This window comes from Cnephaeus nilssonii (assembly GCF_951640355.1).
Source record: "Cnephaeus nilssonii genome assembly, chromosome: 21".
NCBI lineage: Eukaryota > Metazoa > Chordata > Mammalia > Chiroptera > Vespertilionidae > Cnephaeus > Cnephaeus nilssonii.
The window spans coordinates 29,867,552-30,155,909 of NC_137092.1; the positions used below are offsets into that span (position 1 = coordinate 29,867,552).

Here is a 288,358-nt window from a genome sequence, read left to right on the forward strand (position 1 = left end):
AACTTTAGTTTGTATTTCTCTAATGGCTAGTGATATTGAACACCTTTCCATGTACTTATTTGTCATCTGTATATATTCTTCAGTAAAATGTATGCTCATATCTTTCACCCATTTTCTAATTGGATTTTTTTTCCTAGTGAGTGCTAAGAGTTCTTTATATATTTTGAATACTAATCCTTTGTCAGATATGTGCCTTGCTTATATTTTCTCCCAATTGTAGTTTGTCTTTTCATCCTCTTCACAGGGTCTTGCACAGAATTAAATTTTTAATTTTGCCGAGGTCAAATTTATCAATATTCCCTTGTATGGATCATGCTTTTGGTGTGAAGTCAAAAAATTCTTTGCCTAGCCCTAGTTCCCAAATATTTTCTCCTGTTCTGTTTTCTAAAAGTTTTATAGCTTTAAATGTTACATGTAAGTCCATGATCCATTTTGAGTCAATAAAATGTTTTAATCCTAGTCAAGATAAACTGTTTCCTCTTCCAGGGTGAAAAGGCCCAGTGTAATCAACTTGCCACAAATTGAAGAATGGTGCCACGTGGGGTACTAAGCATCAGTTTCTGTTCCTACCATGTTGGTCATCTGTGATGAAAGTAGATGGACTAGCCTTTGTGATTGGGAATTTGCACTGAGGTGGCCAATGACAGAAACTATCTGACATCAACTGGCTGAGTCATTCTGTCTACTTGGGCGTTTATTGGCAGCTGCTTTCTGGTGGTCATTGATATGTAGTAAAAAGGTCTTCATGCTTCATGCCCACTTCCATAGGTCTATCCACATGCCTCTCCTCCAGGCCTCCTTGTCCCTTATCTTCTTTTTCCTTCCCAGAGCCTAGACCCATAGAGCCAGGCCATTCACCATCATCTTTGAGTCCTTTTATATTCCTTACCTTAGGTTATTTCTCTTTGCTCACAAGAGAATGACAGATACATGAATGCGCTGTCTACTGTGAAGATTTCACCTCACCTGTTTTTTTAAAAAAATATATATATTTCTTTATTGATTTAAGAGAGAAAGGAGGGAGAGAGAGGGAGGGGGAAGACAGAGAGAGAGAGAGAGAGAGAGAGAGAGAGAGAGAGAGAGAGATCAATGATGAGAGAGAATCATTGATCGGCTGTCTCCTACTGGGGATCGTGCCCGCAACCCAGGCATGTGCCCTTGGCCAGAATTGAACCTGGGACCCTTCAGTCCACAGGCCAATGCTCTATCCATTGAGCCAAACCAGCTAGGGCATTGCCTCACCTGTTTTTCACAGCGATCCCTAGACAGGCTATAATGAAGCAGTCGGTTTGTGGCTTGACCCATCCATGAACAAAGTATGGCTTTATCCTCCTCTGTCAGTTGATCATAAGGCTCATGTGGCTACAAGTGTGAGCTAAAGGAGCGGTGGTGTAGATGACAAGGGTGTCTGGAAGCTACAGAGCCTTTCCAACCTAGCCTCCAAGTTAACATGGCAGTACTACAATATTCAATTTGTAGAAGCAGTCACAAGCCTTCCAAGAGAATCAGACTCTACCTTAAAAATTTTCTGAGAGAGATTTGTTGTTCCACTTATTTATGCATTCATTGGTTGATTCTTGTATGTGCCCTGACTGGGGATTGAACCTACAACCTTGGCAGATGATGCTCTAACCAACTGAGCTACCTGGCCAGGACCAGACTCTACCTCTTGATGCGTGAATGGCAGGGTAACATTGTAGAGGAGTAGGTGGGAAATACTGAGTCATCTTTAGAAAATACAATCTGCCATGACAAGATTTCTCTACTCTGGCTGGTGAGAACTTGCATGATTCCCAGCCCTGCATGATCTCTAGGAATTTTTCAGCTCCCAGCTTCCTAGTAACTGTTCTTTCCCCAGCAGTTGTTCTTTGGCTTGACCTTGTGAAGTGTCACCTTATGTATGCAGACTGTATGCAGCCAAAGACTCAACTTCTTATATGAAGTTCTTCCTCTGTGTAGCTCCTTCCCTTTTGGCATTTTTATAGTGAATTCTAGCCAACTCAACTTTCCCAAACGGTAATCTCTTTCTCTTCAACTCAGCAAGACCACTGGGCTCTGTTAGGGTTTTTCCTAAACGATCTGTAAAATTGCAATGATGCCATATTGGAGGCTGAGCAATCTGAAAATTGCTTCCACAGTTGAGGGCTCACCTCATTTGTTTTCTTTCCTTTAGGGATCACAGTCCTGTACTGCCTCTCATCCAACGTCTGGAAATAGTTTCGTATTTTTGATCCAGTTTTTCCATTGTTTATGGTGAGAGAGTAAGTCTTGTTTTTCATGGGTGAAAGCACACCCTGAATATATTTTAAAAGAAAGCCAACAGGATTTGATTGAGTTGGAGGTAGGTTGTCAGAAAAAGGAGACACTGAGGATGACTTCAAGTTTTTGGCCTGAAACTAGAAGGGAGTTCTTGCCATTATCTGCGGTTAGATAAGAATTGGGGAGTGGGAGCAAGATAAAATTAGGGGTTTAGTTTTTAAAATGTTAAATTTGAGATGCCTGTTAGACACCCAAGTAAGGATATCAACTTTTCAGTTAATTATATGAGTCGGGTGATCAAGCTGGAGATCAGGCTAGAAATATAAAATTGGGAATTGTCCCTGTATAGATGGTATTCGAAGTCATGAGTCTGAATGAGATCACTAAAGAAGTGAGTATAGACAGAAAAGAGAAGTCCAGGGACTAAGCCCTGGGGCACTCCAATATCAATATTTGGGGAGATGAAGAGGAACCCTTGAGTTGTTTGTGCCACCTCTCCCTCTGCCCTATCCACACAATTCTCTCACTCCCATGACTATGCCCCATCCTATCTGCTCAACCAGGCTACTCTTGCCGCTTTTCTGGCAGGGACTTCTGCTGACCTGTTTTGTCCTGTGGCCATCCAAGTCTAGCCCTAACAGATCAGTTCCAGGACTGCTCTCAGGCCTTGGAAATTGTTTTAGCCAGTCCATGTCCTCACAGTCCTCTGGAGTCATTTGAGATCCATCTGGCACCATCAGGACTGATTCCTCTGCCAAAGTATAGGGTGGGAATAAGGCAAATGGCTCATGACTTCCAGAGTGAACAGTGCCTTGGCCAGAATCCTTATCAACTGTGGTGGTACCTCCCAGGTTGAGTGCTTTGAACAGGGAAATAGCAGATATATCTCTTTAGAAGAAACCAGTTTCTTTTGCCTACGATTCAGTCCCGCACAGTACTGCTGTGTGCGCAACCTTGGTAGCTGTCCTCTATGTTACTGACTTCCAATTTCCTCATAGCAATTTATTATTGACTGGATAGTAGTAATTAATATTAGTATCATTCATGTAGTCATGTGGGAAAAGGATTGTATAAGGATGCTGAACATTGTACTATTTATAAAAGTAAAAATATTAGAAATGACCCACATGATCAACAATAGGCGATTAAGTTATGGTACATCCATAATATACACTCATTAAAATAATTTTGCAGAAGATGTTTGTAATATACTGATGATTTAAACATTTTAACAAGGCAGGGCAGAGTATAGTGTTTAAAGCACTTTAAAATAAACAGACTTAAAGAGAACGCTATATCTTGAATTCTAACATTAATGGCTAGGTAGAGATAGATGGCCTGCACAGGAGACTGAGAAAGAGTGATCAAAGATATAGAAATTACACAAGAAACATGTTGAATCATAGAAACCAAGGGGAGATTTTTTTAAAGAAAGAGGGAGTGATCATTTAACTATTCAACAGAATCAAATGCTGAAGAGGCAAGATGAGGACTGAAAGATGACCACTGTATTAACCATGGATATCACTGATGGCCATGGCAAGAGTTGTTTCAGTAGAACAATGAAAGCAAGAGCCAGATTGGAGTGGGTTGAAGGGTAAATGGGAGGTGAGAAAGTGGAACTATTTTGAGGAATTAGATTGTGTAGAGAAAAAGAGAAAGAAGGCAACAGATAGAGGATGTATGTCAGGTATTCTTTTATTATTGAAAGAGATATGAATTTATTTAAATAACCGTAAGATGGATCCAGAGGGAGAGACTGGATACACAAGAGAGAGTTTGGATAAATTACAGATAAGGTTCAGGAAAGCTGGGGGAGGATAGGCTATAAAACACAAGTGGTGGAATTGTTCTTGGTTAGTAAGAAGAAAAACTCTTCATTTGTAACAGGAAGCAAGAAGAAAGGATGACAAGTGCCCATCAGTAGATGAGTGGATAAAAAGGTTGTGGTACATACGTACAACTGAATATTACTCGGCCATTAAAAAGAATAAAAGCTTACCATTTGCCACAATATGGATGGACTTATAGGGTATTATGCTAAGTGAAATAAGTAGTCAGAGAAAGGCAAATAACATATGATTTCACTTATATGTGGAAGAAGGCCACATATATGGAATCTAAAGAACAAAATAAACAAATTTAAACTTACTCATAGATACAGAGAACAGACTGATGGTTGCCAGAAGGGAGAGGGGTTGGACTGGGTGAAAAAGATGAAGGAATTAAGAAATACAAAGTGGTAGTTACAGAATAGTCACAGGGATGTAAAGTACAACATAGGGAATATAGTCAATAACATTGTAATAATTATGTATGGTGCCAGGTGAGTACTGGGAATAGTGAGGGGAACACTTTGTAAAATACAGGGTGTCCCAAAAATGTATACACAATTTAACAGCTTATTCTAGTACATTTTGAAAATGACATGTATTTTAATAAACACTGTCTTTATAATTATTCAAAGTGTGTATATATTTTGGGGGGACACCTGTGTATGTCTAACCACTATGCTGTATACCTAAAACTAATATAAAATAATATTGACTGTAAACAGCAATTGAAAAATAATTTTTTTTTTAAAGAAGAAAAAGTAAAGGTGTAAATAGGTTTGAAACATTTGGTAGCATAAAGGAAGAACTCTGCCCAGGACCAAACCAGAGAGAATCGGACCTGCATTACCACCATTTGTCCACCATCCAGAACTGAAATGTCAGTGCTAACATGTACACATAAGAAACTGTTGGACATTGAAATTGGGTCTCAAAAGAACTGTTGGCCCAGAAAGAAACTCACTACAGACGGATTCATTTGCCTGTCACCATAACCATTATTGCTTATCTCATTTTCGGTTCTTATAAGTGTATTTCTAATAGCACATGATCTCACTCATCTAGGGGAAATAATGAACAACATAGATTGATGAATAAGAACAGACCCAGAAACAAGGAGGCATGGATCAGACTGTCGGGCCTCGGGGGGAGGGCAGGGGAGGGTGGGGGTAAAGGGGAGAGATCAACCAAAGGACTTGTGTGCAAGCATATGAGTCTAACCAGCGGTTAAGGACAACAGGGGGATGGGGGCATGTGTGGGGAGGGGTGTGGGATGGGAATGGGGGGATGAGGACAAATATGATACCTTAATCAATAAAGAAATTTTTTTTTAAAAAAAGGAAGAACTCAAAGATGTGTGGAGAGTGAGGTGGGAGTACCAGAGGCCTTAGGAGAGCAGGAAAGTGGGGAAGGTTGGAAACAGCTATTGATGGGTAGGAGTGCAAGCTGACCAGAGAAATGTAAAATTTGCAGCCATTCCTTGGTTCCATGTGGGGTTGGTAATCCTGAGTTATACTGGAAGCATACTGCCTGATGGTGAGACTTCCTTTAGTAGTATGTGGTTGTTTGGGTGCAAGAAATAAGGAAGCAGATAGGTTGATTCATCGGGGTTTGGGATTTAGCCATACAGGAGAAATGAAAAATTTCTCCCACTTGCTTTCAGGGCTGGGGATTAGCAAGCTGCCTGGCTCTTCTATGGAAGCACAGCCAGAGGGGAAAAGGAAGAGGGTGGTTCCTCTGTCCCCAGTAAATGAGTTTCCCTGCAGTTCACCTTCTAAACTTCCTGTCCCTGGGAGAGCTGGCCCTTTGTCAGCCTGACACATTCACCACTAGAACTCAGTTCCCCATAAGCCGTTTGCTTTTCCTGCTGACTTGTCAGGAACAATCCCTTTCAGTCTTCAGAAAGGTCTTTTTATATGTGCTGCTTCTTGATCCATACTGTGCTTGTGAGTACACGGGAGGGACAGGGCTTGACCTCACTGTTAACATCTAGTGAGGACAAAACAGCCTTCTTTAATGCTCCAACTCACTTGATACTCCGGTGCCAAGACTGCCTAAGAAGCAACTGGACTTCACTTTCCACTGGCTCTTGGCTTCTGTGGAAAGCAACAAAGAATGGAGACACTTATTGTCCTCAGCTCTGCTCTGGGCTTTTTATCCAAGGAGGAGAAACAGGGCAGCCAAGTTATAATTTGTGCATGTGTGACATTCCTAACTTGGTCACTGGGCTAGAGTTGGCTTTGGGAAGTAAAGGGCTGGTGGAGGAGGATGAAAGGAGTGATGAAATCCGGTTCCAGCTCAGGCATCGGCCTCAGCCACGGCTTCTACTAGAGAACAGAGGAGAGAGAGTGAACATAGGGGTGAGCCACTTGTTGGCTCAGCTGATGTGTGAATAACGGTCCCCAATCAGGCCTTGGAAATCATCCTGTTCAACTCTTAGGGTCTAGATGAAGTAACAGGCCAAGAGATGGCAAATGTACCAGTTCTTGTCAGCTGGACAGTGGCTTATAATTTAAATTGGGTTCCCTGTCCAAAGGAAGCAAAGACACACAGAAAAAATGGGGTTGGCCTTTCCCTGGTTGGTTGGAGTATGTATGTTGGGGTGATAGTCAGGGATGGCTTTCTTCCCAAGGCCAGCCTGTTTCCAAAGCCATCAATGGATGGGTGACTAAAGAAGATGTGGCATATATGGAATGAAATATTATTCAGCCATGGCAAAGAAGGAAATCCTGCTTTTGAAACAACATAGATGAACCTTGAGGCATTGTGCTAGGTAAAATAAGCCAGGCAGAGAAAGACAAATACTGCATGGTATCACTTATATGTGAAATCTAAAAAAAAAAGGTTAAACTCATAGAAACAGAGGGTAGAAAAGTGGTTGCCAGGGCCTAATAGGGAGAGGTTGGTAAAAAGGTATAAAGTTTCAACTGTAATATGAATAAGACCTGAGGATCTAATGTATAGTATGGTCATTACAGTTGATAACACTGTATTGTGTAATTGAAATTTGCTAAGAGATTAGAACTTAAATGTTCTCACCAAAAAAAGGATAAATATATAAGAAGACAATAATGCAAACTTTAAATATCTTAGTTTATATGTCTATTATACCTCAATAAAGCTGAAATTAAAGAAAAAGAATGTAAATTAAATTATAACATGCTTCTAATGAGAAGGCATTCCTCTTTTTTTATCAACAAGAAAAAAGTTTTTAATTAGAAACAAAAAGTTATGATCTAAACAAATGAAAAAGATTAGTGAGATTATCTATGTAAGGTATTTAGCATAGTGCTGCATAATGATCCCAAAGAAGCCCAGCTGTGGGAATGTGACTCCACATTAGGAAGGGTTCAGGACAGCTGGCCTGAACTGATATGACCCTGGCTTAATGCAAGGTCACCCAAATGAAAGTCTGTGTGTACACAGAACCTGCAGTGGCAGGAGTACAAGCATAGACCATTGTCTAGGAAGAAACCATTGTCTAGACCTAAAGGTGATGCTTGCATTTCCAGGAAAAGGCTCCAGGTGCAGGTGGAGTCAAATCAGGATGAGAGAAGGTTTGCATGCAAATGAAAGAATGTCAAGAAGTGAGGGAGGACAAGGAGGAGCAAGATGGTGGGATACACAGAGCAGAATCAGAAAGGGGCCTGTAGCTTGCTCCAGGCACTTATAAGAGCTAGTTCTCCTGCACTCAGTAGGGGATGTGTCTCCCTTGTTGAGTTTAATTGTTTAGTCTTCACATTACTTAAACTTTTTGAGTTTCTCTATTCCAGAGTCATATGCCCACATAAGACAAGTTTGGAATTGGTCTGGCCTAGATGGTATAGCACCTTAAAATGTCTCCCTCCAAATCAATTCATGACATGAAAAAACCTTGAAGCTACAGCCCACGGAACCTGGAGTGTGGACAGCATTTAAATTGTTATCTGTGTGTGGTGAGGAAAATATGCCGTGTCATAAAAGGAGATGCTGTGTATATGTGTGTGTGTGTTTTGTTAATATGTTAAGGAAGGTTTGAGCCTTATTGTAAACATTACTTAGTATAGTATTTGGCACAGAGCACATTAGATATGGTTTTTTGATAACTGAATAAATGAGCAGATGTATGGTAGACACTGAATAAATGTTGGCTGCTTATCTTTGTTCATGTTTAAAAATGAAGAGACTATAATCATGTGCTTTCCTCTATATACAAAGTTATATTCCTGATACACTATTAAAAGACCATTCACGGAGAAACCAAGATGGCGGCATAGGTTAAACACCTAACCTACAGCCGGGCACAACAATATCAAAAACACAACTAAAAGTCAAAACGGACATCATCCAGAACCACAGGAAAGCTGGCTGACTGAAATGCCCACAATTAGAAGGAAAAAGAAAACCACAAGGAAAATCAGAGAAGCCATAAAAGCTTGAGGTATGGAGACACGGGCGGAGACACGAGCCCGCGCGCGTGCGGGGAAGACGGAGCCGGAGAGGAAGGGGCGGCTGGCGGCCTGGCTGGCGTTCTCTGGCGGGAAGGAGATAAAAGCGCCAGATTGTGCTGAACCCCAGCTCCGACTGCACTGAACCCCAGTTCCCGGCGAAACCCTGGGAAGCCGGGCTCAGGCTGGGGGAGTCTGGGCTGTGGGACGGAGACAGAGGAGCTGCGCAGGAGCCGCGCACGGGAATGTGCGCAGAGGAGGGTCTGTTGCCTGTGCCACTGGATTGCCCTAGCGGGAGGGAGACAAGGGCTCCGGACTGTGCTGAACCCCTAGTTCCAATTGCACTGAACCCCAGTTCCGGGAAAGACCCGGGGAAGCTCATACTGGGGAAAGCTGGGCTGTAAGGCAGAGATGCAGAGAGGCGGCGAAGAACAGAGCACCGGAGGCGCGCACGGGATTGTGCGCGGAGGATGGGCTGTTGACTGTGCCGCTGAGTCGCCCTGGAGGGAAGGAGACAAAAGCGCCAGACTGAGGTGAGCCCCAATTCTGACTACACGGAAACCCAGTTCCGGGAGAGAATCTGGGAATCCAGATTCATTGGGGGAGAGACTAGACTGTTTGGCAGCGCGCGAAACTCCAGGGCGCTTTTCTCTCAGAGGTGTTTGCTGGGAGTACAGAGGGACACTGAGACACAGGAACCTCATAGGGCGGGGCTGACGGGAAGCCAAGGCGGTAGGCTCCGCCCTGTAACTCCGCCCCATCCAAGCTGAACATAGAGGCTTTTACAATTTTGCAAGTCTAGTTGAATGGGGCTGTCTCCCGGCATAGACACAGCTGATCCTCACAGCCAGTTGGACTGGAGGTCACATCCTCCCAGTGTACCAACAGCAATCAAGGCTTAACAACACCAAGACTTTGCACTCAGCCCACAAAGGGGGGTATCAAGAGCAACCACCTAGGGAGATTGGGGAAGCTGAGCGATAGGGAGGCAGCCAAAAGGGGAAGACACCGAAACAGGTCACGAATATAAGGGATGCTGTAATTCCTGCTGAGGGGCCACAGGCAGTAGTTGACCTACACTCCATTGGAGACCCAGAAACGAGGGCATCTAGTGGTCGGTGTGAGATGACACCAGATTTCGACCACTCCCATAAGGGACACATTCAAGAGGCAGACGCAGTGAGCGCCGAAGCCTTGCTGCACCAAGACCCGGCACATAGGCGTGTCTCCCGCACAGCAACTCTTCCTTTATAGACACAGAGGGTCCGCACGGCCAATAGGCCTGGAGGACATTTCCTCCCAGTGACACCAACAACAATCAAGACTTAACTATACAAACAAGGACCAAGATGGAGGCATAGGGCAGAAGCCTGATTGCTGCCTACCACAACGGTTTTGAGACTACAACGGGAGAGCGGAGCGGACACCATCCAGAACCACCGGAGGGCTAGCTGAGCGGATGCTATACAACTAGAATAAAAGAGAGGGGTACGCGGGATGAAGCTGATGCCGGTGACCCAAAGACCACACTTTGAAAACTGCGGCTCAGGCGACACAGTGGCGGCCTGGAACGTGCTCGGCGCAGTTCCCCCAGCGGTCTCCGGCTGAGGGGAAGGCTTCACTCGCTGCCGAGCACGGACAGACGAGCCCCTGGGAGACATGGGGCGGGAGACTACGCGCTTGCTGACCTCCGAGTCCTTCAAGAATCTCAACGCCCCGGAAGCGGCCAGGTGCGCACGCTCGGCGACCGGCCACCGCTGCAGACCCAAGGGCCGACGCAGCCACCCCAGACCAGCCCACCGCCGCGCACCGGGCACACCGGAGCTTCGCCGAGCCCGCCGCCCAACAAGTTCTGCGGTGGCTGCCCTGGAACTCTGAGAAGATGGCCGAAGGAATTGCTGAGAGGGAATTGACCAACAGGAATTGGGATCAAGAAGACGAAACCCCGCTGGGTCCCGGATCCGGGTGAGGCCGCGTGCCCCTGGGTCCGGGTGAGGCTGGGAACTGGGTCAGGGTGAGGCTGGGCCCCGGGTCCGGGTGAGGCCACGTGCCCCTGGGTCCGGGCGAGGCCATGCGCCCCTGGGTCCGGGTGAGGCTGAATCCTGGGTCTGGGCGAGGCCGTGTGCCCCTGGATCCGGGTGAGCCTGGGTCCCGGGTCCGGGTGAGGCCGTGGGCCCCTGGATCCGGGTGAGCCTGGGTCCCGGGTCCGGGTGAGGCCGCGGGCCACTGGATCCGGGTGAGCCTGGCCCCGGGTCCGGGTGAGGCCGCGGGCCCCTGGATCCGGGTGAGCCTGGGTCCCGGGTCCGGGTGAGGCCGCGGGCCCCTGGATCCGGGTGAGCCTGGCCCCGGGTCCGGGTGAGGCCGCGGGCCCCTGGATCCGGGTGAGCCTGGGTCCCGGGTCCGGGTGAGGCCGCGGGCCCCTGGATCCGGGTGAGCCTGGGTCCCGGGTCCGGGCGAGGCCGTGGGCCCCTGGATCCGGGTGAGCCTGGCCCCGGGTCCGGGTGAGGCCGTGGGCCCCTGGCCCCGGGTCCGGGTGAGTCCGTGGGCCTCTGGATCCGGGTGAGCCTGGCCCCGGGTCCGGGTGAGGCCGCGGGCCCCTGGATCCAGGTGAGCCTGGGTCCCGGGTCCGGGTGAGGCCGCGGGCCCCTGGATCCGGGTGAGCCTGGGTCCAGGGTCCGGGCGAGGCCGTGGGCCCCTGGATCCGGGTGAGCCTGGCCCCGGGTCCGGGTGAGGCCGTGGGCCCCTGGCCCCGGGTCCGGGTGAGTCCGTGGGCCCCTGGATCCGGGTGAGCCTGGCCCCGGGTCCGGGTGAGTCCGTGGGCCCCTGGATCCGGGTGAGCCTGGCCCCGGGTCCGGGCGAGGCCGCGGGCCCCTGGATCCGGGTGAGCCTGGCCCCGGGTCCGGGCGAGGCCGCGGTCCCCTGGATCCGGGTGAGCCTGGGTCCCGGGTCCGGGCGAGGCCGCGGTCCCCTGGATCCGGGTGAGCCTGGGTCCCGGGTCCGGGTGAGGCCGTGGGCCCCTGGCCCCGGGTCCGGGTGAGTCCGTGGGCCCCTGGATCCGGGTGAGCCTGGCCCCGGGTCCGGGTGAGTCCGTGGGCCCCTGGATCCGGGTGAGCCTGGCCCCGGGTCCGGGTGAGTCCGTGGGCCCCTGGATCCGGGTGAGCCTGGCCCCGGGTCCGGGTGAGGCCGCGGGCCCCTGGATCCGGGGGAGCCTGGGTCCCGGGTCCGGGTGAGGCCGCGGGCCCCTGGATCCGGGGGAGCCTGGCCCCGGGTCCGGGTGAGGCCGCGGGCCCCTGGATCCGGGGGAGCCTGGGTCCCGGGTCCGGGTGAGGCCGCGGGCCCCTGGATCCGGGTGAGCCTGGCCCCGGGTCCGGGTGAGGCCGCGGGCCCCTGGATCCGGGTGAGCCTGGGTCCCGGGTCCGGGTGAGGCCGCGGGCCCCTGGATCCGGGTGAGCCTGGTCCTGGGTCCGGGTGAGGCCGTGGGCCCCTGGATCCGGGTGGGCCTGGCCCCGGGTCCGGGTGAGTCCGTGGGCCCCTGGATCCGGGTGGGCCTGGTCCCGGGTCAGGGTGAGGCCGTGGGCCCCTGGATCCGGGTGGGCCTGGGTCCCGGGTCAGGGTGAGGCCGTGGGCCCCTGGATCCGGGTGGGCCTGGGTCCCGGGTCCGGGTGAGGCCGTGGGCACCTGGATCCGGGTGAGCCTGGGTCCCGGGTCCGGGTGAGGCCGTGGGCCCCTGGATCCGGGTGAGCCTGGCCCCGGGTCCGGGTGAGGCCGTGGGCCCCTGGATCCGGGTGAGCCTGGGTCCCGGGTCCGGGTGAGGCCGCGGGCCCCTGGATCCGGGTGAGCCTGGCCCCGGGTCCGGGTGAGTCCGTGGGCCCCTGGATCCGGGTGAGCCTGGTCCCGGGTCAGGGTGAGGCCGTGGGCCCCTGGATCCGGGTGGGCCTGGGTCCCGGGTCAGGGTGAGGCCGTGGGCCCCTGGATCCGGGTGGGCCTGGGTCCCGGGTCCGGGTGAGGCCGTGGGCCCCTGGATCCGGGTGAGCCTGGCCCCGGGTCCGGGTGAGGCCGCGGGCCCCTGGATCCGGGTGAGCCTGGTCCCGGGTCCGGGTGAGGCCGTGGGCCCCTGGATCCGGGTGGGCCTGGCCCCGGGTCCGGGTGAGTCCGTGGGCCCCTGGATCCGGGTGGGCCTGGTCCCGGGTCAGGGTGAGGCCGTGGGCCCCTGGATCCGGGTGGGCCTGGGTCCCGGGTCAGGGTGAGGCCGTGGGCCCCTGGATCCGGGTGGGCCTGGGTCCCGGGGCCGGGTGAGGCCGTGGGCACCTGGATCCGGGTGAGCCTGGGTCCCGGGTCCGGGTGAGGCCGTGGGCCCCTGGATCCGGGTGAGCCTGGCCCCGGGTCCGGGTGAGGCCGTGGGCCCCTGGATCCGGGTGAGCCTGGGTCCCGGGTCCGGGTGAGGCCGCGGGCCCCTGGATCCGGGTGAGCCTGGCCCCGGGTCCGGGTGAGTCCGTGGGCCCCTGGATCCGGGTGAGCCTGGTCCCGGGTCAGGGTGAGGCCGTGGGCCCCTGGATCCGGGTGGGCCTGGGTCCCGGGTCAGGGTGAGGCCGTGGGCCCCTGGATCCGGGTGGGCCTGGGTCCCGGGTCCGGGTGAGGCCGTGGGCCCCTGGATCCGGGTGAGCCTGGCCCCGGGTCGGGGAGAGGCCGTGGGCCCCTGGATCCGGGTGAAGCAGTGCCCCTGGGTCTGGCCGAGACCAAACCAGAGGGAGTCGGACCTGCATTACCACCATTTGTCCACCATCCAGAGCTGAGGGGTCAGTGCCGACATGTTCTCATAGGGAACTGGTGGACATTGATATTGGGTCTCAAAAGAACTGTTGGTCCAGAAAGAAACTCACTACAGACTGATTCATTTGCCTGTCAGCATAACTATTATTGCTCGTCTCACATTCAGTTCTTATAAGTATATCTCTAGTGACACATGATTTCGCTCATCTAGGGGAAATGATGAACAACATAGACTGATGAACAGGAACAGAACCAGAAACAAGGAGGCATCGATCGGACTGTCGGGCCTCAGAGGGAGGATAGGGGAGGGTGGGGGGAGGGGGGAGAGATCAACCAAAGGTCTTGTGTGCATGCATATGAGCCTAACCAATGCTTAGGTTCAACGGAGGGTTGGGGCATCCAAGGGGAGGGGTGTGGGATGGGAATGGGGGGATGAGGACAAATATGTGACACCTTAATCAATAAAGAAATTAAAAAAAAAAAAAAGGAAACATGGGAAAAAAAATAAATAAAAAAAATAAATAAAAAAAAAAAAAAAAAAAAAAAAAGACCATTCACTTGGTATTTGTGTGTTGTGACTTGGGCTCTAGGCCTGCCACTAATTAGCTATGTGACTTCAAATGAATGACTAATTTTCTTTTTTCCTTTTTAATCTATAAAAAGGAGAGGTTGAATGGAGTACATGCTAAACTTACTTCCAGGTCTGAACTTTTGAGATTATTCTGTGGTTCTGAGATAAGCGCTCCTGTGTGCAAAGTCAACTCAACCACAGAGGGACCAAACCCATGAAACCTTGTTCCATTAGCACCATGCAGGAGCCAAAGTGCCCTATAGTAGCTTGAGTCAGCATCCTTAACAGAGACCTATGGAGACCCCAACGTCCACAGTGGGCTTCATAGGGTCTATAAACTTGCATCCTCTCCCTACTATCTTATAAGCAACAATGTAAAAGTACCTTATGATTTTTTTCTGAGGTGTGTACCCCTAGATTTCAAAGATTTTAAAACACATGGATAAGCCCCAAATGGTTAAGAAATCCTTAAACTTTTTAGAGGAGAGGTGTAGAAATTTATGCTCCCAACATTATTGCATTTAATCTGATAAATGAGTAAGTCCTGGTTGTGACCATGGAATTCTAATGGAATTCTGAACAAAGAAGTGAGCATGTCTATGCATGAGATAGCTATTCTACCTACAGGTGAGTTTGCAACCCCCTTGACAGAACAATGACAGAAAAGAACCACCAGAGCCTAACTGCAGGACAGTAATCTCTGAGCTGCGTAGAATCCCACCCAGGTGGGGTTATCACTGAGGTATGTGTAAGAAAAGTTCCCCAGTGTAACGAAAATCTCTGCTTGATGTAATGATATCCAAGATTGTCACAGCGAGACATGTGGCAGGGATAGAAAAGGGGCCTGTACCCATCAATGGTTTGGCTCTTAGCAGCCTAATAAATCAGGCAAACAGGTGGAGGCTGGGCCAACTAAAAGATGCAGAAACCCCGTTGGTCTCTCATTATTGCTGTGCTGTAGAGTTCTTTTACTAGTAATTCAGTGCAAACCACTCAATGTGGTTGGATCCCAACTCCCTTATTTCACAGGGTATTTAAGGCAATAAAATAGAATTTGAATTCCCAAGAGATAATCCCAGGAAATTAACAAGGTTTACTTTTTAAGAAAAGGGGTGGTATATAAGAAGTTGAGATATTAATGAGGATTCACCCAGACTCCAGACTTGAGGGCCTCAAATGGATCTAAGGATTATTAGGGGTTAAAGGCAACCAGATGTACTATCAAAGATCCACAAGTGTCTCCAGGGCCGAGTCTTCAGACCTATCTGTTCAGCAGCAACTCACCCAAAGGCTTGTTCCAAAGGTTCTCAGAGCCAGTTGGCTCTAGTTGCCAGAGCCCTGTGCACATGGGGTCACAGGTTTGACCTTTGTGTACATGCGACTGTTTCCACATTAGACTGAGCCCTAGCCCCAGCTAGAAGTCACACATGTGCATCACTGGGGATTGGGTGAGAGAGTGTAGGTAGCTCCCCACCTTTGGAAACCAGCTCAAATTACATTCTAGCTCAAACTGCACACCTCAACACCTCAGTTTGGAGCAGAGTGTACCTATCCGGCATGTCATGGTCATTTCATAGTAACTTAGAGAGACAGGGTTCACTCCTAAGAGCCTTTTAGGCTGAGGCACTAGCCTGGTGGATTGACCAATTGGACTGAGTGGCGATTCTCCCTCAGGAAGTGCTCAGAATTCACTGTCTTCGGGGAAACCGCAGAGCTCTTCTTTCTCACAGGGCCCGTCTCTCCAGGCACCTCAGCCAGAGCCTGCAGGACTGCTTTTCCAGGCTCCTAGGGAGAGCTGTAGCTGAGTGTCAGGCACACAGAACCAGAGGGCTGGGCCTTTGACGACAGCTCCCAAAATAAGGTGCCAAGCCCTACTTCTCACTTTCCCCTTGTGCCCTGTAAGATGCTGGCACTGCCTTTGGAGCCATTACTCAGCAGCCTGAATGTACAGAAATAGGCCGAGTGCACTGACCCAGGAGGCTAGCACTCTTTCCTTTGGCAGGGCCCTGTCCTGGGGTGGTGGGTTCAGGCAGAACTGTTTGGGGACATGACCTGGCCTCCCACTATCACTTCCTGTCAGGCAGTAATCTCATTACAGGACAGGGCTTCACTTCTGTTTCTAGGCCTTTGAAAGCATCTCCTCCCCACCCCCCACCCCCACCCCCCCGGCTGTATAGCACCAGTTAACTGTAAACACACTTCCCTACTTTCTCCATCTTTCAACACACTCTTTCCCACCTTATCCTAAATGAAAACCTACTTTGCCCTGTTATCCAGCCCAGCCCTCTCCAGAGTAGGCAGCTTTCCTTCCTTCCCTGGTTCTCACTTGAGATCAGGAGTACAGGTTGGCATTCTCCAGGCCACGGCTCCCCCATCCCTCATGGGCACACCAATCTATCTTACTGCTGCCCTGTCCTTTAGATCTACTGATCTCCAGCACTCTCTTACCCTCCTCAGTGGCTTAGCATCTGCCTCACAGCTTTCCTGGCCGCTTCATCCCCGCCACCTATTTTTGATCCTTCTGATACCCTAACTTCACCATCATTTTGAAAAACTACATATGTCCCTAAATTCTGCCCAACCTGTCACTCACTGTGCCAACATTAGGAAGGGTCCATGTCATCTCAAATTCTCATCCTACTCTGACCACAACGTACTTATTTCTACGTGAGGCATTTCCTCCTCACCTGTTCACTCTTCCCAGAATCTCCTGCTTTCTCCATACTGAGTCTGAACCCCTTACACTACAGTTTCCAGAGTACTCATGGATTCCTTCTTCTTCCCTGGGGCCTTCTTTGCTGACTTCCCAACTTGGGTAATCCCTAAGTCAGCTTTCTTTGCTTTTGCTCCCAGATTGCTGAGCTCTGCTGGAAATTTATAAGCTTTCTGTGGTGTTTGAGCCATTCCATTAAGACCATGCATGTCTGACTCTTCCCCACTACTTGCTCTTCAAGGTAGGAATTCTGAAACCACAAAACAATTATAAAAGTTAAAACTTAGTACATGCCTGGCACTTTACATATACCAACTCATAGAATCCTCCCATGGCAATGAGAAAATTACTGTTATTACTTTTCTCTTTTTTAAAATAAGGAAACTGGAGCTCAGAGAGATTAAGTAAATTGCATCAAGTCATAGAATTAGTAAGTAGCAGAGTCAAGATTAGTGGACCTGGGTAGGACATTATAGTATGTCTCATCATAAGATGATCATACACTCTGTAGAAAGTTTGAATTTCATCAGAGCTTCTGCTCAATTGTCAAAAACAATATTTTTCTTCATTTTGCTTGGCTTTATTCAATTTTACTTCCTGAAACTCTGACCTAGACTGTCCCTTCCTAAATGGCTCCTTCTCAGTCACTTCAGTAAGCTCTTCTTCCTCTAATCATCCCAACATGCTGGCTTTTCTCCACACTATTGGCTCTCAAAGTGTGATTCCCAGACCAGCAGCATTACCCTGGCCTGGGAACTTGTTAGAAATGCAAATTTTAAAGCTCCACTGCAGACTTCCTGAATCAAAAACTGGCAGGGAGAACCGCTGTGCTACATATTCTCCCTGGCCAATCTCCTCTAAGCTCCACTTCAATTTCTTTCCCACCCACACTGAACACTCCTAAAACTTCTTCCATTCCAGTGCTTTCCAGAGCTCCAATCCTATACATCAACCAGTGATAGGGCATCTCCACTGGCTATCCATTAGGTGTCTGCTAGGAAAAGAATCTCCTCCCATAATCCTATCATTTCTGTACCTCCTTTCCCCAAATGATAGTACCATCTACTCAGGTCCAGTGCCAAGACCCTGTGATTCATTTGACTCCTCTCACATGTACCTACCTAAAAAACCACTAGTTTGTCATTTCAGAAGTATCTCTCAAATTGGCAATAACCTCTCATCTGCACTGCCATGACTACTTCTAGCCCATCTGCCTCACAGCTTGGACTACGACAATTACCTTCTAATTGGGTCAACTTCCTGAAGTCTGTTCTCTTTCCAATCTCCCCTCCACATTGCTACCACAATCATCTTTTAAAATAAAAATCTAACTGTAATTGTTTCCTGCTTAGTCATTCAGTGGGTGGCCAGTGCCTTTGAGATAAAAGTCCAAACAGTATGGAGACACTGCAGGTGCTTTTATGCCCTGACCCCTGCTTACCTCCGCAGCCTCATCTCCTGCTGTTCTTTACATGTGCTCTCTGCTCCGGCCCCAGAGGGAAACTGGAGTTAAGAGTACCATAGACAGGCCGCTCTTTCTCACACCCACACGGATGTTCATGCTATTTTGCCATTTCCTTTGTGAGGAATGCCCTTCCTTCACTTACCCATCTGGACAGTTTCTTCTAGGGCTCAGTGAGTTGGCTTCTGTATGAAACCTTCCCTGGATGCCCAGGTTGTTTGATGTGTTCCCACAGCCCCCACAGAGCTCTTGGGACACCGTGTTGCTCTTTTGTTTGTCCTGGGAGCAGCTTGAGGACAGGCCGGTATGTTATCTTTGTTTACTACAATCCTGACATATAGTAGGTGCTCAGCAAATAGCTGCTTACTTAGAGAAAGACTCCTTTCTCTTTTCTTGAAAGGCATTTACATTTACTGCCTATTCCCTAACACCCCTATTTCTTCATCCCAGCCATATTTCACCCCTATCATACTACCGAAATAGCCCTTGGGGACAACTGACCACCAATTTGGCCTTATTCAAGCTCTCATTTTCCTTAACTTCTCTGCAGCAGTTAAACACCCGTTTCTCAAAAAACTATTTTTCCTGGGCTCCTGAGCTGACACTTTTTGAATTCTCTTTATTTTCTGGTCTGGTCTGCACTTTCACCGGTTCCCTTTCTTCATGCTTCTTGCAACTGCTATGCCAGGTACCTGGTAAGCACAGGGGTGGGTGGTGATAGTGGGATTTCTGGAGTAATGTGCTGGTAAGCTGACTCTTTAGGGGGAAAAAAGGCCCCTAAATTGTACCTTTTGTCTATTCCATGGTGTAGATACTCTCACCACAACTGATTTCAGGGTAACTTTTTAACAACCAGCTCACAAAACTCCTGAATATTTAATAATTGGCTCTCATGAATATGAGCCAGCTCCAGCACATCACCGGGTATATAGAAGTGAAAAAGACCAGTTTGATACTTAGGAGGGTATAGCCAGGAGGGAATCTATGTATATAAAAGCCTAAGCGACTGACCGACCAGTAGACTGGTCACTATGACGTGCACTGACCACCAGGGGGCAGATGGAGACCGAGCGGCAGCATGAGTGGCGTTGGGGGCAGGTGCAGTGGGGCCAGGATGAGCAGGAGCGGCACACAGGAGCAGCAGGCAGCGTTGGACTGCCAGTTTTGGCCTGATCCCCGCAGGCCATGCTGAGGGACCCCATCAATGCACGAATCCATACACCGGGCCTCTAGTATAGAAATAATTCTAAGACAAATGTGATAGCATTATTGTAATGTTTAAACAAGGCTCTAGAGGGTTGAGTGGAATGAAGGCCTACGTAGGAAAATCTGTATTTTCCATACAAAGGGAGGAGAGTTTGAACTGGACCTTAAAGAGCGAGGACTTTAAAGGCAGGCATAAGGGGTAAAAACTATGCCAGGTAGAGGGAACACCTTGAACAAAGACAGTATAGTACAGTATTTAGAGGAATGGCTAATACATCAGCAGGACTGGGATGCAAAGAATGTAGGGTATCAGAATGGATTCTGTCATAGTTTTGTGAACCCGTTCAAGTTGGTTAACTTCTCCAGGCCAGTTTCTGCATCTTTAAAATAAGAATTTGATGTCTATGGCCCATTTCTGCCTTGTGTGTGTTACATGTAATGATCTCTAAGTTTGATGACTGACCTTGGGAATAGAAATAAAATACAAGAGGAAAATGGAGAAAGGAAGAAATGTATATAGTGTGAAACTTTTAAGAGGCTAAATGCTGTGGGACCCACTGCTAGTTAGGCCTCCCTGCTACCTGCAAACGTCTGGCTCAGTCCCAACCCCTTATCTGAGCCATCACATCGTTTGCTGAAGGCTCGGTTCTGCTTTTTCAAACTGAGTGAACATACTGAATCCTGACAGTATATGTAAGGCAATTTGGTCCATCCTTCTGCTTTAAGGGAAAAGAGGATTCTCCTTTAAAAGTATCAAGAAGATCCCACAGGCTCCCCTAGTAATTTGTTCCCTTTGAATAATAGTTATATGATTCAGTCTATCTAGAGCTCTCCTATCCCACCCTTTGTGCATCTTCTCTAGAGAACTGATTTTCATTCCTTTTTAAAAACTTTTAAAACACTATTAAGAGACATATAGAAAAGTGCACAAAACATAAATGCAAGATATTATAGAGCAAACACTAATGTATTCACAACCAGAGTGAGACGGACTCTGCCATAACCTAGTTAGCTCTCCAGGTGTTACTTCCAAAGCACTATTCTCCAGAGAGAAGCAGTCTTGATTTATTGTAAGAATAATCTTCGTTTTACCTCTTACTACCTATGTATGTATTCCTCAATACTAGTTCAGCATTGCCTGTTTTTTGTTAACACATAGTGTTAACAAAATCATACTGTATGAATTCTTATTTCTTGCTTCTTTTGCTCAACATTCTAACATTTCACTCTGTCATCTGGTAGCTAGTTCATTCTATTTCATTTCATGGTTATATGGTGCTCTGAGTATCTTAGTTTATCCATTCTACTGTGAATGCATATTTGGGCTGTTTCCAGCCTTTGGGTAGTAATGTATAAACAATGCTATGAACATCTCTGTATGTGTGCACATCCCTAAGGTATTGGGGTGGAACTGTTGGGTTGTACGATGTGTCTTCATCTTCATTCTTTCCCTTTATATTTGTGGGCCTTTCTCTACTTTTTTTTTTTCCTAAAGAATTTTAACTTCTTTGTCTTTGTCCCTGTTTTTTGAACTTTTTATTGTGTTTGTCAATCTTCTTCTTGTGTTCCTATGTTTCAGTACTGATTCTAGACTTGTATACCACCTTCCCCCTTTGTTAAGAGTGGTTTCCTCTCCCAAGGAGTAATTTCTTTTATTATTCAAGTAGAAAATGTATTTGGAACATTTCGAGAGTTCTTTTTCAAATGTACACAAAATAGAAAACATATATTTGATTATTACAGGGCCAGGGACAGACTTCTTTCTTTAAGGCATTATATTATGGGAATTACTACTGTGGGCTTTTGAGTCAGACCAAATCCACAACCTGCTACTTGTTGGCTGTGTGTCCTTAACTTCTTTTGTGCTTTAGTTTCCTTATCTGCCAAAATGTGGATAAAAGTTATATCACTTATATGGTTATTGTGTTACATGTAATGGTCTCGTAAGTTTGATCAAGAGAGGTTTATAAACTTGGTCTTCAGGCAGGAAAGACAATCATTAAAAATGCCTTCAGGTTGTGTAGTGAGGATACATACTATGAGTTTGTACTGAGTTTTTACATTGAGCCTAAACTCTCTGTTCACCCTTTCTTGTGGGGTGGCTGGCCAGGACAGGCAGGTGAGATGCTCCCGGTGTAGCCATAGAACACAGATTAAGTGAACTGACCCATTTGGGAATCAAGCCCACAACCCTGGCTTTATGACTATTCAACTGGCTAAAATGAAACCAAAAAGGAGAAAGTAAATGGGATGAGAAATGCTGTCAACAAGAAGGAAAGAGAATACCACAGGACAACTCAACAAGCGGTTCTACATGGCATCCTGTCTTTGTACAATGTATCTTACAGGAGAAGACAGAAACTTTTCCTAATCTTTAAAACAAACACCACATTCCTTATCCTGTAGGCACTCCATGTATAATTCTAGGACCAGATTCTACATGTGCAACACTTCAAGGCCAATACCTCATTACCTAATTAGGGAGCTAAGAAACATTTATTATAAACCGTCGTCTTTCTACCCCCAACCTAAAATTATCATTCACTTCGACTTATCGCCTAGTCAATCCTTTTGTGAAGACATTGGCTTTTGGACGCTGAGATCTTACTCCCACATAAAGTTCTCTAAATCCATTAAGGCTTTTGAGCAGGGGTCCTCAAACTTTTTAAACAGGGGGCCAGTTCACTGTCCCTCAGACGGTTGGAGGGCCGGACTATAGTTTAAAAAAAACTATGAACAAATTCCTATGCACACTGCACATATCTTATTTTGAAGTAAAAAAACAAAATGGTAAAAAACACCCGCATGTGGCCCGCGGGCCGTAGTTTGAGTACGCCTGCTTTTGAGGAAGCAACATTTCTAATTTGACATGACTGTTGGGCTGATTGCTGACCCATTGCAGAGGCAATAATACCTAGTGAACTTTATTTTTTTTTAGTTCCTGTACCACTACTGTTATTTCAATTACACTTAATAAATCCTCCTATTGTGCTTCTTTTCATATAATTCTTAGAAAATTGTGTTTGAGTGTATTAGAGATAATGGAAAAAGAGCAGAAGAAAAAAAGGGAAAGACTGGTGCTGATTGATTATTGAATGATGGGCTATTTGCTAACTTTATGTCAATATAGTAAGGTCAAGTGATTTATTTATAGTATCAGTAATATATATTATCTGGTAATACATTGCTAGAGAAAAGGGCTCGTTATTTATATAATTATTTTTAAACTGTGACTTTAAAACAGTGGTTCTCAACCTTTCTAATGCCGCGACCCTTTAATACAGTTCCTCATGTTGTGGTGACCCCCAACCATAAAATTATTTTCGTTGCTACTTCATAACTGTAATTTTATTACTGTTATGAATCGTAATGGAAATATGTGTTTTCTGATGGTCTGGCATGATCTAAACCTAGCCTGGCTAAGAATCTCCTATGAAGACCTGTGTGAGAAGCAGTGAGATTTGATAAACAAGAGCTCAACTGGGCCTACATTCAGCCCTTTATAATATAGTTGCCAACCTTTCGGACCTCATGGACCACCAGTGGTCCGCGGACCACTGGTTGGCCACCGCTGCTTTATAAAACTTGAAGCAGGAACCACCTATGCCCGATTGCCATAAAGAGGACAATAACTTAGTTTCTCTAGTAGTCATCCCTTGGTATTTGAGGGTGATTGGTTCCAGGACACCCCCCAATCAAAATCTGTGGGTGCTCAAATCCCTAGATTACTTCTAATACCTAATACAATGAAATGCTATATAAATAGTTGTTATACTGTATTGTTTAAGGAATAATAATGAGAAAAAAGACTGCTGAGTATGGACGCACTAATAGTAGGCCTAACTACATAGTCTCTCTTCTTTGCACGTCTGTAAAATGTTGCCCACACTACCTAGCTGTGGAACTGATTCTGTGAGACTACTGGGTCTTTGCTTTAAGAGCAGTGTGAACAAACCTACAGCAAAAAAAAGCAACCAACCAAATAGGAGATGGTATTTGCAAACAATAGCTCCAACAAGGGATTATTATCCAAAATATATAAAGAACTCATACAACTCAACACTAAAAAATCCAATAAAAAAAATGGGCAGAGGACCTGAACAGATATTTCTACCAAAAAGACATAAAAATGGCCAAAAATATATGGAAAGATGTTAAACCTCACTAGCTATTAGGGAAATGCAAATCAAAAACTACAATGAGATACCACCTCACACCTTTTAGAATGGCTATTATCAACAAGACAAGTAGTAACAAGTATTGGAGTGGAGAAAAACGAACCATCATTTACTGCTGGTGGGAATGTAGAATGATACAGCCACTATGGAAAATGATGAGAAAAGAGTCTCAAAAAATTAATAATAGCTCTGGCTGTTGGTTGGAGCATCGTTCTGTACACCAAAAGATTGTGAGTTTGATTCTTGATCATGGCACATATCTAGGTTGAGGTTCGATCCCAGGTCTGGGAGCATACGAGAGGCAACCAATCAATGTTTCTCTCTCTTTGAAATCAATTAAAAATACCCTCGGGTGAGGATTAAAAAAAAAGTAAGAATACAGTTACCATATGACCCAGCAATCCCTCTCCTGGGTATCTACCAGAGAAACTAAAAAACATTTATTAGCAAAGATATATGCACCCCTATGTTCACTGCAGCATTACTCACCATGGGCAAGACATGAAGACAACCAAAGTGTCCTTCGATAAAAGATTAAATAAAGAAGATGCGGTACATATAGATACTACTCAGCCATAAAAAACAACAAAATACTGCCATTGTGACAACATGGGTGGACCTTGAAAATATGCTAAGCGAAATAAGTCAGTCAGAAAAAGTTAAAAACTGTATGATTTCACTCATGTGTGGGATCTTATAGACACAGACAACAGTATGGTGGTTACCAGAGGGAAAGGAGGTGGTTGTGGTGGGGGTAAAGGGAGCCCAATATTTGGTGTCAGAAGATGATTTGACTTTGGATGATAAACACATAATGCAATAAACAGACCATGTATCATAGAAATACATACTTGAAACCTATATAACCCTATTAACAATATTATTCCAATAAATTAAAAAAAAAAAAGGAGGAATGTGAAAGAAGTTCAGACCATCTTGGGACTAGAAAAATAGAAAAACAGACCTAAGAGCAGCAGTGGGTTTGTTATATGATAGGCTCCTAAACGCAAATGTTTAACTGATACGTGACCTATAAGAGACCATGGCCATAGACACACACATACATACACTTAAAAAGTTATTTCCAGGCATCCATATTACACAGTGGAGGCTTTAAAAAATGCCTCCTATACAGGCTGTCCCAAAAGTCTTTGGTGAAGTTTTAAGTTATTAAGGCTGAGTGTGGGGTGATGGGCTGAACCCACCCTCGGCCAGTCCAACAGGGTAGCTGCAGATGGTCTTGATTATCATCAGTTAAATGTGCAGCCAAGATTAAAAGAGACATTTTAAAGGATTAATTAGTGAACCCTCAAAAAAGTAAATTAAGGGCCTGTGTTAAAACAGCCAAAAGGAAACTAATCCAGCATCGTAGCAATAGTGCTCGGAGTGTATTCAAATGGAAAAGCTTGGGCTGGAAATCCTTGTTTAGAAAAAGAACCACATCACTCCACCCTCCTTCATCAAGTAATCCAAGCCATCGTAGTGCTCAAGGTCTGACCAAGCAAGATGTATGTATGTATGTATGTATGTATGTATGTATGTATTTATTTATGTTAATCCTCACTGGAGGATATTTTTTCCATTTTTTTTTTTTTTAGAGTGGAAGGGAGGGGGAGAAACATCGATGTGAGACACAGCAATTGGGTGCCTCCCGAGCCTGCAACCCAGGTACGAAATTCACCCCTACACAGAATCAAACCCCAGTTCAGTCCCTGGGCCGATGCTCTAACTACTAAGCAAAACTGGCTAAGGCAGAAGATGTATTTTATTAAAACAAAACCTCTTTCAGCTTGACCTAGATCATATCCTTGAATAACTTTTATTCAATGAACAAGTAGAAAGGATTCTTGATTACTACTATAGTTCTTTTGTGTAGCATGCTTCAAATTAATGCAAAAAGCTCAGAAGAGGACATCAGATAAGGTAAAAGGCTTTATTATTCAGGATCAGCTCAAAGAATGACATTGACACAAACAGGGATAATTATCTCATTACATTTGACCTTTGGCACCCATTTGAAGTACTAGTTTTCCAAGTGAGACATGTTATACCCAGCAGCTTCTCAATAGCTTCTGACAGCCACATTCACCCCAATTTCACTCAGTAGAGCTGTCAGGAGTTGTGCAGGGATACAAAGAACAAAATCATCTATTTTAGTTATCCTTTTCTTTTTTAAGGATTATTTTCCCGACTGGTTTTCAAATAAAAAGATGGATAGATAGATAGCATTACCTGCAAGTATTGGTCATAAATACCTTCCCACAGTCTAATACTCAAAAATAAAAAACAAATATGTGTAGAGTTCCTAAAAATTCAGTTAATACTAGGGCATGCTTTGCTTTGAAATGACAATTTTATAGCTTCCCTTATTTTTCTCCTCAGATAAAACCAAGAGAACCCATGCTTAATTGACCTTTGCAGCGACAAGCTTAACTTACAAGAATCAGAGGAATTAAAGACTTATCATTAAGAATAGACTTGAAAATTATCACAAATATACGAATGAAGTCTCCATAGTCCTCAGATATATAGATAAAATGAGTCAAGTTTCATGATTGGAAAGGGACTCCCTTGCAAGGACAATAGCGCATAGAAAGTACATGAAGCTTGTTTCTATGTGTTTATAATGGGGGAAAATATAAAACAATAGTTCATCTCAAGATGAACGATGTGTAACTGTTGATTAAGGGAAGGGATGTTCAAAATATTTTGCACATTATAACTTAGAGTTAGTCTATACACTCTATATTAAATATCTACAAAAAATCCGATGACTTTTTGACTCAGGGCTATATTAGAAGGCCATTGCTTTTTATGTATATAAAGAGAAGCCAAAAAAGCAAGTTAAAGCCAAGATTTATTTTTGAGGTTCCGGATTTTCAGCTCAGAGCCACCTTCTTTTATAAAAGTATCAATAAGAAACTATTACTTTTTCTTGAAATCTGATGACTTTTTTTTTTTTTTTAAGATGCAGCACCTGGAGAACTGAGGACTAAATTCAAACCCCAGCTTCAGTGTATGACTACTGAGTTTATAAACATCTCCTCTTGTAAATGGCAAAAATCACAACCTCTTATAGAACATGATGTTGAGTTGGTAACATAGTAGATTGTGTAGCAAAAATATGGGGAACTTAAATCTTGTGTAGGAGATATATTTTGTAGAAAAAAAGACAAAGGTTTCTAGTGTTGTTCTACTTTCTCCAAAGAGTTGACTGTTTTTAAAATAAAGATGATTTTAACTACAGGGACTGTATCAATGAATCACATGCTAAATCAATGTAAATGTACTTATCTGAACATAACATTTTTACACATACTTAAAAAAAAACAACCAAAAGTATAGTGAAAAGATTATATATTTTAAATGCAAGTATATTAGCTTGAGGCAGCACAGATCCAGGGGTCTTCAACAGAAGACTTCTTTAGCAGTGGGCCTACACAGGCAGGCCTCCTGCTATGGCCGCAGATACTTGAAACTGTGCATAGAAAGTCTCAGAGTAACAAGAGACAAGTCTTGTTTTTCACCTCTATAGTCTGGGATGTCATTATTATAGAGAAGATGCATGATTAAAAAAGTGAAGACTACTTAATTGAAAATGTTTATGAAATTTAAACACAGCATTCACCGTGAGGAAGCTGCATATACATTACGGTAGTAGAACCAGACTAGGTAAATTTAAGTTGAAAGGATTGTCTCTAAAAATGAAAAAAAATGGTAGTTTTCTTAAAGACCAGAGTTATAGAGTCACTCTGTTGTATTTTTATCTTGTTTTAATGGGCCAAAGTTCAGTTAACTTACTCAGATTAGGATCTATAATTCTGTTGACTGCTCAGGACTACAGTAGTCATCTTGGGACTTTCTATGGAAGTATGTACAAATTTTCCTCATGGAGTTGGGAGTAATAGTGACCTAGAAGAAGAAAGTTTAGATTTCAGACATTTTCTAAGAAAAAGTCCAGCTGCTACTCAAGCAAGTTATCATTAACAGGTATTTTAAATTAGGATGCCTAGAAATTTGATCCAAATAGTTGGATGACAATGCCTCTTTTGGTTGATTTGTACTGAATATAGTAAAAATTTAATAGACAGTATGTAAGGAATGATGGCAGGGGCTTTTCTTGTGAACAGAAAATATTTACCAGTTAAACCTCCTAATAGGAACCAAAGCGATTAAAAAATTACCATCCTCTTTGAAATGAGTAAATAACCCTCCCAAATTTACAAACAAGACAGGTATTCAAATGACAGCTGCTACTCTCTTCTAAAGAAGTCTACATTATCGTCAGATAAAGAAAAATTCTTTTAAAGAAACTTTAGCTTCAAAGATTGAAAAAATAAACCAGTGTTAAAGAGACAACTGGCCCAAAATGGAGTCACATGTGCTAAGCTCCACCGCAGCAAACTACAACTAGCAATACATAACCTATTTGCAGTTTCAGCCTCTCCCAGGAATGTACCTTTAACCAGTCAATCTGGAATTTCCTGATCAGTACGAGGGAGGCACATGTGCTTGATAGACCCCCTGTCTTCTCCTAAGGAAAGGTGACCTTGCCTGAAATAATTCATTCTCTCAATTTTCCTTTCCCTCCCCCTTTCTGTCTTAACAGAAATTTTGGCTAGGGGCAAAGAACAGATATAGTGATGATATTGAGAAGGAAAGACTCCTTATAGCATTAAAAAAAAAAAAAAAGTTCTGTTGCAAGGTTTAATTGGAGTTTGTGTTCAAAGAATCTTTAAAATATTTCTAGTTTACTCCTAAAATATGGGATAGGCTTCATGATAGTAGGTGGGTGATATAAACATTTACTAACCTGGCCTAAGTTATCCAGCTTCTATCTTTTAAAAGGGCGGATGTAGCCCAGCTGGGTGGCTCTGTTGGTTGGAGCATTGTCCTGTACACCAAAGGTTTCGGGTTTGATTCCCAGTTGGGGCATGTACAAGAGGCAACTGATTGATGTTTCTTTTTCTTTCTCCCCCTCCCTTAAAATTAATAGACATATCCTAGTGTGGATTAACAAAATAATAATACAAAATAATAAAAGGGCAGATGTTGCTGATCATGATTCCTGGATTGGATTTTAATCATTCTACCGCACCTTCTTCTCAACACAGAGCAAGAGCTACCATGAACTACAGCAGCAACTTCCTTAACTCACCTCCCCTTAACTTACAAACTGGTTAACAGAATCTTTATTCCCTTTGATTGGTGCCCACAGCTCACCTAATGCTCACAGCTACTTCTGCCTCCACCATTGGGAGTCACTTGCTTTTTAAGGTTCATAAACCAGCCAGGGCAGTATCTGTTTTTGAAATTATCTAACTTAAATAGTATATCAACCAATTAAATATGAGCCCTAAAGAGATAAGTAAAGCTAAGCTTAATGTTTAAAAAAGTGTAGATACATGTGAGTTGACAAAAATTGATGTGAGCAAGATGACTATAAGAGATTAGGGATAATCATTAAAATCTAAAAGGATTCTGCACTTAAACTGCTTTGCAGATAACTAAGTTTGACTTTATTTTAAACTAGAGGCCCGGTGCACGAAATTCGTGCACGGGAGCGGCGGGGGGGGGGGGGGCGGGGCGGGAGGAGGGTGTCCCTCAGCCCAGCCTGCACCCTCTCCAATCTGGGACCCCTTGAGGGATGTCCGACTGCCCATTCAGGCCTAATCCCAGTGGGATCGGGCCTAAACAGGCAGTCGGATATCCCTCTCACAATCCAGGACTGCTGGCTCCCAACTGCTCAACTGCCTGCCTTCCTGATTGCCCCTAACTGCTTCTGCCTGCCAGCCTGATCACCCCCCTAACCACTCCCATGCCAGCCAGAGTGATGTCTAACTGCTCCCCTGCCAGCCTGTTTGTCCCCAACTTCCCTCCTCTGCCGGCCTGGTCACCCCTAACTGTCCTCCCCTGCAGGGTTGATCCCCTCCAACTGCCCTCCCTTGCAGGCCTGGTCCCTCTCAACTGCCCTCCCTTGCAGGCCTGGTGCCTCCCAACTGCCCTCCCCTGCTGGCCAACTTGTGTCCACATGGGGGCAGCTATATTGTGTGTTGGAGTGATGGTCAATCTGCATATTACTCTTTTATTAGATAGGATAGAGGCCTGGTGCACGGGTGGGGGCCAGCTGGTTTGCCCTGAAGGGTGTCCCGGATCAGGGTGGGGGTTCCCTTGGGGTGTGGGGCGGCCTGAGCAAGGGGCCTGTGGTGGTTTGCAGGCCAGCCACGCCCCCTGGCGACCCAAGTGGAGGCCCTGGTATCTGGAATTTATTTACCTTCTACAATTGAAACTTTGTATCCTGAAGCGGAACCAAGCCTCCTGCTCACTCCGTGGCCGGCAGCCATTTCTGTTTGGATTTGTTTACCTTCTATAATTGAAACTTTGTAGCCTTGAGTGGAGGCTTAGGCCAGCCAGGGCAGGGGAAAGCTTGGCTTCTTCTATTGCCTTGGAAACCCAAGCCTCCCTCCTACTTTCTCCGTGGCTGTAGCCATCTTGGTTGAGTTAATTTGCATACTTGTCTGATTGGCTTGTGGACGTGGTTTGTGGGTATAGCGGAGTTAGGGTCAATTTGCATACCACTCTTTTATTAGGTAGGATAATCATAAACTGTAATTACAAACTGGTAATCTATTTATGGATATTGGCAACTTGCCCATGAAGGACAGCTTTATCTGTAAAACAGGGAGGGTGTCTATAAAAAGGGGTTGCCAAGGGCTTGGGGGTGGGGAAATAAGAAAAAAAGGGGGCAGGGAGGAAATAATGTGGAAAGACAGGGAAGATATTTTTGAATTGATATCCTGGAGGATGAGGAGGCTTTGATGAATCAGGCAACAGGGTTGAGGGGCATGGACCTTGACAGAAGTGATTTTAATGGGAATAAATAGGGTTACCAGATAAAAATACAGCACATACCCAGTTACATTTGAATTTCAAACAAACAAATAACTTTTTAGTATAAATATGTACAGATTTAGTATAAATTTGTCCTGTATACTTATATGCTAAGTCTGGCAACCCTAAAATAACTAGATTTACTTAAAAAAAAAAAAAAAAAAGTATCTTGACTTCTGAGAAGGAATCTGTACCTGCCCTGTTCAAATTAGGAAATGCATCTTCCCGCCGTTGCTTACCGGGCCTGGAGAAGTCTTTCCGCTCTGTCTCCGGGAATTGGAAGTCTGGGATGATGGACTTCTTGGTGACGAATTTTCAGCCTTCCGTTTGGCTGCCATGGCCAATAACCAGTTTTTATTCTCTGGGGAGCTATTTTCTTTGCCCACCAATTCAGACCCTTCTCCACAAGATCCCAAAGGAAGAGGCAGTGTCCCACAGCCTTCTGAAGCATAAGGACTGGCAGGAGAAGGAGGCTCTGAGACACTCATACTGGCTCCTTCAATCTTGCTTGATTTGGTAGGACCTAGAGAGTCTTTACCAAGGTCTTCCTGGTTACCAGTAAGGCAGCACAGATCCAAATGAAGCTTTTCAACTGGGTCATCAAGCTCAGTCACACAGCTGCAACTCTTCACACACTTTTGTTTCACATTCTCCAGACAACTTGAGTCTAGCCTCCTCTTTACCCTACTTCTAGACTCAGAGCAAGCCACTGCTTGGGATGATTTCAGGCTCACAGGAATGAGGGCTTTTCTTGGAGATGCGATCTTTGTCTCAGAAGCAGGTGGAGTGATGGGGGGTGATGAGGAAGGTGTTTGGGTTATCCAATGTCTAATGGACATCTTGAAAGATGAAGGTGGCTTGGGAGAGATTGAGGAGATGGAGCCTCTTCTGCTAATCGGAGACCGGGTCTTGCCAGGAGAGTTTTTAATAGAAAACGTGGGAGTATTTGAAGGAAGAGGGAGGTCTCCAGCACAGCTTGGAGCACAAGATGCTGAGGAAGGGGAAGAACTAGATGGACTGCTCTTTACTCTGGGGGCTTTGGCAGGAGTACTCTGGCTACTTGTCACTGTTACTGAAAAAGAAAAGAGGGTCACAAAAATCAGAAGTGAAAGCCAAACAAAATCCCTGAATTAGCATCAAGGAAAATTACAGCTAACTTAATCATCCAGGGGTTGATTTCCCAGTGAGTTGATCACATAAATCATTTGATTCTTACCACATCCTCTTAGTATTTTCCTTCCCCTTTCCTAACTGCCAACCTCCCAACCACCCCATGGTAAAACATACTTGTAAAAATCTAGAAAATTCAGGGGGGGGGGGGGAGATTAAAAGCATCCAGGTGAACCACTTTTAGTGTTTTTTTCCTTTACTTGTGCATGTAATATACATTATACACTTTAAATTTTTTTCTCTAAAAAAGGGACTAATGTATATACTATTTAGTAACGTGCTTCTTAACATAGTATGAACATTTCCCACATCAATACAGATTTATATAACTTTTAATAGCTACAAAGTATTCTGAGGTAACAGTAAAACATTTAGGTTGCTAATGATATTTTGTCTTCATAAGTAAAGTTGCCATTAGCATTCCTATATATACTTCTGAGCAATGTTAGGGCAGAAAGGAGCTGTCAAATAAGAGCGCACAGGTCTAAAATCAGGCACAACCATTTACTATGTGACTTGAGAAACAATCCCTTACCTTCTCTGCCTCAGTTTCCTTATTTGTTCAAACATAGTTTTTAAAAAATAATTTTTTAAAAATTTTATTGATTTTAGAGAGAGGAAAGGAGGGAGAGGGAGAGAGATTGACAGACATTGATTTATTGTTCCTCCTATTTATGCATTCATTGATTGACTCTTGTATGTGCTATAGCCGGAGATTGAATCCACAGCCTTGGCATATGGGAACTGTGCTCTAACCAACTGAGCTTACCCGGCCAGGGCTAGAGATCGTTTTTAATTTCCACAAGAATTCCATCAATTACTTAAGGTTACCAGGTCTCATGTGGTTTTCCACTTTAATTTACACATGGCTACTCTACTCCACAAGCCAAAATATGCCAAAGAACATTTCAGAAACTCAGTGCTTGCTCTCTGTAAAACACATGAAGCAGTGGATAGAACTTTTTTCTATATGTCCTGGTACTTGTTTACAGGCAATGGCAAGTATTTCAGGAAAATTCTTATAAACTTCACATTTCTTCCCCCTCAGGCCCACCACAAGACAACACTATATTTTCTCACTTTTTTCCTGAACTTTCTAGATTTCTGGTGTAGTGTTTCTGTCTTCAAATAATAAGAAAAGGTCACCTATTTCTCAGTCACTAAGTCTTTGAATTATAACTCTGATATTTAACTCAGTTTAATTATTGAATTGCATTTATATGCAACTGAATTTAGAATGGGCTGACATAAAAATACAATCTTTTATTTGGAATAAAAATTTACTAATTTCAGTCATTTAGTTACTCTGTGCATTTTACGCTGTGCTTTTCACTTCTCAAGCTACCTTGCCTTAACACAGTGTGGACCAGTAGTTTTACTGCTAGCTTTACCCAGTGGCCAAATAAGTTTCTATTGAACGAGTACAAAAAACTTTTTACATAAATGTTAAAGGGACGCTTTAAAATTAAATACCCATTGCATTTTGAAGTTATTTATTACATGTTCTTACAAGCTAATATCTTTTTAAAGTATAATACTTTGTAAAACACTGTGTAATATGAAGGGAGAATTCTCGTGATCCGTCTGCAATGTGTTAAGATAGAGAAATTCTACAAATTGAATTTTGCCTAAACTTTTCTCATCAACTGTGTGTTTAGAAATGGCCAAAATGATACTGCACCTTCAATAAAGATCATTACTAGAAAACCCCCTTTTGTTATAATGTGCTATAGAAGGGGAACTAGAGATAGGGACCTGTCCATGGAACTACTGGTGTTAGGTCTCAGATTTCTGCTCTAGAGCTTGATTACAGTCCTTATTTCAAAAGGAAAGAAACCTTTCATTTGCTTCACTCCTCAGTGCAAGTCAACAGTCACTGCATAGCCCTGCAGTCATTAGTGTCATGAAAATGGGATGAAATGTACGTTTAGGGCAGAAAGTTCTAAAAGTATGAGTCTTAAAACATGAAGATTCATAGGCAGGATTAGGGGAGAAGGAAAAGCTGGGCCAGGGACAAAGCTGGTATATAAGTTTCTGTTACTTGAGTGGCAGACACCTGAAGTGTTTATTAAAGATCAGCGGGAAATCTGATATGGTGGAAAACTGGAGCATTTCTTTTTCCTTCAAGATGTTATAATGAAGAAAGGAATAAACCATGGGGGTCAAAGATAAGTTTTTGTTAACTTTGAAGCTTAACAGAAGTTAAACTCTGGGTCAAATTCAAATCCTTTATTTTTAACTGTAATTAGATTATGAAAGTAATAAAAATCCTCTTTTCAACCTTCTCATTTCACTCTTATGTGCATTCCTCAATTTTCTATGTGCTTATTACTAGCACAAAGGTATATGTTTATACCTTAAAAAGACCACAAGGGATTATTAAACACACATGTTCTGCAATTTGCTCTTTTCTCTGAACAGTATATCTTTTTCTCTTTATATCTTCTCATGAAAGTACACTTAGAAACATTACTTTTTTTTTTTAACCAGCAGGATCAGGGGTCCTCAAACTTTTTAAACAGGGGGCCAGTTCACTGTCCCTCAGACCGTTGGAGGGCCGGACTATAGTTTAAAAAAAACTATGAACAAATTCCTATGCACACTGCACATATCTTATTTTGAAGTAAAAAAACAAAACGGCAAAAACACCCACATGTGGCCCGTGGGCCGTAGTTTGAGGACGCCTGAGCTGGATAGTATCGCACCTTATTGGCCTATAGATTCAAATATGACATACCATTTAGTACTTCATCTACTTAAGTGAATCAACCCCTATTAACCTTAAACAAGGCATGAGGTCTGATGACACAGTATAGACTGGGTTATTGCTCTAAAGGCTTCCTAACAGTTAGTTCCTCTGAGAAATTATGGAAAAGCTTACAATAATCAATTAATTTGTAGCTTCTTTCTACAAAAGGGTGTGCCATCTGGCCTGACTATACCTTTTCAGCCTTATCACATACTATGCTACTTTAGGATCCTGTTACAGGAGACTGACTACTCACTGCTTCCTGAACAAGCTGTGCACTGTCACATCTCTGTCTTTATTTATGCAGTTTTCTTGCCAACTCTGCCCCTTCTGTGCCAGGCAAAAATTCTCCTCACGTTTCCAGGCTCTGATGACAATTGCATGGAATTCAGACACTTCTTTCCCTTTCTCCCATACGAAATGCATTTTCAGAGCCTTTTGTTTATACAGCTAGGAGTGATGTTTAGAATGTACTATATAGCTGCTTTTTTTTTTTTTTTTAATCTGCCTCCTGGACTAAACTGCAAGCACCTAGAGGGTGGGTGATGATGCTTTAGTCATTTTTAGTCCAGTGCCTAAAATGTAGCTAGTCAGGAATTATTAAACAATGTTTGTTAAATCTCATGACTGCTGAGAGGGATGACGGTGAGGTTCCAGGCATTAAGAAAAAAAGTCTTTGTAAGTATTCTGCTGGCTTTTGAGACTGCAGCAAGCACTTAAGATAGAACAGGTAAGGTTTTCTTCTCTTCAAGATAAGGATAATCATCTTTGTATTCAATAATGCCTTGACCAGAGGTTCTCAATCCTGGCTGCATACCAGACTTACTTGGAGTTTTATAAAAATACAGGTACTTGGCCTCCACTCCAGACCTAGTGAACAATCTCTGGGACGCTTAAACGTTTAAAAAACTCCACAAGTGGTTCTGATGCACAGCCAGGGTTGAGAAGCATTGGCCTTGTCAGATCTCTGGCTGAAATAGTGAAATAATAGTAAGCCACAGAGCAGGTACTGGCTGGGGAAAGTAGGGCAGAGGGTCTTGGGATTTAAAGCCTTTCAGCTGGTGTGTTACAAGGGCCAGAGAGAAGATATGCAGTCCAGGACAGCAAGAGAAGTTGGGGTGGCCATTAGAAGCTTGGGAAAGCAGAGGAACATAATTTTCAAAATGGCAGTGTGATTAGCAACAGCCAGTCTGCTGCTGAATGGTGGATTACAGGGCTTAATGGCCATTGTGACAGCCTTTGGCACTCATGTCAGGTTGTTACCCTGTAGTGCACTTCAGAGTAACTCCAGCATCACCCAGAAATAAGAGAAATCTAGGTGTAAGTCCTTGTCTGGTCTTAAGTTGAACTTAGCTTTGCTGTGTGGCCTTCTAAAGAAGGCAATACTGCGGTGTTTCCAAGTATATGTTCTAGAATCAGACTGCAAACTTTGAACTCTGGTTGTACTTAACTTCACAGCTATGTGATCTTAGAAAAGTCTAACTTCCTTGATCTTCAGTTTTAGTTATTTTGGTTATTTAGTTATTTTAGTTAATTGAGATATTCAAGTAGGTCCTTAAAACAATTGTGCTAGTACTCAATAATGACTATATGTTGTTATTATGATGGTCCAAATTTGGTCCATATAGGGAACTTTTTGTGTGACTTGGCTTCCGAAAGTAAGAATAATTAATGACACACTAAATATAATGTTAAAAGCAACATACTTTTCATCTTAAAATGGTTTTACCCATTGACACAGAATTCCACCACTGGGAATTTATTTTAATGGAGGGGGGTAGACCCTAAATTCAGAAAAAAATTTCACAGAATAATGGGAACAAAGTGTCTAACTAAAAGAGAATAGTGGACTATTTTACATGTTTTGTTAAAAAGATAACATAGAAGGTGCTTCGAAGAGCACATTCAGTGGAAAAAATCCCCAAGAAATACAAATGTATATACAATATTACTATGACTCTGTTAAGCATCTCTGTGGATAAAGGAAAAAATAGGAAAACCCTCAAAATGTTAAAAATTATATATGAATGGTAGAAATACTGATAGCGCTTTCCTCATATGATTCTTCTCTTTTATGTTTTCTAAAATTAGGGAGAGAAAAATCCATATAAAGACAAGGCAGCAGATAGACATCCCATATTCATGGATCAGAAGACAATATTATTAACATGACAATATTAATAAAACTGATCTACACATTGAATGCAATCCCTATCAAAATCCCAGAGAGCTATTTTTTGTTGTTGTTTTTTTGTTAATTCAAACCCGAGGATATTTTTCCATTGACTTTTAGAGAGAGTGGAAGAGAGAGGGAAACACAGAGAGAAATATCAATGTAGAGAGAAACACATCGATTGGTTGCCTCCTGCACGAGTCCCGACTAGGGCCTGAGCCAGGGAGGAGCCTGCAACCAAGTTATGTGCCCTTGACAGGAATCAAACCTGGGACCCTTGGTCCATAGGCCAACGCTCTATCTACTGAGCCAAACTGGCTAGGGCCCAGAGAGCTATTTTGCAGAAATTGACAAACTGGTCCTAAAATTTGTATAGAAATAAGAGACCCATAATAGTTTAAAAAAAAAAAAAAAACTTGAAAAAGAAGAAAATTGGAGACTCAGACTTTCCCATTTCAAAACCTACTACAAAGCTACAGTAATCAAGACAATGTGGTACTGGCATAAGAACAGACATATAGATCAATGAAATAGAATTGAGAGTCCAGAAACAAAGCCTTACATTTATAGTCATTTGATTTTTGGCAAAGATGGAAAAACAATTCAATGGGGTAATGAATAGTCTCTTTAAAATAAACGATACTGAGAAAAAACTAGATATCCACAAGCAAAAGAATGAATTTGGATCCTTGCCTCACATTGTACACAAAAATAATACAAAATGGACAATTTTTAAAATAAAACAACTCTTAGCTAGAAGAAAAACATAGGAGTAAATCTTTGTGAACTTAGGAGAGGCAATGGCTTCTTGGATACAGCATCAAAAACACAAATGATGAAAGAAAAGAGAGATAAATTGTTACTTCATCAAAGTTAGAAATTTTTGTGTGTTGAAGGACACCACCAAGAAAGTAGAAAAAAAACCACAATCCTACAGAATAAGAAAAACGTATTTGAAAATTATTATATGACAAGGAATATATCCATAATATATAAAGAATGCTTATAACTCAACAATAAAAAGAGAAATAACCCAATTAAAATATGGGCAAAGGATCTACACAGGTTATTCCTTCAAAGAAAATATACAAAATATAAAAATACACAAAAGCACATGCAAAGATGTTCATAATCATCAGCCGTCAGGAAATACAAATCAAAACTGCAATGGGATACCAATTCACTGAACTCACAAGGATAGTTAAAATTAAACAGATGAACAAAAACAAATGTTAGTAAGGATATGAAGAAATTGTAACCCTCATTTCAGGTGTTGAAATACCCTAAAATTAGACTGTGTTGATGACTGCCCAACTCGGAATATATTAAAGACCACTAAACTTTAAATGGGTGCATTTATGTATGTTAATACAGGGTGGGGCAAAAGTAGGCTTATAGTTGTCTGTATGGAAAACAATACAATAATTAATTAATAATATAAGAATAAACTCTGTATTTTTCATACTCACAACTGTAAACCTACTTTTGCCCTAACCTGTATGCCAGGCCTGCTCCTGCTTCAGGGCCTTTGTATTTCTGTTTTGCTTGACAAAATATCCACATGGTCCACTATTTTACTTTCTTTTTTTAAAAACATGTTTTTATTGATTTCAGAGAGAGGAAGGGTAAGGGAGAGAGGGATAGAAACATCAATGATGATAATCATTGATCTGTTGCCTCCTATATGTCCTCTACTAGGGACTGAGCCCGAAACTCAGGCATGTGCCCTAACCGGGAATCAAACAGTGACCTCCTGGTTCAACCACTGAGCAACACAGGCGAGGCTACTTCCTTCACTTAAATGTCATCTTTCACTGAGGTTTCCCTGGGCACCTAATCCAAAATTTTAATAGCACACTTTGCCAATCTCCCTTCCTTGCCTTCATTTTTCCTAAGCACTTGCTGTTATCTGACATAGTACATAATTTACTTCTTTAACTTGTTTATTGCCTTTCACACTAACATGTAACCTTCATTAGCATTTTATATTCATGATTCTTTTGTTCAACTTAGAACAGTGCCTAGTAGGTGTTCAATAAATATTTTACAAATAAAACCACCAGTGTATTGAAGTATTTTATATAGTTGATAAACAGTAGTACTCAGAAAATATTTATTGAAAAGAATGTCAAGAAGATGCTTTTCTTTAAAAATATACCAAAACATCAATTCTAGCTTAACACTCTGTATTGCAGAACTAAACCAATCAAACCATAAAACGTAGAAAAAATGTACAAGATCCTTACCTGGGTCAGCTCTAGCCTCTTTTTTCTTCTGAGAGGCCCAACCCACTGTGGAGAGTTTATCACCTGATTTCTCCTCTAAGCCTCTATTCAAGCGCCAGATTTTCAGTGTATTGTCATCAGAGCAGGTAGCAATCTAAGAACCAGAAAGGGAGTTAAGAAGTTTTAATCAAAGATTCACAACAAAATAAAAAGTAGGTATGTCTAAAGGCTCATCATGACTGGAAAATTATTTTGTTTGATATAATAGGATATAGAAAATGGCATCTGAAAGATCATATATTTCTATTTCTTGCTTTGAGGAATCATTGCAGATTTCCAAAGAAGTCAATTCTCTAGTTTCATTTTAATATACATTCTGCTGGTCATGTCTTTTGTTACCTGTCATTTCTTATTAACCTAAAGCTCTACTATAAACCAGGTTTATTTTATTCTCAAGAAGTTGGGCAAGTCATTATCTTTATCACCTCTAAGTAACTATGAAATATTTAATTAAGATATTCTTTTTGCTTTCTCTTTCTCTTAAATGATCAATCAGTGTATGCCACCAACATTCAATTTCAACGACTTTCCTCTGAATTCTGCATGTTCTGGCTTATTGCCAAAGTAATGGGATAATTTCCAAGATCGACTTAGTACATGACTCTAGTAGGCTGTGACAAGCTGAATGAAACCAATCCTTTGATTTTTCTTCAGATAGGTAAAGGAGCAATCTGGGAAAACAAGTTCACTAGGCTGCAAGAAGTTAAAAATAACCTTTGCCCCTTTAAAAATATCTGACCATTCCTGATCTTGGTCCCAAGCCTTTTATGGCAGAGAAAGTCCAACTTGAAGAGCTTGTGGCAAATGGCCACTGGTACCAGAGCTGTTCCCCAGCATTTGTTTATATAATTTCTCTATTTCAGTCGCTAAAGAGATAGAAAAAAAAGAACACACGTTCTCTTAAGTCTTGGCCCCAAGAGACTGGCAGCTTTTTCCTTTCCTTAATGGGAGGCCAAAAGAAGACACACATATTTAACTGCTCAACAAAAAATGCCTGGAATCTCCAGTTACTCTACAGTCTGTTAACAAGAGTTATTATTTATAGGGCACCTACCGTGTGTTTTGACAATCTGCATTCTTTATCTTATTTAATTCTCACAATATAAAAATACTTGTACTTAAATAATGTCATCTACATAATGGGAATAAAATTATTTGCCAAAGATTACCATAATTGAGTGGCAGATCTAGATACAAATTTTTCCCATTTCAAAGGCAAGATCTTTTTATTTATAAAACCATATTTTACCTTCCTAACTCTATGCTAGGGACAAAATTATTTCAAAGAACTTTTTAAAAAGGAGGTCATTAGATTAGTATTGGTAAACTACCCTGCCACTTTTTTTAATCTTTTCTGTGCGTAGAGATAAGGACAACATATGATGGTTGCAAACAGATGACATAACTGAATAATTTAAAAACTATCTTAGTAAGTTCTATGATGACACAGAACTTCATGTTAAAAGGAGATATTTTACTGTAAAAATAGAATCTCAAAGGACAAATGTCACTAGTGTAATGTCAATGTAATTATTGGTAATTAAAGTAATGATTTCAAAAAAAGGTCTATCATGAAGCTGACCACAGAAATGGTCATACAGGGCTACTAGGAGGGATGCCAGGAGTAGACCAGACCATGAAAAGTTCCCAGAAGATAAAAAACAGATGGTAAAATAGGCAAATGTCAAAACCTTAAAATGTCAAAATGAGAAAGAAGAGATCTCTACATAATTAAGATTTCATATAAACCTAGAATAACCCAAAGACTAGAGGCAGTAGAGGGTAGAAGAGTGAGTGGAACTGGGGCTAGTATTATATAAAATTCCTACATATACTCCTAGGGATTTGTTTGTTTCTGGCCTTTCGGGGTTTTAAAATTTGTTTTCACTATTAAAAAAATTTAAGTGAGAGTATTTTCTTTTTTTCAGTATCTAAACATTTTGAAACTACTTCTTGTGTAGTTTAATCTCAGATAGCCTAACACTGTAAAACTTCACACTAAGCATTTTTTAGGCATGTGAAAATCCAAGCTGGACTGTGAAGAACAGTGAAGATGTTACCTTCAATACACCACATTTATATGTAGAAAAGTTAAAAACAAACAAGTTCTCACCTTAGATTTTCTTTTTACCTTGTAAGATTTAATTTTAATTATGTTAAAAACTTAATTCTATGTTTAGGAAAGGAATGACTCTGATGCTGATATAAACACCGGTTGGCCTCTAGATCTTTTATTATTTTTTTTTAAAATATATTTTATTGATTTTTTACAGAGAGGAAGAGAGAGCGATAGAGAGTTAGAAACATCGATCAGCCGCCTCTTGCACACTCCCTACTGGGGATGTGCCCGCAACAAAGGTACATGCCCTTGACCGGAATCGAACCTGGGACCCTTGAGTCCGCAGGCCGACGCTCTATCCACTGAGCCAAACCGGTTTCGGAGAGGCCTCTAGATCTTTTAAATATTTAAGCATGAAAATCTATGTAACTCAAACTAACCTTGAGAAAACATACAAATCTATGATCTATTTTTTAATCCAACTATGGAGATTTGTTTACAAACCTTTGTGAAATCCGATGGACACCAGCACACAGATGTGACCTCTTGAGAATGACCCAGGAGCACAGTTGGAGGATGCCAGGGTGTGGACACCTAGCGGACCATCAAAAATAAATAAGTCAGCAGAACAGTGTTAGGACTCCCACATAAAGGCTTTGAATCTTTTCATATTTGTGCCATAGAGATCTTTAGGGTTGTTACCAAAGGCCCCTAGGCATGCTTTAGTTATAGCTTAGAAAAAGAGTCCCAATGGGCAATAGAAGTATTTTTATCATTGATCTGATAAAACAGCCAAATAAGTAAATAATGAGTTTAGATACCAATACAGGTCTTATTTCCAATCTAGACTATCTATATTTTATATCTATATCTATAGATATTTTGACTAAAACTCAAAATGGTATGTCCCTTACCTCTAAGCTGGTAAACTTTATGGAAGAATGAAGTTCATCTGCTAGGTAGTGCACTTCAAGTAGAAGCCTGCTTTTACATACTCTAGACATTTTTAGATTTTCTCTAGCCAGCTACCTCCAGGAATACTACATGAACTATATATATCCTTAAGGTACCTGAGACAAGCTATTAACATTCTTAGGACAAGAGGATAGTCTTTCTTCCAAAAGAAGACTGACTTTTACCAACATCTAAAGTTATGCCCCTTCATTTTGAAGAATATAAACTCTATTTTACATGGCACTTTGATAACATTTTTGGAAGAAAAACTCCTCCAAAATTTTATTTCAGTTAATTTGCTTAAAGAAACCTTGAATTTTCAAGTAAGTATTGCCACAATTTAATGTATAAAAAAAGGTCACACTGTGAAGTATTACACATGTGATTAAGAATCCTATTTCCCCCCTCATTGGATGCAATAGTAATATGTACTAGTATTTGACAGCTGTCTGATTTAAGAGCTATTAATCTCTTTCAGAGGCCATGGGAATTGATCAGCACAATATGAAGAACAAACTTACATAATTATTATTAGCACGTGTGTTTGAAAAAGATAAATTATTCTCGTCATTTTTCCTGAGGCTCTGAATCATTGCTCATTTCTATAGAAAAAGTGGAAGCGACTCTAAAAAAGAGTATTTGTGAATATGACTAAGTAAACTTAATAGATTCTTCAGATTGTAGTGAAAAGACTTGACACACCGAATCATAAGGTTACCCAACTTATTACTACTCCTCTCTTGGGTTAAATGGCACATATATAATGATTCAAAGAGCAAAAGAAGACAAAGAACAGAGTCTACTTTGCCTTGCTGTGTCAATGAAAGTTTAACAGAAAGGAAGCTTTTTCTGAGTACTATCTGAAAGGATTTCACTTACTGCCTACTCCTACAATGTCACAGACAACAATAACTTATTCTCCTACGAGTTAGCATATTTTAAAAAAGACTTTCAAGATAGTCTTTAACTATCTGAATAGCCACAGAAATTCTCCTTCCTCCTCTACTAATGGGTCCCAGCCCATTAAGTTTCTAATCACCCAAGACCCAAGCAGGTCTGATAGCAGCAAATTTAAAGGAAAAGGAAATCCTCATGCCCTCTTGACCCTCCCTGGTAGAAACACATTATTCTCCATTGGTTTACTCTGCTTGTTGCCTCTAGCTTTTCATTTCATGAAACAACCCCTTCCTCAGTCCCAGGTATTATAATACCTAGAAGAACCTAAATGTGTACTCAAACATCAAAATAAATTTTAAAAAAAATCAAACATCTACTAGTAGAATGTATGTACATTACTGCATTTATCTATAGGATCTAAGAGAAAAAACAAAGGACAGATCCCCTAGAAAAACTTTTTACAATTTGATAATAAGGTAGGAATAATAATGACAATAAAAGCCAGCATTTGTTGAATAATTACCATAGGCACTTTACACAGCATTAAAAATGAAAACATCAAAAAGCCAAACATAGAATTAATTACCATATGACCCAGCAATTCTCTTAGGTATATTCTCCCAGGAGAATTGAAAACATGTTCAAACAAAAAATTTGTACATGAATATTCATAGTTTTATTCATAAAGCCAGAGTAGAATAAGTCCAATGTCTACCAATAGATGAATGGATAAACAAAATATTTACTAGCTATACAATGTAATATTCAGCTATAAAAAGGAATGATGTACTGATACATGCAATAACAATGATAAATCTTAAAAACATGCTAAGTGAACCCCAGTTGGTTTGGCTCAGTGGATAGAGCATTGGCCTGGGTTCGATTTGGGGTTGCGGGCTCAATCCCCAGTGGGGGTGTGTGCAGGAGGCAGCCAATCAATGATTCTCTTTCATCATTGACGTTTCTATTCTCTCTCCCTCTCCCTTCTTCTCTGAAATCAATAAAACTATATTTTAAAGAACATGTTAAGTGAAAGAACTCAGATATAAAATATCATATATTGTATGATTCCATTTATATTAAATGTCCAGAATAGGCAAATCCATACACAGAACATAGGTTAGTGGTTGCCAGAGGCAGGTGAGTAGTAAAGGGTACAGAGTTTCTTTCTGAAGCAATAAAAATGTTTGGAAATGAGATGGTGGTGATAGTTGCACAGTATTGTGATTATACTAAAAAAATGACTGAAATGTACACAAAAAAATGACTGACATGGGGAATTTTATATGAAGTCTATCTAAATAAGAAAAGTGGAGGGAAGGGCATGTTGTGAAGTGAAATAAGAACTAATGTCCAATATGTATTTATGAATGCAGGTTAGGATTATCCTAGTATGGTATGCTTCAAGGAAGATTAGTTTCCTTGAATGAAACTCAGTGGCTTTTAAATCCTTCATTTTTATTCAAATAAATCTTTATTTATTGTCACTTCATTATTATAAAAACATTACCATAATTACATGATTTTTTTTTAAAGCCTTCCTCTACTTTTAAAAAGAGGAGACCAGTAAGTCCAAAAGACATTTACATCTATGCATTCTGGGATGGTCAAAACATAGAAAATTGTCCTCTTACATATTCTACTTGTTATAAAGACTTTAATTCAAGACATAAGAATCCCAAAGTTAAACTCCCAGAACTATGAAGGTACTTCTAGTAGTAACTGGCTCTAACCTACAGACCTCATAAAACATTTATATACTTAAACATGCAAAAAAGATCAGCACCCTTCCTCAAAAAATCTCCTTACTCTGCCCAGTGAGAAACCAAATATAATCTTTATTTCTGCCATGAGATCATTTACACTTCCTAAAGTGTCAGGCTCAATGTTTCACCAGTCAGCGGTACAATGACTGTGCCAAATCAGTTTATTTATAACCACTTCAATACTATTCAGTCGCTCTATCAGAAATGAACCAGAGAAGGAGGGAGTAAGGGTGACGGTGGGACAAGGGGTAGGAAATTACAAAGAAAAAATACAATATTAAATCTTTTTATTTTTAAGTCTTAGATGTTAGTATCAAAGAGTTTATATTACATCTCCCGTTTGCTGAGCAGTGGTGAGAATGAAAAGGCCATTCTCTTACGTCTCAAGATCTAAAACTTCCTTGTTTCACTGTCTTCTTATGACCATAGAATTTTTAGTGTAGAAAAAATACCAACACTTGAAAGAATTAGGACTTTTGGAAATGTAGCAGTTATAGACAACCTAACAGGCTGGATACTTGGCTTGTGTGAAATTTTCTCTTAAAATCTCAACCACCTTGTTTTATCATGGAAAAGAAAAACTGAGCCACCCCACTAGGCTAATTCAATTTTAGGTGCAGTAAGCTTGCCAGGATCTCAAATATCAGAGCTTGCACACTGAGTTATGTGTGGACAGGCAGGAGAACATCATGTCTGACCCACGTCATTCAGTACTAACATGTGACCCAGCCTAGGAATTCAGAAAGAGTCACCCATATATATGATAGCCATTAATTAGATATCTGAAAATGGGTTACTAACAACAGCCAAATAATTTTATTACATGTCTTTAAAGAGGGGGAGCATCCCTCAACCCTCATTCTCTGAAACAACCACCACCACCACCACCAAAAAGGCCTTTGTACCAGTGAAGAGGGCTAGGGAGTAACTTTGTAAGAATTGCCAATAAAACGGTATTTGTATCCTAATTATGTTTGTAATTAAGAAACTTACTTTAAATTATTTTTTAAAATGATCAGGGCATAAGTATTTTTTGGATAATCCTTTATTATGCTTTTTGGTGTGTCTGAAATTTTTTTTTTAAGAAATAAGAAACTTAAAAAGATAAGATTTTGGTAGGAATAAAATCTTACTGCTAAGTTGGGAGCCAAAGTTAGAGAGAAAAAATGTAGGTAAGAAAGTGAGGGAAGGAGAAAGGAAAAACCAAAAGAGAGTAAAATAAGACACATTAAGATCCAATTTGAAACTCAAAATTTAAAATATAAGACAGAAATATTAGTGCTAGTGACACATATTGTTAAAGTTTAAAGCTCAAGTCCGAAAAGTTTTATAGATAAAAAGCTAGGTGAAAAGTTTTATCACAAGATGGGGGTCTCATATATATGTTTCATAAACAAATTTTCACTTAAAAATACAACAAATAAAAGAAATATATTTTAGAAAAAGAGAGAAGCCAAACACAAAAGCATCTTGGACAGAACAATATCTCCACCATGTGACCATCTAGGATATTAAGCTTTTGATAAGGTGTTTGCATTTTTGCAACTCTAGATATATAGAGAAATCATTTTTAGTACTCCCCCCAGGATCATATGAAATTAAGCTGAAGAATTATGCTTCATACCAGAAAGGTTCTATCGCTGTCTTAAAAGAATAAAGATAATGACTTGCTAGAGGTTGGCAGGACTAAAAATGATATAATTTCTCTTGAGAAAAGATTTGATAATATTAAACTTATGGACCTAGGAAGTTTTAGACATTACGACTCTAAAACCCAAAATGTGTGAACTCTGATCATTCAATTCACCAATGTCAATTGGACATTTATGAAATTACAGGGCAACCTAGAAGATAATTAATTTCTAGCCCCAGGAAAATAATGCCTCAATGCTCGTCTCTCTTAAACTCCCAGACATTTCTATAATTAATTATTACCACAAGAGCCACTTTTCAGTGGTCAGCAAGTGCTATTTGAGTGTAACATTTCAATTTTTTTCCATTGGACTTCAAATGAATAGCTTTAAATTTCCTAGCTTACAGTAGTCATTTTAGAACCACATATTTTAAAAGTCATTTTAGAACCACATATATATATGTATGTTTGTGGAGCAGAAATGAGAAATATGTAAAATCAAAAAAATTTAAATAATGCAATTAAGCCACATTTATTTTAGTAGTCTGAAGATTAAACCACTTTTAAGACAAGAGAATAAGGAACACAATTACTATACAAATATTTTTGAGTGTTTTGTGCAAGGTTCTATGGCTGATTTGAGTATAGACTGAATCCTAGAGATTAAAATACTCCATGTATTTTGAATTGGAGTTTGAAAACAAAGGGCAGAAAAGCAGCCAAGTATGTTTTTCCAGGAAGCAGGACAAAGTAATTCAAGTTCTTTCCAGTTTTCTGAATTCTCAATTTCTGGATAATCTGAAACTATTGGAGGATGCAGATTGTCAATTTCTGAGAAGCTCTGGCCATGAAAGTGTGATGTATTTTGTGACAACAGAGTGAAGTTTTGACTACATTAAGAGGCAGGAAGCAACTTTTACTAAACATCTGAAGTAGAAAAGGTTAATCATTTATGTGTTTATAATAAACTTACCTCTTTTGGAAAAAAAGAAGTATTTGCAAGAATACTTTATTTTCACATTTGTGGGGGAAATTTAGCAACTTACCTTCCAGATATAGGCAGCTTCATCACTCGAGCCACTGATTAAAAACTGGTCATCTGGACTAAGACTGGATTTAATATAAAAAGTAGAGTTCTGATGTCCATTGAAGACAGCCACTGCCAGATGGGAAAAAAAATCAGTGTATTGACTACTGAAGCAGATGGTCAAGCTACATTCATCAAAACTGAACAATGTCAGAAAATAAAGGAAATTCCAGATTATATTAGATCCAATCTCATGATGTGAACCCAAATATTCGGTATGGAGCTGACTACAGGGAAGTAGTGAAAAACATTCTTAAAGGACAAAAATGGAGCCAATGTCCAATCTTTCAGTCAAGTGCCTTTATAGACCCTCTCTCCCTACTTCAGGGCATGGCTTTCCCCATTACATAACGCACTGATCTTTCCTTCTCTTAGACTTTTGATCTCTTGAGGATAAATTTCCTATCTTATTCTTTCCTCACTATCCTTACAATGCTTTGAATAGAGTAGATCTTCAAACATCTGTTGCACGAATAGGTAAAAATCAGTAAAAAGAGTTAAGATTTATGGATAGCTTATCTGGGATGAGGGAATCTTTTTAAACTAGCACTTGAAATAGGCTGAACAGTAAAAGTTGTTATTGTGGTAAACTATATGTTCATATGTAAGATATGTAAGATACTCCAACTAGGTTAAGTTAGGCTTTTAATTTTAGCCTTCTCACTGTACATGGTAAAAGGGCAAGTAATCCAGTCTAGCATAATGTGCTTGATAGGTTTTTCAATCCTAAGGAGACCAAAATTTGAAGTCTCCAGCATCAGAACATTAGAAAATTAAAAAAAAGTTTTGGAGAATTTAAGAAAACACTTAGGCAGGAAACAAATTTCCACTCCAATCTTCTAACAGAAGGAAATAAATAATTAAGAAACTTATACAGTTGTCATTCAAGAGGATAGTATATCGTTTATTGATTACACATGATAATGGATGATACATAAGCTTCATATCCATCTATAATTTTATCTGGTACCATAATTCAATTCAGATATATTGCAGAGGATGTGCCAAGAATAATTAATAACCAAATAAACTCCATGACTCTGCTTGGGTGACCCTTTTAATGGTGAACTCCAGGTCACAACACAGTAAAACAGCTTCCATTAGTGCTCACAGAAATCCCTTCCTTTTGCTAGAATAAAACTAGAAAAATACTTTTCTATTTATTCCTTTTCAAGAAAAAGCCTACATATCAAATACTCTCTACATTAAGCACTTTCACTGTGAAGTTAAGCAGGATATGAATCATTTCAGCTACACATATTATAGATCTACTATGTTTGGGTCTGTTAGTAAACTGTGTTTTTGTGCTTTAGTAAAAGACTACACTATGAACAAATATGTTTCTAGAAATTATGGAATGGGTTCATAGTTTGCTAATAAAAAACACTGGTATAATAGTCTACAATTGCTTACTTTTTAGTTTTCACTAGAAATTAAGGTTTCTAAGGGTTAAAAATTCTAATTAACATATGTAGTTAAAGCTAATAATAAGGGAAACATCCTAGTATGCAAGGAAAATAAGATTTGTATTTTCAGTTGAAAAAGAAAAATGGTATAAGAAATGAAAATGTATTTTGTTAAGGGAAAGAAAGTAATTTTATCTTAAAGCCGGGTTTAAAAAAAGAGGGAAAAAGCATAGGACAAAATTTCAATGTAAAAAAGTAAATTATAGAAGGTTTGTGAAAAAGGAATCTTAAGAAAAGAGTTTTGCCCTGGTCAGTTTGGTTCACTGGACAGAGTGTTGGCCTGTGGACTGAAAGGTCCCGGGTTTCGGGTTCGATCCCAACTAGGGGGCATACAGGAGGAAGCCGATCAATGATTCTCTCTCATCATTGATATTTCTGTATCTCCCTCTCTGAAATCAAAAAAAGAAAAAAATTGTATGCATGGTCAAGCTGGCTAACATAGAGATAAAATTTAATTAAGTAAATGTGTTTTAATATCAAAAGTAAGCGGATGAAAAATTAGAATTCGATTTTCTCTGCTAAAAGAACGAAGTGTTATTGGACTTTTGGTCTGCCCTTGATAAAGAGATTATAATGGCTTTTTTTTTTTTTTTTTACCTTTGAGTAATCTACCTAAAAAGTAGGAATTTTATGTTTTATCTAAATAATTTCCTATGATGTTTTATCAGGTTTTTGATTATAAGTTTCTGATTACAAGTATTTAACTTTCTGAATTTATCTGCAAAATCTTTGTCATCATGATTAAATGAATAGCTAAGTATTGTTTCACAGTGACCTATGTTCCTTTTTGATTATTTTAAACTTTTAAGTTTTGACAAATTTCCCATAATCAAATTCTAAATGAAGTCTTTTTTATTTCAACTAACCAATTTTTCAGAGGGTCCCTAAAACATTTCAAAAGATTTGTTCTCTTTTTGTAAAAAGGGAGATATTAAACTAATTAGGCTTATTTGGCATGTTAAATTATATGGGAAACATTGCCAAATAAGTCATGCTAAGTAAGCCTTCTTAACTTATATTGCCTAAGTCAGTGATGGCGAACCTATGACACGCGTGTCAGCACTGACACGAGTAGCCATTTCTGGTGACACGTGGCCGCATGCAGAGGATGAAACATTTGCTGCTCCTGAGGATGAAACATTTGTGACTAGAGTCTTGGAGTTAGTTTTTTCCTCAAAGTGACACATTACCCGAGTTATGCTCAGTTTTTTGGCGAAGTTTGATACACCAAGCTCAAAAGGTTGCCCATCACTGGCCTAAGTGAATGTTATTAATATAATAAATGTTCTAAAAATTACATGTGATTTCTAAAACAATGTCCTGGTGATATCAGTCATAATTCTACTTGGGAAAAGTGCAGCTCTAGTTGCACTTTAAAATGTGTGCTACAGAAATAAGCAAATTTCCCTGTCAACTTCATGATAATCAGATCTTTAACTATGATATTTTAAGTCTTTTGTCACTTACAAACAGTCATTGTTTCACTCTGATGCTTTTCAAAATGTGTTTTATCTTCAAAGAGATTCATGGAAAGTACTTTGGAATACAGGGTTCTAATAACTTTCAGAACATGCTATTGAATTGGGTAAGAATAAGTAGATTTCTAATGGAGAAATTGATGGCTTCATAAAACTGCTAACAAAAAATCAAGATCAACAAGAACTACATAAGACTAAATGAACTAATGAAGATGATAATTTTCATGATTTTTTTATTTGAAATATTATTGGTTCTTTAATCTTTGTTTTTCAGATATAAGGACATGTTTTTATCCTCCTGACCTACCTATGACCCACAGCAATTTGGTAAACTATACCTTTCTAAGCAAAATCGAAACATCTTTTTCTTCCTATCTGATTCCTACAAAATTTGGAAAATCTTAGTGAGTATTCTTATTTTCATGCAATATAGTTATTTACATACATTCTCTAAGAATCTGTTCTCTTTGTAACAGAACACAATTGGAAACATTGGCTATATTACCAAGGATTTGACTAAAATGTCATATTGGAGAGATTCAGATACGACCAGACAGTTTTAAGGAACTAAGATTGACTTTATGGAAGCCAATAAAGTCCCCTTGGGAAAAAAAAATCAGCCTAATAACCTCCTAAAAAGAAATAAATTCCCCCAAAATAAACAGGCTCCTTTATTCAGATTACAACTCCAAAACTGTAACCATTCATCTTTCTCAACTCTAAACTATGAATAGAACACTACAGACCAAATTTCCCACTAAACCTATAAGTATTTATTGCCCTCTGCTGGTGTAAGAAAGACTAGCATAAAATACACTATTAATGTTTCAAACCATGCAAAAAATCCTTCTAAAACCTATATTGGGGTCAATTTAATTTTTCTTTGATGATTTGGGCTCTTAAAATGCCTCACTAAAGTACTTCAGAGTCATCCTTATGAATATCACTTAGTATAATAAAATATTGTGAATTAAAAGTATGGGAGAGTAGCCCGGCCAGTGTTGCTAAGTGATTGAGCTTCTACCCATGAACCAATAGGTCAACTGGTTCGATTCCCAACTGGGGCACATGCCCAGATTGTGGGCTCAATCCCCAGTAGGGGGCATGCAGGAGATAGTTGATCGTGGATGTTTCTTTCCCAATGATGTTTCTATCTCTCTATCCTTCCTCTCTCTATAAAATCAATAAAAATATATTTAAAATAATAATAATTTTAAAAAAGTATGGGAGAACATTGAGCCCAGGACACTTTCTGAAATTTTGAAAAAAGCAAGCAATTACCATATGTGCCATGCATACACACATCTATTTGTTACTCAATTTTAAAGAAACATAATATCTATATCTATATCATTCTATTTATGACAGCCAATTAAATTATTTTAGGAACACAATAAAAAAGGTTGCTAAATTGTTAGTAAAGTAGCCTTGGACATATCTGTTTGATTGCAGAAGGATAATCTGAACTCAAGGTTCCTTTTCACACCACAGTATAACAAAATGATAACTAAATTAGAAGTTATGTAAGTTCGGATTCCATTCAGAAAAATAGCAAAATTAGTTACAAAAACTCTTTCCTTTCCCAAATATTCTTGTTCTTGTTTAGACCTATTTCAGAGTATTGGCAATACCAACTGTAATTCTGCTACAGATACGAAATCCTAATAATGGCTTTGGGGGCATCTTTGGAAACTTCTGTTAAGAGCCCTGCTAATTTTATATTATTTTGAGATTTATTTATCAGCACATCTTACTTTAGTGGGATTGGTTATATAATTCAAAGTCTATAAGAAAAAGCAGGTTACTAATATGTAGCTTGCTTAAGCAATTAATAATGTTCTAGAAATTATGTAACCCAAATAACCCTCTTAGTGTATGCTTAAGAAACTGGTTTCTTTTTAAAAATGTTACTTATCAGCTTTAAATATCAGATTTTAATTTTCTTGAAGTATAAAAAGGATGAGGATAAGGAAAACATAAAAGAGGCAGTTGTCCAATATTGAGAAGGCTGGTAAGAATTATTGTGGGGGATTAAAAAATTCAGTCCCCTAATTTAATGAACAACCCCCAAACAGAACAAAAACTGAGCAGAACATCCTTCTCTGTCCCACAAGATAATTCATCAGTAGAACTAATCAAAGATCCTAAAATCCTCATAAGTCTTAATAATAAATTTGGCTTGGAAAAGAACCAACATCAAATTATCATTAACAAAAAAGACTTATTAGTTTCTGGGTAAGAATTTGAATGACTATGATCTTACCAGGAGAAGTCTTTAATCCAGTCATATTAAACATGTAGATGTTGTCATCTGTGCAGTTAGCAAATAAAGTAGAGCCAGTGGAATCCAAAATCAGACTTGAGTATCCTGGAAAAAGGAGTATCCTAGTTAGCATGACCTGGTGACAATGAGTAGAAATGAGGTAAAAATGCTGAGGCCAAATGATCATTTTTACACAAAGAATCACTAAAATTCTTTTTCTCCAAAATATATGCAAACCAAAAATATTCTTGTTTTTATTTTTTGAACTCCCAAAGGATAGAACCACATATATTAGAGTTTTTCAAGTCTTTGTTGCCAAAAATGAGCTTGATATTTATTTTAAAGTTTTACAAAAACTTACATTCCCCGAAAAGTCCTTCCAAAAAGGCTTACCTAATTTTCGAGTGCTGCTACCTGGGTACAGGAAATACTTGGATGCTATAGGTTCTTGTCGATAAGCAGTATAATTCTTACGTAAATCCCATATTTTAATTACCCTAAAAATCAATGTAAAGAGATAGTTATTTGGTAGTCCTTCTCCAACCCCAATCAGTTTCAACTATGAACAAGAAATTACTTTTAATCTAACACCTCTGGCACATGAACTAGGTATAGTTAGGTTATTTCATTGGGAAACAGACTGAAATGTCTCATACTGTTTTTTCTAGTATCAGGCTTACAATTCTGGCATAACGGAAACAGATGTGATCTGACCCAGTGATGGGTTACCTTGAGTTTACATCAAGGGAGCGGAAAAGGAAGATGAAGGTTAGCTGCTGATAGTCATTGTTTCATTGTTTGCAGAAAAAAACCCATTTCCTAAGCTTTTAACACTCTGCATGTAACCTTTGACAGTAAGTAACAAACTTTGTCCATAAGGTTATATACCTATATGTAACTCCTTAAGTAATCTAAACAAATTTTCCTGTGAAATAAAGTATTTTTTCATTTCATCAATTGTGATTATTGTCTTAATCTTCTACATCTAGTTTGTAAGCTACTTGAAAACACAAGCTTGTAGCAGGGCAGTATCCTTGGAAACAAACAGAGCAAGCTCTCACATCCATTCACGAGCACAACTGATAACCTTTAGATAATGCTTCATTTGTGCCTCAGACTTTGGTCCACAAAAGAAAGTTTTAGGGTCCAGAGGACAACAAACACAATAGAAACTCTAAAAGTCATGATCTTTTTAAATTATGTTTTTTAAAAAATATATTTTCATTGATTTCAGAGAGGAAAGGAGTGGAAGAAATAGAAACATAAATGATGAAAGAGAATCATTGATCGGCTGCCTCCTGCATGCCTCCTACTGGGGATCAAGCCTGAAACCCCAGCATGTGCCCTGACCAGGAATCGAACCATAACCTCCTGGTTCATAGGTTGACACTCAACCACTGAGCCACATTGGCCGGGCTAAGTTGTTTTTTTGAAGGGAAGATGTCTTGGGAGATATAATGAGCAAATAAGGGGACAAAGACAGAGGCTTATGAAAGAAAGATTCCCTATACTCAAATAAGTTATATTTGAACAAAGCAACCAATCAAGAAGTACCACAAAATTATCTGAAGCTAAAAATTCAGACCAATCATGGATGGCAGGTATGTGAATTGAAAATCATCAGGCCTTATTATATTAATCTAGTTAGAGCACTCCCAGAAATGCCCAAAATCAGATTTCTTCTTTTAGGTTATTACTAAACCTGAGAAGATAAAATCTAAGATAGTAGCAATTTTACTTCTCAAATTAGAATTACTGACTAAATTATACTGCATAGATAAACAAGCTACCTATCCAGCTTCTCTATAATAGGAACAGCCAATAATGCTCATATGTGCTAGACAATGTGATAAGTGTAAACACATGTATTATCTCACTTAATTATTTAAGCAAGAGTCCTAACTAGATATTTTCCAGTGTGATCTGCAGGTCCTCTTCTCAGCTGGGCATTCACTACGTTGAAAGTTAAAAGCACACATATTCAATTATAATGGGACTAGGTAACTTTCCCATCACAGTTCATGAAAGAGACCTTATCAAAAGCACCCAGAAATAAAGCTCTTACCCATCCACAGCTCCTGCTGAGACTAATGTATTCTCATCTTGAAAGAGGACCACAGTAACACTCTGCTGGGAATCCTAATAACACAAAGAAGAAAAAGAAAAGGAGTAAATCCTATTTTGGATCGCACAATCTTCACCATCAAGAGACCTGGTGCTAAAATGGCTTTTTTTTCTCCCAAACTCTGAGTTATACTAAATCTTCCCTTTCTAATAATCCTAATCAGTGCTGACCAAGAAGTAATTTTAGGTAGGAAATTACGTTGACTAACACTTAAGAAACATATTGGTTATTAAAAGATTTAACTTGTTTAAGCCTACTGGCTCTATTTAGAATCAGACCTACTAATAAGCTGTGTATCCTTAGGAAATTCACTTAACTTTCCTGTGCCTGTTTCATCTATGAAATATCACCGTCTACCTAGATTTTTACCTAGATTATCATATAAGAGTAATTAAAGAATTACCGATCAAAGATGGTTATTACATGCTCTGAAAAATTTAAAGGTGCTCAACGGAGGTTTTTATCTAATTGCTGTTAACAGGTTTTCTTGGCTCAGAATCTGATTAAATGTCTGAAATATTACTCATTTTAACTTCATCTATCATCTAACCTCCAAAGACCTCATGCTAGCCCTGCTAGTTTCCATTCTTGCTTGTGCCCTATTCATGGTATGCAATTTTAAGTCCTGTTTTAACAACCACACCTCCCCCCAAAATATTAAGTTGGATCCTATAGACCAGGAGTATTAGAAAAATAAACACATTAAAGTAAGAGCAATGGTGACTTATTTTTTAAGAAAAAAGATGTATTCTGGGCATTGTTTGAACTTTGACTATCAGATGCTAGAAAGGTACTATATGAAAACAACAGGGATTCCTTCCCAAGAGAAACTGTATCATAGTACTTAATGTACTTCTCCAAACTACTGCCCCTTTCCTAGTGAATCACATTATGCTGTAGATAAGTGTGTGCATGGAAACCCTAGGGATGAGGCTTAGGAAGCTGGATTTTTAATATGTTTCCCAGGTTCCTCTGTTGCAAACTTGGTTTTGAAAACCATTACTGTAGGTATTAAATTAGCATTAACAAAAACCCTACTGATGTCAAGAGGAAATGAAGATTCTCACTCACTTAATCTACAGCTCCTATTTTTATGCCCAACAAATTCCCTAACATGAGATTCTATCCCACTGTTAAGATCTGCACACGTGTATACAGCTATAAAACCTTACCACAGAAGGAGCAAGTCCTTTTGAATTCTGTTTCTTCTTAGGTTTTGAAGGGGTTTGCTTGTCTAACGTATTGTGAGCACCACTGATTTGATTCACTTGCCTATAAAATCCATCTGAAAGATATGCCGAGGAAATTTATTTAGTTTTCAGAACGTTATTCCTATGCTGAATGTAACATAATAGATGCGTAGTATGCTAAGTGTCCAACCGAACTGCTCAACCAGTTGCTATGATGTATACTGACCACCAGGGGGCAGATGCTCCAACTGGTACGTTAGCTTGCTGCTGGGGTCCAGCCTATCGGGACTGGACAAGAGGGCCGGACATGCCCTGGAGCCCTCTGGTGGTTCCTCCCTGGCCTGCCCGGCCCCATCAGCCCCGATTGGGACTGGTCAAGATGGCACCGATCAGGGCGGCCTGGCTGAGGGACCCCACCCATGCATGAATTTGTGCACTGGGCCTCTAGTTTATATATATTTTAAGATTAATTACATTCTTTATTAGATTAGTGAAATTCGAAGCCAGCAGTGCTACCACATTACATCTTTTGTGTTGAGATTATAATGCATAAAAAGAAATAAGCACACAGATGTTTATAACAGCTTTAGTCATAATTGCCAGGATTTGGAAACAACCAAGATGTGCTTCAGTATTTGAATGTATGAATAAACTGTGGTACAGCCAATGACATATTATTCAGTGCTGAAGTGAGCTTCCACGCCATAAAAAGACACAGAGGAACCTTAAATACATACTGTATTTATGACATTCTGGGAAAGACAAAACCATGGAAAGAAAAAAAAAGCAAAGCCATGGAGACAATAAAAAGATGAGTGGTTGTCAGGATTGGGGGAGGGTAGGATTAATAGGTGGAGTAGAGTATTTTTAGAGCAGTGAACTATCCTGTATAATACTATAATAGTAGATAGATGCTATTTTATACTTGTTGAAACCAATAGAATATAAATACTAAGAGTGAACCCTAGTGTAAAGTATAGATAGATCTTGAGTGATAGTGATGTATCCATGTAGGTTCATCAGTTGTAATAAATGTTTAACTCTGGTGTGAATGTTGATAGTGGAAGAGACTGTGAGATGGGGCATATCAGTACAGAGAGAATGCTCTATACTTTCTGCTCAATTTTGCTATAACTAAAACTGCTCTATAAAATAGTCTGTTAAAAATAATTTTTTTAAAAAGGGAAGATGATCATTAGTTTCTGCTTAATGGCATCAATGGACAAGGTGAGCATAATTATATTTAATCTAACCTAATTCTTTAAAGCCAAAAAAATTATAAAAGATCATTTACCAATGAGCCCATGAATTAATACTTTTAATTCCATCAATCATTTAGATAAACAATATAATTCAGAAGACAATATGAGGTAAATACAGAGGGTAATACTTGCAACAATCGCTAACATCATGAGCATTAGAACAGTAAGCAGAAATAAAGGATTGTGAACATGTGCCCCCTAGTGGTTATCAGATGAATTTAATAAACCTTTCATTAAAAATATGCCGAAACCGGTTTGGCTCAGTGGATAGAGCGTCGGTCTGAGGACTGAAGGGTCCCAGGTTCGATTCCGGTCAAGGGCATGTACATTGGTTGCGGGCACATCCCCGGTGGGGGTTGTGCAGGAGGCAGCTGGTCGATGTTTCTCTCTCATCGATGTCTCTAACTCTCTATCCCTCTCTCTTCCTCTCTGTAAAAAAATCAATAAAATATATTTTTTTTAAAAAAATAAGTATGGGCAGGCCACATTTATCAAAATTAAAATGAAATTAGACTACCTTTTTTGTTACACCTGGTGTCCCAGACCATAATGTTGCCATCTCTTCCACCTGTACAGAAGACAGCTGTGGGGAAATAGTTTATCAAGAAATTTAAAAAACTGGTCAATGACATATACATTTGAAGTTAAGTTTCCTAGAGTATCTATTATATGCTAGGTTCTATTATTGGCACTGGAGATTAAAAATTAAAAATATATGGTTCAACAACAAGTAAGAGAAAACAAAGTTGTGAAGGTAAAGAATTACAAAAAAAACTCAAAATACATGTTAAATATTAAACAAAAACTCAACAGAATAATCCCTGTGTAAATTTTCTTAAACCACAGAAAACACTGAATATATGGTAAAGTTATAGTAAGAATGATAAATAAGCAATAACCAAAATATATTGAGTGCTTACTAAGTGCTATACACTACCCTAAGTGCTTTATATAAATTATCTCAATCCTGGGTATTAATCCTATTAGTGGGTATTATTATTCACATTTTACTGGGAAAATGAGAAAACTAAGGCACAGAGAGAATGAGTAATTTGTGAAGGTATTCTTGACAGTATGAATCCAGAGCCCATACTCCAAACCTCCAAGTTGTACTGTCTCAGTAGAAAACCATGGAACAGATCCAAACAAAATTTGTGAAAGGGGTTGCCTCTGGGGGTGGAAGGAGGGCAATGGGATTAGAGAAGAAAACATAGAGGAACTTCAATTTATCTGCAATGTACTATTCTTTAAAATTAAGCCAAAACAACTCTGCTTCTGTATGGAAGAGTGGACACTTACCAAACCAATCCACTTGCATTAGCTTTTAAACTCTGGAAAAAAAATATAAAAAATGACCTGAGGGCTCTATAGAGACTGAACAAAAACATGCAATTTTTGGAGAGCCAATAACTGAAGCAAGTGATTGGCTTGGGCTAAGTTACTGGTCTTTTGTGGTTTTACCTTGAGGGCAGCAGCCAGTGGGCAAGCAACTAAAATGCCAATAGAAAAACCTGCAATCTTCCAAGCCAGAGAAACTGGAAAAGGAGAAGTTGGGCAACAAGAGCTGCCAGAGGGAAGAGGAAACCCTAAAGAAAGCCAGAGAAAGGGAAGGCCTGATTCTGTGTTTTAACTCAGGATAAGTTTCTGGCTGACCCCTGAACCATCTATGAAGGGGAAAACTTAAAGCAGCTTGCAACTAAGACTTAAATTGCTGAACAGAATTGAGATAGAACCCAATGCCCTGTTGCAGGTTTGATAGCCTGCAACTTGAGTCTTACTCAATTAATTGCCCATTAGAACAAAAACATCAACTCTTCCCTAAGCAATATAACAGAATTCAGAGTCCAACATACCATTCACAATGCCCAGGACATAACTAAATTATCTGACATATAAAGAGTTTGGAAAACAAGTCATCCTCAAGGGAAAAGAAATCAACAGAGGCCAACCTTGTTACAGATAAGATTGTAAATGATGAAAAATCTCAGCAGAGAGAGCTTATAAAAAAGAAAAATTTAGAACAGAAAAAACAATTTCTGAAATGACAAAATTCACTGGATAACTTCAAGAACAAAATGAAGAGAACAGAGAAAAAGTCAGTGAACTTGAAGGTAGAGCAATAGAAATCATTCAACTTGAGGTAAAGAAAATAAGATTAAACATTACACCAAGTGAAAGAAGCCAGACACAAAAGACCACATATTATATAGTTCCTATTTATATGAATATGCAGAATAGGCAAATCATTAATCAGTGGCCAGTACAGGGTTTAGACTTTAAAGGACACTCAGAATTGAATAGTGGTATAGTAACTATTAACAAATCCTTACCTTATCGGCAAAGTTATAGAAAAAAATTACCTGACGATGTTTGACTTTCAGGGACAAGCTGGAGATAATGTCCATAAGAATAAGACTAAAACCCAACTTAATTTCATTTAGGTTTTCAGTCATATTAGAATCTCAATCATCTATATACATAAAACAGCAACTTTGATAGTAGAAAATGAGGAAACAATTATAGTTTCTTATTACCCCATTGTAAAGGAGGTTGAGGAGATGAAAGAAGACAGGTACAAACCTACCTTTCTCAAACTTAGAAAAGGCAACTGACTTGAGGCTGCATTGATGACCTTTGCATGTTCCAAGCAGCTCACCAGCTTTTACATCCCAAAATTTGGCCGATTGATCACCAGCTGCTGTAACCTTTAAAAAATGTTATCACAATTGAATAAAGCAACCGTTAACCATTATCTACTCACACCCAAATAAAATGAAAGCCACTTACAAGTTTAAATTCACCTGGGACCCAGGCCAGGTCAAAGACAGCATTCCAGTGAGCCATCCATTCTAAATAAAGAAAATGATGAATGTGAAATGTCTAGACTATGTCCTGGGGTAGTCTTATCAATAACAATTTAAATACCTTGAAAGCTGTAGTGAAAAAATCAGTGGTCAGCACCCTAAGGTCCATTGGCCAAAGAGCATTACAATGGAGAAGGAAGATTTAAAGAGTGATATAATACAAAACATCCCCACCATTACCACATAGAACTAACATTTGATATCAAATTCCTTTCCATGAGGTGACTAGTAATATATTCTCTAAAATGAAATCTTTCTGAAACATTTTCCAGTTCAAAAATCTTCATCCTGCTCTCCGAAGAGTCTAAAGTACTTTAGTTTGACACCTTAAGGTTCTGTAGGCTTTGTCCTCTATTACAAGATTTATCTTTCACTGTTCCCTACATACCACATTCAAATGAAAACGAATTACTCCCTATTTCCTTATTATATCCTATTCTTTCTTATTTCTAGGTCTTTGCTAATGCTTTTCCCTCCACTGGGAGTATCGTATTCTATTGCCATTGGTCTAAATACCAGTCCAACTAAAATGTCCTATCCTTCAAAAAATTTTTCCTCCCCTTCTTAGCACATGAGGACTTGCTCTTTGACTTCTATGGCATTTTCTTTGTATGTCTATATCATTTACAGTCTTTGTTTTAGTTATTTCAACAGATGACTTATTAGTTCCAAATTATCAGCTTCTTAAGGTCAATAGAACTTAGTCTTATATATGAAAGATGCTTGGTCAATATAAGTATTTTAAAACAATGTTTCTCCCAATGATATTAAGTGTAAAAGATTGAACCTTTTTAAAAGAACCTAAAATGTATTTTTCTTAATTTTCAGTAAAGTCATGCCATAATTAACATTTACTGAAAAAAATAGCCTGGTCCTTAAACAGACTTAATCATAAGTGAATATAATTGGGAAAATGTAGTCAAATAATAATTTACTTGAGGCTGTATGAATTTAAAATGGTAAAACAAAAATCTTAGACCTAGACTTACCTTTAACACACTTCTTTCTATAAGTTTGTGATTCTGTGTTATATAATCTAACGAAGCCTTCTTCATTGGCAACTGCTAGTATATGCTTCATATTTGGAGCTAAATAAGAAATAAAGAATAGAATGTATAAAGAGTAACATTAATTTTACAACTTATTATAATGTTATATACATATGTATAAATATATAAGTATATATAACTTACATATAATATAGATTAATTGAAAGCTGCTGGATAAACACAAAGAATCTGTTAGAAAAGAGGAAAGATGATTCTACCCAAATGGCATCTGATATGGTCCAGAGGTAATTTGAATTAAAAATTACTTAAAATTTGCCATATTTTCTAATTCAGTAAATGACTTAAAACTACCAAAATTATCTTCAGATAACCTCTTATTTTAAAAAGGGGTGAATAAAGAGTGGTACTCAGACAAAACAAGAGTGGTACTGGTCAATGGCTAATAAAGGTATATGATGTAGGCCACCAGCAGGCTGAGTTTATTAGTTTAAAATCCCCTTTGGACAACCTTTTACTTTTCCTGTTTTAGAATATTAACAGTGGTAACAAGTATTTCTATTTCTGTTCTTTTGTTCCCCAGGCATTCCAGAAAGATAAATTCAATCAGATCAAAACAGTTTTCATGATGGCTGAACCTTTGCAACCCTTTTCCTATATCAGTTTTTTAAAAGTGCTATTAGGTCCTATGCTTTAGAGGATATATATAATTATGCACAGAGATTAAGGAAAGTCTATTTCATGAATCAGGAAGAACAGTCTTAGAACACAACTCTATCACCTATCTTACTTTTTTTTTGAAAGGGAGACATCTCTGTATATTTTTCCTCTAAGTGTGAAATAGATAACTTTTTACCAAGCCTAGCTAGATAGTAATTTTCTTACCAGAAGAGAAAGTGCATCCAAAAGGAGGAACTGGGGCTCCTGATTCTCCATAAGAAGTGTGCTCATCATTAGAGTTGCATTGATAACCAGTTAGAAGGGACTGTAGAGGGTATTGTGAAGACCATCCTAAAATAAGATACAATTCCTTATAGAAATCCAATTTATCATCACATTTTAGTACTTTTAACAAATACAGAGATAAATATTTATTTTAAAAAACCTTAGCCGGCTCAGTGGCTAGAACGTCAGCCCATGGACTGAAGGATCCTAGATTCTAGTCCAGTCAAGGGCACATGCTTTGGTTGCAGATTCTCCAGCCCTGGTCAGGGTACGTGCAGGAGGCAACCAATCGACGTCTCTCTCACATCAGTGTTTCTTTCTCTTTCTCTCTCTCTCTCTCAAAAATCAATGGAAAAATATCCTCAGGTGAGGGTCAACCAAAAATAAATAATTAAAAATAAATAAATAAGAAGCTTTATATACCTAATATAGAACCAGTCACTATCGATAATCCTCTAGAATACAGTTTTTGGTATTTTCCTAAAAAAGAATGAATGAGCACTCCCAAATTCTGGTAAGGTATAGCCTTTGGGCTTACCATCTAAATAGAGACTCTTGCTAGTACATTTAAGGTTGCAAAAAAACAAGTGGCCTGTACACATTAAAAAGATCTCTAACCCTCTGGAGACTGTTTTTAGAGGTTCTAATGCAACATTACTGTAAACTCCTAAGTTACTGGCAACATCATACATAATCCAATGGTCATAGAATTAAAGGAAATAATTTATGTCAAATGTGCCTACTGTAACCACTAACATATTCACAAGTTGATTATTAATTTCACTTCCTTTTTCCTTTCCAGTGCTGAAATTCAAGTCATAGTATCTTGAAGTATATTAAAGTAATTTTAAAGTAAAGCATTATGTACCTACCCCTAGAGTACAAGCAGTTACTCCTGGCGTAGTAGGAGAGTCAGGGAAGTCTTTAGAGGAGGTAAAATCAAACACAAATCTTGGAAGACGATTATGTTTTCATTGAATATACAAGATAGGGGAAGAATTTCAGGGTCGAGGGAGAGTTTACTCTGCTTGGGTCAGAAACCTAATGTGCACTATGGTCTAAAAAGTAAAACATCTTTAAAGATCTGTCATTTTTATATGTGGGTCAAAACATTTTAAATATGAGTATATATAAAAGGAACATAGATTCAATATAGTTACTGAAAATCAAATGTTTATTAAATATAGGAGGAAACAATGAAATTCTACTCTACTAGTATTGAGAGCTGTCTAAATAATTAACAAACTCTCACATTTTAGGATACTTTCAATTCTCACTTTTCATTAAAAAACAAAACTGGAGAAGACAGCTTAGCCTGACATAACCTCATGTTCATAGAGATAACCTAAAGGAATCAGAACAAAGGAGGCAAATAAATTCAATCCAGATTTAGTAATTATTCCTGAGGATTTTATCTCAAGGTCAGATATCATTATAAATTAGCCATTAAAGATGACCAAAAGAATACAATAATTATTATGTTGTAGAGTTAAAAAAAAATCCATCCACAGAAAGAATTTAAAAACAGAAGCTTCTGTTCTAAAGTTATATGAATGTTCCTAGCTGGATAGAGCATCAATCAGCCTGTGGATGGAAAGGTCACAAGCCCAGGTTTCGGGCTCAATCCCCAGTAGAGGGCTTGCAGGAGGCAACTGATCAATGATTCTCATCATTGATGTCTCTCTCTCCCTCTCCCTTCCTCTCTGAAATCAATAAAAATATATACTATACAGCAGTAAAAAAGAAGAATCTCTTACCCTTTGAGACAGCATGGAGGGATCTGGAGAGTATCATGCTAAGTGAAATAAGTCAGTCAGAGAAAGACAAGTATCACATAATCATAATCATATGTGGAATCTACACTGAGTGGTCAGATTATTATGATCTCTGAATGCATAATAATCTGGCCACTCAGTGTGTGTGTGTGTGTGTGTATTTTAGAGGCCCGGTGCATGAATTCAGGCATGGGTAGGGTCCGGCCAGCCTGGCCAGGGGGAGGGGACATGGGCAGTTGGCCGGCCTGCCTGCTGGTCGAACTCCTGGTCAAGGGGTCAATTTGCATATTAGCCTTTTATTATATAGGATATACACCAAGTGACCAGATTATTATGCGTTCAGAGATCATAATAATCTGGCCACTCAGTGTAAGTAACAAAATAACTGATGAACGGAGTGGATCCAGACATGCAAGCATGGAACAGAGTTCAGAATCTCAGAGGGAAGATAGGGGAGGCTGGGTGGGTGGGAGGTAATCAACCAAAGACCTTGTATGCATATATGCATAACCCATGGACACAGACAATAGGTACTGAAGGCCTGGGGTGGGAGTTGTGGGCTGGAGGGAGTCAATGGGGGAAAAAAGGGAACATGTGTAATACCTTCAACAATAAAGAATTATTTTTTTTAAAATCAGTAAAAATATACTTTTTTAAAAAGTTATAGAAATGCACACTTGTGGTTTAGGCTTTTAAAAAAATCTAATTACTTCACACTAATTCAAAAGAACTGAATCTTAAATAATTTAGGTGGAATTGAAGATAATATGTATGCTATGGAGATCTAATTCTTTACAATTAAACAATGACGCCTGTCAACTCTGCCTCATAACCTATAGACTAATATCCAAATATTAACAAATGGCCTAACATGACTTAGTAACTAGTCCCCTCCATTTCTTGGACCAGACCCTTAAACTACTTTTGGATTAGTGTGCTGTGCTGTTCCCAACATGAACTTGTAATGCTTTCCCCCACAATACGCATTTGAAAAGCCTATCACTTACCCAATGTACAACTTAAAATTACATGCAGATTTTTCAAGGAGTATCTGAGAACATGAGTTTTCAGAGAATCAATTTCCTGATGCTCAAATTCCATGTATAAACATTTCTAAAATGATTATCTGAAAAGGTTGAGGCTTTTTTCTCCTCTCCCTTCATCACTGTCTTCCACTTTCAAAAGAAAGGCATTTCCATGCCCCAATTTTATACCTTGCGGTACTCCAAGGTATAAAAACTTCTGGGATCCCAAATGAGAGACAACTGGATACTCCCTTTAGTAAAGGCATGATGAACACACAAATCCATTGCTTAAAAAAATATACTTCCAATAAAATTTTAACTTTGCTTAGTAATTCCTTATCAAAATTAAAAATGTATATTGTTTTGATTAACTGCATACTAATAATTGCAATGGTAAGTCAATTCAGATGAACTTTTAACACACAGAGCCTTACAATCACAGATAATATCAATTCAAATGTATTTTTTTACAAAGAGAAATATGATAGGGTGATCAATCAAATTTTCAAGCTTAAAATAAAATTACATTAGGGTAAATTCTGTGGGAGAAATAAAGTGGAAATAAGTTCAAGGGAGAAAAGCAACTATATAGAGTACCTAAGTTAAAATAGTCCATATTTTAAAAAATTATTTTTGCAGTTATCAAATAACTATAGAATTTACATTCTATTAAATACATTTTTAAAGAGTAATATACTATTTTTATTTTAAAATGTCAATATTTATAATATGGCCAGAAATTAAATCCTTTATATTTGTTTTAACTTAGGATAAAAACGTTTAGGTACCAATTTAAAAATACACAGAAGAGTAATCAGATTTCCATTTTAGAAATATCATTGGCAATAATGTGGAGAATAAACTAGAGAGAGGCCACTTGGGAGACTTGTTATAATCCAGACCAGAAAGTATCAGGGCCCAAACTAAGGAAATGGAATGGTAAACATAGAACAGATCCAAGATATGGTGAAGAGGCAAAATCAGTGGGGAATGAGAGGTAAGAGTCAAAAGATTATAAGGAAACTTTCTGGATGTGTATCTTGAGGAAAATGGAGAAATTCTGATTAACTCTCAGGTTTCTGGCTGGGCAGACTAGTTTAAAATAATGGAACTACTGCCGAAATAGGTAATATAGCAGGTTTAGGGAAAAAGTCGGTTCAGTTTAGGTATTTGAGTTTGAGATGCCTGTGGCACTGACCATCTGGGTAAAGATACTCATACAACTTTTATAGGACTGGATAGAACAGTCTTGGGAAAGGAAGGTTGCAGGTGGCAGTGGAAGAAGCCCTGGTGAAGGCTATGATCGTCAATGGGAGTAGACACAAGGAGATAGAGGACATAGGATGGAACACTGACAGGAAGGGGAAAAGGGAAAATGGTCCTATCATGTTCAGTGCATAATACATAAGGATGAATGAATTTCAAAGCCTAACACATAACAATGAATGAGAATTTATGAGCGAGACCGAAGATATAGTGGATAAATTGGAGAATTAGGAGAAAATGTATTACAAAATCAAGGCTAGAGTTTGCCTCGGGTCACACAGATAAGAGTGGAATTGAATTTAAAACTCAGGCATTAAAAAACAATAACAAAAAACGCAGGCATTTCATCTCCAAAGTCAAAGCTCTTAACCACTGTGTTACTGACACTCTTGACAGATAGAGAAGTTACTCAAGCAAGGTGCCAGGATGGACAGAAGAGGGGCTATTTAAAGTATGATTTAAAATATTATGCAAGAGGGAAGTAGGTCAGGATGATATAAAGTTTTAGGTTAGTGGCAGACTGAGAAGGGACTACTCAGTCTCCTTCTCAAGATCCTTTTCCTAAAAGACCAGCAATTTTCAACCTTTTTCATCTCATGGCACACATAAACTAATTTCTAAAATTCTGCAGCACACCAATATATATATTTTTTGCCAATCTGACAAAAAATAAAAAAGTATAATTCTGATCTGTTCACACCAGACGGCTATTGTTGTGTTGGCTGTTGTCATTTTCTTACTTGACAATCTAAGGGAAAAGAGGTCAGTGCCCTGACTAAATAGTCAGGTATTGCATGTTTTAAATTTTATTTTTTGCAGCACACCGGTTGAAAATCGTTATCCTAGACCTATGCCTTAAATGTAAAAAGTTCCCTTCTCAGATTCTTTTCTTTTTGTTTTCCACGTGATTTTTCCCCCCACGTGGTTTTAAAGAGAAAGAAGACTTACTCTTCTTTAAAGGAATGAAATTTCATTTATATCCAAGCTTAGCCTAGATAGTAACATCCTTATCAGAAACTTTCCGAAGCACACCAAAATATATATTTTTTGCCAATCTGACAAAAAATAAAAAAGTATAATTTTGATTCGTTCACACCGGACGGCTATTGTTGTGTTGGCTGTTGTCATTTCCTTATTTGACAATCTAAGGGAAAAGAAGTCAGTGCCCCGACTAAATAGTCAGGTATTGCATGTTTTAAATTTTTATTTTTTCTTGCAGCACCGGTTGAAAATCATTATCCTAGACCTATGCCTTAAATATAAAAAGTTCCCCTCTCAAATTCTTTTCTTTTTTTCCCCCCTCCACGTGGTTTTAAAGAGAAAGAAGACCTCTCCTTCATTTCTATCCAAGCTGAGTCCCAGTAGTAACTTCCTTATCAGAAAGTTTCAGGTCGATGACACTCAAACCTACGCTCAAAATTCTTATTGCCAAAGTTTTAACTTAAGGAACGAACCTCAAGAATTATAGAGAATAGGTTAGATTTCTACATGCTAATATAGAAATATTCCCAAGTTACACCGTTAGCGTGAAAAACAAAAAAAAAAAATTTGATATCATTTCTGTAAATAACAATACATACTACTTCTGGCATTGAAAAACATTTTGGAAAAATATATTTCCATCTATTTAATAGTGGTCATCTCTGGAGTGTGTGGTTATGGGCATTTTTCACTCTATAATTTCAAATGTTTATGCATATGAAGTAATCAGGGAGAGAAAAAAAAAAAAAGCTTTCTTGACCATGCTAGAAGCAGATGTTCTGTCTTCTCTGCTTGACTGAGTTCCTTAACAGCGGGTCGGATTCGCTGATGTGCTATAATCAATATTATAATCACTAAGATTCTACAACCAATTAATCAATGCATACGAGTCTCCGCGATCCCACATCGCCGACGAGAAACACGCAGACACGCGCGCACACACACACAAATGCACGCGTTTCCCACTGAAAGTGTAACATAGGCAGAAGCCGTAAAGGAGGCCATTTAAGTTAACTTCTCCCCCGCCGTCAGCCTACATTTTAGTTTTTAAAAATGGAGACTGCGATTAAAAGTGTCCCGAGGGCATGAAAGCGCAAGCTCTCTTCAGCCGCCTGGTCGAAAGAGAACTCGGGGCTGGAGCTGGGAAACAACTGGATTCGGCCTTGGTCCGAGGTGTGGTTTCGGGGGAGGCGAATCCCGCCAGCAACAAGCAGCGGTTAGGGCCGTTACTCACCATGTCTCGGGACGCCAAACTGGGGCTGTCGGAGCACCGAATTGAAGAGCATCTGGGCCGGGGGGAAAGGCACAACTGAGAGGAAAGTCTTCGAGAGGCCACCGATTCAGCAGAAGTCGCAACTCGGGTCCCTCAGAAGAGGACTAGTTATAGCCTCCAACTCCCGCCACTGTAAGCCCCGGCCACCAAACTCCCCGCCAAACTGACGTCACGCCCTCTGATTGGCTCTCACCGCGGCGTCCGGGCGCCGTCGATTCACTTCCCTCTACGAATCCCCGCCTCCTTTTCTCCCAGCCGCGGGAACCTGGGGTTCTGGAGATCCCAGGGCGCCTGCGCGGGGCGGCGCTGAGAGGCTGGCGAACGGCGTGGTGACCAGGGCGCATGCGTACCACAATTGGACAGAGCGCGGAGGAAAAATCCGCGAGAAGGTGGTGGAAGAAGATGGCGGTGATGGGGCCGAGTGTGCAATATTTCTGAATAGGGTAGTCCAGTAACTATTGGGGCCATGGCGTCAAACTCAACTAAGTCTTTCTTGGCAGATGCCGGCTATGGCGAACAGGAGCTGGATGCTAACTCTGCCCTTATGGAATTAGACAAAGGTATTCAAAAGAGCGTGCTGAGCGGGTGTGATGGACGTGGGGGGAGTGGCGCCACCAGGCGGTGATAGCCTCGGGCATGCGCGTAGCTTCCCTAGGCGGGGGGCGGGCGCCTGTGCTTTCGGTGAATCTGGAAGTTTGCAGGGAAATTGCCGCGTTGCTGGATTGGTCTTGCACAAATCGAGCTAGTAGCGAGTTCTGGTGAGGGCCCGTTTTTGACCACTTGGGGGCACAGTACCCCGATTTTCCAAGCAGTGTTGTTGTTTTTTAATTGAAAAATTATTTTTCAGAACGTTCAATTGAGAACAGGTTTTCACCAAAATGAATAATAATGGTGCACCGACTTTATAGCGATTTATTTGAGTTCTGTAACTGTTACTTGCAGGTTACTGGACAGGTTAAATACAGCTGAGACCATCCGAAAACCATCCCCTGCTCCTTCTCTGCAGACAGTTCCTAGAGTTCTATTTCCTTACGAGGATGGGGAGTGGGCATCTGGTGTAGTAGAACGAGCTTTGAAGTTAGATTGAGTTGAATTGCAATTTCACTGATTTATTATCATGGACAAGGCACCTAACCACCGAACCTCGTTTTTTTTTTGTCTGCAAAGTGGGTACAGAACCATTGAGCTGAGAAGATTGTTGTAAATATTAAGTGATATAAAATAGAATTTATGGAACAAAAATATACCAGGTGCCGAAACCGGTTTGGCTCAGTGGATAGAGCGTCGGCCTGCGGACTCAAGGGTCCCAGGCTCGATTCCAGTCAAGGGCATGTACCTTGGTTGCGGGCACATCCCCAGTGGGGAGTGTGCAAGAGGCAGCTGATCGATGTTTCTCTCTCGTCGATGTTTCTAACTCTCTATCCCTCTCCCTTCCTCTCTGTAAAAAATCAATAAAATATATTTAAAATATATATATATATATATATATATATATATATATATATATATATACCAGGTGATATAATGGTATGCAAAAGAAGCCTTTATTAAGTGCTAAAAAGGGATATGTCTTCTTTCTTAGGTATGAATATGGAAGACAAAGCCAGATATTTGTCAGTATAGAACTCGGGTATTAAAATGAAACCTTTGTTTCAGTGTACTTCAAGGATTTTTATTGAATGAGGAAAATATTTTGTCACCTGCAATACATATATGTATAGCTATATATATGTGTGTGTGTTTATTTATTTCAGAGTGAGGGAGGGAGAGGGAGAAAGGGATGGAAACATCAGTGATGAGAATCATGGATTGTTTGCCTCCTGAATGCCCCACAAGGGGATTGAGCCCGCAACCCAGGCATGTGCCTGACCAGGAATCTTAAATGTGACCTCCTGACTCGCAAGTCAACTGAGCCACATCTGCCTGGCACAGTTAATTCTGAATTAACTGTAGTCAATGTATAGTGTATTCAGAACTGGACTAAAGGTTAGAAGAATCTAAGTCCACTATGAACCATTTCCCAGATCTCTGACATGGACACTCTATTAACTTTGGGAGGACTTTTTTTGTGTGTGTGTGAGTGTGTGTTTCTTTTTTAAACTGTAAACATTTTTAGTAGGTTGATCTAGATAGATAAGAGTTTCTCAGTCTTTTAAAAAAATTTTTTGTTGTTGTTGGTAATCCTCACCCAAGGATATTTTTCCAGTGATCTTTAGAGAGAGTGAAAGGGCAGGGGAGAGACAGAGAGAAACATTGATGATGTGAGAGAGATACATCAATTGGTTGCCTCCTACATATGCCCTGATTGAGCCTACAACTGAGGTATGTGCCCTTGATGGGAGTCCAACCCAGGGCCCTTCAGTCCGCCGGCTGCTCTATCCATTGAGCTAAACCAGCTAGGGCAGTTTCTCAGACTTTTAAAAAAGTTTCTCAGACATTTAAGCCTTTAAGTCCTTTTGATCAACAAAAAATGTTATAACACTCCAATTCAACTCAATATTCTTTTGGTTGAGTCCCAGAATCTTTAGTGCATCCCCACCAGTCAAAAAATAATGTGAGCCCTAGCTGATGTGTCTCACATCGATGTTTCTCTCTCTGTCTCTCCCCCTCCCTTCCACTCTCTCTGAAAATCAATGGAAAAAATATCCTCAGGTGAGGATTAATAACAACAAAAAAGAAAATAATGTGAGCTCTGCTTCTCTTTCCAAAGCTATAGGGCTTTTCCCCTTCTGAAGTATAAAGTTGTAACACTAAGTGTTTTTTAAAAACTACACAATCTTGGCTCTCCCTCCAGGAAGCATGCTTTTCCCTTCCCCTTCCCCATCCCTGTCCCAGGCATGTTACTATTAGCTTTCTCACTCCCAAACTCCAAGGGACCTTCCTTCATCGCTATACCTTGTTTCCTAAGCCCACTTTTTCTACAAATTATTTCTTCTACCTCTGTGATTTTATACATGAATGTTTCCTTATTAAAAATATATATATAAAAACTACATAATCTTTTCCTCCCCATTCTGATAATTCCTTGCTTATTCCCCAGGGAGAGTTGCAGGTCCAGATATATAATATTATTACCAATTCTAAAGACATTTTCAGCCCTAATCAGTTTGGCTCAGTGGATAGAGCGTTGGCCTGCAGACTGAAGGGTCCCAGGTTCGATTCCAGTCAAGGACATGTACCTTGGTTGCAGGCACATCCCCAGTAGGGGGTGTGCAGGAGGCAGCTGGTCGATGTTTCTCTCTCATTGATGTTCCTAACTCTCTATCCCTCTCCCTTCCTCTCTGTAAAAAATCAATAAAATATATGTATATATTAAAAAAGACATTTTCTACTACCACTCTGGTCCAGGTGGGCTCATCCCATAATGATAGTAGGACAGTGGTATAAAACAGATCGTTATAGGGCTCTAAAGAAATGAGAAATCTAGAATTGTTTAATTCTTTAAAAATTGCAGTTGTTGTAAGAAACAAATATAATGTAAATTTTCCCTCCTAAAAGTAGAAATAGAAGTATTTTCAGATCTGTAAGAAATAAATGGATGGCTATTGAGTTTTTAATTGTAAACCAGGTGTCAGTCTTAGATATTAGGTAAGTGATTATGTTCATTTCTCCCAGCAGTGTCCTGTAATGCTATGAATTTCCCTCTTAGGACTGCTTTCACTATGTTCCATAAATTTGGGGTTGTTATGTTCTCATTTTAATTTGTTTCAAGATAACTTTTGATTTTTCCCTTGATCTCATTGTTAACCCTTTCACTGTTTTTATTTATTTTATTTTTTTAAATATATTTCAGAGAGGAAGGGAGAGAGAGAGAGAAACATCAATGGTGAAAGGGAATCATTGATCAGCTGCCTCCTGCACAGGGGGGGGCGCGGATAGAGCCTGCAACCCGGGCATGTGCCCTTGGCTGGAATCGAACCTGGGACCCTTTAGTCCTCAGGCCGACGCTCTATCCACTGAGCCAAACCAGCTAGGGCTCTTTCACTGTTTAGTAACATGTTATTTAGCCTCCATGACTTTGTGTGCTTTCCAGTTTTTTTCTTGTGGTTGATTTCTAGTTTCATGCCATTATGGTCAGAGAAGATTGATGTGATTCCGGTCAAGGGCACATAACATCAGTTGCAGGCTTGATCTTAGGCCCTGGTTGGGGTGCGCGTGGGAGGCAACCAATCAATGTGTCTCTCTCACTTCGATGTTTCTCTCTCTGTCTTTCCCTCTCCCTTCCACTCTCTAAAAATCAATGGAAAAAAGAAAAAAAAGAAAAGAAAATGTTCCATATGCACTTGAAAAAAATGTATAGTAGTATTCTGCTGCTTTGGGGTGAATCTCTGAAGGTATCAATTAGTGTGTCATTTAAGGCCACCATTTCCCTGTTAATTTTTCTGTTGGAAGATTTATCCACTGATGTTAATGGGTTATTAAAATCCCCTACTATGTCTGTATTACTGTCAGTCCCTCTCTTCGTTGCCATCAAAATTGCTTTACATATTTAGATGCTTCTATGCTGGGTGCATACATGTTTACAAGAGTTATATCCTCTTGTTGTATTGCTCCTTTTATCATTATTTAGTATCCTTCTTTGTCTCTTACTGTAGCCTTTGTTTTAAAGTCTATTTTGTCAGATATAATTATTGCTACCCCAGTTTTTGGTATTGTTTCATTTCCGCTGGTATGAAGTATTTTTTTTCCATCCCTTTACTTTTAATTTGTCTGTATCTTTCATTCTGAGGCAGGTCTCTTGTAGATAGCACATATATATGGGTCTTTCTTATCCATTCATCTACCCTATGTCTTTTGATTAAAGTGATTATTGATAGGTACATATTTATTGGCACTTTATTCTTTTAACTGTGTTCCTCTGATTTTTTTCTTTTCCTTCCTCTTCTTTTTCATCTAATTAAAGCAGGCCCTTTAACATTCCTTGTGATACTGGTTTGGTGGTAACAAACTCTTTTAGCTTTTAATTTTTGGGAAGCTCTTTATTTCTCCTTCAAATTGTAAGTCCTTGCATTTCATCTATTTGACTATTTCTTACCAATCCCTTCTGGCCTGAAATGTTTCTATTGAGAAATCAGCTGACAGTCTTATGGGAGCTCCCTGGTAGGTAACTAACTGTCTTTCTCTTGCTGTGTTTAAGTTTCTCTCTTTGTCTTTAACCCTTGTTAATTATGATGTGTCTTGGTGTTTTCTCTAAGAATTCTTTGCCCAAACCAGTGATGGCGAACCTATGACACACGTGTCAGCACTGACACGCGTAGCCATTTCTGATGACATGCGGCCGCTGAGGCGGCCACATGCCAAGGATGAAACATTTGCGAAAGAATGTTTTTTCCTCAAAGTGACACACTACCCGAGTTATGCTCAGTTTTTTGGCGAAGTTTGACACACCAAGCTCAAATGGTTGCCCATCACTGGCCTAAACCAAGCCCATAAAGATTTCTCTTATATTTTCTTCTATGCTATTTATAATTTTAGCTCTTATATTTAGGTCTATGGTTCATTTTGAGTTAATTTTTTTATATGGTACAAGTTAAGGATTGAGTTTCTTTTGCTTATTGATATCCAGTTGTTCCAGAACTATTTGTTAAAAAGATTATCCTTTGCACATTGAATTATCTTGGCACCTTTATTAGATCATTGATTTGGGACCTTTCTTTTTTTAAAAAATATATTTTATTGATTTTTTTACAGAGAGTAAGGGAGAGGGATAGAGAGGTAGAAACATCGATGAGAAAGAAACATCGATCAGCTGCCTCCTGCAGACCCCCTACTGGGGATGTGCCCACAACCAAGCATGCCTTTGACCGGAATCGAACCTGGGACGCTTCAGTCCCCAGGCCAATGCTCTATCAACTGAGCCAAACCAGTTAGGACTGGGACCTTTTTTCTTTGTTAACATAAGCATTTACCAACTGATGATCATTGGTGCCAATTCAGAACCAACAGGAATCTCCAATTTGGGGTGTGGTGAAGAAGGAATCTTCATTCAGTGCAAACAGCTCAATAGTAATACAGCACAGCCGTGGAATAGCTCAATAGTGTTACAGCTCAATTATGAGACAGCATGGCTAAGGTGGCCCACCAGTTCAGCATTCAATGGAAAGGGAAAGTGTGCTACCCAAGCCAGAACAGGACTGACTTATATAGAGAGAAGTACCTGCCCTTTGTCCCTGATTGGTCAGAGTAGGGCTGCTCTGATTGGTTGGTGAAGATGCTAATGGGGATATAGCCACACACCTCTGATTGCTTAGGGAAAGTCTCAGTCCTATTGGATCAAATCTCTTATTGATTTCTGATTTAATTACTATGATCAGAGGACATATTTGGTATGATTTTAGTCCTTTTAAATTTTTTGAGATATACTTTATGGCCCCAAATATTCTTAACTCATTTATAATCAAATTTTCCTGTTAAAAATTATTTTTCATTCTTTTTTTACCTCAAAGTGACAATATGCCAAATTACTATTTTATGTGCCATTTTTATTTTTTAAAAGGCAATGAATTACAGTTGACCTTTACCTAATCTACACTAATAAAAGAGAAAGATGCAAATTGACTGTACCTTCGCGATGCCCACCCATCAATCAGGAGTGAGTATGCAAACTAACCCAATAAAGATGGTGGGTTGATTTGCATACTCAGGTGCTGAGTGGCCGGGGGCAGGGTGGTACGCAGGTGTTCCCCACTGCCCCAGCAGCTCCGGTCCTGTGGGCAGTGTGGGAAGGCAGAAAGGCAGCTCCAGGCCGGAGCGAAGGGGGTGCCGGCAGCCAGAGGAAGGAAGGCCCATTCTTGCACGAATCTTCATGCAGTGGGCCTCTAGTTGTTAATAATTTATTGTTATTTTACTACATATATAACTTTACTGCGTAATATTGTGTTAGTATTTGCTATCTTTGCCTTATTGTAGCCACATGTGTGTAAGCTGTTCTCTTTTTATGTTTTTCATAGGTCTAAGATCTGGCAAACTTGGTGAACAATGTGAAGCAGTTGTTCGCTTTCCCAGGCTCTTTCAAAAGTATCCATTCCCTATTCTCATCAATTCTGCATTCCTGAAGTTAGCTGATGTTTTCAGAGTTGGGTAAGTCTTTTGAAAGCCTTGGTGTCCTAAAGCACTTTGTTCATATCTCTGTTTTATATTGTGGTCTTTATTCTTTTTGACTTTTAGACCTTCCATATGGTTGGTTACCCTTTTAATGGACACAGAGTATCTAATACCTTTTAGTGGGAGATTTAGTGGTGTTTTAAGCAAAAATGAAGAGTATAAATTAGAGAGTACTTATTTCTTTGTGTAATAGAATAAATCAAGTCAAGGCAACCTTGATATATTAGTATATGTTTTGGAAATACCTGTAGCTTTGTACTGATTATTTTGAGCAGTTTTGGATTTAATAGCTTATTTTATAACGTGAGATAACATGTTATTGCAAAGTGCCTGAAGCATGTAAGCACTGACTAAAAAACCCATTTATTTTTTCCCCCCCCACCGGCCTTTCTCCCATTCTCCAAGCTCTCATGTGCTTATACACACACCAAATCAGACTTGAAGGGGAAAAGATGTTGTAGAATTAACTCTAGAGGGGAGGAAGGCCATCTGACTTGTTGGCCTCGATTATAATATGATGAGATTCAGTTCTGCTTCAGGGCTTCTCCTTGTGTCACTGCCATTTTGGTGTCTGGCAGCAGGACTGCAGGCATTGCTAACTGCTTATGCTGAATGCCCACCTAAAGTACTTTAAATTTTAACTCTTAACGAGGACACAAATAATAAGATTGGAAAACATTTGCCTGTTGCTACAATTTTATATTAATAGTGTAATTTTGATTCCTAATCAAATCTTAACTTTCCTAAAGTGGCCTAATTTTTTTTTTTATCCCTGGTTTTTCGTAGAAACAATTTCCTGAGACTCTGTGTTCTTAAAGTTACTCAACAAAGTGAGAAGCATTTGGAGAAGATTCTAAATGTGGATGAATTTGTGAAGAGAATTTTCTCTGTGATTCATAGTAATGATCCTGTAGCAAGAGCCATCACACTCCGGTATACTGCATTGCTATAATGATTCACCACAAGATTGTTTGAGTTGTAATTACATAACCAGAAAAGGCAATATACTTACTTTTTCATTTTGATTATTAAAAATTTATTTTTGTTTTTTCAACTGAGACTCAATGCAAAAATATGGTAACTGTACCTATTTGTAAATACTTTTGTTTATCATCTATGATACTGTTTTGCTTGTATATTGTCACCTAACTTATTTTTAAAACATTCCTTTCTGTAGGTAAATGTTCTGGTCAAATAACTAGGATCTGAATGTAGCTTATTTTGAACTTCCTGACCTTCTTCTTACTGTTTTGTGTTAGTTTTCTTTATTCATCCTTAGTTATGTACTCATTTTTGCATGCAGTAATTTGTATTTTAACTCCTTGGAGAATGCCAGATATAACCACTGAAGTTTCAACAGCCTTTTGTTTCTTGGCACTAAAAAAAAATTTTAGAATTTAAAAAATATTTATAAGCCTTATATCCAGCTTGAACCATGTTCTCTTTTTAGCTCTGCTGTCTATGGAATCACTTGTATAATTATGGGACTTTTTTAAAAATTCACTTTTCTATTACAGGGTTCATTTCTGACTTGCTCTTTTTAACCATGAAGTCCAGGATATCACTTCTTCCCTCTGTTTCCATATTTTCACACCTGGAACTGGTTATTCCCTCTTATTCATAATTAAGTGCTTTTGTCATTCATATTTTAAAGATGTTTTCTTTTTTGCCCATTACTTTAGACTTATAAATTACAACAACAAATGGTGGAAGATGCTGGGAGATACTCATTGCATTTGAAATGTAGTGCTACAAATTATTTATAATATTACCAGAAATATTTCAGAAAGTAGTATCATGGGATTATGCATTTTTTGCCCTTTTATATTACATAGTAACAAACTGCTAATCAAGATATGTCAATATTAGCCTAGTTTAATTTTTTCTTGTATAAAATATTAGATTAATAGTTACTTTTTATTTATATATTTTGAAAAAAATTAATTTCAGAACTTTTTTTCTAATTGAAATTAAATTACCTATTTAGTCCATTTTAATATCTTGTATCTAAGATATTACTACTTGTGTCCAATTGATAATAGGAGATGATATGTCACGTAGCAAGGTAACTTAGGACATTGACTTTGAGGAAGGTTATCATTGTAGGAACTCTGTTTTGTTTATTTTGTTTATTATTAAAATTCATGCCTTTCTGTTGAAAAGATTTTTCAAGCTTTACTTTCTGTAGTTTATGTTACAAATAATAGATTTATTTTTCTTTTCTGAATTTATAATTTTATTATAGAGTGGACTGTGTTTTTTCAAATTGTATGTTCCTCACCCTTGCAGTTCCTGATATGACTATCAGGGGGCATTCATTCTCTGCATCTGTTCTTTTGATTTTGAGGATGAATTTGAAAATTATAGTACCAATATTTACTGATGTGGAAAAAAGGACTGGAAAGTCTTACTTTTTTTACTTTTTGGCTATACTTAATACCAAAAATGTTAAACTCATAATGCTTAGCTAAATTGGACTTCTCTATGCAACATTGGAAAATTGATATTTTAATGCTTTAATAATTCAAAAATTTCTTTGCTGGGCTGTGTTTGATACCTGGGATGTACTTCAGGATGATTTTTTAAAATTTTGCTTGTATTAGATAATCCATTTAATTTTTCTGACATACTGAAATATGGAAAAGTGGTTAGAATGTCAGTCACTGCTTGTTTCCTAAAGTTAATGCTTTATTAACCTGGGATTGTGGAATTACCTACAAACTTTAGTTTTGATCATCTAGCTTTGCCTTGCTTCTGACCTTGAGTGTATTGTTTTTGCATTTTTTCTGGTTTCTCTGTTTCTGTAGGATGTTGGGGAGTCTGGCATCAATAATTCCTGAGAGGAAGAATGCTCACCATAGTATTCGTCAGAGTCTGGATTCACATGATAATGTAGAAGTTGAAGCTGCTGTTTTTGCTGCTGCCAACTTTTCTGCACAGTCAAAGTAAGCATAGGCCTTTCAAACGAATCATTTGGATTCCCAAAAAGAGGTTTTGAAGGAATAACTCAGCAATATCAATAAATATTGAGCAATACAGAAAAATGTAAATGGCAAGGGGTGTTTTTCAAATGGGTTTAGATCACACTGGGGAAGCAAAACTTAAATACATAGAACAGAAGAGTTAAGTACAAATGTTGGCATTACCTATAAATGAAATCAGAGTTTCCAAAAGGACGGGATCAGCACAGTAGTTGAGGAAGGCTTCATTGGGGAGCAGAGCTTTGTTTCTTGAGGAGCCTCCCCTAGACACACACAGCCCTAATATCAAATTGCTGCTTTCTTACTGTCTTCTCAAATCATGGCATTAGAGCTGTACATGATTTGACAATGACAGTAGTAACTTGAGTTGAAACCAGTTTTCACCTATTTGGGAAGTCATGTTCTTACAGAACATTTTTTTTTTTTTTTGTGGGGGTGGGGGTGGTGAAATGTTGATCATGGTTTTATTACTGTGTTTGACTTGTTAACTTACTCTCTGCAAAAAGTTTATTATCCCCTCTAGTGACTGATAAAAGTAGCATTGCTTTCTGGAGGGCATTTGATAATAAGTATTTTGCCAAATATCCCTTTGACCTAGAAAATCCACTTAGAACTAATCCTAAGAAATCAGCAATGTGTATTGATATTTATTTGCAAGGATACTAGCTGTAGTGTTATAATAACAACAAAAAATGTTAGTAACAACCTAAATTCCAACTAGTGTGTTTGGTAAATATGGTTGTACAGATGGAATAGTACATCAGCTTTTAACAACTGTATTTTAGAAATGTATTTAGAAACAGATTATATAATAACTTATGTGATATCAAATTTATTTAATAAAACACAACGTACATATGGAATAGAAAAAAGCTAGAAGGATATATATCAAAACATTGTCTCTGGGTTGGTAAGATTGTATCTGCATTTTTATTTTCCTTTTTATAAATTTCTCTATCATGCCATGAGCAAGTTTTGGTTTTATAATCAAGTGAATAATAAATGTTATTTTTTTAAAATAAAAATTAGCATTTCCATTAAGAGCTTGTGCTACATTTGGGTAACTGAAATAATCAATTTTCTTTCTTCAGCTTTTAAGTATGTGCATATTCTCTTCAGCTGCTTTTTCAAACCTTAAGAAGTTCAAAATTACTCCTCAGAAAAGGAGGGTAGAGAATAGAAAGCATAGAATTTTTAATTTACTGCTGTAAATTAGTAGAAATGGCAGTAATGGAAGAAGAGAAATAACTGAATAAATACAGTTCATATTGGTGCTTTTGAAAATTGGCAAATGTTTTTATTATTGAGAAAATCATTGATATGGAGAGCTTTTTAAAAATTGCTTTTATGATTGGAGGTATTATCTAGTGAGTTGTTCACACCTGATTAGCACTATCAAGGTCTCAGTACGTTATAATGTTAGATTAAATACATACTTCCAGTGACTCCAAAAGTAGTTTTTTAAATGCAGTTTCTAAATGATAAGTTTATCACTTAGGGATTAGATTTTATTTATGAGAATCATTTTTTATTCACTTTTTTTCTTCTGTTATCAGAAGGTAATTTTATCAGCTATGGAATTTCTGATCTATGTTGTGAAATGATTAAGACTAAGTAACATAGAAACAGCAAGATTCTTCATTTAAAGAATTGATGACCAATAAACATTTAAATTAACAGTTATGTAGAAGCAGTTTTTAACATACCAGGCTTCGGTATACACTTGTAATTTGTAATACTAAAAATACCAAATTAGTTCAATAGAAAGCCTAAAGGACCTATCTAAATGTATGTGAAATAAACAAAATGTATCTTTTTGAGATTATAGTTTATCTCTTTCTCCAGAGAAAGATGACCTGGCGGAAGATCAGCTATCTCAACTAATACTGATGTATTTTTATCTTAGTATTTTAATTTACCAATTTTGGATCTTAAATAAATAAGAGTAACTGGCCAAATAAGACCTTGAGAATTTAATTCTATTCTCCCCCTGTCTACTACCATAACCACATCTGACTTGTTCTCACAAAGGTTAAGATTTTATACTTTTAAAGAGCTAGTCCAAATCATAAAATAGGAGTTGCATGCAAGCCCAGTTGCCTTCAGGGGCTAGGGGAGCATTGTCAATGAGAGAAGTGCCCTCTACTGGCAACTGTGGTGAACTTAGTTGCATTCAGTTGAGAAAATGTCTTCTAATCTCTCAAGCCAACTCACTCTTAAGTATTTAAAAGAAAAATAATTTGCAAATGAATTTTATTTTAGAATTAAATATTCTAAATTCTAAAACAAAAGCAATTTTATTTTTTAAAAATATTTTTTATTGACAAAAGCAATTTTAGAAAAACCTTTCAAAATTTTACTGCAAAGCACAACAAAGTATAATTCTTGATATATTTCTGCATTAGACATAAGGAAAACTTCAAGATTTCAGAATTATGATGTACTGAATGATGATAAGGTTACAGAGATAATGCATGTAGTTAAAGAGTGTAAGAGCACAATAGAATAATTGAGAACAAACTGAATTAATTTCAGAAAACACAATTATACACTAAACTACCAGAGAAAATTCTAGAAAACAAATGAATGTACAATCATGCAGTCCATTAGTTGTCAATAGATGATGTCATATATTATGTAGCCTCTGGAAAACTCGACTGTTCACTTGTGAGAATGAAATTAAAAATAACAAATCATATCTTAATAGCAGGAAATATTTTATTTAGACATCCATTGAATTAGTTTAGAGGAGAAGTTTATGTCTTATGTATCATTTATTATGGCTAAATAAGCCAGGTTTGATCCTATTACTCTATCATGTTTCTTTACATATTATATTTTATCTTATATTCATTTTATTAATACTTCTGCAACATTCTGTGATATTTCTATTATATAGAATCAAAAGCACCACCCTGTAAAATACTTAACACATATGTAAAGCTAAAAACACATGGCTAACGTTAGTTTGGCTTTTATAGTAGGAGCCTATTCATATTTCCTAAGGTATTTCTATTTGTTTTTCTAAAATTCAGAATATTAGAAATAGCTTTTATTGCTTATGTAATCAGCTTATGTATTAAGAGCTTGTCTTAATTTAAAATATATCCTAAAACATAATAGACTGAGATAGTGACCTTGAATCTTTCCGACAGTATCACTCAGTGATGCAAATTGCAACAGCACTCGTAAATCAGAGCATCTTTCCTCGAACACCAAGTGAGAACAGTGTTGGCCTGACCCCATTTGCCTGTTGGAGTTTTGGTTTCAGTTGCATTTCTTACCCCATCCCCAGCACCTGACATTTGGAATATTAGTTATATTTTGGAGTACGTTATTGGCATTTCTCCAGTGTTGATTGCGTTGTGTTTCTTTTAAGTCCTTAGAAAAGCTTAATTATTTGGTTTTAAATTTTTTTCTGTTCTCTCTTTCCAAAGGGATTTTGCTGTGGGAATCTGTAACAAAATCAGTGAAATGATTCAAGGTATGTGTGTTTTATTTAGTATTATGAAGTGACTTAAGGGGATTTACTAGTATATTAAAAATAGCTGCTAACATTTATTAAGTACTTATTATGTGCTAGTCACTAGTTATTCATTTATTCATTCAAATAATACTTATTAAGTATCTTCTAAATGCCAGAACTGTTCTAGGTGCTTAGGATACCATAGTGAATAAAACGAAGTCCATGCCCTCACATAAACCTGCATTCTAGTGGTGGAAGGAGGAGGGGTGGCAATAGACAAATAAAAATAAGACATATTCAGTACTACTAGGAAGAAGTAAAGTGGATAGTAAATCCCTAGAGTAGATGGTAGGGTGAAAGGGGGAACTTTACTATTTTATATATGTTGATCATGGAAGGCCTCTGATGAAGTGTTATTTGAGTGAGAAATGCAGATATTTAGGGGAAAAAAACATTTTGATTTGGGGGATGGCAGTACCATTCATTAGAAGCTCTGGGGTTCTCTCGTCACTGTACTGATATCCCTCCACTATCTTCAGTTACAACTACAATGCAAATTCCTTACCATAGTCTACAATGGCCAAGATTTCTAATGTCATCTTCCATGCTATGGTTCATGTGGACTAACCCCATTTAAAAGGGAGCTCAGGCTACAGCATTGAACAACTTTAGAGAACACTACATCCTTTGATTTTTACCAAATGACATTCTTTTGAATTGTGCAACTTGGCAGATGTTGGTAGTTAATGCTGTTTTACAGAAAAGGAAATAAAGTCACTTAAGTGAAGGCCAAGATACAGTGGTTGAGTTTTGTCCTGTTCCCCTTTATTCCTTTGTCTTTTCTCTCACCATCCTAAAAGGCCTTTCCTGCAGAAAGGGCTATCTCTAGAAGGAAGCATCCCTCATTTATTGAGCAGATTTTTATTGAATTCTGCTGTATCTGACAAGATCTCAGCAAGAAACAGATGTTACACTTAAATTAAGATAATGCAAGGAGTGTTTAATGAAGGAACCATTTACAAACATATGGGCAGGGTAAACTGTATGTGGTAATGTAGTCCTCACCCCTTTAGGATGCAGGGGAGGGAGTGGTTACCAGAAACCTGGAGTCATGTCAATAGGGCCACTTTGAAAAACTGATCTTCGGTGAACATGACGTGGCCCTGCAGAAAGGGAACCAGGGAATAAATACTCAGACTTCATTCTTCTCCCTCCCATCTCCTGGGATTCTGTGCTTTGGCCAAACCCAAATAGAGGCCAAATAGCAAGGGAGTTTGTTGATGTGAACCACCGTTGAAAGTTTAAATGCTATCATATGTTGACACTAAACATTTATTTTACAATGGGAAAGCGAATGATTTGCAGAGTATAAATTAGATTCTTACATATATACAGCACATGGTGATTGACAATTTTTATTCTCTATCACCGCAAAGCCATACTGTTGAAGAAAATATTGTTTGTTTGTTTGTTTGTTTAGCTCTATTGTTGACAGAAAAAGATACATTGGAGTTCATCTTCATAGAGTTCCAGCTGTGTATGCAGTAAAGAAAGGCATTGCTACACAAAGTTCAGAGAACTTCACAACCATTCCATGCAGTCTCTTCACATCTTGATCTTGAGTTAGTGTTGAAAGAAACCATTTTTAAAATTATAAAATCATAACATTTTAGCCATTGAGTGAGTATGTGTATGTGTGTATATAGATGCTTTTTAGTATGCTATGAGAAGAAATAGGCAGCAAAATGACTGCTTTCCACTGTGCCTTTTAAAGGCATTTTCTATTGTATGTAGTTTTATAGTCACTGAAAAATTAATGTTAAGATAAATACTTTTGGACAAAACTATTGCACTGATGGATTATCTCTCACAGTTATCTTTAATGTTATAAACATAATATTAGTATACTATTTGATTTTAAATGGATATTGTGCCAATTGATGCAGACCTTTTAAATGTGAACTATTATCAAGGATGATGGTCAGAAATCTTAAGAATCCTTTTCGCATCTAGGCTTAGCCACACCGGTCGACCTGAAGCTGAAGTTGATCCCAATCCTGCAGCACATGCACCATGATGCCATCCTGGCCTCCAGCGCTCGTCAGCTTCTACAGCAGCTAGTCACATCCTACCCTTCCACCAAAATGGTGATTGTTTCTCTGCACACTTTTACTCTGCTGGCAGCTTCATCTTTGGTGGATACTCCTAAGCAGGTGATTTCAGTTTTCTTTAAACTGTCTTTTCTTCACTAAACTTGCATATTTAAATATATGATAAAAAAAAATAAGTAACCCATAAATTTTAATATTATTAAGATTCTCTTTCTCTAATAAAGATCTGTTTAATTACCTTTTGCTCATTTTTTCCTTCTCTATATTCACAATTCTAATTTTGGGGATCTCTTGAGGAAATGAGGTAGAGGTGGGTACATGGCAGAGCATGGAGCATAGAGAAAAGAAAGGGTTGAGTGTTAAAGGCCAGGTGCTGTGCTGGAACTGTACAAGTTAAATGATAGTATCATTTTATACACAAACAGAAAGAGGCCTAAACATGGGCACATAGCTGGTAAATGACAGAGCTGCAATTTGAAATGAGTCCTGTCTCAAGTCTAAATGTTTTGCTAAACTCCATTGCATCCATAAAGATAGTTTCAGTGACAATATTGTTAACTGAGTGACTTTCTTCTATAGATCCAGCTTCTCTTACAGTATTTGAAGAATGACCCCAGGAAAGCAGTAAAGAGACTTGCTATTCAAGATCTGAAATTACTTGCCAATAAAACACCACACACTTGGAGTAGGGAAAACATTCAGGTATGTTTGAACATTAATATCTTTGAACATTAATTCTTTATATAGAAAAATAATATAATATCATAAATATTGTTTTGCTTTACATTTTTTATATCATCTTTGTCACGTTCCAAGTGTTTGAATATGAAAAATTCCTAAGAGCATTGTTGAATTTACAGAAGTTATTTTATATGTGGCAGAGTAAATACATAAAACTTCTGTTATTTAAAGTTTGTTTTAGTGAATTAGACTTGCTTCTCAATTTCTTATTAATTTTTCCATAAGCAGCACTAAGACTAGTTGAGAAGCCCAATTAAATTGTTTATTGTATTCTTGTCTTCTTTAGTCAGTTTAGGAGAAGAATTTTGGTGGGCATCACTCATTCATGGCTCACTAGGAGTCAGAGCCAACTCAATGGCACATAATACACATCAGTTTATAGGTGGTATATAAAGGCATGAGACTGGATGGGTCACTTTGGGAGAGGGTATAGATTGAGGAGATTTAGGAAGTGTTAAAAAAAGAACTAGCAAAGGAGCCTGATAAGAAACAGGATTGTTTTATAGGAAGAAGGCTGTGATCATCCATGTGAGACACTGCACTATATTCTCCAAGATGAAGACTGATAATTCATGTGTGCACTTAGCAATAGGAAGTCATTAATGTCCTTTACGAGAGCAATTTTATTGGAGCATTGTGGGTAAAAGACTGATTAGAATGGAGAAAAACAAGAAAGATATTGGAGACAGTGAGCATGGACATGTTTTTAAAGGAGTTCTGCTCTAAACTGAGATGGTCATTTGTTTGCTAATTGTGAACTATAAGTCTGTTCCAGGTCTTCCCTCAAGTCCCCTCTGCAGGGTGATCACCATTGCTAGTTTCTTATGTGTTCTTACTGAATTTTTCATCCAGATGCAAAGATGTGTATTTTTTTTTCTATACATATGAAAATACACAATATGCATGTTCTGAACCTCTTATCACTTAACAGTGCACTGTTGGGGGACCTTTTCATATAAGCAGGTAGTTCTGCATTCTTTTACCAGCTGTGTGGTGCTCCCGTTGTATTCCCAGTTCCCCACTGAGGACATTAGTTTCCAGTACTTTTACTGTTATTGTTTATGTTGCTACATTGACTAGTTTGTAAAAAAAAAAAATCACCTTTGTGAACATATATTTCTAAAAGAAGAATTTGGAGGTCTAATGATACATCTAAATTTTTGAGATTTATTCCCACAATGAAGTTTACACCATTTTATGCTTCTGTCAATACTATACCTATTTCCCCACACAGTTTTCAGTGCTGTGTATCATTAAGTTTAATCTTGGCCAATCTGGCCGGTAAAAAGCAACTCTTATTTTAATTTACATTTTCAGATTATGAATGAGGTTCAACATCTTATATTTAAAAGTGATTTGTTTAATATCTATGAAGTACTGATTTTTCTATTGGATTTTTGGCCTAGTTATTACCAATAACTTTTTATGTATTGAGGTTATTGGGCCTTTATTGATCTTAAATGATATACTTTTTTCAGTTTTATCAATTGTCTTTTTATTTTTTATTTTCCCATGTCAACTCTTTGTGCTTTTTGTAGTTTTTAACTTTAAAAATATATTTGATTTAAGAGAGAGAGGGAGAGAGAGAGATAGAAACATCAATGATAAGAGAGCATCATTGATCAGCTGCCTCCTGCAGGCACACCTCACTGGGGATTGAGCTCACAACCCAGGCATGTGCCCTGACCAGGAATTGAACTGTGACCTCCTGGTTTATAGGTTGATGCTCAACCACTATGCCACACCAGCTGGGCTCTTTTTTTTTTTTTTTTAATTTGCCATAAAAATAAATAAGGATCTAATTTGATTTACTGAGATGACTGGCCATTTCTCCTTTAACTTTTTATTGAATAGTCCCTTTGATTTGAAATGCCATTATCGTGTATTAAATTCTAATGTGTATTTGAATCTGTTTTTGGGAAGGTCTCTTTAATTGATTTCTGTGTTCATGAGTAGGGGGAAAAAAACTTTTGATTTCTATGGATTTATTATATATTTTAATATTTAATAGGGCTTTTTTTTTTAGGCCTCTCATTATACTTTGTCAGAATTTTTCTGGATCTTTAGAAGCAGATAATCTACCTCCCCACCCCAATTTTGTCAATTTTTTAATTTGGGACATATTACATTTATTGTTTAATTTAACTTTTCTGAAATTTTATTTTTAACTTTCCCCCTAGTCTTTAAGTTTTATTCACTTTCTGAAACTTTGTGAGAGAATGGCTATTAGTTCAGTTTAATAGGCAGTTAGTTATCTGACCATTTATATCATGTGCAGTCTTGTCAGAGTTCTGATAGTAAATATACAGAATGAGGCTGAGTGTATGTTTATAGCTCACTAACATTGTAAGGAAAACTAGCATATTGTTTTTGGTACCACTTCAGACCACCTGAGTCAGGAGCAGAGGAGAGTAGAGGAAATGTCCTGAAATGGGAGGAGGATAGGGAGCTCACTCACTTATAAACTAGATGGGATGTCACACTCTACTATTTTAAAAAATACATACATGTATGAACTGCTATTCATCTCTGTTAGGTAAACAATATATGGTGGATGTTCTGCTTGTGAGGACTAAACAGTACACATGATGACTTTCTAAGAAATAGTCTTTATTTTTTAGAACAGGTATGGATTTATAGAAAAATGGAGACAATAGTACAGAGGATTTCTACACACCACATAGCCACTTCCCTGTTATTGATATTTTGTACTAATGTGGTACATTTGTTAGAATTTACCAATATTGATACATTGTGATTATTAACCAAGCTTCATACTTTATTCAGGTTTCTTTAATTTTTACCTTTTGTCCTTTTCCTGTTCCACGATCCCACCCAAGATAATGCATTGTATTTAGTTAGCATGCCTCCTTAGGCTCCTCTTGGCTGTGGCAGTTTGACTTCAGTTTTTTATAATGGAAAAAAGACATTCATACATAATTTTTCTAGAAGCTAGAAAACTTAAAATGAGTAGACAGTTTTAAAGTATATTGAAACTAGCATCTTATGTTTTGTGTTTCTTTCCTTCTGCGTTTCAGGCCCTCTGTGAATGTGCCCTCCAGACTCCTTATGACAGCTTGAAACTGGGGATGTTGTCTGTCCTGTCCACACTCTCAGGGACCATTGCTGTCAAGCACTATTTCAGCATAGCTTCAGGTAAGAAGATACACGGATGGTTTGCTAATCCCTTTATTCACGTTGATGTTTCAGGTGGTTTCATCAAACTTTAGCATCGGGAAAGGTTTTGGTCTCCTGCTTTGTTATATGGTAGTAATTTATTTGAAAATTATTTCTTAACTACTGCTTCTGGTAATAAAATCTCGCATCCTTGATCTTAACTCAAGGATATTGTATTCCTATATTTGTTCTTTTTTGAATTATATGTGGGTGCAACAATATTTTTGAGGATGCTTAAAATAGCTGGTTTGCTTTTGTATGTCTGTGACTCAAAGTACCCTTTGAATTTAAGAACATTTCAAAGGCCAAGTGATGGTGAATTTTAAAAGCAAATGTCATGCTAACTTTTAGGTGTATGTTATCACTCTGGAAAATGATTAAAATAAAACTTTACCCCAGTTCAGTAATGCTTTCCTGGTTGCCTAATTCAAGATGAATTAACTCCACAATACCTTTATTAATGTCCAGTGAGGAGTTTAATTACCTAACAGACTTCAGGCTAAAATGTTTCGTTGTTTTGTTTTAATGCAAATTTTGTGGAATCTTTATTGCTTCTTTTGTAGTCAATTAATTTGAATTGAATTAATCAAAGAACTATAATGTACATTGTTCCTTTTTATGGTTTCACTACATATGGACTTACTAGGTAAAGAAAATTCCCTGACACATAAGTTCTGATAGGACGCTGAAAAGACCTGATAGTCTATTGCCAATCCTTCCTGCCACTAGGATGCACACATGTGCCCTGGACTTACCTAGTCATTTGCATACCAAGGAGTAGTGATGTGGATGAATCCATTCTGGTGTTATAGCACTGACCACAGCAACATCTGGTTTCCAGGGTACACTGTAGCAGTGGTTGTTTGCTATGTCTTGTACCTTAGGCAGCAGTGTAAGCTGTGACATCAAGATGTCAGTAACAGTGGCATTAATGTCTTCACTGTAACTAATTCTATGGATAGTTTGGGCTGTGATCTTGGTTGGTCTCTCGCCTCACCTTTTTTCCAAGCTTAGTTTTCCAGTCTTTCTAGTAATTTTGTGAGGTGCTCTCTATCAGTTATCTGTTGCTACAGAACAGATCACCTCAAAACATAGTGGCCTAAAGCCATTTGCTCTGTTTCTGCAAGTCAGTAATTTTGACTAGTCTCAGCTGGGCAGTTCTGCTGGTCTCACTTTAGCTCACTCATATGATTGCAGTCACTTGGAGCCTTGATCAAACGGTCTACGATGGCCTCATTCACCAGCTAGAGGTTAAATGGCTTTTAGCTGAGGCACCTTGTGACTCTCAGCAGGCTTGCTTGGGCTATATCATGTTCTCAGGGTTATAGCAGCAGTCAAAAGAAGGCAAAACACCAACACACAAGCACTTTTTAGACTTTTGCTTACACATATTTTTTAATATCTCATTGGACAAAGCAAGTCACGTGGCCAAGTCCAGATAGGTGGAGAAATAAACACCTCTTGATGTGAGGAATTGGAAGATTATATTGCAATGGTGAACACCTACATGGGCTAGGAGAGATTGTCACAGTCTCTTTATCAACAATCTGCACAAGTCAGCCAATCTCAATTTCTTAGCTTGCAGTTATTTAATATTTTTGATTGACATTACACTTTGAAGGAGCTGCAAACAGAATATTAATCGCATCTTATAATTTGTAAGAGCCTTTCCATACAAGGTCTCGTTGCTTCTGTAGTGAGGCACATGCAAGGGAGTTTGTATGTTTTGAAACTGGGGTTTAAAATGTTTTGATATGTTCAAAGTCACATACTTATAAAGTGCTTAAGCCTAGGCTTGAGCCTAGGAATTCTGACTTAGTATTCTTTTTTATAATAGTAAACTGATCTGATGCAAGATGACTTTCTTTTTCTTTATTTTTTAATTCCAAAGACATTTTGTAAGCATTGTGTCAGGTTATAATAATCAAGCACTTTTCATGCTAGATGTTTTATCTTTTTATTGAATTTTATTAAATTGCAGGTTATATGTGCAATTAAACAAAGGACTTAAATAACTAAACTAGGTAATGTTCACATGAAATAAAAGTCTGTACTACTTTTCTCTGCTTGTTTAGGAAATGTGGGTTCTTCCCCCAGATCCTCTGATTTAGTCAAATTAGCCCAAGAGTGCTGTTACCATAATAACAGAGGCATTGCAGCTCATGGAGTCAGAGTCCTGACTAATATAACCGTCTCTTGTCAAGAAAAAGGTAAGCTTGATCAGAACTGGTATGTACAAATTTTTGGATTGAAGCCTGGGCAGATTTCTGTATGTGTTTGGTTTTTTAATCCCTTATTATTTTTAGCCAGTGTGCTTAGATCTACTAGTTATCTCCTTCTGAAGGATTCTTAAAGCAAGTTTTCTCAAAACTACTTAATCCTTCAAAATATTTTTTAAAATGTGAGAACCTTGGGATTGAGATTGTGGAATTGAAAGGTTTTGTGGACTGTTTCCTATTTTCTTTTACTGTTTACCTTTACACATATGGTGCTGTGGATAGGGACTACTTCTGACTGACTACCCTTGGTATAAAGCAATTTGTTCAGCTGTACAAAAGCCTGGAAAATTTAGGAAAAAATAAGTTATCAAGAGGCTTAATTAACAAATAGTTTCATCTAGAGCAGTGGTTCTCAACCTTTCTAATGCCATGACCCTTTAATATAGTTCCTCATGTTGTGACCCACAGGTTGGGAACCACTAGCAGGGTCGCCTAAGACCATCGGAAAACACAGATATTTACATTACGATTCATTAACAGTAGCAAAATTACAGTTATGAAGTAGCAACGAAAATAATTTTATGGTTGGGGGTCACCACAACATGAGGAACTGTATTAAAGGGTCATGGCATTAGAAAGGTTGAGAAACACTGATCTAGAGGCAAGTGATTTAACAGAGCAATGTGAATTAAATTTTCAAGGACTTTATTTCTAGATATCTAGAGCATTAAACTGATTTGTATAATTAAGAAAGGCATGCATAGAAAATAATGCATATATTTTATTGTATTCCTAATATCTTTTGACCAAAAGGCTTGGAGAAGTTCAGGCTGGTGTTCAAAAACAGGAAATGCATTTTGGACATTCCACCTGTTTCAGTGTTTCTGATCTTTAGTAAGGATCATACGCTTAGTGCCTTCACTGCTTGTTCCTGGTACTGATTTTTTTTATAATACCCTAACCTTCACTAGCCTTTACACTCTTTGCCAAGCCCTACACTAACTCAAGAGTCATTTCTCTAAGTTATTTATTGATTCTGATTTGAATACTTAAACCTGTTTTATTTTTGGCATAGTAATGAGTATTTTCCAACATGTAACATAGAAAACTGCTATATGTTCTTAAAGCTGACATATATTAACCTAAATATAGTTAGCTAATATATTCAGAACTTTCTAGAACCTCCAGAGAAATTTTAGCTCTAAGGTAGTGAGAATTGCTGAAAAACTGCTATTACATTAAACATATAAGGGATTTGTTCTTTATGGTCCAACTTAAAACATTAATATGATTATGTGGGTCCTCATTATTTTCTAAAAGTGGCTCAGTGCCCTGGCTGGGTGCTCAATGGTTAGAACACTGGCCTACAGGTTGCAGGTTTGATTCCCAGTCAAGGGCATGTACATCAGATGCAGAAAAATAATAAGTAAGTGGTTCAGCTTTCATTGGGAGCTGAAAGTTTTAACATTCTAGGTGAAAAATGTATCTGCATAATTTATATCTGATTAGAAAGATTAATACATACTACATGGTTTGCTTTTCCTAGTATTTTCCTCAGCTAATCTGGTGATAGTATTTCAGTTATACTTTATTTAAACCTTTGTGGCTTTAGCTCTTAATTTAATGTGTATGTTTTATAATCTTCTATAAAGTAGTAACAATACGGAAGTCTGAAAATAGCCTTTACATTTCAGAAATGTTGCCAAATTTTTTCAGGAAGGTTAGCTTTGCTTATTGAGGTATTTACTGTATCTTAGATTCCTTAATGTTTTTTCATGTGTGTGTGTATATGTGTGTGTGTATTTAATCTTTTCTACTTGACTACTATAAAACTTAGTGTTTTTCCTCTAGACCTATTAGCACTGGAGCAAGATGCTGTTTTTGGCCTGGAATCCCTTCTGGTACTTTGTAGTCAAGATGATAGTCCAGGTGCTCAAGCCACTTTAAAGGTGAAAACATCACTTATTTTAATATAATGCTATTTTCATTGCCTAAGCTAGGAATTGACAATCTCTCTATAAAAGGTCAGATAGTAAATATATTTTGCAGGTTATACACTATACACTCATTGTTCCAACTACTCATTTCTACCTTTGTAGAACAAAGAGCCATGGACATTATGTACAAAAAAGGGGTGTGTGTTATTTACAAAAAAACAACCAGGAGTTGGCCCAAGGACAATAGTTCATCAATTTTCAACCTTTTTCATCTCATGACACATACAAACTAATTACTAAAATTCTGCAGCATACCAAAGAATATATTTTTTGCCAATCTGACACAAAAAAGGTATAATATTGATTCATTCATACTGTATAGCTATTTTTCTGTTGACTGTTATCATTTTTTTTTATTTGACAATCTAAGGGAAAAGAGGTCAGTGTTCCTGGCTAAATAGTCAGGTATTGCATATTTTAAAAAATCCACAGCATACTGGTTGAAAATCGCTGCAATAGTTTATTAACCCCTGGCTTAAAGGAACATTTTCCTTGGTCTTCACTATCAAAATTGACATTTTGACCATTGGTGTTTCAAAAGATAGAGAAAATAAAAACCTGAGCTTTGACCTGGTTTGCCATCCATTGACAGTATTTATTAAGTTGCAGTAGATATACATAATGGTCCTAGACAGTGTAAAGCAAAGTTAAATAGAGCTCTTGCACTCTTCGAAATTTATAATCTGAGGTAACACTGAAAAGATCACAAAAACCTGATGAAATAATTGCAGCCAAACTCTTTATGCATAGGTTTGTATTAATTTCCTGAGTATAGATGCCCTAGCTTTTAAGCAAAGTGAGGAACTATGAAAATTTTCACTTTCACTTAATTATAGAAATTATATTAAATATATTTAAGATTTTTTGTGAAATGTGAATGAGACTCCTCTTTTTGGAGTAAAACATGAAATATAACTTGTGATGGTACAAAATAATTAAGAAGAGCAGGGTTAATAGCAGCAAAAGGCTATTAAGTAGACACTGGAGAATATAAGATTTATAGCTTGTCTGAGGTATGGTTTGAGAGTATAAAGATATTAGTACCGTTAAGTAAAAGCTGATAATCAAGAAGTGTTCATGTAAAGGAAGTAGGCAACCTGTGTTCTGCAAGTGATTCATCCCAAGTCCCTTTGAAACCACAATAAAAGTTTGTGTGTGTGTTTTTAAAGAAGAAAACCAAATTATTTTTCCTCTAAGTGTGGATGTTAGTAAAACATTAGCCTCATAGCCGAAACCGGTTTGGCTCAGTGGATAGAGCGTCGGCCTGCGGACTGGAAGGTCCCAGGTTCGATTCCGGTCAAGGGCATATACCTTGGTTGCGGGCACATCCCCAGTAGGAGGTGTGCAGGAGGCAGCTGGTCGATGTTTCTCTCTCATCGACGTTTCTAGCTCTCTATCCCTCTCCCTTCCTCCCAGTAAAAATCAATAAAATATATTTTAAAAAAAAAAAACACAAAAAAAAATTAGCCTCATAGATGGTCAAGAACAGTTCCCATTGTTAAAGGAGCGTCCCATCTAGAGCATACAGAAAATGCTAGATGCCCGATGCGCGAAGATTCGTGCAAGAATGGGCCTTCCTTCCCCTGGCTGCCGGCACTGCCTTTGCTCCGGCCCGGAGCTGCCTTTCCACCTTCCCACGCTGCCCAGAGGCCCGGAGCGGCTGGGGCGGTGTGGAATGCCTGCGTCCTTCCCCCAGCTGCTCAGTGCCTGTGTATGCAAATTAACCCGCCATCTTTGTTGGGTTACTTTGCATACTCCTGATTGGCTGGTGGGTGTCGTGAAGGTACGGTCAATTTGCATCTTTCTCTTTTATTAGTGTAGATCAGGCGTCTTCAAACTACGGCCCGCGGGCCACATGCAGGTGTTTTTGCCATTTTGTTTTTTTACTTCAAAATAAGATATGTGCAGTGTGCATAGGAATTTGTTCATAGTTTTTTTTAAACTATAGTCCGGCCCTCCAACGGTCTGAGGGACAGTGAACTGGCCCCCTGTTTAAAAAGTTTGAGGACCCCTGGTGTAGATGGTTGCCAGTTAGATTCTCAGTCAGGGAACATGCCCGACTTGCATGCTTGATCCCCAATAGGGAGCATGCAGGAGGCAGCTAATCAATGTTTTGCTCTCACATCAATGTTTCTCTCTTTCTCTCTCTCTCTTTAAAAAATCCATTTAAAAACTTCTTTTTTTAAAAAAAAAAAAGAGGTAGATGTTAGAGACTTGACAAAAGTGGAAATTACTGGGTTTAGTGATCAGTTGGCTCTATAACAGTGAGAGGACTTCTGGACTTCTAATTTTGATTATTGGGATGTTAGTGATGCCACTAACTGCCCTGAATAGAAGCTCTAAAGCCAGTTGGTTTTTGTTTCACCTCAGAAATAAGAGAAAATTAGAAGCCTCTTCTCCCTTCAGTGTGCATAAGAGTCACCTAGAGTATGTGCACACACAGTTAACCCTCTAAGTTTGGGAATCTGTATTTTTAGCAGCATAGGAAGATGATGGCATTGATAAATTTACAAACCACATTTTAGAGGCATTTATTATAAGTAATGAAAGTACAGACATTTTGGCGTATATTTTGCCTCTTCAACGTTGTTTTTTATGATTTTCTAATAGTCTTAGATTGCGATGAGTGATTAATGTGCAGTCCTGACTTGTTATTTGGTATTAAACATGGTGCATTTTGCCTATCCCAATATGGGATCTATTATGTCATGTGATTCTTATGAAGAAAAATGTTATGCCTACAAAAAAAAAACAACTTTTCCTTGATTTTCCCCAGTAACTTATACAAAGTTCTTTTCTTTAAAGCTTTACTTAATACCTTCAAAGTGTAAGTGGTCTGTTTTGTTTTCAATGTGCAGATTGCTTTGAAGTGTATGGTGAAGTTGGCCAAGGGCAGACCCCATCTTAGCCAGTCCGTGGTTGAGACCCTGTTGACTCAGTTGCACAGTGCTCAGGACGCTGCCCGGATCCTGATGTGCCATTGCTTGGCCGCCATTGCCATGCAGCTGCCAGTGCTGGGCGATGGAATGTTGGGCGACCTCATGGAGCTCTACAAGGTTATCGGACGATCAGCTACAGACAAGCAGCAGGAACTTCTGGTAAAGAGTCACTTTTTGATGGTGAATAAGATCTGGTCTAGTGAGAATTACTTTATGTAGTTAGCTTTACTGTTGGACTTTACTTACAAAGCAAAATAAACAACAGGTTAAAGTAATTATCTAAGACCGAGGGAATACTGAAGTCAAAATAGAATTGGAACCATGAGCTTTTTACTATTTCTACTTTTGATTTAGAAAGTCCTATTTAGTTCAGATCTAAAACTTCTTTCTTCCTACGCCCTGTCAAGTCAGCTTAGTGTAGCCAAAGCCTTCAATTTGATGTATTTGTTCTATTACAAAGGACAAAATGATAATGGATTTTTCCTTTTTATACAAAGCAAATAATGAACTAAACCCTGTTTTGTACTTCCAAAAATATAAGTTAAAGACCTGATGATAACAGCAACCAGAGATTAGCACAGATTCCTCTTTTCCAACCCAGGATTTCTGTAGCTGTTTAGGATCCAATTTAGGTTTCAGTATAATCCTGGGGTTGGGGAAGGTGTGTGCTTGTTAAAAAACAGAAGCCATGGAAGTGATCATATTGTTTAGCTGAAAGTTCTACCAGACTGAGCGTAGGCTACATGCTAAATAGGCATAAATTAGATGTAAGCCTTAAGTTGGCCGCTCCATATTGTTTCTGGTCATCTGAATTTAGGGATTGGGAAAAGCTTAATGAAATTGCTTACTCAAGCCTCATTTATATTTAATCCTCCAGGTCAGCGGTCACCAACCTTTCAGACCTCACGGACCACTGGTTGGCGACTGCTGCTCCAAAGGTTTCCTTAAACCAGTGGTCGGCAAACCACGGCTCGCGAGCCACATGCAGCTCTTTGGCCTCTTGAGTGTTCTAACGCCACTTCTTCAAAATAGACTCGCCCAGGCCGACTTCTGCACATGGGCCACGAAGTTTCAATCGCACTGTACGTGTGCGCCCACACGTAGCATTTTGTGGAAGAGCCACACTCAAGGGGCCAAAGAGCCGCATGTGGCTCGCGAGCCGCGGTTTGCCGACCACTGCCTTAAACCAATAGTCACCAACCTTTCAGACCTCAGAACCAACAGACCACTGGTTGGCGACTGCTGCTCCAGGGCATATTCTGTAAAAGATTACCCCTTTCATTATTTGCTATCAGGAAAGGGTTACCCTGAGGTCCAAGTGGCAGTGGTCTTGGGAATGACATCATTCAGTCACCACAATGTATACCGTATTTCCCGGCGTATAAGACGACTTTTTAACCCAGGAAAATCTTCTATACGCCCAGTCGTCTTATACGCCGGAAAATACGGTATATGGTCCTTTGTTTATATCAGCTTTGGAATACTAAGAAGCAGTTGGCCAAGTTTATTTTTTATTGAAGCAGCATTTTCAACCAATGTTCTTTATCACTTTTTTGTTAGTATTACTTTAAAGCCATTTTAAATTATGAAACATAATATTCCAAAAATGTAAAGAATTATATGTTGAAAACCCTTGCATCCATCCCTGGCTTAAGAAAAAAATATTACCAGATTTGTACTTCCCTTTACATCTCCCTTCTAGAGGTAACCACTATCCTGAATTTGGTGTTTATCATTCCCATGTATTTGTTATATATTCACTATCTTAGTATATATACAAAGTAGCATGCACTATTATTTTCCATACTTTTAACTTTGTATAAATGCTACCATACTGCATGTAATCTTTTATATTTTTCCTATTTTGTTTAAATCCTCTATATTGAAAAGTGTATCTCTAGTTGACTCATTTCACTGCTGCATAGCCATTTCATTGTGATTTTATAATTTATCCATATTTATGGGAATTATAAACAATTGTCTGAACAATGGAATAAATTGCTCTATAACTTCAAAGTGAAAAATTAGTAAATGTCAAAGGAGAACAAGTTTTTTCTTATTTGAGGGACTGTCATTAGTTTTCCTCCCTTTTGGGTAAAGCTATCTGTGACATTGAGTAGAATTACATGATTTTTTTAATTGTCTATCTTCTTGCCCAATGTTAGGTGAGTTTGGCCACTGTGATTTTTGTTGCCAGTCAGAAAGCACTATCTGCTGAAATAAAGGCAGTCATTAAGCAGCAGCTTGAAAGCGTCTCCAATGGATGGACTGTGTACCGAATTGCCAGACAGGCATCCAGAATGGTATGTGTGATCCATATCTGTTATGGGAAAGTCCCACATGAATTCCAAAAATCTGAGCTCTTTCTGGCTTCAGGTTGTTAGTACCACTTTCATTTCGCCTGATACTTTCATAACCACAGTCACCTCCCACCCACCATTTCTGTCCTCCTTTGTTAATACACCGTTGTTTATTCCTTTTCTCTCTCCAAACTTATCATTCTTGTGTAGAAACAGGAAAGTTTTTGTATGCTGTTCTCTTCTCAGCCATATGCAAAGCCCAACAATTTTCATTAATTTTGTTTGAGAGGAAAGAAATACAGAGCTTTGGATACTATAGAAACCCGTTGGGGTTAAGTCCAGAAAGCAAAATTGGAAAAGCATTATTCTAGGTCAGTGGTCGGCAAACTGCGGCTCGTGAGCCACATGCAGCTCTTTGGCCCCTTGAGTGTGGCTCTTCCACAAAATACCACAGCCTGAGTGAGTCTATTTTGAAGAAGTGGCGTTAGAAGAAGTTTAAGTTTAAAAAATTTGGCTCTCAAAAGAAATTTCAATCATTGTACTGTTGATATTTGGCTCTGTTGACTAATGAGTTTGCCGACCACTGTTCTAGGTGATTGAAGCACACGTTATCATTGTTTCTCAAATGGGTGGAGGACCACTACTGACAGGATGGTATTCTTTATTATGCCCAACTGTCCCAAGCATCCAAGCACTGCAGGGCTCTGAGCATCCCTGGGCCCCAGCAGTTAAATGATATTCACATTCCCCCCAAAAACCACCCTTCCCCCCAGTCATTTCCAGAGGCAAGCACAGTAATCTTCTTGATAGTCACGTAATAGAGCTTACTGGAGTTTCCTCCCACACCCACTGAGTAGCTCATACCAAATAACATACGATAAGTATTTATACTTTCCATATTTTGAACTAAAATTCTAGACTCAGGTTGTAGTTAATTCCTTTATTTTCTCTTTGCAACTGTCTTAGTAAAGAACTGTGGGCATTAGGTTACATAAAAACAACTCAGCATATGTTGTCTGAGAAAATACTGAATCTCAAAGAATTGTAGGGAATGATTGTTACAGCTTATCCAAGATTTCAGTTTGTCTTTTAGCTGCTAATTCAATTGTAAGAACTTCATTATGTGCCATTATTTTTTTTTTTATTTTTTTTTAGGGTAACCATGACATGGCCAGAGAGCTCTACCAGAGTTTGCTGACTCAGGTTGCTTCAGAACACTTCTACTTCTGGCTGAACAGTTTGAAGGAGTTCTCACATGCAGAGCAGTGTCTCACTGGGTTGCAAGAGGAGAATTATAGTTCAGCACTTTCTTGCATTGCTGAGTCTTTAAAATTCTACCACAAAGGGATTGCATCCTTAACAGTAAGTCCTCTTAATTCTCCTTTGGTGATGATGACGTGTGTAAGAATGGCCTCCCTTTTCTTTTTATTATTCTGTTTTAACTACCCTGAAACATCTGACATTATATATGTGTGTATATATATATATATATATTTAATAGTCTTTAAATGACTTTGGTGGTATGTGTATTTAATGAGGCTTGGCGGTAGTTAAGGACTGAATATATATATATGGCAATATTAAAGTAATAAATAGGACATGGAAGTAAATCCTTAACCCTTCATCTACTTTTTAATATTCATAGATTGATGGGTTTCTCATTTTGTTTTTATCAAGTACCAGGAACCATATATGAAGAGGATTGCTGAATCCATACAGAAGGATAAGTGGAGATATGATCCTTCTTTTCCAGAATCCTATTAATAACACCCCAGCCCGAGTCACTACCACTATCAACATAAATCCCCCTCCCATCTCTGACCTCAAAGCTACTCACTAAGAAACTAGAGTTTCTGGCTTTGTGGATAAAGAAGAAATTATTAAGGATGCTGGCGAGTGTCCCCGCCCCTCCTATGATTCCCTCCCATTCCAAATGAAGTTAGCCAGCTAAATTTTTTCATTGTTCTGCTAAAAAAGTGAAGGGGGTACAGAGAAATCAGACATTTAACATATCTTATGTTTCCTTTAAATCAGTTATATTCTTAAGTAAGAACCTGTTTTCCTAACTGAGCATTTTGTGTTAATGCAAGAACTTTTCCCCTTTAAGAGTAAAGAGTTTATATAATCAACATTAAACATTTTAAAAACATTGTCATTCAATTTTTAAAAGTGTATATATTTCGATGGGGCCATAAAACTTTTGGTAACAGTTTATATGCATTTATCACATAATCTAAAATATTTGTAATGGTGGCACATCCTAAAAGAAGTGCTTTAAAGTGGAACATAGAATAAACAGATGGCACAAAAGAGACAGAATATTTAGACTACTGTGGGAGCATATCTTTTGAAGTATAATTTTTCTGCTTAGCATTGATTTCTATTTTAAAACAGAAGCTCCTCTCCATGTTAAAAAGTAGCATTGAATGCTATGATTTTTCTCCTCTTGATTATTCTAGGAAAAGATTGTTGTTGCCTATATCAGGCTAATAAATGCCTCAAAAAATCAAAAGTTACAATTATTGGTTCTGATCAATAGAATTATTTCATTTTCTAGTTTATCTGGAGCAGAAAATAGTTAATCATTCAGTACAGTAAATGCTAAGAACTGTGAAACAGGCTCACAAAGGTTGATAGACTTAATATTATGAAAAACTCTATTGAATTTTTAATAATCTTTTAATGATTTGTGTGGTATGTGTATTTAATGAGGCTTGTCAGTAATTAAGAAAGTACTCAGTTGACAGACAGAAGGCCCTTTTCTTAGTCTTTACTCTGCCATTAACAAATTGTGACCTAAGCAGGTTTTTGAACCTCAGATCATTTCCTTTTGAAATGGAGTTCTTTTCTTTTATTATTACTATTTAAAACATTTTTAAATATATTTTTATTGATTTTAGAGAGGAAGGGAGAGGGAGAGAGAGAGAGAAACACCAATGATTTTTAGAGAAAATCATTGATCATCTGCTTTCTGCACACCCCCTATGGGGGATTGAGCCTGCAACCCAGGCATGTGCCCTTGACCAGAATTGAACCCAGGACCCTTCATTCTGCAGGCTGATGCTCTATCCATTGAGCCAAACTGGTTAGGGTGAACTGGAGTTCTTTTATTCAACAGACTATAAGCACTTGCTCCGTTTTAAAAAGATTTATTTGTATTCTATTCACTTGGCAAGTATGGATCTGACACTAGCTGTCTGTCTTTGTAACTGAGAGGACATGAACGTGGGCTGCCCTTTATACTCCCTGACACATGAGTGGTCTAACCTGAGATAGTACAGCTATGAGGATTATGCTTTTTACCTGCTTCAACCAAACTAAACAGGAGAAGTTCAGAATTCTCTGCTTACGGGGATCTGATAGCAATGTTGGGTGTCTAATTTCCCAATACAGTGATTAATGAGAGACTTACCTTGCTTCTTAAGAATAAAAATTGTAAAAAGTGTTTGTATTTATTTTCTGTGGTATGTAATAAGTTACCACAAATTTAGTGGCTTAAAGCAGCACCTGTTTAGTGTTTCAGTTTCCATGAGTCAGAAGTCTAGGTATGGCTTATCTCATGTCACAAAGTTCCAACCAAGGTGTCAGCCAGGGCCAGGCTTAATGAGGCTCACGGAAGCTTAGGGTCCTCTCCTAAACTCATGTAGTTGTTGGTAGAGTTTATTTCCTCACAGCTCTAGAACTTGTGGAAGCTTTGAGGCCAACAGGAGAATTGCTCACCTCCAAGGCCCTTTTCATGGGCTTCTCAGATTAGGAGAAATCCATCCAGAATGATCTCCCTTTTCAGTGATATGAACTTACTTCATTAGGGACCTAAATTACATCCTCAAAATTCATTCATTACCTTTGCCATATTTCATTAGTAAGAAGCAAGTTACAGGTTCCACCCACACTCAGAGAGGGGAGATTACACATGGTGTAGATATCAGGGTACCAGGGGGTGTGACTCAAGAACCATTTTAGTATTCTGCCTGCAATGGTGGAATTTTAATTTATTTTGATTTTTCTCTTTATTAAGAATTGAATAGGTATAACATCTACATATTTTTATGTAGGGTATATAGAAAAAAATATAACAGATATCCCAGTTTAGGAAATAGGGCATTATCATTGCCTTTAAAATTTGTTTGTGTACTGCACCATTTTGCTGCCATATTTATTTTGTTGTAAATATATCTTTTTGTTTCCCCCAGGCTGCTAGTACACCACTGAATCCTTTAAGTTTTCAGTGTGAATTTGTAAAACTCCGGATTGACCTTCTGCAAGCCTTCTCTCAACTTATCTGTACTTGTAATAGTCTAAAGACAAGCCCTCCTCCTGCAATTGCCACAACAATCGCCATGACGTTAGGAAATGAACTTCAGAGGTGTGGTCGCATCTCTAATCAGGCAGGTGTCAACCTATTTTCAGTGTAGTTTTTGTTTACACTTTAGAAGTTTTTGAGATTAGTTGTGAGATGAAAAATCCTGAAATTTACAAATCAATGGTCTGACTCATGGACATTCAACCTCAAATGCTTATTAACTCATCTGTCTTGCCAAAAATAGGCTGATGTCTTATTAAAATGACAGAGTGATTAATGACGTCTCACTTAATGCTACATATTTATATAAAGAAAAAGGACATACATTTTAAAGAAACTTTGGGGTGTTAATAACTATATTAATTATTTTAGTGGAACTTAAAAGAAGCTAAAATGCAAATTTTTTTGTTTCCATACATCAGATATAAATTACCATAATCTTGTGCACATTTGTATTTTTATTTGCCTTCTGTTAATTTTATTTAACAAGGTTTATAAAAATGAATGAAATGAAAATGAAAAGGAGTTGAAGTATTTTTTACATATTTTTGTTTGACCGTTTTGATTTTTGTGTTTATACAATAATGATAGGACGTATATTATAATTAATATTTTTCCTTCTTTGTAGATGAAACAATCTATGGAAGAATTCCGAAGCCTTGCTTCCCGATATGGGGATCTTTATCAGGCATCTTTTGATGCTGATTCGGCAACTTTGAGGAATGTAGAGCTGTATCCTAAACTTGCCCCAATATATCTTCTTCTTTTGAAGTTTTCTTTTAAACATAAATACTTCAGATATGCTTGACTAACATTAGATAAGCCTATAAATTTATTACAATTAATAATTTCTACTTTGAAATCTGGTATAGGCAATATCATTTTACTTTTTGACTTAAACCAGGCTTTTTAAATAAGTGGTGACTCAATGGTGGTTTTTCTCCACCTCTAGGAAAACAGGTTGCAAACCTAACACAGATCGAATCACAGAGCCTGTTGCTTGGTGCCCCCCTTTGAAGTATCCTTCCTGATGCAGAATTTGAGAATCACTATTTCAGACACCATATATCCCTTAAAAGAAAAAAATAGAGCCCCAGACTATTTGAGTCGATAACATATGGTTACCTTCACTAAAAATACGATCCTCACCTTGACTTAGTTAATATTCAAATAATATAAAGTCTGTAGTAGATTTCTTTCTTTTTAGGTATAACCTTAACATTAATCCAGACAGCAGCAGAGCTGTTTGCTGATGTCTCACGCAATAGAAGCTCTGATTTTAGATCCAGAATCTGCAAGGTATTTCTAATAATAGTTTACATTAAATAATTCAAATATGTTATCTAACCTAATTATCACAACAGTGTTTTAGAAGAGGAATTGTAGAAAAAAAAACACAAAACAAAATAGAGGAAGAATTTCTCCAGCATTTGTCTAAGGTCACATTGCTAGTGATGAAACCTGGATTTTCTGACTTGTTTACTTACCTCCTGCCTCCTGTTTTCTCAACATTGACTTGGAAAATTAACTGGGAAGAAATTCATTGAATTTGAACATTTTCTTCTTACATATTGTAACTGAACTTTGGTATGAAAAATTAAGTTAGCCCTAGCTGGTTTGGCTCAGTGGATAAAGCGTCAGCCTACGGACTGAAGGGTCCCAGGTTTGATTCTGCTCAAGGGCACATGCTCAGGTTGTGGGCTTGATCTCCAGTGGGGGGCATGCAGGAGGCAACCGATCAATGATTTGCTCTCATCATTGATGTTTCTATCTCTCTCCCTTTCCCTTTCTCTCTGAAATCAATAAAAATATATATATATTATTTTTAAGTTAAGTTAATAATATAATTAAACTTGTACTTGAAATTTTTTTTCTTTGTGTTTCCCAAACAAAAAGTATTCCTGTTTTTGCTTTGTTAGGAATTCTTCTTCCCTCCCCCATTAACTAATTAATTTTTCAAAATCCTATATAATAAAAAGCCTAATATGCTAAGTGTCCGACCGTTCGTTCGACCATTTGACCAGTCTCTATGACGCGCACTGAGCACCAGGGGGCAGATGCTCCAGTAGGTTAGCTTGCTGCTGGGGTCCGGCTGATCGGGACTGGGCAAGACGGGCCGGACACGCCCTGTAGCCCTCTGATGTAACCTCCCTGGCCGGCCAACCTCCCGCGTCCCTCCCCAGCCAGCTAGCCCGATCATCCCAGACACTCCCTGGATGAATCCATGCACCGGGCGATTTTGGCCTGATCCCCGCAGGCCAGGCCGAGGGACTCCACCGGCCTCTAGTATTTTTATAAAAGAATGAGCATTGGTTTTTCCTACGATAGTATTCTATTTTGGAATATGAATTTCTTAACTATCTATAATTTTCAACCTAGTAAGGCCTATGATTCCAAGATCAACTTCCTCCACAAAGAGAATATAATCGACAATGCATTTTTTTAATCTTCACCCAAGGACATTTTTCCCATTGATTTCTAGAGAGAGTGGAAGGGAAGGAGGGAGGGGGAACGGGGAGAGAGAGAGAGAGAAACATCGATTGGTTGCCTCTCACAGGGAATCAAACCTGTAACTCTTCAACATAAGGGCTGACGCTCTAACCACTTAGTATACCGCTTCAGGGCTTAATAATGCATTTTAAATTTCTGTTCCCTAAAGCAGTAGTCACCAACAGGTGGTCTGCAGACCACTGGTGGTCCGTGAGGTCCGAAAGGTTGGCAACCACTGCCCTAAAGTGTTGACTCACATTTCTTTACAGGGCAATGCCAAGTTCCTTGTCTTCTCTTTTAAAGTACTACCTACTCTCAGACTACTCTACTTGGCCGAGTTATCCCCACTCATCTGATCCATTTTAATATTTTGGTGACATGCTAACTTTTACTTATTTTTCTACTTTTCCTTACCTTTCTATGTTTATTTTTCCTAGTTTGCAATGTTTGACGTGCTTTTTAAAAATTTTTATTGATTTATATATTTATTTTTTAAAACAAGCTTCTCCCTTTAAAATTTGAAGATGTTCTTAAACTTCCATAATTTTCAGGTTTTGCCTGAAAATTGATACTTCATGCTCACACCATTTCTCATTGTGCAGTACTCATTTAACTGCTTACAACACATGTCATTGTACTGTTGGTTGACATAATAGAAATTAGTGTTTTTCTTGCTTAACTTTTAACAGAGAGATAGGCACATTGTCAGCAGGGGTGGGGTGAAGGGAGTTATCTAGCCAGCTTGCAAATGCTGCTCTCTAACCCTCTCCCCTTCCTATCACTTTTCTTCACTCTTCTCCATCACCTTTCATCCCTCAAACCCATTCCCCTAATCTTTGGCCTTCATAATAATGAAAAATTGGAAAAGAAAGCATGTACCTTGAGGGAGAGTTCTTTGGGTTTTATTTGCAATAGTGTGCAATTGCAAGTAGATTCCTTCTAAAACTTCTCTTCTTGGTAGTATACATTTTGTGCCTTCCAAGTAAAGAGGGACCTATTGCTGAAAGAACCTCAAGAGAGGGAGGCATGACATTGATATTTCACTGAATTTTTTACAGAAATCTGTGTATTTCTTTCACAGCCTGGAAGGGTTGGGGAGATGAGGGGCGATCTTGTTTCATTCAACTTTGTATCTCTAGTAGCTAACCTAATACCTATGCCAGTGTATCAGTAAATGTGGGATAGGATGGGGAGATGTTTATAATCATGACTGTTATTATCTACCTCATACCTGCTTTTCAGGATTACCAGGAAAAAATATTTTGAAATGCTTGTGCATTACATTTTTCTATTCTAGCTTCTTATTCAGCCTGTCATGATTCCTTTACACTTAACCTTTATTTCTACTGCCTAGAAAATAAGGGAATGACTACAGGGACAAGGTTTTATACTACCTAACAACCAAAGTGACTGAGTGAAGTCAGATCTAGCTTTGAATGCTAGCTTGCCACTTACTGGTTATATGAGACTGAAGGCAAATTACTTAACTTCTCCAAGCCTCAGTTTCCTCATCTATAAAATGGAAATAACAGTGGGTACTTCATTTTTTTAAAGATTAAATGAGAATGTGTGGAAAGTGCTGATGCATTGAGACATTAAAATTGTTACTGTTGTGGTTCATTAATCGATATTGATTTTAACTTCAGTTCCCAGGAATATGGATCTGTAGGAGCAGCCCATGCTGATAGTGAATATGAGAGAAGAATGATGTCTGTATATAATCATGTCTTGGAGGAGGTGGAGTCACTCAATCGGAAATATACCCCTGTTTCTTATATGGCAAGTGGCATTTGTTTTATTGAGTTTTTATTATGTGCAAGTGGTTTTTTTTCATCCCTGGCACTTACTGTGTGACTTCAACCGCTCTGTGCCTGTTTCCTTTGTGCCTGTTTTGTAGCCGGGTTAATACAGCACACGCCTCACAGCATTGTTATGAGGATGAAATGAGATGATTCATGAAAGCATGTGGCACTTCTGTAGCTGCTACATAGTCACATTAACATGTCAAATCTGCTCTACCAGAATGCAGATAAAGCTTCTTTTTTTAACAAGTTAACTGAAGTTGCAGTTGTTTTCAACCCTGGCTATTACATTAGAATCACTTTGGAAGCGTTTTTTAAAAATGCATCAATATTCAGGCCCCACCCCAGAGCAGTCAACTCTGTATCTGTGCAGTCGAGGCCTGGGCATGAGTATTTTTAGAAGCTCCCAGATGATTCTGTCATGCCACCAGGGTTTAGAACCACTTGCCACTTGAGACAGAGAGAACTGGGCTTATTACCTGACGGGCACTAAATCAGTTCCTGCGAGGTGATGCCATTGGTACTTTTTAGTATACTTGTCCACCTTTCATCTGCTGAATCTCTGCTGCCTTTGGCACTGTTGAGCACTCGCTCTTTATTGAATCTTGTCCCCTGACTTCCTAGCCACAGGACAGATGGAGACACTCTCACCCAAGTTCTCTCCTCCATGTCTGGCCAGTCTCCAGTGTCTTAGTTGGCTCAGGCTCCTGTAACAGAATACTATAGACTTGGTGGCTTAAACAGCATTTATTTCTCACAGTTTTGGAAGCTGGAAAGTCTAGGATCACTTTTTTAACAAGTTAACTGGTAAGGGCCCTGTTGCTAGTTTGCAAATTGGCTTTCTTACTGTGTCCTCACATGTTCTACAGAGCTCTGGTCTCTCTCTTTTTATGAGGACACTAATTCCATTATAGCGCGCCCATCTCATAACCTCATCTAAACCTAGTCACCTTTGAGAGGCCCCATCTCCAAATACCAACACATTGAGAGTTAGAGCTTTTCCATATGAACTTGGAGAAGACACACACATTCAGTCCATAACACCCTGTCTTTGAACTTTACTGTTTGGAGAGCTTTTGCTCTGCCCATATACCAGATATTCCCCATAGCTCTCTTCTGGTTCCTGCTTTTCCTGTTCTTTACTCTTACTATTTATCAAGTATTTTAGAAGAAACTGGCAGGATGTGTTGTTAAAGGGTTAGGTTAGATATTAAGGACAGATATACAGCTTTCCCCATAAGGTCATCAGTACATATTTGCTGAATCGAACTGACACAGGTTTGACACTGAGATTGGTTGCTAAGGGAGATTGTAAAAATTATCTTTGAAGTAAACACACACATCTCTGTGCGACATTCATTAAATTATTTCATATTTCCTCTAAGCTGCACCCTAATAAGTTAAGTAGATACCAAACAGTAACTTCAGTTTAATGGAATTGAACCCACTGAATATAATGGAAAGAAGGGGAAATTTCTGCTCAGTAGGAGACAATACAGAGAAAAGAGTACTAGGTTCAAATCCCCCCTCTGCCACTCAGCAGGTCTGTGATTTTAGACAAATTACTAAAATCCTTTTCTATGATATGGAAAAAATATTTACCTCATAGAGTTACTGTTAACTTTAAATGAAATAATGTATATTGCCTAGCACAGTACCTGGCATAGTGCATAAGGAGTGGTTAATAAATGTTCATTCTCTTTTTCTCTCCATATTGTATTTTATAGCTTTAATATTATCTGAGCCCCAAATTCAGTTGCACAAGTATTTATTGGGTCCTAGGAATAGAAAAATGACAAAGACACAGGATCGTCCTTCGAGTTGCCTGTAGTCTAATAGGAAGTGAAGATTTTATAAACAAACACAAAACAGTGTGTATGCAGAAATAGAGCTCTTCATGAGGTAAAGATGTAGCACAAAAGAGAAAGTAATTCATGTCACAGGATAGGCAAATGGGGTAAGGATGTAACTCAGAAAATGTCTTTGCATATGAGTTTTGCAGGGAGATGAGGGTAGAGAATTTCAGGCAGAGAACAGCATGTTTGAAAGCAGAGGCGTGAAATAGCATGTGTCTTCTGGGAACAGTTTGTTATTGTTGCAGTAGAGTGTATAGGTGGGGGCTGGAAAGGTAGGCAGAGGCCAGGTGACAAAATGGGAAAGATGTGGTTAAGATTGTACTTTATTGTTCTGGAGGCACAGAACATGTAATGGCTGTAGGCACTGAACTCATAATCCAAGGTAAGGGCCTAATTAATTAATAAGAATTAAAATGAGAAGAACAGATAAATAAGAAAGATATTTAGGGGCAATATTTTCAAGGCTTGGGTTTTTGTGTTGTGTGTGTATGTTTATTAAATGTGAGAGGATGGAGACATGACCTCCAGGTTTCCAAGTTACCAAGTGCACAAGTGGTTGATCCTTTACTGAGACAGAGAATATAAAGGGATGGTGGAAGAAGGTGAAGGTTTCATTGTTAACATGTGGCTGTCTTACAGGCAGTTGGAAAATAGGTCTGGTGTTGGAAGGAGGCGGGCTGGAATGCATGTAAGATTGTTTTGAACGTAGAGGTTCTTAAAGTCATGGGGGTAGAGCCCTGACCAGTTTGGCTCAGTGGATAGAGCATTGGTCTACGGACTGAAAGGTCTCAGGTTTGATTCCTGTCAAGGGCAGGTACCTTGGTTGCGGGCACATCCCCAGTAGGAGGTGTGCAGGAGGCAGCTGATCGATGTTTCTAACTCTCTATCCCTCTCCCTTCCTCTCTGTAAAAAATCAATAATATATATATATTTTTTAAAATGTTCTATCTTTTAAAAAAAAAAAAGTCATGGGAGTAGAGAAAATTGCCTGTTAGGAACATATGGACTAATGAGACTGTCAACATTTAAGGAAACAAAGGAAGAGAATCTTAGGAAAGAAGATGGAGAGGGGAAGAATCAGAAAAAGTGAGGACAGGGGCCATAAGTGGAATTCCTTGGAAAAAGAGACTTATCAGGTGCCACAGTATTGTAAAAAAAAAATACAAAGGCTGAAAAGTATTGGATTTGGCAATGAAGAGTGTTGGTTTAGGAACCATGATATGTGATTTCACACCTCCAGACTATTACTTTAATAGTAAGTTGCTACTAATCTACCTGGGGAGGTGTGTCCGGGGGGGCTGGTGGCCTCAGAGGCAGTTCTGCTTTCCCAGTGGGGAATTGTAAAATCTGAATTTCTTCTTATAAAAGGAAGAATGGTGCCTTTTGCCCGGGAACAGCCTGAGGTCACTTGGGGTCCTCTGAGTGGGTCCTTTAAAGATGTTTCTCTCCTTAAACACTATTGTGACATCAAAGGTTCCACCACAAGTAGAATGTCCCTGCAAATGCTTCCCAGGTTCCTTTCAGGAAGATGAATAGTGATGTTTTAGCAGTTAAACCTGAAGAAATAGGCCCGGTGTCTTTAAATCTTTGTTGTTATTCTCTCAAGTAATAGACCTGGCGTTTGTATTACTGCTAGTCTGTTAGGTACAAAATATTCAGTAGCCTGAACCCAGTGACGAGTAGTTTCTTCTGGCTTTCTGCCTTATTGCCCAACTCTTAAAAAATGTTGCCTAGGGTAGGCAACTAGGTGACAGTTTACTTGAATGCAGGAGCTTAGACGGACAGACAGCGTAGTGTATAGTGGAGTGGTTTTCAACCTGTGGTACTTTGGAGGGACCACTGAGGGGAGTAGACTGAGGAGGGGCTGGTAGACCAAGTAGGAATGGTTCTGGGTGCCCCAAAGATTTAAGTGTTCTGATAGTGCTGTAACTTTCTCCCCCCTATTGTTTGCAAATCACTGGTGAAGTGGAACAAAAATCACTGAACTAAGTAAGGATTAGGCAATCTTGGTTCTAGTTCCAGCTTGTTCCATTACTTATCTGGGTGACCCATGTCGTCATCAAAATTGAGATGATCTTTACTTGTGAAGCTCTGTGAAGGGTATTCTTTAAGAAGAAGAAGAAAAAAGATTAAAAATATGAACAATAAAATGGCAATAAATACATAGCTATCAACATTTAAATCTAAAAATCAAAATAAACGAACAAGAAATCTAATGAACAAAATAAACTGATGAATAAAATAGAACCAGAAACATGTAACAGACTGATGAATCTCAGAGGGAAAGGGGGTTGCAAAAAGAGATTAACCAAAGAACATATGCATATGTGCATTACTTATGGACACAGACAATAGGGTGGTGAAGGACTGGGGCAGGGTAGGAACCAGATTGAGGGAGGTAATGGGGAGAAAGTAGGGGACATCTGTAATACTCTCAGCAATAAAGAATTTTTTTAAATTGGGATGATCTTTAAATAGCTTTGATGGTTTCATGGGTGTATGGTTACCTGCATACCCATCAAGTGGTATACATGAAATACATAGAGCTTTTTGTATGTCATTGTATATCAATAGAGTGGTTTTAAATTAAATAAATAATCTTGGAACTCTTAAATTCTGGTTCTATGATCCTTTTCACTAAGACTCAAAGCATTTATTAAAGTTTCATAATTCCCTAGAGTTGGACTATATACTGGTAGTCATTCTTAATCTGAATTCCAGTAAGCTTTCACCATTACTCTCTCCCTGAGGCCTCATGACCATAGCGTCAGGGAAGCCGCCTAGTGGGGATGGGTTGACAGAATGAGGCAACTCTAAGCCAAAGTTCCACGTGGTATTAGGTGTCAGCCCAGGGATGTCAGTATACTGCTCCAGCTTCTTTACCACGTACTCTTTATCATACTTTGCCAAACTTTATCAAACTGGCAGTTACTCTGTATATTAGTGACGTAATATGTCTACTAGCTCGGAGCTCTTTAGAAATGCAAAGTTTGCATATTGCTTGCCTTGAGCAATGTGGATTTTCTCTCTTCTGTCATTTGCTTTTTATGGAGTGTACTACTTTACAATAAAGTATAAATCGGTAATTGTACTCCTTAACATGAGTTACTTGGCAAATGTGCACAGTTCCTGGGCTTTTTTTTTTTTTTTTTTTTTTTTACTATTTCTTGATTGGTGGTGTCGTTGTTGTTTTTGTAATAATCTATGTGAGCATTTGTAGTTTTTAAACTTCTTCCTAAAAGTACCATTTGTTGATGAAATTTGGAAATTCATTTTTATTTGATTCCATTTCTTTCCCCCCACAGCATACAGCATGCCTCTGCAATGCCATCATTGCTTTGCTGAAAGTTCCTCTTTCATTTCAGAGATATTTTTTCCAGAAACTGCAGTCCACCAGCATTAAGGTAATATTGGAAGAATGATAAGGTTAATATAGATTAAAAGCCCAGTTATCACCTACAGATTAAATGAGACATAGCTCTGCTTCAGGAGCTTACCTTTGGTTTTGATAAAACTTATGCTCTTTAGTTATAAGCCTTTTCTGCCTTTACCAACTGGTTTGGTGAAGAAAATGATACCTGTCAGTACCAAATGCAGTGAGACAGGTGTTTGGGTACCTGGAGCTTTGTACCTTGGCTCCCTACTCCAAGAAAAAGTCGAGTGGTTTTCATCACAGTAGCCTACAAGGATCTTGAGCTGAGTCCACTTCTGGTCAGCCTATTGAGACCCAACTTCAAATGAAACAGGTCCAGTATAACATCACCAGTCCTACCTCGGAAGCACTTTTATCTTTGAATAACAAGCTTTGAGGAGCTGTCCTATTAATAGAATTGGTATTTTAAAATATTTAAACTACTCAAAATTCAAAAGCTGTTTTTGTTCAAGGAATGGAATTGTTGGGAATGGGGGAAATTGTCACTTCTGAGAGATTTCTTGGATTATCCCTGTCAGTAAATGTCTAGTATGTTTTGGCATCCGTCCAAATGCTTTTGATTGCAAATAACAAAGTAAGCTATGACAAATGACCTGGTTAATACAGAAAATGTATTATATAGATAAGTCCTAAGGTAGTAGATCTCTAGAGTTGATTGGTTCAATGGTTCAACAGCATTATAAAAAAACAAACAATTTTTTCCATCTTTTTATTTAGCAAGACTTGAGCTTTCTGTAGTTGAAGTGGATTTGGGACTTTTAATGTTTTTAAAGAAAAATTACTCCAATGAGAGGTTAAAAATGTCATTTGGTTCATTTGTGGAAGTTGACTTTTATACCATGGTGACTTGGTTATGTTTGTAATCCTAGAATTTTAAATTCATTTGCATTTGAATTTAGTCCATTTAAAATTACCTAAAACCAAAGAGACAGCTGTTGGACGTGAAAATTTACATAATGGATTTCCCTACTAGAATTGGTTCATTGTCAAAGAAGTGCCTCCCCACAGAAATTGGGAGAGCAGTACCTCTACTATTCTCCGTTACCTTCAAACAGTGCTGGGCTTGGGGTTAAAAAAACAAAGGGTATTTAAAAGGAGGCATTAGAAATAAGGAACTCTGGACTTTAAAGGTACATCTATCTGGTTGTCCCAGCATAGTCAGGTTGTATGTGTGTGGGGTGGGGGTGGGGGGGGCAGAGAGGGCAGGGGAGGGAGGGGTAAGTAACATTTGAACCCATAACCAGCGATTAGCACAGACATGTTTGCTGGAATGAACTTGCTCTTGGTTGTTAGTGTTTATTTGATGTTGTTGTTCCAGCTTGCTTTGTCACCATCCCCCCGGAACCCTGCAGAGCCCATCGCTGTCCAGAATAACCAGCAGCTGGCGCTGAAGGTGGAGGGAGTGGTTCAGCACGGATCTAAACCAGGACTGTTTCGCAAAATTCAGTCTGTCTGTCTGAATGTTTCTTCTACGCTACAAAGCAAATCTGGACAAGAGTTCAAGGTAATTTACAAAAGAGGCAGAATTGTGATGCGATTTTATGTGATGGAAGTTTTCCCATGTTTTTCATGGTTAAGTAGATTGCAGCTCTACCTCCCCAGGGATCAGATGGACATGAGTTAAAAGCACATATTGGGGTGTGAAAGGCTGATAACAACACTTCTCTTTTTCCTGCCTAAACATTTGATAGATGGAGATCAGACTGTGAGTGTTATTACTGTTAAAGCCAGGGAGAAACCCTGCTCAGGTGCCCAGCGGCAAGGACCCTGTACCTCAGGTGCCCTGTACCTCTGACGTGAATTTTCCCATCTAGCTTCAGCCAATACACGCAAAGCCTGCCCCCATAAAACTGATGGCAGGAAGGAGCACCCGAAGCTCAAAAAAGAAGGGAAAGAGAAGATGCTTAGCTCCCCGAGCCCAGCTCCCACCCCGAAACTTAGCCAGTGGGATGTACCTCCTCTGCAGACCAGTACTGTTCATCTCGTGAAAGGTCCTTCCACACGGAGGACACATCAGAAGTGGGGAAGAAGTGTCTCCCTATGCCCCCTGCCCCCAAAAGAGCACATCTCCTTATTTTTCTCTATTTTAAGTAACTTTTCAAAAAAGAAACTATATAGCATTGACATAACAATGGTTAGATAAAGTAAAAATCTTTCCTTATGAGTATAACCCTAGGAATTTGCTGCTTTGAGAATCCATGAGGCCAGTTAACCAAAACCATGCTTGCTTTGTTAGCCAAAGCTAAGATTCTGAATTCATGCCCATGAAATGCCAATCTTCCAAATGTAGAATGTTCCTTCCTTTAGACATCTCTTTCCAGTTCTGTGGCAGTTTATTCAAAGTAAATGGAGCAAGGGATCACGTACACAGTTGTATGATAGAGTTGTTCAAATGCCCAGATTGCTGGTATCCAGGTTGATTGGGGGCATGCTTGAACTGAGGTGCATAGCTAGAAAAGGGGTATTAGTAAAGATAAAAAGAGAGCATCTTATTCTCTTTGGAGTTAGGCTAAAAAAGCCCAGGGGAGTTCTGGTTTGAGCCATCATCACTTTCTTTGCTTCGATAGCTTACTCTCTCTGGCACGCTTCACCCATCTGATAAGGCTCAGCCTTCATTCTCTTCTCTTCCTCTCTTTTTATTTTCATGACTCAAAGCATGGTGCCTTATGTAGCCACTCACTAGCTATTTGGTGACTGGTGAAAAACATCAGTAGTTAGAGCACAACTATTCTGATTGGGTGATCTCTGATGTCACAGAAGATCATAATGAGAATTTACATAGTTAACTGTCTGCAGCTCTCTCCGCCCTTTGAGTTTGAAAGTACCATAACCATGGTTCTCTTGTATATAATGATTTCTACTATTAAGAAGAAAAACATTCAAACTGGAAGTACTGGTCTCCTGCTTGCTGACTTGCCTCTTGGGAGACATTGACTGAAGTCAGGAAGCTGCTATAATAAGCCATGCTGTACATCAAGCATGTCAAACTTAAAGGCTAACACGGGCCAAATAAAAGGCATGCGGCCCGTGGGCCACGAGTTTGACATGCTTGCTGTACATGATCACTTCATAATGTTACTTGCAGGGAGTTTGCAACTTAAAATGCATCATCCATTTAGAGTCATCAGGTCCTTTTCTAATCTCTTTAAGGAAGTTCTTGTTTGATAGGCATATTCTTTAGGAATATAAAAATCCTACAAAAGTTGACTATGCAAACAAAAAAATACCTATAAGTAATTCTAAGATTTTGAATTGGTTGGTGACTGTATGAATGTTACAGGTAAATGACTCTGGAAAATTGACCTCATGCTAACTGCTTATTGAGACAAAGCTTCAGGGCACATTTACATAATTAATTATACAACAGAAACACACATAAATGTAGATCAATCTAGTCAAACACTCATTAAGATTACCTGTATGTGCATTGTCAGAAAAAGTGTCTCTCTGACTTGCTTCATCATGAGTAGAGGTTGGGATACATCAGCAGGTGTTATTCTGTTACTGAAGAACAACGGCCGGAGTGTTTGTCTTGCTAAATGAATGAGCCCATATATCTGTGTTTTGCAATATATTATACTGCCAATCTAAACAAAACACTGATTAAGTGAGTGATGTACAAGTTCTGAAGTTAATTTAATGCTGAAGTTAATACTAAAGCAGGGACCCTAACCGGTTGGCTCAGTGGATAGAGCGTCAGCCTGCAGACTGAAGGGTCCCAGGTTCGATTCCGGTCAAGATCATGTACCTTGGTTGCAGGCACGTCCCCAGTGGGGGGTGTGCAGGAGGCAGCTGATCGATGTTTCTCTCCCATCGATGTTTCTAACTCTCTCTCCCTCTCCCTTCCTCTCTGTAAAAAATCAATAAAATACATTTAAAAAAAAATACTAAAGCAGAGAGGAATAATTATATTACTTACGAAATATGAAATCAGACTAGCTAGGAGGAAGAAAACTCACATATAAACATAGTTTTATGTCCCTTTTCAGTCTCCTATATTTTAAAACCCCTGAAACAGATGGTTACACCCTATTTCTTCAGAATGTCTCTTCACAGACTGAAGAAAGATGGGAATTGGAGTTGAGGTTGGGTAAGCAAGTGTAGGAAAGGAAAAATTTATTTTCTGCTTTCTGTAGATCCGGTCGGGTCTATGGGTAAACTGACATTAAGGCAGATTAATAGGAGAAAAACCTGCCAGTGTTATTAGAATTTCACATGTAGGTAGGAATCTTCACAAGAGAATGAAGACCCAAAGAAGTGACCAGAACAGAAAGCTTATATACCTTTAGACACAGAAATGGTAAATTCATGACGAAATGACAAGACACGGATTTGGTTTGGGGCAGTAAATTGTGGGGAAATGTTGGGGCAGTGGGGAGACAATAGACGATAGGTGATATTTTAGTAGGTTTGTCTGTATAGGTCCATTTCAACATCGATGGCCAGTCTCTGGTGATAAGGATGTTTTTCTCTTCTTGGTATAGGGAGGCTACCTTTCTTGTAGGAAATTTTATGGCCTGTTTTAGGTAAAAGGGGGCAGGTCAGCGAGTCCCTCCTGCATCTGTTGTTTCTCAAGTGCCTTTAGCTCAAAATAGTCAGGATGCCAAAGCAGCACGTATGGGGTGGTGTGTCCTGAACTCCTTTGCCAGCATATGAAGGGGTTGAGAAAGGCTGTGGGGGCACATTCTTTAAGGATAGTCAGGAGTCAGATCAATCCATAACTAAGAGTATAGGCTCTACAGTTAGCCTACCAAGGTTCAGAGGCCAGCTCCACCACTCATTAGCTGTGTGACCTTGGAGAAATTACTTAACCTCTCTGCCTCCGTTTTCTCCTCTATAAAGCAAGAATAATAGTTGTACCTACCTCTTGGTTGTTTGCATGGATTAAATAAGCACTTAGGCAGGACCTAGCTCATAGTAAGCACTCAGTAAGTGTTAGCTGTTGTTATTACTTAACAATTCTTTTGTTCCAGATACCCATCGACAATATGACCAATGAGATGGAGCAGAGGGTTGAGCCTCATAACGATTACTTTAGTACACAATTTCTTTTGAACTTCGCTATCCTTGGAACACACAACATTACTGTGGAATCGTCAGTGAAAGACGCCAATGGTATCGTATGGAAGACTGGTCCCAGAACTACCATATTTGTAAAGTCCTTGGAAGACCCTTATTCCCAGCAAATTCGCCTGCAACAGCAGCAGGCCCAGCAACCATTACAACAGCAGCAGCAACGAAATGCCTACTCGCGGTTTTAACCATGTGACAAATGCACTACAGACTTTACGGGCATTGATTAAATTGGCAAAAGTACTTTGCATTTTCATATGGATTAAGATATGAAAGTTATAATGTGGAGCCCGTTTACTCCTTGGTTTCTGTAATGTAATATTCTAAAAAATATAGGTGGGTTTTTCCCCCCCATTACAAATTTCTCATTTGAGAAAAATTGGGTTTTTTAACCAGAAAGATTATTTTCCTTTGACCAGGTCCCTTATCCCATATTTAGCATTTTCATTCTTTTACTATTCTTTTTAGTGTTGCTGAGCCTTTTCTTTTTCTTTTAAGTCACATATTGGGATCATTGAATTAGTAAATTTGACTGCTTCTCTACCAAAATATATCACTTAGCTGCCTGTGATTCTGAGTTACGCCTTGGGGAGTTCTGACCAGTACTGACCCGTGGTGGTAAAAACTGAGTCCTCCCATCGATGGACTTGGAAGTGTCTCCTGAACCATCAGTCTTCTGGAAAATTAGAGCAGGCAGATGAACAGCGTGGATACATCCTGCTATATTATTTCAACTCCTTATCTGTCTGTTCTGTGCTAAAGCAAACTTAATTTATTGTTTTAGTATTTAATTGAACCAAAGTGCAGCTAAAAATTACATAGACATATTGGAGATGAATAATTTGTTTTTTTCTAATATGTGTGTGATTGTGAAGACTTTTTACATTGTTTCTAAGAGTGAAAAAAATCACTCACATATAATATCTTAATGTTTTAAGGTAGGAGGGCAGATCTTTGGTTTAGTTTCTTCTTGGCATGTTATGTAATGCTAGACTTGATTGCCTAGAAAGAACGGTCTCTTTAACACAACCTCAATTAGTTGGGATGCTCAGGGAAGAGAAATGTTCTGGTTAGCCAGAAAACGCCTCTTTTTCTATTTCAATACTGGTTAAAAACATTATAAAATCTAATAGTGATATACTTTCTTGTCTTAACACAGTATACTAGATATGATTTAACTGTTCTTTCTGGATTTGGGATCATTCAGTTCTTTGGGATCATGAACACTGGGGATCACAGCATTGCAGATATTGATGATATGGGCAGTTGGGTTCGGAGTAGCTCCTAAGATGAAGCAGGCACATTCCTTGGAAACTTCTTTTTAAAATAAATATCTCAGTTTCTTTGCTTGTGTTTTGCCTTTTCTCTTTGAAAGTTGACATTGGCTCACAGGAGGGGTTGAGTTTAAAAGGAAAAAAACAAAGTGTGTTTTTTTTTCCTTGTCATCTGGCTTTTACGGGTGAGAAGTGATTGACAACTCAGGTCCCTTTAAGATCATGAGCTATATTTGCAGCACAACACATTTCACTGCCAACAGCCAGAACATTGTGATAAAACCTGTAAATCTACAGTGGCCACTGTAGATTATATCTGTTTATAAGTGGCCCAGTTGTACCCATAATGTACACAATGTAATGTAATGGACTTAGCCTCTGTCACCAACGTTAAAAGTATGATGGGATGTATTGAGAGTCAGAAAGTCTGGTGAGTTGGCTTAGATTGCCTAACAGCAGCACTCCAGGAGGTTATGGTCTTTCCATTTCTTACCCAAGAACACAACGACCTTTCAGCCTCATGGGCTATGCATTTTATTGGCTTGGCTGGAGCTAGTCCATTATCCTGTGGTATGCAGTCTAAAGTCCTCATTCTATGAGCAATTTAATTTTTAATTGTAATTGGGATTTAAATAGATTGAGTCATGTTTTTTCCTTAATGACATACCAAGACCTGGAGCCATTGATTTCCACGTTCTATTGAAGAATGCTAAACTTTTTTCAAACCTATTACAGTTACAAAACATTTTTCAGTATGTGCCTTTTCCCAGTGCATTTCTCTCCTGCACAGTCAAGTTTGTTGCGCAGTTTGCCCTCTTTGCTTATTATTTAGGTCTGGTTAAAGATTGAAACTTGATGAAATATGTTTGGGCATTATCTTCCTTACAGATCATGTCTACAGGTGTAGCTTTTGTTTAGTGATACCTGACTAAAAAATAGTTTTATTGTTGTTTCCAGATAATTTTTTAGTAAAATTATGAAGGTGAGATAATATCAAATGAATCAGAACAATCAGGAAAATGAGCCTCTTACCCAATCAGCATCCTCAAGAGTCAGGATGAGTTCAAGAAAAACAGATTTATGCAGAGAAGTAATAATTCATAGTTCATCTTTTGGTTTCCTTGGGAGATTTTATTTGTGGATTTTTTAAATATTTTTATTGATTTCAGAGAGTAGGGGTGAGGGAGAGAGAGAAAAACATCAATGATGAGAGAGAATCATTGATCAGCTGCCTCCTGCACACCCCACACTGGGGATCGAGCCCACATCCCGGGCATGTGCCCTGACGGGGAATCGAACTGTGACCTCCTGGTTCATAGGTCAACGCTCAACCACTGAGCCACACCAGCTGGGCTTATTTGTGGATTTTGAAGCTTATTTGTGGCTATGAATAAAAAATATTTAAAATGGAGGACTAGGACAAATAAAAGAGGACTAGGACTGAATTAGACTGAGGAATTATGAGAAGATACTAATGCCTAGTTCTGTTTCCCAACACCATGGAAGGTGAAAGTAGGCTGTGTTGCCTCAAGAGTTTCATCCCACCATTGGAAACAGTGAAGCTAATGATGCTTTTCGTTGATGTGTCATCTCACCTTGAGATGAGCAAAGTGATGGTAAATTGTTAACACTTGTACCCCCCCCACCTTGCTTTCCCTTCCCCACCCCCACCCACCAGCAAAGGCAGGCAGCATGTGATCAGGAGGGCCAGCCCTGAAGTTCTCTCCACAGGGCAGGAGATGTAGATGAAATGCCTACTGAATAATGCAAGTAGGGGAGACACCATGCCAGGCCCTGAGCTGGCAGTGGGAAGTACAAATGAAACGGACAGAGCCCTCAACTGATAGTAAAAGACCTCTGTCTTCAGAGAATGTGAAGAGGGCTTTATCAAAGCTGTTAACAGCAACAACAACAAAAAAGATGCCATCTCTGAAATTCCAGTAGTGTCTCCCCTTGTACATAGCAGTCAGGACAGGCTCTTGGGTGGTTAAAACTGGCCATCATTTAGCATTTTCTCCTTTTGCTGCTCTTAGAAGGCAAGTGTTCCTTCCTGCTCAGAGGGCCTCCTCCTGATAGAATCAGAGACAAATGGGTACCTACTACTTTTGAAGCCAGAGATGAACAGAAAGAGCATTTGGAAAAAAGGTTCACCCCTAAAGTATAAAGTCAATATTTAGCCTCAAGGAGATAGGAGATGACACGCAAAAAAGAAGTAAATATTGTCTTGTGTTGCAGAAGCTACTGCTGCTTCTGGCCAGGTGGTTGGATGACATGAGCCCATCAATGTCACATTTCAAGTTACCAGGGCATTAGGGAGAAATGACTGTAATCACAGAATCACTTAAGCAACATCAGATCTGTCCTACTTAGTGTTGCAGTGTCCCCTGGGATGCTCAAGAGCATATTAGCCGTGGCTAGAATTGTCTCAGCACATCTGGAACCTCCTGGAGGGCCCTTGACACAGGAGAGGGCTATGAGTCAGCCCTAAGCACTCCCGCCCCCTGCCCCTCTCCCACGTGGCTGACCAGGAGTAGCTGATGGGAAGCATTTTTCCTTCACCCTGAGCACTGGAAGTAACTCCACTGGGACCACAGGGCACTATAGCTCAGTCAGCTTTTGTCTGAGCAGGAGTTTGTGAACTGGAGCATATTTCCCAGATCCATGCCCACAGCCCAGCCAACAAGGACACAAACAATTTTGAAAACAGATGACCTTTTATCTACTCACCACATGTTTATCGAACAGGTACAGGGTGCCAGGAACTGGGAATGCAATGATGGGCCAGCTCCTTGGGTTCACGGCTATGCCACTGCTTGTTTTTGCACAGACCATGGGCGGGAAGGCTTGGACCATGCTGGGTGGGCCTGAGCTCCCTTGGTGGTTGATCATTTCCTCCTGTGAAAGGGGAAAGGAATGAGTTTGCACAGGTCTATCCAGGTCCTGCCGTTTCCTGCGTGGCCCTTCGGAAAAGCTATCAGCTTGAGCGTTTGCCCCTTCGGTAGCTAATCATCTTCACCGTTCACTAAGTCTTCTCTTTTTTTTCTTATACCCAACCTAAAGCCCTTTCGGCGATCTTAACTAACATCCTGCTTCAATTCTTTGTGTTTGAGGGAGATGGCAAACTCCCCAAAACCTTGCTCACAGGGAAATAGTACTAATCAGAATGCAGTCTCCTCTGACCCCAACTACTTCATATTGAAAAACATACCTGTCCCTCCAGACCTGGCGGAAACACACTCCCCCCGATTCCTCCCACCAGACCTGACACTTTGTACTGGTCCCTTTGTGACCAGTGTCAACCCAGTCTTATACATGATCCACTGCCGGACCCTTGGGGTTGCCGTAAATGTGGACAAATGGTGGCTACAGTTACCATGTCCTGGTAATGGGAACGAGCAGCTCCCTCCACCGTTCCAGCCTCCACGTCAGCCCCCTCTCATAACATTTTTGTGAGCCTTGGCTTCTTCCTCTGTGAAATGAGGCTAACAACTGCCCTATTGTGAAGATTCAATGTAATAGCGCATGCTCAAAGCCTGCTACTTGGCAGGGACCCACTGGGTTGTCTCTGCAGTTATGTTGCAGATCATCTCTGCCTTAAAGGAAAGTGATGTTCCAGGTCATCTGAGAACCTAAAGGGACTAAAATTTCTTAGACTCAAGAGAAATGTATTCTTTTCCCTTGGAAGGAGGGCATGTATATCCGTGAGCTTCCCTGTCAGCACAAGACTTGAGCCCTGGGGGAGGGGGAGACGGTCGTGGGGGCGGGGGGGGGGGTGTAAAAAAGAAGTGTCACCAGTTCAATGAGTCAACCCAGGCTTCTCTGTCATTCTTTCTGAGTTATTTAGCAACTGCAAAGTAAGTGGGCTTATATCCAAAGTTAGTTCTTGCCATGAAATCTATTGGACACAAGCCCCCATGATTCAATGGACGCTGTCTACCTGACTGAGCAGAACTATTTTCCTCCTGAAAGGTTTTAGAGAGTTTGCTATCTCCCTCAAACAGAGCATGAAGACAAAATTGCAGTAAGAACTTTAGGTTGGGCATTAAGTAAGAACTTCGTGAACTGTGAAAATAATTAAATACTGAAGGAAGGTGGCATTTGGACTGTGTGAGCTAGTCTGTCCAACCACAGGGATCTGATCGCTTTGCCAACAGCTTCTCTGATCCCTTGGCCCCATTCCATCGGCAGGACCTGTGCAGGGCAGACTTCCTGCCAAGGGCTGTGCCTGGGAGATGGGGTGTAGCCCTGCTCCCTACCCCACCACATGCCCTCCAGACAGAGAGCTCAGGCAGCTCGGCTGCAGATATAAATAACCCCCTCGTGACTGTCTGTCCTTAGAGTAAATGCCTCTGGCCATTGGGGAAGAAGTGGAGGGAGGGAGGGCCCCAGGAGGGAGAGCCCCCCCTGGGCTTGACAGCTGAGAAAAGAGCTGAGAGTGAAGAGGTTATGTTTTCTCTCACCTCCTAAGTGTGTCTGTGTGTTTATGAGAGACGTGTCTAGGCGGAGAGAGGAGCTGTCCTACTTTTGAGGAAGGGGGTCTGTCCGTGGTGGTGTTTCTTCCCTTCTGTTCCCTCTACCGTCATCCTAGTTCACAACCTCCTAATATCTTCCTGGACTATCACTTTCGCTTCCCGTTTTCCTTGCTGCTAGTCCCTGTCTCCTCTGAGTAATCGGTACTTCCCACTGCTTCCCAATTCACTCATCCCGTCCAGTGGAAACCCTATTCCCCTTGGGTTCCCAATACATTCCAGATTCTTCAATCTCTCTCCCCTTTTATTTCTTTTTCTCCCCCTCCCCCTCCCCCTTTATTTTTCCTTTTTCCCCCCCAATTCACTTTGAGGGGCACAGCCACCAAAAGCAACGGGATCTGCTTGCTGTCGTGTTTAAACTGTGACAAACAGCAGTTCTTGGGTTTAGGTGCTTGGTTCGGTCTTTCATTTAAGACCCTCCACAATGTGACTCCAGCCTAGCACCAAGCCCCACCTCTCGCCACCCCTCTGCTAACTTCCTGGGCATCCCATGAGCTCTGTTTGCACATTCTCACCGCCATGGCTTTGGTCTTATTTTCCCTCCACCTGACTACTCCGCTCCTTCACTGAAAATCCTGCCCATCCCTCCACATCCTGAGTCTCTCCCGGCCCAATATCAGGATTCCTCCCGGCCTATATCATATTCGGTCTTGCGTGAAGCAGTCAGGCTGCAAGGCCTTCCCTGTCAGCATAAAGGTGGACACGTGGTGCTACCACGTGCTGCTGATGAGAACAAACAGCTCCCTCCACGGTCTTCCACCTGCCCCCCATCAGCCTCTGATTATTCTTTGGCCTCCTGCCCTGGTTCACATCCCTGCAGGGGGCAGTCCTGGCTGATCTGCCTGCTGACCTGATGTTCACTTTGGAGACAAGAGGTGTAAAGCAAGCTTCCATGCAGTGGAGCACAATCCACTGGTGTCACGAGGCGCAGTGGGGGTCCAGAGTGCAGCTCAGGCTCCGATCTGAGGTCTGAGACAGGAGGGAGTGAACCAGTGCTGAGAGCTTGCAAGAAAGTAAAAAAGAAAAGAAAAAAAAGGACCATTTATTCGTCTCCTTCCTTAGCATCATCTACACCAAGCATGTCAAACTCGCGGCCCACGGGCCACATGCCTCGTTTATTTGGCCTGTGTTAGCCTTTGAGTTTGAGACAACCTCCCCATATCTTCCTGGGCATCACATGAGCTCTGTTTGCACATTGACAAGTTTCATCTATACTCTCATCCAGCAATAAATAGCCTTCTCCCGGTCAGAATTTAGAATATGTTGTTGCTTTGAGTGATTTGGGCTCTTCCCTGCTTATCCTTCTTCCCTTCTTCCCTTTCTCTATCTCTGCCTTCCTTTTTCATGGTGCAATTGCACCTGTTATAGGTAAGGCCCTGCAGCAGGGTAGAGTCCCTACTCTCAGGAAGCTTTGGTCAGCGATTGCCACATATGTTAGGGTGATCAGTGTTTGTCTATAGTGCCAAGGGCGAGCAGAGATACCTAAATTGCACTGGGGTCAGACCTGAGGGTGGCACCGCATTATTATTCTCATTGAGGAGGTTTATAAAGTGCCGCCCGAAGACCCTGTGGGAGGTGGGGTGGGCAACAAAAGATACGAAGGAAAAGAAAGGCAAGGAGAGGAAGCCAGGGGTGGCCGCTCCAATCCAGCCCAACTCCAGAGCCAGCTGCCACTCAGACTCACGGAGCTCAAATCCAGGCTCTCACTTCTGTGTGGGTCGTCATCTGTTAGATTGCTGGCCAGCTCACGTTTCCCCTTTGCACCCCCACCTCCACCTGCTTTCAGCTACAGCTTCTACTCCTCAAGCTTTAGAGCACAGGGCCTCCCTCTGGGGGCTGGACCTGTAACAGGTAACCTCGGGAGTCAGCCAAGGCCATGTTTTTACTATATGGACGGTAAAGGAAAACAGCCCCGCTGATTCCGTGCCCGAGGTTCCTTTAAAATGCAGTGAAATATTCATTTCTGTGCTTTTCCTTGGGGGCACTCCCCAACGCATGATCTTTCCTAATCAGAGGCATCCACAATGCCCTGAGAAAAGAGGGTTAAGGCAATAATACAAAGGCAGAAAAACAAGCTCAATCTGTTCCACATCCAAAATAAAGATATTGAGAATTAGAAGGGACAGAGTTTTGGCTATGAAAATGGAACAGGGGAAGAGCCGTGGGATAACAATGGCCACCTTAGACATGTTGACATTCTCTTGTTCTCTGATGCCCAGTGCATTGCACACCTCCAGGCCTCTGCACACACTTGGCCGTCAGCACGCAATGCTCTCCTCCCTATAGCTCTGAGTAGCAGGCTCCATCCACCTCTGAAAACTTGCCCAGATTAAAGTCCTCCTCTCCAAGGAGCTTTCCTGAAAGCCCCACCGAGCTGGGTATGACCCTAACCTTCTGGTCTCCTCTCTATTCAAGCATTCAGATTCTTATAACTCCTTGCTTCCTTCCATATCTGTCTCTTCTTCCCGTTAGGGTGTGAACATCCACTGCGGGGACTGAGAGTTCATCTTTGCACATAGTAGGCAGTCAATCAGGTTTAATTACTTAATGCAGAATTCAGTTTCAAGTGACCTAGCCTTATTAATACAGGTTCTCGTCCTAGAAACTTAGTCATGGAGCATTGATGATAAACTCAAGAGCTATTGCTCAGCCAGTGCTGGGAATTTCCAGTTCTCAGTCCGCAACCCAATAGCTCAACTGCGTAGGTACGTCTAAGTGGTACTGCAAGGGCCCAGCACTCCCTGCCATTAGCTCAGGCAGCCTAACAATACTGCAGCCACCACTGGGGTCTGCTCCTAGACAGTGGTGTAGCCAGACCCTGCAGTCTCCCAGAGCGGGGTTTGGGGGGGGGGGGGGTCAGACCTGGGCTTGGCTCCTGGTGACCAAGGTGAAGCTTTGTCATCTCTGTCCCTAGGCTTCTGTTTCTACATCTGTCATGTGGTCGTGGGTCCTAATTAGAGAGCTCTTAGAGATTCCTGAAAGGAACACTATTGTACAGCGGCACAAAGGGCATTATGTCACAGTGGTAGAAGAGCACAGCAAACAATGTAAACTAGGAATAATAAGGGCACTTATTCCCAGAAGCACATTGATTTAAACCACAAAAGCTCCTTGGAACAGGGCTGAGAATTGTAAAAGCCCGAGCAGTCAATGGCCCCTGTGGGAGGGGAGCCCATGCCAGGCTATTGCTGGAGAGTTCCTTTCTTCCTTGTTGGCAGGCCACTTATGTCCCTCAGGTATTCTCACTTTGGTGAAATTTCCCTGCTGTAATGAGCCCAGCCTATTTGCTGGGGTCTGGGGAGCAGACACCATTACTTCTACCTCCTTGTCTAAGAAGCAACGAATTGGCCTCAGCACAGCTCAGTTCACTTTTCATTCTCTGTAGGATGAAGACAGGTATCCAGATAATAGAAACATCATCACTTTTGCTTCTAAAATCTGAAATATCATCTGGGTCACACCTTGACCCAGCCATTACTACCTCTGGTCAGCAACTTTGGAAAACCACAAGGCGCAGCGTGTCTATGAAAAATAAAGTCACCTTAACAAACAGCCATCCTGGTGTGGAAAACTATGTTTAATTAAGCATGGCTCTGACAGCAGAAAGGGCAGAACCTGTAAAAAAAAAAAAAAAAAAAAAAAGAATGGTAGCTCTGATTGCATAAAAATTTAAAAGCCCTAGCTGGTTTGGCTCAGTGGATAGAGCGTCAGCCGTGGACTGAAGGGTCCCAGGTTCGATTCCAGTCAAGGGCACATGCCCGGGTTGTGGGCTCGATCCCCAGTAGGGGGCCTGCAGGAGGCAGCCCATCAATGAGTCTCTCTCATCACTGATGTTTCTCTCTCTCTCTCTCTTCCTCTCTGAAATCAATAAAAATATATTTCCAAAAAATTTTTTAAATTCCAAATGAAAAAAATCACCACAAATCAAACTTAAGATAAAAAAAAGACATTATGCTAAGCATTATGTTAAGTGAAATAAGTCAGAGAAAGGCAAATACTGTATGATCTCACTTATATATGGAACTAGAGGCCCAGTGCATGAAATTCGTGCACGGAGGGGGGTTTTCCCTCGAGGGATGTCCGACTGCCCGTTTAGGCCCGATCCCGGTGGGCAGTTGGATCCCTAAACGGGCAGTCAGACATCCCTCTCACAATCCAGGACTGCTGGCTCCCAACTGCTTGCCTGCCTGCCTTCCTGATTGCCCCTAACCGCTTCTGCCTGCCAGCCTGATCACCCCCTAACACTCTGCTGCCAGCCTGTTTGCCCCAACTTCCCTCCTCTGCTAGTCTGGTCACCCCTAACTGCCCTCTCCTGTAGGGTTGATCACCTCCAACTGCCCTCCCTTGCAGGCCTGGTCCTTCTCAACTGCCCTCCCTTGCAGGCCGGGTGCCTCCCAACTGCCCTCTCCTGCTGGCCATCTTGTGGTGGCCATCTTGTGTCCACATGGGGGCAGGATCTTTGACCACATGGGGGCAGCTATATTGTGTGTTGCAGTGATGATCAATCTGCATGTTACTCTTTTATTAGATAGGATAGAGGCCTGGTACAGGGGTAGGGGCCAGCTGGTTTGCCCTGAAGGGCATCCCAGATCAGGTGGGGGTTCCCTTGGGGTGTGGGGCGGCCTGAGCAAGGGGCCTGTGGTGGTTTGCAGGCTGGCCACGCCCCCTGGCAACCCAAACGGAGGCCCTGGTATCTGGAATTTATTTTCCTTCTACAATTGAAACTTTGTAGCCTGGAGCAGAGCCAAGTCTGGGGCTCCCTCCGAGGCTGGCAGCCATTTGTGTTGGGGTTATAATTGAAACTTTGTTGCCTTAAGCGGGTGGGCCTGGCCAGGGTGTGCAAAAAGCTTTGCTTCCCCTGTTGCCGGCGGCAATCCTGGCCTGCTCTCTCAAGCTCCATTTTGCCGCCATTTGTTTCCATTTGTTTACCTTCTATAATTGAAACTTTGTAGCTTGAGTGGAGGCTTAGGCCTGGCAAGGGCAGGCGGAAAGCTTGGCTTCCTCTGTTACCTAGGAAACCTTGCTCTCTGTGGCTGTAGCCATCTTGGTTTGGGTTAATTTGCATACTCGCTCTGATTGGATGGTGGGCGTGGCTTGTGGTGTGTCGGGGGTATGGTCAATTTGCATATTTGTCTATTATTAGATAGGATATTGGGGGGAGGGGGAATAGATACAGAGAATACATTGGTGGTTGCCAGAGGTGGGTGAAATTGGTGAAGAGGATCAAAAGGTACAAACTTCCACTTATAAAAGAAATAAGTCCTGGGTATGTAATGTGGCTATAGTTTATAATACTGTATTGTATATTTGAAAGTTGCAAAAAGTAGATCTTAGAAGTTCTAATCACAAAAAGAAAAAAAAACCTGCAACTAAGTATGGTGACACATGTTAACCAGACATTGTGCTGAACATTTCACAATATATACAAATATCAAATTGTGTTGCATACCCAAAACTAATATAATGTTCTATGTCAATTATATCTCAATTTAAGAATTGAGGGAATATATTTGTAACAAGTACTATCCTTAATATATAGTTTCTTAAAGTCCTTAAGGAAAATACCAGCAAACCAATAGAAAAATGAGTTGAGGATACAGAGAATCCATGAAAGAAAAACTACAAATGGCCAATGAACAGCTTTTAAAAAATGTAATAATGAAATAAATGTAAGGAAAGAAATGCAAAGTTAAACAATGAGACTTAAATTTTACCTATTAGATTGTCAGAGATTTTTATTTTTAGTGGTAAGTGGTGATTTCACATTTGGAATTGCCTAGTAAAGCTAACAATTACTATATTCTATGACCCTGAAATTCCATCCCTAATTTCTCCTAAAGAAAGCTTTGCATTTGGGCATAAGAAGGCACATTTGAGAATATTTATAACATCCCTGTTTGTAATAGCAAAGGTTGGAAGGAACCCAAATATCCATCAATAGACAAATAGATAGCCCTGGCCTGTGTGGCTCAGTTGGCTGGGTATCATCCAGTGCACTGAAAGACGGCCAGTTTGATTCCCCGCCAGGGCACGTGCTTGGGTTGCGGGCTCGATCGCTGGTAGGGACTCTGCAGTAAGCAGCTAATCGATGTTTTGCTCTCACATTGATGTTTCTCTTTCTTTCCTTCCCCCTTCCTCTTTAAAAAAAAAAATCAATAAAATATAGACAGAATAGATCTATAAATTGTAATATAGTCATGTAACACCATAAAGCATTAACAAGTGATTACAGCTACATGCATGAAAAAAAGTCATTCTGATTCCATTTATATAAACGTTACGATGCTCCAAGTCTGAATATCGTTATTGGAAGGGGGCCAAGGAGGGCTTCCAGAGTGCTAACAATATTGTGTGTCTTGATCTAGGGCTGTGTTCACTCTGAGAAAATTCATCAAGCTAAAATAAACACGTATGATAAATGCACTTTTTGGTATGTACAAGGTAACTGATTGACAAACCGGTTTTAAAATCAAGTCATAAAAGAGTATGTATAAAGTACAATTTCATTTATATTTAAAAAGCATGCAAAACTACATAGTGTATTGTTGAGGGATACAAGCATATGTGGCAAAACTAAAAAGAAGCAAGGGACTGGTGGAGACTCAGTTCAGGAAGCTGGATTCTTCTGAGAAAGGCAAAGGTGAGATTGGAAAGTGGGGGCTCCTGGGGAATTGTGACAGTCTAGCTCTTAAGCCAGGAGGTAGATTCACAGAGATCTTATCAGTCTGTATGTCCTTCACATGTTAGATATATGGTTTCAATATTTAACAGAAACAGATTTAAAAATTTTAAAGAATGCTCACTGACACCACCCCCCTCAAACCTACACAGTAAAATAATCCACATATACCTTGATTCCCCAAAAACTTAATTACAGTCATCCCTCCCTCACTGAAATCTTGAAACATGAATAGAAGCCCCCCAACCCCCAAAGTACAGGCCATTTACATCGTAAACAGTATTTGGTATAGCAAATACAGGTTTAAAAAATTTTTTTAAGCTCTCTGGGTCCATTTCCTTCTTTACTTGATCCAACTACTTTCTGAGATTATTCTGGCAGGAAAGGTGTTTTAGTGTTCAAGATCTTCAGCTGCACCCACATGCACATCTCTGTCAACATTCCACAGCTGTTTACTAGGGCAAGACCCTGAGAGGGCAGTAAGGGGGGACTCTGGCTGAGGGACACCTGACTGGGAGCGCAGGGGTGTTTTCCACACCCTGAACCCTCTGAGCCTCTGGGACTGCCTTGACTCTACACCTTTCCTCATCCCACCAACACCATTACCCAGTCCTTTATGGATGTGTTTATATGGCCGACACAGTGAACTGACAAACGCTTCAGACAGGAGGCTGCTCACCCATAAACAGTCACCAAAGGACTACGAATGTTTCCCCAGGGTCACGCTATCCTCCTCCACACTCACTCACCATCTTCCGTTCAGGTTTTCTACCCACAGCTCATTCTCAGCTCTTCCCTAAGCCTCTCAAGCCTTTATGTCCAACCAACTGGTTCTAAAGCTCAGAACATCAGCCAAGGCCCTGGAGAGAGTCTGCTCCAGGATGTCTCCGTGGCTGGCAGGCCCTGCAATGACCCTCTACACCCTTGCCCAACTGCATCTTCAAACACAACTCCCTATCTCCACTATGGGGTCCCAGAAAGGGCAGAGACCTGGGGTTGGGAGCACGAGGAAGTGAGGAAGGCTGAGGGTAGAGAAAGGGCACGTGCTAGATGCCCAATCCCGGAAGCTGTTTGCTTTATTCTTTGTAATAAATTATTCTTCCTCTTGCATGTCCAAGTTCTTCCAGTCCTTACCTGGCTATACTCTGCTATTCATGTCTCAGGTCAAACTGGGCAACAGGGTCCTTTTTAAAATTCAGGATGTCTGATTCTATATGTAGAAATTTCAACTCTTGGGCAGAGTCCCAACAGAGGCCTGACTCACCATCCCCAGCTTCTGCCTATAATGATGGGCCAGCGGTACATGGCCCCAGGGCCCCAGTGGAGGGAAGAGTCACATAAAGTCAGAGGGGTTGGATGGAGGTAAACAAGGGTCAGCTTCCCAAATTAGGGATAACTGCTAAGGTTGCTTCCAGGCCTGACATACCACAATTTTTTTATTTTATTTTTTTACCGTTCTCTGTTTGTTTCATTGACCCAGAAAGACTAGCTAAAATCTAGAGGCCAGCTGACTCAACCAAGGCCACACATTGAGCAATGACTGGCTGGGATTAATAGCTCTGGCCTTTGATCCACTATCACAGAGCTGGAAGAGACCTTGAGCCCATCCCAGTGGAAATTTCAAACCCACGAATGCAGCGTTCAATGGGCCCACAGCATAGCATATATGTTCGTTTTTACAATGTTCCTTGTTAATTTCCAACTCAATTCATTTTTAGTATGTTAATTCATTTTTAAAAATATTTATCTGGCATCTACTGTAGGCAACACTGCAGGCCCATTAAGTTCTTTATGAGGACATTTATTTTTTTTTAATCTAATGACATTTCCTATTTGGAAATCAGGAATGGGAAGCTCTGGGCAGGTCATCCCAGCATTCACCAGTCTGTGTTAAACCTCCAGGCTGCCTGCCAGACATAGTCATCTGATTGGAACGAGTAGGAAATAGTGTGCAAGTGAATCAGGCAGAGGTCAGAGAGAAGAACAGCAGGAGACAGGACAGCCAATAGCACAATGGTAAGGTGAGTAGGCATAGGATCATTCTTCCCATGAACACACGGAGCAGATATGAAAAGATGAAGGAGATGTAATGACCAGCGAGGAGGAGATACCTAGAGCGAGGAGGACTGGGTGTGGGCATGAAGCACAGAAAGGAAGCAGGAAGCTTCTTTGTCAGGGTCCACCCAATACCGCCGGTATTAGTAAGAGTTACAGAGTGTAGGAGCATACCACTATGAGCGTTATGGAATAAGGAACTGATTGTAAGCATTAGATCTTACACAATCGTGGGAGGAGCCGGACGAGTATCGAGCTGAACATCCGAGAGGAGGAGCTGAAGGATCACAGAAGAGTCACTAACAAACCCGGGTGCAGGTGCACAAAGTGGAGCTTGAAGAAAGCAAGGCAGCTCTGGCTCCTGGCACGGGGCTCACACAGCATCTTTGAAGGGCGTTGAGTCTGTAGCAAAGTGTCTGATGGTGGGCATGGAGTCCCTATTGGTTAACAGGGCCAGCAGTATGAGCAGGGAAGCGTGAGAACACACAGGAGCCTGCCTACATACTTGTGTCTCCCTCCACCAGCTCCACCAGCAGTGGCCTTCAGAGCATGATGGCTGCCACTTCACTGCTGCCTCCCCCATCTCATGCAACTTCAGTTTTGGCCAACTCTAACTAAAGTCATACGGGGAAGGGGGTGCTGGGAAATACAGTAACCAAGGCGACCATCGAACAATCCAACACTCTGATCGAGGAAAGATGGGAAGACACTCAGTTCTTAGACACACAGAGCCTCACATTTTTTTTAAAATGTATTTTATTGATTTTTTTACAGAGAGGAAGGGAGAGGGACAGAGAGTTAGAAACATTGATGAGAGAGAAACATCAATCAGCTGCCTCCTGCACACCCCCTACTGGGGATGTGCTTGCAACCAAGGTACATGCCCTTGACCGGAATCGAACCTGGGACCCTTCAGTCCGCAGGCCGACACTCTATCCACTGAGCCAAACCAGTTAGGGTGAGCCTCACATTTTTGAAGTTTCAAAAACATATATGGGAGAGAGGGAAGCTTGTTAGAGTGTTTCTGTTCATCAAGACCCTGGGTTGAAAGTGACAGAAATCCTAAAAAAAACTGGCTGATGTAAAAAAAAAAGAGGCTTTTGCGAAAAATCTCAGGGTAGCCCAAGGAATCAAGAGAATAGCTGCCGGGTAATGCCAGGACAGTCCTTTGGAACTCAGCACCATCACACATACTCTTTCCATGTTGCCTCCTCTGCCTCTCATAGCCTCGCCTCAGTGGCGGCCTCATCCTCCCAGGCTTCTCATGTGGCAGCAACCTGTCACCGTTCTATAGCAACTTCACCAGAAAGGATAGTTTCCCCACCAGCTTTATTTAGAAAAAATCCCTGATTTTCTTATTTCTTTTTTTTTAATTGCTCCTTGGAGGAATCCCCAGACCAAGTGCTATGGCTAGGTGAATAGGATGTTATGGTTAAGCCAGGGTCACATGTCCACCCCTGTGGCCCCAGAAGTACAGGCCAGGGTAAGGAGCTCAGAACCATATGGAGAAAGAAAGAAAGAAAGGAAGAGAGAGAGAGAGAGAGAGAGAGAGAGAAGGAAAGGAAGGAAGGAAGGAAGGAAGGAAGGAAGGAAGGAAGGAAGGAAGGAAGGAAGGAAGGAGCAGTTCCTCTAAGGAAGGAAATTCTGTCCCCCAAAGAGGGGAAAGAGGTGCTAGGCAGACACAAGTAGCAGCTGTCTACCTTGGTGTCTCAGGGTCTGACTGGAATATTCCTCAAATTCACTCTTCTCATTCTTAAGCATTTTCTTTAATGATATGGCCACTACAGCAAGTTTCAGATCACACTTAATTGATATTCCAAAGAGAACCGTTATATGGGAAAAAATACTATGTAAAGGGTGATCTGGTATTAAGCATCTCAGAGACACAGAGAGTGAGCAACTTGCTTAAGACCACTCAATTATTTAAAAACAGAGGGCTAGAACTCTTAACAGAATATCCCAGGGACTTTATGGACAGTCTGGTTTATAGATCACCCTGTGAAGATTTGGGTTTGGGCTCTGAATCTATTTTCCAGGGCTTTATCAGCTTGTTTTCCTGGACCTGTTTTTCTAAGGCCAGAGTGATTACTCAGAAGCCAAAGATTAATAGACATTACTTGGAATCTGACTTCAGCATGTAGGGAGGTGGCGATGATTCATTGTGCGCGCGTGCGTGTGTGTGTGTGTGTGTGTGTGTGTGTGTGTGTGTGTGTGTACTGGGAGGTAAAAGAAATGTCACTGAAGTATTACAGATCTTTTCTAGGGGAAGGAAAGGGGCCTGAGATTAGGAGTATGTGTGCTCTGAAAAAGGTAGGCAATTTTATTGCTCTTTAGGTTTGACCCTTGTTGATCCACTCTAAACAGAGTTTAAAATGTGCACGTTGCCCTGACCAGTTTGGCTCAGTGGATAGAGCGTTGGCCTGCGGACTAAAGGGTCCCAGGTTCGATTCCAGTCAAGGGCATATACCTTGGTTGCCGGCACATCCCCGGTAGGGAGTGTGCAGGAGGCAGCTGGTCGATGTTTCTAACTCTCTATCCCTCTCCCTTCCTCAATAAAAAAAAAAAAAAAAAAAAAAAAAAATCAATAAAAAAGAATATATAAAATGTGCACTTACTCTAAGACTTCTTTTTATTAACAGTGTAATTTATTTCTCCTCTCTTGTCTCATCAGTGGTATTCACTGTGCACCAAGATCGCCTGTGGAGCTTTTAAAAAATTCCCAGACACCAGGTCCCACCCCCAAGCCTTCCTTCTCCCCCTACCCCTTATCTCCCCCAACCCCAATTTCAAGCTCCATGAATGATTTCAGTGCACCGGCAAGATAGAAAATAACTCCTCAGTCTGCCCAATGCTCTCCATTGTTCAGAGAGATTTTGCGTGCTCTAGCTTGCCTGATCCCCCCAACAACTGTGGGAGGAAGGCCACTTGTAAGTGATAAAACTGTGTGGACTGGAACCTGGTTCTTCGTTCCTGATCCATCAAAAAGGGAACCTAGGGCTTGCTTGGTCTTGCCCACTGTGGAGGAGTGGCAAGTAAAAGAGGCCTCACTAATAAGAATAGGTCCACTTCTCTATGTCATGGATCAAAGTAATACCCTCAGGTAGTACCCAGAAATGAGCACCTCCCATAGGCAGAACTCTTCCTAAAATGTACCATCCATGTGCTCTGTCTTTGCCTGATGAAGGTGCCCACGTTTCCTGCCTTGGCAATAACTGCTGTGTGACCTTTGAAACACTGCTTGACCTCATTGTTTTTTGGTTTGTCCTATGTACCATGAGAAAGTTGGGCTTGGGTTCCATTTATTTTTTATTTTAAAATATTTTTTAATTTATTTTTTTTTTAGAGAGAGAGGAAGGGAGAGGGATAGAGAGAAAAGTTGATCAGAGGCCTCCTGCACGCCTCTTACTGGGGATTGAGCTTGCAACCTGGGCATATGCCCTGATGGGGAATTAAACCGGGGACCTGTTGGTTCATGGGTCGATGCTCAGCCACTGAGCTACACTAGCTGGGCTCCTTTTATTCTTTTGCCAGATCAAGCATGTCAAACTCGCGGCCCACAGGCCGCATGCGGCCCACAACGAATATTTTTGCAGCCCAGCCAATATAACGGTATGTAACAAATGTTTTAATAAACATTTCATAACTTAATTTTTACAATATCCTGTTATACATAATTATTAATAGCAAACTACAACGTCGCTAATGACTGATTACTATAATCGTGTTGCATTCATTTCCTTTATGGGCCTTATGCACAGGCACACCATTTCTCTCCACTAATACTAGCAGCGAATATTTCAGCAGCCAATTGCCACGTCCTTAGTCTTGGACTGACTTGTTTGGTGTGTGCAACAGGAAATATTTCGCTTTCGGAGAACAAGAAAAATAGGTTTATTTGCATTACGCTTATTAATTGGTGTAGTTATTCAGTGTCTGGTAAGTTAATGCTCAAGAAAAAATATTAATTTTTATTAAAATGATCTATTATTTTATGTTAACAACTACTCATTTATTTCAACCCTTTGTATTCAGTATTGTTCAGTCGAAATAAACCTACATTTCTATGACAGTCAAAGCTTTTTTTGTGTGTGACCCACATAAACTTAAACCTTGTTTATTTGGCCCTGTGTTAGCCTTTGAGTTTGACTTGCTTATGCTAGATTGTTGTATGATTCAATGAAGAGCCCTTGGCCATGATGTGATTGCAAAAAAGCTGAAAAAAGTCTTCTGTTTTCTCAATGTTTGTTGTTGCCTTGTCCTTGTCCATTGGACAAAGCCTTTTCTGTTGTAATCTGGTATCAGAAAAAAAGCTTAAAATGTGATGATTCCTGGAAAAGTGCATTATGATTCAGTCTCATTCAAGTAAGAATGAAAGTGATTGGCAGGAAGGGATGGGGAAGTGTGAAGAACAGAGAGCAGAGAGATCATGCAGAAGAGTGCCTGCAGGGGCCGGGGTTGATGAAAGAAAGGGGTGGCAGCAGCAAATGTGGTTGATTTATTCCGGTTTCGCCTGAGGTGGGTAGGTCCTGGACAGATCATTGGATGAAAATTTGCACTCTGATCCCTTATTTCTGCCCTAGCCCTTCTGGAAGGCCTTAAGATCCTTTCCTCCAGATTTTTCACTACCCTGAGCCAAGTAACCATGAAATAGACACTAGAGTCCTGAGTGAATGAGACATTTATGTTGGCCCTTGCCGAGCCTGGCTACAAGAGCCGGAAGGAGGAGCCCAGAAGTGAATACAAAGAGAGACACAAACCCGTAAGAATAGTGTCAGGAAGGTTAAAGCTCCTACAAAGAGGGGCCTTTCCAACTGTGACAAGGGCAATAAGAAGGCTCCTTGGGTTAAGTTCGGAGCAAGAAGATGGTTTAGTCGCACAGCCTCATCCCAGTCTTAACACATGATAAAGTGACAGAGGAGACATTCAGCTCTCCAGTGCTTGCTCTCTTTTCACAATTGACGACATGGGCAAGTCTCTGAATCCCCAGGCTAACTAAGCTCAAGGCCTGGCATGTAGCTTGTTTAGTGAATGAAGAATGAATGGGGGGCGCATGAGGAGAATGCTTTTCAAGCTGTACAGAGAGCCCAGGGTGAGTCTGTGCTATGGATTCATATCAGGAGCAAAAGGTAATAATTATAATCAGTTTGTTTGGGAAAGAGGCTGAGATGGAAATTGTGTGCAGGAAGTTCGCGGAGCAGTGCCCTTGGGATCCACACCTGTGGTCCAGTGAAGGGAGTAGAAGTGGGCAGAGGGATTCACTGAATTGTGATGCAGGTGCAATAGAGGTCTCTCAGGCCAATCCCATAGGATGGTTCTTCAGAGTTGGCTCACCTTGAGGCTAGGGGGCTGGGTCTTCATACTTCAACCAGTCACTGGGCTCTATCCCTAGTAGGGAGAGGCGGCCAATCAATGATTCTCTCTCACTATTGATGTTTCTCTCTCTCTCTCCCTTCCTCTCTGAAAGCAATAAAAATATTAAAGAAAAAAAAAGAGAAGAGGCTTAGAGAGGACATGATAGAGTGAACTGACACTTACTCCATGTGTGAGGAAGGCTGCCATGGGGAAGAGGCATTAGTTCTGGTCCTTCAGAATTAGGAGCATTTCATGGAAATGACACAGAAGCAGATTTGCGATTCTTTTTTATTTTTTAATATATTTTTATTGATTTTGGAGAGGAAGGTAGAGGGAGAGAGAGATAGATACATCAATAATGAGAGAGAATCATTGGTTGGCTGCCTCCTGCACACCTCCAACTGGGGACAGAGCCCACAACCTGGGCATGTGCCCTGACCAGGAATTGAACTGTGACCTCTGGGTTCATAGGTCAGTGCTCAACCACTGAGCCACGTTGGCTGGCCAGATCTGTGATTCTTCATACAAAGGAGAATCCCCTAAACTGTAAAAGAAAAAAAGCTGGAGTGAGCTTCCTAGGAAGACAGCAAGTTTCCTATTCAAGTGGAGACTAGATGCCCATGTCTCAGGGCAGGAATCCATGCCCGGGGATGGGGAGTGGTGGGAGGGGGAAGAGGAGGAGGTGCCTGATCTAGACATCCTACCCAGATCCTTCCAAACCTCAGGGTGTGTGACTATAGGCTGATGTTAGAGTGGGAATAAAACACACGGTCATTTATTTAGGAAGCTTAAACCTCATCATGTTTAAAGGCAGTAGCCCGGAATAAATGAGTTCTTGAGATTCCTTTTATGAGTCTATAAAAGGACATTGCCCTTGCTGTTAAAACATGATGAGTCAACAAATATTATCAAGTGAACACTAGATAGATGGCAGTTGTCCTGGATATTAAGATGCGGTCTTTCAGCCCACCGGTTTAAAGTTTAATAAAGAAGAAAGATGAATAATCACTGTATAAACTTAACACTCCTAATATAGTCGTGATAGATGAGTACCTGGGGGTGGCAAAGGCCCAAAGAGTAAATGATTGATTTGTAATAGCGAAGAAAGCCTGGGGGAGTGGGAGCTTTAAGTTGTAATTAAGAGACGAGAGGTGAAAGGGAGAGGCTCTGGCTGAAGCAAAGGAAGAGAAAGAACCCTCGCCCCACATCTTTATGTTGGAGGGAAGAAGGCTGCAGGCCAGTCTCCTGGATTGGGCTTTCTTAAAAATAGATCATATTTTATCTTTATTGAATAATGTAATGATTATAATCACTTCTATTTTCTAAGGACCTATGCTTTATAGTAGTTGTTTTATATATTAACTCATCAAATCTTTTCAAGAAATGGGTAAAGCAATGACTATTGTCTTCAGGGATCAGGGTTCAGAGATGTGAAGAACGATGGTTGACCACCTTTGGGATGCTTACCTGATTCACAAGAACTGTAGTAACTGCTCCTGGTCCACCCTACTCTCCTGTCCTCTGCTGATTCAGAGCCTCCCCGGGCATCTGAACTGTGTCCAAAGAGAGATGGGCTGGGAGCTCTAAGATGGAAACAAGGACCCCATGGGAAGCCATATGCTGCTAGGCTGAGACAGAGAGGGACGGGGAGACAGAGGAACAGAGAAAGCAGGTAGAGATAAGCAGAGACCAGGGGAGCTTCCAGGTGGTTCCTGGTAAGTAGCCACCTACTTCCCTGACTCTGGTCCTTCTTGGAACCTGGATGCCTTCCTGCCCTCCGGTCAAGAGCCAGCCCTATATCTTTATGTTAAATGGGCCCTTTTCACTTATGCTAGCTCACGTGTCTATTACTTGCAACCTAGGTTCCACTCAGGTTTGTCTACCTCCAGAGTCCGTTCATGGGACCTCCTGGCTCCTTTCTGTCTGTTCCAGAGTGGCAAGTTAGGGTAACATTTCCTAAAAGAAGGGTTGGTGGGACCACTTGATCTTTGCTTCATCAGGGTGGTTCCTGTGCTGATTGGACGTCACCAGTCTGATAACTAGCTGCCCGGATGGGGAACCACAGGTCAGTGGTTCCCATAATCACATTCTCCCTAGAACGTGCACACCTTTCCTGTAAAGGTGCTGCTTCCCAGGTTTTAAAAGCATGCCACAGAAACAGTTGCTTTAGAGCTTGGGTTTCTAAGATTATACAGCCCCTCAGACGCTATGCTTGCTCTTTACACACTGCTGCTCCCTCGCTCATCCGAGCTGTCACCCTTGCCCTTCTTGAAAACCTCCTCCTGGCCTCTCTGCCCACTCCTTCTCACCTGGTTGGAATCTCCCTGAACCTTGTACCAATGTCCGCAACAGCTCTGATGACATACTGGTGCTTTCATTTACCTAGCTGCCTGCCTCCCACTTCTAACTGTAATGGCCACAGTTGTGTCCTATTTGTTTTTGTGTCTCTCGTCCCTCTCACAGTGGATGGCACATAGTTCTAAGTGAGTGAATGAATGAACGATAATTAAACAAACTAATTTTTTCCCCGGATTCATTTCGTTCACTGTCTCTTCACTCTGACAGACTATGCTATGTTTTGCTTCATTAACAATGTTTCTTTTATGATGATTTTCTCTTCTCTGTTTCCCCTTGTCTGCCTGAAGAACTGTAAAACAAAGCCCTTACTCCTGCTAACCTTCTCACACCTGGCACAAGTCTTTACAAACAATATATGTCAATGTGTGTGTGTGTGTGTGTGTGTGTGTGTGTTATTTTACAGAGCTCAAAATCATAATTCTACGCTTGTTCTTTCACAGGGAATTTCTCAGACGGCAATTTCTTTACTGACTTGTCCTTTTTTCTCCTCTCCATGTGGCTGGCCATCTCCTGACAGTGGGCATAGAGCAACATAGGGCTTTAGATTCAACACGAGTGGCCTTTGGCTTAGGCAACCCAGACAGGAATTTACTCAAACATCCAGAAATAGAGGCATCTGTTTAATTGATCTGGTTGAACTTGGGAAAATCTGTCACCGCACATGCCTGAACAGAACAAACAAGAACCTGAGTGGCCACTGGGAGATTACCACTGTCCCTGCCAGTCAGGTGGCAGAAGCACAGGGAGCAATGGGTGAACTCCCAACCTTACCCCCACCCCCACCTGACCATGCACATCTTACCTTTGCCCCCAGCTGCTGCTGTTCTTACACGCGGTGTTTCCTTTCTACTATAGGGCAGGGCTAGTGGCTCAACAGGATGGAATTGGACCTGACAGTCAATGAGGCTAGAGAGGAGAGGCCTTGATGAGCAGAGCGGCTCTCTGGGTGTTAAACTGGCCATCACTGCCTCGTGGTGTTCAGGTTACCATTCCCCACTGGGCCACCTGGGATGCTACCTCGGTGCTGTTCTTTGAGTCTGGTCTCTCTGGGCAGCAACAGCTCCCTCTGCTCTCCTGGATCACATCACTTTCTTTTAGGTGAGCCAGGACAGCCCCCAGAGAGGAATAAATATGTTGAAAGTGAGGCAAACTGATACTTAAGTGCCAACTTTATGCCAGGAACTATGTTAGATCTCCTTCCTTCCTTCCTTCTTCCTTCCTTCCTTCCTTCCTTCCTTCCTTCCTTCCTTCCTTCCTTCCTTCCTTCCTTCCTTCCTTTCTACTTTCCTTTCTTTTTTCTTACTTTCAGTGAAAGAGCATATCTATGGAATTTTAGATATCTTAAATTAGAGCCCTGTATGATTAATTTCCTTCTACTAGGTCTAGCTCGCTAGAAATTGTTTAAAATCTCAATGCCCCACTATTTCAGCATGATGCTTATGAAATTGCTTGGCTTTTTTTTTTTTCCATATAATATACATGAGAAGAGGACTTGCTCTTGTATTTCTGGCCTCATATGTAGCTCTGACTTTTATGGCCAATATCCAGAGTCTCATTCTGTTCTCAGAGCTGCAAAGTAACTTGAAGACTCCAGATTGAAAAAATTTAGAGTCCTATTGTTGTGGCGAATGACCCAGGAGCACAACAGCCAGCAGCACCCAGAGGAATCAGGGAAGTAAACCTTTATTACGCAGCGCTGCTAGTCCAGGGGACCCTGATCCAAAGCCTGAACTGCCAATGTGGGGAGGTTTTGATAATATCTATATCTTTTTGTGGCGGGCCCCTGGGGGTGGGCTTTGCAGCTCTGCCCAAGTCAGTTAGAATGGGGAAGTAAGATTACTGTTTAACTAGATACTGAACTAGGCTATAAGCCCCCAAAGTTGCCCCCCTATTTTCCTTCTCACTATCATAACTCTAATTGTCCACCAAAATTTGTTCTCTCTTATATTCTGGTCATATCTCTAGCCTTCCTTGAAGTTAGATATGGTCAGGTGGCTAAATTTCCGCCAAAGGAATATGAGCAGAAGAGCTACATGCCACTTCCAGCCCTACACCTTAAGACATGGGTGTGTCTCCTCCCTCTTGCAACACAATGGGGCCCAGACAAGGCAATGACTTAACCTTGACTATGCAGACACCATTGAGGCCTAGGGGATAGAGGAGCAACAAGGTGGAAAAAACTTGAGTCCCTGAATGCTATGGAGGGGCAGAACCAGCCACTGCCTGGAACACTCACCCTGGACTGTTATCTGAGAAAAAACTAAACTTGTCTTTAAGGTGAGATTATTGATGGGTCTTTTTGTTAGAGCAACTTACTAATAAAGAAAATGGTACGAAAATTTGGTATTGCCTTTACAAACATCCAGAATACGTGCCGTTGGCTTAGAAACTGGAAGATAAGAAAGTTGGTATTGTTTACTGGAAAGCCAGTGTCTTTGTTATGTTGAGGAAAAAAACATTTGATGAGATTGTCATCTTCGATGATTTGAAGGAGAGACTCCTTGCCCATTTAGTCCCTAACTTTAGATGAAGGACTTGTGTAAAACCACATTGTTAGTGTCTACTAGCTTCTTCCTGCTTTTTAGCAAGTCATGACAACAGAATGCAGGCAAGAAATGGTCAGATTGCAGAGCAATCCAAATCTAAATTTGGATTTTTACAGAGTTAGAAAAATCAATTGCTTCTTTATCCCAAAGGGAAAAAAAAACATCAACTATAGTTACTCAAAGGGTTTTTCAAAGTCCCATGAAAATGAAGCCAAACTAAAAGCCAGGCCTGTGGCTAAGATGTGCCTTGGGGTCTAAGGATTAGCTTTGAAGCCTATTATTTCTGATGGACTCAGGATAGCCACCACTAAAAGGAGAGAGAGCGAATCACTGGTTGACCTAGGAAGCAAAGACATAAAGCAGCTTTGGGAACTATTTTCAGAAAAGAACTTTAGATGTGGTGATTGGCTTATGGAACTAACTGACATTTTCTCAGTTTATGAGACAATTATATTGTCAAAGTAACGATAAGCCTGGTTAAAAAAAAAAGGATCTAAGACATAAGGCAATGCTTAGACACCAACATCTACACCAGCAGGAAGCCAGCCATGAAATTTGCACAGCTCTAAAGAGAGCTTACACTTCAAATGTTGTGAGAGAGGGAAATAGGTGAAGGAGAACCTTTCAGAAGGCAAAGCCGTTAGCCATGAAGGTCTAAGGACATACCTCTTCCATACTCTTTCACTTCCTGCCAACTTGGATTAACCATGTTGTTGCATGTAGCCATAGGTCATTCATTTTCATTATCCAAGAGTATCCCAACGTAAAAAGAATATACCAAAAGTATGTAGCCATTCTATCATCTATAGTCATTTAGGCTGTTTCTGTCTTTTTGATGTTATGTTTTAAACATTCTTTCACATATTTGTTGGTGCCCATGTGGACAGATTTCTCTGAGGTGCAACTGGTGGGTCATCAGGTACTCAGTAATGCCAAACTCAAAATAATTTTATCAATTATACTCCCTCCTATAATGTATTTCTGTTCCCTTTGTTTTATTTTTATTTTTTATTATTATTATGGATTTATTGCAGTGACATTGCTTCATAGCACCATACAGGTTTCAAGTGTACAATTCAACAAAACATCATCTGCACACTGACTGCATCATGTGCCTACCACCCCAAGCAAAGTCACTTTCCATCTCCATTCTCCCTGCCCACCCCCCTTTCCCACCTCCACCTACCCTGTCCCCTGGCTATCAGCACACTGTTGTCTATGTCTATGTGTGAGATATATATGATTTTGTTGTTGTTGTTTAACCCCTTCACCTTCTTTCATCTAGCCTAGCAAATCCCCTCCCCTCTGATGTATCTGTTCCATGTATCCATGCTTCTGTTTCTATTTTTTTCATTAGATTCCACATGTAAGTGAGATCATAATGGTATGTGTCTTTCTCTGACTGGCTTATTTCACTTAGCATAATAATCTCCAGGTCCATCCATGCTTTCACAAAAGGTAAGGTTTTTCTTCTTTTTTATAGCTTAGTAGTAGTCCATTGTGCAAATGTACCAGAGCTTTTTTTTTTAATCCACTCATCTACTATAACCTTGTCTACATTACTTATTTTCAGATATTTTAATTTTGCCAATCTGGTAGATGTATAAATGGTGTCTTGTTGGGGTTTTAATTAATATTTCCCAATTATTAATGAGGCTGAATATCTTTTCATATGGTTCATTGGCCATTTGGATTTTCCCTTCTGTGCCTATTCAAAAGTTTTGGATAGAGCTAATATGTCTCCTTCATATTAACTTTTAGTAATTCTTTCATGTAACTATTAATAATTTACATAATGTTGCAAATATTTTCTCCCACATTGTGGGCTTATCTTTTTCCTCTCTAATTGGTCTTTTGATGAATAGAAATACCAAATTTTAATGTTTAGCTTAATTTTTTTTATTCTTCAATCTGTAATCCTCCCTCTCTATAATTCACATTCAAAATCTCTGAGAGATGATCCAGTAAATAGGACCTTCATGATCAGTACCAACTCTGGCCTTATATGTTGTCCCTAAGATAGGTGAGTGTCATTTAAAACAAATGATGGAGACAAGAGGAAATTAGACAAAGGATAAGATATTCATTCAAGTCAAGAAATATTACTCACTGACAATAAGCTCTTAATAATCCATATCCAAAATGAAGAAAATAAACAGAAAACTTCTTAGAATATTTATCATTCTATAGTATGGGACTTTGCACCTTAAGTACTTGGTGATTAAGTATTTAATAACAGTCACTACAAAATGTGTTTTGTAGACAGATTTTTATTGATTAGATTATGGGGATTCCAAAGTTATCACCAGGAAATGATAAGCTTTAAACTTCTTGCCTGGCTGGCACGGCTCAGTGGTTGAGCGTCAACCTATGAACCAGAAGGTCAAGGTTCGATTCCCCGTCAAAGCACATATTGGGGTTTTGGGCTCCATCCCCCCTGTGGGGCATGCAAGAGGCAGCTGATCAATGATTCTCACTCATCATTGATGTTTCTATCTTTCTCTCCCTCTCCCTTCCTCTCTGAAATCAATAAAAATATAAACTCATGAAAGTGTGTTGGAATGTTAAGTACAATTGCGATCTAAAATGTGGCAGTCCAAAGTCTAGAAAAAGGAGAGTCCGTGAATTCAGATTTGCCAGACAGTGAGACTGGATGGACCGGAATGTTCCTCTCAATTCAGGAAGCTCTGTTTCAGTTTTAGAAGTTAATCTATTCCTCTGAGAAGCTCAAATGAGGAGGGAAGCTGGTGGGGACTCATTGGAGAAAATTGCTCCAGAGAGCCAGGAGGGAACCATCCTAGAATCACGGGCTCATTCAACCCAACATGCAGTTTTGAACGCCTGCCATGTGACTGATAGAGTGGAGACAAAGTTGAAGATGGAGTCCCTGTAATCAGTTAGGACTCTTCATGTTGCAAATTAGTTACAGAGAACAAGGCTCCCATTTAATAAGCAATTTTGGGGGGGCTCATATCACTGGAAGTTCAGAGGTAGGGCAGGCTTCGGGGTTGGATTAATTCAGTGGCTCCTGGGTCATCTCTTCTGTGTACTGGCCTCATCTTCGGGTTATCTTCCCAGACTGTGGCCAGTGGCATTTATAGACACCGGGATTTACAAAAGAGAGGAAAGCTTTTAAGGAGGTTCACTTTGAAAGACAAAGACAATTCTTTCCCAGAAGCACCTAGCAAAGTTCACCTCGTTTTTCATTGGTCCACCTGGGTCACATGCTCCTTTCAAAACCAATCCCCATGTGGAAAGAAATGTCATGCATTGACTGTTCAGAAACCCAGGCCTAAGACAATTGCCTTGGCAAGCAGCATGGGAATACCATTAGGCAATAAAAACCCACCTCTTTATCTGGGGGGTGGGGCCATCTCTCCCCAAAACAAATAGGCTGGAGAGTTAAGTACCTGAGTGAAAATTAGGAGGCTGTTTATGGCACCTTCCTCTGGACATCATTCTGATTGTGATGTGCATCTGGTTTTCGCGTAGTGAATTGTGCACTGAAGAGTTAATAGCAGAGAAGACAAAAAGCGGGAGGAGTAGGGCAGGAGAGGTGCCTGTCAGTCTATGGGCACCTCTCTGAACCCTGCCACTAATTGTAATGGGACTTGCTGTGCCCCAGCTCATAATTTTTCAAGCACTAAGATAATAGGCCTTATTAACGGCCTCTCACTGCTCGCTTCTTTTCTCCTGCAGCTTTCTTATTTCCCCGTGAGCCTCCCTTCTGTTCCATACCAAGAGCACATTTTCTCCCCTGCTCCTGGAGGGAGTCACGCAGGACGGGGTCCTTTCAGCCCCCTTTGCCTGCAGTTCCTGGGGAAGTCTTAGAAGTGACTTTGGGTGTGGCTACGACAAGGATATTTAAGGAAGGAGGTGGGAGGCACCAAAAACAGAGGGACTGGGGGCTGCCAAAAGAAAGAAACAGGTGCTCAGTTTAGTATCTGTTCTGGTACCAGCCACTGTCACCTTACATATGGCATCTCATCGATTGAAGTGGACAGTGACTATTTTGTCTTCTCAAGTTCAGCTCTCCGCTACCCCGCATTTTTATTCTTTGTAACAGCATTTACAAATACCCACTCCTCACCTCTCCCTACTCTACCAGAAGATTGAGGTGGGACTGTCAATCACAAAACCCTTCTCCCCTCCCAAGGGTGAGCATGCAACCCAGACATGACCAATCAGAGACTTCCTTGGGCTTGTGTACACTGACATGGAAAAAGAGAGGTCCTCTTTCCCTCTGGGTTACTAAGCAGAAATGAAATAAAACTATTTACAACCATTGCCACCACATCAATGGAGGAAGCTCATTTATAATAGGAGAAAATGAGGTTAATCACAGAAAGAAGCAGAATTGATTGTGTGTGTGTGTAGAGAGAAATTGAGATACATATCTCTGTATCTCTATCTATCTATGTACCTACCTACCTACCAACCTTTCCATCCATCCCTCTATGAGAGGAAGACAGAAGGAGAGCAAGATCTGAAACTATTTTAGTCATAATGTAAACAAATAGTACTTCTGTTCACCAATTTTTTTTTTTATTTTTTTTTTGGTGTAAGCTTGAGTTCTGTTTTCAATACTTAGAACAAAGAGAGTTCTAATAGACTCCTTTCGTTGTCATATCAATCTTTTGAAGTAGTCAGGGCTCAGAGAACTAACTTGTCCAGAAGTCATTTATTTAGTCAATCATTGCTGAGCCACGGTTCACTCCAGGTCTCTCTGATCCCCCAGCTCTGCTGCTGGCACTCTGTCAAGCTGCCTGCCTCCCAACAACGGGCAAAACCTGGTCCTGCCTCCGAGAAACAAAGTCAGCGAGGAAATGAGACCCGTATAAACCGCTATAAAGCAAGACAGAACACAATACTATGACAGAGATGCAAATAAAATTCAGTGGGATGCACGGAGGAGGGATGTGAGACTACAATTGTGCCTCAAGTCAGACCCAGCTTTGGGGGATTCCTGAATAGTACTTGGATACCCAAGGAAACCCCAAAGTGACCAGTCTCCCAAAGTTTGGGCTTTCCTGGGCACTGGCTAGTTACTGATGTGCAAGCCAGCAGTTCTCAGAACCCTGATCAGAAACTGATTGCCAGGAGCTGTGGCCACTATTTGCAGAGCTTGGCATTGTTTGTGATTCTGTCACTCATATTTACAGTTGCCTTGAAACCTTTGCTCCCAGTCCTGATCACTGCTCGGCCTGATCCTTCCACTCCATTCCTTCCTGCTACAACCACAGTGAGCTTGCAGCTGAGTGGGGGCTGGAAAAAGGTAAGTGTGGATAATTATTTTCTAGGCATCTACCAAGGGAAATGACTTTGCACATGCCATTTACAAGCTATTTGCAAATTTGGCAGTATGTTCAATTGTTTATTCAGCAGTCGTTTTCAACCTCTTCTTTTTCTTACTCGAGCCCGTTTTAAGCCAAGCAAAAGAGCCCACAGCCCATCAACACCATCCTTTCTCATGAGCCAACGGAAAAATAACTCAGGGATACTCTTAAGGGGCATTGTAACGTATATTTTGGAGAATTAAGTGTACATGTGCTTTAGCAATTAGGGCATAAATGTTTCATATTCAAATTGCACTGCATAACTGTCTTTACGTATAATTACTGGAAAATTCAAGGCCAAAAAATACAGTCACTTTAAGGTTAATCAAACAAATCACAACTAACTTGTTAATGATGAAGATAAGTTAACAGTAAATTATAATGAAAAACAAGCAATTGAAGACCTTGACCCACATATGGCCACACTGATGGTAGACTAATGAGTGTTTTAGTCCAAGAATGTCAGTGTGTGGGCAAGGCTCCATCAGAACTTTCCCTGGAAGCTGGACTTCTTGGGGTGGAATATTAAACTAAAACTCGGTAGCTCACTGATTTTGGTTTATGAATTCCAAATTAGATTAACCTTTTTAAAAATACATAAAATTTGAAAAAGGTTAATCTAATTTAAGGGACTATTTGGGGTTACTCAGAGGTGACTGATCCTGGGATCAAAGGTTAATCTCTCTCCCTTTAAAAAAAAAAAAAAAATATATATATATATATATATATATATATATATATATATATATAATATTTTTAAAACGGAGAGAGAGATAGAAACATGAATGATGAGAATCATTGATCGGCTGCCTCCTACATGCCCACACTAGGGATCAAGCCCACAATCTGGACATGTGACCTGACCAGGAATCGAAACATGACCTCCTGGTTCATAAGTCAGTGCTCAACCACTGAGCAACACCAGCCAGGCAGATTAACCTTTAATAATTCACTTAGCAAGCTATTAGTAAGTCTTAGATGTACATAAACGTGGGAATGTATGGATTTGTAAGTAATTTGTCCCAAAAGACTGAAGGGAAGACTTGCTTTATTGGGTCAGTTTGAGACCTGTCACGTGAGCCTTGGGTAGCTTTTGAGAATAAGCTACCCAAGGGGTAAGCTTGAGTTCGGTTCTCCAGCTTTGGTAGGAAGGCTCTGGAACACAGCTGCATCATTATCTGCAGGGGCCTTAGACCAAGGCAGGAGTGACAGATGAGAACTGAGAGCCAGGGACATGTGTTCCAACTCTCTTGCCTTCTATAACGAGAGTTTGCCTGGACCTCAGGAGAAAGTGCAGCATTCCAAACGGGCACTCCCAGTTAGGTTAGCATGGAGGTCAGCGTGACTGGGACATTTTTCACACTCGCTAATTTAAAAAAGCAACCCCCTCAACGCAATGACTATGGATGCTGCTGACTCACAGAAGAATTATGAAACTTTATTTGTAGCTACAAAACCCAGCAGTACCAGTTTCCAAAAGGTACAAGGCCTTCTACCTTAGGAAACAACACTACAATTGTGTAACACTTTTAACCTTTCAAAACACATTTGCATATGTTATGTGTATCCAGCCAGAAGGTGCAATTGCTGAGGTGACCAGAGGTAGTTTGCAGTTCTCTGACCCCTTTTTTTTCTCTTATTTCCTCAGTACTCTCCTTCCCTCTCCTTGGGTTCACATCCTTCCTAGTGTATCCTTTCTCTCTTGTGCTTTCTACTCACTTTCTCAGTTATTGCTTTAATAGTTGGTCCAGGCCTCGATTTATTCTTAAAATGAAACCACAGGACTATTCGGGGTTACTCAGAGATGACTGATCCTGGGATCAAAGTCAAATTCAATCTCTATCTTCTGGGTTCTTTGTTATTTATTTTAATTTTTTATTTTTAAATATATTTTTATTGCTTCCAGAGAGGAAGGAAGAGGGAGAGAGAGGTAAAAATAGCAATGATGCTCTGCCTGGTTTGGCTAAGTGGATGGAGCGTCGACCTGCAGACTGAGGGGTCCCAGGTTCGATTCCGGTCAAGGGCATGTACCTTGGTTGCAGGCACATCCCTAGTAGGGGGGGGGGGGTGCAGGAGGCAGCTGATCGATGTTTCTCTCTCATCGATGTTTCTGACTCTCTGTCCCTCTCCCTTCCTGTCTGTAAAAATCAATGAAATATATATATATATATATATATATATATATATATATATATATATTAAAAAATAGCAATGATGACAGAGAATCATTGATTGGCTGTCTCCTGCAAGCCCCAGGTATATGCCCTGTTCGACAATCAAACTGTGACTTCCAGGTCCATCGGTCGACACTCAACCACTGAGACACCATGGCTGGGCCTGGGTTATTTAAAAAACACACCAAGATTTGACTTTTCAGTGAGTCAGGCCTTCATGTAAAGCTTGTTCATTGCTGGATACATTATCCTAGGTGGGTTGGGTTTATGAACTATGAGTGTTTCTAGCCCCACAGAGTCAGCCAGCACCAGCTACACATGTGTTTTGGTTATGCAACCTAAAATTCAGTGACTCGGGGAGTGTTATGGGTTTAACTGTGGCCCCCCACATCCCCACCTGGCCCAATTCATAAGTGGAAGTCCTAACCCCCAATACCTCAGAATGTGGCCTTATTTGGAGATAGGGGCTTTAAAGAGGTAGTCAAGTTAAAATGAGGTCATTAGGATGGGCCCTAATCCATGTGACTGGTGTCATAAGAAGGGGAAATTTGGACACAGAGACAGACAAGTAGAGAAAAGACACTGGGTGGAGATGGCCACCTACAAGCGAAGGAGGGAGGTTTGAAACAGACGCTTCCCTCACTGCCCTCAGGAGGAGTCATCCAACCCTCTGACAGCTTGATCCGGGCCTCCCAGCTTCCAGAACTAGGAGACCATATAATTCTTTTCTTTAAACCACTAAGTAAGTGGTCTTTTTACTAGCAAACTAATAAATACAGAGAGCAAAGAGCCCAGGAGACTACTTTTTCCTACCTTCTCACGGGATAGTTTTAGAAATTAAATGAACTGATAGATGTAAAGCACTTTGCTAACAGCTAAAGCTACAGCGAAGATTGGTATTAATATTGTAGCAGTTCCTGGCTACCATATTTAAAACTACTGTACTCTAAAAGCCACCCCCTCCCATACGGGCACATTGAATCACTTTCCTTGATTTGTTTCTCCCTACATAGCACTTATCACCTTCTAACACACTATACATTTTACTTATTTTGCTTATTGTCCGCTTCTTCCCACTGGAAGTAAAACTTCATGAGGGGGAACTTGCGTTTTTTTGTTCACTGCTGTCTCCCTAGCACCCAGAACTTTGCCCGGCACCTCGCAAGTCCTCAATACACTTGTTGGATGAATCATAAATGCGTATTTGTATGCTCTCATCTTCATCCGGCTATTGCCTACTAACCCTTCAAGACCCAACAAGCATCTGTCTCCCTCACTGTGGGTCCTGGAAGGGAGGGACCACCGCCAAGATGTTTGTGTCCTGTATCCCAAGGAGGTAGCTCTGAGCCTCATCCTTGGTGGGTACTCCGTTCTTGATTGCTGAGTGAGCCAGTAACTGGGGAGCATGGGAAGGGCACAGGGAGAAGGTGGATCAGAAGTGGCTCACTAAAATAAGAGTGCTAGTGAGGCTGGGAAGAAAAGGGAACCCTTGTGCACTGTCGGTGGGAATGTAAACTGGTACAAACACTATGGAAACGGTATGGCAGTTCTTTAAAAAACTGAAAGTAGAACTATCTGGTCCAGCAATCTCACTTCTGGGTATATACCTGGAAAAGATGAAGTCACTATCTCAAAGAGATATCTGCACCACCATGCTTATTGCAGCATTATAATCACATTGGCCAAGATATGGAAACAACCTACGTGCTCCTCTATGGATGGACAAAAAGATGTGGTGGACATATACTGAAAGGTTTGCGACGCAGGAAACAAGACACAGAGTCCAGGCCATGGAAAAGGGGGGGAGGTTTTAATCTTGCGCTCCCGGGCGAAACTCAACGGTCTGAGAGTGGGCCAGGGTAGTTCGCACCAAAACGGGGGCTTAGGTACTTCCTTTATACAGCTGTTTAGTGAGGGGAGGGTGGAGGGCATGAGAGGTGTGGAATTCCTGCCTCAGGCAGGGGTCTGGGAAGGCTGGCAAGGGTCTGGGAAGGCGCCAGTTATCTTTGTCACCATCTGCCTTGTGGATGCTTGCATGGCTGTGGTCTTTCCCCCCTGCCTCGACCTAACATATACAATGAAGTATTTATTATTAAACCATTGCAGAGAGGGAAATCCTCCCATTTGTGATATACTGGATGAGACTTGTGAGCATTATGCTAAGTGAAATAAGTCCGAAAGAGAAAAGCAAATGATATATGTTCTCACTTATATGTGCAATCTAAAAAGAAGCCAAACTCATAGAAACAGAGAGTAAAATGGTAATTGCCAGGGGCTGGGGGTGGGGAGGTGAGGGAACCAAGATGCTTCTTGTTTGCCAAGGGTACAAACTTCCCGTTATGAGAAGAGTAAGTTCTGGGAATCCAACGTACAGCATGGTGACTATAGTTAACAATACTGTACTATGCAGCTGGAAGTTGCTAACAGTAAATCTTTAGTGTTCTTACCACAACAGTAACAAAATGATAATTACGTGAGGTGGTGGTATGCTAACAAATCTTATTGTGGTAACAGTTTCACAATATTTACTGTACCAAATCATCACATTGTATACCTCATCTATAGAATGTTAGATGTCAATTACATCTCCATAAAGCCGGGGAAATAATAAAATTTGGAAGAAAAAAAGAAGTGGCTCACTAGGGGGTACTGACCTTGTAGCCTAGGCTATGCCCATGAACAGTCAACAAAACAGTATTGAGACTCAAAGGAAGGCCATCCTCACATGCTGTTTTGGGGGCCCCATAGGAAACAAGTGGACAGTGAGGCAAACTGTGAGGAGGGCCTCATGGATTTGAAATAAAGGACATAAAACTAAAAATCAATAAATCAGAACAGATGTATTCAAAGTGATTTTAAAAATAAAAAAATAAAAGGCTCCTGGATATGCAAAACAGAAGTCTCACCCTAATGAACATATTAACATCATTAAATACAGAAGGAGTCCCCCTGGGGCTGGGTAAGGAGTGGGGGCTGTCAACCTAGAAATTTCAGTTAGAAGAGAGAGAACTGAGGGGCCTTTGTCAGCTGAGCCGGCTGAGGTGAAGCTATCTGACGTTCCTAGGAGGTTTTTGATGGGCCACAAATGCCCGAGCGGGAGGCAGGGCCCACTTGGGAATGGGAGAGCCCTGTGTGACCAGGAAGTAGTGCCACGGTGTAGCTCAAACATAATAGAGTGATTTAGGATAAGAATTCTCTGCCCTGGGGAAGCATGGTGTTGCTGTTAGCATTTAAAGAGGAAAAGTACAATAAAGAAAATCTATAAAGGGCATTGTTCTCCGAGTGAAGAATTAAGGATTTCAGGCTGATGCTTCTCATCTGCAAAGAATGAGGAAAGGCATCGGCTTGGGCTTGCCGACTAACCCCCTTTGGGCTTTTACTTTCCCAGGGAGCAATAGTCATCCTTTGTTGATGTTCATGCATTCATTCACACATTTTTTGAACCAGACCCTGTGCTATATCCTGAGGATACAAAAATGAATATTAGTCCAATGAAGAACCTTAACCTCCTGGATCTGTGTACAGGCATACTTCATTTTATTGTGCTATGCTTTATTGCACTTTGCAGATATTGCCTTTTTTTTCCTTTTCTTTTTCTTTCTTTTCTTTTCTTTTTTTTTTTTTTTTACAAATTGAAGTTAAGAGCCTCCACTCCACCAGCAGAAAGATTATGACATGCCAAAGGCTCAGATTATAGTTAGCATTTTTAGCAATAAAGTCTTTTTTAATTAAGGCATGTACTTTTTTTTAGATATGATGCTATTGCATACTTCATAGACTGCAGTATAGGGTAAATATAACTTTTACATGTACTGGAAAACCAAAAAAATTCATGCGACTCACTTTATTGTGGTGATCTGGAACCAAATCCAAAATATCCCCGAGGTATGCCTGCAATCTTTAATCCAGTTCAAACAAGTGGACTCTGGCTTCTCCCGGGAAGAGGGTGGTGACGGGACCACGAGGCTAATGAAGCAGAACAGAAAGCCATTGGGGGAGTAAATGCCAGCCCACCTGGGGACCTGGGACCAAACCTTGCAACCTCTTGCTGGGGACGTTTCCTGGAAATCACTTAGCCAAAATTACCACTGAGCTAAACCAGGGAAGATTTTAGTTAAGAGGATCTTTCTAGAATGCCTGCAGTCATTGGCATGAGTCATGGACTCGTCTTCAGCAGTGAACATTTTACCAGGTGCCTGAGACGAAACAGATGTATAGGATGCCCTCTGGACTCCCTTGAGACCTCCTCACCTGAAGCAGAAAGATTAAAGTGATCAAAGTGTACTTCCTGTTTTAAAAATAAACATTCTCCAGGTCTTGAAAAAAGAATCTCCCCAGGAAACACTTTACACAAGTAATTCCCTACACTGTGTATTTTGTATTCCCCGTAAATTCTGTAAATATTTTGCATATTAGAGACAAGAAGATATTCAGTGTTTACTATGGAGGTAAAGGGAAAAGGAGAATAGATAGTCTTCGTCCAAGTCATCGCCTGTTTCCCAGCCATCAGAAGTTTGTGGAGCCCTGGCTGGTTTGGCTCAGTGGATACAGCGTCAGCCTGAGGACTGAGGGGTCCCAGGTTCGATTCTGGCCAAGGGCACATGCCCAGGTTGCAGGCTCGATCCCCAGTAGGGGGCGTGCAGGAGGCAGCCAATCAATGATTCTCTCTCATCATTGATGTTTCTATCTCTCTCTCCCTCTCCCTTCCTCTCTAAAATCAATTCAATATATTTTTAAAAAAATTTTGTGAAGGTTTTACTCTGTTCAGCACTGTGCTGAGTACGAGGGGAGTGGAGCAGGACAAAAGGGGTAAGTAGATACAACGGATGTGACAGCTAGTCCTCGATAAGCTTCCAGTCTCATGCAGGTGTTGTAGGTGAGGTTCCCTGGGTCTGAGGTAGAGATATGGGAGCAAGCAGTTTACTGGGAAGTGTCCTCAAGAGCACCTGTATGGGACTGAGAAAACCAGGCCTGGGCAGAGGTGGGAGTTGAACTGTAACGCAATAAAAGAGCCAATCCACAGGGAGCTCTGAGGCTGAGATGACCCTTCAGAGGTGTCCCGAACCGAGGCAAGGGAGATGTGCCATTGTACAAGCTACTGAATGTCACTGGACGCAGGCTTCCCCACTAGGAGGAAAAGTGAACTTGAACAAAACAGCTACTTGCTGTGGAGGGAAATTCATGGGAGGGATTTTCCATGGATTTATCCCCTAAAGAGTAACACGTCCCTTTTCCCATTTTATAATTCTGTTCAGTTACTCCCCTTGAAATTCTCCATCTTCAGGCAAGGCAATAAGCTGCTGTTTAGAAACTGAAAAATGGTTTCCCTCCCAGTGCTTTGCATAAACTTGCAAACTCCAACACAATTAAACAAATAAGGCAAAGCACTTTAGCCCTATTGCAGATAGGGCCTCTTTTTCCTGCCTGTAAAAATACAGAGATTGGTCTTATGCAATGATCTTTATTTGCTATGCCCTTCTATGCCAAGAGCCACTGAACAAAACTGGGAATTGGAGTCTCACTTCGTTGCAAGTGTCACCCCAGTGCCCTCACACCCGCACGCCCATCGCCACTTCTTTGGCTCAGCATCTCAGAGTGTGTTCTCACCTCTCCTCATCACTCCCTCCCAGCCCATTATTTGATCCTTCCCTACGGATATCTGTGCCCTTCAGGACATGCTCAGATAAGTTAATGTACTTACCCCCTCCTGGCTAATGCTGGCATTTCATTATTGGAAACCACCTCTGCGGTGAAAGCAAAAGCTATCCTCTTGGAGAGAGTATGCATTTAGAGGGCAGTTCCCTGGAGGACACTCTGGGGTGACTGCCCTGAGTACTCACAAGCATGGGGTGTCCTAGGGAGCTTGCATGCAGTGAAGGATCAAGAATAATGTCCAGCCGCCGGCGTGGCTCAGTGGTTGAGCATCGACCTACGAACCAGGAGGTCCCGGTTAGATTCCAGTTCAGGGCACATGCCCGGTTTGAGGGCTCGATCCCCAGTGTGGGACGTGCAGGAGGCAGCCAATCTATGGTTCTCTCTCATCATTGATGTTTCTCTCTCTCCCTCTCTCTCTTCCTCTTTCTCTAAAACCAATAAAAAATATATTTTAAAAAAAAGAATAATGTCCAACATGCTATACACCCCCAAGCCTCCTCGGTCGCCTTCTGCCTCTGAGGTCAGATAAGCTTCAGGCCTGGTGATGGCTCCCTTCAGGGAGGTCCTTCCTATCAGCTTCTGCTTCTGGTCCTGCACTGGGACTCCAAGCCCAAGAGAGATGCTTCAAGTCCTTACTGAACCAGCACAATCCTGCTGCCTGAGCCCCCCACCCTGCCCCCTCCTCCCATGTTTCATCTACTGGTGTCACGCCTTATCTGCAGTTTTGTTTTCTGCAGTTTCAGTAACCCACGGTCAACCAGGATCCGAAAGTGTGAACTGGGAAATTCCAGAAATAAACAATTCGTAGGTTTTAAAGTGTGCGCCGTTCTGAGTAGTGTGATGAAATCCCGTGCCATCCTGCTCTGTCCCTCCCGTGATGTGAATCGTCCCTTTGTCCAGCATCTCCACATTGATGCGCCACACCCCTATTAGTCACTTAGTAGCTATCAGATTGACATATCACCGTGCTTGTGTTCAAGTAACCCATATTTTACTTAATCATGCCTCATTTATATAACTTTTATTACAGTATATTACTATAATTGTTCTACCTTATTATTAGTTACTGTTGTTAACCTCTTACGGTGCCCAATTTATAAATTAAGCTTTATCATAGGTAGATATGTATAGGAAAAAAACTAGTATAGAGTTTAGTACTATCCCTTTGGGGGGGTCTTAGAACAATGAGTGTATAAAGTTGAACCATCTCCCATCCTAGCGTGGACAGCAGACTCAAGCCAGTTTCTCAGAGTCCTTCTGGATTGGGCCTCCAGGGCCACTGATAATAACTGTAATAACTGTGCTCTCTGGGGTCAACCAGCCAGGCCTGGATCCAGCAGGAACACAGGGAGCTGGACCTATAGCTGCTCAGCAGCTCTCAGACTTGCCTTCCTTGGTTGGTTCCAATCACCAGATGATGGAATTAGCTCTGCTGGTGTCCTTAGGTGTCTAAAGAGGGAGCAGAGCCCGTCTAACATCCAAACCGAGTGCTCAGGGCTAGATCTCCTCTTCCATCTCTTGCTTCCTCTCCTCTCCCTTATCGTGGTCAGGTTCAGGCCCTAGTGACTTCTAACCAGACAACTGCCAGGGCCTCCCTGCTGTCCTCCTGGCTCTGCTTGGTGCACATCAAACTACACCAGGCGTCCTCAAACTACGGCCCGCGGGCCACATGCGGGTGTTTTTGCCGTTTTGTTTTTTTTACTTCAAAATAAGATATGTGCAGTGTGCATAGGAATTTGTTCATAGTTTTTTTTAAACTATAGTCCGGCCCTCCAACGGTCTGAGGGACAGTGAACTGGTCCCCTGTTTAAAAAGTTTGAGGACCCCTGAACTACACAGTGCTTCTGGCTTGCTCATTGGCTATGCCCCCTCAACAACTTTCAGGGAATTCATCTCCCAAGTGAAAGGTGCATTCTACTCATTAGTTTCCAGCCACATTCCCCACCACCTGACGTCCTATGTGACGTCCTATGTGTGGCTATTCAGCCAAATTAAACTCTGGGTTGTTTCCTCTGACATTTTCCCACCTCCACTTAGGTTGTTCTCTTAACTGTAATGTCTTCCTTTCTCACCTTACTTCCATTTCTTTCTCCTTCAGATTTGTTCTCATGTTCACTTCAAGCCATGTCCCTCATGAACATATATAAACAATTCTGACCAAAATGTCAGCAAACCAAATCTAACACTATGTCAAAGGATAATACAACATGACTAAACAGGGTTTATCCCAGGAATGCAAGCTTGGTTGACTAGTCGCATTCCAAAACCAACCGTGGTAATTCTTTGTATTCACTTTCTATTGTTGTGTAAAAAATTATCACAAACTTAGCAGTTCAAAACAACACAATTTTATTTTCTCACAGTTTCTGTAAATCCAAAGTCCAAGTAAGGCACAACTGGGTTCTCTGCTCATGGTCTTACCAGGCTGAAACCAAGGAGTTGGCCATAGTTGTGGTTCTCATGTACTAGTAAGGCTTGAAGTTCTCTTCCAAGCTAGCAATAGCCCTTGACTGTGCCTCTTTCTGTGGCCTATTTTATTGTAGAAATACTCATGTCTTTGTCTTATTCCCACTACATTCCTTGCCCTAACGGCAGAAACTGGCCTCTTCATCTAGGTTTTGTGAATTTGTACCAAGAAGCGCAAATGTACTGCTACTTTCTTGAGCATTTTGTAACAGTGAAGAAAGAGTCATTTCAGGTTTTATATTTTTTCCCATTTTGCCACAGAACTTGTTTACATTCCACTCATTTGGCAGTACTTTCCCCCAGTCTGGTTAGTCAGCATTTTTGACAGCTGCTTGGCACGGCTTTCAATCTGCCCTGGCTGGTGTGACTCAGTGGTTGGGTGTTGTCTCATGCACGGAAGGATTGCAGGTTCAATTCTCGGTCAGGGCACATGCCCAGGTTGCAGGCTTAATCCCCAGTAAGGGACCTGCAGGAGGCAGCCCATAGGTTTTCTCTATCACATCGATGTTTCTTCTCTCCCTTCCTCTATCCCTCAAAATAAATTTTTAAAAATTCTTTTTTAAAAAATGACAGCCATCTGTAAGGTACACTGCCACACAGCCCATTCTCTGGAGATGGTGGTGATAGCAATGGTTACTATTACTTAGTTACAGTCTAATGGGCCAAAGCACTTTTATTTTAGAACTCATAACCAAACGTGGGCCCACCATTTCTGGATAAAACTTTCAGGTGTGCAATACTAGTTAACAGCTCAGGCTTTGGAGCCCAGCTGTCTAGGGTTGAATCCCAGGATATGTTTCTTAATATTTTGTACCTCAGTTTCCTCCTCTGCAAAATGGGAACACTTAGAGTGCTTATCTCATAAGCTTATTCCAAAGACTGAATGAGCTAATTCATTTAGAACAGAGTCTGGCACACAGTAAACAGTCAGTCACAAAAGTTAGCTGCTGTTACCTTTAGAACGGTTGTTCTCAACCTTACGTGTGTATTCAAATTAATTGGGGGAAGATTTTGAAAAATGCTGATGCTTGGAGTTCCCAGCCTAGATCAGGATTTCTCATCTGTGACACTATTGATGTTTTTGACATAATTTTGTTGTTGTTGAAGGTTGTTCTATGCATTGTAAGATATGTAGCAGCACCCCTGGCCTTTATCCATTAGAGGCCAATAACATATCTCTTTCTCCACTCTCAGTTATAACCAAACTTGTTTCCAGACATTGCTAAATATCCAGTAGGGGCAGAAATTGACCTCAGCTGAGATATACCAGTATATCAACATATGTGTAACTCCATCTATTGAAAAAAAATCCACACTATTAACTGGTACACCTGGTACTGCCCCAGATCAGTGAAATAATAGTTTCTGGAGTTGCGGCTTTGGGCATGGGTCTTCCTGGGGCAGATCCAGGTTTTGTGGGGCATGAAGCTTATAAAATTTGGGGGTCTTTCTTTTAGAAAAGTAGTACATGTTACAAAATGTGTTATGAAGTGAATATTCATTTAGAATGAGTAAAGAAAACATAAAGTATTGGTGACTTGGATATACATATTCCTTTCTTTTGAGATCACTGTAGACAATTTCCCAGCAAAAATTCTTTTTGATAACAACCTAGCTTTCTCTTTCCACCTATAATACCGTACACCTCCCAGCATTCACAGGGGCCCCGAGCAAGCTTTCTGAGAAATCGCCCTCTATGCCGTTTGTTGCTGCAGCACAGTGCTTTGGATGAAGGCCCAGCTTGGCAGAGCAGGCATAAAGCCCACAAGGCCTAGTTCTGTTAATCAAGATTTCAGAAAACTTGGCAGGTAGGATGCAGGTAGGGAGCACAGCAAGAGGAAATTGAAACTGTAGTCCAAACCTAAAGTCTGGAGGACCATGATTCTGATCATGACATACCTAGTTCAAACAGTGGTGCTGAGCTTTGGTTTTCAGCCTCAGCACTGAGATCCTGGGCAGGCTAATTAATCACAATTCGGGACTGGGGGGAGAGGGGAAGGGGCCAGGCAGAGGAGAGGTGTGCCTCACAGGTCAATACAATTACCCTCCATGAATTCCTCAGGAATACTGACTCCCAGGTGTGCGCAGAAACCAGGCAATGGGCAGGTCACATAGGCACACAGCAGCCATAACTGGGGAGCCAGACTCCAGGTCTTAGAGAGTAAACTTACTTCTCAGTCCCATTAGAGGAGGTTGGAAGGAGAGACTTGGCCTGTAAATACTGAGCTCTGCTTGCAGACTGAATGTTTGTGTCCTCCTCAAATCCATATGTTGAAATCCTAGCCTCCAATGTAATGGTATTCGGAGGTAGGACCTTGGGGAAGTGATTAGGCTATGAGTGGAGTCCTCATGACTGGTCTTAGTGCCCTTATGAAAGAGACCCCATGGAGCGCCCTTGCCCCTCCGTCACCTGAGGACACAATGAAGATGGCAGCCTATGAAGCAGGCAGTGGGCTCTCACCAGACACCGAGTCTGCCAGCGACTTGATCTTGGATTTCCCAGCCTCCAGAACTATGAGGAATACATTTCTGCTGTTTATAAGCTACCTAGTCTATACTATCTGTTATCACAGCCCGAATAAACGAAGACAAAATTCCCGCCTCCATCTGGACGGGCTCCAGAACCTGGATGTGAGGGGGAGCGGCTAGGACTGGATATAGGCAGAAGCTGGGAACGCACCTGGGAGGCACTGAAGCAGGAAATGAGGTCAGGACTGACAGGGTAAAAGCTGCTAAACCGCTCTCTTGATTCTCTGGGTATGGAACACGGGCGAGGTGGACCTCACAGCTCTTTATGACATCATCAGGGTTGCCTATGGAAGCGTCATGGAACCCGCTAAGATAAGATGATGAACTTAGGGGTTTTCCAGACCCCCTGAATTCAAAAGGATTGAACCTTGAAGTCACCTCTGCAATTTGTAGCCAATTTAGCAGAGCTGGGGATGAGGACTACTTGGCTATGAACTGTGCTCCTCAAGGTGAGTTGGCTATGCCAAGGATCACATAGACCATTTCCATGAATTGACACCTTTAACACACTTAATAGAGAGTGTCTGTATGCTCCATATTATTACTGCTGTCATTGCAGTAACCGAGATTGCTGGCAAGTACTGTGCCTTTAAGAGGCAGTGAAAAAGGACAGATTCCTTCTCATTCAGAATTGCCCCAGTGTAGAGTTTGGTGAGGTTTTGGGGGACATTGATTACAGCATGAGTGATGGCATGAGGGATAAGGTGGAAGAGGGGTTTTTCCGTCTGACTCCCTGGTAACTGTGGTCCTCTCCTTATCCTGCCTGTGTTCCGGTTACCCATGAGTATGGCTGCGTGTGCTCTAATCTTTATGTTATAAACCATCAGGGAAGAGGCAATCTGTGTTTAAGTGATACTCTAGTCAAACTAATTGTCCTAATGAACCAAGGGAATCTCCATTCTGGCTCCAAGTGTTCTTCAAACCATAGGTGTGTGAATCATTCAACTAACCTAGGAAACTAACTGGAACCAGTCATTTCATCCTTCTATTGGGACACAAGTCCATCTTCCTCTCCCTTTCCTTGCCTAGTCATTAGTAATCCTGCAAATGGATAATAAAGTAGTAGTCCAAAGAAGGCAATGGTAAGAGAAAAAGCAACAAGTTTGGATAATTTTGAAATTAGAACTTCAAACAATCTCTTGAGCAATGAGGACAAGTTGCTTAATATTAGATGGATGTCTCTTCTCTCTACCCCCCCCCCCACCCCGAAATAACCAAAGTCCTCCATGCCATATTCCATAATTCTAGGAACTCATATTTTCTAAAGGAAATTGCTGTCTTATTCTTCTGGGTTTTTAGGTTTGTTATTTGAAAAGAACAATGTTCAGGTCTTTTTCTTAGAGTTATGTTAACTCTTTTTATGCTTTGCCTTTTAACCTCTCTAATTCATGTTAGGGGCCTGAGAGTCCTCCCCACTCCCTCCCCAACAAGCCGCACACTAAAAGGAAGTTTACAAAGGAGTTAAAGCATCAGCTGTGTCTCTGAGAATATATTTTTAGTTGCTATTTTCCCAACTGTGTTGGGATCTGATTCCAAGTCTGTCCGAGTCAGGCCTGTCTGGCTTCAACATCAATACTCTATCCACTCTCCCCCACTGCCCATTCTACAGGAGGAGAAGGAGGAGGGAGAGGGGAAAAGGGAGGGGGGGAGAGGGATGGGGAGGAGAAGAAATAAAGATGCTAAAGGTGGTTTGCTTTTGAGGGAATTCAATATCAGCTTTTTAGACTTTTGAATGTAACTCTCCATCAAGATATTATTAATAATTAATAAGGTAATAGCCTATAAATATCTATAATAGCTACTTCACAGGACTGTTGTAAGGCTACTATTAATATTTAATAAGGTAATGTTACCTTATTAATACCTAAGTATTATTTAAATCTACCTCACAGGATTGTAGTGAGAAATACAGATAAGTATATAAAGTGGCACATCAATGGTAGTTATTAAATAGTAAATCTTACTAATCCTATGAATTTGGTAGAAACACATTCTCTAACTCTCGAGTCAGACAGACCCAAATTTGTATGACTTTGAACAAGTTATTTAAAGTCACAAAGCCTCAGTTTCCTCATTTATAAATGGTAGAAAATAGCTCCTAAGTCATAGTATTGTTGTGAAGATGAAATATGCTAATGCTATGATATTTAACATTATGCTTGTCTTGTAGAAAATGCTGAATGAACATGGTTATTATATTAATGTTATTATGAGGGCCTTATTCTGTTTTTGTTTAGTTTGTCCTTGATGCCATCATATATACCATTTCCTCGTTAAAGACTCCACATGCCTTTCCCTCTACCCCTCCTTTTTTGGAATATCTATGCTTTTAAAATTCTGAAATCAACTAGGAAAGATTCCATTGGATTTCCTTTTTTCTAATCCTCGTTGAGTCTGCTTTGATTACCTTTTTTCCCTTAAATTTTCTGGGTCCTTTCTTTTTGCCATTATTACTTTAATTCAGAGCACTGACGGTGCACAATCCATTATTCAAACCTAGCACATCTTGTGACTTGGAAACACTTTTTGTTCAGTAACAGTCACCAGGCCCAGATGAGTTCAGTGGGGAATCTTACCACACATTTAAATAAGAAATTATACCATACCCTAGCCAGTCTGGCTCAGTGAATAGAGCGTTGGCCTGCAGAACAAAGGGTCCCAGGTTCAATTCCAATCAATAGAATGTACCTCGGTTGCAGGCTTCTCCCCGCACGGGCCCTGGTGGGGGCTCATGCAGGAGACAACCAATCCATGTGTTTCTCTTACATTGATGTTTCTCTCTGTCTTTCCCTCTCCCACTCTCCCTAAAAATCAATGGAAAAATATCCTTGGTTGAGGATTAACAAAAAAAAAACAAACAACTATACCAATTCAACTGGAACTGTCATTCATTGCTGGTGAGAATGTAAAATGAATGGTACAGCCACTTTAGAAGACAGTTTGGCAGTTTCTTACAAAACAAAACACACTCTTACCATACAATTAAGCAATCATGCTCCTTGGCATTTACTCAGAGGAGTGGGGAACTTATTTCCACATCAAATGCTACACACAGATGTTTATAGCAACTTTATTCAGAATTACCAAAACTTGGAAGCAATGAAGATGTCCCTTAGTAGGCGAATCAATAAACTGTTGTACATCCTGACAATGGAATATATTCAGCACTAAAAAGAAATAAGTTACCAAGCCATGAAAAGACATGGAGAGAACTTAAATGCAATTACTAAGTGAAATCTGCCAATCTGAAAAGGCCACATACGATATGATTCCAACTGTGTGACATTCTGGAAAAGGCAGAACTGTAGAAACAGTAAAACGATCAGTGGTTGCCAGGGTTGGAAGAGGGAGGAATAAAAAAGCAGAGGACAGAGGATTTCTAGGGCAATGAAACTATTCTGTATAAAGCTACAATGGTGGTTTTTCAACATTTTCTTTATACATTTGTCAAAACCCATAGAATACACACCACCAAGCATGAACCCCAATGTAAACTATGAACACTGGGGTCTAATGATGTGTCAATTAGATTCATCGATCATAACAAATGTACCACTCTGATTCAGGATGTTGATCGTGCGGGAGGCTGTGCATGTGTGAGGGGAAGGGTAGTATGGGAACTTTCTGTACTTTGGCTCGGTTTTGGTGTGAACTTAAGCCTGCTCTGAAAAATAAAGTTTGTTAAATAAATACACAGAGCATTAGTCTCTAATACCTTCCACTTTGACTTTTGTCTCTTCTTCCTAATACATAGTTATTGTTGAAATAAATAATGTCTAATTTTGCAACCCGTTTTGAGATCTTAAGGTTCAATACAAAGGGTCTTCCTAACACCAAATGCCAGCTCCAGGCAACATTTTTAAAATATATATATTTTTATTGCTTTCAGAGAGGATGGAAGAGGGAGAGAGAGAGAAACATCAATGATGAGAACCATTGATCGGCTGCCTCCTGCACGCCCCCTGCTGGGGATTTCGCCCGTAACCCGGGCATGTGCCCTTGATCAGAATCGAACCCTGGACCCTTCAGTCCACAGGTTGATGCTCTATTCACTGAGCCAAACTGGCTAGGGCTACTCCGGGCAACCTTTATCCTCTTTGGCTTTTGTGGCTTTATTTATAATGTACATCTCAAAGCTAAAGGCATTTCCCAATCAATCCTAGCTTCCCTAAGAATCCATTACAAGTCTAAATATTTTTCATTACAAGAATACATAATAAGTAAACTGTGGAAATGTATATCACTTGGTACATTCATACTAAGTGGTCCTCAAAATAAATGTATTAGAAATGTATTTTAGACAGTGTGCATTAGACAGAGTTTATTAGAAATGCTAGATCTTGCCGAAACCGGTTTGGCTCAGTGGATAGAGCGTCGGCCTGCGGACTGAAGGGTCCCAGGTTCGATTCCGGTCAGGGGCGTGTGCCTTGGTTGCGGGCACATCCCCAGTGGGGGTTGTGCAGGAGGCAGCTGATCGATGTTTCTCTATCATCGATGTTTCTGACTCTCTATCCCTCTCTCTTCCTCTCTGTGAAAAATCAATAAAATATATTAAAAAAAAAAAAAAAAAAGAAATGCTAGATCTTGAAAACATGCTCAGTACTAGTACCAAGTTGCACCATTTTACTTATAGCATACTATTTTTACATTTATTTGTCTTTATTTATATTGTTAATGACATTATTTCGGGAAAGTATAAAAGCACAGTAATAGTAAACAATCGAAAAGGAAGCAGGAGGGTGGGTGGGATGGGGGAGAGAACACAGGGACTTAACTTTATTTTCAAAGTTTTCAAAAGAACCTCTTGTGAAACTTCAGGGCCCTACAGGGTAGAGTTTTGTATTGCTTTTATTTGTTCCCATGTTTCACTTTCAGTATTGAGAGGCATACCTAATTTCAGCATTCTGAAATTTGTCAACTTAATTTTGTCACTCTATCTTTACCATTACAGTTTCACAGGCGGTATCCAAAAAGAGTCTATATAGAGGTAATTTGACCTAGGATTAAATCCCAGTGCTATCATTTGTTAGTAGTTTGGTGTCAAGTAAGTTATTTAATTCTGTTTCTTTGTCTGTAAAATGGTGGTAACAAAAATATTCCTCTCGGGGTGTTATGATGTACTGTCTGTATTAGTGGCTGACACAGTAAATGCTAGCTTCTTTAAGACTCAAATCCTATTCTTTCTTAGTCTTAGAACTATTTGTAGTTTGAATGAATGAATGAATGAATGAATGAACGAATGCCAGGAGATTTATATAGTCAACAATGAAGTAGCTATACTGAGATAGCAGGCTAGAAATTTTATATGGAAATATAAGAAATAAGGTAAAGTACCAGGTAACAGTTCATGAATAAGTATGTTTTAGAGGTAAAGGAAGAATAAATGAGTACTTTAAAACACACCGTTGAAGAGGAAGCTGATAAACCATTGTAAATGTGTGATGCAAGAAATTAACTAAGTTGTTTCTACTAGCCTTAAGCTACCATCAAGAGCATGGATGGGTCTAGTTATGTCATATGATATGTCACATAGATTACCTATATTAACAACAAAATAAAAGTCATGATCCAGAGTTACTAAGAATGAAATGGAGGGTAGGGTGGAGGTGGAAAAATTTCAAAGTTAAAAAACATGAAGGTGTGTTGTGGTTTTGAATGTAATAGCAGCTGTGATTAACATGTGATCTTCTAGACAATAGACAGGTAAGCCCCTTAACAAACCAGCATTCAGAAAATTCAGAATAGTAGAAGTCTTGTTTCCTTTTTTGAGACACTCTTGGGAGAGAAAGTGCCTACTCAAATATTTTTCAAAATAGCCAAGTATTTCTCAAAGTGTGGTCTAGCGCACCCACAAGAAGTAAATGGATAGCATATGTCTCCAGAGGGGATATTCTGAAAAGGACACATCGATTATGTAGGATTTGAACCAAAAATGGACAACCCAGATCTAATTCACTAAAGTGACAATAAGGGATATTCTATAAAATACTGGATTTGTGTTCTTTAAAAAATGACATTTGAAACAGCTCTCTGGGAGATTCTTATATCTATTAAAGCCTGAAATTAAAAAGAACCCGAGATGATTCTTATACTCAGGCATGTTTAAGAAACATGGAGGGTGGTTTCCTCCTGCGGGGTGAAACCCTCCGCATAGAACTCAACTCCAGTGTCTTTTCTCCGGGCCTCTGAAGTTCAGAAAACGTGTCTTGAAGATATGACTCCAGGACCGCCATATTCTCACCAGAAGGTCGCTGTGCCAAGTTGAATATGCCATGGAGGCAATTGCACATGCAGGCACCTGTTTGGGAATTTTAGCAAATGATAGTGTTTTGCTTGCAGCAGAGCAACGGTAACATCCACAAGCTTCTTGATGAAGTCTCTCCCCCTCCCCGCGCCAACCGCCCCCCCCCCCCCCCAGAAATTTATAAACTCAATGAGGGCATGGCTTGCAGTGTGGCAAGCATAACTTCTGATGCTAATGTTCTGAGTAATGAACGGAGGCTCATTGCTCAAAGGAATTTATTACAGTATCAGGAGCCAGTTCTTTGTGGGCGGTTGGTTACAGCACTTGTGTGATACCAAACAAGCTTATACACAGTTCGGAGGAAAACATCCCTTCGGTGTCTCACTGCTGTACAGTGGCTGGGATAAGCGTCATGGCTCTCAGCTCTATCAAAGCGACCCTAGCAGAAATTACGCGGGATGGAAAGCCACACGCACTGGAAATAATAGCACCGCAGCTGTGTCAATGTTTACACAAGACTACAAAGAAGGAGAAATGACTCTGAAGTGTCAGTACTTGCTTCAGCTATCAAAGTCCTCAAGGAGACCATGGATGTTACCAAACCCTCTGCCGAAAAAGTGGAAATTGGCCCACTAACCAGAGAGAATGGAAAGGCGTTCATCCGAGTTCTCAAACAGAAGGAAGTGGAACTGTTGGTCAAAAAACATGAGGAAGAAGAAGCGAAGGCCGAGTTGGGGGGGGGGGGGGGGGGGAGAACAAAAAGAAAAGGATAAAATAGAAGACAAAATTGGGGATTTTAGAAGTCTTTTTGGGCACCATTTCCGTGTGAAAGCTGTCCTCTTCCACACTGAGAAAGCTCTGGCCTTTTTTAAAACTTGGATGGTGGGATAGGAAGATGGCACCATCTGATCGGGCTCTCGCTATTTCTGTCCAGTTGAATGGTGATTGCTCTTCATGAACCTTTTCATTCTCCCTCCCTCCCCCCCCCCGCCCACCCCTCCGGCCTTTTTTGGGGGAATAAAACCAGGAAAGAATGGAAATGGTGAAGGGAAAAAAAAGAAACAGGAACATTGAAATAGAGAAACCATGAAATTTTTGGAAGAATGTCATTCAATTCAGCGTAACAGAGAGTTACGTAACTTTATCAAACTTTCATATAAGAACTTACACTATATAATCAGTATAACTTGAATGGCTCTAGACTTTAAAAATCCCATACTCTAAGAGGCAGTATTTTAGCATCACTCTTTTGCCCATAGCTTTGTTTGATTCATAGTAATACTTAAAACAGGAGTTTGTGTCTAGAAGACTATACAATAGGAAACCAAGGGGTGAGGTGTTTTTAATGACAGTTCCCAATGTACAATCAGGTTACATTTTAAGAGAATATTTGGAAGTTTGCATTTCCTTATAGAAATAACGTTCTGGGTGAGAAGGAGTAGAGAGGAAGGCTTGCCAGCCTTTGGAATGACAAAGGATGGGGCACTCACTCCAGGGCCTGCCTGTGGCTGTGCTGGGAAGGAGGAGCTGGTCCAGGACACCCCCTCTCCCCTCCCCAGCCAGCCCTACTCTGGGTTTTTCAAGATTGTGTAGTTGCCAGCAGCTGATTCCAAATAATTTAGACCTCCACTGCAGTTGATGCTTTGAAGTCAAAGTTTAAGAGAAACAACGAATTTGAAAGCATATTTTATTAAATGTTTCTTGAAGACGTTTCAAGAGAAAACCACTTGTAAAGAAATTCTTTCTTTACTCTTCATACTTCTTTCAACAAATAAGTGCCTGTCTACCTCACGGGGTTACTGTTAGCATGCAGCATCCAATAATGTGTGTGTGTGTGTGTGTGTGTGAGAGAGAGAGAGAGAGAGAGAGAGAGAGAGAGAGAGAGAGAGAGAGATTTGTTGACTGCAAGGTGCAGAGGAAATGCAAGGTGGCATGATTTTCATTGCAACAGAGTCAGTCCCCAATATGACAAATTAACCTTAAAGACACAGTTGGAATAGGAGCAGAGTGAAAAATTTCTGCTCAAACCTCATACGATTTAAGCTGATGAGAGCCACGGAAAGAGCCAAGCTGCTCCGAGCAGGCTTGGGTAAGAGGGAGAAATTTAACCCGGGTAAGCACAAGTAATATGCTTTAGAGGAAACATTAAACACACTATCGGCCCTGAATGGCTTGTTAACTCGGGTGTATCAGGTGATCAGGGAGCAGGTGTAGCACAGAAAAGGTGTGGTGGGTAGAGAGGCTGGACCACTGTAAGCTGGCTAAGGGACTGCATGGGGACCAGATAGGGCCACTAACCACTGACAGGACTGAGGAGTTTCCTGGGATGTGGAACTTTGAATGCTAAAATGATAAAAGTCTTGGGCAAACCAGGAGGAGTTGTTCACACTGTAAGACCACAACGGCTCTATTTCTGACACAATCTGTGATGAACAAGCCACATAACTTCTCCACACCTATTTCCATTGTTCATGTGGATTATCCTGTGTTCCTTTCCTAAGGGGGAATTCTTCTCCCTCATCAAACATCACTAAATTCCATACCTCAACACCAGAGCAAAGATACTCTGGTGTTGTTGTTTTAAAACATATTTTTATTGATTTTAGAGAAGAAGGGAGAGAGATATAGAAACCTCAGTGATGAGAAAGAACCACACTGGGATTCAGCCCACAACCTGGGCATGTGCCCTGACTGGGAATAGAACTGTGTCCTCCTGGTTCATAGGTCGACACTCAACCACTGAGCCATGCCAACTGGGCATCCAATGTTGTGGGTTTTTTTTTTTTAATTTGAGGGAAAACCCAGAAATATAGGTCACTTATGAGCTATAAGGTTCCATAATAAGTTAGGAGCTTGTTGTCAGTCAATGGCAGGACTTGGAGGTGTGAAAGAAAGCTGAAGTCATGAGAATCAGTGGCGTCTCCTGTGGGTGGAGGTGAGGGCAGAGGAAAGGGAGAAGAAACTAGTTCAAAGCAGCTCATCTGGATACTATTTCCAGAAAGAAGTCCATGCTGGGAAAATCTATGGACAGAATCCAAGAAAATTGCCAAGTTGGAATTCAAGTAACTGTGAGGAGAGCAGTTTTGTCCAGAAACTAAGGGAAACACAGGACCTTAAAAAGACCTAGCTTTTCCAAGGGGCTAGAGCAGCTGAAGAAGGTGGAGCTGACTTTGAACCCGAGGCGGAGCTTGGAAGGACAGAGAAATGGAGAGGATGAAGCTACGGAAGGACCAGCAGGTAAAGAGGTGAGATGGAGGAGATGGAACTTGTTTGCATTCTGGGTGGAGGGCCATGAAACTGCACCTGGAACTTCTCAAATCTGTCCAGTTTGTATGCTGAGATCTCCTTGAAGTGCAGGTTCCTAATTGGGCAATTAATTATGGCTAGCCACTGCAACAAGCATGCAGAAGGAATCTGTGAAAGAGAAGAATGAAGTCTCACCTTAATTTGAGGCAGTATGGTGCTTTCTATAAATGCGGTCATTACTCAGAGAAGGGACTCAGGGTCTCGGATAAGCACACAGGCTTCTCCTGGCTGTTGAAAGACGGTCCAAAAGAAGGAAGGATGGCATGCCAGGTAAGGGAGACAGCCAAAATGAAGCTATGGGATATGCTTATTTAGAAAAAGTAGAGGAGGCTGGTTGAGAAGTCAATGAGAATTGAAGTAGAATTTGACAATGTTTCCCAGACTTTAACTTCACGGAACTTAACGAAAATGGTAATTATAGTGTGGGGTGAATGGAGGCAACCTAAAAGCATCAGGCTCTGCCACGTGAACTTAATTGAGACACGTCAGTGTATATGGCCCATTGGTTGATAAGCTCTGGAATAACAAGTGAGGAATCCGGTATTGAAGGCCCTGATTGAAGTAAATCAAATAGAGACATTCAGACTTGATTTGTTAGGACACGGAAAACCAATGTCAAAACTTGAACAGAAGAAACTCAAAATGTTCAAAATGGTACTTCAAGGAAAATGCTATGACCACATCATCTGGGATGGATTAAAAAGTTAGGTGATAGCTTGAGAATGGAGGAAGGAAATATTTTAATAATAAAAGGTGGAATAGTATTTTGTGCAATTAGTGATTCCATTGAGGTACTTCTGATCACCGAATATTACTAAAACAATCATTTTTAAAAGATTGAAATACATTTTAAGATTTTTAAAAAATGTATTTTTATTGAGTTCAGAGAAGAAGGGAGAGGGAGAGAGATAGAAACATCAATGATGAGAGAGAATCATTGATTGGCTGCCTCCTGCACACCCCACACTGGAGATAGAGCCCACAACCCGGGCATGTGCCCTGACTGGGAATTGAAATAGAATCCTGGTCAATGTTTAACCACTGAGCAACACTGGCCAGGCTGAAATACATTTAAAATAAAAAGTATAAGCAACATTTTCTTCTGGTTATGATTTGGATGATGATGATTATGATGATAATGATGTCAGCATTCAAAGTATTCTATTGTCAACTAAAAAAAAAATATTTAGTCTGAGTAAGTGAAACATTGAATTTAAAACCGTTTCCTACCACATAGAAGGCACTAAGCTAGACACTAGGAAAACAATAATGAAAAAGATAGGTGATGTGGAACCCCTAATCTTAGCAGACAACCTGAACTATAAAACATCCAGGCTTGTTCCAATGTAGTAAGCACTGTGACAGAAGCATACATATGGAGGAAGACACAAAGAATTCTAAAGTGGGGTTAGGAGTGGGGGTGTGGATTTTTGATCTCTTACCTGGATGAGGGATGAATATGATCAAATAGACAGAGAAGGGAAAAGCATGGACAAATAAAGCGTGAGCTTATAGGTGTGAAGTTGCACCACTGCCTCCTTTCAAGAAGGTGAGTACATTAGTGTGACTAGTGGAATAGCTGAGCAGGGAGGTGCATGGGGCAATGGAGGGGCCAGGGGGAGTGATAGGAGATGAGAATGGAAAAGAGTAGCATCCTATCTCTCTGAGTGGAGCATAGCTTTTCTTTTTCTTTTTTTAAATTTTTATTGTATTGTTTAAAGTATTACAAATAGTAGTACATATAGGAGCATAGCTTTTCTACCAGTCTCTCTTAGAGAGGCAGTGTGTGTGGTCAGCATGGGCTCTGGAGCCTCAGAACTGGGAACCAAGTCCCCGCCCTGCCACTTGCTAGCTGAGTAACCTAAGGCAGATGGTTTAATCTCCCCATCTGTAAAATACGGGCAACAATATGGTCCCTGTACGGTCTTTGTGATGACTGAATGAGTTGATGCATGTAAAGCACTGAGAAGAGGGCCTAGAAGTTGAAAGTCAGCTATTCTTATGAACATAATCAGGAATAACGTGATTATTTTAGTTCTTATGTTAGGAAAATGCAGTTTTAAGTGTGAATTTTTCTTATCCATAGGTGCATGTACTACATGCCTTCACAGGGTCTGTGAGTGGAGAAACTCGCAGAGTTTAGAGATAGCCTTCTCTACAATATCTTACAAGAATACTCATCCACTCTAGTACCTGAGCATCTTCCACTAGCGGGTTCTTTATAAAATGTTCATACTCTAGGAAGAGGGAACATGGTGTTTTAGCTATGAGCACCTCAGCATGAATTAATTTACCACAGTGGGCAGGAAGGACAGGGCTGCGCCAAGGAAATGCAATGTTGGACAGGTGAGGGAGAAGGCTCTAGCTTAGAACGTTGTCTACTGGGAGAGTGGAGTCTTCGCTTTGGGAACTAGGGATCATTTTGGTATTAAGAAGGGGAAAGGGGAAATGAGTTGAAGAGGAGAGCGGCCCAGAGGAGAAGAGAGAATTGTTCATTTAATATTGCTTAGGGCCAACCTTGTTAATGAAAAGTTGCTGAAATGATTTAAATAAACCTGCAGTCTGCCCTGGCCATTGTGGCTCAGTGGTAGAGCGTCGGCCCGTGCACCCACAGTCTAGGGTTCGATTCCGGTCAAGGGCACGTGCCTGGGTTGTGGGTTCGATCTCAGGGCATGTGTCGGAGACAACCAATCGATGTGTCTCTCTCACATCGGTATTTATCTTTCTCTCTCTCCCTCCCTTCCACTCTCTCTAAAAATCAATGGGAAAAATATCCCCCGGTGAGGGTTAACAACAACAACAAATTAAATAAAACTGCAGTCAAGCCATAATTGTTTGACCCAATTTGTCTAAAAAATATTAAGGTTATAAGCCCTAATACATTTTATATAAAATGTTTACTGATACTAACATACAAAAAAACATTTTGATATATATAATGTTTACGTATATATTTCCCTTTTTGTTTGAAGTTAAAGCTGACAATGGAATTCATGACTTTCTTGGGGGGCTAATTTCTTTTTTAAATATATTTAATTGATTTTTTACGGATAGAAAGGGAGAGGGATAGAGAGTTAGAAGCATCGATGAGAGGGAAACATCAATCAGCTGCCTCCTGCACACCCCCTGCTGGGGATGTGCCTGCAACCAAGGTATCGTAGAACCTGGGACCCTTCAGTCTGCAGACGGACGTTCTATCCACTGAGCCAAACCGTTAGGGCTTGGGGTGCTAATTTCTAGGCGGCAACTGTTTCTATGATGTGGGGTGCCTGTGCCAAATCATTGCACATTTACAACCCTGCTGATGGGGTTTCCCCCTAGAGAGGACATAGTTCATTGGAGCTTTAGTGCAGACACCAGCACAGGCAGGTAAATGTTTTTATAATTGCCACTAGGAAGAAGAGAGGGCCCAGGGGTTCTTTCTCTGCCCAAGAGAGCTCCTCCCTTGTTACAATTTAATTTGTTGTGTGTCTGTGGACCAGATGGGTGGAATTAACCCTTCTAAGGTGTTGTGGTTAGATTGTTTTAAAATGTCTGGAGACTCCAGGAAATGTGAGAAGTCACGTTTCTTTTTCAAAGGACCATCCTTTTGTGGTTCAAATGTGGGCTTTTGAAACTGAAACTTTAACGCCTGTGGCTATAGGGTGTGTGTGTGTGTGTGTGGGGGGGGGGGTGTCTGTTTTCCTTTTCCTACTATTGGGGTGTTATATGAATTTCTTGACTTAATTTATGTTGGTGTTTTGGTAAACTGGCCTCCCCAATCTTCCTGCTACATTCCTTCAGAGCATTCATATATCTGCCTGCCTGAAGTGTTGTAGAAGTAAGCTGTAGAAAAAAATCTCAGGAGTCGGCTTACGTGGGGCGAGGGCAAAAAAATATAAGCTGAAGAAATATAAGAAGCTGTGTGTGATATTGTTCCCTGAAGAAGTTAGCCCAAAATGCAGTTTCTTCTCCATTGTAGGTACTGAATTATCTTGAAACTGAATGTGCCCCAGTGGTAAAGGAAGTTAAAAAGATAAGCCCCCTCATTCTCCCTGGGGAAAGAAGAAAAAAACATATCTACATTTGGAACACAATGTCTTGCTCTTTTTTGCTTAGCTTTAAGAAAAGTCTAATGAGGTTGGAGCCAGTCAAGAAAATAGCTGAAATAATCAAAATTAGGGCTTCTATGTCCCTTCCATCAGGACCTACTTAAATGGCAAATTCTGCAGCCTAAACAGTAGGATTATGTTATGGGTGAATTGTGTCCCCCTAAAATTTGTATATTGAAGCCCTGACCCTCAGTAGCTCAGAACGTGACTACATAATTAAGTACTATGGGGCCATTAGAGTGGGCCCTTATCCAGTGTGACTGGTGTTCTTATAAAAAGAGATTAGAACACAAAGAGAGAGACGGACAGCAGGCACGCGCACACACAGAGATGATCATGTGAACGACACAGGGAGAAGATGATCACCTACAAGCCAATGAGAGAGGCCTCAGAAGAAACCATCCTGCCACTACCTTGATCTCAGACTTCTAGCCTTCAGAACTGTGAGAAAACAGATTTCTGTTGTTTAAGTCACCCAGCCCATGCTATTTTGTGATGGTAGCCCTAGAAAACTAAGGTATGGACAGATGAGAACAGATATGGACAAATGATAAAGAATTATGAAGGGAAGAACATTATAAACTTGAACAAAAAGATAGATACAGAGGCAGTAAAGCATCAAACAGTCTGTCAAATTACAGCAGGAAGGTTAGGGAGAGGTGGGGAAGATAAGAGATCAACCAAAGGACTTGTATGCATGCATATAAACATAACCAATGGACGCAAAACTCTGGGGGGGTGTGAGGGCATATATGGGAGTGGGGTGGGGGGGGGCAATGGTAAGATATGTACACATATAATACCTTAATAAAAAAAATTGGGGAAAAAAAGAATTATGAAGGGGCTAGAAAAGGATGTGATTATCTAAAGATACCCTCAGGTCAAGGTTTCTTAAAGCAGCGTCTGTATACTACCTGTATCAGAAACACCTATGATGCTTTTTAAAAAGCAGGTCCCCAAGGCCCCTCTAGACCTAGAGTTTTCAAATGAGGCCCAAGAATCTATCTTTTCCATAAGACACCTCAAGTGATTTTTTTTTTTCACACACAAAGTGTGAGTGAGATCCACTGTGCAAGGTCCTGCCCAACCTCTGGCTCTTTCCTGGGCCTACCTGGCTGGTACTAATTCCATCTCAGCAAGTGCTGGTGTGTCTGGCACTCTGGCAGATGCTCTGTGGTCCAGGAACCAGGTATATATTCCATTGTAGATTATATCTCTCCAGGTGTCAGCAAGGGTTTATCAGCATGTGGAGAATGCTGGATAGGGTGGACCAAATGGAATCTTTAGGGGAGTTTACTCTTGGTTCTTAGAAGAAATATGTGCCTCACCTATCTTTTAAAATAATAATCTACAGTACATATAATATTTCTATCATGAACTTTATTTAAAGATGATATTACCTCGGCGCCTAAATTCTCAGAGGGAATACAGGCAATAGAAACAGCATATCTAACTTTTTGCTATCCAGCAGTAGAACTTATATGGAAATTTCTCTGACAGGGCCTGGTGACTTTTTAAGCCCTGTATAGTAAATATAGTATTAGTGAAATAGAGCAATAACATATACAAATAAATAATAATAAATGGAAAGGCATCTAGTAAATTACTGCAGCCAGGCTCTGTGCTTTCACGTATTTCTTCATTTCCAAAGGGAATGGGGATGGAAAGTATTTTTTTTCAGATAGCATAAGGTGAATTTTCTTCCCCTCATCCGTGAACCAAAGAGAACGGAAGCTACAGAAAGAGAGAAATAGTTGAGAATCCAAAGCAAACACAGTGACAAACGTTTTCAAAGTAGGCAGGATAGGTGACATTTTGATTTAAATAGGCCAGTTCCCTAGGAAAATTGTAAAACCTGCCCCCTTCCTCCTTTACAAATGTGACTGCAGGCTACAACCAGCTTTTATGTTTATTGATTTCCTTTTAAAAATATTTTTTTTTGTTGATTTCAGAGAGGAAGAGAGAGGGAGAGATAAACATCAACGATAAGAATCATTGATAAAAAAAAAAAAGAATCCTTGATGGCTGCCTCTTGCACGCCCCCTATTGGGGATGAGCCCCCAACTTGGGCAGGTGCCCTGAGGGGAAATTGAACCATGACTTCCTGGTTCGTAGGTCAACGCTCAACCACTGAGACACGCTGGTCAGGGCCACACGTTTATTTATTTATTTTTTTTAAACTGAAAGGTAGACAGGCCATTGGAGAATGTTCAGGCGGGCAGACCTTCGGGCTAGTTCTCTGTGTCCCTTCTGGCGGTCCAGCCTGGACCTAGAAGGCGGCTGGTGCCCACCTGTCCAGGGGGTACCTGTGGCCACATGTTTTGATGGCTTAAGGGCAGGCGCTCTCCCCTCCTGGGCTAACTGCGTGTTAGTGTCTCTGTGGAGCCTACTCATTCCCACTGGATTTCTTTTTTTTTCTGAGCGGGTGGGGATGGGAGGATGAATGGCAAATTGCAGTTGTGTTTCGGGTGCTTTCCAGAAACAAGAATTCTGGCACTGGGAGTACATTGATTTTAAACTCTAGACCTTAATCGTCTGGAGAGGTTCAGAAGCAAAGCCCCGGGAGCCACTGGGCTTCCCTAGGCCAGAGGAGAGAGAGAGGACGCGCCCGCTCCTCCGGGAGACAAGCCTCCGGTTTGGCCGCGGCCGCTGTCAGGAGCCCTAACAATGAGAGGCGGCGGTCGGGGCTGAAAGGGGCTCTCGGCGTGGACCCACAAGCCCCTCGTGTGGCGTAAGGACGGGGCTCCTTCCTAGCTTTTTCCCGAGCGGCCCTTCTCCTCCGTCCCGGCCTCGGCACGGTCTCGGTCTCGGCCTGAGGCCAGGCGGCCCCACGGGCCTTGACCCTGGGACCAGCGGGCTCGGGGGCGCGGCGGCGGCGGCGGGCCAAGCGGGCCGGCGGCGGCGGCGCCTTCATTAGAGGGCGCTCTGGGGGCGGCGGCGGCGCCGCAGTCCGGCTCCCGCCGCTTCCTCCCGCCTCCCTTCCCCAGCAGCCGGCGAACGCGATCGGGCCGTGGGGACCGAGTCTCCGCGCCGCCAGGGACGGGCGCGGGCCGCGCCGCAGCCGGAGCGGGGCCGGGGCGCGCCGCCGCCTCCTTCCGCCGGCCGCGCCGCCGGCCATGCATTCTTCCGGCTCCTCCGGCTCCCGCAGCCCGGGTGGGGGCTCGGCCAGCCCGAGGTAGCCGGGCTCGGCGGGTGCAGGCCCGGGGCGGCGGCGGCGCCGGGCCCGGGGAGGCGCTGGGGGGTGGAGAAGGGGTGTCGTGCGGCCGGGAGGCGGCGGCGGCGGCAGCACGAGGGACTTAGGGCGCGGTAGGCCCCGAGGAGGAGGCGGGAGCGCGGGGCGTCCGCCCGCCTCCCCGGGACCCGCCCCGGTGACAGGTCCGGCCTCTGAGTCCCCGCCGTCCCTCTGTCCGCAGGCAGCCGCGAGGGCAGTAGGGCGCCCGCTCGCGCCGCGCCTGGGCCGCCGCCGTGTCCATGACCGCGACCCCTCGCCCGGGGACACACGCCGCCGCCGCCGCCGCCGCCGCGCACTCGCGCGCCCAGGGCCGCCGGTCCCCGGCCCCGCTCGCCCCCGCGCTCCAGCGCCCGCCGGCCGCGCACGCCGAGGTGAGCCGGGCGCGCGGGCCGAGACCGCCGCCCCGACCCCGTTCCCCACCCGCCAGCCGGGCGCAGTCGCCCCTGCCTCCCCGCTGCTTTTCATCCTCCCCCGCTCCCGGCCCTCTCTGCTCGGAGCCTTCATCCCCTCCATCCCTGTACCCTCCTCGCCTTTGCCTCCTTCTGGCTTTGGCTCCCCTTCCCCTCCTCCTGTCCGTCCTTCTTTTCGCTTTATTAGCCCCCCACTTCCTTTCTCTCACCTTTCTGCCCCTTTTCTAGCGCCCCCCCCCCACCTCCTTTCTTAACCAGGAAAACAAAAGCCCCCTTTGCGCAAATGAGCATTTTTTAGCGGAACTCTTTTTTTTTGCTAACGCGAGAGACCTGGGGCAGGACTGAATCGGTGCATGAATGGTGTTGGAGAGGGTACCAGGTTCCCGGAACCCGGGAAATCTGATCGAGGGGTGTCAGCCTTCTTGCCACTCGTGCCCTCGGTGTGGAGACACGGAGGGTGTCTGGAGCAAGTGGGTCTGCTGGTCTTCCTGTCCAACGGAACACTGCAGTGAGGCGCGGTGCGGGCACGGCCCCCGGCGAGTGGGCATGGCTTTCTCCTTTGCTAAATATATTATGACATACCCTGTGCCTCTGTGAACAGCTCCCTTGACCTTGTGCGAGCTCCTCCTCCTCCCTCGCTCTCGGCCCCCCTCTGGAATTTCCCGGAGAGATCACCGAGGTACTGCTTAGATCCCTGATTTTTTCTTTTTCTTTTTTTTTTTTTTTTGTGCTGGAGACGATTTCTCGGTGGGTGGGACTATTTAGATGTGTGTTAACAACCCGGTGCCTTTTTAAAAAAAAAAATGCATTTTCCTTTCACCTCAGAAAGACAGGACGGACTCCCATGTGAGAATGGCTGTGACTTTGGAACAAGCTCCGTGGCTGGGCTGGGTCCTGGTGAAAGCCCTGATGAGATTTGCCTTCATGGTTGCCAACAACCTGGTTGCAATTTCATCCTACGTCTTCTATGTGATTGTACTTCAGCCCCTTCGCGTGCTGGACAGTAAGAGCTTCTGGTACATTGAAGGAATCATGTACAAATGGCTTCTAGGCATGGTGGCTTCTTGGGGATGGTACGCTGGCTATACAGGTAAGCGGGCGAGCATTTTTCTTTTCATGTATGTAATGTTTTGCTTAGTTCAGGAGCCATGGTTCAATATATGTTTATACGTTGGGTTGCCGATGTTTTTATGCTTTGACGATTGGAAAATAAATAGAAAACAATTCTGAGGGTTTTTTTCCCCTTTAGAATCCCAATTAATAAGGATATTTTCAGAAGTATAATTTCACAACTATATGTTGATAAATTCCTTCAATAACATGTTATTTATGTGATGGACACTGAGTAAAACCTGTCTGCAAAAGCTCTCTCAGAGAAATAGTAGTGGGTTATATAGCATTTGAAGGCTTATAAAATGAAGAGGTAAGATATTTAGCTCATAGACAGTGGGCATTTAGAAAAAGGCCTGAGCCATATTTGTGTTAAGATAGTTTAATATGTTTTTTTTTTCATTTAATGTAATATTGTACTGTTACTATTTTAAGCCAAACAAAAAAATGACTCGTTTCTGTTATGTATGTTTCTTTTGCTTACTAGAATCTCTGTTTTAGCTCATAAATCTGTATTTAGACTATTAAATGTAAAGGTTAAGGTTAACATATGTTAAGCTCATTTATCTTCTGAATGTCTTTAAGCACATTTTAACTTCTGCCTTTACCTTGCATTTTGGGAAGCAGGACCAGTGCTGTTCTGAAGTGGACTTTTAGAGAACTAGATGAGAAGTAGGCTTTGTTTTCTGCTTTGAGGCCTTACGTGCTTTGAGAACTTGTGCCTCACTGATGAAAATTCTAGATTGTGTAGTATGTTGATTGGACTTTTTTCCCCCCTAAGAATTAGGATGATGAAAAAAAAGCATTGAGGTTTCTTAGCACTTGTCTCAGACTATTGAGGCTTTTAGATTTTTATAACTGGTGGGCTCCTGTAGAGGGTGTGGGTGAGTGGAATCTGGAGCTTGGAAGAGTGAGGAAGGTACTCTCAGGCTCCAACAGCACAGCAGTTCCCCGTTTTAAATGCTCTGTCTCCCTCTTTCCTGCCCAGGCTGCACCTGCAGATTTTGTCCCAACACGTGAGAAAAGGACTGACAGCACCCAGCTTTTATGGAGTCTGACAGACTCCTGCTAGGTCAGAGTGCTCTCAGTTGCCCCAGATGAGGCCTTTTCTCCTCCTGGCAATGCCATTTATGATCCTGGAAACCCCGAAGTCCCTGGGTAGTGTATGCATTGCTTCCTTGTCATGTGTTCTGTTAAGATCCTAATGCTTTTTGGATATAGCAGGTGAGCTTCTAGTCCTTTTATAGGACCTCGTGGTAGCAGTAGGGGCGATAGACAAAAAATGAAGTTCTCATCTGTAGTGCTGAATATGTACCTGAACTGCACAGCTGTTTTAGAATTGCTTTGCTGTATAGAGTTTGTGCTTCCCCAGATATCCTGTATGGTACTAGTGGCTTTGTTCTTTGTATGGTATACTTAAGTTGCTTTTTAAAAATGAGTCGATCGTGTTTTTAGATGTAAATTCTAGAAGTTCATCCTTCTTAAACATGATGAAATTACTGAAACGCGTGTGCTTGTGTGTGCGGTATATTTGTGTATAAGTGTTAGCATGGTGAGAAACTGAAAAAAAAAAATTTGGCATTGACCTTGAGATTGTAAGGAGTGCAATTGTAATGCTGCTCGAAGTTTAAGTCAGGTATCCTGTGGCCACAGCAGGGCTGCAGTGTATTTTTAAGCATATTTTCTTGGGGTGTCTCTTCCTTGCTGTCTATGGAACTGCACAGTTTCTTTGGCCACCTGCTTGGTCTTGACATGATCTGCATATTTTAGTCTCTCTGAAGCATTTGCTCTCTTCAGGCTACTGCATTTTGACCATTTGGTCAGTTTGTCTCATTTAAGAGTAAAATATTTTAGTGTGCTTATTTTAAATGGTTTTTCTATAGGTAGAATACTTTTAGAGGGTCTGGTCATGGTTTGATCATAACAGAGCACAGTTCAGAGGTCAAACAAATGTAGGAATGACATTCGTTGAAAGCTGCAACTGGGTCTAAAGCAAACATAAGCAGGGATTGATGGGCAGATGTACCCATAAAAGCATCTAGGACAGCAATTTTCAACCTTTGTCATCTCATGGCACACATAAACTAATTACTAAAATTCTGCAGCACACCAAAAAATGTTACTTTTTTTTTTTGGCCAATCTGATAAAAAAAAAAAAGATATAATTTTGACTTATTCACACTGGACAGCTATTGTTGTCATTTTTTAAATTTGACAATATAAGGGAAAAGAAGTCAGTGTCCCTGACTAAATAGTCAGCTATTGCATGTTGTAAAAATTCTTGTGGCACACCAGTGTGCCTGCCTTCGCTCGCTCACTGGTTGAAAAATCACTAGTCTAGGAGATCATAATAACCTTTGTATGAATTTATGTTTCATTTCTTCCTTTTGTATCAAGAGGAGGATGGACTGAAGTTTTGTTTTTTTCCCCCCCTTTCTGAAACTCAGCTGAAATTTCACAGATGGAAAATTGAACCCTGTTAAAGGAATTCTTCTCAGCAGGTCTAGTCTGTTCATGTCGTAGAATAAAAATTGCCAAACTTTGTCAAAAAACCACTTCCGAGGAAACCTTAAATATGAATTAATTAAATATTAATTAGGAAGCTGAAAAGTGAATATTGGTTTAGAGTATCATTTTTTTCAAAATGTGGTATTCTGTCTAAGACAAGTCGATTACACGGCTTATGTTGCTTATCAATCCTACACTGCCCTATATGGTAGCTTCTAGCCTCTGTGGCTATTTAAATTCAATTAATTAAAATGAAATACAATTTAAAATTTAGTTTCTCAGTCACACCAACCACATTTCAAGTGCTCCGTACTTGGTCTCTAGTGGCTTCTGTATCGGACAGTGCAGATGTATATAACATTTGCATCATCGCAGAAAGTTTTGTAAGAGCTAATGAATAGTCAGTCAGCATGGCTTTCTCCTTTTTCTTAGGAGAAAGGCATTTTATCTTTATAAAGAATACTTTCTCAACATAGTTCTAAATAGGTTTCTTTTAGGAAAGTTCCGAAGATTTATTCAAGCTTTATACAATTATCTTTTAATTTGAGGCAAATGTCACTAAACTATGTCCTTTAAACTCAGACATGCTTCTTGGATGGGGAATGAAGCTGAATGAACATTTTTGTATCTCATTTGAGTTCTCAGAGCTGGAGAAGACAAAGAAGACGGAAAGGGGTTTTCTGGCCTTTCTGCTGGTTTCTGACTTTATGTCTTGTTAGGGGAACACAGTTCTTTTTATTTATTTATTTACATTTATTTTTTTATACGTTTTTATTAAATTTTTAGAGGGAGAAGAAGAGAGAGAGAGAGAAACACCAGTGATGAGAGAGAATCAGGGATCGGCCACTCCCACCAGGGATGTAGCCTGCAACCCAGGCATGTGCCCCTACCTACTGGGTATCACTCTAATCACCTGTGCTTCCAGGCCAGGGCATGAGGGGAACACCGTTCTTAAAAGATCTCTGAAGACATTGGGGTTTGTTTTGTTCATATCTAGCTTGAGACTAAATAGTGATGCTTGTTGGTACTGCATTTCCTTTAGTGGGAAAGGCTGTAGAAATACCTCACGTTGAGGAAAACGTGTATACTGCTTTTGCTCTAATATTTCAAGGGCACACCAAAAGAGGTATTAGCTTAGTGAATGATCCACTTCTTTATGCTTTATTCAGATCTGTGATAAATCAGTACACGTCTCTCCCCTCAACTTAAGTGAACTTTGGCAAATTTCAGAGAGAATTTTTAAAAACAAAATGTGTTTATTTAAAATAGTTTATTTTGATTCTCATTCACTTATTTTAATAAATTCATTGTTCCCCATCCAAACACATTTAATTAAAGTCTCTTACACAAAATTGTTTAAAAAATATTCATTGTAACTGGACGCACCAGAATTTCTATATAGGATGAGTCTTTTGGGCCATAGTCTAGCTCAGTGGTCCGCAAACTCATTAGTCAACAGAATGGCAAACCGCAGCTCGTGAGCCACAGTTTGCCGACCACTGGTCTAGCTGAAAGGGAGCTGGGGTTGTCGGGGCACTTGCCACCAAACTATTTTTGCTTAGCAAATGCTGTTTCTCTTAGAGTGGGTATTTACTTGGATGGTTTTAGGGAAAGCTGATGGAGATTAGGTTTAGCTTCCTCCTACTCCCCAAGTGACAGCTGTCATGGCTCTATGTTAGTCTTTGTGGGTTGATTATTTGATAGTGTTTTTTACTGGGATACAAATCTACCCTGTGAGGAAAAAAAAATATTTGGAATTATATCTGACCTTGAAATTCTAGAGAAATGTAAAAAATATATCTTCTAGAGCAGTATTTTTCCACTTTGAGTCACAAACCAATTTAGTGTGTCAAGATGAACATTTTTAAAAAGTAAAATACAATAGAGTTAAATAGAAAAGATCAGAAATGTGTGTATCTGTACCAGGTAGTGCTACTGAATGTATTGTTTTACTGTGAGCCCTGTCAGCATTTGAAAGGCATTGTTCAAGGGGAAAGAACACTGCAATTTTCAACTCTGGGAGTCAGATGTCTTGATCTGGCTTTGACTCACTGGTGGGGGTGAGAGCCTTACCTGCTCTGTGCACACTGGAGACGTGGTCCGCTTTTTAACCCTGGAGCCCAGCTTGGTGCCTGATGCTCGCGGAGTGCTCCATAGTGTCTACACGTTTGTTGAACGATCCCTTCTTTCTTTCTTGGCCCCAGCTGAGGTGCTCTAGCTGCTTACCTTCCTGAAAGGTCTGATACCCAGGTATTGCAATCCCCAAATATAAATCCAAAACTGGTCATGTTTTTCACACACACACATATAAATACATATCCTATAATAACACATTTGCTAACTTAACACACCTTTATTGAGCTTCTATTATGTCTGGGTTTCTGGAAGAAGTTAAAAACATGTCGCTTCAACGGAAGTATTTTTAGTGTACTGTACGTGGTAAAAATCCTACTTAAGTCTCTACTCTGTAAGAGAACAACAGTCCAACTGGAATTTTAATTTTTGAGTGCTTGATGATAGACTCATTAGAGTGAGGAGTTACTGTATGATGTTAGGTTGGAAACTGATCTTGACATAAATTCAGCTGAGGAGTTTTCAGTACAGTGTTTTGATTTTTATATAGAAAATATACCATTAAAGGTAAATATTACTAAACTAGAGGTCCGGTGCATGAATTCGTGCATGGGTGGGGTCCCTCGGCCTGGCTGGCAATCGAGGCCTATCTGGGGGCCAGCCAGCGGGGGGGGGGGGGGGGGGAATGACCGCGGGAGGTTGGCCGGCCAGCCCCCCCCCCATCGGGGCCCATCAGGGGGGCTGCGGGCGGGGGGAAGGGCCGTGGAGGTTGGCTGGCGGGGGGGGGGGGGGAGGGGCTGCGTGGGAGGTTGGCCAGCCAGCCAGGGGAAGGGGCCACAGCAGGTTGGCTGTGGGAGCGCACTGACCAGCAGGGGGCAGCTCCTGCATTGAGCGTCTGCCCCCGGGTGGTCAGTGCACATTATAGTGGCTGGTCAACTGGTTCTGGTCGTTCCGGTCGTTCGGTCATAACAGTCACTTAGGCTTTTATATATAGAGAGATGCTTTAAACTCAGCAGCCTGGTGGTACTTCAAATTTGCTAAGTGGCTTTATTTCAAAGATGAAATATAATTGAGTCATTTATTTTAGATAGCTTTTCTTTTGGAAATATACATTCATGCACACATACCTACGTGCAGTATTACAGAAGCTTATGAAGCAGTATTTGTAGTAGGTAAGACTTCGGATTCTGGATTCAGATAAAGAGCTGGTGAAACAATTCCTACTTTCTTTTTGTTTACATTTGCTTGGTATATCTTTGCCCATCCTTTGTTTTTGAACTTTTTAAATGACTGATTTAGATATGTCTCTAATAATCAGTATGGAATTAGGTTTTGTGTTATAAATCAATTTGAAAATCTCTTTTAATGAGTTGAATCCATTTACATTTATTGATATGTCAGATATGTTTTATCTGTGCTCTGTCATTGTTTTTTGTTTTCTGTTTTTATATATATAAATTTTAAGTCTTTCACTGTATAGTCTGTTTTTCTTTGCTTTTTTATTGTTCTGATATTTAGTAAGGCTTGTATATTTGTCTTCTTAGTTACTTTATATGATAGCTTTAGTTCTCTATTGATAGTAACTATTAGCTGTCTTTCGATAAACAAAGGTAAAATTCTTTTTAAATCCTCCTCTCTTCCTCTTTCTCATTTCCATCACCCATTTTAGTCAATAGTCAATAATATTTATTCATAATATATTTGAATTTGCACTATTATGTCTGCTTATACTTACACTACTTGCTTTGTGAGCTTTAAGGCTATCCATTTACTCTCAGCTGTTACATCAAGGTAATCAGTAAGCTTATTATACTTCCTGCTCCCTGCTCACTCTCTCCCTCCTTCCAGTTTTTGTTACTTGCATTTATATTTTGTTATGGCCTATAATATTTATGTTTTATTTTATTACCCTTATCTCCTTCTGGTCTAGTTTTAACTATTCAGTTAAATATATATAGTGCTGACCCAAGCACTTTTGATGAAGACTCTCCCAGTTGGCTAAAGTTCATCCTCTAGTAGTTTCTCAATAAGGAATCATGAGAACAACATAGGAATATTATTTTTACAACATTTTCAGAACTTGTTTTAATTGCTTTATACTCAAAGGACATCTTAGCAGGCAATAAAATCCTTGGCTTACTTTTTCTTTCTTACAGGTGTTGTAAAAATGTCTGTTGGCATTAAATGTTGTCATGGAGATGTGTGAAGCCAGCTTGAATTTTTCCTTATGATTTGATGTTTTTTGCCTATCTACCCAAAGGAGATATAATTCACACACCTTGGAATTCACCATATTAAAATGTACAATTAAGTGGTCTTTATTATACTTGCAAGATTATACAACCATCCTCCCCACTCACTAATTCCAGAACATTTAATCACCCTCCCCCCCCCCAAAAAAAAAAAAACACACACACACACCCTTACCCATTAGCAGTGACTCCCCATTTCTTCCTCTCTTTAACCCCTGGCAACCACTAATCTATGCTCTGTCTCTATGGATTTGCCTATTCTGGACATTTCATATAAATGGAATCGTACAATATATGGTCTTTTGAGTCTGGCTTCTTTCACTTAGCATAATGTTCTCAAGGTGTGTCTATATTGTAACATGTCAGTCTTTCATTCCTTTGTATGGCTGAATAATATTTCGTTGTATGGATAGACCACACTTTGTTTATATATTTATCAATTATGAAAATTTGGTTTGTTTCCACATTTTGGCTATTGTAAATAATGCTGCTATGAATATTCATGTATAAGTCTCTGTGTAAACATATGTTTTTCCTAGGTATCTTAGTTTTTTTGTTGCAATAGTAAATGGGATTGTTTTTTTAGATTCTCTTTCTGTGAGTTAATTATTGGTGTATAAAGAAAGCGATAGATTTCTTAGTGTTAATTTTGTATCTGCTACATTGCCGAATTCATTTATTAAGTCTAGTAGTTTTTTGATGGAGTCTGTGGGGTTTTCTATGTACCATATCATGTCATTGTGAATAATGACAGTTTTACTTCTTCTTTTCCAATTTGGATGCCTTTTATTTCTTCCTGTCTGATTGCTATGGCTAGCACTTCCAGAACTATGTCGAACAGGAGTGGTGAAAGTGGGCATCCCTGTCTTGTTCCTGCTCTTAGGGGAAATGGTTTTAGTTTTTGCCCATTGGCTGTAGGTTTGTCATATGTGGCCTTTATCATGTTGAGATATGCTCCCTCTATTCCCACTTTGCTGAGAGTTTTTATCAAAAATGGGTGTTGGATTTTGTTGAATGCGTTTTCTGCGTCTATCGATATGATCATGTGATTTTTGTCTTTCAACTTGTTTATGTGATGTGTCATGTTTATTGATTTGCGAATATTGTACCACCCTTGCATATCTGGAATAAATCCCACTTGATCATGGTGTATGGTCTTTTTAATATATTGTTGGGTGTGATTTGCTAATATTTTGTTGATTTTGGCATCTATGTTCATCAGGGATATTGGCCTGTAATTCTCTTTCTTTGTAGTGTCTTTATCTGGTTTAGGAATTAGGATAATGCTGGCCTCATAAAAAGAGTTTGGAAGTGTTCCTTCCTCTTGGATGTTCTGAAATAGTTTGAGGAGTATAGGTGTTAGTTCTTCTTTGAATGTTTGATAAAACTCCCCTGTTGAGCCATCCGGGCCTGGGCTTTTGTTTGGTGGGAGTTTTTTGATTATTGCTTCTATTTCATCAATTGTTATTGGCCTATTCAGGTTTTTTTATTCTTCCTGATTTCGTTTTGGGAGTTTGTATTTTTCTAGGAATTGGTCTATTTCATTCATATTGTCCAGCTTGTTGGCACATAGTTGTTTGAGCATATGTTTTTAATTCTCTTGGACCTAAGGAGTCAAATTGCTGGGTCATATGATAATTCTATGTTTAACTTTTTGAGGAGTTGCCAAACTGTTTTCCATAGCAGCTGTCCCATTATACATTCCCAATTTAGAAGAGTTCCAATTTCTCTACATCCTCACTAATACTTATTTTCTGGGTTTTTGTAGTTTTAATTTGGCCATCCTATGGAAGTGAAGTGGTAGCTCATTGTGGTTTAGATTTGCATTTCCCTAATGACTAATGATGTTGAGCATCTTTTCATGTGCTTATTAGCCATTTGTACCTCTGGAAAAATGTCTATTAAATTGCGGACGGATCACGAGAATTCTCGTGTTTTCATATTACAGTGTTTTACAAAGTATCATACTTTAAAAAGATATTAGCTTGTAAGAACATGTAATAACTTCAAAATGCAATGGGTATTTAATTTTAAGGCGTGCCTTTAACATTTATGTAAAACATTTTTTGTACTCGTTCAATAGAAACTTATCTGGCTACTCGGTAAAGCTAGCAATAAAACTACTGGTCTGCAATGTGTTAAAATCCTTTGCCCATTTTTAAATGAGGTTGCTTGTCTTTTTAAAAAATGTGATTTGAGAGAGAGAGAAAAAGGGAGAGAGAGAGAAACATCCATGAAAGAGAAACATCTATGGGTTGCCTCTTGCACACCCCCCACAGCCGCTTCCCCTCCCCTAGACACTCAGCAAGGAAGAAACAATATAAAAGCGGACTCCAGGTGGCTCCCGACAACCACCATGAATGTCAGCAGGTCTGATCCAGATCCCGGGCCGGCAAGGGCGTCCCACCGCCCACCTGGAGGGCCAATTGCATCCTGGCGCCCCCCCCTCCTCGGGACCCTACCTGTGCACGAATTCGTGCACTGGGCCTCTAGTTGAATTACAAGATTCTATCTTCAGTATCTATTTTTCCGTATCTATACCACATCTATTTTTCCTTGGGTTACTTGTGCTTTTGATGTCATATCTAGGAAACTGTTGCCTAATCCAACCAAGGTCATGAAGATTTACACTTATGTTTTCTTTAAAGAGTTTAGCTTTTATATTTAAGTCTCTGATCCATTTTGCGTTAATTTTTCTCTCTGGCATATGGTAGAGGTCCAAACTCCCTTCTTTTGCATGAGAATATCCAGTTGTCCTAGCATAGTTTGTTGAAAAAATTATTCTTTCCACATTGAGTGATCTTGGTACTTTTGTTAAAAATCAGTTGGCCATATGGGTTTATTTCTGGACTCTTAATTCTATTTCTTTGATTGTATATTTATCTCTTTATGCCAGCACCACACTATTTTTATTACTATAGTGTTGTAATAAGTTTTGAGTGTTAAGTATACTTTGTTGTATTTTAATTATTTAAAAAGTCATGATATTCTCATGCAATATATTTTGTTATATATTATGACTTCAATAATAATTAGGTCATGAATCAGAAATCCTAATTTAACTTTATTTTGGATTTAAAAATGTTCACTGACAATAGTTTTTTTTAAAAAATTTATAATGGGTTAAATGACCCCTTCCTACCTCTATGTTGAAGAAATGCTTACTACGTAGTTATGTGTTTCACTAGGAGTTATTGTTAATAACAATATTTGCTTTCTCAAGAAAATAGAACATTAGTTGTAGGAGTATCTTGTGTGATTGATCAACCAAATGTTTATTGACTACCTACTGCCAGTTAGCAAAGTTATTAATTTGTAAAATACTGTGCTAGAGAATGTGATTTAGACTAATTTCTACCAAAAGGATTTTTGGCATAGATTTTATTTTGATGGATGGCTTGGGGAATAGTTAAGTTTACTATAAAATATGTTTCCAAAAGAGACCTGCAAAAAGTTTTCTAGAAAATGGAAATCAATATGCACATTTTCCCCTAATGTGATGGTTCCATTTTTTAAAGTTAATTGAGGTCCTTCCAGAGATGAAAATTAACTGGAAGCTACATTTATTTTGTAGAATAAAGTATAGATTACATGGATAAGGAACAAGGGTCATTTTTAATGAGTGGCAGGCTGCTTTTGTGAGTGGGATAGAATTGTTTTTTGTACATGAGAGACTGAATTGGGCATTTATTTTAAAACTGAAATAATCATTTAAAACCATTTTAAGCCCGAAATACTTATATAAAGATGTTGTATTTTTAATGAAGAATAGATACTGCTAAGTTAAATATGATATTAGAGATAATATGATATATTTTTAAAAATTGACTATTGAGTTAATATGAGTTTGGGTCCTGCCACCACCACTTACTAGTTGTATAACTTTGAGCTAGTTAAGTAACTCCTGAGCCTCAGTTTCATCATTATGAAATGCTTCAGAGCAATTTATGTTTAACTGTCTTCTAATTGATTCAGTCACCTATTCTAATAATATTTGAGTGCCTTCTCTGTCAAGCCCTGTGCTGGTGGTGGGAGAACAGTGACAAAACAGCACAGCTCCTGTGTTTCTGTAGTTGGCTGTTTTGTGTGGGAGACAACAGGAGTCACATGATAACCACATAATCACAACTGTGAGAAGGGCTACGAAGAACAAGTATAGGGGCTATGCAATTAAGTAACAGAGGGCTTAATCTGGAAATGAGTGGTGTCAGGGAGGAATGCCTCCTTGAGAAAGTGGTATTGAGATAGAACTAAGGAATAAGTAGGAGTTGACCAGATGATGCTGGGTAAGGGGCAGAGTATACAGAGGATGAAAGAGATTTGTCATGTTTGAGGAACAAGGGAAGGCTAGATTGACTGCAGTATGGAGTGAATGAGGAGAGGAGTAGGGTGGTTGTGATGGGGAGTTGATAAGGCCAAATCCATTGAGGCTTTTAAAGTGCATATTAAGGATTTTGAAATTTATACTAAGAGGAAACCATTCAATGATTTTAACTAAGGGGATCGTGAGATCAGATTCATATTTGTAATTCTATACTTTGCGGACTTCGTGGAAATGGATCAGAGAGAATTGAGAGTGTGCAAGGGATACCCTCTGGAAAATGGTCACCTTAGGCAGGTGAGGTGATAGTTGCTTGGTCTAGGTCCGTGGTCGGCAAACTGCGGCTTGCAAGCCACATGTGGCTCTTTGGCCCCTGGAGTGTGGCTCTTCCACAAAATACCACGGCCTGGGCGAGTCTGTTTTGAAGAAGTGGCGTTAGAAGAAGTTTAAGTTTAAAAAATTTGGCTCTCAAAAGAAATTTCAATTGTTGTACTGTTGATATTTGGCTCTGTTGACTAATGAGTTTGCTGACCACTGGTGATGGCAGTGGAGATGGAAATAAGTGAACTAATTGAAGAGTTTTATAGGAGGAAAATTGTAGGAACTAGCTGAGGGATTGGACATAGAGCATGCAGTAGAAGTCTTACCAGACCCAAGTCAGTGTACCCGACACTTCGAAAGACCAAAACTCAAAATGTCCGACTTTGGCATATGGAAAAGTTTATTGACCAAGAAGGCACCAACTGAGAAGATGGGGGGGAGACGTAGTGGTGCTTCAAATCCATCTTAAGAAAGTACAGAGTTTAGGCTTCTTTTATGTCAAGGAAAGGGTAAAGGGGAGGGCAAGAGGTGCTTGCCATCTGCAAACAGTTGGGCGTCAGCAGGGGTCTGAGGAAGATTGTGAACCTTCTTTGTTCTTAGTCTATTGACTCAAGTTGATATGAGTCTGGTCATGAGTTTCCTGCAAGTCTTTGATACATAATCATTATTTTTGTACATACTCCCTTCATCTCCTCGGGAGAGGCACCTTGTGGTAAGGGGCTATTATTGTAAAACTCAAGCTGCAAGCAGAATTGCTCTAATGATTAGCATGTCTATATGCAAGAAGCTATTAACCTGAAGGCCATGGGAACAAATTAGGCTTGCATAAATGGAAACACAGAGGCCCAGCATTTCATTCTGTTACAGAAGGGTAGGTGACAAGGATGACCATGAGGTTTCTGGTATGAGCTGCTGGGTGGTTAGGGAAGCCCAGAGGAGTAACATGGAGAGGAAAGATACAAATTTAGCATAGGATAGCTGAGAAGCATCTAAGTGGAGCTCTGAAGTAAACATATGGGTATGAAGTCTGGAACTCAGAAGAGAAACCTGAGTCAGAAAAGGAGACTGGGAAATTACCAATAGTATTTAAAGCCATGGAGATGGATGAGATCACCTAGGGAGATTGTAAGTGCTGAGTGATTAGAGGCCCAGGATCAAACTCAGAGGATCCCGACGTTTGGAGGATGGGGGAGTCTAAGAAGGAACAGTGGGGAAGTAGAAGGAATGCCTGCCCTAGGAATGTCATGTCAGAATTCAGTTGTGTGTCAGGGCGGCGGTCTGATGAATGCTGCTGAGAGTTTGTTTTATAGGATGAGAGCTGACTTACCCTTTGTTGCATTTGGCAAGAACAGCTTCATTGAGGTGGTAGAAGTGGAAATTAGATTGGAGTGGGTTGGAGATAAACGATGAATGGGAGAAGATAAAATGCAGACATGAACGTATGACTTTCCAGAAGTTTGGCTCTGAAGGAATAGAGGGTGATAGTTGCAGGAGAGAAATTAAGTCAAGAGAAGGCTTTTTACATTTTTTTATTTTTAAGACTAGCGTTCCCGTTGCAGGAAAAATCCTGCAATAGGGTTTCCTGCTGCACTGTACCCCACCCTGCCTGCTCTCCTCCCTTGTCCCCCGCCCCACGTTCTTCGCCAGCCCCCCTGCTTTTCTCCCCCGGCCCCACCTCCGCTCCTCCCTTCTCCCCCGGCCCCGCCTGCTCAACTTCCTTCTCCCCCGGCCCCGCCTCCGCTCCTCCCTTCTCCTCCCCCTGGCTTGCTTGCTTCTCCGCAGCTTTGCTCCCTTCTGCAGCTCTTGGCTTCTTTCTACGCTGTCTTGATATGCAAATCAGCCGCCATCTTTGTTGGGGTAATTTGCATACTCGTCCTGATTGGTTGGTGGGCGTGGCTTGACTGGTGGGCGTGGCTTGGGCGTAGCGAAGGTGCGGTCAATTTGCATATTTGTTTATTATTAGATAGGATAGGATGGAAAAGTCGAGATGTCGAACCACTTGGAGTTGTACCTGATGAAACTGGGGACACTTACATTAATAAAGTATTTAGGGAACTATTCTTAGTGAAGATTTAATGAGATAACTAACACTTATCAGGGCAAGAGAGCACTTAAATGTTGGCCCTGGTGGCGGAGGCAGGCGGTGCCTGCATAATTTGCTCCTGTTCTGAATTCTTACTTAGTAAGGCTGCTCCCCCTCAGCCCCTCTGCATTTTTTCTCTGATATTCTTCCTCTCCCTAAGATCTTTTCTTCAGTTTCTCTGAAAATTCCTACCTACTTATCTAACCCTTTGATATCACTCTCCACTCCTTCAGTTTCTTCTCTTTCCTTCTTTCGCATCTACTCTATAATTGTGGTTCCTAACCTTTGGGCTGTGATTGCTTTTTTTTCTTTCTTTTTTAAAATATATTTTTATTGATTTCAGAGAGGAAGGGAGAGAGATAGAGAGCTAGAAACATCAATGATGAGAGAGAATCATTAATCGGCTGCCTTCTGCACACCCCCTACTGGGGATTGAGCCCGAAACCCAGTCATGTGTCCTTGGCTAGAATTGAACCTGGGACCCTTCAGTCTGTAGGCCGACGCTCTGTCCACTGAGCCAAACCGGCTAGGGCTGGGCTGTGATTTCTTGTAGTGCTTCATAGTTCTTCAGAGGGTCAGGAATCTATCTATGTACATATGAAATGTCATCTGTGGATGAATAAATTATGTGTTGTAAATATATGTTAATATTTTTCAAATATAAGTAGCTGCTTGTTTGATTAATAAGAAATCTCTTAAAAGCATTATAGACTTTATAGTTGCTTTTAGTTGTAGATATTTTCACTCAATGCTAAAAGAACTGCTATTGTAGATGTCTGATACAGATTTGGACATTAAAAACACTGTTCATAATTGAAATGGTTAAGACTCATTGCTTTATGACAAAACATTCATAAAAAAAATTGCTTCCTGTTTTTCACTCTTGTTTTACCTTTGCTGTTCCTGTCTATTTAACTTGTCAATCACTTAAGGGCAGGAGTTGTTCTTCCTTTTTTTTTTTTAAATACCTTTCTACCGTGGTTGGTAAGTTGTGGCCCTTGGGCCAAATCCCGCCCACTGCCTATTTGTTTTGTAAATCCTCTCCAGTTCTGGAGGTTTTTACAGATCACCATTTTTGAACCATTTGATGATAGGAAAAACTAACTTTGAACCCCAGTTAAGTGAAATGTTATCCCTCCCCAAAAGAATTCCATCTTCTCTAGTAGACCTGTACTGTAGAAAGCTGTACATAGTCCACCCTTCTCCACGGTTTTGCTTTCACGGTTTCACTCTCTGGTTTCAGTTACCCGCTGTCAACCACAGTCTAAAAATATTAAATGGAAGTTCCAGAAATAAACAATTAATAAGTTTTAAATTGCACAATATTCTGAGTAGCGTGATGGAATCTTGCATCTTCCTGATATAAATCCTCTCTGTCCAGCGTATCCATGCTGTGTATAACCCAACTAACTGCCAGTTAGTCACTTAGTAGCCATCTCAGTTATCAGATTGACGGTTGTCCTATCACAGTGCTAATTTTCAAGTCCCCCTTGTTTTACTTAATAATGGCTACATTCACATAACTTTTGTTGTGGTTGTTGTTAATCCTCACCAGAGGATATTTTTTCCCTTTGATTTTTTAGAGAGAGTGGAAGGGAGGGAAGAGGGAGAGAGAAAAATGGATGTGAGAGAGATGCATTGATTGGTTGCCTTCTCTACATACCCTGACTGAGGCCAGGGATTGAACCTGCAACCCAGGTATGTGCTCTTGACCGGGAATTGAACCTGAGACCCTTTGGTACAGGGGCCGATGCTCTACTCTAACCCACACCAGCCAGGGCTCACATAACTTTTATAACAGAAAGTTGTTACAATTGTTCTATTTTATTATTAGTTATTGTTGTTAATCTCTTACTGTGCTTAATTTCTAAATCAAGCTTTATCATAACTATGTATGTATAGGTAACAACAGTGCATATAGGGTTTGGTACTATCTATGGTTTCAGGCATTCACCGGGGGTCTTGGAATGTATCCCCCATGGATTAGGGGGAGACTACTATATTCAATTATTTTTATATTTTGAATTTGGTCAATATGATTTTTGGAAATTGGTTGGAAAACAAATTTGTTACGTAAATACCTATCTGATATCCTCCATCTTGCCTCTTAACCTGCATGGCCTAAAATGTTTACAATCTGACCCTTTATAGAAAAAGTTTACTGACCTCTGCTTTATAGTCGTAGTGTCACTTTGTCTGCACATCTCAATTACCAGAGAATCTCCTCTGCCCTAGAGATTCTGAATCAGTCCATCTGGATGAAATCTGGGAGCCTCTATTTTAAACAAGCTTTTTAGTTGTTTGGGAATCATTGCCTTTTAGTGCACTCATAGAGTTGAACTCCAGGAGGTAATGCAGTGAATTTTGGATTAGATGTCAAAGGATAGCTTATTAGTTTTTTATTTCAACATTTATGAACTATGGGATCTTATCTAAGTAACATCTTGTTCTGCAGGTTTTGAAAAAGTTTTCTAGTTCCTTTGTTGATAGACAGTTTTTCTTTATCCTTTACAATGGTAGTTTTACCTTTTGGGATTCATAAGAATCTCTTTAGAATCAGATGAAAGTTATGTGCCATCCCCCCCACCCCCCGAAAAGTGCACCTGTATTGATGTCCTATGACTTCCATAACACATTACTACAGAAGTGATTAAAACAACAGAAATTTATTCTCTCATATTTCTGGAGACCCAAAATTCAAGTCAAGGTGTCAGCAATCCTGCCAGCGGCTCTCGGGGGAGATGCCTTGCCTCTTCCAGCTTCTCGTAGCTACAGCTTTCCTGGGCTTGTGGCTGCATCACTCCAGTCTATCTCTGGAGTCACATTACCCCTCCTCTCTTTGGTGTGTCTCTTATAAGGACACTTGTCATTGATTTTGGACCCATCCACATAATCCATAATAAGCTCCTCCTCTCAAGATCCTTAATTTAATCACATATATTACCATATAAAGTAACATTCACAAGTTCCGGGGATTTGACATGGACATCTTGTGGGTAGAGGTGCCATGTAGTTTTTGGTTTACCACAGCACCTTTGCACATGCTGACAACTTTACAAACAATTTCAAGGGGCTTATAACTCTCTGAAGTTCATATATGGACCTCATGGACTCTGGGTTTGAACTCCATGCTCAGTGTATAGTGTATTCTAAGTATCTGGTCTTTCTCTTCTCTCCCCTGTGTCATGTTCTTACATTCATCATCCTATTAATACCAATCTTGAAATGATGTTTTCTTGTTGTGACCTTAGATACTTCAGTTTATAGTTTGCTTTCTGAGTTAGTTTTTCTGATTCCTTTAGGAACTATTTATCTTTTGATAAGACTTACTGTTAAAGAAAAGAAAAGAAAAGAAAAGCCTTTCCCACACCTTTCTGCTTCATTCTGTAGCAAGGAGACTAAGTTCTGTGCAAACCATAGATAACGGATAATGCCTCCAGTGAGAAGAGTACCTTAACTTACTTTGATCGAGTACCTGATGCACCAGGCCTTTAGGCAAGTGCTTTCACGTGGCTTCTTATTAAATTCTGAAAACAGCCCTCAGAGGAAGGGACTATCCACCCCATTATTATATATAACGAAGACCGGTGGAAGTTAAATAATTTGGGTGATAGAGCTTTGGTGGGTGGTAAAGCTAGCGAGAGACAGAGCTACCTTTGAACAAAGGTCTACGCGAAAGCCCATGCTGTTTTCATTATGCCATGAAAACTTAGCACACTTCCCTTTTAGTTGAATGGTTGGTATTCTCCTTAGACAGGAGCTATGTATGCTTTGGTTTCAGGGGTCAACAGACCAGGATTTCAGTCAGGTTTATCGTGCTTACTTACAGTATTACCTTGTACAATATCGTCTCTATCCTCAGCTCTAAGTAAGACTGATATCTGGCATGTGTGCCTTATAGAGCTGCTACAGCAATTGAGAGAATATGAATGAAAGCTCTTCAAAATAGGAAAATGTACTACTATGTCATATAGTTAATTAGTTTCTCATTTGATTGTATTCTTAGTACTTTCTTCCTTTACTAGCCTAGATTTCAAAGTTTGGGAATATGGTCAAGCCTCAAAGCAGAGGCTGTATTAGCTCCAACTATGAATTTATTTGCTTAAGACCTCTTGGGCATTTGGTTGGTGTGAATGCTTATGACTACTTTCTGCTTTTTCATTTTAAGGGACACCCCCAACTTTGTCTAGCTTAGTTCCACTTAGTATATATATATGTTCATGATCATTTCCTGAACTCTTCTCTTTCCTAGGTCAGTTTTTAACTCCTCTCATTGCCCACTTTGCCTTGGATTTGGTTGGTGGCCTGGGACTGTGATCTGGAGACTCTCCCCCTTTTTTCTATTCCCTCCCCCAGTTTCTGTACCCTCATCCATCTATAGTTATCCAAAGCTAAGATCCCATCTCTCTTGCTTCACTTCACTAACTACTATCTCCTTTTATCTTTGCTCTTGACTTCCAGGATATAAAGATACTAAAGACATTCTTATCTTTTACAAAAATACCCCCCCTTTAATAAAAAACAACTCTCCCTCACCCCCACAGCCCAGCCCAACCCTCCATACCACATAATGTTAGTTCCTTCCCCTGCTGGCTTTCTGTGGTTTATAAGATAACTAGAGTCTCGGTGCACAAATTCGTGCACGGGTGGGGTCTGGCCGGCCCACCCTGATGGGGGCTCATCAGGCCAGGCCAGCCAGGGGTAGGGGCCACAGGCAGTTGGCTGGCCAGCCCTGCCCCCGATCAGGGTGTTGGGGACCTATCGGGGGCCAGGCTGGCAGGGGGCGGAGGGCCAATCAGGGCCCGGATCAGGCTGGTTGGCTGCCGCAGTGCGTGCCATAGCCACTGGTCATTCCGGTCGTTCCGGTCATTCTGCCGTTCCGGTCGCTGGGCTTTTATATATATAGATATGCAGAAATCTGGTGCCTAGTTGTAGGGTAATCTGATTGGAATATTTCATTGGAGAGCGCTAGATGTCAGTATTTTTAGATCTTTTCTCTAGAGCTGGTCAGATTTTCTAGAGAAGACTCTTCCAAACTCCTGGCTGCCATATCCTGGGGCTGAATGGGTGAGGGGTGGGCATTAGAGGGAAGGATCTGTTTCCAATAAGCAAGTTTTTGCTAAGGCCTCATGTTGTCTGTACTATTCTCATTTGTTATTTAACCTCACTCTGATTTTACCACAGGCCTATATTGACCTGACTCATCTTGAGCTCTCTAACTTAGTGGTTCTTAAATGGGATGGAGATGGGGGTGGGATGTTTGGAAATGTGTAGGGTTTTGGGGATTGTAACAGAAACTGTTGGCTGGGTGCTAAAAGTTTTGTAGTTCTAATGACTGCAGGAGCAATTGTTTTCCTCAAGATATTAATAGCTCCCCTTTTGAAAACAGTGGAAGTTTATTTTATTTATTTATTTACTTGTTTGTTTATTATATAAGATGATCAGGTTCACAACATTATAATTCAATATCTGTATACACTACAAACTGATCACCCCTAAAAGTCTAGTTATTATCTATCACTGTATAATTGACCCTCTTTACCCTTTTTGTCCAATACCCACCCACTTCCCCTCTAGTAACCACCAATCTGATCTCTGAGTTTGTTTTAATATGTTGGTTCTTTTTTAAAAAAAGCAAAACAAAAACAGTTAGTTACTTACTAATTAGTACCTTTGACTTTGCTGCTCTTCTTTAATTCATGCATGCCAGTGATGATTTTGATTTTATTAGTATTTTGAATTGGAAACTCTTTTCTGAAGCTTTCTTTTAAGCAGGTGGTTAGAGTGGAAGCAAGAAGACTAGTTAGGAGGTCACTGCAGAAGTACAACAAGGAGTTAGTGGTTGGTTGAGAGTAGAGAAGGACAGAGGATGCAGGAGGGGTTTTGGAGGCAGAGACCACATGATTTAAAGATGGATCGAGTGGAGAACTAAGGAAAAGGAGGAATCAAAGGTGGTCTTAGGTTTTGTCTTCAGTTGACTGGGTGAGTGATGGTGCCCTTTGCTGAGATGGAGAAGGCTAGGGTAAGGAGCTGATTCTGTATTGAGCATGTTAATGAAAGATACCTGCATCTGCGTCCAAAGAAAATGTTGATTTTTTCCCCTTAGATACCCATTGCCTCTTTAGACCTGGTTGTTATTCAGCTATCGTGCAAAAAACACTTAATTATTGGGCATATGCTTCTGTATCCCTCTTTATTGCTGCTGTTCACCAACCTTATTTGTTGAGGACTTTGGGACTTGGCTTGTCTATCTCACTTCCTAGCATAATCATGGGCAGCTGCAGGGGCTCTGTGAGCAACTTATCCAAGTTACTATCTTCAGGGTTCTCTGACCTGTAGCAAGCCAGCAGAGACAGCATGATACAGTGGTTTGGAATCTTAGTTCCCCTACTTCCTATCTGCATAATTGAAAACACTGCTTACTCTTTTGTGTCTCATTTTCTTCGATTGTAAATTGGGTATAATGGTATCTGTACACTTGGAATTTTGTGAAGATTAAATAAGATAATAATGTAAATTATTTTCTGTTAGTAATTATAAATGCCTGGCACGTAGTGAACATTCTATAAATGTTCTCTATTAAGATTATCAGTATTTAATTATATATATATATATATATATATATATATATATATATATATATATATATATATAATTCTTTTAGTTAAGCAACCCTTTCAAATGCTACACCTTGAACCTTGCCTCCTTAAGTTAAACCTCTTAAATTTTTAAGTGCCAAAAAAGAGGCACTGATCATGATTTCCTAGTATGTTTCGTATAATTGTTTAAAAAAACAAAAAATAAAGCAAAGCTCATCCAATTCCAGCGGTTCTTATTTACAAGTATACATCCTATTCACCAAGCGGGCTTTTTCAAAATGTCTGGGCCTTACTTCTGGGAGTTTGAATGGGATGGGTAAGGGTGGAAATAGGGGATAGCATCAAATACCTCCATTATAATAGTCCTCCCTTCGATTTCTTTTCGTTAATAACCCCCTTGCTTGGCTCCTTTCCTCACCAGTCTCCCCTCCATTAATTAGTATCTTAAGCTACTTCTCATGGCCACCTTTAATTATGTTCTCATTCTCTTTTTATCTTGCCCCATTTGCTCTACTAACCTCTAACTTCGGATGAATCCAGTCCAATCTGCCTCCATGTAGGCTGCTGAAAGCCACAGTTTTTGAGCTATGTGAGATTCTTACATGTGCTATTTTGTTCTTTAATCTTTACTATTCATATTAGAATACCTGATCGTACGTGACAGAGTAGGCATATGACTCTTTTAATTAATAGTCATTTCAAAAGTGACTTCAACTCTCATGTAATCCAATTAACCAGGATCTCTTGATTCTATCAACTATGTCTAATTTATTTTCACAATGTTTTGAGTAGCATTAATGATATTATTAATGTTTCATAAATGAGAAAACCAAGGTATAGGGTGGGAAAATAGTTTGTGGCATCAGCTTGCGGGCATAATTTTTTTTTTTTGAACTTTGAAAGATAAGTTATAATGGTCATGTATTAAGAAACCTTTCTTCTCCACATTAATTCTGTCTTGTGGGTCAGTATAATGGCTTTAGCCTCACTGTTTTTAAGGAATTTGTGATGAATTGTTATTTTTTAAATTTTCTTTTTGAGATGTAAAATGTCCTGACCAATTCTAGTTTATAAATTTTGGGGAAGATTTAGTGTGTGTGTGTGTGTGTGTGTGTGTGTGTGTGTGTGTGTTTTAGTAGCAATAGTAGTAGTAGTAGGTGATCATCTTTGGCCTTGGTTTTTAACAAGAATTTTGAAATTTCTGTTACAACTAGCAAACTTCTCTTCCAGTTTTTATTCAGTTTTCCTTTATTCCCTTTGGAACTAGTGGACATGACCCAATTATTTTTTGAGAATTCATTTCACAGAACAGTGTGTTAAAATATTTTTATTCTTCTAATCAAGTTCAATGCGAGAACTGGCAGGCATCCATAGCTTCAATTCTTAACATGCAAATATTTCTATTCCTTGGTTAAGATAATGGCTCCATTATTATACTTACTGGTTCTGGAATAGCAGGATATGCTCTGAGGAACATAGCTACTTTATACGTAAAATAAATGTTTTTTTCTCTTTAAGCATTTTATCTTGATTTTGTTAGTCATATAACTCTCTAACAGTCATCTTTGAAGTATATAATAGTATGGTAAAACTATAGTAGAAGAAGAATACCATATATATTGGATATTAAGTTTATTGTTGAATTATATTTAAATTATTACAAAATTAAACATGACTTTTTGCTACATCAGAATTTCTTAATAAAAAGTTGATCCAGTACCTTCACTTGTTTGATTTAGTATGCCATGTGAGTCTTAGTAAATTGACATTTATTTTGAAAATACATTATGGCTAAGTTATGGCTGAGAGATAAAATATGTGTAGTAGGTTAACTCGATGATTTTTACTTTGAAAGTATTATAGAGATGAACATAGATGTTTCTTAAAATGTCTTAGGTGTTTAAAGTATAATACAGTTCTTTTCCTATATTTGATTAAAAAAAAAAAAAACCCGATAATTTGTGGGGGAATGGAAAAGAAAGAGAAAGGATGAGTGGGGTTGAGGTGGGTGGGGCATATTAGGTTCAGAGACCTGCCATAGCAGAGCACCACAGACTGAGTGGCTTAAAACAACAGAAATTTATTCTCTCATAATTCTGGAGATTAGAAGTCTGAAATGAAGGTGTTGGCAGGCCATGCTCTCTTTGAAGGCTCTCTAGGAAGATCCTTCCTTGCCTCTTGCTTCCTTCTGGTGGTTATCACAATCTTGGCTTGTAGACACATCACTCTAATCTCTGCCTCCGTTGTTACATGTTGTTCTTCTTCTGTGTCTCTGTGTCCAAATTTCCCTCTTCTTTTAAGGACAACAGTCATATTGGACTTAGGGTTAGTAGTGCCCACCCGAATCCAGTAGGTCCTCATCTTAACTTGATTACATCTGCAAAGACCCTGTTCCTAAATAAGGCCAAATTCACAGATTTAGGACAGATGTAAATTATGGGGAGACACTATTCAACCCAGTACAGAGGGTTCTAAATTTAATTTATATTTTGAGATTTAAACCAACACACTTTATATAAAAGCAAACAGGTAAGATACAGTTTATGTAAAAAGCATTTTCATTTGCAGTTATATTTACATACATGCTTCCCCTAGGTAACTAGTATTTTCTTTCTTTTTTTAAAAAAAAGCATTTTTTAAAATTTGATTTTAGAGAGAGAGGAAAGGGGAGAGAGAAAGAGAGAGAGAGAAACATCCATGGAGAGACAAGCATCAACTGATTGCCTCCTGCATGCATCCTGATCAGAGACCGAACCGGAAACCTGGGTACGTGCCCTGACGGAGTGGAACCTGAGACCTTTCAGTGCACGAGACAACGCTCCAAGCAACCAAGCCACACTGGCCAGGGCTCTAGTGTTTTCCATTTATGTAGCAGAGATTGCATTAAAGAAATATTTGGTTATGAAATATCTATTTATATAGATGTGGGACCAGAAGACTTTCCACACAGCTCAATATTTATAGAACCAGCTGGACTTTTCTTGAGCTCCACTCTATTATGAGGAGCTTAGTTGTAGTGGAGTGACAGTGAAGAGTGATTGAGGAGGGAGGGAGGCTGGAGGAGTGAAGCAGGTGGTCTCCAGGTTTCCTCATCCCTGTTTTATCCAGACTTTTCTGGAGCGTTTTAACTGCTATTAGAATAATACCTTTGTTCTTATTTATTTTAAACCCATGACACTTAACATTGCCTGATGCTGATTTACTGAGTGAGGAATGAATTAATAAAAGAATGGTGTGTGTGTGTGTGTGTGTGTGTGTGTGTGTGTGTGTGTGTGTGTGTTTCCATTGAGGGGTTGTCAATAGAGGCAGGATGTGGTGATTTTTCATTTAGTAAATGAATTCTCCTCAGTCCTTTTAAAAAAGCCAATTGATGGCATTCTTCACACACTATTCTATACTTTGCTTTTTATTATAGTATGCTATTCTATATCAGTATACAAATGTTATAATTGCATAATATTCCATTGCACAGATATACTATAACTTACTTAACTAGTCTTCCTTTTTTATTTTTAATTGTGATAAATACATATAGCATAAAACGTACCATCTTAACCATTTTTAGGTGTATGGTTCAGTATTGTTAGATATATTCACATTATTATATAACCAAACTTCAGAAATTTTTAATATTGCAAAATCAAAACTCTATACTCCTTAAACAACAACTTCCCACTTCTCCCTCCTGGAAACCACCATTCTTTCGATTTCTATACATTTTAGTTAGTCTCCCTTCCTAGTTGTTTTTATCTTTGCTCTTAAAAACAATGCTGCTGTAGCCTTAGGTACGTGTCATTTTGCACGAGTAAGTATCTCTGTAAGATGAATCCCTAGAATGAAATTGCTGGGTAAAAAAGATTTTCACATTTCTTAGTTTTGATATATTGCCAAAATTATTGCTCCAATTTATATTCCCCCAGCAATGTCTGATGTAGTAGCTGTTTAAGTATGTTTCAGTAAAGTTAGCATGTCAGCCAGACTGAATAGGGAACCTGGGAAAGCATGGGCACTGTGGAGGGAAGTTAGTGCTGCTGCGTGGTGCAGGAGCCTGGGCCCTCCCACTGTGCTACCTCTACTCTGCCTCGTTCCGCACGGATTACTGAGCATCCCGAGATGCAGTGTCCATACCGCATTCATTTTAAAAATTGCCTAGCCAGTGTGTTCAGTGGTTAGAGCATTGGCCTGTGGACCAAAGGGTTGAGGGTTCAATTCCCATTGCAGGTTCCCTAGACCCGGTAAGGGCTCCTGAGAGAGGCAACCAATCAATGTGTCTCTCTCACCTCTCTCTCTCTCTCTCTCTCTCTCTCTCTCTCTCTCTCTCTCTCTCTCTCTCCCCTCTTCCTTCTCCTCCTCCCTCCCTTCCACTCTAGAAATCAATGAAAAAAATATCCTCAAGTGAGGATTATAAATAAATAAATAATAAAAAGAAAAAAATTTCCCACATAGTGTAAGCTATTTGAGTATTAGTAATATGGTATATCTAATAGAGTGATTGGAATACCTCACTTTGCAAGTGGGAATCACAACTTAATATACATGGTAGGGGCAAAAGTAGGTTTACAGATGTGAGCATGTAAAACAAAGAGTTTATTCTTGTATTGTTATTTATTAATTATTGTATTATTTTCTTTACAAACAACTGTACACCTACTCCCCCCCCCCCGTATGTTCAACCCAGCCGAAAATTTCCTTAATTAAAAAATTTTAAAGATCTGAAATGAATGGATGCCTTGCTTAAATAAAATATTTTTAGTAGAAAGAAAAAATTAGTAGAACCCCTTTCTAATGAGCTCTTCTGAAGAGCTCCACTCTATTATGAGGAGCTTAGTTGTAGTGGAGTGACAGTGAAGCGTGAGTGGGGAGGGAGGGAGGCTGGAGGAGGTGAAGCAGGGGGGCTCCAGGTTCCCTCATCCCTATTTTATCCAGAACGATGACCTACAGGTGGCTCGACTTCTTTCCTTACAGCAGTGAGTGAGATGAGCGAATACTAATGTATAATCAGCCTCTGATAACTCATGTCGCAAGTTTCTTTGTAGGATACTAATGTTTGAAACTGGTGTTCAATTTTATTTTTTTCTGTGAAGTAAATTTACTATAAAATGAGGCGTAACCTCATGGAGATACCACTGTTTTTCCTTAGAGTGTACACATAGGTTTTGGCTCAATGACTTTTTATCTGGAGATTTTCAAAAAATGTAACATCTTTATTTTCTTATTTTAAAATGAAAATACTTAACATGTTTTTGTAATATTTGCATATATTATTCTAAAGCAGAATTTGAAGGGCTCTGGGACTCACTTCCTAATAATGATCAGTATTAATAGTTTGGGATTCATTCCCTTAGGCTTTTTTCAATGTATTTATAACATATAAATGTTATTTCTTATTTAAAAATATGTAATCGTACTATATACACTGTTTTATGATTTTTCTCTGTTTACTTGATAACAAGTCCTTTTTGGGTTAGTGTATAGAAATACCCTCCATTCTTTTAATGGATTTATACTCTTCCATTATGTCATAATTTTCCTATCCATTCTTCTATTAGTGAACATATAAGTTGCCATAAACGTCCTTTATGCATATCTCTTTGCCTATGTGGACAAATGTTTCTGTAGGATAAATTTTAAGAAGTAGAACTTCTGGATCAAAGAGTCTGACCATTTTATATTTTAATGGTTGTTTGGGAGCTCTGCAAAATGTTATATCAATGTCCTGATTTTTATAGGAAATAAAGTTCTGAAGTTGCAGAAGTTTTAGCTAAGTGTTGTATCATTATTAATATATACCAGTTTTTCTAATATAAGGTTCCTAGTAATGTGAAAATCTTTAAAATGACAGCTGGTTTATTCTTACAGTGATGGAATGGGGGGACGATATTAAAGCAGTTATGGAAGATGAAGCAGTAATGCTGGTGAATCATCAGGCAACAGGAGATGTGTGTACTCTGATGATGTGCCTCCAGGACAAAGGGCTGGTAAGCCATCCTGATGGCAGAAGTAGACAGCAGAAAGGGGAGGTTAACAACCAATTCAAGTACCTTATGGTTTGGAACATAGACTTTAATATGTATATTTTTCCTGAAAATTTAGAAAAACTTAAAAGAACAAATATATAATTCTGAGTTACTCCAGAAGAGGAATTTAGAGACTTTAAAAAAAACACACAAAAAATGGAGATAATGTGAATTGTATCTCCATAAAGCTGTTTTGTTAACAAAGTTAACATGGTTAAAGTTGGGGGCTGTCTTGAGGTGAAATGGTAAATTGCCAGTGTGAGAAATACACACACAAAAAGCAGTATTCCTTAAGACAGAAGAATAAAGTTGGTCAGTGAATTTGGGGATCTTTAGCCAAAGGAAAATAAGGCAAATACTATTTTGGATTTCATTTGTAAAGCATATTGAAAGGAAAATATCAGACTCATTTTATTTAATGTTGCTAAGGCTCTGTGTGAACTGTTGATTTACATTGCTTCTATTGATAACTAAAATAGATTTATATACTGGATGGGTTTAAAATAAATTGTCTTTAGCATGGAAGGAATTATCACCTTAGGAGAAGTTAACGAGGTTCTGTTCATAGAAAACGAAATAAATAGAAAGTATATAAAGTTAATAGAGCCAATATTTGGCCTAATAGTAAATAAACAAATTAGTAGGAATTTATTGAGTACTTCATATTCATGGTCAGTGACTATAAATATAGAATACCATCCTATGAGACACTCTTCTACTCTTAAAGGAGTTAACAGGCCAGTGGTAGGTGGAGGGAGGGTATAGCAAGCAATACATAATTGCACAGTGAGAAATATTCAGTGGCAGGTGAGCTCACAATGTACTGGATGGATATAGAAAACTCTGTGGAGGGAAGAGGACATAAACTTGACCTTGAAGGAGAATTTAATAAGGCAAAGTAATGAAACAAGGGCCTTGTTCTTTAGGGAAAGTCTTGGCCAAATACCAAGGCATGAATAAGACTGGGGTGCTTAGATCCTAGAGCTTTTGATTCAGTAGTCTGTTTTTCTTTTTTATCTGAAAAGCAGAGGTATTATCTTGCTGGAATATGGAATAAATTTAGTCCTTTCTTCAATTCAGAATCTTGAATTGTTAAAAAAATATCACTGTATAGGTATGTTTGCACTAATAGTAATATTTATTGCCTGTCTCTTAAATTCATAATGTTAAAATTTTGTAAAAATTAGTTTATTTGGCTTTGTATAAAAAATCCCCAATTACTATTTTTATTCTTACTGATATGATAATTACACTTATAGTGATTATTCAGTGTCCTTAATTAGTTTTGAATCTCAAAGAATGATTCAAATGGTCCATATAAATATGCCTAACATTATTACTCTAACTCCAGTTTGACATAGATGATAACTGTATTAACCAGACATAGTTAATCTGAAATTCACCAATAATGTGGACAAAAGAAAGTTTTCTTTGTAAAAAGATTTCAGTTAGTTTGTCTTAGGTTCTGTTCAGAGTAATTTTGTTTTCTGATTAGTTATACTAAACATTTTTTATGATCTGATATTATTGAACAATTTGAAATCTTAAGCATTTTAAAATCTTCTTTCATAAAGGAGTAATTGAGAAATACAGAGCAGAAAGTATTATAATCTTTACTTATTGCCTTATAAGTTAGGGCAGTATTAATTTATATTTACAAGTAGGATTGTTTACTGGATTTATTTCATACTCCATGGTACATTCAAAAGAAAGTACTCTCAACACTTAGAGAGTTGTCTAGACTATAGACAACATTTAATTATTTCTTGTTTTTAAATATTTTAGGTTGTTGCTCAAATGATGTGGTTGATGGATCATATTTTTAAGTACACAAACTTTGGAATTGTTTCTCTAATTCATGGAGACTTCTTTATAAGACAGGTAAGTAATGAGCTTCCCTCCGCCCCCCCTCCCCCACCACTACCACAGTGATAGCCTGATCAAACTGATTCTTTATTATATAGAAAGGCAAAACAAAACCAATTACAGCAGGTAAAGTCAGGGAGCGTTCCCCTGACTCTTTATTCCCTAAACCATTTATTTCAATCTGAGCTCGAGTACGCATAAGCATTAAAGTGCTGATTCTGTAAACATTCTAATCTCTACCCTCCTTCTCCCATCTAAACAGTACAATCAATGTTCAATAAGTACCTATCAAGCACCTGCCATATTCTCAGCTCCTCTACTTTGTAGTTATGTGAATTGGGCAAGTTATTTAAACTCTCAAAGTTTCCTCATTTTTCAAATGAGAGTAATAGGAACTCCCCTCATAGGGTTGTTGTGGGGATTAAATGAAGTACCACCTGTGAGGCACTCAGCACAGGGCCTGCTACCTTTGTCATCATATTTGTCATGATCACCACTATCATCATCTATATTATCACTATTATTTTTATTTACAAGTCACTGTTATATGAGGTATGTAAATTAGCAGTAGAGAAATTATTAAATAAGAGGGAATATTTTGAGAATTCATAGTAGGAAAAGTGAGTACATCAAATTTCTGTGAATCCAGAAAAACTTTAGAGGAAAAGATATTTGGTATACATATAGAGAATGAGTATGGGTTTGATAAAAGAAGGTGAATTGGGATTGAATCCCAAGCATTAGGAATAATTTAGTGTGTAGGAAAAAGTATCACAGCCTCTTATCAAGTCAGCACTACATTATAGTATTTCCCTGCTATATGCTACTAGTTTCACATAATTTATTTTCTCAGAAATGGGCAACTGAAATATGCAAGCATTTTTATGTTTGGTAATGCCACCCTTAGCCAGTGTTTATATATTTGGCAAATTAAACCAGTATTGTGCAGTACCTTACACATAATAAGTACTTAATGAATAACTAGTGAATCTAATTAAACCTTTTCTAAGAACCAAGCTGGAAGTATGTAAGAAAATTCTAAGCTCTGTGAAAATAGGTGTCATAAAACACATATTCTTTACTTCAGATAGTTTTATGTACAGAACACATTTTTGTTTTTCACATGCTATGCAATTATTTAGTTTCTTCCAGAAACACCCTTGGTTCTTCTGAGCAGAGATGAACAGATTATGCTCTGGAACCTCAGGGAGAATTGGAAGTGGGGATTGGCCACAAAGTTGAGACAAAATAAATAGTGACCAGAACAACAAAGAAACTAGCCTAATATTTCAGAGTATCTCAACAATTGAAGCATAGCAGTTTAGGGGAATCCAGAGAAAAAACGAGCTGAGCCCTTTGCATCATGGGAGTCTAAGGAAATTATTGAATTTGTAGTGTAGTATGGTATAATAAGTGATCCTAATATGATTCTCAGTTATCAAAAAGAGGCTAAGTTATACTAAATTATTGGTATACTTTGAGAGGATAAAAGTAGAAAATAATGCACTCGAAAGCATTTTTTATTACAATATAAAGTCTTGCATACTTAAAGACTATTTCAAATATCAGAGAGATTTGCAAATTCTTTTCTAGATAGTAACAAAATCTATAATATGGAAGGAGGGATGAGGAAAAGATATTAATGGTAAAGAAAATCTCTTGGGACTTTGCTACTAGATGATTTTGACAAGTTATTTCCAAGAATATTAAAAATATTTTACAAGTAGACTTGGGAACTTACATACTTGAAGCTTAATCATAATTCAATTCAGTAAATTAGTTAAGAAAATGTCTTACTTGTTTTGCATTTGGAATAATTTCAAGACTGAAAGCTTACAGATTATTTTAGGGAGCTTCTGTAATTGCGTTGGCTGGAAAATTATTAGTGAATTGATCATACTGGAAGGAAGAACCTTGGTAATATTTAGTTGTGGGTTTTGGGACTTTCTAAAATTTTTTCTGGATTCCTCTTTTCATTTTCTAAGTCATCCTCTTTCTTTCCCTAAAATCCAGTGCATCAGAGTGTCCTGTTAGCTTGACTTTCAAATTTTTTTCCCCCTGAATGTATCCACCTCTCATCAATGTACCATAGTCAAATGTCATCAAATTCCTTTGTCTGGACAATTGCAAAAGTCTTCTAATTTATCTCCTTAATCTTTTTGCCACTGGAGCCAGTAGATTCTTTTTTTTTTTTTTTAAAATTTATCTTTATGGCCCTACCTGCTTTGGCTCAGTGGATAGAGCATCGGCCTGTGGACTGAAGGGTCCCAGGTTCAATTCCTGTCAAGGGCACAGGCCCAGGTTGTGGGCTCAATCCACAGTTGGGGGCGTGCAGGAGGCAGCTAATCAATGATTCTCATCATTGATGTTTCTCTCTCTCTCTCCCTCTCCTTTCCTCTTTGAAATAAATAAAAATAAAAATAAATTATCTTTATGTTGAAAGTATTACAGATGTCCCCTTGGTTTGTTTGCTTTTTCCCACTGACCTTTGGTGCATTGGACGACACTCAACAACTGAGCCGTACTGGCCAGGGCTCTCTGAATATCTTGACCCTCTCTGTGCTCTTATTCTTTCTTCCTAACACTTATCGCCAGTTGAATTTTCACTCATTTACTATCTTCCCCACTTGAATAACCTCCATGAGGGTTGCTTACTTCTCTATCTCTGGTGTGTAGTGTTTCTGGGAAACCCCCAGGTGGGCTCGGGCTGCCTGTTGCAATGTCCAATAACGCAGGCAGGGTTGAATCATATCAGGCGTTTATTGAGAAGGCCAGCCAACCAAGAAGACAGGGAGCTTGTCTTGCAGCAAGGTGCAGGGGACAGGATTGTAAAGGGGAATGGCTAGGGTGAGGCCAAAATGCAGCTACATGGAGTCCCAGAGGTCTGCAGAGTTCAGCTATTGTTCTTGGTCATCAGGCGATGAGATGATGTCTTGACTCTTTATGGGGTTAGCCTGACCATGCTTAATGGTCTGCTTGCTTGCTGGGTACATTGTCCATTGTCCACAGTTGAGTCACCTCCTCAATCACTTTGTTCGTGATCAAAGGAGGTAAGCAGGTGCAACGGCCTAAGAAATGAAACTTAACCCTCTCTTCCCATATAAGAAATTTAACCCTCTGTTCACATATAAGTATATGTATTCTAGGATTTAAAAGTAATATGATTATTTTTCAGATTAATTCAGGTGCTCTATCTATCAGATTATAAGCTCTCCCCTCCCCCCCTCCCCCGCCCCGTCAGAAGGACATTGCCCGGCAAGGTGGAGGCACTCAGTAAACAGTCATGGAATTGATGAATGAATGAACTTTCAGGGGCAATTAGAGCATTTTTTTTCTTTAGAAAGAAGGGTTTATTTATATAATACTAATAGCTTCCTTTTACCACTATGGTCAAAATGGTGAAGGAAATCACCATTCTAGTCTATGATTGGATTTTACTTTAGAAGCTGTTACTACTATTTAATTGTATAGCAGTTTAATGTCAAATGTACCTATACTTATGTGTGTCTACCTTCTAGGGAAAATCTCATCGTGACCAACAGCTTCTTCTTCTCAGGAAGCACCTAGAAAATAATTACAGGAGCAGAGATCGAAAATGGATCGTTTTATTTCCAGAAGGGGGCTTCCTCAGGAAGAGGCGGGAAACAAGTCAGGCATTTGCCAAGAAAAAAAACCTGCCGTTTCTTACACACGTCACTCTGCCAAGGATTGGAGCAACACAGATTATTCTGAATGTACTTGTGGCGCGACAGCAAAATGGAAGTCCAGCAGGAGGAGATGTTAAAGAATTAGGTATGATGGTTGTTAGCATTTTTTGCCTTTGTTGGAATTAAGGATTTTCTGGAGTTTCAGATAACGTTGTTCTTTTCTATATTTATAATTTTTGTCAAATAGAAATGATACTCAGAGAGAAGATGAAATACAATTTTAAAGGTTGTTTCTATATACAAAGGTAGTTCATGCTTACAATAATTCATTCAAATAATACAGAAATGCATGAAGTCAAAGTTGTCTTTCCCTTACCTTACCTGTTCTTACTCCTTGTGATTCTCACTGCTACAGTTAAAGCTCCTGTAAATATATTTACACTAGAGGCCCAGTGCACGAAATTCGTGCACGGGGGGGGGCGTGTCCCTCAGCCCAGCCTGCACCCTCTCCAATCTGGGATCCCTCTCACAATCCAGGACTGTTGGCTCCCAACTGCTTGCCTGCCTGCCTTCCTGATTGCCCCTAACCGCTTCTGCCTGCCAGCCTGATCACCCCCTAACCACTCCCATGCAGCCTGATTGATGTCTAACTGCTGCCCTGCCAGCCTGTTTGCCCCCAACTTCCCTCCTCTGCCGGCCTGGTCACCCCTAACTGCCCTCCCCTGCAGGGTTGATCGCCTCCAACTGCCCTCCCTTGCAGGCCTGGTCCCTCTCAACTGCCCTCCCTTGCAGGCCTGGTGCCTCCCAACTGCCCTCCCCTGCTGGCCATCTTGTGTCCACATGGGGGCAGGATCTTTGACCACATGGGAGCAACCATATTGTGTGTTGGAGTGATGGTCAATCTGCATATTACTCTTTTATTAGATAGGATAGAGGCCTGGTGCACGTGTGGGGGCCAGCTGGTTTGCCCTGAAGGTTGTCCTGGATCAGGGTGGGGGTTCCCTTGGGGCATGGGGTGGCCTGAGCGAGGGGAACTGTGGTGGTTTGCAGGCCAGCCACGCCCCCCTGGCGACCCAAGCGGAGGCCCTGGTTATCTGGAATTTATTTACCTTATACAATTGAAACTTTGTAGCCTGGAGTGGAGCCAAGCCTCCTGCTCACTCCGTGGCTGGCAGCCATTTCTTTTGGAACTAATGTTTCTTCTATAATTGAAACTTTGTAGCCTGGAGTGGAGGCCTGGGCTGGCCAGGGTGTGCAGAAAGCTTTGCTTCCTCCATTGCTGGGGGCAACCCTAGCCTCCCGCTCTTTCCAGCTCCGTAGCTGCTGCCATTTCAGTTTGGATTTGTTTACCTTCTATAATTGAAACTTTGTAGCCTTGAGTGGAGGCCTAGACCGGGAAGGGCAGGCGGAAAGCTTGGCTTCCTCCATTGCCTGGGAAACCCAAGCCTTCCTCCTGCTCTCTGTGGCTGTAGCCATCTTGGTTGGGTTTATTTGCATACTCGCTCTGATTGACTGGTGGGCGTGGCTGGTGGGTGTAGTGGAGTGATGGTTAATTTGCATATTACTCTTTTATTAGGTAGGATTTTTGTGGAAGTATTTCTGTGGTGTAGATTCCTAGAAGTGGAATAGCTAGGGTAAAAGACATAGGGAGAGAGATGTGACTAATTTGTGAAACTAAAAATAGACATGCAAATAAAAGTAGTAATGAAATTTTTTTTCACTTATAAAATTTAGAAAGCTTTTTTGTTTGTCTTTAATACAGAGAATGAATTTAATACAGTTTGGCATTATTTAAGAACCTTAAAATGTTGATAAATGACTCAGTTACCCCACTGCAAAAAATTCTTATTAAAAGGAAATAATCTTTACTTTCAACAATAAAGATAAGTTAAAAGAAAAAAAAAAGAAATAGTCTGAAATACTGGCAAAGTTTATCACAGCATTATTTATAACAGCAAAAAAGTTGGAAATAGCCAGAAGGGAGATGGGATAGGTAATTATAAAGTATCCATACAGCAGAATACAACACAGCCTTTACAAATGATGTTTGTGTTTTTTTGGCTTGGAAAGATACTTATACACTCTAATGTTAATGGAGTGGGAGGAACATACAAATCTGGTGCAGACAATCTGAGCCCAAAGACAGAAACAATAAGGCAGTAGAAAATGAGTGAAAGATATCAAAATGTTAACTGTGAATTGTAACATTATGATTTTTTTTCTCATTTCTTTTTTTTTCTGTATTTTTTAAAATAATGAGTATACCAGTATATTACTTATATGGCCAGGAGAAAGTAAATCACACTCAAAGATGCAACTGCAAATCTTGGAGACAGCCTGGTGAATTGTGAAGATTTGCAGACAGTTTGTGCCAATAACATGAAGACTGTTATGAGCAAGTTTAAGGCACTATGGCAGTTCAGTGATAGAAGCTGAAAGAAACTCAGTAGGCCTATTTCCTTAGTAGCATTTTACTATTTTTTAAAAATATTCTTTAGAAAAAGTAAAAATAGAAATGATAGGCCCTCAGAAATATATATTTTTAAATGACAATAAGGACCAGACATAGAAATAATGCCTGTGAAATTACACTGAGTTTTCCTTTTATTATTTTTTTTTTCTAAGCAAATGCTTGGCAGACAGCTCTCTTCATCTTTCATCATCTATTAAGAAGACAAATTGGAAAGTCTTTTAATAGAAAAGGAAAGTTCAGAATAGCTTTGCTGCTAGAGAGACACTGTGGCAATGTCAGCCAAGCCAAAACTTGAAGGCAAAGGACTTCCAAATAGGATTTGTTGCACTCACTAAGACTGCTGTTTTTAAATCGTTTTACCCAGTCAGTCCCCTGTGATGTTGTAGATCTCAAATGTAGGGACAATTTTCATACAGATGACCAATGATGAAGAAAAATGTTTTGTTTTTTTCCCTTGGGAATGAGACAACTTCTGCTTATAACCAAAGCAAAGTAGTTTATTACTTATCTTACCTTAATTAAAATTTTTATTCTGTTTAGGAAAAATAATAAGATTCTAGAAAATTGTGTACTCAAAATCTAGTGTACTTGTATTTTACAATTTTTTTCTCTATGTTTTGGTATTATGTATTTTATTTTGTTGACTGTTCATATTAATTATTTAGTGGTTTATTCTATACAAACACACATGTCTTTGTGTCTGTTTAAATATGTAATCCATACACATTTCAAAGTTAAGTTGTGTCTGATTAAATGATTAGGTTTTCTTTGTTTATTGTATCATTTAATAGATATTAAAAAACAACTCTTGTGATCCCCCTCATGGTTTTATTATAAAAATTTTCAAACATATGTAAAAGTTAAAACATTTTTACAGTTAATATCTATGAGCTGACCAACTAGATTCTATAATTAACATCTACCTAATAAAAAAGTAACATGCTAATTGACCATACCTTCGTGACGCCCACCAGCCAATCAGGAGTGAGTATGCAAATTAACCCAACAAAGATGGTGGGCTAATTTGCATACACAGGCACCGAGCAGCTGGGGGTGGGACACTTGCATCATTGCCATGGTGACGATGCAGGCGTTCCGCACCACCCCAGACCCTCTGGGCCTCTGGGCAGCGTGGGAAGGCAGAAAGGCAGCTCTGGCCACAGTGAAGGCGGTGCCAGCAACCAGGGAAAGGAAGGCCCATTCTGGCACGAATCTTCATGCATCGGGCTTCTAGTTTTACTATAATTTGCTTTATCATCTCTCTGTCCATCCTTGTATCTATCCATTAGTCTATCTTATTTGTTTGTTTTTTAGTGCATCTCAAAATAAGTTGCAGACATTAGTATACCCCTCAACATTTCAGCATGCATGTCATGGGTAGCTTGTCAAAATGTGTTTTGTTACATAAACTCTGTTCCTTTAGCACTATGTTATTAAAAACATTTTTTTTTACTTATTTTTTATAAGCATCCCCCCTCTCCCCCTTTCAGGATGTTGCCTAAAAAATTTTAAGCATTTAAGGCCAGTTTATAATTATTTGACATACAAAAGTAAAATATCATTTATTTCTAATGTACATTTGGACTTATGTTTGAAAATAAGTTTTCTTTTTTAGGGATCTCAAATACCTCAGATAAAAGATAGACCATAAAACGTTAGCATCTGGCTATCAGCATTCTCTGTGAAGCTTCCCCTCTAATTCTTGCTCACATTGTATTCCATGCTGGCAATAAAAACAGCACTTCCATTCCCTCTCACAACAGTAGTTACCTGTTATACCAACCAAGGGCAAACAACTTTATTGCTTTACTTGTATGTAACTCTTGCTACAATGGAAGGAGTTTTTCGGTTTTGTTTCAAACAAGACCAGCAACTGGCGATCATGTGTGTCAATGAAATGTTTACTTGTATTGCTTTATTCCAACATTTATTAATGTCTCCCAGGTGTCACAAACCTTGGTGTTCATACTATATTGTGTTATATTTAGTGAATGTTTTTGAGGCCATTTTTGTGATGTGATACTTTAGCTTCCGACCTTTTCATAGTCCAGTTTTTTATGAGTGATAAAATACAAAAAACTAGACCTTGGTATTACATAATAGTATTGAATACTTGAATGATACATGTCCAATACATAATAGTGCTGTGATTTGTTCATTTGTTTGAAATCCATCTGTTTTATAATATAATAGGTAATACTTCATTCTAAGTGCATCATATAGAACAGTAATACCAAAATTCATCCTGTTTTCTTAAAGCAAAAGGTATATCAATATGCTTTATACTCCTCAAGTAACCTGTACTGTTGTTTGTTGTAAATAATATAAAAATCGATCCAATTTTAAGTTGCTTTTTCTTTGTTCTCAGACAGCAAATCAAAAGGTCTCCAGTGGATAATAGATACAACTATAGCTTATCCCAAAGCTGAACCCATAGATATTCAAACCTGGATCCTTGGATACAGGAAACCGACAGTCACACATGTACATTACAGGTAAGGATTCTATATTAGTACTGAACATATATCCAACATAAAGCATGATCTCAGACAGTGCGGATGTTTCCATATTAAATTTTTAATCGATTTTTTTTTCTGTTCTCAGAAAGATTGGCTTTTTGTTCAGTTTCTAGTTGTTTGGTCATATTTTTAACATTTTAAACAAGGTTGAGATGTTTTCAATTACAATAAGATTTTAAAATGCAACATTAGAAATCATATAAATAACTGGGGTTAGATCTCTTTCTCTTTAAATCTGAGGAGGCTGGTAGGAAAAACAAAACAGCATTGATTGCCTAACGTGGGAAATGGGTGCCCAGAAATATAGAAAAAGGTGATCTGGAAACTATAAATTTCACTGAAAAATAGTAGTTTTGCTTAATGTGGGCTACCTAATCTTCACCTATAGGCAGATTTTAAAAACTATTCATAAGTGTATTTTTTTCTGCAGTTAAGCATAATTTATCTTGAATATCACTATTAAGCCATATGGTGCAAAAGCCAATTTTGTTTCACTTGATGTAGAACAAGTATTTGTTTTCTTCTTAAACCCAGCTGACTTTTATAAATATATATATATATATATATATATATATATATATATATATTTTATTGATTTTAGAGGGAAGAAGGGAGGATCGAGAGATAGAAACATCGATTGGCTGCCTGCTGCACGCCCCCCCCTCCCCCCAAATGGGGATAGAGCCTGCAACCCTGGCACATGCCCCAACCAGGAATCAACCAGGACCTCTTGGTTCATGGGTGGACACTGAACCACTAAGCCACACCAGCCAGACTAACTTTTTTTTTTAAATTATTAAATAAAGCAGGCAGCCCCCATCCTAGGACCTTGATGGCTAGAGATTGCCTGAGTTTCAGTGAGTGCATTGTTGAGCACCAAATGATAGACCGATTAAAAAAGTATTATAGAACTACAAAGCACCTTACAAATATAATGTACTATTATTAAGATATGAAGTTACGTGTATGGATTATTGCTAAATCCACTATTAGTAAATGAACCTTCCCAATAGATTGGATGTAAGCCACTTACTACTTCAAGAGAAAAAAAATGTCTTTTCTTATTCCTGACTTTTTATTTTATTTTATTTCCCAATATTATGTATTGTTTAACTAGGGAAATATTTGTGATTAGTTTGCTTACAACTACATTATTGATCTTTTTCAAGAGTAAAGCTTGTTTTAAAAGAAGAGGAACTAAAGGTTTAACTCTGGGGAACATTTGAAGGGAACAACTTTTCCTCCCCCTCTCCCCTTTGTATTCCTGTCACACTGGAAAGCAGCTTCTCCCTATTAAAGAAGTAATGGGTTTGGTGTGCTGCTGTTAAGGAGTTAGTAGGAGAATTAAACATGATTAGATTTTAATCACCGGGACACGGTGTTTATAGGGATAAAAGCAAAAGTAACCCCTGTCCTTCAAATAAATGTCTGCTTCACTCCAAATCAGGATAGTGAGTTAGATAAGCTGATTGCCTTGTGCAGAACGAGCTTATAATTTCATTGTCAAAATCTTGAAAAAAGATGTAACTGTGAGTGTAGTGGCATAGCAAGATTACCAGAAGCAGACGTGTGGCTTTCATGTCTAATTTGATTGGGACTTTGGTTACTTTGGAGAAGGCATTCAATTAGAGACTTTGGGCAATAATTTATTTTCAGTTTTGAGGGGAAATTAATTCAGAAAAGGAAGATTTAATGTTTTTTAAGAAACTATGCTCACTAGCAAGATGGGCAAATGTTAACATTTTGATATATTTGCCTCAGGACTTTTTTTATTAATAAAAGAAATAAAGCATTTCTAGTAAAGTTCCCATTGTTTCCCTTCTCAGTTCCATACCCCTTCCCTCCTACCCTTGAAGCCACTACCATCATAAATTTGGTGGGTATTCTTTCTCTTCCTATACTTTTATTATACAGATATGTTTATAATATATAATATTGTTTTGTATGTTTTTAAAAATGTATATAACCATACATGGGTATGTCATCTTACAACATGTATTTTTCCACTCTATTGTTTACTATGTGTTTTTATTTTTACGTTTGTGGCTCCCTTTCATTCATTTGATCTATAAACACTATTTAACTATTCTATTCCCATTATCTGATTGTCAAACCTTACCTATTCATTCTGTTATTGTTGGATACATATTTTCTCAGTCTTTTTGCTATTATAATAAGTAATATTGCAAAGAACATTCTTATGGCTGGTGTGGTTCAGTGGTTGAGCGTTGACCCATGCACCAAGAGGTCACCAGTTCAATTACCTGTCAGGCTACATGGCTAGGTTGCAGGCTCAATCCCCAGTAGGGGGTGTGCAGGAGGCAGCTGATCAGTATTTCTCTGACATCAATGTTCTATCTCTCTTATCCCTCTCCCTTCCTATTTCTCTTTAAAAAAAAAAAGCACTGTTATGAAATATAAGAATAGGGTTAAGGTACCGTCTTCTTTGAAAAGTTCAATTAATCACTATTGGGAATCTAAATGGTTTACTGATTGATGTCTGTCTTCCCTGTTTAGAATGTAACCTCCATGAGAGCAGATACTTTGCCTGTCTTGCTAGCAATTATATATTAGACTAATGCTGGGATATAATACAAGCACAGCACTTATTGAATATATGAATGCTAAAGTTCATGCTGTGTAGACATGCACTGTGCAGTGGCAACAGCCACTATCCACTATTGAGCACTTAAAATGTGGCTAGTCTGACATGATGTCCTGTAAGTATAAAATACACATTGGATTTCAGAAACTAGTAAGAAATAGGAATGCAAAATATTTCATTAATAATTTTTGTTGATGACATGTTGAAATGATATTTTAGATTTGGGAAAGTGATTGAAGGATTAAATTTTTAAAATGTTACTAGAGAAATAACAGGAGGCTGCGAAATCCCATGATCTGCTGCCTGCAAGCTGGACAACCAGGAGAGCCAGTGGTATAATTTAGTCTGAGTTCCAAGGTCTGAGAAAGGGTGTGGGGAGAAGAGGTGATTGTATAAGTCTGTCTGAGTCTAAAAGCCCAAGAACCAGGAACACCAATGTCCTTGGGGCATAAGGTGGATGTTGTAGCTTAAAAAGAGAGAGTGGGCTCACCCTTCTTCCACCTTTTTGTTCTATTCAGGCCCTCAAAAGATGGGATGATGAGAGCAATCAATTTTACTCAGTCTAGTAGTTCAAATGCTTATCTTCCAGATACCCCCTCACAGACACACCCAGAAATAATGTTTTACCAGCTATTTGGGCATCCCTTAGCCTAGTCAAGTTGACACATAAAGTTAACCACCACAGTAAGCTACATAAAAACCTCAAGAAACTGAGTTCAACATCTATTTATCTAGTTCAGCAGTCTTGACATAAAACCATTACAAAACAATCAATGGTATCCCTTTGTCCTGACAATAAATAGAAAATGTAAGTTAAAAAAATACCACTCTCAGAAACAAGAAGACTATAAAGTACCTACCAATAAAATCCTATATAATAAAAGGGTAATATGCAAATTGACCCTAAAGGCGGAACTACCAGAACGACCACTGGACCAGTCACTATGAGGCACACTGACCACCTCTTGGTCCCTTTCCCCAGCCAGCAGGCTCCGATCGCCTTATGGCGAAAGGGGAACCGGGGGTGGGTAGCCGAGGATGCGGGCAGCGCCAGGCCAAAGGCCCTGCCCCACCGGTCGCCCCACACACAAAGGGTGACTCATGGTGGGGGCGGGGCCGGCTGTGGGCAGCTGGAGAAGATGGCCCTGATCGCAGGCCAGGCCTAGGGACCGTACTTGCGCACGAATTTCATGTGCTGGTCCTCTAGTGTAATAAGAAATGTCTAAGACTTTTGTGAACAAAAATAAAAAAAATTATTGAAGAATATAAAAGGCCAAGAACCAGGAACACAGCACTTATTGAATATAAGTGGGAAGAGATACTGTGTTTGTTCATAGAGAGGAAGACTCAAAATTATAAAGATGCCAATTATCCAAAATTAACCTATAAATTTAACATAATTCCAATTACGTTATACCCAAGAGGATGTAGACTCAGAGTCCAGGAGGATTTTTCTGGAAACTTGACAAAATGGTTTTAAAATTTATTTGAGGGAGTAATGATAAATGAATAGCTAAAATAGTTTTGAAGATGAATGAAACAGAGGCATTCTTCCTACCAGATATCAAGACTTAATGTAATTAGAACAGTGTAGTATGAGGGCAGGACCAGATCAATAGAAATATTAGGAAATCAAGATTTATTTGGGAGCTTGTGTATGATTGAGTAGGCATCACCTATCAGTGGAGAAAGAATGAAGTAGTCAATAAATGAAATGGTTTGGGACCATTGATTCTACATATGAGGGAGCATAAAATGGAAATTTCACCCTTTACTATATCCCAAGGTAAATTCCAGATAGATTTTTACCTCAACATCAACGATGAGACTCTAAAGTATTGAAAGAAAATATAGGAAGCTCTTAGTGTTCTCACAGTAGGGTATACCTTCTAAGACACAAAAGACCTAATAAATCATGAAGGAAAAATACAAATTTGACTGCATCAAAATCAAAAGACAGCACAAACAAATTTAAGGTGTTTGAAATGCACACAGCAGGGATTCACATTGAGTATACATGTAAAGAGTATAGATCAATAATTATTAAGTTTTGGTGCAGTAGAGACAATTTGGTGCAGCCAATTTGAAGAACAATTTGGCAGTATTATAAGTTCTAACTCTATGACATAACAGTTCTACTTGGGACTATATACATATTCTAGAGAAAGACAAGGATATTAGAACATCATTTTTCGTAAGAGTAAAAAATTGGAAACAACTTGAATATCCACCAGTAGAGGAATGGCTAAATAAAATGTACATTCTTCAAAGGAATATACTAAACAGAATTTTATATCTGACTAGAGGCCCGGTGCATGAAATTCGTGCACGGAGGGGGGTTGTCCCTCAGCCCAGCCTGTACCCTCTCCAATATGGGACCTCTTGAGGGATGTCCGACTGCCCGTTTAGGCCCGATCCCACCGGGACATCCCTCTCACAATCCAGGACTGCTGGCTCCCAACTGCTTGCCTGCCTCCCTTCCTGATTGCCCCTAACCGCTTCTGCATGCCGGCCTGATCACCCCCTAACCACTCTGCTGCCAGCCTGTTTGCCCCCAACTTCCCTCCTCTGCCGGCCTGGTCACCCCTAACTGCCCTCTCCTGCAGGGTTGATCATCTCCAACTGCCCTCCCTTGCAGGCCTGGTCCTTCTCAGCTGCCCTCCCTTGCAGGCCTGGTCCCTCTCAACTGCCCTCCCTTGCAGGCTTGATCCCTCTCAACTGCCCTCCCTTGCAGGCTTGATCCCTCTCAACTGCCCTCCCTTGCAGGCCTGGTGCCTCCCAACTGCCCTCTCCTGCTGGCCATCTTGTGGTGGCCATCTTGTGTCCACATGGGGGCAGGATCTTTGACCACATGGGGGCAGCTATATTGTGTGTTGCAGTGATGATCAATCTGCATATTACTCTTTTATTAGATAGGATAGAGGCCTGGTACAGGGGTGGGGGCCAGCTGGTTTGCCCTGAAGGGCATCCTGGATCAGGTGGGGGTTCCCTTGGGGTGTGGGGCGGCCTGAGCGAGGGGCCTGTGGTGGTTTGCAGGCCGGCCACGCCCCCTGGCAACCCTAGGGGAGGCCCTGGTATCTGGAATTTATTTTCCTTCTACAATTGAAACTTTGTATCCTGGAGCGGAGCCAAGCCTGGGGCTCCCTCTGAGGCTGGCAGCCATTTCTGTTGGGGTTATAATTGAAACTTTGTTGCCTTAAGCAGGTGGACCCCTCCAGGGTGTGCGAAAAGCTTTGCTTCCCCTGTTGCCGGCGGCAACCCTGGCCTGCTCTTTCAAGCTCCATTCTGCTGCCATTTGTTTGAATTTGTTTACCTTCTATAATTGAAACTTTGTAGCTTGAGTGGAGGCTTAGGCCTGGCAAGGGCAGGTGGAAAGCTTGGCTTCCTCTGTTACCTAGGAAACCTTGCTCTCTGTGGCTGTAGCCATCTTGGTTTGGGTTAATTTGCATACTCGCTCTGATTGGATGGTGGGCGTGGCTTGTGGGTGTGTCGAAGGTATGTCAATTTGCATATTTGCCTATTATTAGATAGGATTGTTAGACATCTTTAGTGGGGTGTCTATAATCATCTCTCAAGTGAAACTATCCTAAAAATATATACTCCACATTGCTTTCCCAGTCTAATTATTGATAGCAACTTCCATCCTTCCAGTTACTCAGGTAAAAAACCTTGGCGTTATACTTGGCTCCTCTCTTTCTCTTACATCTCACTCAGTCGGGAAGTCTTTTTGGTCCTATATGCAAATAGGATCTGACTACTTTCTTTACACCTTGGTCCTGGTCACCATCCCCTCTACCCAGCTCTTAGATCACTATATAACTTCCTAATTGGTCACCCTGATTTTACCCTGGGCCCTCTTAGTGTCTATTTCCAGAGTGGTCTTTTGAAAACCTAAGATGTCAGCCTCAGGTTTAGAATTCCATATGTCTTGACCCATCTAAAAAGCCAGGAGCCTTAAAATGGTGTCTAAGGCCCTGCTTAACCTGCTCCTTCCCTCTGACCTCATCTCTGACTACTTCTTAGTCACTCCCCTTTGGCTATTCTGGCCTTCTTGCTGTCCTTGAACATGCAATTTTGTTCTTGCCTCAGGGTCTTTGTGCGAGCTTTTCCTCCTCCTCAGAGATTCTTCTCTTAGAAAACTGCAATGCATGACAGTGAATTCAGGATGATTTCCTAATTATATTTCTTATTAGAGGCCCAGTGCATGAATTCGTGCATGGGTGGGGTCCCTCAGCCTGGCCAGCCATTGAAGCCTATTTGGGGGGCCGGCCGGCGGGGGGGAGGGAGGCCACAGGAGGTTGGCTGTGGGAGCACACTGACCACCAGGGGGCAGCTCCTGCATTGAGTGTCTGCCCCTGGTGGTCAGTGTGTGTCATAGTGACTGGTCGACCAGTTGTTCAGGTTGTTCGGTCTTAACAGTTGCTTAGGCTTTTATATATATAGATATATAGAGATAGTTGGTAGTTATAATGGTGATATTCAAAGTATATCCCATAGAGGTAGTGTCATTTCTTAGATACCAGAATTAAGTTCTGAAAAACACAGTAAATGAGAGATCGTATTAAGATACATATTTTTTACATATGAACACCTTAGAAATAAGGAGGGATCTTAAAATCAGTATAATACATTAGTTATCATTTAATTGGATATTTGGCATGTAGCACTCCAAACAAACCAAAGTCCAAAAAGTAATTGCTCCTTCTCTCCTGCCCTCTTCCAAAAGGCCAAACAGTGACTGCCATATAGTTGGTATTCAGTTGTTGACTGTGAATGCCTCTGGGGAAGGGATCTTATTTTTCATTGTATTATTTAGATTTTTAATGATATAAATGTCTTCTTCAGTTTTAAAAATTAACTGAAAAAAGAAATTGCCCACAGGATTTAGAATTTTGCTTAAATAATCATTTGAATCATTACAACAAAAGCATTTTCATCAAATATAAGAATTTAATAGGTTCACATTTAAAATGCATATCCCTTAATAGACACTAAATAGACCTTATCCCTTTAAATCAAGGACATTGAAATACTCAAATGATATAGTCTAAGAGATGTTCATATGCTAGTGTTTTATCCATAATTTATTTTTACATTTATTTTTATTAAAGTATACATACAATATTATATTAGTTTCAGGTATACAACATAGTGATTTGACATTTATATACCTTACAATGTGATCACCACAGTAAGTCTAGTAACCCCTTATCACCATACAAAGTTATTATAATATTATTGACTATTTTTCCTATGCTGCATTTATATCCCCTTGACTTATTTATTTTGTAACTGGAAGTTATACCTCTTATTCCCCTTTATCTCTTTCATTCATCCCCCGACCCTCTTCCTCTCTGGGAAAGATAAATTTGTTCTCTATATCAATGAGTCTGTTTCTGTTTTGTTTTGTTTATTTGTATCTCTAGTTTTCTTTATGCTGGGGCTTTTTCTGTCAGTGCTTATAATTATTGCTCATTTCACCCCTACTCCTGCTGTTTAAAATGTGCTTTTTCCTGTCTTTTCTTTTCTTTTCTTTTTTAATGTTTTTATTGATTTTATAGAGAAAGAAAGGGAGAGGGAAAGAAACACCGATATGAGAGAGAAACATCTATCGGCTGCCTCCTGTATGCCCCCTGCTGGGGATTGAGCCTGCAACCAGGTCATATGCCCTGACTGGTAATGATGGAATTGGTGAACTTTCAGTTCATGGGGCAACCCTCAACAAACTGAACCACTCTGGTTGGACCTGTCTGCTTTTCTTAACATCTTTTGTTTTCTATTTCTTTGCCTCTGTGTTCTAGTTTTTTTGTGTGTGTGTGTTTTTTTTTCTGGAAAAGGCTGGACATTTTAGTCATTTGTCACTGTTTAGACCTTCCATTTGGAAAATGTAGTTACACATTAAATGTAATCATCAAATTTTTAGTTCTGCTTGGCTGTTTTTAATGTTCAGCACCCACAAGTTCTTTTTGCTTTTCCGCACCAGTAGGTTCTTTTTATCACTTTCCTTTAAGAAAATAAAACTTTTTTCATATGTTTTATTTATTTATTTTTATTGTTGACACTATTACAGATGTCCCCGATTTTTCTTCTTTGCCTACTCCACACAGCCCCACTCCCCCTTCCCTCTGGCTATCACCACACTGTAGACTGGGTCCAGGGTTGTGCATATATGTTCTTTTGCTAATCTGTTCACATTCTTTCATCGGTGGTAGCCATTCTGGCAGGTATGAGGTAGTATCTCATTATGATTTTAATTTGCATCTCTTTGATGATTAGTGACATTAAACATTTTTTCATATGTCTATTGGCCATCTGTATGTCCTCTTTGGAGACGTGTCTATTCAGGTTCTTTGCCCATTTTTTAACTGGATTGTTTGTCTTCCTGGTGTTGAGTTGTGTAAATTATTTATTTTGGAGATTAACCTCTTATCAAACGTATCATTGGCGAGAATATGTTCTCCCATACAGTGGGTTCCCTTTTCATTTTGTTGATGGTTTCATTTGCTGTGCAGAAGTGTTTTAATTTGATGTAGTCCCATTTGTTTATTTTTTCCCTTACCCTAGGAGACATATTGGCAGAAATATTGCTCCGAGAGATGTTTGAGATTTTACTGCCTATGTTTTCTTCTAGGATTTTTGTGTGTTTTTTTGTTTGTTTTTTAACTTACATTTAAATCTTTTATCCATTTTGAGTTTATTCTTGTATATGGTGTAAGTTAGTGGTCTAGTCCAGTTTTTCCATGTGATGGTCTATCCCAGTGGTTGGCAAACTCATTATTCAACAGAGCCAAATATCGACAGTACAACGATTAAAATGTCTTTTGAGAGCCAAATTTTTTAAACTTAAACTTCTTCTAACGCCACTTCTTCGAAATAGACTCGCCCAGGCCATGGTATTTTGTGGAAGAGCCACACTCAAGGGGCCAAAGAGCCACATGTGGCTCGCGAGCCGCAGTTTGCCGACCATGGGTCTATCCTAGAAAATGTTCCAGTTGTTTTGTGTCCTACCATGTGGTCTGTCCGCAGGCTGATGCTCTATCCACTGAGCCAAACCGGCTGGGATGAGTGAAGATTTTTTAAAACCTTTCTAGTGAATGCAGGGTGTAGCTATAAATATTATATGTTAGTATGTTGAGGAAGATACCTGAACAGATTATTTCAGGACAATGGCTCAAAGCAAAATTTCTGGGAATTGAATGCTGGGAGAAATTCTCACATGTTAAATTGGACAGTATCTGTTCTTGAAATCTATTTGGTGGCAAGTAGTTTCTGTGTTTCTGAGTTATTCTTGTCACACTAACCCTGGTGGTGTCAGTTAACAATGCCCATGGTTTTGATGTCTGTGTACAGATGGAATCTCATAAAGGTTTACGCTGGCAGATTACTTTCAATTCAATTCGGTTCATCAAACTCGAGTTCCCACGAAGGAACAGACACTGACTTACACATTGGGTTTGCAAAGATGAGTATAGCAGGGCCCGATAGAAGACACATAAGAAAAGAAATAGAATACACACGAGTAAGCATAATTGCAAAGGACAGAGTGGCACTGAGAAGGAATTATTAACTGTGTACGAAAGAAGAGGAGGAGGGGGGCCGAGGAGAAGAGGACAAAGGAGTAAAACAGCCTCATCCCTGTCTTCCTCAGGAAGAAGTCAACGAGTACATTTTAAATGGTGTGGAGAGCGGCTAGAGTGTTTGGACAGGTTCAAGCCTGGACTAATGAGAGGGCACAGTCCTCTCATGGCCACGTGCAAGTCCCAGCTTGGAGGGCAGAGCCCTCCCAGCACAATGATAGCCAACAGCTGTAGTTGTAAGCTTGAACGTATGGTCTGAACACGTGGCCCCACGTGCCTGAGTGATATAGGCTGCAAGTAAACAAAGCTTGATCAGGTGCATGTAATTGAGTGGGATCGAAACCCATGAGAATGCTGTAAACATATTTGCCTCGTGGAAATCTGGCTATAAAATAAAGACACGGCTAGTGGGCGCTGTCGCTGTCTCTCCATCCGATAGGCAGCGTCCCACCCAGACCCAGCTTTCATTCTCTTGTCCGTCTTTTCTAAGCTTTTCAGCCGCCCCACTCAGGGTCACCCTTGGCCATGCTGGCGCGGCACAAGATGGGATGATCCAGAATAGTGGAATTAGCATGTTTATGTGTAAGCAATATGGAGGTGATAGCAACAAAAAAGTTTTCTGGGAAACAGGTATCTGAGGAGGGAAAACATAGGGCTACTGTTTTTCATTATGAACCTTGTGGTACTATGGCTTTTGAAAACTACATGCATATTGTTACTGGGTTAAAAACAATTTTTTTTTAGTGTTAAATTCTATTAACTCTTAGGCCAATTCAAGTGATTTTCACGTGTCCCAATTACATATCGGGTGTGCAAAGATGAGTACAGCAGAGCCTGATAGAAGAAACAGACACACACACACACACACACACACACACACACACACACCCTTCATTTGAACTTACACAGAAATTCTTCCAACTTCTTATAGTACACTTACCATATTCCGGTTGTATATTATTTGTTTACTTTTCATATCCTGCTGCTAGATTATTATGTTTTTGAAAGTAGGAACACTTTACCTTAAAACCTTCAGTGCTTTTTAGCTCCTTACATGCAGTTGGTAGAATTGAATTGAGGGGTTTAAGCCATGTTGTTTGTTAACTCACATTTTGGAGCCTTGTGGCATGAAATATTCTTACTCAAATTTATAGAGGTGCCAGCTGCTAAGCATTATTTCCTATCTTTTTGTGCAAGTGTAATTTACCTAGTGTTCTGAAATCTGATTCTATGGATATTGGTAGAATACTGTGTATTTAAGAGTTCATTCTGGATTACAGATAATGAGAATTTTTATTTCTTGAAATTTAGGAGCTAGTTTCTCATTTGGATAGCTACTGTAAAGATTTATTTCTGTTTTTACTTATTTGTTTGTTTATATCCCCGAAGAACTCCTTTTATTTAATTCTAAGAGGACTGGTATTCAGTGCATTTGATACTTTGTCATATTAGGGGATGATTAATCGTTTTAACATTTTAATCCCATGGTGCCCAAACAATCAGTAGATTGCTTTGGAGGGAGCATTTGGTCTGCCCTCCTGGCTATTTCCTAAGGTAAGAGAATGTCCAAGCTATTCTAGGCAGAGGGTAGGGTAGGATTTCTTTTAAAACATAACCCTACTCCCACACTCTCCCCCATTTAAAGCGATAGATACTTCACCAACCTCACTGTGTTCTTTTAAGAGAGTTCACTTGGTAAACCCAGACTTCCTCTGTTTAATTTAGCCTTACTTTTCATGTCATTTTTCTACTTACAAAGATGTTTTAAATACTGTTTCAAGATATTCTTTAGCCCTGTGGCTCTTTGTAAATTATCCTTAGGTTGATAAGGCCTGATTTTATATTTACAGAAATAGAATATATTTTATAGGTCAAAAAATTAATGCAAATAATTCTCCAAATGCTGGTATTCAGTGTGGTAGATGTGAGTAGTTTAAAAAGTGCTACTTATATTGCAAAACTTAAAAGTAAAAAGTAATTTGTAATTCCATTTACTTAAAAAATAAATCTGATTTTTTATTTTTTATTTTAAAACATTTCTCAGATTTTTCTAAAAATCTAAATATTTAAGGACATTTAGTCTGGAGAAAATAAAACAAAACAAATGACTAAATTTTCTGAGTAGTTAAATTTTTTGTGTAACTCTGGGCACCTCCCCTGTGCTGGAACTAAAATTTATGAGATTTTATTCTGCTTGGACTTGACCTCACATGTACATATTTCAGGGGTCATCCAGAGATTTGGGTGGGGTTTAGACACAGGGAAAGAGCAGCTTCCAAAAATCCTAATAGTACACGAGAGTTCATTAACCCTTTTCTCTACTTTTGCACATGTTATACCATAGTACAAGTTACCATAGTAATTCTCATAGAGTTAAGATTCTCATAAAGATATGATATTGCAACAATAATAGTATACTATAAAGAGGAACACTCAGAGAACTCTTAGAAATTAAAAATATGATAAAATGAGTAAAAACTCAATAAAAAGTTTAGACATTAAATAAGAAATCTCCCAAGAGGACAAAAGACAGAGATGGAAGAAAATGAATTCCAACCTTGAATCCTATATCTAGTTCAATTATCAACAAGGTGTGTGGACAGAAAGAAGACATTGGCAGAAATGCAAGGTTTTAAGAACCCTTTGTCAAGAAACTGCTGGAGAAGGTGCCCCCTAAAAATGGGAAGGAAGTACGGAGAGAGGAAGACATGGGTGTCAGAAAGGTTCACTCCATTTTCGGAGTGCAGAGGACCACCACACCCACAGAACGATAGTGAAGGGCCTTGGCAAGAAGAAAACTACAGGCAGCCGGTCCAGAACGTGGGCACAACCCTCAGGAGGTGGCATTGAGAGGGTGCCTGATGCCCGTGTATGCCTCGGGAGAACCTCTAGACCGCAGGCCAATCTGGCTCTGCCTGTTTTTTAAATAAAATTTTATTTGAACACAACTGCACCCTTTTATTTACACATTGTCTAAGGCTGCTTTCGCACTGCAAGCAGAGTTGAGTGTAAATATAGGGTGTCCCCCCCCCCCCAAAATGTATGCACACATTTTGAGTAATTATAAAGGCAGTATTTATTAAAATACATTTCATTTTCAAAATTGAGCTATCAGCTGTTAAAGTGTGAGTACATTTTTTGGGGGACACCCCGTGTTTTTTATCTGACCCTTTAAGAAAAAGTTTGCAGACTTGATCTAGGGAATTGATTCTAGACGGTGGGCCAAGAGCTTGTGGCTGAATCAGTTAGGTGTACATACAAAACTGTAACTGCTCAACTCAGGGAGAACAAAAATTGATCAGGAAAGAAAAAATAGCCATGATTTACTACATGGCTTACCTTTGTGTATACTTACATGATGATAAAAATGCCAATGTCTAATATTGTGCTAATTAAAATTACCATACTAACTGCATTAGGAAGATGAGAAGGATGTGCATGTGTAATGGGAGTAGGAAGAAGGAGCTTAATCCTCACTTTCCATAGTGAGTCAGTAGAAAAGCCTCAAAACTAAAGAACTGTGGTGATACATACTAAGATAATTGACTACTAGTAAAAGAAGTAAAATTTGATTCTTCTCGGAAGGGAGAAACTAAGGGCAGAGGGACATGGTCTATTGTTTTTTCATACAAACATTCATTTTGTAGACTTTTTAACTGTGTATCTTAATAGCTTTGATAAAGGAAAAAAAATTAAACCTCCCCTCCCCCCAAATTTGGAAAACAACGAAGAAAAACGCTTTCCCAAGGTCAGCAGATACATAGCACTTCCTCGTGCTGTGGCTCTCTGTCCTCACCTCCAGGGGACATTTATCAGAAATCATCCCAGTCTCCTCGCTGTGGAGTCAGGACAGGGTTGCAGCATCTCCAGAATCATGCTCTAGCCAAGAGTGGGCTTTGCTCATGAAACCACTATCTCTGATATAATTAGCAAAATGGCACCAATTTAGGGGTAATCTATCTAGTTCAGACATTCCCAGTAAAAGAATGTGGCAAAGCTGCATTATTTGGCCTAGCATTCGACTACTCTAGTGTCCGAAAGGAGTTGCCTTTTAAAATTTCATCTTTTCTAAACACCATTCCCACTTAACACACAAGCATGGGAGGACGGTTATTTCTCAGTAATTATTTGTAGATATAGGATAATCTAATAATATGTTTCCACCATCGAGCACTAGGCCTAACATCTAATAGGCTAGTGAATGTTTGAATGAATGAATAAATGAACTTGGTTATATAATCAACATTTTTTTAAAAAGTCAAGATAACTTGAGAAGCTAAAGAAACTGACCCTTGCAAAAGAGGATTCCATACCTTTCTTCAGCTTTTCAATCACCAAAGCTAAATTGCAGTTCTGAATGATTTTGACTTCTAAATTAAAGTAGTTTTTGCTCTTTTTTTTCTTAACCAGGATCTTTCCAATTAAGGATGTACCCCTGGAGACTGATGAACTTTCTGATTGGCTCTATCAGCGTTTTATTGAAAAAGAAGACCTCTTAACACATTTTTATGAAACAGGTACACATACCTAATACATACCTTCCTGAAGTTACTGGTAGTTCAAGATAAGCATTTTTTTAAAAAATTCTTCAGATATTCTAAAGGAATCAGAGTATTCTATACTTAAGAATTTCATCTTAGAATTTTCATAAAGACAAACTTACATTAAATCTATTCAGGCACTTGTTCATTAGCCATGTACAAATGGATCTAGTTCAAGAGAGGACACAGTCTGTAGAAGACTTGTGATCATACATATGCAGCTATATGGACTGTTTTATAAAATAGCAAATGACCTTCATTTTTGGCATTGTAATTTGATTGTTTAAATAATAACATCATCATTTGTAAACACTTTTTAATATGCTTTATTTTTTTTTAACATATAGGGATAAAGTTCACTATTTAGTTTTCATGGATACAACCTTATACTTTTCTCCTTGGGAGAAAAAAGTCTATTTACCCTAAGTCTCTTTTCTATATTTAATATTTTTTATGTTCTGTGAGACCTACAGTGCAGTGAAAAAGACATAACAGGGGAGGAGGAGAGAGGAAGAAAGAAAGGAAGTTTTGAAAGGAGGAAATTGACGTTGTTAGAACTCCAGGCACTACGGAAGTGCTTTCACAAATAGCTATTTGTAGGCCTATTTTCAGAGCAGGGGTAGAGAACCTTTTTTCTGCCAAGGGCCATTTGGATATTTATAACATCATTCAGAGCCCAAACAAAATTATCAACTTAAAAATTAGCCTGCTGTATTTGGTCAAACATTTAATTAACTCACCCCTAATGCCTTGGCAGGGCCAGGCGAAATGATTTCCCATATGGTAGCCTCTAGAACAGGCCGGATGTTCCCACCTCTGTTCTAGAGGCTACCTAGCGGGGGAAAGGTGAAGTGAAAGTTGTTCCAGGTTTGAGGATGGCCATGGGGTTTTCGATGAACAGAAGGCACTATTTTTTCCCCACTTAGACATTTTTTTGGTACAGAATTAAAGTTCATGCTGAATCAGACTGTCAAGGCCTGATGTTGAGCAAAGGCTGATACAGTGATTACCTTTAGTACTTTTGATTTGGGGTTTAGGACTGTTTTACTTTGCCCTCCAGAGGATTCCTTCCTGATCTTAACTTTCTGATTCTGGGGCTGTGGAGTAGTTGCCTATTAATGTGACAGGAGTTGGGCACTGTGTATGTCTTTAGAATTCCTAATAGGATGCCCCTCTCCATGTGTGCAATCCTTGGTCTCAGTCTCAAACTTTCCTTAAAGATAAGACAGGTTGGATGTATAAGAAGGCATGAGGCAATTAAGAGGCTAATAAGCTCTCTCTTTTTTTTCAATCCATCTCTTGCTTTATGATATTTGCCCTAAATTGTACAACAATAATGGAAGCCTCTTTTGAATAAAGCTATTTGCATAATAGACCTTAAAACTTGAAAGTGTTCTCTGTACATTGCTTGTGAGAAGCAAATCCCCTCATGAATCAGCTTAGCTGGGGGATTATCCACAAGGGCAAAGACTATTTGAAATGCTGAAGAGTGTTACCAAGATGACCTTAGGTAATATTGCCCTGAAATGGTCTAGCTTTCCTTCCCAGAAATCTGTTTACTTTGTGTATTAATTATATAGTAATTAATAATTGAATTAATTAATGCAAAACACTTAAATGATCCTTTTTATTATTAGGATATATTTCATAAACCATATTGCCTTTTGAAAATAACAGTAATTTACAACCACGTTTTTTTGTTTTTTTTTCTATTGGATACTTGAAAGAACAACCACTTTTTTGTGGCATAGACATTTAACTTGTAAATAGAAGAACGAATGTAAGTTCATGCTATTTCGGAAAGTATTCTATATCGACTTCACACATCTTGTGTCCTGGCCACTGTGGAGATCTCTAGGGACACAGTGGGAAACAATGCCGCAGAGTGCTGCTCTCTTGCAGCTGATACTCCCACAGGAGACAGTCTGTAGGAAAAAGAAGATATAGGTGGGGATATTACAGATTGTGGAAAGGGCCAAGACGGGAATAAACATGGAGGTGACAATGACTGAAGGGGAGGGGGGTAGGCGCGGTGGACAGGGAGAGGCGGTATTTTTTTCTGATACTGGAAGAACGCAGATGCCCAGCCATTCACTGCGATGGAGGAGGAGCACCCCAGGCGGAGAGAATAGGGGCAGAGGCTCAGGCAGGTTGAAAGTTATATTTCAAATGAGATCTCTCTTCAAGAGCAATGGGAAGTCACAGAAGACGCGTTAAAAAAAAATCTAGTTAAAACCAGTATTCAGCTTTTACTCCAGGAGACCTACGGCTGCAGTAAAACAAAGTAATGTTTCCATCTTGTTTTTCAGGGGCTTTCCCACCTTCCCAAGGCCACAGGGAAGCTGTTTCCAGGGAGATGACCCTCAGCAATATGTGGATCTTCCTCATCCAGTCTTTTGCATTTTTGTCAGGCTACATGTGGTACAACATCTTTCAGTATTTTTACCATTGCCTGTTTTAGGAACTGACTTGGACTTGTCAAGGTCACCATAGGAATTCCAACTTTCATGACTGCATTATTTCACATGTGCAAATCAGAATATAAAACAAGCAAAGGAAATTCCATGGATGGATTAATATTTATCCCCTTTGGGATATTTTAAAACTCTGCTAAAATGAGGATCAGTAATCTAATGACCTGCTAATATGTTTTAAGGACTTTTCATGTTTTAAAAAGATACACTCTGCCACACATTTAAATGAACATCACATTTGGAGAAGAGGAAATCATAAAATCATCCTAGAAGACAGAGAAATTCTGTTGCCAGCAGATACTTGATCACCTAGTTCAAGCTCAGAGAGCTGAGCTCGCCCTCCTAGCTAGTAGTCTCCCTCAGGGCAGTGCTGTGAGCGCCCTCACTGCCCACTCCCGCTGTGTCACTAGGAACCTCCAGGGGGGCTGGTTGGCACCTTCTGAAGAACTGTCGCCCTGTCCTTTGCAGTGACGCTCCAGTCCTCACCAGCTTAGTGAGGTCCGGAGTCAGGCATGCTGTGGCGGGGAGCAGCGTCCACGGGACACGTCCAGTCCTGGAATGGGCTCTTTCAAAAGGCAGGCTCGGCCCGACACCGTGTTTACATGCGCTAGTGCTTTCCGTGTGTGTCTCTGTGTGTGTGTGTGTGTGTGTGTCTCTGTGTGTGTGTACGTACGTGTGTGTGTGTGTGTGTGTGTGTGTGTGTGTTGCGGGGAGGGCACTTGATTTCTCCTTTTAAATAGAAGGCATATCGTAGATTGATCATTTTCTTTTACAAAATGCACTTTCATCAGCTGCATCTGTAGCAGAGGATTAGTAGTATAGCCTGGAAACCAGTCCACACATAATCAGTGAGTGGGACTCGAGTGGCTGTCTTGTCTGCGTGTTTTAACCTGCGCTCTTGCTCTCCAGCGCCTCCCTGAGCTGGGCACCACACCTGGGGGGGCTTCAGCCGTTTTCTTGTTTGTTTGTTTTCATTTTGGTATATTGGCACCAACTGCATTTGGGGATGGTTGAAACAAATTAATGCAAACCACTTAAATAATCAGTATACGGTAAAATAGGCTAATTTATTAGAAAAATAAAAGCTAGAGCCAGACACTGGCTTAAAATGGTGACAGGCTGTCACATGGCACCCCATCACCTGTCTCATCAGGGAGCTGCCATGTCAGGGTGGTGTGACCAGGAGAGACCAGCACACGAGGCTTCCCAGGCTCTTCCCGCTGCTTTTGAAGAGGATAAAGTCGTGTCTATTTCTAGAAGACTTTTTTTTCTTTTGTCACTATGTTCATGCAGTTTACCTCACAGTAAAACCAAACTTCTCACAAAGTGCTGGCCCTGCATCGGCCACCGTGGTCACCGCCTGCACCCCAGCATCGAGGCGGCAACGCCCTCTGGTCTGGGGTTGTGAGACAGATTCTGGTGAGTCAGCGGTGGTTTTCTGTGACATGACATCGTAGATTCCCCTGTTGTCGCTAATCATGCAATTTGACAGTTCTGAGAAAGAGGCCGGAAGGTAAAAGTAAAGGCTGATGTTTTTTGTTTTTAAATAAACCAAAAAAAAACACAAAACCCAAAAACCAAAACACTGAGAAGATAAGAATTTTCTCCCAGTTGTGTGGAAAAGGTAAAGCAGCACCAAATACAAGCCCACAGCGGCTTCATCTTTAGGTTAATGCGTGCATGTGTGAAGAGAATGATGCCTGAGCTGAAATACCTCATTGATTATACTACTGCTGGTGAGACGCAGAAGACAGGGTTCCCGTGTGCAGTTTGGGAATGGTTGTCATAAGGTGCCACTTTTTCAAAATTTTAGCATTTCATTATGTGCTTTACAGTGACAGTGAGTAGGTGAAACCAATCTCAATTTAGAGGTACAGACACAGATAGGAAGCCAAATGGAAGCTTAGGGACACTTCTGTTTGAGGCCCAGCAATGCTATCAGATCACAAGGTGAATTGGAATCATTCATTCGAGAGGTCGGTCAGCCATCTGGGGGACAAGTTGTTCATTGTCAAGGATGGCAGACAGTCCTAGCTATTGGACCTTTTCCTCGTCGCTAAAGCAAGCCCCAGGCAGAGTGGCCAGTCTCCCGTCAGGGAAGAAGAGAAACGCATGCGTGCGCACACAGATGTGGTTTCTTTTGCCATCACTGAGCGCCAAAGGAGGAGGGTATTGTTTAATATACTGTACACATTAAACAGACTGTTCTCTAAGATGCTTTGCTTTCCAAGCACGGTCATTTCAACAGCCTCTAGATGTGTGGGTTAATTTTGAACATAGATCTGTGAGTTGTAAATAGGTGTGTGTTTGATCTGCCCCATCCCCCCTTGTTTCTTTCTCAACACATGCCCTCTCTTCTGTTAGCAAATATGCTGTTTGAGAGCATTGCTAGTGCTTTCCTTATCAGTAACTGGGGTTCTCTTGTTTGCACAGGGGAATGTAAAGAGCGAATCAGTGTTCTTATATGGCAATCAGGGAAGCAGCAATATGCCACTGTACAGAACTGAGTAAAAATCCCTAATCTGTACTTCCTTTGTAAAGCGAGTGAAAGGAGGTTTAGCGAATATCCACATTGTCCAGGGAAAAGAAGTAACACTGTGCCCGTTTTATACCGGGAGCTCACAGAATCGCAGCACTGCTTGGTCTCAGCTGACCTGCCTGGATTCCCACAGCAGACGGGGTTGCACACTCCCTGCTGGATCCCAGAGTCACAGTGATGGAGCACCCGCTTGGCCTCAGGGAGGTGCAGCGACCACAGAAGTGACCACCCCAGAAGCTCACGCTTAACTTCAGAAACCACTGTTGGTGTTTAAATACGCAGTTATTGTAGAGAAGCCTGTAGGCCAGTGGAAGGTAAGGAAAAATTACAGAATGGAAATGATGTCTTGGGTAGTCACACAAGTTAATTGAGAATCTAAATAGTAGATTTAAAAAAAAAATAGCTGTGTTATCCATCATATTTTAATATTACACACAGTCCTGAATTTTCCATAGTAAAGGAACTGGAGATTATGCATAATTATTCCAGTAATAAGTCATGGGAAGCCAAAAGTCTGATTGCCTTTAGGAGTTTGAATTTTCATTCTCATAAAACGTTTTTTCCCTTCCTGGATGCTAATTTTAAAAAATGATGTGAGTTGTGTATTAGCTTCCCTGGCCTATATGTTTGACTGTGTTGGTGAGTCGTGGGAAGATTTGGAAAGACAGCCGCAGGAGGAGGAAGCACAGACGCCTGAATAACCCATGGTCTAGAAAAGGAGTTCCTAATAACCAAGAGTCGGCGGTATTGCCGTTGTTCTCACGCGTTTGTATGAAAATGGAATGTTAAATCGCCAAATGTAAACCTCAGAACATCATTCTAGTGTTCATACCGTTTGGGTCAATGTTAAGAATGCCTCTTCAGTCTGCTCATGTTACTCACTTCGTGTGGATTTGTCTTAGTAACGTTTTTTGACAATCACTTCCCTGAAGACTCTTCTGACCTAGTGGGACCTGGTTATAATCATAGGATGTAGTCTTTAATCATGGATAGTCCGACTGGATTCTTTTTGTATTTAAGGAAATTGTGTTTGCACTGCTGCATAGGAAGAGTTAGTTATTTTCTTCACTACACAGAACTTCACTCCAGCGTTACCATGACGAGCGTGCCAGCGCTGGTCCACAGGGGATGGATACAAATGGTTGGTCTTATTTTGTGCCAGGTAGTGCTGTGAGCCTTGCTTCTGGTAACATGAAAGGCAAAGTCAAAAGCCGCCCTGGGCAGCGGGTGTACGGGTTCATTGTCTGAAGGGGTCGAGACTAATCTATTGGGACCAAAACCACCTACATAGGACATTTCTAGATCACAAGGGGGCCGGGTGTTCTCTGGTTGGTGCTTTATTGCAACCATTTTGCATTGATCCCCAACAAGGAGGAGCTGGACCTGGGAATGAGCTGAGAGCGCTGAGCTGTTGGGGGCAGGTGACTGTGGCCATATGGAAGATAAAATACATGTTTTTCTGCAAAATTTCCATTTGAGGGTTTTTACATTTAATATTTTTTTAAAACAGTTTAAAGAGCAAAAAAAATAGGGTATTCTAGTTGCAAAATATGCACACATGTTTTGAATGGCTTTATTTTTGTTGTGTAAAACTCTTGAACACATGGCTGTGGTGCACAAATTCTTTACACTAAGGAGTCTAGATGCATTTTACAGTAACTTATGATTGGTAATGAAACAGTTAGACATCGAACTGCCATTGTTGTGTTAAGTGCTTTCATTTTCTTTCAGTTATCACAAAGTTGTATTTATTTTATACAGATGGATTTTCATTTTCTTGATGCCATAATGTTTACTTCAGCTTGGTGACCTGTCTTTCTTTGTGTATCTGCATGTTGTAATGTATGATAAGAATGAATGTAAAGGCTGTGGCAACTGTAATTTTTGTAAAGGGCTGGTCACACGTGGATCTGGTTTATGAATGCATTGGGATTACTTTAGTAACCAGATTACCTTTTCAGAAATTGAGATGTGAACACCAAAAGAAGCATTTTCTCAACAAAAATTAATAGCTGGTTCTATTTTTTTTAACCTAGAAAAAAATAAAGTTGATTTTTTTTCAAGTGAAGTGCTTTTAATTCTTAGCAGGGGCATGGGGTATTTGTGTTTTCCTGGAGCTATTTTGGCATTAACATCTATAGACGTGTACTTAGAACACACCACGGCAGTTGGATGCTGAGGGCAAACTGAAAAACACTGTTCTCCTCTCGTTTTAAACTATGTCCCTCTCCCCTTCCCGATTCTCCCCATCCAGTGGTTAGCTAGCAGTCACTCTCCTGGAAAAAAAAATGTATACAAGTTTACATAAGTTATAAATTTTGCTGATAGCAAGGATTTTATAACATGATTAACAGATAATAATAAAATATACTTTACTGTAAATTCCATATAGCCAATTGATTCTCCCAGGATGCTCTAATTGATTTTTCCTGAACTCTTTGGCCAACCTATGGACTGTGATCCAGCCATGATTTGAAAAATGGAATTACATGCTAATCCATTTAATTCTCAAATTTGTCATTCAATCTGATATGTGATCTGTTAGACTATTTCTTAGCCTTGTACAAGCTATACTCATTAAAGTGAACCACTTTTTGCTTCAGCACCAATGGGAAGCTTATATAATTTTATTTTAATAGCAGTCATTTAACAGCTACTGGCAAAATTCTAAAACAGTTGGCTCTCTTGAGCAGGTGGGAGGTGTCTCCAGCACACCACTGCCCAAAAAAACATTCTGGTTTATGTGTTTTTGTTCAAAAAACTGTTAGTGTTGAATGAAGGTCTCACAGTTAATCTAATCTACTCACTGCTCTCAGGAAATTCCTCTCTCTGACCCTGGCAGGGGCTTTTAAGGGTAGGAAAGCATTAACATCAGTCCTACAGGGCGGGCTTTGGATGTTTGAAGAATTTGCCAAAAGCCAACTTTTCCCGAAGTGCATGGAAAGCTTGCATATTTCTTAAGTTGTACGCTTTTATTTCTCAAAGTAAACTGTGATGATAGACATCTCTAAGATTTTGTTTTAAGCATTTAAAACATTTTTTTTTTGGTTCGATATTTGTAGAATATGTTTGAGCCCACGGAACATTTTGAGTGTATTAAAATACCTTACATAATCTGTAAAATAGGTTAAATAGTTACAGTTCAGTCTACCTCTTCTGTTTCCTGTCTGGGTTTCGGCTGCTGATTTGGTGAGGCTGTAACTCCCCGCTCCCCCCCCCCCCCCAAATGTGGGTTCTGTGGAAGAGGAAGAATAAATGGGGCAGAGGCCTGAAAACCAATTTGAAGCACTCGGAGATCTATTGCTGACCAGCCCTATTCCTCATGAGTTGGGGGAAAACAAAACAAAAAGCCATTGTCTTTAATTTCCACTTAATATGAAAATGTTTGTTTTAAAAATGTTTCTTCCTGCTGGGAAAAAAAAATGTATTTTTAAAAGGAAAAAAAAAATTCCTCTTTTGGCTATAAGAAAAAGCCAGCTGTATGAGCAGGTGTGACCATATCATAACATGCTGATATGATATACATCAATAAATTTTTACCTCTCAGGACTTGGACAACCTTGTTCTTAACTCTTAGAGGCTTGAGAAACATAAGTATCCATAATCCAGATAACAAGTTGAACTTGGGAGGAGGGCTGGCTAACCACTGGCAATGAGACAGGCTTCTTTCATAACCAGAAAACACCGAATGAGCTAGGGCAGTGGTCGGCAAACTCATTAGTCAACAGAGCCAAATATCAACAGTACAACGATTGAAATTTCTTTTGAGAGCCAAATTTTTTAAACTCAAACTTCTAACGCCACTTCTTCAAAATAGACTCGCCCAGGCCGTGGTATTTTGTGGAAGAGCCACACTCAAGGTGCCAAAGAGCCGCATGTGGCTCGCGAGCCGCAGTTTGCCGACCACGGAGCTAGGGTTAAACCCATTTTACAAAGGAAGCAATTGGAATGGTGTTCCTTGTTTTCTGGAAGAAACTGGAATGATGATTTTTGCTAGAAAGCATGAGCATATCACAGAGCCCATTCCCGAGTTCTCCCCCGGAGAGTTTCTGTTGCCTCTTCTTGGAACACTGTCTGCCTTTTAGGTGGATGACGCTAGAGACGGCGTTCTCGTGACTTGCCTCAGGCAAGAGAGAGCATGGCCATCCTTGTGATCACAGCCGCTGTCTCCGCGTTGCTGAGAAGTGGCCGGGCTGGGATACTTCCCCTCAAAGATTAATTCCTGCATCTTCATTCTTTTGTTTCATTTTTGATGCAAAAACTCCCTGAAAAGGGTCTTGTCTTTAGTTTTTTACCAGTCAACCAACACTGTATCAGGATCAGCTGATGGACAGTTGAGGGGAAAGAAGAAGTACCTAGAAGTGGAGAAATCAGAGGAGCTTGGCGTACGAGGAGGAGGAACCCAGGAGCGTTGGAAGGCCAAGGGAATGCGGATGGCTGCTGTGTACAGACAGGCACACACACCCTGACCAGGAGGACCCGGGAAGTGTTCAGACATGGAAGTCTTAAGGAAACCAACTTCCATGGGAACTGTCCTTAGACTGCCGTCCCTGAGGGCTCCCCTGTAGAGGCTTCCACCTGCCGTTTCTGGTGCCCTACCCTCTCGGCAGAAGAAGAGCATGACTCTCAGCCATTGGGCATCTCCAGGATACCAAGCAAAGGAACAATTCAAAATATTGGTGATAAGGAGCCTCTTAAGGCATCTAGAGCCCACAATAGGGCTTTTTTGTTGTTAATCCTAACCCAAAGATAGTTTTCCCATTGATTTTTAGAGAGAGGAAGGGAGTGAAGAAAGAGGGAGAGAGAAACATTGATGTGATAGAGACACATCAATTGGTTGCCTCCTGAACATGCCCCAACGGGGACTGGGCCTGCAATCCAGCTACTAGTATGTGCCTTCCACAGGGAATCGAACCCGCAACTCTTTGGTGCCTGGGCCGGTGCTCTAACCACTGAGAACACTGGCCAGGGCCACAATAGGGCTTTTTATCCTTCTCTGACATGCACACATTTCAGTAAGGACCCAGGATGGCATTGGAAACGAGGCATCTGGGCCGGCATTGGCTTGAACGCTGGTCTATTCCGTGTGGGACATTGAGACCAATGGCAGCCCAAGGCTCCCCAAGCGCACAAAAATCGAAGTGTGTCCGAAAATGCACCATCGGCTGCCTTGCACATCGAAAGCCAAACTCATCAGACAGGTGCTGGTGCAAAAGGGGTGGCCAGCCAGCCAGCCAGTCCTGTGCTCAGACTGAGGGCCGCTAACGGTAACAGAAGCAACCAAGACTCCTTTTGGCTTACACCCAGGACTGACAGTGTCACTGGTTAAAGTGAGTGACGGGGCCAGGCCAGGTTCAATGTGGGAGGGTCTCTGAAAGGGTGTGAATACTGGGGGGCAGGGCTCATTGAGAGCCAGCCGTCTGTGAAGACCAGCTATCACCGTAAAAAAAAAATTCCTCAGCTGTTAAAGAGCACTAGAGGGGTCTAAAGGGGTTCTTGCATTTGACAGGTTTGCCCATAATTTCAGTTGGAAATTTTTTGAGCTTTCTAATACTATTTTTTTCCCATCACCATTTATCCTCCCAGTACCCTCTTCCACCCCCCCCCCTCCAATCACCACATTGTTGTCCAGATACCTGTAAGAGGATTAGATATGTAGATCCATCAATCATTCATATAAATCCCATTAATCAAAGGAATACATCTGAAAGAACAGAAGTTTTGTTTGGGTGTAATCTTTATATTACTTTTGTCACTGATTGATGCCTAGGCCCTTAGAATTTTAGAGTCAGTAGGAACTTTAGAAATCACCTTGCTTTGAGATGGTGGATTTAATTCTGGTGCAATTTTGGCCCGTGGCTGGTCGTACGAAATGGCTCCTTAATAGAAGGGCGGAGACTAGAACCGAGGCTCTTGACTTCCACTCCGATGTTTTCCCCAAAACAGCAGATTGCTTCTGTTGGGGTTTCTGTTTTTAGTAAAGAAGAATTAAAGCTAGAGGGTTAAATACACTTATTAAAGGGGTAATGAATCCAAGAGCTTCCATCACTTCCTTTTTCTTGATTTTAAAGTAAACATAATAGTTCCCAAATGGGTTCCCCTCAGCTGTTTCAGAGATACAATTAGCTACTAAAATTGTCTGAAACCCATGTTTTTTATCTTTTTGGACGTGAAAGTGAAATGTATTTTGTTTTTATTTTTGCCCTGTAGAGAAGAGAACGAGTATGCCTTCGTTTCAGACCGAAAGGGGTAGTTCAACCTCAGGTTAGTTCCTTTCGTTTTTGAATTCCAGATGGAAACTGGCAGCAGGTAATAAATTCAGGGCCGCAACTGCATCTACTTCCCAGCGCCCCTCTGTCGTGGTGGCGGCTGCGTCGGGGCTTCTCCAAGTAGGAGCCTGCGGAAGAGGCGCAGAACCCACGACTCAGCCCGTGAGCCTGAATTCCAGCCCCTTTCATGAGTTTCTGATCCTCTCAACCTCACTCTGATCGTGTGTTAAATGGGTAGTTTTCTTTCTCTTTAAAAACTTTTTTCCCTTTTTATTGATTTTTATTGGGGTGACACTGATTAACACAAGTATACAGGTTTCAGGTGCACAATTCTACAACACATACCTGTACACTATACTGTGTTTACCTCCCCAAGTCAAGTTTATGTCCATCACCATTTATCCCCCCATTCCCTCTTCCACCTTCCCCCACTCCCTCCCCCGCAAAATCACCATACTGTTGTCCCTGTCCATGAGTTTCTCTCTTTTTTCTTTTTTGCTCAATCCCTCCACCCCCCATTCAGCCCTCCCACACACCTACACACAGCTGTCAGCCTGTTCTCTATGAGTCTGTCTCCATTTTGCTTGTTAGTTCATTTTGTTCATTAGATTCCACATATAAGTGAAATCATGTGATACTTGTCTTTCTCTGACTGGTTTATTTCATTTAACCCAGTGGTCGGCAAACCGCGGCTCGCGAGCCACATGCGTCTCTTTGGCCCCTGGAGTGTGGCTCTTCCACAAAATACCACGTGCGGGCGCGCACGGACAGTGCGATTGAAACTTCGTGGCCCATGCGCAGAAGTCGGTTTTCGGCCTGGGCGAGTCTGTTTTGAAGAAGTGGTTCTAACGCTGAGCCACACTCAAGGGGCTAAAGAGCCGCATGTGGCTCGCGAGCCGCGGTTTGCTGACCACTGACTTAACCCAATGCCTTCCAGGTCCACCCATGCTCTCACAAAGGGTAAGATTTCCTTTTTTTTTTTTAATGGCCGAGTAGTATTCCATTGTGTAAATGTACCACAGCTTTTTCAGAGTTCGTTTCAGTATTAAACGAAATCACACACGTGAAGCACGTCGTACTGACTGCTCAGTGAGGGAGGCAGGTTTATCCCACCCAACGAGGTTTCACAGAGGATGTACATTATTCCCACACCTAGTTGTGCCTAAGTTCCAAATGACCCTTTTGGTTCATGATAATTGTCTACAATGCCCACCATCTCCTTTTCCAGAGCCCTGGGTCCTTGGGGCTTCTAAGGTAAACTGAAAAGCAATCAGCACTGCCAAGCCCCTAACCTCACCTAGTCATACTATACCTAATTATCTAAGGCTCCAGACAGCAGCAAGAAAAAGCTCTGAGGTCAGAGAGCCAATTAGGAAGGTGAGGAGACGAGGCCATGACGAGGAAATAGGATCTACTGGACAGAAGACATTACATAGCCTTAAGAGGGACCTATTTTTGCTTCTGAGACATGATGTCACTTGTGGCAAAGACCTTGAACTAATTATCAAAAGGGAGGGAAATATAATTTCTGGCGCTTGGAAGCTATCCACCAGCCCATAGTTCTCTATGTATAATTCATATGATCCTAAATATAAAAGCCTTGATGACATTGGAGGCCTCCTAAAGATTCAGAAAGCCACAGTCATTTTTAAAACCGTTTCCTTTCTAGTTGCAGAAGATCTGAGGTCTATATATATATATGGAGAATTGACATTTCATCTTTCAGATGTAAGTGCAGCGTACTCAATTCTTAGAAATTCAGGTACCAGAGAGAAATGGGCAGATGAGAATCACATATTGCTTATGGTTGTTGAGGTGACATGGTAGAGTACAGAAGAACTTTAGGCGGAGCTGGGACAGCAGGCATGGACCAGAGGCTTGGCTCTGCTAGGGGTGGGAGTGGGGAGGTGATAAGAGGGAGATATTTACTCTGGCCAGTATGGCTCAGTTGGTTGAGTGTCATCCCATGCACCAAGGTGTCATTGGTTCAATTCCCGGTCAGGGCACATGCCTGGGTTGTGGGCTTGATCCCCAGTGGGGGACATGCAGGAGACAGCTGGTCAATGTTTCTCTCTCTCATTGATGCTTCTCTCCCTTTCCCTCTCCCTTTCTCTCTCTCTAAACTCAATAAAAATATATTTTTAAAAAAGAAGAAGGAGATGCTTCAAAGTCTGATCTGGCCCTAGGGGCCTTTGATTCTCCAGCCTGACACCCAACAGGCTGTGCAGCCTATCTAGCATTCATAGAACTTGTTCAGAGTGTAGACACCAGAAGGTGGCAATTCCACCCGAGAAGATGAAGGGCAAAGAGAGAGTATGGAACAGGTCTCCTAGAGGAGATTTGGCAGTACTTAGTTAGAAGCCATCACCTGGTGGAAAGCGTGGCAGAACAATGACTCGTGGAGCTGCACCTGTGCCTGGCCAGGCACAACAGTATTCAGAGCAGGCCTGGGCTGGCTCGCGCGCTGGGCTTTGTTTTCCTAAAGGATGATTAAAACAGGGAAGGGGCTGAATGAATTAATAAACATGGAATTTATAAAGCCGTTTCTCCTTGGAGACAGAGAAATGAGATCGTTGACTACTCAATCTTCAGAATCGGTTTCCTTTATGATCAGGAATAGGAATAAACCGGAATTATGTCTGAGTGATGCGGAGACCCAGTGTGCCAGACTCAGACTACTTCCAGGAAAGGAGTGACAGGAAGTGGCCTGTCTAACCACAGCGGTAGATTCTGACACGAAAGACCAGCCCAGGTAAGAGTGTCCATGAGTTTCTCATCTGGAAGGTATTTATTGTTGGGGTTCGGGGTGGGGAGCAGTGGTGGTGTTGGGCGCAGAATATTGGTACAGAGAATATGACCACTGTCACAGACAAGAAGGGAGTGAAAGTAAAGGCTGGTGCCACCGAGGGTTTGCTATAAGCTGTGGAAGCAGGAGAGCATTAGGCCTAAGGAGCAAGTGAGAAGGAGCAAGCATGTCATTCAAGGAGCTCCCGCCACAGACATCTTGGCGGTGCAGGTGTGTGATTACCAGCACGTGCAGGAGATGAGCACCTGGCTGCTGCCCCTGTGGGCTCCAGCTCTTCCTGTCAACCCTGCACCCCACCATGAAGACAGCAAGGCAAGGACAACCCTTTCTGCCCGCTCAGGTCCCAGGTCTCAGGGACCTCCACTCAGTTCCTTGCCCCACCCATTCCCTCCGGCGGCTGCCTTCCAAATTGGAGAGCGTTGGTGAAGTGCTCAGGATTTTGTCAATGGATGTATTTCCCTAACCTGGGGTAGGACAAAACCACATGGTTCTAGAAGCTCCATTTCCTTCCTTGACTGGCACTTTTAAAAGTGTGTGTTCTATATGATCATATCGACAATGTCATCCCAATACATTTAATTTTTTTTAAAAAAGTGCGTTGCGCTACACTCTTTCCTTGTGTGATTGTCCCTTGGGCTGTTTGCGGCTGTTGTGTTTTTGTTGTTTTTACATTTCTGTGCCAACAGGGAGGCAAGTTCTGTGATCCTGCTTTGTTCCTCCATCTTTAACAGAAATCTAATACATTGAACAGAGTCAGTTCATTAAAGGGCAGCTTAGCTCATGCTGTGTTCATGACTGTTATTACGTTACTACAGCTCACAGGGAAAAGGTGAAGTACAAAGAATTCAGGAGGTATTTCTTCTCTCTTGATAGGCTGGGAGACTTCCCAGGTGAGGGGAGATTTCCGTTGCTGAAAGAAGAGGGGAAATGGGGGTTGGGGTAGCAAGGACAGCTAACCTGGGAGTTACAGGTCCCTCCATCTCTACTTAGACTGTGCCTGTCACGGGGAGGGTGGTGAGAATCCAGTGAGATAGTCCTTGTGAAAGGGTTTGGAGAACACTGCACAAGGTTGAGGGGCCTTACAATTAGAGTCACCAATGAAACAGGTCACTTCTTGTCCTTAGAAGAATCCACAAAGCAGCCGGGCAAGCTGGACCAGCTGACCCCGGAGCCATTGCCAGTCCCTGGGGCTCTGGGAAAAGCTCCCGCTGTGCCTGTGGTGCTCAGAGTTGGGAAGAAACGAAGAGGTCAGAGGACAGGGCTCCTTTGCTCTGGTCCCTTGAAAGAGGCCTCTCTGGGAGCAGCAAGCCACCAGTAGGACCAGCGAGTAGGTTGTGGGAAATAAAAACGCAAAGCTCCTGCCTGGTTAAAAAATTTTTAAGAATTTCACGATGGCAACAGCAGAGCATTAAAACAAGTGCGGGTGGCACGTTTATAAAGCCAGCCCTGCCACCAGGACCACCACGGGGGAAATGAGGATTGGGAAGGACCCTGGGGCTCCTCAGTGTCCCTGCTTGTCCCTCCTCCCCTGGCACTGCACGAGGAGCTCCTGTGGAGGAGGGGCTAAGAGGAGCCAACATCAAGCATGTCCCGTGTGCCAGGCAATGCTCTCAGCGCTCACACACCAACCCTATGAGGTAGGCACCGCTAGTATCACTATTTTACAGATGTACACAAGGGCACACCGAGTTTAAGAGACTTGCCCAAGATCACCAAACCAGCGCTGGCAGAGCCAGGATTCAGACGCAGTCCCTCTGGCCTCAGAGTCTGGCCTCTTAGCCACTGTGATTTCCAGGCTGTTCTGTATCATTGCTTAGAGAGGGGACTAGTTGCAGGGGAACATTTACATTGGGCCACCAGGCTGCAGCCTCTCTTCCTTTATTGCCCTTAGTGAAACCACACCAAACCCACCTGGGAGGTGGGCAAGGTGGCCAGGAGCCACAGCTGTCCAGACAGGCAGAGAGGACCGTGTGCGCCTCCAGGAGGGGTGTCTTACCTGGGTTCCCTCTAAAGCAAAGCCTGAGGTAAGGCTTTGGGTGCAGGTAGTTTATTTGGGAAGTGATTCCTAGAATGAGTCAGGGAGAAGAGAAAGAGTAGAAGAGGGAAGGGAAGGGATGGGAAGAAGAGGAGGGAAGCAGAAAACACTGAGCCCCCTGCTCCTCAATCCCCTCCTCCTGCACGCGGGCTCTCTGAGGCCTCCAGCTGGCGGCTGGCCTGAGGCTGGCCTGGGCTCAGCCAGGACTCCTGGCTCAGCAGGCCTGCTCTGAGCCTCTCAGCCACGTCCTTCCCTCCCTGACGCCGCTTCCCTTGGCTGAATTCCCTTGAAACCACTTTCTAGGCCCTAATTGCCTCCCTTGTTGTTCTGAGGAACTGGTGGACAAGTTGACTAGCCCAGAACCCCTGCAAACTCATGACTGTTATGAATCCGTGGGGGGGAAGGAATCCAGGCCTGGGGACTAGGAGTGCCTGGATGTGGTCCCAGCTCAGCTTCCTTCTAGCCAGCTAGGTCACACTTCCTCAGTTTCCACATCTGCGGGCAGTCATCAGCCCTGCCACGTCCAACTCACAGCATTGGCGTGAGATCAAATGAAACAACCTCTGTGAGCAGAATTTTCAAACCAATGGAGGTTTATGCAAATGGAACACAATAACCATTGTTTGCTGCCCTAGTGCCTGGCATCGCACTAGTTCCTATGCTGTCTTCCTGGCACACACAGTGGGCTTTGTTAGCTTAGCAGACTCCTGCTTGTCTGAAATCTAAACGAAACGCTCAAACAGGCCACTGATGAGTTGTCTCGGGTTGTGGTCCAATGGAAGGGGCACTCAATCTGGGGCCAGAGTCAAGAATACTCCCTCCAGATCCAACTGCTAGGGGCTCCGTGGCCTTGGGCAAACTCCTTGATTTCCTAGAGCCTCGTGGGATTCATCTGACAAAAGGGGTTATCATGCCTGCCCGGTCTGCTTCTTAGGTTCTCCTGAGGGTCAAGCTAGATTCCATGGGTCTACGCAGGGTGAGTGAGGTGCTCAAGGGCTAACGCTAAGTGAATGAAGGGATTATTACTGAAAAAGGCTTCTGACTTGATCTCGCAGCATGTATCTGCCCATCAGGCCTGGCGTGGACTTGGAGGCACAGACAAGACCCTGAAATGTTTTCTGGATCTTCTGAGAAAGTCGGCGAATGATGAGGAAGGCTCATCCGCTTACGAGCCAGGGGTACAGGGAGTCATCATCATTGCGGTGGTGGTGGTTGCCTGAAGGTGTTGTGTGTCAGAAAAAAAGAAATGAGAGGGAAAGGAGTGGAGTTTGAGTCCCAGAAAAGGAAGAAAACGATAAGATGTCCTGAAGGGGCAAGAATCAGGAGGAAGGAGCGAGGCAGGGCCTGTGCAGAGCTTGGAATGAGGCCATGTGGCAGGTGATGTTGGCTCCCCCTGCCTTCTGTGCTGACAAAACCCCGATTTTTCTCTTGTGTCTCCCCCTACCCATGAACCCTGGATGAGCCATGATTGACTTAGCATCTCCTTCTATACCACCGATCCGCTTATCAGTGTGAACCAGTCCTGGCCAATAGAATCTAAGGGGCAGTCTACTGGAGGCTTCTGGGAAAGATTTTTCTCCTCCTCGGTACAAAAATGAGAGAGATGAGGGAACCTCGTCCCTCCTTCCCATCAACATTCCTCCAGCACCTGATCCCCTCCCACCGGACTTGAAGTGGCTGAGCTGGATAATTGCTGGTTCACGATTCTAACCCCCACTGCCCACACCTTCCTGTTTTGACTGCCTGCGGGAGAGGCTGAGGCTTGGAGCAGCGAGGGCGGTCCAGGGAGAAGAAACCCAGGCGTGTTGTAGAGAAGTTAACCAAGAACCTGGACGTTGTGAAGTTGCTGAATCGTGCAATTCCCTCCCGGCTTCTTGATGTGTGAGAGAAGGAATGTTCTGGTTTAAGTCACTTTAATCCAGTATTCCATTGACCAGGGAACCAGGGACCACGTAACGCTGATTATAGGTGCCTTGGCAGGGTTTGCACAGCACTTTTATATATATTTATTTTATTTGTCACCAGACAAGAGGATAAGTGATCTTATCTTCTTTTTTAAATAAACGAGGAACCCGAGGCCAGGGAGGGTAACTGACTCCCCAGGTCACACATTAATAGTTGGAGGTCTAATATCAAAGTGAGGTTTTCTGACTCTTGGCCCAGCACACTTCCTACTCTACCTGGCAGAGGCCAAAATTGAAGCTGAACAGGTGTTGCAATGCCCCAAACAGCTCCCACCTCTCAGCTCCCAGAAGATTCTCAGGGAGAGAATCTGATCATCAACTGTAGGTCAGCCATTGTGTTGGGGACCTGGGAACCAGGCAGAGAGGGACTGGGGAAAGGGACAGATGAGGAAGATGGCATGTTCCTCCACCACTCCCAGGAAGCTCCTAGATGGAGGAGGAAGAAATGAGAAAGTATAAACAAGGACTGGCAGGCTTTGCAAAGCGCGAGGCCAGCTGACTTCCTGAATGGCAGGCACTGTGGATCCTGCAGTGGAGAGACAGGCCATGTGGGTGGGCTAGAGACACGAGTGTCAGGAGCAGGCTCTGTCTGGGAAGCTTTCCAGAGGGTTTGTGGGTGTATAAATTACGGTGTGTGTGTGTGGGGGGGGGGGGTCTGTTTCAGTGGCCCTGGGGAAGGAGGAAGTGGGCAGTGGGAGGGTGGTGAGGAAGGGCATCATGCCTCGGTCTCTTTCCAGTGGCTTATTCAAGAGGGAAGGAGGGGAGTAGGGTGATGACTACAGGGGCAAAGGTGGGGTTTAAGGTCCCAACACCCGAATATGTTTATACGTTGAGGGAATGGATAAGTGGAGAGCGACGGGTGAGAGTCAGGAGAACCAAGGCATGAGACAAAGGGAGGGGAGGGGCCTGGAGCACAGGTGGAAGGTCAAAGAGCAAGGACGATCAGCAGACACAGTTTAGACAGTGATAGAGACGGGCAGGGAATGGAGCATCAGCTGCCCACAGGCTAGTGAGGTGGGACCAAAAAGAACCTCCATCTTTTTCCTAAGTTAGATCCCAGAGCATTCCTTTTCTCAATTATTCTTTCACTTCCTAGTGTGTGGAAGGCCATTGCTGAACTTCAGTGGCCCTATCAGGTCCCTGGCCTCCAGCTGGGTCCAGATCTCCTCAGTGCTGGCCAGAGTTCAGGGTAATCCTCGAATTGTTCCCCGGGTTGTTACCTGACCTCGGAGATCGGGTTACCCCAGGATAGTGTTCACTACTTTGTCCTGGGCCATGTGATCCTGTCCAGGGAGGAGCACGGATGTAAATTATTAAGGAAACCTCAGGTTCTCAACAACTCCCTCGTGATTCAGAGATGCCAAGAAACCTGAGAGGAGGCGGCCCTTGGGGTACAGCAGCTGGGATTGAGCAGCTGATCACTTCCCAGGCCTCTGAGCCTGCCAGCAATTGAAACCTGAAGTCTGGGGCTCACTAGGGCCACATGTTAAAGGCCCTCTGCACCCAAAGATCTGTAGGGGAGAGGTTAGCCCCTGATAGAAACCCAACTCAGCCCAGCCGGAGTGGCTCAGTGGTTGAGCGTTGACCTATGAACCAGGAGGTCACAGTTCAATTCTAGGTCAAGGCACATGCCCGAGTTGCGAGCTCAATCCCCAGTGTGGGGCATGCAGGAGGTAGCCATTCAATGATTCTCTCTCATCACTTATTCTCATTTATGTTTCTATCTCTCTCTCCCTCCCCTTCCTCTCTGAAATCAATAAAAATATATCCAAAAAAGAAAGAAAGAAAAAAAGAAAGGAAGGAAGGAAGGAAGGAAGGAAGGAAGGAAGGAAGGAAGGAAGAAAGAGAGAGAGAGAGAGAGAGAGAGAGAGAGAGAGAGAGAGAGAGAGAGAGAGAGAAAGAAAGAAAAGAAAGAAAGAAAGAAAGAAAAGAAAAGAAGGAAAGAGAGAAAGAAAGAAAGAAAGAGAGAGAAAGAAAGAAAAAAGAGAAAGAAAGAAAGAAAGAAAGAAAGAAAGAAAGAAAGAAAGAAAGAAAGAAAGAAAGAAAGAGAAACTCAGAAGCTCCTTATTTGGGGGCCCCTGGCATGTGTGAAGATGATGAGGCAAAATCAATGCCTGTTGGAGTTCAGTGAGGCACAGTCTCCCCTAAAGAGAGGCTCAGCCTCATTATGGAGGCAATATCCCTGTCCTTGGGGAGCTCCTGGTCAGACAGAGGACACGCACATAGCGTGTGACTGCAATCGATAGCAACTAGAACCAGATAGAGACAAGGTATAAGCACTACGCAGAACTAGCCAGCCCACTCTAAGGGCAATGGATTAGCATGAAGTCGCTCCCTTCCCAGAGACTATGCCAAGAAGGGTCCAAGCTGGTTAGATGCTTGCTGATTCCAGCTGCAGAGTGTCCAGACACTGTGGTTCCGTACAGGCATAATGCTGCAAGGATCGTACTTGCCTATTGCACTAAGTCCCAGCCTGTGTTCTGGAAAAGAGGGAGGGAAGGCAGGGAGGAATTCAGTGTTCAGCCTCTCCAAGCTTCCTCTGGCTGTGGTTATCAAGCGGCAGGCCCTTGGTGATCTCTGTGTGATAAATCCTGTAGTGGCCTAAGTGGTCCCTGTGCACACGAGCATGTGTGTGCTGGGGGTCCTCTTCTGCAAACACACTGAGTGTTCATCCACCAAGTTTTACATGTTCCCCACCATGATGACATCATCACAGCAGGCTGAACGTTGAACTGAGTCTCACTACTTCCCTGGCTTTGTCCAGAGCTGACACGTGTACCCTAATGTCCCAAAAGCCCCCTTTTCCTTCTCAGCCTGCCTTGAGTCCCTGAAGAACCCTTGTATTCTACACCCCAGACTTCCCAAGAAGGGCTGAGGATGTCTGATCTTTGGAGCTTCTACCGGATCTCATTGCATTTGTTCACTTACTCCTCAAACAATCACTGAGCTTCTGCCGGGCCAGGCCTAGTGTTAAGAGTCAGGGATACAGAGATGAGTAAGACATCATCCCTGTCTTCTCCCAGGCAGGGAGAAAGACCTGGACAGAACTAATCATGTTCAAAGGCAGCTCTGATGGGAATACGGGCGTACAGAGAAAGAAGATGCTAGTGCCCTGGGATGGTTTCATTAAGGTCACCTTTGGCTAGTACTTGGGTAGTTTTGACAAAAGAATGTGCAGAATAGCATTCCAAGCAGAGCAAAAGTGCAGTTGGAGATCTAGACATGAGGAAACCCATGGAGGGTCTACTTTCAAACCCTTCCTTAGGGCTGGTGTGTTCTCGACTCCAGGGGAGTGTCCGTTACAGAGTACAACGTGTCTGTCCCCTGAAGTTGTGTGATGCTGTGGTCCTGCCCTTCTTCACCTATGTTCTTATCAGTCTGTGCCCCAGCCTTCCTCATGTTACATTAAACCCATTCCAAATAGGACCAAATGAACTAAAGTGCCGTTCAAAGAACATGGGGCAGGAGGAGGCAACTGGACATGCGGTGATCGCAGACTCGGGCCTCCTGAGTTGCGAGAGGATGCATTTCTGTTGTCTTAAGCCACCGAGTTAAGTTGATGGTCCTTGTTAGGCAGTCGTAGGAAACGAATCCAATGCATAACTGATTTTCTACAGAGGTGCAAAGGCAATTCAGCAGAGCAAAAATAGTCTTTTCAACAAACGGTGCTGGAACAATTGGGTATACATATGCAAATAAGTAAACTTGGATTCCTACATTTTAGCATATGTAAGAATTAACTGAAAATGGACCGTAAACCTAAATGTAAAACCAAATCTATAAATTGTCTGGAAGCACTCAGAAGAGAAAACCTTTGTGACCTAATGTTAAGCAAAGATTTTTTTTTAGACAGGACGCCAAGGCACGCTCCATAAAATAAAAAGTGATAAATTAGACTTAATATCAAAACCTGGTACTTTTCATAAGACACTGTTAATAGAATGGGAAGACAAATCACAGACTGCAGTGCATATATCTAATAAAGGACTAATTTTAGATTTTATTTTTAAAACTCGCAATAATAGAGAAACAAACAACCCAATTTTAAAAAATAGGCAAAGATTCAAATAGACACTCCACCAAAGAAGACAGACAGCTGGCAAATAAGTGCATGAAAAGTTGCTTGAAATCATTTGTTAGGGAAATGCAAATCAAAACCACATCATACTACTACACACCTATTAGAACATCTAAAATTAAAGACCTGCAGTACCAAATGATGGTAAGAATACAGAACAACTGGAATTTTCATGCACTGCTGGTGGGAACAAAAGATGGTACAAACACTTTGGAATACAATGAAGTAGTTTCTTAAACATGTACCTATGTTATGATCCAGCTATTCCGCCTTTAGATATTTACCCAAAAGAAAGGAAAGCATATGTCTACACAAACACTTGGACACAAGTGCCCATCAGCAGTTGAATGGATCAAACAAATTATGGTATTTATACAATAGATACTACTCAGCTACAAAAAGGAATAAGCTAGCGATATATGCAACAGTGGATGCATCTCTAAATAATTATGCTGAATGAAACAATCTGGACCAAAAAGAAAGGTACATAATATATGTTCCACTTATATAAAAGATTATAAACGGAAATGAATATAGTGACGAAAAGCAGGTCAGTGGTTGCCTGGGGTGGGCTATGAGGTGTAGAGGGGAGGGAGAAAACGTTGGGGGAGGATGGATATGTTCACTACCTCATGGTGAGAGTTTCATGGGTGTATACATGCCAAAGCTTATCAAAGTGCATATTTTAAATACGTGCAGCTTGTTATGTCAATTAAACCTCAATAAAACTGTAAAAAAAAAAGAAGAAGAAAAACTGATGTCCCAGCATTCTCAGTATTAGTGCGAGAGCCAATGCCTAACAATGGAGAGTTGGAGGGAGGGGGCGATGCACAGAGGGGTCCCATAGCCCTCACTCCCAGGCAGCCATGCAAGCCCACCCGCATCCACACACACCCCCAGAGGACTGGATGCAATGACAGCAGGCCACGGCCCCCACTCCTCAGCCCCTCCATCAGGAGACCGCCTCTGCTTGCCTGCCCACTAGCCGGAGGGAAGTTAGGGGGAAAACGAGGTCATTGTCGCCCTTGGAGCAAGATCCCAATGGAGTTAGTGCACACGTCAGAAATCATTTGGTCCAGCAGATGCTGTGACCCGCTTGGAGAAATCACTCTCTTTGCCTCATTAGTCTTTGCTGCCTCTGCAGATGGCTCTCTCCACAGAATTGGGCCCAGTTGCCTCCCTGCAGTCATGGACGGCTTACTGGGAGGAGGGGAGAGCTCAGAGCCCGGCCTTCACTGTGGCAAGACCCCAAGAAACTGGGGATGTACTTCCCAGATGGTCAAGGGTGTGATTTTTCCCCCTTTGAAAACAATTGCTTATTAAATGTAACTACATCTTGTAGTTCCATAAGGCTTTTCTGTGAAGATATATATATTTTTAAATTCCTCTGAGGGTTTCCTTGACTGGAAGATGAGAGGATTTAAACCACATTCCCGGAACCCCCTGCCGAAGGACTTGGAGGTAGCTAATTCTGTAAAGAAACTCAGAAACCTCTCCCGCACTCCACCTATCTGGTTTGTGCTAAAACGGAGTTCAGTTCACCCTTTTGCTGGTGAAAGACCCAGAAATCCAGCCTCCTGTGTATAAAGGATCACAACTCCGAAATGATTAGAGTCTACATAATTGGGAGGTGTTGGCAGTTCTGCTGGGACCCAGACATTTAGGACAAGAGCCTGAAGGGATCCTTCCACAGTGTGGGTTAGAGCCCCAAAGTCCCAGAAGAGACTCCCCCCACCATCTCCACCATGTCATCCAGCATCCCAGTCCCCTCTCTCTGAAAAGTAGATCTACCAACCCACCTCCTTCCGGCCCTGCCCAACATGAAATGGTAATAATAGCCCACCTGAGGCACTGGGGAGGCCAAGCACTGCTGTGAGTATGTATGTATTATATTGTGCATATCACCCAGCAAATCCTTACAACAAGCATGCTGCGAGTTTGACATGCTTGCCTTCCAACAACCCTATGAGATGGGTAGTATGATTATTACTATTTTACAAATGAGGAACCTGAGGCAAAGGAGATGAGGTAAGGGTTCAAAGGTTTTAGTTTTCAGGGGGGATTAGTTTTTAAATTTTTTAATTGTGGCAAATTAAACATAACGAAAATTACCATGTTAGCCCTTTTAAGTGTTCATTCAATAACGTTAAGTACATTCACACGGTTGTGCATCCATTCTCCAAACCTCTTTTCATCTTACAAAAACTGTAATGCTATCCCCATTAAACAACTCCCTATCCCCTCTCTGCCCAGCTCCTGGCCGCCATTCCCCTTTCTGTTTCTCTGAATCTGGCAACTCCAGCTACTTCACATGAGTGGAAACATATAATATATGCCCTTTTGTGACGGGCTTATTTCACCCAGAACAATGTCCCTCAAGACCCACCCATGTTGTACACGTGTCACAATTTCCTATAGTTTCAGCTTTGCAAAATGAAAAGAATTCTGGAGATGAGTGGTTATGGTTTGCACAAGGGTGGGAATGTACCTCATGCCACCGAACTGCACACTTAAAAATGGTTAAAATGGTAAGTTTCATGTTATATGTATATTACCGCGATTAAAACAACAATAATGAGAACAGGTTAGATTTGCCCAAGGGTGCACAGCGAGTGGCAGATCCCAACCTGAGAGGGCGGGCTCCTGTGTCCAGGCTCCTCAGCACCCTGCTGTACTGCCACTCGGAACAGAAGTCACACAGATAAAGCTCAGCAACTGGATTACCTCCCAGGGAATCACCGCAAGGAGCTGAGGAAAAGCTCCCTTCTGCCTCTGTCCCCGTGCCTGGCCTGTGGGAGAGGCGCCTGGCCTGGGCAGCCATGGGGGGCCCCCTCCTGGTCACCCAATGACAACTTCCTGGCAGCGGAGTGGGGTGGGGCAGGAAATGCACATCCTGGGAGTCAGCTCAGTGTGTGTGCAAGGCTGGCCCCGGGCGGTGGAAGAGCTGGTTCAAGCACAAAGCCTTATTATAGCTTTCAGCAACTTCCTGCTCCCCAGGTGGACAGGTAGAGATGCTTAAAGGGACAACCTGATCAAGAAGTCATGGAGTCATGAACACTATGACTGTACTTCCCTCTCCCTGGGACCTGGGGCCCTAAAGTGTCAGCTTCTCAGAAATCTATACGGCTTCTGGCTTCCTCCCTTCCATACACACCTATTTATCACCTCGCCCTCCCGCCCCCTCTCCTCCCTCCAGTGCCACCACCTTGTTCAGATCCTGCAGGAGACACTGATCTTGCTCTGCCTGGTGGTGTGATGACGTGTGCATCTGCAGCCTTATCTTAGACCTTACTTCCTGGAGCGACTTGAGGCCCAGATTCCTGACAACTCCTGGCCTATCAGCCCCTCAGGGCCTCAAGGCCATGAGCCAGGTGGCCTCGCCAGTTCTGTCTGGTAGCTTGTTCCAGAGAGGGCTCGAGTCACACTAAGGTTTGTTGACAACCTTCTAACGCTCCAGTGCTTAATAAAAGAATAACTAGCTAATGTTTATTGTACTTGTACTAGGCCCCAAGCATTTACATGCATTACTTAATAACTCTTCACAACTTTAGAAGTTGGCACTAGAAGTTAGGTGATGTTTTAACCCTTACTGAGACAAGTAAATCTCAGTAAACAGAAAGCCAGTTCTGAAACTGGGCTTTGTTTATCTCTAAAGCCATGCTTGTACCAAACACCAGTGTTTCTCAGCTTCCAGGAGCATCAGCAACTCCTGGGGGCAACTCCTGAGGGGGCCGACCCCAGAGTCCCTGATTCAGTAGGTCTGTGGTAGAGCCTCAATTTGCATTTCTCAAATGCTCACAGGTGGCACTGGTGGTCCAAGGAATTTCCCCTTTAGTTGCACTGCACCTGTGGCCCCCAAACTCCTGCAGGGACCACCTAAATCTCTCATAACCCTCTGCTGTTGTCACCTCAAGGTCTTCCCTAACTTGGCAAAGGAAAAAGATACAAAGGAAAAAGATACACAAGTTTGATGTATTCACAAACACGATGAATTCAAAGAGACCCACACCAAGACACATCATAATGAAAATGGCAAAGGTTAAAGACAAAGAGATAATCTTAAAAGAAGCAAGATAAAAGCAGTTTAGTTTTACCTACAAGGGAGCTCCCATAAGATTGTCAGCTGATTTCTCAACAGAAATTGTACAGGCCAGAGCAAGAAATATTCAAAGTGATGAAAAGCAAGGACATACAAACAAGATTATTCTACCCAGCAAAGCTATCATATACAGTAGAAGGATAAAGAGCTTTCCAGATAAGAAACTGAAGGAGTTCATCAACAACAAACCAGTATTGTAATAAATGTTAAAGGGACTTCTAGTAGGAAAAGAAGAAAGAAGAAGAAGAAGAAGAAGAAGAAGAAGAAGAAGAAGAAGAAGAAGAAGAAGAAGAAGAAGAAGAAGAGATAAAAATATGAATAATAAAATGGCAATAACTATATATCTACCAACAATTACTTTAAATGTAAATGGATTACATGCTCCAATCAAAAGACATAGGGTAGCTGAATGGATAAGAATATAAGGCCCTTATATATGCTGTCTACAAGAGACTCAATTCAGATGGAAAGACATACACAGACTGAAAGTAAAGGGATGAAAAAAGGTATTTCATGCAAATGGAAACAAAAAAGAAAAAAAAAATCTGGGGTAGCAAGACTTATACCAGACGAAATAGACTTTAAAACAAAGGCTATCACAAGAGACCAAGAAGGACCCAGCAATTCCACTTCTGGGTATTTATCTGAAGAAACCCAAAACACTAATTCAAAAAGACATGTGCATCCGTATGTTCATTGCAGCATTATTTACAATAGCCAAGATATGGAAGCAACTTAAGTGCCCATCAATAGGTGAATGTATAAAGAAGTGGTGCATATATAATGGAATATGACTCAGCTATTAAAAAAATGAAACTTGCCATCCTCAGTCAGACAGAGAAAGACAAATGCCAGATGATTTCACTTATATGTGGAATATAAAAAAACAAACAAACAAAAGAAGTGAACAAAAACAGAAACAATCTCATAGATACAGAGAATGTTTTGATGGTTGCCAGATGGCAGGGGGTTTAGGAAATGGGTGAAAAGGGGGAAGGAATTAAGAAGTACAAAAAGTCATAAAGTAGTCATGGGGATGTAAAGCATAGCCTAGGGACTGTAGTCAATAATTTGTAATAACTATGTATGTTGTCGGATGAGTACTAGATTTATCAGGGTGGTCACTTGGTAAGTTATATAAATGTCTAATCACTATGTTGTACACCGGAAACTAATATAATATTGTATGTCAACTGTTATTGCACAATGAAAAATTATTAAAAAGAAAAGTCGCATGTTTTCATCACTAGCAAAACACCACAGCACAACAAGGGTGTTCTGTTTGTAAAGGAGCTGACCTCGCCCTTTCTTAGAAGTAGGCAGGGGTCAGGGTCAGGGTTAACTGGGAGATTAAGATTCCCAGCTATTTGTTCTTGGACACCCTGTTTCTGTCATTTGCAGCACTTGCTACCGTTGTAATTTACACTGATTTCTGTATTGTTTGGTTAATGTCCTGTCCTCCCTCTGTAATGACAGTGCCATTAGGACAGGCCTCTTGTCTGTCTCCTTCCCCACTGTTTGCCCAGCGTCTAGAACAGCAGCTGGCACACAGGATGTGGGCAAGGACAGTGAGTTGAATGAGCAAATAAACAAATGGACAGCGGACAAACAAAATAAGCAGGTGGATAAACAAATGCAGAAACAGTCATGGAAACAGTCATGAGAAGCTGGAATATTAACTTGGCTGGACAGAGAAACCAGACGGAAGACTCTGTTCTGGGACCCTTGGCGTCCCCTTCTCCTGTCTCAAAAGAGTGCACCTTTTCACAGGTGTGGCCTGGTGTGTGTCACCTGCACAGTAATCTGGACAGAGATGGATTCATTTGCTCGTTTGTCACAAATGGCCACAAACTGGGTGGTGTAAACCATAGAAATATACTGTCCCACAGTTTGGAGGCCGGAAGTCCGAGATCCGGGTGTCTGTCTGCCTGACTGCCTTCATCTTCCCAAGGCGTTCTCCTTGTGTGTGTCTCTATGTCCAAATTTCCCCTTTTCATAAGGACATTGGATCAGGGCCCACCAATTTCATCTGCAACGATCATATTTCCAAATAAGGTCACACTCTGAAGTTCTGGGGGTTAGGACTCCAACATGTCTTTTCTGGGGGGACACCATTCAAACCCATCACAGACGTGTAAGCTGGCGGGGCTGTTCCCAGGCACAGTTTCCAAAAGTAAGTCCTTTTCTTTTGCTTCCAGAGGCAATCGGTTGACAGGACTTTTAAATCTGTGAGGAAAGCACGTTGGAAGTGGTGTGAAGGCAAGACCACGAGCAGACCTGCTGAGAAGGTGGTCAAAGGTGCGTGTCCCCAGGTGGTGGACTGACGACCACACCCAGGGGTTCCTGTGCAGCTGGGAGATAAGAACGGGGGTTTAGGGCCGAGGGCTCTGGGCGCTGCGGGTCCCACAAAGACCTCTCCTCTCCAGGAGGCTGCCTCAGGGAGCCTGCCTCGGGAACGCCACCAGAGACAAACATGGTTCAAGCTCACGCTGCAAACTTCCCTTTCTGGTGCTTTCTGTTGTGGGTGCAAATTGCAACACTGCCCCCTCTTTTGTGTGGCACGGTCCAGCCTCCCCACCCCGACCTCTTGCTTCACTTCCTTCCAGGGCTCATCACTGCACTGTGCGTGATGTTTCTACTGGGGGAAGAGGGACACCTCTAACTGGCTTCTATGCCCTAACTTTTTTTTTTTTTTTCATTCAGTTGGGCTCAATAAACTCACTTTTAACACTTTTATCAACAGCCCCTCATGAAGGCAGCCGCCAATAATTACATAAAACAATGAATTTATTGGAGAGCTACTTTTGATCCCAGGCACCGTTGTTCTAATTTAGTGAGCGTAGGCAGAATTTACCTAGTTTTGGATTCATCAGAGCAGGAGCTTGGCAAAGTCATGAAGACAGAGAGCCCTCTCCCCACACATCCTGTGTAGCTGGTGTCTGTCTCTGCTCACCTCACTCCACCTCTGGGCACCTCATCCACACCCACACCTGTGGCTTCCACTGCTGTTTACCTGCTGATGACCCCAGGTCTCTCCGTATCTCCTTCTCAGATCATCTATTCACGGCATAGAGGAATCCAGGGGGAGGGCCCCAGGTACATCAAAGGCTCTGTGCCTGGAACAGACCTGACGCCCCCCCCCCCCCCCCCCCCCAACCAGACCTGTTCCTCCTTCCTCCTTATCTCTGTGGATGGCGCCATCATTCTCCAGATTGCATATCTGGAAACCTGGCTGTCTGCCTCAGCTCCTCCCTCCTGTGTATTGCTAGTTCAGTCACCTCTTCCCAGCCAGTCTACCTTCTACTCATGACTAGAGGGTGCCCTCTCCCCTTTATGCCCATTAATGCCTCGGCTCAGGGATCTCACAGTCACCTCTTATCTGGATGCCCTGCCTCCAAGCATAACATCTATCTGTCTCCCTGATTCAGATGTGGCCTTTGTAAACGTATGTCTGATATGCGCTGCTGAGATCCTGTCGCTGTCAGGATGAAGCACAACCGCCTCAGTGAAGATTCAAGGACTTTTGAGGCCTGGTTCAACGCCTTGCTCTAGTAGCATCTTCACACACATCCCGGGCTGCTCCCCTGATCTCTGTCTCCCCTGTAACACTATCCCCCACCCAGCCCTGATCTCCCTGGCTAATTCCTCCTTGACCTTCAAAACCCAAATCAGAGGTCACCGCCTGGGGAGTCTTCCCTGATCCCCAAAGTGGGAGGTAGGTGATGCCCTTACATGCTCCCTGAGCATGTGTACTTAACTCTATTACAGTTCCTAACACACCATATGGCCATGATCAATTTTTTTTTCTTTTCTCAGCCCAACCGGACTCTCAGTCTAGACTCTAGAGAGCAGGACTGTGTCTTGGGCATCATGGGATCCCCGGCACCTAGAACACAGACTGGCATGTCATAACCAGGTGACTTTGGTTGGTCAATTAGTCAGACTCTACGGTATGTCATAAACAGGTGACATGGCCCTGAGTGAGGTGAGAAGAGGTGTTCACCTACTAATATCATCACTAAGATGGCACCATGTGGTGGTACTAGTATGGGCTTTGAGATCAGCCAGACTTGGGTCCAAATATTGGCTTTACCACTCACCAGCTGTGTGAGCCTGGGCACGAGTCTTTACTCCTCTGAGCTTTAGCTGCCTAATATATAAAATGAGGCTAAGTAGGTAGGTGAGTAGGGATGGGGTTTGGGATATAGGTTAATGGTACTCCAGCAGCCTTGGGTCCGCCCCACGTCTCCTCTTTCCTTGTCTGTGCCCCCTCCCTGTGCTGTGAGGCCATCTCCTCAAGTGCAGCTTCCTCTGTCAGGATCTGGCTTAAAAAGAGGAAGTGTATGGCTCCCCGCGGCCTGGAAGCTCACCTCCAAAGCCCCGGGGTGCAGCAAGGAGGCCTCACAGCCCTGGACTGGGTTCTTCTCAAAGTCAGGGCACGGTAGGTGGGAGGAAACTTGGAAGTGAAAAGAGTGAAGGCTCAGAGCAAACCACCCCCAGACTTGGGCAACCAGCACCAGGGTACCTTCAGGCACATGTCTGTCCCTGAAGAAGAGTCGTTGGCTGTTACTGTTTCAGTAACAGGGTCAACATTTCTATAATCGGACCCTGTGCAATTTGTAAGCACCTCAAGAGCTCTGAGTTCTCTAGGGTGCTCTCTCTCACAATCCACTCACCCCAACCCCCAGAAAAAGATGGTGCTGGCCCAGGGGCAGGCTCTTCTCCTAGTGGCTCTGCTCCCTGGGTGTTCCTCAGAACCACCTGGGGGACTTCCTGAATCTCAGAAGCCCGGGCCCCTCACTGCAGACCCTGATTCAGAAGGTCCAAGGTGTGATAGCCCTGGCATTTTGTTTTTTTGAAAAACAAACCCCACAGGGCATCTGATGGCCGCCCAAGTTGAGAGCTATGGGGTATTGAGATCAGATACCAGGTGTTACAAACAACTTCCTGCTAATCATAGTTAAATTGCCAACATTTGTGACCCTTTTATCTTTTTAAATACATGTCGGAGTAGAGTTGAGGCAGGTCCGGCTCTCTGTATTCTCAAAAGCAGGTGCAGTGACTCTGCGGGGAACCTTCCCTGAGGCTGTGCTGCTCACTGTTGGGATGGTTTCAAATTGGCCAAGGCCTTTGCTGGCCTCCTCAAAACCTGCGGGCTCAGTTCCAACCTGGGACTTGCCTACAAGTGTGTCTCCAAAGCAACATCCACACTGGGTTCCTCGCCTTTCTCTGCTCACCCCCCACTCCAGCGCAGCTATTCCCGACTAACCTGCACGCAATCGCCCAGGGACTGTGTGCAAGAGCAGGTGCTGACTCAGCAGGTCAGGGTGCGGCCCGAGAGTTTGCATTTGGAACTAGCTCCCAGGGGATGGCATTGCCACTGTCCAAGGACCACAGTCGAGAGACTGCACCTCTGAGAAACAGCCCTGTTCTGGCTATGAACAGGATGGTGTGTGCGCCAAGAGGAGGCCCCATAGGCAAGGTGACCAACCATCTGGCTCACCTGGTTTCCCAGGATGGGAAACTTTCCGTGCTCCCCCCGGGGCAGATCCAGGTAAACTAGCATGCTTGGCCACCTTACCCACAGCCCGTGTCCCAATACAATTAGTTTAGGGGAAGCCTTGAAATAGACATCTGGGAAAAGGCTTGAGGATGCTTACAAAGCAACAAATAAGATGCTCTCCGTTTATTTCAGTGAAGAAAAAGAACTTTTAAGTCACTGAGGGGCCCGGCTCGTGTGGCTCAGTGGTTGAGCATCCCACCTATGAACCAGGAGATTGCCGGTCGGGGCACATTCTCACACAAGCCGGCTTGGGTTGGCATTGATTTCAGCTTGGTTGTCAGAAGCTACAAGGCCATTGAAAGCATGTTCAAGGGTGAGGTGGTGTATTTGTATTAAATGTCTGTATCCAATTCTTATCGGCCACTTTCTTCCCTTCATGCCTGTGGCACCTGACCTGGCCCTAGCATGCCCAAAACTAATTGTATTGGGACATGGGCTGTGGGAAAGGTGACCAAGCATGCTGGTTTATCTGGAACTGCCCCGGGGGGGGGGGGGGCGCGCACGGAAAGTTTCCCATCCTGGGAAACCAGGTGAACCAGATGGTTGGTCACCTTGCCTACGGAGCCTACTCTTTGCAGGTAAGTTACCGTGGCCTCCCGGCCTAGGGAGCTTTTAGACAATGTCATGCAGTGCAGTGGTCTAATGGCCTGGCCTTGGGGGCTGCGGCGCGGGTCTGGATTTGGTCCTGTCTCATCTCTGTAATGTGCCCTGTGACTTGGGTAGGACGGGGTCAGCATCTACCTGTCCATGCTTTTCTTTTCCCCCTCATAGGGATGACTAAAAGCCCCCCTGGAGACCCGGGGCCTTGCCAATCTTAAACAGCCTGGGAAGGCCCGCGGCTGCTGCCGGAAGGCTCGTCCCTGCAGACTGTGCAGAATCCGTGGGAACGCAGCCAGCCATACTCTGCCCGTGGGTTTTGATTCCTAGAACTCCGAGTGTGTGGGATTGGAATGCAATAGCCTCTGGGCTGGAATACAGAGAGACTTCTTAATTACAAAATATATTAAAATAGCGCCGTTTTATTTCTTTAGCAGCGATGAGGATATGAACTTGGGAGTCAGAGGGCAAGGCACATTCCAGTGGTTTGACCTTGGCACATTGCTTTAACCTTTGAAGCCCTGGCTTCCTCATGTGTGAGGCAGATCTAATAATAGTTCCCGGTCTCCAGGGCTGCGGCGTCTCGGCTGGCACAAGGCCAACGCCCCAGAAGAGCAGCTGCGGCCGGGTCCCTGTCACTGTCACAGTTTCACAGGCCGCAGGAGCAGGCGCCTGGCAGGACCCCTCCCTGCTGCGCCTCCTTTAAGGAAACTGCTCAGGAGCACAGCATTAGCCATGGAAAGCACCAACATGCTGCCGCACTGCTTGAAAAGGTGGGAGAAATCCACGTTCGGTGGAGGAGGACGAAATCCTTGGTTCACAAAACTCAGAGAACAGGCTAGCTCTTTTGCAAAGCATAACTGTCTTCGTTTCTGAAGAGTTCTCGACGTATAGAAAAGTTGTGAAGCTAACGCAAGAGTTCCCACATCCCCCCACACCTGGTTTTCCCTAGTGTGAACATCATAGGGCAGTGTGGTACGTCAGTCACAACAGGCGAATCAAAATTATTATTCGTTATGAACTAAAGTCTATATTGATTCCGATTTCCTTAATGGTTTACCCCATGTTCCCCTTCTGTTCCAGAATGGGTTCGCCACGGCTCCTGAGGGTCCTCTAGACCGGCAGCTTCCTGGATGTGCCTTGTGGTGGCTGCTGCCCGGGGGAGGGCAATGTGAAAGCGGCACCGTGGTGATGCACCAGCCAGGCACCGGCCCGAGGAGCTACGTGTTTGAATGTCACCGTGACCTCCTCAAAGTAGGTCTTCTCTCTGCTCACCACGAAATTGATCCAGAAAAGAAAAAAAATAGGACAAAGAATAGCTTTCCATTTGAACCACGTTTTCAGAGCACTCTGGAAGACTGGTATTTAAAATAATGCTTTTATAAAATGATGACTGGTTTGTGTCAAACATATAGACAGTCCCAGCCCAAGCCAAGGTGGCTCAGTTGGCTGGAGTGTCATCCTGTACACAAAGAGGTTGCAGGTTTGATCCCTGATTGGGTAATGAACTCCACCTGCAGCACGGACATTCCTGAACACCTAACCAGGCACCTTATATGGACTGTACATTGAACCACCAATCAGCACCTGCCAAATACCCTAAGGCCCCGATTCGTCATTCTCCGTCCATCAGTTGGGGGAAGGGAGGATCTATCAGGTATGAGAGGCAACCAATTGATGTTTCTCTCTCTCTCTCCCCCTCCCCCCCCCCCCCCCCCCCGCCCCCGTCTCCTTCCTCTCTCTGTGAAGTCAATAAAAACATATCCTCAGGTGAGGATTAAAAACACAAAGAAACCAAACAGTTACAGACTTATAAAGGTTCGATTTATGATTTTTTGACTTTACAAAGGTGTGAAAGCAATATGCATAGTCAATTACATGAGATAGTGCACACTTTATTATACAATTAGATAATTTTGCCTAACTGTAGGCTAACGTGAGTGTTCTGAGCACATTTGCCAGTAAGGTTGGCTAGGCTAAGCCATGGTGTTCGGTAGGTTGGGTGTATTAATGCATTTTGAATTATGGTATTTTCAACTTACGATGGGTTTGTTGGGATGTTGTCCCATTGTAAGTCGAGGGGGATCTGTGATCCTCTTCCCCAAATGACTCTGCACTGTGACTTCTGATTTCATGTGTTGGGTTCTCTAAAAGCAGGGATTTCACTAAAAACATTGTGCTCTGGATTCAAGTTATGTATTTGAGAGAAGACACGTATGTTATTTCGTATAACGTGCAACAAGTGGAGAACTTTGGAAGAATAGGCAGGAGTCAGCAGTTCATTGAAGCCATATGGCAGATCTCCCCAGGGTATTTCCTGAAAAAGAAGACAGGAAGAAGAGTGAGATCTCTGCATTGGGTCTTGGGTCAGAGTGAGGCCGGTTCTGAACCTGAGGCCCGTGAGGATAGAATTAGGTCTGAAGGGCCCCAGACCAGGACCTGTCCTCTCCTCAGCTCCCCTCAGTCCCCTAAGCTGCTTATCTGAGAGAGAGAGAGAGAGAGAGAGAGAGAGAGAGAGAGAGAGAGAGAGTCAGAGCAACACAAGAAGGGAGGCAGGCACTAGGGAGTTGTTTGCACCTGCTCATCAGTGGGGAAGTGGATTTGAGAACAGCTTTGCCATGACCTGGCTCCCCTTGTCCTGTCTTGAGAGCTATGCCCTTGAATGCAGGTTTGAGAACCTGCTGAGGACAGGATGCCACATGGGGCAGGCAAAGCAGAAGCCAGGCGAAGGAGCCAGCTAGCGGAGAAGTGTTTGCCCTCAGAAAAGCTGGCCAGGGGACCAGCTGGAGGCTGTGTAGAGTGCCCCCGGGAGCCGCAGCAGTCAGCAGAAAGTCTAGTGTGTCCCTCCAGGGCTCCGCCAGTGAGAGAAGACTAAAAGCCACAACAGCGACCATGTCTGGGCGTCTACGGCAGCTCAGATGCTGCATCCATTTCATTCACCCTCAGCGAAACCTGGTGAGGTGGGCATGGCCCCCCGACTCTGCAGGGCAGGTGCCTGGGGTTTGGGGGAACTGTATGTGCAGGGCCGGTGCCAGCCTCAGGTCCCTATGATTCAGGAGCAGGGGCTCCGAGCCTCTCTGTCCCACACAGACTGGCCATGTCACACTGTTACAGTAGGCTGTACTGTACACACACACACACATACTCTGTCCACCCTCCCCCACCATCTGGTCCTGCTGCCACCTCTGTGTGCTGGCTTCTGCCCCACTTGGCTTGAAAATGCTGTTAGTCAGGTCACCTAGACTCTCCGAATGACCAGACCCAGTGTTCTCATTCCTGCCCTTACCTTATTGGCTCTGCCTGCTCCATCTGGCACTGTGGACCACTCCCATGTGCTTAAAGCCATCTCCTCTACTGGATTCTGGGTCCACATGATCTCCACATGGCTCCCCACCTCACTCTCCTTGGTCTTTGCTGGCTTTCCTTCCTCCTGCTCAGATAACCTCCGGGATCCCTTCCCACCTCCCTTTTCACTCTGCCACTCTCTGGACATGTTTATCCCCACACCTGGCTGCTCTGTTGAGACCTTGTTTCCAGCTGCTCATTGACTAGCTTGCCCATAGGCCCTTGGGCTCAACATGAGCTCAGTGCCCCCCTTCCGCCCCCCCCCCCCCCCGCTCCTCCTCCAGCATTTCCTCCCCACGCCCCCTGCTCACTGATGATCCCTGCTTCTCGTCTAATCAGCCTCCCAAACAGTTCTGGACTCCCTCCTTCTTCTCATTGCCACAGCCATCCCCTTAGTTCCGTAGGCCTCATTTCCCCCGAGTTGCTACCATAACCTCCCACACCGTGTTCCTGTCCCACGTTCATTCTCTACGCTGCGCCCAGGGTGATCTTTCTAGAGCCCAGCCTGGTAGTGTTTGTCTGCTCAAAGTTCCCCCTGGACTCCAGCACCGTCAGCAGATTGCCTCAGGTTACCCTCGGGTTGTCCTGCCACCTGTCTAGCCACCTGTTTCACAAGGTGAGCTGCAGCCTTTAGTCCACTGACCGGCCGGCCCCCGAATGCCCCTGACTGCCTCCCGCAGTTCTCTCTCTCTCTTTTTAAAAAAAATATATTTTATTCATATTTTTACAGAGAGGGAGAAGGATAGAGTTAGAAACATCGATGAGAGAGAAACATCGATCAGCTGCCTCCTGCAACCCCCCCTCCCCCCACCAACTGGGGATGTGCCCGCAACCAAGGTACATGCCCTTGACCAGAATCGAACCGGGGACCCTTCAGTTCACAGGCCGAAGCTCTATCCACTGAGCCATACCGGTTAGGGCTCGCCCGCAGTTCTCTTGCTCTTAATTCCAACTCAGCCTTTACATGTAGTTCAAGTGTCACCTCCCCGGGGCGCATTTGCCCCACCCTGCCCTCCCTGCCTTCCTCATCAGAGCCTGCTTCCTCCCTCTGGCTGCCTGGACCTTTAGGGAGAGCTCTTTCAGTGGTGCCCACACTGCACAGGAAGAGCTGATTCACACTCGTCTCACCTTTCCAGGGGGACCCCTTTGAAGTCAAGGACTAAGCTTTCATCTTTCTGTCTCTAGCACCTATCACTGTCGGTCGCGCAATAAATGTTGCTGACACAAGTAAAGACAGAATAGAAAGGAGGCTGAGAAAGCCAATGCAGACATAACTACTTAACAAAAACTGTCACCTGGGGTCAAGTTAAAGGTCAAACAGAGCAATGCTCTGGCTTTGTCAGCAGTTCCTGTGAATTTTCAGGAAGAGGAGATATAGAATCATAACTTGTAAAGCTGGAAGAAGGGTCCTTTAAGGTTATCTAATTTAACACTCTCATTTTATAGGGCCCAGAGAGGTCGAGTGGATTCCTTAGGTCACACAGCTCATGAAAACAGAGCTGAATGAGCTTGGGTTCCTAGACCTCACACCCACTACTCCCATGATTTTATTGTGCTAAAGGGAAAATTGGGACTATTCCCTAAAAGCTCCTATAGTCCCTTAGAAACATATTATGGACTCAGCATCCATGATTACTTTTAACATTCTTCTTAAGAAATTTATATTATCAATATTCTTAGAGACAACAAATATCCAGAATTTACAAATATAATGAAAAACCATATGAAATTTGTGAATGGCTCTCTTTGTCTGAAAGTTTGTCCTTATTTTGAACAGAAGTCAGCCTTCCCCCTAACTTGTACCTTTGGGTGCAAGTTTGACACTATCCCTCTTCAAAATGTGGTGGAGCTCAGAATGAAACACTCCTTGGTTTCACAGATAAATTGCTTCTCATATATTATCCCATCAGCTGCCTGCCATTAAATCCAAAGCTGTCTCTTGGTTTACATCTTGCCTTTCTGTTTATATCAATTGGTGTGTCCCCATTAGGGCCAGTCTCCACAGCCCCTCATTCTTTATTCTAGAATTTGGTTACTTATTGGGCACCTATTAGGTCATGCACCTTTCTTTAACATCATTTATCATCTGATTTCTATAAACAAAGAATCTCTCCTTTTTCCTTTCTAGCAACCTTTTTAAGTACTTTAAAGGAATTTCACAATTCCTGATTTCAAATTAGTCCAAGATGCTCAAAATGTCTTATCTGCGATTCGAAATGCTTGCTATGAAAATCTCGACGTTTCCTATAAAGGACAGGCCTCTGTGGGTAGACTGGTGCTGGTGTACAGACTCCTCGTTTACTAAGAAGTTATTTACAGCCCTCTAGTGGGTCTTCAATGTAACACAAGAAGGGAAGCTGAGGGCAATGAGCCATGACTTTGCTTGTTCATTCCTTCATTCATTTGTTCATCTATTCAATGTACAAATGTTAATTGAGTGCCTACTATGTTCCAGGCATGTTTTAGATGCTGGAGATACTGCAGTGAACAAGACAAACAACAACAAAAGCATATGCATTGGTTACTTAAGACGCAGAAGACAGTAGAACCAATTTTGAGCAAAGCCCAGGCGTTTGATTTTGGACATGCTCAGTTGGAGGTGCCCACTAGTCTTTCAGGTAGCTGCTTTTAAAAATGAGTTGGCACCTCTGGGAACACCTGTAGAGCATTTGTGAGCAGAAAGCATAGACACCGTGCAAATAGCCTCTTTATTTGAGATTTCACCAGATTTACATTAAAACTGACAACATCAGCACATTTAGCAAGACAATGGTGAAGACAGTGCATTAGGCCCTGAGTGTGTGGGAGGGTGGTGAGGGAGAAGTTCAAGCCTTGACCCTACCTTCTTGGAGCTGATCTTCCCTTAGTCCTGTTTAAATGTTAACTTCTCAGTTTCTGTCTCAGTTCTTCGGTTGTTTTCTTAACGTCCACCACAATTGGTAATGGTTGGATTTCTCTGTGACCTTGTGTACACCTACCTCCTCCACCCCCAGGACTGCACGTCAGTCTTACTCACTGGGGTATCTTCAGCGCCTGGCAGGACCTCAGTGTTTATTTTTTGAAGGATGAGTTTTCAAATGAACAGGTCAGATAACATAGACATAAAGGAGAAGCTGGTAATATAGACTAGCACATGGCACATTGGAAGTGAGTAAAGAACACAGTTAATTGCTCTCTTAGGAGACCACAGAGGGTTGAAGGCAGTCAGGGGAAATTTTAGGGAGGAAACTGGGGGTGAGCTGAGTCCTAAAGAATGGGTGGAATATGAAGGGAGGAGTGTGTAAGTGGCGGGGAAGGGGCGTTTCCTGTAAAAGCTTTTCTGATTAACCCCTACATGCTCCTCAGCCACCAATGTCTCTTTCTGCTCTGGTGTCTAGTGGTCTCTGTTGGGCTGTCCTGCCCCTCACCCCCACCAAATACATGATATGGGCTAACCCAGTGGTCGGCAAACTCATTAGTCAACAGAGCCAAATATCAACAGGACAACGATGGAAATTTCTTTTGAGAGCCACATTTTTTAAACTTAAACTCCTTCTAACGCCACTTCTTCAAAACAGACTCGCCCAGGCCGTGGTATTTTGTGGAAGAGCCACACTCAAGGGGCCAAAGAGCCGCATGTGGCTCGCGAGCCGCAGTTTGCCGACCACTGGGCTAACCCAATGATATGGCCAGTCACTAGGGTTTGTCATGCCATGCCTATGCCACTCTTTTCTTTATCATTGTCATTGTGGCCCCACTGTCTCTTTTCTAATGAACACCTTGTGTATCAACGCCTATCATAATACCTGGGTTATATAGTAAGTGCTCAATAAATATCTGTTAAATGAACATGTGATCCTAGAAGCCACTCTCCATACTCCTGGGATGGCCCTTTTCCCAATATTTAGTCTCTATCATAGGGCTGGAGACCTTTAAAACATGAGTACTTGAGGATTTCCTTTTAAATCCATGTATGATTAATAAGCTTCTTTCTCATATTTTCATTTAACAAAGATTTATTGCATGTGTCCTTTATTATAGAACTTATGCTGGCTCTAAGAACCTTAGAGTTGAACTACTATGTAAACAAATAATGAAAAATAACAAGAGTTGTCTTATGTACACAATGGTCTGTGAACAAAGTAGATGAAGAAGTTGCGTGTTGTAATGTGCTAGCTAGAAGAGGCTTCCCAGAGTACAAGTTGGCACTGAATCTTTTATTATTATTATTATTGATTTCATAGAGGAAGGGAGAGAGAGATGGAAACATCAATGATGAGAGAGAATCATTGGCTGCCTCCTGCACGCCCCACATTGGGGATCAAGTCCGAAACCTAGGCATGTGCCCTTGGCCGGAATCAAACCCGGGACCCTTCAGTCCGCAGGCTAACGCTCTATCCACTGAGAAAAACCAGCTAGGGCTTGGCACTGAATCTTGGAAGACAAGTTGTGTCCTCTAGATAGACATGATAGTGGGTGGGGGAGTGGATAAGAGAGCTGGGTAGACAGTATTCCAGACAAATGGGATAACAGGAGCAAAGGTGGTGGACGGAGTCTGCCAGGTTTGGGGATTGGGGCAAAGCACAATTGCTTATGAGTAGCCAGAGAGAAAGTGTCAGACTGGATTTTGGGCAGGCAAGCCAAAGAGCTCTTTGGATGTCAATTTTTAAGAGGTACTAAAATAAAAAAATATAATGCCAGTTAATGCAGCTACTAGTAGCTCCTTACATAACTTTCAAAACCTAAATGGTCCTATTCTCTTGAGGTAAGACAGTGCCTTTGAATGTGACTTCAAAACTTCTCCTGGCTGGCAATTCCAATTCAATTATGTTATATTCAGTGCATGTAATAAATGTCTTATTTTTTTTAACATAAAGAGGTTTGTGATTCTTATTAATAGAAAATCAAGTTCCTTTCAATTCCACGTTGAAGAGATATTTAAAGAAAATTGACCTATTTATGCATTGCCAAATTATTAGCGCAGATTTCTCCATCCACATCTGAATGGAGGCCTCCAGATCCCCTCTCCCAGGTAAAAGGGGGACTGTCTCATCTGGCTGGGTGAGCTGAAAATGTTGTTTTTTGTGTGTCCCCAGAAGAGGCTACATTCAATGAAGTATTATCAGTTAATTATGTGTTCAGCACCTCAATCTATTTGATAGCTTTCTTGTTTTTTTTGTGTGTTTTTTTTTGGTAGGCGGCTTAAAGGTAAACCTGACCATCTCTGCCTTAGAGCCACCATATTTTCCTGGGTATTCAAAAACATCAGAGAGTTCCATATTCTACCCTGAGAGTTTTCACACACCCTCTGCATGTTCAACAGGCCTCTACATTTGGTGTTCAAAAATATATTCTCTTGCCCAGCCAGCCTGGCTCAGTGGTTGAGCTTCGACCAATGAACCCAGAGGTCACAGTTCAATTCCTTGGTCAGGGCACATGCCCAGGTTGCAGGCTTGATCCCAGTAGGGGGTGTGCAGGAGGCAGCTGATCAATGGCTCTCTCCCTCTCCCTTCCTCTCTCTAAAATCAATAAAAATATATTTAAATATTATCTTTATGATAACAGCACCCTGCACGGAGTCATGTGTAAACTTGAAATTGTTACTACGAGTAGCTACTGTTTTTGCATTGATTTTTCTATTTCTGGCTGCTGGATCGAAAGCAAATCATTTTGCTTCCGTTTCCAATTAAACGAATTCCTGCTTTATAGGTTTGTGTTGAGGAATAAACGAGACAATACATGTCAAATGCGGGGCACAGTCCCGCATCATGGTCCGCACTCACAAGTGCCTCCTTCAGCGAGGGACTGTACTTTTCATCCCAGTACTCAGCTCTCACTAAGTCTTGGGTTGATCCCGCCCAGGCTCCGGGTACTGGAACCTGAGAGAGGGCTCACAGGGCAAAGGTCAGACGACAGTTAGTTGAGGCAGTGCGCAAAGAAGTCTGAGGAGAGGTCTCTGGACTTCCGTTACCTTGACGACTTCAGCCAGAGGGCCAAGGGTAGCGGAGACCTGCCAGACGCCACTTTCTATCGGGCCCCGCCCCGCTTTTGATTTAGCTCCGCCTCTTCCTCCTTAGGAGTAGAGAGCAGACGCCTATACAGACGCCGACGCGGTTGCTATGGATACGCCTTCCCAAGATGCCTAGCGTGTTGTGTTCCTCTTAGCCAATCAAAGAGGCGAAGCCGCCTCATTGTGGGCCAATAGACTGCGAGGCCAGGGCCCGGGACGGTTAAACTGAGCAGCAGGCTGCGGCCGCCGCCAGCGTGACTTGGAGAGGCTTTGGAGTCGGTGACTCCAGCTCCGCGGCTGCGGCGCGATCTGCAGGAGACCCCGGCGGGCCCTGCCATGCCGACCCGGGCGGAGGACTACGAGGTGCTGCACACCATTGGCACCGGCTCCTACGGCCGCTGCCAGAAGATCCGGAGGAAGAGCGACGGCAAGGTGAGCGCTGGCCCCCTTCCGCGTCCCGGTCCACGCCGCGGTTTCGCCAGCTGGTGGCGACCTGTGTTTGCACTGGGTCTCTCAAGGGATGTTTTCCTGTCTGTTTCGCTTTCTCTTCCATTTCCTTCCTGTGTTTTTTTTTTTTTTTTTCCTGCTTTGACCTGCTAAGGGCCTTCCGCGGGTGACTCCTGAACTATCTTTTATGATTTTATTTTTGCCGTTTAAAATTATCTGTACTTTTATCGATTGTTTGAGTGCTTGATTTGAGAGAGAGAGAGAGAGAGAGAAACATTGATTTGTTCCACTTATGTATGCATTTATTGGTTGCTTCTTGTATGTGCCCGGACCGGTGATCAAACCTCAACCTTGAACCCTGGTGTCTGGGAGGACGCTCCAACCAACCCAGCCACCCCGCCGGGCTCCTGGGCTGTTTTCAGAGAAGAGTAGAACTCTGGGACAGGAGGGAGGGGCGGCCACAAGAAGATCCTGGAGCTTTCTGCCCGGCCGTCCGAGCTCATTTAAGATATCCCCTTTGATCGGATTATTGGTTTCATATTTCTCCGGTGTGTAGAGGGAGACTTTATTCAGAAAGAGACAATGGAGAGGATGCTGCCTGGCTGCGGATGGAGGGAGGTACTCAGGTCTTTCCCCCTGGAAAAGCTTGCCTGGTTGGAACGGTCAGGGACTTGGACTGCCTCTGCCCCACCTTTGACCGAAGCACCATTGCCAACCTCCCACAAAGGGACTGAGGGGAGGGGCTTGGAGGAAGCTTCGTGTGTCTCATCTCCCTCTCTCCCCTTGCATTCTTTTCTGCTTAAAAATTAGAGGACGACTATGGAATTAAATTCAGGGGTCCTTAAGTTCATTGAACTAAGTTAAGATGATAATGACTATGTGATCTATTTAATAGCAAAGTACTGAGTGATGACTGGCCCGAAAGGAATGTCACAGACAACGTGATGGTGGTCATGGAGCTCTCATCCTTCGTTTTTGAGTTCATTCATACCTTGGAAATTCTTATTTCAGATACTAGTTTGGAAAGAACTTGACTATGGCTCCATGACAGAAGCTGAGAAACAAATGCTTGTTTCTGAAGTGAATTTGCTTCGTGAACTGAAGCATCCAAACATCGTCCGTTACTATGATCGCATTATTGACCGGACCAACACAACACTGTACATTGTAATGGAATATTGCGAAGGAGGCGACCTGGCTAGTATAATTACAAAGGGAACCAAGGAAAGGTAAGTGAACCTCTTCAATGTAAGGTGGAAATGGGCCCGGTTTCGCTCTGGTTAAGCATCCTGTCTTAGGATCAAGGACGAAGTACTTATTGAGGGGAAGAGCGTTCTTGTATTTGGTGGGTCTACAGAACTTTAGGAAATCTCTTGTGAATCAACACCCATATTTCATATCAAAATATATTTATTTCCCTACTTGTACCCTAGATAATTCATCATCCCCTCTTTGTAATGGTTTTATTCAGAAGTTATATGCTGTGTGACTGCTTGGATTTCAGACAATACTTGGAGGAAGAGTTTGTTCTTCGAGTGATGACTCAGTTGACTCTGGCCCTCAAGGAATGTCACAGACGAAGTGACGGTGGTCACACGGTGCTGCATCGGGATCTGAAACCAGCCAATGTTTTCCTGGATGGCAAGCAGAACGTTAAGCTTGGAGACTTTGGGCTAGCTAGAATATTGAACCACGATACCAGTTTTGCAAAAACATTTGTTGGCACTCCTTATTACATGTCTCCCGTAAGTATTTCAGAATTTAGATACTTTTTAAACCTCTTAATGCTCAGCATTCAGATGCAGGGAAAGTGTATGTTTAGTAATATCCAATAACCAAGAATTAGTAACACTGTTTCACTTTTAATTTATATCTTTTCCAAATGGACCACCAGACCATTAAACTCAACTCTATCAGCAATTCAAGTCAGGCTTTTTAAAATGAAACTTCCACATGCTAAATCACAAAGATGGAACAGGCTTTGTCTCTGGCCTCAAGAGCTGCATTTCCCAGAGTGCTGCGGGTCCTGGACCCCAGCTTAGACGCCTTTGTGTGCTTTTCCAAATGCGACATCCTGGGCCCCAGGCCCCCGTCCAGGTCCTTGCTCTGTTTTTCTCCTACTTTTCAATTTAGACTCTGCATTTTAACAGACTCTGGATGATTCTTCTGCATGGAGATTTGGGGCTCAGAACCTCACTCACTTCAGATAACATGTTTTTCAGTGCTAACTTTTGATACTTGTTCTTTTTTTTTTTTTATTGTTGTTGACTTTTCCTACAAGGGAGCTGCTGAGTCTACCTACTTATCTCTTTCCTTGATTGCTGGATAATATTTTGTTTCCAAAATTTCTCACCATTCTAAGGAGCACTGCTATGCACGTGAATTATTCTTCCTTCCTTGTTATTCATTTCCTTGGCAGATAGCTCTCAAATGAAATTGCTGGGTTGGGTCAAAGGCTATGAACCTTTTATGGCTCTCTAGATTTTGCCTGATGGCTTTTGAAGAGCTTAAACCAAAAAGTGATAGCACCAGGGGGTTGTATCTGAAATCTGAGCATACAAAGGTGCAGAGGGATTAATTGTTTTAGCAGTTCATAAACACTTCCGGGCTTTTCTAAATCTCTCTTAGTTATGTTAACCAGTCTGACTACAGTATAAAACTTGGTATTAGGGATTTTGTTTTTTGTTAACCAGTCTGACTACAGTATAAAACTTTGTATTAGGGATTTTGTTTTTCACTAATATTAGACATGACCAGAACAGTGTCATTTTCTCACTGGATCAGATCCCAAATAAAAAGCCTTTAACATAAAGGAAAATTATACAGAAGTGGTTTTTGGAAAATTTGAAACCTACGTGATTCTTTTGTTCCTTTTCCCTCCTGCCCTTGTAATGAGATCTGTTCAGCCTTCTCTGAGGCATTGCCAGGAAATGGTATCAGACTCAACCTGTTGGACTTAAAGCACTAGGGAGCCTCCTGAAGATTTTGGTACTTGTCTCTGCCCTCTGTTGCTCCTGCAAGTGTGAGAAAGACAATTAAAATAGGAAATGAGAACATTAGTTTGTGGTTTATCCAGTAGACTAAGGAAAAATACAAATGAATAATTCACTTAGCCATTTATGTCCACATCCATTTAAATGTGGGCCAGATGTATGCATTGGTTATTCTGAAATTTTCTCTGGTTCTTTCAAAACAGAGTTTCTAGATTATTAATGTCACCAGGGTAGAGGTCTCATATTCACCTTTGAACAGTCAGTGCCTCACCTCTATAACAATAAACATCTGTGAAGGAAAAAGAATTGAATGAGTTATACATGACAAAGTATATTAGGATAAGATCATTGCCTTTTTCCATTGTAAATTTGAAGATAAAGTATACATTTTAAAACAAAATAAACTTTTAATTCCTCATACTTTCTTACCTTTTTCCCTCTTAAGGAACAGATGAGTCGCATGTCCTACAATGAGAAATCGGATATCTGGTCACTAGGCTGTTTGATGTATGAGTTGTGTGCATTAATGTAAGTATGCTGAAGACAGATTTCTAGTCTGAGGTTTATACTCCGGGGTTTGTCACCTTTCACTGGGTTCAGTTGTTTGACCATCCATTTGTCTTCAAATCTGAAAGAATCAGACCTTGGGTTAAAATTAAAGTAGGTGGACAGGTAAAAGCAATTATTTAGAAATTAATAATATAACCCCTGAGGCTGGAGGTTGACTTGTTCAAACTCCTAGCCTGGTTAGATGCTTCCTTGTTAGACTGATGCTCAGCTCAAGGGGAGAGCAAATAGGTCAGGCCCATGGAAGAGATAAACAAAGATCTGGGGGTAGCTCTGGCAATGTGGAGACCAAGAAAGAGCTCCAATTCTTTCTCTTCTAAGCTTCTCTGTAGAACAGTGATTCTCAACCAGGGAGAGTGAAACAGTTTTGCCCCCCATGGAACATTTGACAATGTCTGAAGACATTTTTGGTTGTGACAAACCAGGATAGCTGCTGGCACCTAGTGGATGGAGGCCAGTGATAGTGCAAATAAACCCTGATGTTCAGGACACCCCACGACGAAGAGCTGTGTGACCCCAATGTCAGTGGCGCCAAGGTTGGGAGACTTAGCTGTGGAAGAAAATCCCAGGAGCAGAAACAAATACAAACTGGAGCTTAAACTGCTTTGGATTTGCTTCCTAACATATTTTTATTTTTTACCTTATTATTATTTTTTTCCTTCCAGGCCTCCATTTACAGCTTTCAACCAGAAAGAATTAGCTGGGAAGATCCGAGAAGGCAAATTCAGGCGAATTCCATATCGTTACTCTGATGAATTGAATGACATCATTACAAGGATGTTAAATTTAAAGGTAAAGATTATAAGATTATTTTGTCTGTTTCTATCTTTCAATTAAGTTTTGGGGTATGTGCGCTCTCCTGTAGAGCAATGAAACTGAAGAAACATTAAATGTATTTCCTTAGCTAAGTCTACTCTGTTAACACAAGTGAAAACATATATAAATTTGGCAAATTGCACGTCCTCGCTGGCCTGCCCTCTGTGCTTTCTCTGTCTTCTCCCACTCACTCCCATGCTAACAGATGGTCGATGGCAAGAAAAGATTGCATCCAGCCCCCAGATCCTTAGTTCCCTGCGTCCTTGCCTCCCTCAATGTGGCAGATGGTATGGAAGGGGCCACAATAAGACTTAATTACTCTGCCTCTAGCTCCAGTGGAGAGATTAGAGACCACAGATAGGTGTGTGTGTGTATGGGTGGGGGTGTGTGGTTGGGACAGCGAGAGGGTAAGGGTGGCTAAGAAGAGTGGAGGGGAAATTACTCTAAGAGATTATGTGGAAAAAACCTGGCTAGGGGATGGCGAGGGAAATGCCCAAGAGATCAGGCTGATGTAAAGTTAACTGCTGTGGGATGACAAAGAAGGATACAGATGGAGTAATGGGATTTAAGGGCTGTGAGGGAGTATCCTGCTTCCTGTAGTGTAGACATGCCCTAACACAGACCCTGGCCATGCTACTGGGCACCTGCACAGGGATGAAGCCTTTAGGTTAAAGGGGGAACAGGGGTGAGTAAAAATCTGCATTACTGTTTGGACCCAGAAACGCGTGTATTAAAGCCACAAATGAACTTATTTTCCCAGATGGGTAAGGCCCATCCAGAAACGGGTTTTTCTTTTGCCTTGGAAATATGTGCCCTTTTAATGTAGCCGTTCTTTTGGGACGCGTCTTCTGTTACAAAATGTGACTGTAACACTGAATGTCTTTCCCCAGGATTACCATCGACCTTCTGTGGAAGAAATTCTGGAGAGCCCTTTGATAGCAGACTTGGCTGCAGAAGAGCAAAGAAGAAATCCTGAGAGAAGGGGGCGACGATCTGGAGAACCGGAAAAGCTGCAGGACTCCAGCCCCGTGTTAAGTGAGCTGAAACTGAAGGAAATACAGTTGCAGGAGCGAGAGCGAGCCCTCAAAGCCAGAGAGGAAAGACTGGAGCGTAAGTCTGAATGGTGGGGGTGAAGCAAAGGAGAGCTACAGGAGGGTGGTTGTGATGAGTGTGAAAATCTGTTTAAATGAATATATTAGAACATTCTTGCCCTGGCCAGATAGCTCAGTTGGTTGGAGCGTCATCCCAATATGCCAAGGTTACAGGTTCAGTCCCTGGTTAGGGCACATGCCTGGGGTGCAGGCTCGATCCCCAATGTGGGGAGTGCAGAAGGCGGCCGATCAATGATTCTCTCACATCATTGGTGTTTCCATCTCTCTCTCCCTCTCCTTTCCTCTCTGAAATCAATAAAAACATATAAAAAAACTATTAAAAAAAGAGAACCTTCTTATAAATACTTGAGAAACCAAACTGTGCTTTGTGAAATATGTAAGTCAAGCTTTCTGTCATCTTCCTGTTGAGCTGCCTCTTTCTCGGAGGCCAGCTGCTATTGTTGGGCTCTAACTTTATACTTTGCTATAGACTTTGCATACTTTAATGTGTACATTACATTTTACTGTTACTTTTTTCTTTCTGTTTCTTAACATATGCATACACTACAGTTTTTCCATTGCAAAGGTAGATCTTAGGATTTGCTAACTTCTATAATAACCATTACTTCTATGGCTGATCCAGCACAGTCCAGGTCTAAAATCCTACAGTGTGTAGGACTAAATATGCTCTGGCAATTCAATAATGTGGATACAAGATATTCTAGGTTTATAAATACTCTGAGGGCTATTCACTGATTGGGTACAGTTAGTTGTTTTGTTTTTAATATATTTTTATTGATTTCAGAGAAGAAGGGAGAGGGAGAGAGAGATAGAAACATCAATGATGAGAGAGAATCATTGATCAGCTGCCTCCTGCATGCCCCCAGTGGGGATCGAGCCCGCAACCCAGGCATGTGCCCTTAGATGGAATCGAACCTGGGACCCTTCAGTCCCCAGGCCGACACTCTGTCCACTGAGCCAAACTGGTTAGGGCAAGTGCTAGTTAGTGTTTGATGGTGAAAGTCTGTCAACTCCACTAAAGCGACAGGTGCTGCAGACTAGCATGGGCAGGGTGGCCTGGGAACATGGCAAGAAACCTTTCTCGGAGCATTACTAATCGCTGCTCAGCAAGCCGGTCTCGGTGATTAGGAAAAATGGTAAGATTAGCACGTGTAAATTGTTTTATACCCAAAGCCACTTGCTAATTTTTTTCTCATTCCATGCCTTTTCTAAAGAGAAGGAACGTGAGCTGTGTGTTCGTGAGAGACTGGCGGAGGACAAACTGGCGAGAGCGGAGAGTCTGATGAAGAACTACAGCCTGCTGAAGGAGCAGAGGCTCCTGACCCTGGCCGGCGGTGCAGGTAGGAGAAGCAGCTCAGCCGACAGAGGCTGCTGCGCGTGAGGAAATGGGCACTGGTTTGCCTTCGAGGGGCTTTGGTGGGCCTTCTCACTTTTTAATGTTTTTATTGATTTCAAAGAGGAAGGGAGAGAGAGATGGAAACATCAGTGATGCAGCTGCCTCCTGCATGCCCCACACTGGAGATCGAGCCTGCAACCCGGGCATGTGCCCTGACTGGGAATCCAACAGTGGCCTCCTGGTTCATAGATCCATGCTCAACCACTGAGCTACGCCAGTTGGGTTTAACACTTTTTTCATTTTTATAAAATTATTCCATTAGTGAGATTTACAATTTACATAGGTATTTGTATAGGAATTTGTGGGAATAAAGGTGGATATGTCTGAAATAGTGGAGTTAAGGCTAAAAAAAACCCAACCAAGTGTGCTTTGAAGCAGAAACAATGTTTGAGATAGGAAGTCGGGTACAATTGGAGGGCAGTGTTTCTTGCCGCCTACTCCTCCCTCTCGGCCTGGCCTTTCCTTTTCTTTGGCCTGGAGTTTGTTCCTCAGATAACCCAGCGGCTTCTTATTTCCTCACGTTCATCATGTCACTGCTCAAAAGTCACCTTATTATGAGGCTCTCATCACTGTGGCCACCGCCAGCACCCCTGTTTCTCTTCTCAGTGTTACTTTCCCCTCAAAGAGTCCTCATTTGTGCTTGTTTATTGGGTTCTGGTCTCTCTCTTATTAGAATAGGGCCTTTGTTTGGTCCACAATGGCTCATACAATGAGCTCGTAAAACTTGAATGTATTTCCTTTAAATGAATGCAAAGGAAAAATAAAAAGGTTCTGGAATTCAAGCCCGCAGGTCTCCAACCTCCAGGTAGTCTGTCAGTAGCTAACATTGCTACCACTGCAAGTAAATTTTCTTCATGTAAAAAGCCCAGTTCACCTTTTTTTGCTATACTGTTACTTGATTTACCTTTTCCACCCTGAATTTGCTTAGTTTCTTTTTGAAGCAAGATTTCAGTCAATGAGTCAGCTTTGAAGGAAGTGTTCTTGAATATTTAACCCAAACTGTAAGTGTCCATAAAAAAGCGTTTCTGCTTCCATGCTTTCCTGGACGCCCTGTGTTCTAGGTAGAATGGCACCTGTTTTCAAGAATGGAGTAGATGGTACTGATTTCCAGAAGTTTTATATTGTGGCCCATAATCCCCAGTGCATCTGACTTCAAGAGAAAAGTTGATTGTTAAGGGAATAAAACCTGTGTTCCTTGATATTTGGCACATTCCAGAATTATTTTTTCAGTGCTGTGGCTTAAAAGACTGATTGATTTCTTACCACCCTCAAACTCCCAACCTCCCGGAGATACTAAGATAGGTTCCAGATTTCAAAAGAACTGAAAGAGGGTATATTTTTTGCTAAGTGTGATAAACCTGTTTAAATAACTCAAAACCCTTTTTCCTCCTAAAGAACTTTTAGCTCTTCCATCCTCGATAATGAAGAAGAAAGTTCATTTCAGTGGCGAGAGTAAGGAGAATGTCCTGAGGAGTGAGAACTCGGAGAGCCAGCTCTCCTCCAAAGCCAAGTGCAAAGACCTGAAGAAGAGGCTCCATGCTGCCCAGCTGCGCGCTCAAGCCCTGGCGGACATTGAGCAAACGTACCAGCTGAAAAGCAGACAGATCCTGGGCATGCGCTAGCCGGCCGGGGCCCAGCGCTGGGTGCCAGCCCCTCAAAGACTGATGTTCAACTGCTGCAGCTTGGTATACTTGGTCCCGTGAGCCGAGCCTTTTTGTACAGTAAGAGATGTTTTGGAATTGCCTTTGCTGTTCTTCAGCAATAACTGTACAAAACGTCCACACCTTTCATTTTTTTCTTTTTTAAAAGAACACTTTATAGAAAGAATGATACTTTCTGGTTGGGTTTTTAATCCCATGTGTGATTACTACTGGAACATTACATTCTAAATGTTGGAGGAAAATAATATCAGAAAAAAATATGTATTCACTTAGATGTTTTACACGACTGAGTGGTGTGCTTACAGTGTCATGTCTAGATTTACAACTTCAAGTCTGAGGTTTTAAATATTCTAGAGCTTAGGAAACCTAATTGGATCCAAACTGGTCAATGATACCATGACATTTTGCTTATAGATATCGCTTATTGATATCCCATTGCTCTTAGTGCAAATCTGTCACCTTTTGTGAAAATCCATCACTGTGATGTCGATATTCTCTTTTTTCCTTTTTACTCTGCCTAACTGTATATACGCTGGCTGTCATGGGCTCATCTGTTTCTCACTAAATAAACAAGTTCTTTAGTTTTCCTGTATTTGTGTCTCTTGCATTTGTTGGGTTCCTGATTCATGGGCACTGATGCTCTCAGGGGCTATAGTGGCACTTCGCTACCCCCCTTACTAACCCGTCTGCACCAGTGACTCTTAACTGGGGACTATTTTGCCCCCCAGGGGACATTTGCACTGTCTGGAGACATTTGAAATGATAATGACCGCGGGGTGGGAGGGTACTATTGAATGGAGCAGGCAGAGGCCAGGGGTGCTGCTAAACATCCTACAATGCACAGGGCAGCCCCCCCCCCCCCCCCCTTAGCAAAACATCAACAGTCCACTCTTGAGAAAACTGACCTTGTGGAGAGCGGCTACAGCGTTTGGACAGGTTCAAACCTCGGACTAATGAGAGGGCACGGTCCTCTCGTGGCAAAGCCACGTGCAGGTCCCAGCACAATTCTAGCCACAGGCTATAGTTGTAAGCTTGACCTTATGGTCCGAACCTGTGGTCCCACGTGGCTGAGTGATATTGGCTGCAGGAGGTGCAGCAAGTAAACAAAGCTTGATCAGGTGCATGTAATTGAGTAGATTCGAAACCCACAAGAACGTAGCCACGCCCTTCCTTGGCCTGGTGGAATCTGGCTATAAAATAAAGACTCAGCTCCCAGGCTGTGGCGCTGTGTCTCCATCAGAGAGCCGAGTCCCATCTAGTGCCCAGCTTTTTTCTCTTGTCTGTCTTTTCTAAATCCTTCACCGCCCCCTCTCAGGCTCACCCATGGCTGTGCCAGCTTGGCACATGATGTAAGCTAAAATTTTTTGGAATAGTCTCCACCCTTGACGGAAATTTTATTTTGTTTTTTAAAGATTTTTAAAATTGATTTTTAGAGAGAGAGAGAAACATCCATGCAAGAGCAAAACATCCATCAGCTGCCTCCTGCACACCCACTACCTGGAATCAACCTGAAACCTGAGCTTGTGTCCTGACTAGGAATCAAACTGGCAGCCTTTCAATACGTGAGTAGATGCTCAACCAACTGAGCCACACTGGCCACAGCCTTAAGAGGAAGGGAGAGGGACAGAGAGCCAGAAAATTCGATGAGAGAGAAACATCGATCAGCTGCCTCCCGCACACCTCCCACTGGGGATGTGCCCGCAACCAAGGCACATGCCCCCGGCCAGAATTGAACCCGGAACCCCCCAGTCTGCAGTCCAATGCTCCATCCACTGAGCCAAACTGGCCAGGGCCTTACTTTGGTTTTGATGGGTTATTTTTGAAGTCTGACCTTTCATATGAATTAGCGGTCCTTCCTGTGCCTGTCACGTTTTTCCTGTGATGTTTTCCTAGCAGTGCTATCCTTTTCGTTTAATGAAATAAGACCAAGTTATGAAGGGGTAATAATGGGAAAATAGAACTCCTTTATTCGTTATTTTATTACAGGTTTACTACCCAGTTGGTAATGTAGTTCCATGAAGACAATTGATATTATCCGAACACAATCAGACTGATTACCATGATTTCATGGAATAACCACAGATTAATCCTCATGACCCCTTCAATACAAATGTTGAGTATAATTTGCAGGGCCCACCCAGTGCAAAATAAAAATGTGGGCTCCTTGTTCAAAAAGCAGGGAACAAGGAGCATTAAAGGTACATAGACAGCCTTGTCCTTTCTCCCAAGGTTTATTGTGGTGGTGTTTGCTACTTAATGTTCTCAGTAAAGAAGAAATAAAATTTTGGATTATTAGCATACATTTTACTATTCACCTTTTCTGTTGTGTGGTGCCAGTTTTAAATGCAAAAGGCACATTTAGCTCATGTGGAGAATCACTGAAATTATGTAATTCGTGTGTTGTGGCTCATCCGGGAGGGTGCCTCAAGCTGGCCAGAAGAGAAGCACACAGATCCCTGTGACAGGCCCCTGGGAGAGGCAGATGTATACACTGCCAGGCTGGAGAGGTGGAGCCAGGCATCTCGCTTTCCCTCAGGCCCACTGACTGCCCCAGCCCCCGGCAAACAGGTCTCCCACGAGGATCTTTACACCTCCTTGCTGGTACTTTATTCCTGGATCAGGGTACCTGGATCGACCTGGCCAAGACAGCGCCTCCAGCTAGCTGTCCACCAGCCATGCCAGGGCTCTGTCAGCCCCAGGAGTGAGGAAAGGCCTTGCGGGGAGGAGGGGGGCAGGCAGCTGCTGCCATGCCCTGCTCTGAGATGCTTTGGGGCATGGGTGCTCAACCCTGACCGTTGCCCATGCCCCTGATGGGAGCAGGGTGTGGCAGTGGTCATGGGGCACAGACAGGAAGAGGAGGCTGGTGCACCAAGCGGGGGGCCTGGTGGCGGGAGGCAGGGCCATGCATGAACTGAAGTCTTAAGTCCCCACTCAGGCACTACTATTGTTCATCGGATTTGACCTACAAAACACAAATTTAAAGATACAATTATTAAGAATTCCCAGACTGGCCCTAACGGGTTTGGCTCAGTGGATAGAGCATCGGCCTGCGGGCTGAAGAGTCCCAGGTTCGATTCCGGTCAAGGGCATGTACCTTGGTTGCAGGCACATCCCCAGTAGGGAGTCTGCAGGAGGCAGCTGATCGATGTTTCTCTCTCATCAGTGTTTCTAACTCTCTATCCCTCTCCCTTCCTCTCTGTAAAAAATCAATAAAATGTATTTTTTTTTAAAAAGAATTCCCAGACTGTAACTGTGGAACAATCAACCCCAAGTGCCCGGCCCTACTGAACGCCACGCCCTTCTGCGTGTGGGGCCGGCCGGTGTGACTGCACTGGTCGCACACTCACGTAACCAGCCCTTTCTTCAGGGAACGCCTTTTCTCTCTTAGGAAGTACGTTTTCATTTTTAAACCTGCGGCATGCTGGGAGAGCTCTACTTTCCCACCTCAGACGCCACCTTCATTTTTCCTTCTTTCAACCAACAAACAATTGGGCAGCTACTGTGAGCCAGGCACTGTTTAACATGCTGAAGATAGAGCAATAAAGACACACTGATTTAACATGCTGAAGATAGAGCAATAAAGAAACGCTGATTTAACATGCTGAAGATAGAGCAATAAAGACATGCTGATTTAACATGCTGAAGATAGAGCAATAAAGACACACAGACATCCCTGCCTTCATGGAGATTCCATTCAAATAAGGCAGGATAGAAAATGAGCCACACATGGAGACTGGTAGTGCTAAGGAGCAGAATGAAGCAGGAAAGGGGACAGGGAATGTGGGGTTGCCATTTTGGAAGAGGTGGTGATTAGGGGTGCAACAGGAAACCGAGGAGGCAGAGGCATGGAGACTGAATTTTTAATCTGATTGTGCTTCCTTCTCCCCGCTCCAAAGCCAACAAAACCTTATTTTCTGTTCACCCCTAAAGCTGGGAACATCTGGGGCTTAAGGGCAATGAGGTAGATTAGAAGGGCATCTCTTTGATGGGAGAGTCCTCCCAAATGACACTTCTCCAGCATCTCTTTCTAAGATTTATCAAGATAGAGTTGGGTGCGGGGTGGAGGGGGTTAGTGGGGGAAAAAAAGGGGGGGGGACATCTGTAATACTTTCACAATAAAAATAAATTTAAATATAGCCCTGACCGGTTTGGCTCAGTGGATGGAGCGTTGGCCTGCGGACTGAAGGGTCCCAGGTTCAATTCCAGACAAGGGCATGTACCTTGGTTGTGGGCACATCCCCAGTAGGGGGTATGCAGGAGGCAGCTGATCAATGTTTCTCTCTCATTGATGTTTCTAACTCTATCCCTCTCCCTTCCTCTCTGTAAAAAATCAATAAAATATATTTAAAAAATAAAAATAAATAAATAAAATAAAATAATAAAATAAAGGACTTATCAAGATGCCCGGCTAGACACCAACATATACTTACCATTACACACTTTACATGAGCAACACCTGTTCCTGGGCATTTGCAAAAGCCTCATTGGATTTGAGTAAGATTAATCAGCTGTCCTGAGCGACAGTAACCACAAGGTGGCGCCATGGTCCTGTTAGACCGCAAGTCTGACACCTTCCACGGAGCCAGTGCAATTGGCTGCTACTGAGAGAGGACTTGCATGGCTTGGTCCATTATTTCATTCACTCCTCACAACATCCGCTGATTAACAGGCATCATTAGTGCCACAATTTTCATGGGGAAACCGAAGCTCCGATCACAGCTGGGAAGAGGCAGCTGGTCTCTGAACTGACCTTTTAGACTCCAAAGCCTGTGCCTTTAACTATGACCCTCTCAAGACAGCCAAAGGTCAGCTTTGTTCCCAAACCACCCAGCGTCCCAGAATGATTACGAGGTTAGGAGTGATAACCCATGGCTTTACCCAAGACATTTGAATGACGGAGGAAGGGTGGACGCAGAGCTGGCACGGTTAGGGTCCAGGGACTTCACACCTGTGGCTAGAGGAGATGGGTTAGTGCGGGCCGGGTGGGGTGGGGTGGGGATAAGTGATCTTCAGTGACCCCAGGAGGACCCCAGGCCTCCCCCCCTTCCTCAGCACCTTCCATCATTCCCCCTCTGGCTCTCCATCCCCTCTAAAGCCCATCCCAGATGCCCAGCCACCTTGGGCGGCCCTGCTTCCTCCCAGGGACCACTTCACCGGGGCCAGTCCTCCCCGGAGGGACTGTCTGTCTGTCCTCCTTCCAGGACAAAGCCCATTCCTCCAGGCACGCTAGCTCCCTCAAACACTCAAGGCTGCCCTCCTAGGATTAGCTGGGGGTGAAAGCCAAGCTGGCACCAGCAGCCATTTTATTTATTTATTTAAATATATTTTATTTATTTTTTACAGAGAGGAAGGGAGAGGGATAGAGAGAAACATCGATCAGCTGTCTCCTGCACACCCCCTACTGGGGATGTGCCCGCAACCAAGGTACATGCCCTTGACCGGAATCGAACCTGGGACCCTTCAGTCCGCAGGCCGAAGCTCTATCCACTGAGCCAAACCGGTCAGGGCAGCCAGCTGCCATTTTAAAAGGAATGGAGAGTTTCATAGGCACCAATGAGAAAGGATTATTGTTCACTGTGACGTGGCGGCTGGCAAACCAGGGGTCCATATTGCACGGTGGATTTCAGGGCCAGGAGGGTGGTGAGAGCAGCCTTCCCCGGGGCCGGGCTGATGGAACCTGTGGGTGTGGGCGGGCCTGCCCTCCCCGTCACCTGGCTCACTTCGCCCCGCCCCCCTCCACGGGAGAGCAGTGGTCAGCTGCCTGAGAGCTGCCTACGTGGCTGTTAAGTCTCTGGTCTTTGGTGTTCCCTCCCAGGTTGGGTTGGACACTGTATTTAGAGGGGCTGATGGGGGTGGGGAGGAGAATGGGGATGGGGTGTCTCTGTATATGGGGTCTGTGGGGGGGGGGGGTGTCCACACATATGTGTATGTACATTTAAAGCACGCTCACAACTAGGGTCTTAATTCATAGACTCCTCTTCATTTGCTTTTTTAAACGAGCACGAACTGTTTCAGTGGCCTTCGTTCTCCTGAGAAAGCCGCCCGTGTCTCTGTGGGGTTCATCCTAACTTCCCCAGAGGAGGGTGCCTTCCCTGGAGCCTCGGAGGAGCCAGTGCGCCTGGGGCGCCCAGCCAGGTGGGGCCCACAGCCCCGGCCTTAGGGACGCACTGGTGGCGAGGCAGGCACCCGCCTTGGCAGCACCTGCGCACCCCACGGAGCAGGTGCTGCTCCGAGAGGGTCCCTGGCCCGGCCCTGCTCCCCGGAAGCTTCATGGCCCGTTATCCAGGGCAACAGTGGACGGAGCAGGCGGCAGCCTCCCCACCAGGTCTGGCTGCCCCGGAGCAGGCGGGGCAAACCCCCATGATGCCTGGTGGGGAGACTCGGGCTCCGTACCAGTCGGATAAGGAACCTCCCCTGGGCTCCCGCTCAGGCAGGGCTGGCCGGCCTGCCACAGGAACCACGTCCAGGTGCTTCCTATCGGGCCAAACTGGGAACGCGGAGAGCCCACGCCTGACGGGCGCCCGGCAGCGGCCCTGGCTCGGGCTTGTTTCATCTCCCGGAGCGTCAGCGTCCTCCTCTGGAGAAGAGGACAGTGACACCGGTGAAGGTGAGTGGGGCACACTGTGGTCAGGGGCCTGGAACGGTACCCGTCCATGAATTCCTTCCACCCGCCTTCCGGAAAGATTTAAAGCGGCCTCTAAGAAAACACGGGTTTTCGTAAAATGCGTCTGTTAAAAGGACAGTGGAAGGGTGACGCCAGGAAGGAGTCCAACGGGAATATTGCACCTAATTACACACTTACTGTTGTGCAAACGATTTGGCTGCAAGCTTCCTAGCAGCCAAGGCAAAAGGGGGCAGCGGGGGGCGAGGAAACTTACTTATCCCGTGCAGGCCCCTGAAGTAACGGCACTCCACTCGCACAGGAAATGTGGGCGCATCTGGAGGTCTCTCCTTTGCGGCCGTCTAAAGGGGACGCCGTGTGGTGGGAGAAGCACCCTCCGAGGTGCCCTGTGCAGGACGTGTGATGCCCAGGCCCTGGGCTCTCTCTCCTCCGCCCCTCCACGCAGGCTGCGGGCACCTCCCGCACTCACCTCAGCAAAGGCTGTTGTCGCTGGCAGAGCAGTCTGGGGAATATGCTAGTGCAGCGGTCGGCAAACCGCGGCTCTTTGGCCCCTTGAGTGTGGCTCTTCCACAATATACCACGTGCGGGCGCACACGTACAGTGCGATTGAAACTTCGTGGCCCATGCGCAGAAGCCGGTTTTCGGCCTGGGCGAGTCTGTTTGGAAGAAGTGGCGTTAGAACACTCAAGGGGCCAAAGAGCCGCATGTGGCTCGCGAGCCGCGGTTTGCCGACCACTGTGTGTGTTTTGCTTTTTCAAAGTTCTGTACTCTTTATTCTCTTTATTCTCCCCTCCCCTATGTTTGAGTTATGCCTTGGGGAGGATTAGGATGGTTATAACAAGAATATGGAGAGAAAGAAAAGGTCACTGCTCAGAGTGTGACATCACAGGCATTAGGCAAGAGTTTTGAGTCTGCAGCACTGGGCTTTGGCAAGAGGGAAAAGGATTTCCGACATTGGCTGAGCTCCTGTGAGTAGATGTCAAGCACCAGCCTGGAGGACCCGGCTGGAGTCTGACACCAGGCAAGGACAGCAAGCAACCTGGATGCGATTGAGCGCTTCCCTCCTCAGACTCGGCTGTGCACACGAGTCTCCTGGGCATCTCGTTAACATGCACAGTTTGAACCAGTGGGTCCAGAGTGGGGCTGGAGAGTCCATGTTTGTAGCAAGTGGCCAGGTGATACTGACGCTGCCGTGCATGGACCACACTCTGAGGGTAGCAAGGCTGAAAGCGAAGGGGGAAGGCCGGGGGAGGGGGAGGTGAGAAGAAGATAGGCCGAGGTTGGGGATGTGGGTAGGCAGACTCATGTGCTGGCCTTGCTGCTCCGGGCTGAAGCCCAGAGTGAGGAGGCAAGCTGAGGGGCAAGGCAAAAGCCGAGGGTCTTTGTGCCCGATGGCCATGGAGAACTCTGACGGTGGGAGGAGCTGGGGGGGAGAGGAAGCCCTGTGCTGGGGACTGTGGCAACATGGGGGTGGGAGAGCCTGGAGGAGACCAGCTTCCTGCAGGTCCCCATGGGGATCTTCGATAAGAATCTGGCGGAGGCCCGGCTGGTGTGGCTCTGTGGTTGAGCGTTGACCTATGAACCAAGAGGTTGCTGGTTTGATTCCTGGTCAGGGCACATGCTCAGGTTGCCGGCTCAATCCCCAGTAGGGGGCGTGCAGGAGGCAGCCAATCAATGATGCTTCTCGCTCATGGACGTTTCTATTTCTCTCTCCCTTCCTCTCTCTCCCTAAAAATCAATAAGAAAGGGAAAAGAGAAAAAGAATCGGGCTGAGGCATCAGGCTGCACCTGGGTCTTGTGCTGGACGGGAGTTAGAACCATGCTTCAGTGGTCAGCAGCGCTTTCGGGGGCAGAGGAGGTGGCCGGTGGGTTGTCCGTGCCTAGAGAACAGCCCAGGAGTTGCACCTGTCATTGATGCCCGTAGCACATGCTCTCAGGGTGGCCACGGACAGACTGGGCCGGACTAGCTCACGGACCAGACAGTCACCTGGAGAGGAGAGCCGTACAAGGGTCAGCTGGGGACCCATCCCTACCACTCCCCGAGCAATGACAGGAGGTCCTAGCTTTCCTGATGCCACTTACCAAGGGGGCCCGGGGGTGGTGGTAAAAATGGCTCTTAGAGTTGAACTTGGAATTCATTGAACATTTACCCCAAACCAATCGGTTCATATTAGCCCAATGGATGTCTCTCTTACCACCCTACCAGGTGGAGAGCGTGACAGTATTTATTAGATTCGTCCAGGA

At 41.6% G+C, this 288,358-nt stretch overlaps 4 protein-coding genes and 1 pseudogene across 8 annotated transcripts; 4 read left to right on the forward strand and 1 right to left on the reverse strand.

Moving 5' to 3' along the window:
- Positions 1-25,332: 25,332 nt before the first annotated feature.
- DTL (denticleless E3 ubiquitin protein ligase homolog) lies at positions 25,333-68,138 on the reverse strand. The gene is made up of 15 exons (XM_079761353.1): positions 67,964-68,138; positions 61,623-61,748; positions 60,720-60,818; positions 59,654-59,715; positions 59,451-59,571; positions 57,384-57,449; positions 55,587-55,699; positions 54,355-54,428; positions 52,683-52,786; positions 52,290-52,394; positions 47,042-47,154; positions 41,250-41,339; positions 38,648-38,780; positions 30,549-31,381; positions 25,333-27,330 (listed from the first exon to the last, which is right to left on the reverse strand). The coding sequence occupies exons 1-15, from the start codon at positions 68,013-68,015 to the stop codon at positions 27,232-27,234; spliced, it is 2,190 nt and encodes a 729-aa protein (XP_079617479.1). The 5' UTR covers positions 68,016-68,138; the 3' UTR covers positions 25,333-27,231.
- Positions 68,139-68,372: 234 nt separating this feature from the next.
- Positions 68,373-117,339, forward strand: INTS7 (integrator complex subunit 7). 2 transcript variants are annotated; one of them, XM_079760835.1, is made up of 20 exons: positions 68,373-68,562; positions 74,953-75,082; positions 75,893-76,039; positions 77,914-78,051; positions 81,525-81,571; positions 83,567-83,766; positions 84,244-84,366; positions 87,444-87,561; positions 89,658-89,792; positions 91,653-91,750; positions 94,657-94,896; positions 96,903-97,040; positions 98,193-98,399; positions 101,231-101,425; positions 101,969-102,072; positions 102,571-102,639; positions 105,477-105,609; positions 110,794-110,892; positions 112,240-112,425; positions 115,895-117,339. In XM_079760835.1, exons 1-20 carry the CDS (start codon positions 68,469-68,471, stop codon positions 116,180-116,182), a joined length of 2,889 nt encoding a protein of 962 aa, XP_079616961.1. In that variant the 5' UTR covers positions 68,373-68,468; the 3' UTR covers positions 116,183-117,339. The 2 variants fall into 2 exon arrangements, with proteins under 2 accessions (XP_079616961.1, XP_079616962.1); XM_079760836.1 differs by lacking the exons at positions 68,373-68,562; positions 74,953-75,082; positions 75,893-76,039; positions 77,914-78,051; positions 81,525-81,571 and adding an exon at positions 83,008-83,175.
- A 47,824-nt stretch (positions 117,340-165,163) lies between these two features.
- On the forward strand, positions 165,164-175,888 carry LOC307093780 (proteasome subunit alpha type-4-like; annotated as a pseudogene). The gene is made up of 2 exons: positions 165,164-165,921; positions 175,576-175,888. The product of its transcript is annotated as a proteasome subunit alpha type-4-like (transcript).
- On the forward strand, positions 175,534-235,989 carry LPGAT1 (lysophosphatidylglycerol acyltransferase 1). 3 transcript variants are annotated; one of them, XM_079761356.1, is made up of 9 exons: positions 175,534-175,763; positions 176,002-176,191; positions 177,060-177,320; positions 203,357-203,475; positions 205,300-205,395; positions 208,899-209,172; positions 213,869-213,995; positions 228,612-228,718; positions 231,052-235,989. In XM_079761356.1, the coding sequence occupies exons 3-9, from the start codon at positions 177,083-177,085 to the stop codon at positions 231,201-231,203; spliced, it is 1,113 nt and encodes a 370-aa protein (XP_079617482.1). In that variant the 5' UTR covers positions 175,534-175,763; positions 176,002-176,191; positions 177,060-177,082; the 3' UTR covers positions 231,204-235,989. The 3 variants fall into 3 exon arrangements, with proteins under 3 accessions (XP_079617482.1, XP_079617480.1, XP_079617481.1); XM_079761354.1 differs by having other exon boundaries at positions 175,623-175,763; positions 177,056-177,320; XM_079761355.1 differs by lacking the exons at positions 175,534-175,763; positions 176,002-176,191 and adding an exon at positions 176,592-176,909 and having other exon boundaries at positions 177,056-177,320.
- A 34,779-nt stretch (positions 235,990-270,768) lies between these two features.
- Positions 270,769-280,054, forward strand: NEK2 (NIMA related kinase 2). The gene is made up of 8 exons (XM_079760461.1): positions 270,769-270,932; positions 271,959-272,176; positions 272,452-272,692; positions 274,386-274,468; positions 275,173-275,299; positions 276,214-276,433; positions 277,650-277,775; positions 279,227-280,054. Exons 1-8 carry the CDS (start codon positions 270,837-270,839, stop codon positions 279,451-279,453), a joined length of 1,338 nt encoding a protein of 445 aa, XP_079616587.1. The 5' UTR covers positions 270,769-270,836; the 3' UTR covers positions 279,454-280,054.
- Positions 280,055-288,358: the final 8,304 nt, after the last annotated feature.

Bases quoted from the DNA above. Each gene is read 5' to 3' on its own strand.
- DTL (XM_079761353.1), bottom strand. From the start codon at position 68,015: ATGCTCTTCAATTCGGTGCTCCGACAGCCCCAGTTTGGCGTCCCGAGA. The intron at 60,819-61,622 runs GTAAGAAAATTA...TTTCTTATTTAG, and splicing joins TGGATGCACTTTCTCTTCTG to CTCCAAATATGAAGCATATA. The intron at 41,340-47,041 runs GTAAGTTGCTAA...ATGGTCCGCTAG, and splicing joins AAGCTGCCTATATCTGGAAG to GTGTCCACACCCTGGCATCC.
- INTS7 (XM_079760835.1), top strand. From the start codon at position 68,469: ATGGCGTCAAACTCAACTAAGTCTTTCTTGGCAGATGCCGGCTATGGC. The intron at 76,040-77,913 runs GTATACTGCATT...CTGTTTCTGTAG, and splicing joins GCAAGAGCCATCACACTCCG to GATGTTGGGGAGTCTGGCAT. The intron at 98,400-101,230 runs GTAAGTCCTCTT...TGTTTCCCCCAG, and splicing joins AAGGGATTGCATCCTTAACA to GCTGCTAGTACACCACTGAA.
- LPGAT1 (XM_079761354.1), top strand. From the start codon at position 176,060: ATGACCGCGACCCCTCGCCCGGGGACACACGCCGCCGCCGCCGCCGCC. The intron at 177,321-203,356 runs GTAAGCGGGCGA...TTATTCTTACAG, and splicing joins ATGGTACGCTGGCTATACAG to TGATGGAATGGGGGGACGAT. The intron at 203,476-205,299 runs GTAAGCCATCCT...TAAATATTTTAG, and splicing joins GCCTCCAGGACAAAGGGCTG to GTTGTTGCTCAAATGATGTG.
- NEK2 (XM_079760461.1), top strand. From the start codon at position 270,837: ATGCCGACCCGGGCGGAGGACTACGAGGTGCTGCACACCATTGGCACC. The intron at 270,933-271,958 runs GTGAGCGCTGGC...TTCTTATTTCAG, and splicing joins GGAGGAAGAGCGACGGCAAG to ATACTAGTTTGGAAAGAACT. The intron at 272,693-274,385 runs GTAAGTATTTCA...TTCCCTCTTAAG, and splicing joins CTCCTTATTACATGTCTCCC to GAACAGATGAGTCGCATGTC.